General features: G+C 39.0%; 4 protein-coding genes and 2 long non-coding RNA genes across 18 annotated transcripts; 2 read left to right on the plus strand and 4 right to left on the minus strand.

Annotated features, from left to right (window-relative positions):
- Positions 1 to 39,137: 39,137 nt before the first annotated feature.
- DCBLD2 (discoidin, CUB and LCCL domain containing 2) lies at positions 39,138 to 126,974 on the plus strand. Its single transcript, XM_047098804.1, has 16 exons — positions 39,138 to 39,593; positions 56,903 to 57,130; positions 86,761 to 86,898; positions 99,503 to 99,554; positions 101,757 to 101,829; positions 102,146 to 102,279; positions 104,000 to 104,040; positions 104,878 to 105,093; positions 105,836 to 105,960; positions 111,309 to 111,459; positions 112,251 to 112,337; positions 112,485 to 112,610; positions 115,759 to 115,852; positions 119,175 to 119,224; positions 122,385 to 122,522; positions 123,593 to 126,974. The coding sequence occupies exons 1-16, from the start codon at positions 39,383 to 39,385 to the stop codon at positions 124,060 to 124,062; spliced, it is 2,334 nt and encodes a 777-aa protein (XP_046954760.1). The 5' UTR covers positions 39,138 to 39,382; the 3' UTR covers positions 124,063 to 126,974.
- Positions 103,657 to 112,977, minus strand: LOC124526081 (uncharacterized). 2 transcript variants are annotated; one of them, XR_006965609.1, is made up of 4 exons: positions 112,761 to 112,977; positions 110,692 to 110,859; positions 106,610 to 106,804; positions 103,657 to 105,068 (listed from the first exon to the last, which is right to left on the minus strand). It is a non-coding gene; the product is annotated as an uncharacterized LOC124526081 (long non-coding RNA). The 2 variants fall into 2 exon arrangements; XR_006965610.1 differs by lacking the exon at positions 110,692 to 110,859.
- Positions 113,592 to 168,262, minus strand: ST3GAL6 (ST3 beta-galactoside alpha-2,3-sialyltransferase 6). Of its 12 annotated transcripts, none has more exons than XM_047098807.1 (10): positions 165,130 to 165,298; positions 154,757 to 154,856; positions 151,666 to 151,743; positions 149,174 to 149,277; positions 147,841 to 147,904; positions 137,295 to 137,393; positions 134,042 to 134,228; positions 133,788 to 133,925; positions 130,250 to 130,402; positions 113,592 to 113,834 (listed from the first exon to the last, which is right to left on the minus strand). In XM_047098807.1, exons 1-10 carry the CDS (start codon positions 165,194 to 165,196, stop codon positions 113,751 to 113,753), a joined length of 1,074 nt encoding a protein of 357 aa, XP_046954763.1. In that variant the 5' UTR covers positions 165,197 to 165,298; the 3' UTR covers positions 113,592 to 113,750. The 12 variants fall into 12 exon arrangements, with proteins under 12 accessions (XP_046954763.1, XP_046954769.1, XP_046954766.1 ...); XM_047098813.1 differs by lacking the exon at positions 113,592 to 113,834 and adding an exon at positions 113,859 to 115,922 and having other exon boundaries at positions 165,130 to 165,296; XM_047098810.1 differs by lacking the exons at positions 113,592 to 113,834; positions 165,130 to 165,298 and adding exons at positions 125,673 to 128,754; positions 168,184 to 168,262.
- Positions 168,128 to 233,775, plus strand: LOC124527253 (uncharacterized). The gene is given in 10 exon segments (XM_047100453.1): positions 168,128 to 168,280; positions 179,938 to 180,368; positions 180,370 to 180,642; positions 185,580 to 185,706; positions 186,199 to 186,314; positions 187,878 to 188,015; positions 188,737 to 188,936; positions 188,997 to 189,713; positions 232,543 to 232,651; positions 233,109 to 233,775. Coding segments are annotated over 10 exon segments (2,343 nt in total). The 3' UTR covers positions 233,188 to 233,775.
- On the minus strand, positions 193,106 to 198,840 carry LOC124526082 (uncharacterized). The gene is made up of 3 exons (XR_006965611.1): positions 198,419 to 198,840; positions 198,115 to 198,232; positions 193,106 to 193,427 (listed from the first exon to the last, which is right to left on the minus strand). It is a non-coding gene; the product is annotated as an uncharacterized LOC124526082 (long non-coding RNA).
- Positions 233,776 to 272,203: 38,428 nt separating the features above from the next.
- Positions 272,204 to 275,749, minus strand: LOC124525992 (ferritin heavy chain B-like). Its single transcript, XM_047098670.1, has 4 exons — positions 275,648 to 275,749; positions 274,822 to 274,965; positions 273,576 to 273,701; positions 272,204 to 272,478 (listed from the first exon to the last, which is right to left on the minus strand). Exons 1-4 carry the CDS (start codon positions 275,747 to 275,749, stop codon positions 272,326 to 272,328), a joined length of 525 nt encoding a protein of 174 aa, XP_046954626.1. The 3' UTR covers positions 272,204 to 272,325.
- Positions 275,750 to 288,358: the final 12,609 nt, after the last annotated feature.

Raw genomic sequence — 288,358 nt, forward strand, 5'->3', positions numbered from 1 at the left:
AAAAATTGTATCTCAAAAGAAAAAAAATAGTGAGTTAAAATATTAATGTCCAAGGAGCCACACTATATAAACACAATAAATATTTGTTTAAAGTAGAGATAATCCAAGCACCTATCTGACCAAAGGCATCCACTGTGGGCCTTTCCGGAACTTTTTCTATGCACTTAATTTAATTCTACAAAGTAACAATAATGGTACACATACTCTTTGGTAACTTTTTAAAATTATATTTCCAGATTTTTTTTAATGTTTATTAATTTGTTTATGTTATATAATATTATATATTATAATTTTATTTTTTATTTAACATTTTTTAAGTGTTTATTTATTTTGAGAAAGAAAGAGAAAGAGAACCCAAATGGAGGAAGGGCAGAGAGAGAGAGAGGGAGAAAAAGAATCCCAGGCAGACTCCACACTGTCAGCACAGAGACAGAGGGCTCTCTCTCACAAATCGTGAAATCATGACCTGAGCCAAAATCAAGAGTCGGACACTCAACCCACTGAACCACCCCGGCATCGCTGTTTAGTAACTTTTGATAACTAAATTCACCCACTATTTGTTGGATCAGACTATTCTCATGATGATTTTGTAGAGGAAGAAACTGGAGGTTCTGAGAAGTTAAGCTCTTTTCTATGTGTTTGATTCTTTATAGGAATAGTTTAACTTCTTTCATTTGTTTCAAGGTTTCAAAAGTTAGTGCTATTTCCATACTACAGTTTTATACAACTTGCTTCTTATTGAATTGGTGGTACTCACTTAACTCTTCTCATCTTTTTTTTGAAAGATATTTGGCACATAATATTGCATAAAATAAGATACACAACATGTTTGTTTGATACATCTATATATTGTAATATGATTGTCATCATAATGTAATTAGCACTTCCATCATATCACATAATTGTCATTTCCTTTTGGTGGTTAGGATAATTAAGACCTAGTTTCTTAGCCAGTTTGATGATTATAATACAATATTGTTTATATTCACTCTATTGTGCATTGGATCTCTAGAACTTGTTTACTACTCGTTGCAAGTTTATACCTTTATACAATGTCTCACCTATCACCCAACCCCTCAGCCCCTGGTAACGACCATTTTACTGATGATACCAATCTGGCTTTTTTAGATACTACCTGTAAGTGATATCCTTTAGTATTTGTTTTTCTCTGTCCAACTTGCCTCACTTAACATTATGCTCTCAAGGTCCATCCATGCTGTCGCAAATGGCAAGATGTCCTTCTTTCTCATGGCTGAATAATATTCCACTGTGTGTATACCTCTTCTTTATCCATTCATCCAGTGACAGGTGGTTAGGTTGTTTTCATCTTTCCATATCTTGGCTATTGTGAATAATGCTATAATAAACACAGGAGTACATATATCTCTTCAAAATCCCCTTTTCATTCCCTTTGGGTATATACCCAGAAATAGAATTTCTGGGTTATATGATAAGTTCTACTTTTAATTTTTTGAGAAACTACCATATTGTTTTCCATAATGACTGAACCAATTTACATTCCCGCCAACAGTGTACAAAGATTCTCTTTTTCCACGTTCTTTCCAACACTTGTTATCTCTTCTTGCTGATAGCCATTCTAACTGGTGCAATATGATTATATCATTATGGTTTTGGCTTTCATTTCCATAAAAGTTAGTGGCATTGAGTGTCTTTTCTCTTCATATCCTCTGTCCATTTCTTAAATGTTTGGGGTTTTTTTTGTTATTGATTTATATGAACTCTTTACATTTTGGATATTACTCTTTTATCCACTATATGGTTTGCAAATATTTCCTCCCATTCTTTGGGTTGCCTTTTCATTTTGTTAATTATTTCTTTTCCTGTGCAGAAGCTTTTAAACTTGATATACTTCTAGGTGTTGTCTTTTGCTTTTGTTGTTCGTGTTTTTGATCTCACAACCAGGAAATCATTGCCAAGACCAATGTTGAGGACGTTTTTCCCTATGTGTTCTTCCAGGAGTTTTATGGTATTGGGTCTGAACTATTCTAATCTTATATCTTTGTTCCCTTTAAGTTTTTTTTTTTTTTTGGTGTTCAGCTAAAATTAAAACATAGTCTAGACTTTGAAACATTGTTATCAACTCTGTAAGGTCAACTAATCCATATAAAAATTAATCTATTACCTGATTTAAGTCAACCAAATTACATACAACATTTACTGAATATTTGATATGTACCTAACTCTGTGTTAGATAGTTACTATAACGTGACCATCATTAGTACCACATTTTAAAAACTGAGACTATTGGGGCACCTGGGTGGCTCAGTTTGTTGGTGTCCAACTTCAGCTCAGGTCATGATCTCATGGTTCATGAGTTCAAGCTCCATGTCGGGTTCTGCACTGACAGCTCGGAGGCTGGAGCCTGCTTCAGATTCTATGTCTCCCTCTCTCTCTGCCCCTTTCTCTCTCTCTCTCTCTCTCTCTCTCTCTCTCTCCCCCTCTCTCTCAATAAAAAATAAACATTAAAAAAATTAAAAACTGAAGCAATAGAAGTGAAATTGGATTGTGTGGACAATTAGTATACCTGTGAAAGAATAAAAACAGCATGAAAATATTTTTAAACTTTTTTGTAAATCATCAGATCCCATTAACTCAAAATTTGGTAGCATTCAGTCCTGAAATCGGCCAGGGTTCTATGTGTGACATGCATGAAAAAAGGTTTGCTAAGCAAGCTAACATTAACAAGAATCTGGTATGGAAAAGCAGCTACCTCTTGAGTTAGTTGTCTTTAAACAAGTGCATGGGGGTATCATTTGCAAAAGATGTTAGACTTCTTGATACATCTGAGAAATGTTGTGGGCTTCTATTTTTAGCCACTTGCTTGCTGGATCTTCATAAAAGAATAACACTGCATTCATTTCAAAATAGTCTATATCAAAACTTTTTAAATTATTTCTCCTTTGCTCTTCTCTGGCCCCCTCTCCTCCCCTCCTCACCTGTGCTCTTCCCATTTACCGCTACTATAAAATCATGAAACTTTTACTTTATTTCCTTGACGAACACCTTATTCTATAGGAAATATACGTGGTTTACTCAGCAAATGCATTTTGAGCATGACTTATTCTGTGAGGCCATGGGGTTATACTGGGAATACTGGATGAAACTTACAGAAAGAAATCCTTGGCTTTATTTTTTTTTTTTAATTTTTTTTTTCAACGTTTATTTATTTTTGGGACAGAGAGAGACACAGCATGAACGGGGGAGGGGCAGAGAGAGAGGGAGACACAGAATCAGAAACAGGCTCCAGGCTCCGAGCCATCAGCCCAGAGCCTGACGCGGGGCTCGAACTCACGGACCGCGAGATCGTGACCTGGCTGAAGTCGGACGCTTAACCGACTGCGCCACCCAGGCGCCCCAGAAATCCTTGGCTTTAATAGAAGATGAACTTCCTCATTGTCAGAGCAGTCCGAAAATAGAATTGGCAGCATGAGTAGGGAGAAATTTTCCCTTAGGGGAGGTATTCAAGCACTAAGTAGGAATGTTGAAAGGAGAATTGAAACTTCAGAATATTTTTGAACTAAACAATTCTTTTTTTTTTCTTTCTTTTAAACATTTATTTATTTTTAAGAGACAGCTCTAGTAGAGGAGGGACAGGGAGAAAGGGGGACAGAGGATCTGAAGTGGGCTCAGTGCTGACAGCAGAGAGCCTGATATGGGGCTTGAAATCATGAACCATGAGATCATGACCTGAGCCAAAGTTGAAACTCAACCCACTAAGCCACCCCCAGGTGCCCCTGAACTAAATTATTCGTAAAGCTAAGAATGTACAATGATGAGGATGATGAATTGAGTGTGAGGAGGAGAAAAAGGAGGAGGACGTGAGAGAACAAGAAATAACTTCCTAATTCTTATTATTAAGTAGCTGTCCTCTGTGCTGGATATGATTCCAGGAATAGTGATGTTGAGCAGTGAGGCAGCAGCCCTGAACTGGAATCAAACCTTGCTCAGCTTAAATAATTCTACTTAAAAGATTTGTTTGCTTTTAATAAGGGCATTTACTGCTCCAATTTCTACAATGTTGCATGTTTAACATATGCTGGGAGCTAGGCAAATGTAGATGCAAATCATTGCTATGTGGCCTTAGGCAAGCCACTTAAACATTCATGGCCTTAATTTCTTCACCTGCAAAAGGGACACAGTAACAACTGCACCTATCTCATGGTGTCACAGTAATTACTAAATGACAAGCATTTAGCACAAAGCTGGGTACATAGCATGTGAAATACTTAGCACAGTACCTGGCACATAGAACATACTCCATAAGTGATGTGTATTGTTAAAACTTTTTAAATTAATAAAACACTATCTGGCACACCTGGATTTCTCCCAGGAGGCCATTCCTTTCCAGCTTTCATTTTGTCTCATTTGGGAATTCTAATAATGAAAACATTGGCTGCATGTGGGACTATTCTACTAAGCTATTTCCACTGCAAGGTAAGTTATTTATATGATGCTCTATAGATTCATTAAGAGATGCCTCACTCTTCTCTTTTAGATTTAGCTGCTCATCACTGATTGTTTTTTCAAAGAATTTATCAACTTTTTTATTTTTTAAAAAGCATAGAATCATATTTTATTCTGAGCAATCTCCATATGGCACTAAATCAAAAACAGAATTTCCACAAACTCCAAACTTTTGCATTCCTAGACAGTTAGTAAAGAAAGATGGTCATTGCAATGTGGGATTTCCAGAACATTTATATATGTAATCAAAAAGATTTTAGAAAAAAATAATCATTGGACAATGTGCCATTAATTCTGACTATACAAAAATGATTCAAATTTCCCTTTGCTCTTTTTTTTATGTGCTTAAGTTAGTGATGTTTGTATTTCAGGCACTATTTTTTCTTATTTCAGTCATTATAGTAAAACAGGTAAACCCAAGTTCAAGGATTAGCTATTGGACCAGTATAAGCATTTATTGGCAGTGGGGAATAATTTATTTTCAGGCTTAATATATTTTTCTCATAGAGGTTTGACTTATATTGGAGATAACTAATAATTTCCCTTTTTTCCAATTTTAATAAATTGCAGAGTGAAGAAGGCCAAATATCCCCCGTGTGCCTCTCATTCACCAGAAGACACCTTCCTTTGCATATCCCTTATTCAACACTAATTTTTAGCCTGGGTCATTTTTTCTCATTCCTGCAAACCCAAATGGTCCATGGACATTTCTGATTAGAGTTCATCTTGACTAATCATTGCATTGTGACTCAGGCCCCAGGAGTCCAACACAAGCCTGAGTGGGTAGCTAAATTGTTAACTAAATGAGAATTTCTTTATTTTTTTATGTTTTTTTATTTTTTAATTTATTTTTTAATATATGAAATTTATTGTCAAGTTGGTTTCCATACAACACCCAGTGTTCATCCCAAAAGATGCCCTCTTCAATACCCATCACCTACCCTCCCCACCCTCCCACCCCCCATCAACCCTCAGTTTGTTCTCAGTTACTAAATGAGAATCTCTAATGAGAAAACCTTGTAGTGGCAAACCGTCCATTGTAATCCGCAGCTCTAACTCTGAACCAGCAAAGCACAAAAGTTTTCATTCATCCCGTGTACAATCAACTTTCAATGTAAGACTGTAGGGACGGGCTCCACTTCTGCAGAAATGATTCACATACTTCTGTCATCTTGGGCATGCTTATTACTCATCTGTCTTGCTTGGAGCCATTTCCCTAGGTTAGCTAATTCAGCAAGACATCGAGATCAGGATTTTTTTTTTTTTTTAGAACATTTCCTACATCAGCGTTGCACCTTACTGATTAGTTGTTCAGTGATGTCAGCACAATTTAAAAGTGTCACTCTGCTTTGCACGCTGAGCAGATGCGTCATAAATTTACTTCCATATTTTATTGCAAAAAAGACAGAGAATGCTACTATAAATCTATACTATATGAGGGCTTATATTGAAAAGTGATGCACATGTGAAGTTACCCAACAGGATCTGAAAGAAGAAACAAAGAATGACTGAACAACATTGAAGTTATAGTTGGCCACCTCCAAAAGGAACCACAAGCATCGTATTTTAAGCAAGGAATGACAAAATGACATTTACTGCAGTGTGCTCCAAAGCTGTGTAGTATGAGGACAGGGTACACTGGCATGTAACATTCTTTTCACAGTTCATTATATGACTTAAACTTTAATAGGAACAAGATGGGATGTGCAGCTATTTTGTGAACAGGAAATTTATTCTCCAGGGAAAACAGGTTGGTTAGGATGTGTTGATGTTGTTTTAGTCTCTTTTTTTATGTTAGAGAAGAAATACAATTTTATTTCAGGTTAGATCTCTGTGATCGATTCTGTACTGTGGTTTTAAAATATTCCTCGTGCTCAAATTAAGGAGGAAAAACAGTGAAGTAAACGAGCCAGAAGGGACTCAACTTGCTGCAGTGAAGTCTGTTACAAATTAATCCAATGTCTTCAGCTCATAATCCTACTTCTCTCAATTAAAACAATAATAGGATAAGATGATCATTCTATTATTAATAAGCATAAATACATATATACAAACTAAAAATAATATTTAATAGGTTTCTCTGGTCCTGGTGTCAGTGTCACTTCCTCTCTAGAGAGTTGCTGCCAAGCTGAGCCAGGTGTAGCTAATGAAATGTACCCCAGTCCTTCATGGATCTCTCTCTCTTTCATTGCCTTAATGTTTATTGTTGCTTATTTGCTCATGCTAGACTGAAAATTTAATAGAATATCCCTAGTCCTTCTCTGGGCATGGTCAACGTTCAGATTTAAAGAAAAATTGTCTTTTACTATGCCTCCTCAAAATGTCTCCCAACTGGTGCATTCATCACTGGTTCTTTACGACTTCTTGTAGCACCGTCAGCTCTTCTCCCTGGCAGCAACGAATGAGGTTTTAATGTTTAAATATCTGACGTGTGCTTATGCGTGCCGTACAACTTTAGAAGGGTAGTATTAACAAGGCTGAGATTTTCCCATTGGAATTCTCAAATACATCTTTAGAACAACTTTTTGTCTTTTGCGGTCGTAGATCTTGATTATTTTTCATACTGTCATCTATATCTAAATGTCTCCTTAATGAATGTGATTGTAGCGGTAGGTTTGTTAATAATGTGCATGGTAGTTGATTCTCGTAAACTTTAACACTTCTCTATGAGTCCAATCCATTATAAAAATGGGGAATTTAAATGCTATAAGACATACAGAAAAAATTTTGGGGATAGAAAAACACTTTTAAAGGGCACCTGGGTGACTCAGTCAGTTAAGCATCAGACTTCAGCTCAGGTCATGAGCTCGCAGTTGGTGAGTTCAAGCCCCACATCAGGCTCTCTGCTGCTGTCAGCACAGAATCCACTTTGGATCCTTTGTCTCCTTCTCTCTCTGCCCATCCCCGCCCCCCTCAAAAATAAATAAACATTTCAAAGAACACTTTAAGACAATAGTGAATATTATTTTTGAGAATCTAGCTTAGACCGTACATGGGAAACTATAAATAATTTCTAAGGTCCCTTTATGCTCTAAAATTATATGATTTTAATTTTAGGTTTTATCTATTTTTAAAAATCTGGATTCAGCTTTGCAATTTTCTTGAATTCATTCCCATCCTACAATCTTTCTGAGGTTCAAAACTCAGATCGTGCAACATTTGTGGTCATCCAAAATATTCTGTCATTTTAAAGAAAAGCAAAGTGCCGAGAAAGTCCCTAAAACAAATCTAGGTTTTGCAAGGGCCTCAAAACTATGACCTGTCAATGTCCAACAAGACTGCTGGCAACTGCAGCAGGCTTCCTGGTGTTTTATAAGCCAGAGTGATGGTTTTCTGTCCACCCTCTGCTTAGAATGACTGATTGGTAGGCTATGGGACAGAAGAGCTGTAGCCAACCTAGTCCTTTCTGCAGGGAAGTTCTAGCCCTTCTCTGAAAATTCTCACTTTGCCCCTGTCCCATGTCCTCACCCCCTGGTCAGATCTTGCTTTCACCCAGCTCCTTTTAGCTTTGTCTCTAGTTTTCAGCCTCATGTTGAACCCTGTGACTGAAAATAGATTTGGCTTCTTGAATTTTGAGCTCTGGAACTCTTACATCTTCTGATACGGTTTGTTTCGGCTCTGTCTTAGCTTACCACCCCCAGGGAACAGCCCTGATATCAGTTGGTTTGACAGACATCTCCGCAGGGGTCAGGCACATCCTATCGTATTTCATATCTTCTGTTCCATGTCAGGATTTGTGCTCCAGCCTCTTGACTATATTCTCCTAACTTGAGATTGTCCCTTTCCAATCTATTCTCCGTATCTTGTTATCATCCTAAAACACTTTAACATCACCTTATAGTCTCTCGTATCCTATGCTGTTTTAAAATCTAATCTAAACTCCTCAATTTAAGAGTGCACATAATCCTACCTACCCAACTCTTCTCCACACTCCTGTTTCAGCCACAGCTGTCTCCTCACTATCTCCTGAACATACCAGGCTGATCCTACTTCCCACCTAGTAAGCCCACCTCACCACTCTCTTCATCCAACATTCAGGTTCTAGCTCAAGCTCACCTCCTTCATGAAACTTCTCATAAATGATCCACATTGTTCTACCCCTACTTGAATACATCTAGCAAAGGGATTACAAGGGTAGTATTCACTGTGATACTTAACTAACTCTAATTACCCTATCTTGATACATATGGTTATCTACTTTGCAATGTGAATGAACAGTTGTCCTAACAGTAGGCTGAATGAAGACAAGAGTTGTATCTTAAAATTCTTTAAACCGTTTGTAATACTAACAAGTAAATACTTGTTGATAAAAGAACCCAGAAGTTTGAATGACTTTCAAGATTGTTGTTCTAGTCATCCTTAGTTTGAGATAAAGAATGTGCTATACTATCTCACAAAATGTTTTATATCCCTGCATTTCTCAAATACGAGACTGTCGAGTTTTTGTTTATGGAAGCTGTAATAACAGTAATTGTTACCAAGCAACCAGATGGACTAATATCTCAATGCATCTGCTAAATTTCTCAGTTTTCACGGGTTTTTAATTTCCATGAGTAATTTGTTTTGATTCACATAAATTGTCTTCTTTTTAAATAATTCTAGCCTGAGCTGTAATTAAAAGAAAGAAGAGTGGAATGATTAAGAATTTGGGTTTAAATTCCAGCTCTACCGATTACAAGCTGCATACCTTAAACAGTTAGCCTAACCTTGCTCTGCCTTTAGTTCTTCATCTGGAAAATGACAATATTGCAATATGTGGAACTACCTTATTAGGTGGTGTAAAGTATTAAATAACTTATATACATTAAACAGCAATTATATATAGTAAACATGAAATACATGTTAGATTTTGTTGTTATCAATAAGTTCTCTATAGGCTAAGAATCAAATATAAAGGCAGCATACAGACTTTGATATAATTATTTTTCTAGAAGAGACAGCTGCCATCAATATTTTTCATAGTCTGATCTGATTCACAATTTGGAGCAAGCTAAAAATAATGAGCTTGAGGCTTCCCTTAGTCCCAGAAAGGGAAGGATCCCTTCATCCACATGCTTCCAAGGCACAGAGACAAGGAGGCAAAGCCAAAAGACAAGGTGAGAGTAGAAGAGATGGCATTTTCTGGCATTTTCTGGCATTCTTCTAGAGATTCCTCTCTCAGTGATGTGTTCAAGCCTACACATAAAGCTTTGGGTCACTAAAACATCAATACTTGGTACTCTGGCCATTTGATTTGATTGTGCTTTATCTGACTAAACTGGCATGTTGGTTAGTTAATTTAATGAATTTGGTACAACTGATTGGTTGCTTTTGCCCTGAGTTCATATGTTAGCATGGCCACAGAATTTATTAAGGTGGAAACTGGTCATTTAAAGCCAAATTTCATCCAAAATTTTTCTTGTTTTAGCAACCCACTTATTCTTTAAAATTCAGCTCAAAAAGTAAGAATCGGTTTTAAAATGTTTCGAAAGTCACATTGTTAATTATATTCAATTAGAAGAAGACTGATTTACCATAAAAATGTATTATTGCCACCAGTACTAATATTTACCCAGCTGTGTCTTAAGCTACAGTGAAAACATATAGAGTGAAGGGAAATAGAAGTCTGAACAATAAATGTAGATGTTGAGAAATTGAGAAAGTTGAATGTTGAAAAAGTCATTAAAGAAAAAGTTTATTCCACATATATTCCCACTGGGCCATTTATCTCTCCTGTGGCTTCACTTTACCATCCTCATTCCTTCTCCAAGTCTCTCCTTCTACACTTATTTATAGCTCCTTGGAAGTCAGCAGGAATACATCATTAATGATCACTTTCATTTGGTTCAAATCAAACATTTTTCATTTTATTTATTTATTTATTTATTTAGAGAAGAGCATGCACACACGAGTGGAGAAGGAGCAGAGAGCGGGGGAGAGAGAATCCCAGGCAGGCTCTGCCCAAGGCAGGGCTCGAACTCGCAAACTGTGAGATCATGACCTGAGCCGAGATCAGGAGTCAGACACAACCAACTGAGCCACCCAGGTGCCCCAAATCGAACATTTTGATGAACTGTTTGGAAGGACATCAGTATCTAAACCCTGTAGTGCATTATTTTTTTTATCAGAATATGATACGAGATTTTTGAATTAGGAGATTTTTAAAAGCCTCATCAAATAGACCTAAATGAATTATAATGATTTGTTAATCCTTTGAAATGCTGGGATTCAGTTCATTTATTATTTTATTTATTTATTTATTTATTTATTTATTTAGAGAGAGAGAATGCACATGTGTGCACACACATGAGTGGGGGACGGTCAGAGAGAGAGGGAGAGAGAGAATCCCGAGCAGGCTCCAAGCTATGAGTGCAGAGCCTGATGGGGGGTTCAAACTCACTAACTGGGAGCTCATGACCTGAGCGGAAACCAAGAGCTGAATGCTTGACCGACTGAGCCATCCAGACATCCAGAATTCACTTCTTTCAATATTGACTTTCCCTACCACTAAAGAGACCCATTTCTGGTACTGGCTCAGTAAGTAGCTTGGTTGTGTCACCTTGAGAAAGTTACCTAACCTCTCTGAATCTCAGACTTTTTTTTTTTCCCAATCTGTGAAACAAAATAGTTCAATCAAATAATTTTTGTAGTCCCTTCTAAGTTTATTTTCATATCTTTTTCATAGGACATTTAAAATCTCCATCTCATAAAATACACATCTGTAAATGGTGATCTTGTCTCATCTGTCCTTTTGCTGTTACCCTGTAGGGAAAATGAAGTTCGAGGTAAGAAAAGGAAACTTTCCACTCAGATGTGTTTTATTGGATAAAAAAAAAAAGTACCTAATACAAATGACAACCAGCATAACAACTTGATAATTGCAAGTAAAATACTTAGAATGGATAAGCACAGAGTTAAATATTGATAATATGCCATGCCTTCTTTAAAGGAAATTGAACTGCTATGGAACCTCATCTACAAATTTATACTGTGGCTGAAAATTTATTTTCAACTGCATACATTCTAATTCAAAGTTAATGCTAAATAAGTAAAGGGGAAGAGATTGGTCAAGTCAGGAAGAGCAGTTAAAGCAATTCTCATGCAGCTGAAACGTAGCCAAGAAGAATATCTATCACAGTGGTTGAGTGTTCTCCAGAAATATTGTGGCATAAATTCAGTTGCACCACTGAATCTGTAATAAGATTAAAGAAGGGCATGTGGCTCCACTCCCTAATGCCAAAAAGAGAGCATTCTCTGAACAGCAAAGTAGAGACTGGGTCATTTATGATTCTTCTACTATGGGAATAAGCAAAAATTGAAACTTGACAGAAATCCATTTGTTTAATAAAAACCAGTCCAAGGCCCTGAAGAAAAGTAAGCAATGACCTTGAAGTACAATGCACCCAGCTTCTTGCCATTCTTGTTCCCTTCTAGATCTCTGGGCTGGTCTCTTGAGTTGGCAGAATTACCCCAAAATGGTGGTGCAGTGGCTGAAACAGCAAGGCACTTGTATACCAGAATTGTTCATTTTGCTGTTCTGTCTGTCCAAAGAGAATGTGCTGGAGATGTGGGGCCCAGCAATCTGTGTTACAAGAAAGCTCTCATGTGATTACGATACACAGTCAAGTTTGAGAATCACAACATAAAATTTCATAATTCCTCCATGCTTTCTCCCCACACCCTCCCCACAAGAGTAACAAGACTTAAATTGACAAAAGATATCACATCTCTTTTCTAGTTTCAGTTAGTTCTATTTTATTTTTGAAAAATCAGAAAGATCTGACACCTTTGATTTTTATCATTATTTTTTTTTTAATTTTTTTTTTCAACGTTTATTCATTTTGGGGACAGAGAGAGACAGAGCATGAACGGGGGAGGGGCAGAGAGAGAGGGAGTCACAGAGTCGGAAACAGGCTCCAGGCTCTGAGCCATCAGCCCAGAGCCCGATGCGGGGCTCGAACTCACGGACCGCGAGATCGTGACCTGGCTGAAGTCGGACGCTCAACCGACTGCGCCACCCAGGCGCCCCTGATTTTTATCATTATTAAAATCAGCTAAAGCATCACTATTAAAATCTAAGCTTTCTTTCCAAGTATCAATGAATAGACTATTTCAGTAAGTATCTGTTGATGTTAGAAACTTTAATTTCCAGACATTTTCTGAATTAAAGAGAAAGGTGATGATAATGAATTTACTCTTTCACATTGAGAAGAACCCCAGCAATATGCCATCTTAGATATGAAAGGAGGAAAAATCTGTGTTCTCTCCTTTGCTTAACTAAAAGTAGCAATAACTGTGCAGAAATTTTAGCTTCTGGACAGTGGACAGAAGAGCTATGTATAACAAAAATCACTGATCTGTTTCATATCCCTATAGTTCATTCCTTTTTATTATTAAGCCGTATTCCATTCAATGGATGTACCATAGTTTATTCATCCACTTAAAAACATCAGGGTTGTCCCCAACTGGGGGCTATTAAGAATAAAACTGCTATAAACATTGATGTGCAGGGTTTTTTTTAGTGTGAATATAAGCTTTTGTTTCACTGTGTTTTTGTGTGAATATAAGTTCCTTATTTAGGAATAAGTTTCCTAAATCATATCGTAAACATACATTTAACTTTATAAGAAACTCCAAAACCGTCTTCCATTTTGTATTCCCACCAACATGTAGGAAAGTTCTAGTTGTTGTGCATGTTTGACAGAGCTTGATATTGTCCATTGGTTTTGATGTTGTTATCTTTTTAAAATTTTATTCTTTCTAGTAGGTGTGTAGTTATACCTCACTATGGATTTAATTTGGATTTCCCTAATGGCTAATAATGTACATTTTTCATGTGCTTGGTTCACCAACCATATGTCTTTTTTGTTGATATGTCTGTTCAAATCTTTTACCCATTTTTAAATCAGGTTTTTTGCTTTTTTATTATTGGGTTTTGAGAATTCTTTATATATTCTAGATGTTGGACATATGATTTGCAAATACTTTGTCCCAGATTGTTATTTGTCTCTTCATTCTCTTAACACTGTGTTTCACAGAGCAAAAGTTTTTAATTTTGTGAAGTTCAATTGACCAATGTTTTCTTTCAGGGATTTTAGTGTCTTATCCAAGAATTCTTGTCTTAATCCAAGGTCGTAGTTTCTGTTTTCATCTGAAATTTCTATAGTTTTTGTTGTTGTTGTTTTACGCTTACATATATGATCCCTTTGGAGTTAATTTTTGTATAAATTAAGGCCAAAGTTCAATTCTTTGTCTATGGCTGTGCAATTGTTCCAACACCAACCGTTAAAAAAGTTATGCTTATCCCATTGAATTACTTTTACACCTTTATTAAAAATCAATCAGCTGTATTTGTGTGGGTCTATTTCTAGACTGTCTATTCTATTCTGGTGATCCATATGTCTATCCCTTTGTTAATATCACACTAACTTGATTACTATAACTTTATAGTAAGTCTTAAAATTAGGGTATATGAGCCTTCCATTTTATTGTTTTGAAATTGTTTGATATATTCTAGTTCCTTACATTTCCACATAAATTTTAAAATCAGCTTTTTGAGTTCTACAAAAATCCTTTTGGAATTTTCATTGGAATTGTGCTAAATTTATAGGTCAGGTTGCAGAGAATAAACATCTTAACTCTATTAAAATAGTTTTCCAATCTATAGACACAGTCTATATTCTCATTTATTTTGGTTTCTTTAAAATTTTTCTTAATTTTCTTTCATCATTATTTTGTAGTTTTCAGTATATAGACCTTGCACATCTTGTTAGATTTGTACCTAAGTAGTTCTTTTTTTTTAATAGTTGTCATATGTGGTGTTGCTTTTTAATGTTACTTCCAATGGTTCATTGCTTATATGTAGAAATATGGTTGATATTTGTAGATTGTCTTTGTAACATGTAACCTTGCTAAACTCTATTTATTCTCAGAGCTTTTGTTATAATTTCCCTGGGATATTCTACATAGATAATTACATCTTCTAGAAGTCTGGTGATTTTTATTTCTTTTGCTTGTCCTATTGCACTGGCTAGAACTTTTAGTACAATCTTGAACAGAAGATTTGAGAGTAAATATTCTTGTCTTTGAAAGAATTTAGTCTTTCACCATTAAGTGTTAAGACATTTTTATAGATACCTTTTATTAGGTTAAGGAAGTTCCCTTTTGTTCTGAGTTTGATGAGCTTTTATAATAAAGAGATATTATGTTTACCAAATGGATTCTTTTGCATTAATTGATATTACCATATGCTTTTCCATTTTAGTCTTTTATGAATGGAATGTATTGATTGCTTTTTAACCATTGAACCAACATTGCATTCTTATAATTAATCACACTTGTTTGTTGTGTAATTAATCCCAGTTGGTTGTTGGGTATTACCCTTTTTGCATGTTACAGGATTCAATTTGCTAATATTTTGTTGAGTATTTTTCTGTATATGTTCATGAAGGGTATTGGTCAGTAGTTTTTGTTGTTGTTTAAATCTTGTAACATCTTTGCCGAGTTTTAATATCAGTTAGTACTGACCACATAAAATAAATTGGAAAGTGTTACCTCTTCTCTTTGCTAGAAAAGATTATATGGAATTGTTAATTGTTCTTTTAATGTTTGGAAGAAGTCACCTGTGAAATCATCTGGCCTGGAGATTTTTTGTTTGTTTGTTGATTGTTTGGTTGGTTGGTTGGTTGGTTTTAAAGGGAAGGGGGAGTTTAAATTATGAATGCAATTTCTCTAATAGTTTATAGGACTATTCAAATTATTCCATACTGAATGAGTTGTATTAGATTGTGCTTTTTGATGAATTGGCCCATTTCAACTAAGCTGTCAAATTTATGTGTATAGAGTTGTTTATAGTATTCCCCTATTGTCATTTTGGTGTCTGCAGGGTCTGTAGTGATATCTCCTGTTTCATTCCTGATATAGACAATTTGTTTTCCCTCTCTCTCTCTCTCTCTCTCTCTCTTTTAATGTTGTTAGTCTTATTAGAGGTTTATTGATCTTTCAAAGAAATAGTTCTTTGTTTCATTGATTTTCACTATTGTTTTTTTCTGTTTTCAAGTTCATTGATTTCTGTTCTGAACTTAAAAAAAATTTTTTTTAATGTTTATTTATACTTGAGAGAGAGAAAGAGAGAGAGAGAGAGAGAGAGAGAGAGCATGAGTGGGGGAAGGGCAGAGACAGAAACAGAGACAGAGACAGAATCTAAAGCAGGCTCCAGGCTCTGAGCGTCGTCTCAGAGCCCAATGTGGGCTTGAACTCACTAGCCGTGAGACCATGACCTGAGCTGAAGTCAACACTTAACCAACTGAGCCACTCAGGTGCCCCTGATCTTTTTTTTTTTTTTTTTTAATTTTTTAACATGTACTTATTGTTCAGAGACAGAGAGAGACAGAGTGCAAGTGGGGGAAGGGCAGAGAGAGAGGGACACAGAATCCAAAGCATGCTCCAGGCTCTGAGCTGTCAGTACAGAACCTGATATGGGGCTCAAACCCACCAACTGTGAGATCATGATCTGAGTTCAAGTCTGACATGACACTTAACCAACTGAGCTACTCAGGCATCCCTCTGTTCTGATCTTCATTATTTCCTTTCTCTGCTTGCTTTGGAGTTATTTTGATGTTCTTATTCTAGTTTCTTAAAATGGGATGTTAGATTAATAATTTGTAGCTTTTCTCCTTTTCGAAGTATTTAGTGCTGTAACTTTTCTCTCAGCACTGCTTCACCTACAGCCTGCAAATTTTCATATGCTGTATTAATTATGATGATGATGATGGTGGTGATGATGATGATGAAGGCTTCACAACCAGTGCAGAGCCCAACATGGGGCTCATGACTCTGAGCTCACAACCTGAGCTGAGATCAAGAGTCAAATGCTTAACAGACTGAGCCACCCAGGTGCCCCCACATGCTACATTTTTATTCTCATGGAGGCAATGTATTTTTTTTTAATTTCCTTTGAGATTTATCAGCATGGCAGATGCTAGATACCAGGACTACTTAGTCTATACTTATAATAATTTTACAATGGAAATAAAATTATATAAAATATAGTGATAATTTTTCTTGGAAAATAGGATTATGTTTTCCTTAAAAATTAGCCTACTTTCTGGGTGCCTGGGTGGCTCAGTTGGTTGAGCGGCCGACTTCGGCTCAGGTCACGATCTCACAGTCTGTGAGTTCGAGCCCCACATCGGGCTCTGTGCTGACAGCTCGGAGCCTGGAGCCTGTTTCGGATTCTGTGTCTCCCTCTCTCTGACCCTCTCCCGTTCATGCTGTCTCTCTCTGTCTCAAAAATAAATAAACGTTAAAAAAAATTTTAAAAAAATAAATAAAAATTAGCCTACTTTCTGTAATTTATATTTTCCAAATTATGGAAATAAAAATGGGGATTTTAAAACTTACGTGATGTTGATCCTCATTAAATTGCACTATTTGACTAACAAAAAACATTAGTTTCATATGGTTCAACCTAATAATTTTTATAATGTGATTCATATAGTTTTCCTTTAATCGTTTCCTCCTAATATGCCATTCCAGGATTTGGGATAACAAAGAAAAGGTGAAAAATGTATGATGCAGATCAGAGTCAGCAATATGACTCATAACCAGGAGAGATTGTAGGTTCCCTAAGTCTCCCAGATAAGAGAATAGGTTCTTTAGTGTAAATTAAAATAAAGAGATGAAAGTAGGAGAAGGAAAGGAAGGGGAAGAGGCAGAGGGAGAGGGAGAGAGAGAGGCAGAAATAGAAGGAGAGGGTAAAAGAGTTAAGTTTCTTGTTGTTGTTGTTTTAACTTTGTCTGGAAAGCAGAGATAATAATGCCTAACTCACTGCAGAGATCTAACTAGATAACATATATTGAGTGCCTGGCATAAACTCGAGACTCAGTATGTTTAGTTCCCTTCTTCAGTCTCCAAGGAAGTCATTGCTCTGAAAAACCTTAGTGTTAAAGGAGTGGTATACATCACTGTTCAAGCATGAACTTCGGAACCACAGTACCTGTGTTCAGATCTCATCAGCTACATGACCATTGACAAATTACATAACCTCTCCATGCTGCAGTTTTCTTTCTGAAAAGGATATAACAATACTGCATACCTATCCTAGAGTTGTTGAAAAGATAAATGAGCCAATATATGTAATGTGCTTTGAACACTGCCTGGTACATAGCAGGCACTATAGAAGTGCTATTTTATTAGTATTGTGAGAAGACTGATTGGGATTGAAGAAAACTTAATTTTTTTAGGGAAACATGAGTTCCTGAAGTAGGGTAGAAGAAGGAGGAGGAGAGAAGAGAAAGAAGGGAGGGGAAGGGAAGGAAGAATGGAGGGAGAGGGAGAGAAGGGGAGGAAGAGGAGATGAGAAAAATAGAACGTTTTCTTTTTCTAAAAAGTTGGGTAAGATAGTACTAACGCTGTTATCAGACAGGATGCTTGAGATATGAAATGACTCTGGTAATAAAATATTAGAGTATTTTTTGTTGTGGTGGTGGTGGTGTTGGTGGTGGTTTTGAAGAAAAAGAAGCAGGTATGGAGGAAAGTCCAGAGAAAAGTGTTTCATGAGAAGTGAGTGAGAATCTAGGTAAAGAGGATAGCAGAGAGGGACAACCTGCTGTACAGCTGTCATAGTCATTGTGAATTCTGTCTCAGAGAAGAGAAATCATGAGTGATAGCTGATCACTTCATTTACTTCCTAGTTCTCTGGAGATAGCCCTTGATGCAAGAGCAGCTCTGAGGAGCTCCTTAGTGATTTTTCCCCTTAATGGAGTAAGTCTTTGTAGTACACACTGTGAAAATTGGTTTTGCTTGGTCTCCCGAATGCATAAGCTTTGGTTTCTTCTTAATAATTGTTGGCAACCAGCTCTGCATGACAGCGTTGCACACAAATACCACTGATGATGATGAATGGGTGGAGGAATGCGGGATGCATTGTACTGAAAGGGTAAGACATTATGTCTACGTAATTGCTTCATCTCCTGAGGATAGACAAAGTTCAAAGAAATGTGAACATGGATGATTCACAAGGCATGTTCTTTGGGGTTACCGAGAATTCATTTCTCTAATTACATTAACCTTTTCTCCCTTCATCACTCGTCACATGGGCAGTTGCTGTACAGGGCACCTTGGCAGGCCATGTAACCACTTAACTTTCACACTTCTATTTATTGCAGCATCTTCCCAAAGACAGAGCACTTAAAAACATAAAAGGGGCAGGCAAACATCCACTTGAATTTGGGCTTTCAACATTTTGCAAAACATATGATAGATAGTTTAGAAATTTCACCTTAAGCTTCCATCTTTCCAACTTAATGGCAGTGTTTCCCATTATTAATGTGCTAATATGAATTTTGGAAGGCCCATACTAATTTGATGTTCTTTTTAATTAACGATTGTGCAGGAAATGTTTCCTTGGCTAAAACTACCTTTGCAAATCCAGATTCCTAAAACAACTTTGTGGGAATGGTATTCAATTAATATTATTTCCCACCAAATGAGATGTTCAACAAATGATCATCCAGATATTTCCTCCAACTTCTGTTGCCTGGGAGCCCACTGCATGATGAGGAAGCCCTGACCATTGTGGAAGACTTTGAACATTTAGATGGTTTCTCCTAGGTCTTGAGCTGAAATATTGTCTCCATGACCTCACAGATCATACCTCTTCCTTGTGATGATTCTTGGAATATCCGAAAATTGCTATTGCATGGCCTGTTTGACAAGTTTATGTCCCGTTTCTTATAAAGTGGTCACTGGATGGAACATCATTTTTGGCTTGTATCCTAGGCATCTTGAGTCTGATAGTGTTATTTGTAAACTCTGACACTAGACTTAGATGAAATAGTTCAGCATAATCTATTGGTTAGACTAGTCAGAATACAGTGGAACATTTACCTCCTCTTTGCTGAATCATGTTTTTGTTTGCCACAAGTCTGGAATTGTGCTAACCTTTTAAAAAGCAGCTATGCCTGTTCAAATCTAGATGATAACCAACTACAAACCGTGTCTTTTATCATATCGACTATTTTAAAATCTGTATTTCCCTACCTATTCGACTCTGCCCTTTGTTTTAGCAAATCTAAAGCATCCATTCTATTGGCTTAACTTTTATACCATGCTGAAGACATCCAAACATAATGGTTAAGGGGCACTTGGGTGGCTCAGCTGGTTAAGCAATCAACTCTTGATCTTGGCTCAGGTCATGATCTCAGGGTTCATGAGATCAAGCCCCGCACTGGGCTCTGCACTGACAGTGTGGAGCCTGCATGGGATTCACTCTCTCCCCCTCTCTCTGCCCCATCCCTGCTTGCATGTGCTTGCATGTGCTCTCTCTTTCAAAATAAATAAATAAACTTTATATATATATATATATATATATAACTTTATATATATATAAACTTATATATATATAATATATATAAACTTTAAATATATATATAATATATATAAACTTTATATATAATATATATAAACTTTAAATATATATAATATATAAACTTTATATATATATAAATATATATATATTTATAATGGTTAATAGCATGTAGTTTAGAGCTAGTCTATTTGGGTTCAAACCTTTATTCTTTCCTTACTGTGTGGCCATGGGCAAGTGACTTGATGACCCCATGTCCCAAGTTCCTCATCTATGAAATAAGAATTAAATGAGTTAAAATATGTAAAGCACATAGAAGAAAGGATACAGTAAACATTAGAGAAGTATTTGCAGCTTTTATTTTATGCTCATCCATTTTTCCCAGCATGGTGTTATCTGTAGACTGATTTCTATTCATTAACCCAAGTGATTGACAAAAAAAAAAAAATACCAAGAGGGATAGCAGGTAGGACACACCCACAGAATTCCCTCTCAGATTTCATTTTAAGTTTGAGTTCCAAGAGTAGAGTGGACATTTGCCTGGATTTCTGCCTGGAATGATGGAAGTAACAGCCTCATATAGTCATGGGAAAGGCCAGAGAGAGAGAGAGAGAGAGAGAGCAGCACAGCTGATCTAGCCAAGAGAGGACCTTAAGTTTCCATCCTCATCCTCCCAAGTTGTCTATGACCTAAAGTGATAGAGAGAGCATTTGAAAGTTCCTGTGGGCTCTGAGCAGAATGTAGGGTTTTAGATTAAAATGCTCTATAGAGAAAGCAAGATAATGTGCCTAACCAGGGTTTTGCAGTCTAGAGAAGAAGGTACTTTTCAGAAAGATGCAGGGTGGCTAGTCTACCACAAAAGTTTGGATTAAGACTTAGCTGTGTCTGCAGACTGTAAAGGCAGGGGTGGAGAACAAACTGGGGTGGTGCCTACAGAGCCTTCATTTGCCAATAGGTAAGCGCACTTAATCACTCAGGCCAAGTACCAAAGCAAAAGAGTTTCCTCTGGAGCGAAAGGCTAGGAAGGGGTTGATAAGACCTAAAGGCAGACACCTCCCTCCCCAGTAATGCCTTGAGGCAGTTGTATTATACACTCTCCCAATTACACTTCTTGTGTACCTGAGTTTTTCTGAACTATTGTGATTCTGTAAAAGTTTTCACTGCATAATTAAAGACCTCCCCCCCACACACACACACTCCCTAAGTTTCCTAATACCACCTTTTTTTGGTATGATAGTGTTCCTACATCCTCTTACCACCTTAAAGAGTTCAAGGGCACACCTACAATTGTATTGGAGTGAAAAGCACATATTATTTAACCACTTTAGATGAGGTAAAGTGCACAAAGACATTATGGTGTCCAGTTATACTGAAATGGCTTTAAACATTAAACAGTTCATTTAAGCATTCCCTATGATTCTTCTCCTGTTAATGTAGTATAAACCACTGGCTCTCACACTTTGGTGGTCACTGTATCCATTCAGATACAATTGGTTAAAAGTAACAGAAAACCTTGTTCAAGCTGGTTTAAATAGTAACCTTTGTTAGTTACAGGAGAAAGTTCAGATGTAGGTCAGGCTTCAGGACATTGTTGAATCAGTGGCTCAAAGAATGTTAGGAGGACTCTAGTTTTCTTCATCTCTCTGTTCTTCCATCCACAGTGTCAGAATCATCCTGCCGTGGTTGTAGGCTGGGTTCCGGCCTGGGCCATGTGCTTCTTCAGACATGTGCATTTAGAGCAAGAGCAGGTTTTCTCTCAAGAGTCAGAGAAGAAGCTGAGCGAGGGCTACATCAGGTTTATCTTTCTGTTCTTTCTAATTTCAGTTATTGCAAAGGGGCGTGGATTATCCTTAGATCAAGCACACCTCCCCAGAGAAGATACTAATTCCCAAACACTCGACTGCTGCTCCACAATGGGGGGAGCCACAGAATGAACTTTGGGGACTTGACATCCACCGCCACTTCTGTTCCATCCAAAGAAAGCAATGGAGTCTGTTCTCAGAAAACACAAATATATGCCAAATTTTCCACACAATTTCAGGGGGCTCACAGGGCGTCCTGAAGTACACTTACAGCTCCTCTAGGAGTTTACGGACCTCAGGGCTATGAACTTCTCATCTAAACACTGATCCATAGGGTGCAGTCATTTTAACGGTAGTTCTTCTTTTTATTATTCTGGGGCCAGAAATTGCCACAGTCCTCCCTTCGATCTCCAGAGAAGCAAGGGGATTGTGTACATGTCTGGACTGTCTTTGGTCTTAACTTCATATGGAATCAACTCCTCCAGGAGTGCCAGCTTCGTTCTTTCTCCTTCCTTCTTTTATGCTTTTTATGCTCTCCTTCCAACTCTCCACACACTCCTCAGACACCCATCTAGTGTTCAGGTCACACTGACTCTTCTTTGTCTTTGCCTTAGCCTCTTCCTTAAAAATGATCTCCTTGGGGCGCATGGGTGGCTCAGTCAATTAAGCATCTGGCTCTTGATTTTGTCTCAGGTCATGATCTCATGGTTTGTGAGATCACAGTTCATGAGAGAGGTTACTTAGCAAGGGGCAGAGTTCGATTTGAACCCAGATTTTCATTTGACTCTAGGTCATATGCTTTTTCTGCAGCCTCACTACTTCCCTAGACTTTCTATGCTCCCCTATGGCTTTCCCTATCTCGGTTCTGGGCATGACATAAAAGACACCAACTCCCCAAAGTTCTTATCAAAGACATCTTCACATTTGAAATATTTCAGATCTCACGTTCATATTAAGTCATGAAAATACTTTGGTTCTTGATCCAAAGCCAGTCCCTTCAATTCACAATTGCTATATGAGAGGGAGAACTTCATCCTGGTTTCATACTTGGTCCTCGCAAAAAAGGGAGAATGTTTTTCACCAATCACAACATTTTAATTTATTTTTTTCTAATGCTTCTTGAAAGGTCTTCACTTGACCTGGTAATCTGAAATACTTGGCTTGTAAATTTTTTAAGAAAAAGACACAATCATTTTCTACCTTTTTTTATTTATTTATTTTTTAATTTTTTTAACGTTTTTGTTATTGAGAGACAGAGAGGGACAGAGCGTGAGCAGGGGAGGGGCAGAGAGAGAGGGAGACACAGAATCCGAAGCAGGCTCCAGGCTCTGAGCTATCAGCACAGAGCCCGATGCGGGGCTCGGGCTCACAAACCGCGAGATCATGACCCGAGCCGAGGTCGGTCGCCCAACCGACTGAGCCACTCAGGCACCCCTACCCTTTTTTAGTCATAATGCTCTTTGACACTCTTCTTTAGTTTTCTAATCTGACTCATGGAGACCAGTTGCCTTCTCCACATTCCAGTCAGAGGAGGTGGCTCACAGACAGAAACAATCTTTCTGTAATGCTGTGATTATGAAGAAAGAGCTTTCCTTTCAAAGCTGTTTGTTTAAGGCAATTATAATCACAATGAGGTTCTATGAAGCTGATAACAAAATCAAATACCTTTCTCTCCTTGAGCCAGAAGAAATATCTTACTATTTATGACATGTATATGCATAATGTCTAGAAAACTGAATGTAACACACAGGTATATAGGGATGAAACAGAAAACTGAAGCTTGGGAATGTTTGCAGGATTGGGACTGGACTCTGATAGAATGACAAGGTAAGAGAAAAAGCGACATTGTAGACAGATAGGGAAAAGGTTGGGGTATTATTATAAGTATTTAGCAATTCATATGGCACAGTTGTTATCATAGCAGATACCAACCTTAGACCTGGTACAGGATCGAGGCCTCCAACCACTCCGAGGGTTAGCAGTTTAGATGCCAGAAAGTAGGGAGGTCCGGAGGGTACTGGGAGAAGTGACATGAAGGAGACGGTGCATTCAGGGACACTAGACAATGGCTACTTACTTACTGAATGTAAATATTCCAAACATAGCTTCTACCCTTAAGGTGTGAGCCTGTTGCCTATCAGCTTAGAGAAAGAGAAAAAGAGCAGGGCAGGTGATCAGACACCCCAGGGTGCCCAGCACAGTCCAAGTTTATACCTGTTATTCCAGGTTCATTATCAGTATCATCCTTGTATTAGGATGACCCTATGATATATCTTAAAGTGTCCCTGATTGAACAATCTATGATATAGATACTCTAACGAAAGGACACAAAGACAAAATGCCGTTCTCTCTAAAGCAAAAAGTCACAAGCAGGGGAAGACCTTGGTATCTGGAAGGAGGAAAAAAAAAATAGTAACAAAGAAAAAACATCTCCACTAATCATCCAACAAAGACTGTAGGTACATGGATATTAGTTTTCGGGGTAACATAGGGAGTCAAAGACACAGTCATAGACATCACAGGATAACACAGTGTTCAAAAGATCCGATTGCCAATGCTCCAGGAAAAGTAAGAGCTGGAGGAAAGGCAGAAAACACAGGGAAACTTGGCAAGAAAACCCCTTCAGCCACAATAAGGAAAACAAAGACCTAATTTTTGATGTATACACTTTTTATTAATTAAATTTCTTTTCTTCAACCATTTGAATGATTTGTTCAGGTTCTACGCAAACAATTCCATAGTATTAATTATTTGGTAACCTTAAAGAAGGGTGATCTCTCCATCCTACCTTCAAGAAAGAATGCCATAGACTGCATGTTAAAAATAAGGGAGATAAAGTGATGATCAAAGATTCATTAGGGATTCTCCCACACTCCAGAGCAATTTACAAAGTGCACACTCTTATCTGTTCACAGGCTATATCACTTCCTTTGTATAATTTCCTCTTGCTTGACAAGGAGTGCAATTAAAGAGCATCACACATTACACAGTGGGCAAGGATACTCAAGGTGATTGCATTTATTATAATCCTGATATCATTAAAATAGGCATCTTTCAAGTCATCACGGAAAATAAAGATGTATTAGTATATTCCAAGCTCTCTCACAGACAGTGGGTACAAATAAGGAATTCATTTGCATTAATACCCTCAGATTGTAGTATCTTCAAGTCCCACTTTCATTGCCGGAACGAAATGGAGAAATAAAATTTTTCTCTGACAAGAGTGTCAAAGGTGGCTAAATTAAAATGTAAATGAGGGATCTCAGTGATCTAAATGATATTTTGACAGTTTTCAGGAGCTGACAAAAATTAGCATAGCTTATACGGTAGGTAATAACTCTTTAGATCATACTTTGCAGGTTCCTACCTTCATGCCTTTGTCTGTACCGTTTTCTTCTTTGATAGTGTCCTAACCTCTCAACCTGATGAGATCCTGTCCATCTCAAAGGACTTCTCTATGAAGCTTTCCAGATCCCTTCAACAAAATGCAATGTTTCTATTACATCTACATCTATTTCACAGTACACGCTGGACTGCACTTTGTATCATATATATTTGTGGTGCTTATCCAGTCATCTCTAACAAGCACTAATAGACCCTATTAGTGCTTATTATGGAGCCATTCCTAACTCATGTTTATATCTTGCTATAGTATTATGGACAATATCTTAGACACATTAGAAATTACTTAATATTTATTTAATCAGATTAGGGAATAGCAGGCTCATATAACTCAGCATTGACGAAAGGGACTTTTATACCAATTTGTAACAAAGTCTTTTTCATTACCAATTCCTCTTAGAAAATGTTCAGTGCATTTATATTATATTTTGTTTCATCAGGATTGTGGCACCTCCCTCCTACCATACATCAGTTATGTCAGCTAGAACTACATTCTGCTCTAAATAACAGAAACCTAAATATGAAGACTTAAGTAAATAAACGTTTATTTTTTCTTTTTGTCCTGTGACATGAGCCTTAGGACAGAAGCTAGTGGTAAGACCTGGAAATCAAAGGGTGATACCTGGAATCTAAACAATAAGAGAATTTTTCTGAGTCCAAAAGAGTCACAGTTCTTTCATCTATACATTATTCATTCATCAAACCTTTACTGTAAACTTACTATGGTGCTATCTATTGGAAAGAGACACTAAAATCATGTAAAATAGTCCATGCTCTCTAGCAGCAAAAAATTCGGCATAAGCGTGTATATAGGATGACCTTCACAGTTAAGGTAAGCTTGGATCTTAAGATCCCCATGATCTTAAAGCAATGGCCTATGGAGCCCTTCACAACAAGATTTAAAAAAGAAATCCAGCTCCTGGAGCAGATTCTCTAAAACCTTAAGCATATGCTAAGAGAATCCAACTGTGTAAAGAGATATTTGTGATTTCCAGCTAACTCTTCACAGTTTATAGCATGCCATTTGCTCACACTGTGGAAAAGTATGAGTGGACTTCATGCAATTGTAGGTAGCAAACCATGCATAAAGCATGAAGGAGGAAGGGAGGTGGGACAAAGTAGAGACACAAATATGACTTTTGACACAGTAATTGTCTCTTTTAGAGTTACGGTATTGAAAGGTTATTCTAAGATCTATGGATGGTTGAAACGAAAAGAGGACCTAGTTAATTTTGTTACAAAATTCTTGCATTCTTCGTTAAAAAATTTCATGTTTTTTATGTTGCCAAACTGGCTCAGTAGAAATTAACTTACCATTTCTCAGGTTAGCTGGGCACCAGGACAATACATGCTCTTGTTCAGTTGGTTAAGTAGCTGTTAGAATGCACACAGGGCCAGGAATATGGGATGAAAGTAACCATTGACCAAGCCTGCCATACTGTGACCCACAGCAGGCCCAAGACAAAATTGAAGCAGCATAGATAGTAATGGCATGGCAGAATGTTCCAGAACCTCAGTGAAATCTCAGAACATTTCATTTAATTATTAGATACCACTGTGACCCAGTCTTTGGAACTGTGATATACAGGCGGTGAAAAACCACTAGAGCCCTTGAGTTCAGTATGTAGGCATGTACTTATGCAGCCCCCAACTCCATTTTTAGCTCTGGTTCTTTTTTTTTTTTTTTTAATATAATTTATTGTCAAGTTGGCTAACATACAGTGTGTAAAGTGTGCTCTTGGTTTTTGGGGTAGATTCCCATGGTTCATCATTTACATATAACACCCACTGCCCGTCCCAACAAGTGCCTCCTCAATGCCCATCACCCATTTTCCCTTTGCCCCCACCACCTTCCACCCTCAGTTTGTTTTATGTATTTAAGAGTCTCTTATGGCTTGCCTCCCTCCCTCTCTGTTTGTAACTATTTTTTCTCCCTTCCCTTCCCCCGTGGTCTTCTGTTAAGTTTCTCAAGATCCACATATGAGTGAAAACATAAGATATCTGTCCTTCTCTGACTGACTTATTTCACTCAGCATAATACCTTCCAGTTCCAACCACATTGCTGCAAATGGCATGATTTCATTCTTTCTCATTGCCAAGTAGTATTCCATTGTATATACAAACCACATCTTCTTTATCCATTCGTCAGTTGATGAACATTTAGGTTCTTTCCATAATTTGGCTATCGTCGAAAGTGCTGCTATAAACATTGGGGTACATGTGCTCCTATGCATCAGCACTCCTGTAGCCTTTGGATAAATTCCTAGTAGTGCTATTGCTAGGTCATAGGATAGTTCTATTTTTAATTTTTTGAGGAACCACATTGTTTTCCAGAGCAGCTGCACCAGTTTGCATTCCCACCAACAGTGTGTGAGGGTTCCAGTTTCTCCATATCCTCGCCAGCATCTGTAGTTTCCTGATTTGTTCATTTTAGCCACACTGACCGGTGTGAGGTGGTATCTCAGTGTGGCTTTGATTTTTATTTCCCTGATGATGAGTGATGTTGAGCATCTTTTCATGTGTCTGTTGGCCATCTGGATGTCTTTCCTTGGAAAAGTGTCTATTCATGTCTTCTGCCCATCTCTTCACTGGATTATTTGTCTTCAGGTGTTGAGTTTGGTAAGTTCTTTATAGATTTTGGATACTAACCCCTTATCTGATATGTCATTTGCAAATATCTTTTCCCATTCCACCAGTTGCCTTTTGGTTTTGTTGATTGTTTCTTTTGCAGTGCAGAAGATTTTTATCTTGGTAAGATCCCAATAGTTCATTTTTGCTTTAAATTCCATTGCCTTTGGAGATGTGTCAAGCAAGAAATTGCTGCGGCTGAGGTCAAAGAGGTTTTTTTCCTGCTTTCTCCTCTAGGGTTTAGATGATTTCCTGTCTCACATTTAGGTCTTTCATCCATTTTGAGTTTATTTTTGTGTATGGTGTAAGAAAGCGGGCTAGTTTCATTCTTCTGCATGTTGCTGTCCAGTTCTCCCAGCACCATTTGCTAAAGAGACTGTCTTTTTTCCACTGGATACTCTTTCCTGCTTTGTCAAAGATTAGTTGGTCATACATTTCTGGGTCCAATTCTGGGTTCTCTATTCTATTCCATCAGTCTATGTGTCTGTGTTTGTGCCAATACCATACTTTCTTGATTATTACAGCTTTTTAGTAGAAGCTAAAGTCTGGGATTGTGGTGCTTCCCACTTTGGTTTTCTTCTTCAATATTACTTTGGCTATTTGGGGTCTTTTGTGGTTCCATACAAATCTTAGGATTGTTTGTTCTAGCTTTGAGAAGAATGCCGGTGCAATTTTGATTGGGATTGCATTGAATGTGTAGATTGCTTTGGGTAGTATTGACATTTTAACAATATTTATTCTTCCAATCCATGTAGCTCTGGCTCTTAAATTCCAGTCCCCTGCCTGATGTTTCCTTGATCTAGAGAACTCTAGCCTTGTCCTTATTGATACATACCTTCTTAACTCTTCTAATGTCATTTTAACATCATTTTCAGAGTGGGAGGAAAGAATAAATGTTCGTGGTCAATCCACCATTTTTAACTGGAAATCAATCTCTCAGATTCTCCAAGGCTTCACGGGAGTACATTAGGCAAAGATAAGGCATTCTCTGAACACTGAACTCAACCCTGTACAACTCTAGAATCTAAGCTTGCACATATTTCAAAATATTCAGGATTTGAATTTTTTGATGAACTTTCAGAAAACGCAAGAGATAAAGTGACCTTTTAGTAGCAGTTTCCAAAATAGCCATTTGTATCAAATAACAATTTTGTGACCAACAAAATAATGTGCTTTTATTAGGTACTTTGTTGCCTGCTGGTAGAAGGCTTTGGAAGGAATCTAGGTCACTGAGTGATAGAAGGAAAATTCCCAGAATAACTATGGAGGCAGTGTGGTCAAGTGGAAAAAACATGAGCACTCTTATTAGGCAGGCCTGGAGTCTCACTCCAGCTGAGGCCTCGCCTCATCACTGAATCAGTGTGCCCATATGTTAATAATTATACTTACCTCACTGAAATGCCACAAGACATCAATAATATGACATGTGTAAAATGCCAAGCAGAGGTAGAGGCTCACTAAACGTGAATCCCCTTCCCTTCCTCTTCTGATCACACTCCCTGAGCATGGGAGGTGGCCAGCTCTGAGGACACGATTCTTCAGCTGTGACAGCAGAGTACCTCATCCTGGTCACAAACAGCTTTCTGAGGAATCCTGGTGACAGGAAATTGTGTACAACTAATTCCTACAATGAGAAATTGTACCCACTGTGACAGGCGACCTGCTTGATCAAGACAGAGGGGCGCATTAAGCAAGCACCACATCTGACCTGTTGCTGAGATTTAGACACTGTCTGCATCTGGGCTTGCTGCCCATTGCTCTTTGTGGCTGTGAATCAACATTGTGACAGAGAGGGCACTGGGTCAACTACATTCCATTAATGGTTCAAAGTGTTTCATTTAGACTCTTACAGCAAAGGAGAAGGAATATGGAAGATATACAGCTTAGGATGCATGCAAGCTTGGCAGAAATAGACACATAAGGATTTTTAAATGTAACTCTGAAAAAGCCAAAGACCCTAATGAACTCACACAGCCTAGTTGTCAGAATTAAATCTTCTAACCCAGTGGTTCTCAGTATTTTTCTTACCATTACTGAAAGGAGGCCCTGGATTTCCGAAAGGGGCTCTCAGAAATTGGAAAGCACCATCAGGTTGAGTGTGTTGGTGCTCACCATCTCAGCAGAGTAGCTCATTTTATTCCACAGCCCATAAAATTATGACATAATTTTTACGCATCCTGCTTTTAAATCAATTTGGAAACCTAATGGGGAAAAATTAACGGTCTTTGGGTAGGGTGTAGAATTCTGAGTTTCGTTGCATTTTTTTAAAGCACATTTTTACATTCTCAAAATATTTCAGATTCTCTTCTCCTAAACACAGTTTTCATATTGTCCTGTCTTACACAGGTTTCTTATCATTTATTAGTTACATCAAGTCCATAAAAGCTGCTTTTAAAGAAAAATATTTAGGGGCACCTGGGTGGCTCAGTTGGTTAAGCGGCCGACTTCGGCTCAGGTCATTATCTCGCGGTCCGTGAGTTCGAGCCCCGTGTCGGGCTCTGTGCTGACAGCTCAGAGCCTGGAGCCTATTTCAGATTCTGTGTCTCCCTCTCTCTGACCCTCCCCTGTTCATGCTCTGTCTCTCCCTGTCTCAAAAATAAATAAAATGTTAAAAAAAAAAAGAAAAATATTTAAAGGCTACTCACTTTACTTTTCATGAATGTTAACTACCTCTTGTTTTCATTTAGTTTGGGAAAATAAAGGTGAGGGGTATTTCATATGATAGAATGGAATAAGACACACAGTTATGAAAATGATTGCAGGACCAGGAAAAAATAGGTAAAGAGAAACAAATTCTCTACATGCCAAATATATAGACATAAATGTTGAGAAACAACTTTCAAAAGAGAATGTGTGATTACAGATGGGATTTGAGTGTAATATTTTAACATATCTTCAAACATGGCTCATTTGTTTCATTTTGTTTTCCATTAGGGCACAGATGGTGTTTAAAAATTCATTCTGGGCCATGTATAACTATAATTTCTTTAAATGGATGGCTGCCATAAGTATGCATGAATGACTGTATGAGTTTGGAAAGAATTTCAATTTAATTATACACATTGTTGCAGTTATTATTAAAATAAAATCCGGGTGCTGATTCAGCATGGCTTTCTGGTGGGGACATTATTTTTTAGGTGATTTGATTAACTCTAAGCATATGGGACTGTCTAATGGTATCTAGAGTGGATATATTTCAGTTGTGATAATGAGGTACTTTCTCAACATTTGGAAGTATGAGAATAATAGCAAATGACAAAAAGACTAAGGTGAATCCTGAATTACCTTCTGTCTGGTTATTGATTTGGGGGAAATAAAACCACTTTTATTGTTTCAAATCAAACAGCTAAACAAATAGTTAAACTTTGTCATTAGATGGAGCTGTTACAATCTCAGGGTCTTCCAAATGAGTCTTAAGTAAATAAGAAATCCATGAAATTTTGTTACCACATATATTTGTGACTCAATAATTTAGGTCTTTTACCAAGGCCTGCCCTCCCCCTCCACTTCAGTGAAGTCAGTAGTATTAAATATGTTGATTACATGCACCAAAAATGAATGCACATTCTTCAGATCTACAAATGGGAACTAAGCATTGATTTAAAGGGATAACCAGTAAATAATGCCAGATATGTGGTAAGAAAATAGTCTCATTTGTTCAAAACTCTATGAGTACAAGGCATATACAGTCCTTCAAGATTTTTTTAAAAAAATTAGCTAGGCCAGAGAAATTACATTCTCCTTTGTTTCCCTCCCAGGAGTCCTCTTGGTCTGCAATGAATCCTTTAGAAAAATCTCTGACATTTTCACTTTTGTGCAATATGTTAACTATGAACAAATGATAGTACAAATCAGTAATGCAAAGTATTACTTACATTGGAATTAAAACCTGATTGTTAATGCAGAATCTCATGGAAATTAAGGTTAATCTGAACAACATTTTATCTCCTTTTAGACCACAACCTGCCATTTTAAAATCATGGTTAATAGAATGCCCAAAATAAAAAGATCTGCTTAAATGAAAATATATATTCTGCATCTCATTTGTATCCTATTGTGTTAAAAGGCAGGCTAACAGCTAGTCTGTGAGTGTGATATAAGGAAGATGATATACTTCTTTGTTTCAAAAACCTTAGGTATTCCTTTTAAACACTGCATTTCCAAAGCCTTGCTATTATTTAAAATATTAGTCCCTATTTTATTGACTTATTAAATTTGAAGGATCTAAATTAAAATTTAATTAAAGGATTCGAAGAAATAATTGAAAGAAGTGACCTGCGTATTTTTAAAAAATTCCAATTTCTATTTCTATTCTCTTGGTTCTTAGAAAATAAAAAGTAGAATTATTATACTATTATTTGCTTGTCCTAGTGTAATAAATATGAGCTGTCTGGATGATTTAAAATTCTCTAGCTTGCTATGGTCACCTCATCCTTTTATATTTATTTATTTATTTATTTTTTTTTTTTTCAACGTTTATTTATTTTTGGGACAGAGAGAGACAGAGCATGAACGGGGGAGGGGCAGAGAGAGAGGGAGACACAGAATCGGAAACAGGCTCCAGGCTCCGAGCCATCAGCCCAGAGCCTGACGCGGGGCTCGAACTCCCAGACCGCGAGATCGTGACCTGGCTGAAGTCGGACGCTTAACCGACTGCGCCACCCAGGCGCCCCCCATCCTTTTATATTTAAACAACATTGTTCAAGGGAGGTGGCTGGGAGGGGAGTTGGATTAAATAGACGATGGGATTTAAGGGGTGCAGTTGTGATGAGCACCGGGTGAGGGGTGACGTATGGAAGCACTGAATCACTATAGTGTACACCTGAAACTAAAATTTTACTTTATGTCAACTAACTGGAATTTATTTATTTTATTTTATTTTTTAATTTTTTTAAAATTTTTTTTTATAATTTTTTTAATGTTTATTTATTTCTGAGACAGAGACAGAGCATGAGTGGGGGAGGGGAAGAGAGAGAGAGAGAGAGAGAGAGAGAGAGAGAGAATCAGAAGCAGGCTCCAGGCTCTGAGCTGTCAGCACAGAGCCTGACGCGGGGCTCGAACTCACAAACCATGAGATCGTGACCTGAGCCGAAGTCGGTCGCTCAACTGACTGAGCCACCCAGGCGCCCCTGGAATTTAAATAAAAACTTAAGAGCAAACCACAAATTGTTCAAATATCCTGACTTACTTAGGGATGGAACCTCTTTGTCAAGAGGATGGTGAGCAGTGCGGAGGTTTAAGCTTCTCAAAACCTCTGGTTCTAGGAATCTCCTGCTATTTCTCATCGTTTTATCTTTGCTTTCATTTCACCTCCTGAGGACACTGCCCTTTTCCATGAAGAATCAATAAGTTGCACACCAACCTGACTGTCACCTCTGTACTTCTAAGACCTATTTCCCAGAGTTTCATCCAATCAAGACTTAAACTGTAGTAAATTTAAGAGAGTTTGGGAGAAAGGCTAGGGGGTGTGTGTTACAACAGCACATAAAGCAAACAACTAAACACCTTTATTGGATATCTCTATCTTTGAAAGCATCTTTGCGTTCTCTGCACTGGGGAATTTTTACTATTTTTCACTTCTGAGCTCCAGCTTCCAGCCACATCATGGTCAGCTTCATGTCCTCTGCTTCCCCCATCTCCTTCCTGATAAGGTTACCCTCCCTGCTCCAAGGTCCTATTTGCTTCTTTCACCGAATGGAACTGGGGCTCTTCATCTAGCCTTAGTTCATAAAGGCATTGCTGGGCTGGGGGTTAGGGGCATGAGGGTCATCTTCCAAACTAAGCACACCCTTTAAGGTGCACACCTGGTCAGCACAGGCAATGCTCTCCTAGAGAAGAATTCTGCAGATATCAGCTTGTGTTTTCTCTCCCTCCTGCATTGGGTAGCTATTTAGGAAATGAGGACTTAGAATTTGTCTCGGAGATGAAAGCAAGCAGTGTGTAATGAGAATTTGGAAGAACCGTCAAACTTTAAACCTATTCTCAGAGCCATAAATAAGGCAACTGAGGCCTAGAGAGGTTAGGAGCCTTGCTGGAGATCATACAGCACTTTCAAGCGGAAGTTGGACACAAGAGTCTGGTTCAGAGCTGTTTCCATGATCTCATGAAACAACTCAATTTCTCAGAAGCCAAACAACATCTCAGCTCTGTGTATTTAATTTGCGACTGTATTGCCAGCAAAGGTCCCACAGGAAAGAACACAGGCGTAGAGAAGAGGAAGCATGCATCTACTATATACCTAAATCACATTATCTCAGTTACTCTGCTCTGTTCCCTATTCATTTCTCAGTTTTCTGTTAACCATTCACGAATAATTTATTCTTTTGTTTCCAGGCATGATGTTGATGTTATGGAGAGCATTCTTACTAAAATCTTTGGCAGCTTCCATCAGAGATAAAACACCACGCTGAAACCTTCTTGTTTTGATCCACAAGAGAATGAATGAGTTAAATTTTTATGTTCCTAGAAAAACCAAAGGGGTGTTGGTGGGTGGGGGTGAGGAGTAGAAGGAGAAAAAAAAGAGGTGGTCGTACAGGAGAAAAAGGCAAATGGAAAACAAGGAAAGTCAGTCATGTTGCTGAAATATGCCAAGAAAAAAAATTTAACCATTATCCACTAGGAGAAATTAAATATTTTCTATAATAAATCATGTCCCTAACACTTCTGTCTTAAATTTGCTATACTACCTAAATAGTTTACAAATGTTAAGAAAATATGAATAGCAAACCTGAGAGCTAGATTTGGATGAAATGACTAACTGAAAGAAGTTACAAGATAAAGAAAAAAAAATGTATCCAAACCACTTTTGTTGACAAAAAGGAAGAAAGTCTCAGCAGAATTCAGACGTTTAGCAACAATGTTGGTTGCAAACATTTGTCCAAACAGTCAACAGGACAAAGAAAATGCTCCTGTGAGAAGAGTAACCAGATCTGAGGACTCTGGTCTTTGAAGTTTAAAATATTTCCCCAGAACTGCCACATTCATCTTTCTCTACTATCCCACTGGAAGATCACAAAAGTAAATTCTTGTTTGTTCCCTCTTTCTGATATCCTGCCAAAAATACACACTCACTGATAAAGCCCACCAGTGATTCATTACATACCATCATCCCAAGTTTTCCAGTATAAATGCCATATTAAATGTCTCTTCTGTTTTATTAATGCTTAACAGACATTTAATAGCAATGATGGTGCCAATGATTCTTACTGTGTCATACCATTAAAACCCAGATGTTTCTGTATGAACAGAAGCAAAAAGGCACCAGCCTCCAGGTTCTTGCCCTCTATTCAAGTTTCCTTAGCAGTGGCTGAGCTGGGATTCATTTGGAGGCAGAAATAGCAGACTGTAACCATTCTTTCCATATTTTCATTTACTCTGCAGATCAATTCAATTTTCTCTATTCTTCCACTCATTAATGATTAAGAGAAGAAGGAAAGAAAGATAAAAAAGAGCAAAAGAGAGAAGACAAAAGGGGGAACAAGGTCTGGTGAATTAAAATTTAGGTTAAGAATCTCTATATATTTTTAAATTTCTTAACATGCAGAAATCAAACATAACTACATCCAAACAATACACATTTTAATTTCCTGGTATTTGATATGTAACTATTCTGTGTGGCCCTAGTCTTACCTAGAGCCTTCATCCAAAGCATTAATTCATTTACTAGTCAATGCACGGAGTTGACCATGGCTGCTACAAGTCCTAGCACGTGTCAGTGAACTGGTGTGCAATGAAGACATTGCTCAGTTTGTGTTTTCCCTGTTGGACTTGTCACAAGGGAGGCTCTAAAACCCATATCTATTTGAGACTCTGTAGGAAGGGCATGGGACCTGGGCTTGCCTTGTGGAAGCACTTTTGAGCTTCAGGGGGCCCCATAACAGAGGTTATATTATGATGACGGCCTCCTCTAGATCTGTTCACTTTGGGTCCTGGTTAGAATCGCCCTTTCTGGGGGCATCTGGTGGTTCAGTCGGTTAAGCATTGGACTTCGTTCGGCTCAGGTTATGATCTCACTGTTTGTGAGTTGGAGCCCCGCGTCAGGCTCAGTGCTGACAGCTCAGAGCCTGGAGCCTGCTCCAGATTCTGTGTCTCCCTCTCTCTCTGCCCCTCCCCCCTAGTCTCTCAAAAATAAATAAACATTAAAAAAAAAAAAGAAAAGAATCTTCATTTCTGACCTGACCCAGCTATCTGAGCCATGTGGGTAAAGTAGTCCTGGACAAGTTTCCTCCTACTGCCTCGGCAGATGTTAACCCTCAATCACACCAAGTCCTAGAGGTGAGGAAGATGACAAAGTTGGCTAAAGCAGCATGAAGGGAGTGAGAAAGAAAATACAAACTATAATTGCACTATATCCAGTCATCGTTCTAGAAATGAATCCCTGTTATGTTACATTGGCGTGAGGTCCCACAAGGAGATTTTTGTCATTACAGAGCAATATTCTTTCATTGTTTTTGCAACTCAGTAGAGTGACAACGCTCAGAAGTGGGAGAAATAGGGACAGAAATAGCATCAACCATCTTCCACATCCGTGCTATACCTGTAATCCCCCTGCACTACAGCAGTGCGATCTCCAGAGATGTTCTCTAGCCAGAGTTCCATACTCTATAGTTCCAAAGCAAAACCCAAGAAGCTGAAGCATAGAAATATGGAATTGTCTTATAGTATCAGTCACCAAGAGCTTTTTGATTTCACCTCCTTAAATATAACTCCAGTTTGCCCCTTTCTCCTTCATCTTTTTCCTCCTACTGACCTTATTCAGAATCTCTTTGCCACTCTATTCTCCACTATTAAATAGCCCTTTAAAATACCAGACAGTCAGTAAAACAGGGATGAAAAAATGTAAGTGCTCCTACTTCTTACTTTAGGCATTTATCGTTGGCATCTTTTCATGCTGTATCTACAAGGAGTAGAGAGGGCAATAGCCCAGGTTTTGCCTGTTCTGGCAAGGCTTCTACAATGCTGACAGTTTACAGGTGAATCCTCTGCCTCTGGGCAGTTCTATGTCATCAGGAGAATGCCAGCCTGAGACTCACAATACCTTGCTCTGTCACCATCTCTGTGGCCTTAAAGTCACCATTCAGTGCCCTCTGAAAGGAGTTGTCCAACAAACGAGAGTTTTCTCAGAGAACGATTACTAGAAGTCTTAGTACGTGGCTGACTGCTTGCCACATTAGCACATCATGTTTGGTATGTCCAATACCGAACTCATGATCTTGTCTCCTACCTTTACATCCAACCAAAACACTTCCCCTTATCATATTCCCTTGCTGTGTGAAAGGCAATGCTTTCCACCTAGAAACCTGAGCATCTTCCTTGACTCTTCCTTAACCCCACATGTAATCAGTCCCTACATTCATAAATATCTGTCATGTCAGTCTCCCCTCTCCAAGCCCACTGACACTGCAGATCAAATTCACTGTCACTCCCTGTAACTGTACAAATCACCAGACTAGTCTCCAGATAGGCTCTTCCTGGCTTCTAGTCTTGCTCTCACTCCAATCTATTCCTCACCTTCCTGTCTGGTGGAGCTTTCTAAAATAAAAATTGGATAATGTAACTCTTTCTTAGAACCCTTTAGCTGTTTATCAGTGTTATAAAAATAAAATCCTGACTCCTTAGCCTGTTTTAGATCTTTCCCCTGTCAACTTTTCCAGATTGGTCTTCAGTTCCTCCTATTAAATCAGCAATAGTTAACCCCACTCAGCTCCCTTAACATGATTCATCATGATATCTGTGAGTCAGCCTACTTTGCCTTTGGCTTCAGATCACCTTCCCCAGTTTGTCTTTTTGTTCAAGATGCAGCTGGAGTTTCATACTCACCATAAAGGGGTCCTTGAACTCCTTCCACTGTGGTATTGTGGCACTAGTCTGTAATTCCAAAATGGTGCTGACAGCAATGAATTTGTTCACCTCCCCCACAGAATGCAGCCTCCTCTGATTGAACTTTTTATGTCCACTGTCTACATTAGTCCTAAAGCATCTTAGGGTTCAACAGACATCCAATAAATGCTTATTGAATAAATTTGGTAGAAGGGTTTAACGCATGAGGGATCTATAGGGGAATTGAACAAGATGATCTCTAGAGTCCTTTCCAACTCTTAGCTTTTCACTTGAAGATATCAGTCGCTTCCAAGATTTTGAATATCACATCCACTTGTGACTTTTACCTATGACTCGTAGGCACTCCTCAACCTGAGTTTTAGACCCAAATGTCCCCCTGCCTGTTATATAACTTCAAATACTAGCTGCTGACTATCTCAAATTCACTATGTCCAAAATCAACTCACCTGCCTACACAACCTGATCCACCTTTCCAGTTTTCTGTATTTGTTAATGACACCATTCTCCTCTTAGGAGCCCATGTTAATGACATCCAGGATGGCACCTTTCTCCTAAAAGCAATCAACTGCCTAGTCCTGTGGATTCATCTTTCCAAAAGACCAGTTCTTTTTGTCACTGCATTTACTTACAGTCTCCATCAAATTGCTTGTGACGCTAATTGTCATTTGTTGCATTCTGACTTTCATGATGTGTTTCCATCTCTGTACCAACACTAGATCCTAGAAGATTTCTGTATTATGGCTGCAAATCCCACAAGTCTTTGCATAGGGTTTGCAAGTAGATAGCAGGTGGTCAACTCTTGGTAGAATGGCTGAATGAATGTTAGGATGTTAGGTTTAAACTGCTTTGGGGGCATGGATCTTGTTATATGCTTTTTTTTTTTTGTCCCGCCCCCAATATAGTAAATATAATAAAAGGCATAGGAAACAAGAAATACATATATTTTTTTAATATCCAACACTGCACCTTTTAAGTCTGAGTTGTTGCAACAACTGGCTGTAATTAAAAAAACAAAACAAAGCAAAACAAAACAAAAACACGCTCTGCTTTCTTAGACTCAGCTCTCAGCTAAAACCATCCAGGATCCTGGTTTCCCACCCCTTCCAGTGGCCTGATGCGCGGCAGGGGAGGAGCAATGAACAAGCTGGGCTTGAGGAGCCAGGAGAGCGGGATGGGGGAAGTCCCGGAAGTCATTGACCAGTGCGAGCAGCCGCCCCAGCGAGATCAGCTTGGGCTGCCGTCCCAACAATAACAGGCGCCCGGGCCGGGCAGGGCTGCCGGGGGCCCGAGCTTGGGGGCGGAACCCCGATTGGGGGAAGCGGGGTAGGACGCTTTCCTAAGGCTGCAGGGGATTGGAGGAGAGAGAAGAGGGGCGGTTGAGCTCAAGGAGTGGGCCGGGGACCTAACGGGCCGACTGAGGAGAGAGCGTGTTGATTGGGTGGCTCGGAGGGAGACGGACCGGAGCCAACTGCAGATTGGCCTTGGCGGGCGAGGAGGCGTGGTCAGTGCGCGCCAGAGGGAGCGCGAGGGAGCGGGCGGCCCGCCTGCCAGCTAGCTAGCCGGAGCCCCGGGCGTGTGCCGCGAGTCGGGGTTGGGTTGAGGGACGCGGCGCGGGAGGCGCGTCCTCCGGCTCTGCCGCAGCGGCCCTCCGCGGCTCGAGTACCCCGCTTCCTTCCCTCTCTTCCCCAGCGCTCTGGTCTGGGGTCTCCAGGTAGGGAGCGGAGGGAAGGAACTAGAGAAGAGGAGGCGAAAGCGGAGCAAGGGGCAGAGACGGTCCCGGCGCGGGGCGTAGCGCGCGGTGCCTCTCGCTCTCCCGCCGCAGCCGCCGCCTCCTCTCCCGGGGCTCCCGCACTATGCAGGCGGACAGCCGGCCGCCGAGATGGGGAGCCGGGCGGCGGTGAGAGCCGGGCGCAGCCCTCCCGGTCTCCGAGTCCGGGCCGCGGCCGCCGCCCCCGCCCGGGCCGGGCTCCCCTTCTCCCGCCCTCGCCCTCCCCGCCCCAACTCCTCCTCCTCCTCCTTCCCCATGCCTCTGTTCCTCCTGCTCTTACTTATCCTGCTCCTGTTGCTCGAGGACGCCGGAGCCCAGCAAGGTGAGTGGTTCCCGGGGAGCGCGCGGCGCGCGGAGCCCCAGGGGCGGCGGGGTCGCAGGGGAACCTCCGGGATGTCGGGTCTCTAGACGCGCGGGGGAGGTGCAGTGCGCTTGGGTGCGTGACCAGACCGGGCCCTCTCCGGGATGAGTTGCAAAGGTGGGCTCTGCCCCTTGTCCCCCAAGTTGGCGCGTCTTTACTTTTTGACCAGGCCTTTGGTGCTGCTGAAAAGAGAAGAGAGACTCTGCTGTGAAGGCCTCCTTTTCGGTATTGGATTTTTTTGGAAAAATATTTGGGAGGAAAAAAGTTTTGGAGATGTGACCCCTAAAGTTAAGCTAAAATGATGGACAGAGTAGGAAGACAAGATAATTAAATAGCATCTTACACCAGTTAAAGGCAAGTGGCGCTAATTATCTTTCGTGAAAGTGCTCAGGTTCAAAAGCGAAGGATACTGATTCTGGTTAGCTTTGAGTTTTGGATTCAGTACAAGTCCTTTACGATCCCTTCCTATTATTCCTGCTGGTGGTCTAGATTGTCTGGGTCAGACACTCATTCTGACCCAAGGCAACGTGCTATGAGCATTCCGAGTTAAAAGGGTAAGCCCTTCCAGAAAGTGACAGAACTTTTTTTCCGTCTACCGTCCTTGAAATACCTGTTTCAGAATTGAGCAAAACTGTTTATTGAATAATCATCATAATGGAAAGAGAATGCAGGGCTGATTCCTCCTCCACCCTTTAGTACTATTTTCAGGCAGTGAACTGCAATTTTTCAATCAGTTTGGCATCAGTTATTGAACACATTTTCCCATTGTATTTCCTTTTTTATTGCAGTGAGAAGAATATGGATTGGATTGTTATTTATTGCTGGGAAGATTTTTTTTTTTTTAAGTTGATCTCCATGTTTAAGTCCAGCTTAAATGTTGTTCTCATATGGTTCTCAGTAAAGTGTGGAATCATGGCCACAGCCTGTCGTTATGAAAATGCCGAAACTTTGACAGGCATGTGGAAATAGAATCTCACTATGAAGAAAAATGTATTTGGTAAAGTGACCTCTTTTAGTTCTAGGCACGTTTCTACGCCGTGTAACTTAAAATTTAGATGCTTAGCATTCAGGTTTTTAGTTAGTTCATCTTAAATAAATTCTTGAATCAGCATTTAATAAAATAAAGTGTGATATCTCCTCCTTCCCACCCCCCTATTGAAGTTTTAGAGCCTGTGCATGTATTTTCCTTCTAGTAGGAGAGAGAAAAAACGAGAAGGCTTGCATAGTGCTACAACTAGTTGGGACTTACTTTGTGGCAGGCATAGTACTCAGTGGTGTATGTGTATTAAGTCATTTAATCCTCACCACAACCATCTGAGATAGGGATGGTTATCCCATTTCAAACATAAGGGAACTGAGACACAAATAAAAGGTACCTTGATACAGAAAGGAATGTAACTGTATAAGCAGAATGCTCAGTTTTGCTTATTTCTAGATCTGAAGTGTTCATATCATGTTTTTAAAAATCATCTTTGAGCAGTATAGATTCAGTTCTGTGTCTCCTCACCAAATGAGACACTTGCCTTAGTTTTTGGAATTTCTCGAAACTGGCCTAATTAACACTCAACATTAACTTATTTTCTTTCAAGGTTTAATTTCAGGGTTTGTATTTTCTTAAGTTTATTTATTTGAGAGAGAGAGAGAGCCAGCAAGCAGGGGAGGGGCAGAGAGAGAAGGAGAAAGAGAATCCCGAGCAAGATCTGCACTCCCAGTGCAGGGCCAAGACACGGGGCTAGAATTCACGAATCCTGAGATCCTGACTTGAGTGAGCTGAGGTCAAGAGTCTGACGCTTAACCGACTGAGCCATCCAGGTGCCCCCATTCAACTTCGGTTTTTTGCACAGCGTTTTAACAAACACATGGTTCTCTTTCACAGCGATGTCTTATATAAGCAGTGTAGATTAGCACAAATAGAAAGGATGGTGTTAATTTAAAAGACCCGATTTCTAGTTCTGCTAAGTTGATAGGGTAAATTTTGTGAGGTCACTTAATTTCTTTGTACCAGTTTTCTACATCTGTGATAAGAGAATAACCTATTCCATAGCCTAAAAAAAATGAAATGATAGTACATAGGAATTTTGCAAAGGGAAAAGTATAATATAGCTATAAGTGATTATCATTATTAATTTTGAGTGTATTAAGTTGATAAATAAGAACCAGTTAGGTATACATCACTGGAAACAGGAATTGTGTGAGATTTCAGTTCCCCTAATTTTTAAAAATTATATTTTTTATCCAAAGGACCCTGATGCAGTCGGTGGTAGAATTGCTTTTAAACCAGTCTTAACTAATCTAACAGACAAGCTTTGGGATCCAACTGGTATTCCCTCACATAACGTGAAAAGAAATCTAATTTAAAAATGAAGAAAGTGTTTTAAAACTCCATTAGAATTTTTAATAATGGGAATGTCTATATTTTGTAGTGTTAAGTGACAAACTGGAGTTTTTACTCTATAAGTCTTTGGAAGAAGACTGAAAAGAAATAAAATAGTAGTTGTCTTTTGGGTATTTCTTTATGCTTTTCCATATTTTCTGCAATTAACATATAGTCAAAATATAAGCTGTGAAAAAAATGTTTTATGATATTTCAGTTTTTTTTCCCCCTTTGGCCAGTCTAGGTAGAAATGCATTTAATGTATATGTTGAGGTAGAACTGTGCTTCAAATTTTTTTTTAAATCTTCCAGATATCATTTGAAGTAGCAGAAGGTATTACTCTCATTCCAGTTACAGTCGACCCTTGAGCTACACAGGTCAAACTGTGCACCGATTTTTTTTTTTTAATAAGTATGTTAGAAAATTTTTTGGAGATTCACAAACATTTGAAAAAACTCAGGAACTTAATAGTCCAAAAATATTTAAAAATTAAGAAAAAGTTATGTATTGTAAAAATATAGCATATAACACCAGTAGCATACAGAATATGTGTCAATCATCTGTTTATGTTATATGGAAGGCTGGTAGGGCTTCTGGTCAACAGTAAGCTACTAGTAAAGTTTTGGGGAGTCAAAAGTTATAGGCGGATTTTTGACTATGCACGGGGAGGTCAGCGTGTTTAACCTCTGCGTTTTTCAAGGGTGAGCTGTAATGTCATGTAATACTCAGCATATATTCTGCTGGCAGTGATTTTTCTTTTCATTTGGCTCAGAATAAAATTTATCAGTGGTCTGAAAATCCGTCAGCCCTTCACAGCAGAGATGTCTTTTAACCAGTCTTATTTCATTAATATACTTATACATAGATTGTATTTATTCACATCTGATTGTACTATGATGGGTTTTTTGTTGTTGAAAGCCTATTTTACTGTAACACGTCTTTCTAAAAAACTTAAATTGGTTAAATTTATTATTTGCGTATTTGATTGCATATTTAGTGTAATAAGTATATTTAATAGGAAGTTGAGAGTCTATGAATGATTCTGTGTCCCTGATTTACTTTATGACTATCAATTTGTGTCCCCTCATCTCAGGATCTCAGCTTCCTCATTTGTGTCCTTGAGGACTTGCCTCCCTTCTTGGGTTAGATGTTTATTTGAATGTGGTAAAATATCAGGACATTAATTTAAAAAAATTTTTTTTAATGTTTGTTTTTGAGAGAGAGAGGCAGAGAGAGACACACACACAGAGTTCGAGCAGGGGAGGGTCAGAGAGAAAGGGAGACACAGAATCTGAAGTCAGCTCCAGGCACTGAGCTGTCAGCATAGAGCCCAACTCAGGGCTCGGACTCACAAACCGTGTGATCATGACCTGAGCCAAAGTTGGACGCTTAACCAACCGAGGTGCTCCCCAGGAAGTTAATTTTTAAAATTTATTAAGACTGACTTGTTTATACCTATTACCGTGAAATATTTGTGAAGGTATTGATTTTTGTTTGCTAATAAATCTGTGAAACAAGTCAGGTTCTTTCTTAATCATTCAGTTCCGCAATGATGTCAGAACTAATGTGCGGGGGGGGGAAAAAGTTGTTTTCTGTCAAGTAATGCCTTTATTTGGCTGTGACGCAGGTAAATAATTTTTGAACAATATTTGTGAATTGTCAGAAATGAAGAACACTTCTGCCTCAGCAGTAAACATTTGTAATTCTAATATTGACGTTAGGTTAATTTAGAATTTTCCATTGTCTTTTCTTGGTCTGATAAAACATTTGGCCTCTTATATGTAGTTTCGTTGAGAGGCAAAATCAAAGCATCTTTTTTCTGCTGTTTCCGATTAATTTCGCACAGTGAAAATTAGAAATACAGCACAAATTCCAAAGTGCTAATGATCAGGTTTAAAATCCGTATTTTTAAAACTTGTAAATGAAAAATTCATTGTAAAATTACAGGTCAATGATTTTTAGGTAGATTTCCCAATGTTATAAGCAAAGAAGAAACATTATTTGCCTATGAAGATGGTTAATAATTCTATCTGAACATCTAAGGTTCATTCTAGAAGACCAACATAAGAACAACACCTTAATATCCATGAAATTGGTGTAGGTGAAAGTACCAGTGCTAGAATTAACGTGACAAATGAATTAATTTCCATAAAAAAATCATAAGATTATAGTATGCGGAAAGGCTCCATTTACATAGAGGTAGGTTTTAAGTTTAGGATTATACTTTACAAAATGACGTGGGATGTGAAAGCTCAGGTGGTAATATTGGGTGTTAATTGAATGCATGCAAATAAAGTTTCTGTTTCAACTTCTTGATTAGCTGGAAGGATGTAGAATGATGACCTAAAATTGTTAGGATTAGGAAAAGCTTCATAGAGATAGTGAAATGTGGTTGTTGAAATATGAAGTGAGACAGGCAGTTTTTCTTGTATGGCTCATGGATTCAGTTTACTTTATAAAAACCTTATGGCCTTATCACTGTATTTTTTAAATATTGTACAGATAATGGTGATTCTAAGCCAAAAACTTAATTGATAATTATCCATAGTTTTACTCCCTAATCTATCAACTTATGATTTTTATGTTTCTTTCTATTCTATATTCACACACCTACATAATCTTACATGGTTATAATTTTAATCGTGTTGTTATGTTTTGTAGACATATTGTGTTCAAATTGTGTATTGTGTAGGCTAATTTAACACATGCAAGCATACTTAAAAATATAGCAAAAACTTCAAAATGTAAAAATTCATTACTTATGAAGTAATTACTCTATTGTTCAGAATTGCTATTACACCATTTTCTTTAGCGCATTTGATTAAATTCTTCATTCATTGTGAGATCTTTTGTAAGAAGGTATTTCAGTTCAAAATATTAGCTTAGAAACATATAATGCAGGTCACCTGGGTGGCTCAGTCAGTTAAGCGTGAACTTCGGCTCAAGTCATAATCTCGTGGTCCTTGGGTTCGAGCTCTGAGCTATCAGCACAGAGCCAGGAGCCTGGTTTGGATTCTGTTTTCCTCTCTCTCTGCCCCTCCCCTGCTGGTGATCTGTCTCTTTCTCAAAAATAAACAAACATTGAATTAAAAAAAAAAAAAGAAACATAATGCTAATTTCCAGATTATTACATGGAAATCAACATAATCCACAAGGACAGAAAATAGAGATATTCAAATAAACTAGTATTTAATGAATGCCAGAGTTCACTGAAGCAGATGGGATAATGGGGTGCTCTTAGAAGACTGCTAAAACATTGCCTGTTAGATCAACGTGCACTCTGAAGGATATGTAGTTGGAAGAAAGATGTTGATTAGTCACTTGAAATTATGGGGAAGACTCCCTCCAAGGTGCAGCCTCCCTCAACTAAGCTTTCTGAGAGTAGGCCAAGTTTCTTGCACGGCTTTTGTTGAGTAGGGTGCATGTAAGTTTGCAGTCAAAACTGAATTGCTTGGTTGGTCAAAGAAAAGATGCTGGTACTCCTCTCATTAAGAACTTATAGCAGGAAGTAGTACCAGCTATGATGAGCTCCCAGAGATGTTTGCACATATGTCAGTACAGTCTTGAGACATTTAGAGAAGAGTAAAATATTATAATTGTCTTCGGAGAACCTACAGTCTCATTGGGGAAATAATTCAGTTGGATTATATCTAAAAATAACGAGGGGAGGTTGCATAGTGCTGTGGGTTTGAAGGGAGGAAGAGCTCACAATGCCTAGGGGAATAGGAGAAGCCTTGCTGATAACTGAGTGAGCTTTAAAGCACTGGTATGTTTGTAGTCCACAGGGATGACAGACATTTGAGAAGTAAAGATCACAGCATCAGAACACCAAGGAGTCAGGAAAGCATGGGGGTATAAAAGCTTGTCCTGTTGCATTGAGTAGCCAGACTCTAAGTACCTGGTCCTGGCTTACTACTTCCTCCTTTTGAGCCCCCTACCTTGCACCCCTGCCTAATAATTGGGCAGATATTTGCTGGTTGGTTACTGCTGGCAATGGTTCTGGGCCTTGGGGTACTTGCCTTCCTGGAACTATGTTAATACTTCCATAGTGTGGCCGGCAGCCTCTTGATCACCTGTAAGATACATTCCAAATTCCTTTGCATGTTACACATGTAATTGTTTTTACAGTCTGGTGTCTACCTTCTTCTCTAACTTAATCTTATACCAGCATCCCCACCCGTTTTATATATATATTTCATGTGTAAGACTTAATGCTCTGAGGTATAATTTCATGCTTTTTTTTGCCTTGTTCCCTATAGTGATCTCTTTACATATGCTATTTTGTCTATTTAAAAAGAAAGCTTTTTTCTTTCCTTGCATCCTTGGTAAGCTCCTGATGTTCCTTCACAACCCTTCTTGGGTATTGTATTATCCCCGAGAAGAATTCTTTAACCATTGCCCACACACTCCTTCCAGATAGTACTTCTCACTTTTTTCTTTGCATTGATTATTCACACTGGGTATTTAAAAAAACTTAAAAAAAATTTTTTTTTTGAGAGGGGGATGGAGGTGCAGAAAGAAAGGGAGTCACAGAATCTGAAGCAGGCTCCAGGCTCTGAGCTGTCAGCACAGTGCCCAGTGTGGGGCTCGAACTCACAAACTGTGAGATAATGACTTGAGCCGAAGTCAGACAATTAACTGAGCCACCCATTATTCACACTGTGTATTAAATATTTGTTCTGACAGAGATTTTTAAGTTTTCTTCTTATTGTCTTCTCATTGTCTTCTTATATCTACTAAATTGTCATTCAAAAATATGAATTGGGAACCCATTTCTGGAGTGAATCTGCTGCCCCATGTACATTATTCAACGTTAGTGTCTGGGCATCTGCGTGCCCTTCATGTTACTCTTCTTGTCTAATCCCCACAGTTAGCGGTCAGAGCCCGGGCTTCTCAGTCTCATGGTACTAGAGCCCTCTCTTGGAGCTTACTGCGTACTTACTCAGGGCCTAGCATGTCCCAGCCAACCTCTTTCTGGGAGCTAGACCTCTTTGCTCCCTCGGTGAGAGAAGTCCTTCAGCTAGAGCCAGAGCCATGGCTACTTAGAAAACAGTTGTGCCCGTCTTGTCAGTAACAGCCTAAATCAGTGTCAGCAAGTTGGGTCCCTCCTTTGCCGGGTCTTTCAAACTCTGATTTCAGTGCTGACTGCTGGCCATCTCCAACATTACCAAAGAGTCGCACTAATTTTGGTTCTCACAGTTGCCTGCCTCCTTTTTCTTTGGCAGCTGCAATTCCTGGAGAATAATAGTTTCAGTAATCTGGTGTCAGAGGAAAGTAATGAGAAATGAAGGCTGGAAAGGTCAGTGGGAACAAAATTCTGGAGGACTTTGCACTGAGGGGCAGACTGAGGTATTAGCAAGACATCAAACTTAGGTTCCTCTGCCTTCATCCAGTACATTTGTCCATCTCTAGGTTCACTTCCTCAATGTGGCCTCCCAGGTCTTTCATTCTGTCATGCCCTTCCTCTTGTCCTTGACAGATCCCCAACCTGGCTTACATGCCAGTCCCCACTGCCTTTCTCTGGTTCTGGATAGCCCAGGGTCACTGGAGAAAGTCATGTGTCCCACTGTGACTAGTCCTACCACCAGTGAGGACTACTGATCAAATCTCCCATGGGGCTTACTGCTCAGCAGGAGCACAGTGGCTCCTCCACTTTGTAGAGCTCAACTCCTACACAGCATACCTGCCTCACCTTTCCTTCTTCCCGAAACCATCTCTTCCACTTACCCGAGCACTGCTTTATCAGGGAATGTAAGTTGTGTTTAAGTAGAATTTAAACTTGAATGGGCTTCTTACTCTGTACCTGGAAACACGCTCAAAACCCCGCTGGCTTGTATACATCTTTCCTCTTTGCTGTTTGCTTGCCCGGTACCTTGTATCTGGTTTTTTCAGTGACAAACTTACTAACCGATTGACTCTGTGCTGTACATTTTCTGAGTAGCTGGTGCACAACAAATATTAGTTAAATGCTGATTTCCTTGCAGTCTAGTCTCTGCTCTACTGAAAGTATCATTTAAACTGTCAGATTTTTTTCTTTTTGGTTTTGGCTTGTGTTTACTGTGAACAGCCTGAGCACTTTCTTGGTCTGTCTTCACCGTTTTGTGCTTTGGTGGACTTTGAAAGTATAGAGAAGAGACTTTGGAGTCAGACACCTGGATTTAAATATTAGGCATATCGACCATGGCATCTACTTAATGCTCTTATGTGTTTAAATACATAATTCACCTCACTTTCTAGAATGTTTGAGGGCTGGGATCAAATCTGTTTGGGAAGTCAGTAAATTTTTATTCAGTGAGTGAATAATATGAGCAGAGGTGCTTAATATATAAGTAGATGACAGGTTTGAGGATTAGGAGAAGGGTTGGAGACTTCGTGGTAACTGAGGGAAGTAGGGAGATACCCCTGGTAGAATACCCAGAATGGGGGAGGAACTGAACAGCATCAGTGGTTGGCAGTAAGAAGCCCAGGAACATGCTAGAGAAGTTGCAGTTGGTTCAAAAAACTGAGCCAGGGAAGGAGAATTTTAAGGAGGGAGGGAAGATACAAAGGAAGGAAGATGGAAGGGAAGGAAGGGCCAGCGATGCCAGATAATATGGAAAGGTCACACATGATAAGGATGGAAAAGTATCCATTTGACGTGGTTTGGAGTGGGGTTCGGAGCCAACGGCCAAGGGAGAATTCTTGGGACATTTTCAGTGCAAAAAGGTGTTTTTATTACAGCATGGGACAGTACCCGTGAGCAGAAAGAGCTGCGCTGGGGTTGTGTGAAGAGTGACTGATTATATAAGATTTTCTATGCTGTGGAGGGGAGGATGACATTAGGTCCCCAGGAGGTTGAGTCTGTAGGTTTCTGGAGATTGCTTTTTTCTTGTAAATCATTAAGACAGTTGCAAACTGATGGGAGACTCCTGCATCACTGTGCTATCAGATAACCGTTGTTTCTCCCCTTTCTTTGTTCTTGGGCAGCCAGGAGTGCCCGGGGAAGGTCACACCTGGGAGGTGGAAGGGGTTGTGGGTATGTGCTTGTGCTTTGCCCTCAGCTTGCCTTTTGCTCCCTCATCATGTTAACTTTTGGCAGCTTGGAAACTGGCTGCATTAGTGAATAGTTTCATTGGTGAGTAGGCCTGCATTTCCTAGGGCTGCCGTAACAAATTACCACAAATTTAGATAGCTTAAAGCAACAGAACTTTATTGTCTTAGTGTTCTGGAGGCTAGAATTCTGAAATTGGGGTGTCAGCACAGCTATATACTCTGTTGAAGATTCTGGGGGAGGGTCTTTCCTTGCCTCCCTAGCTTCTGGAGTTTTAATCTTCAGAGTTCCTTTGCATCATTCCAGTCTCTGCCTCTGTAATGTAGTATTCTTCCTGTGTCTGTAACCATGTCCACATTTTTCTCTTTATCTAAGGACACCTGTCATTGAATGAGGGTCCACCTTAACCAGTATGACCTCATTTTAACTTGATGACATCTGTTAAGACCCTGTTTCCAAATAAGGTTATACTCATTGGTACCAGAAATTAGGACTTAAACTTTTCTTTTTGGAAGCTGAATTGCAGTGCATTGGAACTTAGAACAGGAAGCAAAGAAGTAAGACATCAACTATGGAGACTAGAAGAAACTTCTTTGTAAAAGAAAGGAAAAGTGAGCGAGAAGATGGTAGAGGTCAGGGTACACTGGGTGGAAAGAGTTTTTTGTGGGTTTTGTTGTTGTTGCCGTTATTGTTAGTGTCTTATGATTTGTTAAATTGCAAAACCTAGCTCCCACTGACAAGCTGTTTTACAGGTTAGAATTTGCAAAAGAGGCAAAATCATGCCATGCAAATATAAAATGAACACGTGTCAAAGATTTTATTCAGTTCATTCATTAATGAGGGAATCAGTAAGGTGTTAAAACCTGTCCTAAGAGTATTTGAGAAACCAGGTGTTACAAGATGTGATTGCCAGATTAGATGTGATTGCTAAATTGCTAAATCTGGGTAATGGGCCAATAGGGTCATAAACTAACTTTTGGGATTATCTTTTCAGCTGCACAGAAATGATTTGCATCTCTACCAGATAAGAAACTATATACATTAACATGTAATGAAAACTGGGACCTTTAAGCAGTGATAAATATAGCAAATCCAAATAACTATTTTGCCCTATATTCCTTGGGCAGCTTTTAGCTTCTGTGACATTTAGAAGATATGCTGTTGACCATTTTTTTTTAACCAATGTCTAAGTTTAAGATAATTTTTGTGACATACTTATTAGAATCTATGGAGATGGGGGGGAACCTGAGAACCTTTAATTTAATTAGCCCTGAGGTGATTTTAATGTTGATTACATTTTGAGAACCACTGAATAAGAGAATACTGAGTGGCTGTGAGTGCCCTTCTGAGATTGGAACCCATTACTCTAATGACACCTATCCCCCTGGAGTGTGTGTGTGTGTGTGTGTGTGTGCGCGCGTGCGTTTTCACAGTAGTGCTCAGCTCTTTGGCAGAGAGAGGTTGTGTGAACCAGGGTTGAGGGTTTGACAGGTAGATACTCAAGAAGGACACAATGGCTAGGAATTGAGAGTACCAGGAAGAGGTAGTTAACATACTGGACATGAAGCCTAGGCTGTGTAGGGAAAGACATGAGGCCAGGACAAGATTAATAGACTGGGAGAAAAGAGAGAAGTCAAGTTCACGGAAAGTATGTGGGTATAAGAAGACTGACTAGCTGAGACTTTAAAGTGTTTGAGTTTTCACAGGTGGGTGAAAGTATCTCTAATAATGGCAAAAACAAAGCCCGTCTTGTGATTTGGAGAGTTACTGAAGAGAAGTAGAGGTCATCCCTGAGAAGTTCAGTGAGAGTTACTTTCTCTTGGGTTTATACTTTTCACAAGAACACTACACTTGAAACTTTAAAGCTGCTGTACATTTCCTAAAGTAATGGACAGTTGTTCTGTTACTTTAGCTAGATTGTAGCCAAATGCCCTGTATCTACGTATGACGGGCAAAAGCCTTTCCGGTCTTTTATGACTGGAATGGTACCCTCAAACAAAAGAGTGTTTATTGAGCGCATTATTATAGGTTAGGCCCTCAGTACTAGGTGTTTTCATACAATGTCTCATTTAATTTGTGCCCTTTGTGTTTGAATTGTTTGTATCCCCATTTTAGGGAGCTGAGATTTAGCAGCAATAAATAACCTTCTGAAAGTCACAGTGAGTGCCGGATAGGGCATTTAAAATCATGCCAGGACTCCAGAGCTCATTTGCCTAACCATTATGTTCTAAGTAGGATGTGTGCTTAGTGGGGGTTAAAGAGGATTTATACTTCTCACGTTCCTTCATGTAATTCAATTTTGTAAATTATCACACATGCAGAGAATAGTTTGGGCTTAAAAAAGAATGAAGCTGGGAGCTATTTCTTTTTCTAAAAATTGTCACAGTGACCTTCTTTAGGCTTTCCGAGCATATCCATCTTATGTAGTATTTTTAAAAAATGAGTGGAATTAAAGTAGTACCTTGAATTATTTATTTGAGATATGTAGTGATGCAATTTTAAAAATCTTATAGTAATAGGACTCATAGAGTACTTCAGTCCAAAAATTCACAATGCTAAATATTACACTAAAAATCTTCATCGTATCCAAATGAAATAGGATGTTTTAGTTAACTCTTGCAAGTTACTCCTTTGAATGCTTTTCTACTCTAAATGCCTCTTTTTCCAGCTTATAAGATCTCACAGATGCATTAGAAGATGTGACAGAAATGACACACTTACTTAGAGCAAGTGTAGTCAGACTCACCTGTTCATAATGATTAAAAAAGAAAAAAAATCCTTGAAAGCTTGCTGGAAAAGTCTGAACCTTTCCCAGTTCATGATGGTCATCATGAAAGTTACATTGCTCCACATTTGTGGCATTATTTGTGCAAGCATCCTGCATTTGTGTTTGGTGTTGAAGAAAGTATTTTTAGAAGTCATGCAGTGTTTGTGTTAATACGATTCAGTCATTAGTATGATTTATATTCTGTATTAGTGTGACTAAAATATGGGGGTGGCTGCAAGGTCACATGTAATCAGTATCATGAGCATGTATGCAAAAAAACCACATTTGATTTGAAGTTTAGAGAAGCCTAAAATAAGCAAATCTTCTTTATTGTATTAATACGTTATTATTTAAGTATGTTTAATGTTCTTTCTGTTTTCTCTAGGGATACGTAGTTTAAAAAAATACTCAGTTATTTTCCTGGAACAATACCAAAACTTGTATCTGGCTTAACACATCTGACCTTAGACTCTTCAGAGGAAGTGAACACATGTTCTATGAGTAATTCCCTAGATAAATCTGCAGCCAAACAAAGGAGCAGTGAGATCAAATTCCAGTGTCTCTTCTTCACTGAAATAAAATTGAAATTCAAAAATTACATTGACAGGCTTCTATCCTGGATGGTCAGTTATACTTTCGTGGAGACCATCTAGAGGAGGAGGGGGAGGAGGAGAAGCTGGCGGCAATGGTGGTGGTGATGGAGTTGAGAAGGAGAAAGATTTGGTGATGTTGGAGTTAATGGGTGATAGTGTATGGATTGGTCCTAGGAAAACCATGTGAAAGTTTTTTTTCCCCATAGTAGTTATGCTGTCTTTGTCAATTCTGCCTCGTGAAAATGAATAACAAGAGGCAGTGTAGCTTGGTCACAGATCATTATTCTTTCCAACATACAAAGCTAAGCAGAAAATTAGGAGACTTACTCCTGACCCTATTCGCACCCTTTTTTAAACCCTAATTTTAAGAGCTCCTGACCCAGAAAAAAAGTTATTCCAGGGATGTAGGCTAATAAAAAGGACGTTTTCTCTCCTTTAACCTCCATTGACTTATAAAAATTGGGAAGTGGGACTGTAAAACTCTTTAGTGCAACTACTGACCACAGCAGGGAAAGTATGCCCTAGGTTGTACCCTTAGTGGACAGAACAGCATTATCCTTTGGGCCAAAGGAAACCCAGCCAAGAACTCACTCAGATCTTCTGTCTGAGTTGTCCTAGCCTTTGCTCCAAGTCAGTCTTCTCAACCCCAGTACTCCTGACATGTAACACCAACCCTTTATTCTGGGGGCTGTCCTGTGCACATTGTAGGATCTTTAGCAGCATTCTTGACTTCTACCCCCAGATGCCAGTAGGATCCCACCCCCTCAGTTGTGGCAACCAAAAATATCTCCAGACATTGCCAAATGGGAGGTAAAATTGCTCCCGTGGGAGCCTCCCCCTCACCGCCCATTTGAGCACCACTGCTCTGAGTGTATTAGGTGATTAGTTGATAAAGAATATTTTCCAGATTTTAGTTTTACTTTTAAATACTTTGTTATTTTAAGTGTTGTGCAGAATAGGATTTGCTTTTAAGAACTGTGAAAATAAACGGCAAGCACATTTTCTAATTTGGGGGTAAAAGTGAGGACAGGGTCTTTCTTTGAGAATTCAACATTATGACCTTTGGATGCCTAGTACAGTGGTTTTCTGAGTGCTGGTGGGGACCAGAGTAGGTCAGGATTGTACATGCATGGGTGTAGGCATACAATGTAAAATGTATTTCTTATTTGGGAATAACTGAGAAAAACATTTGAGAACTGCTGGCCTAGTGATAATGTATAAGCCCAGCTTCCCCTTTCAAACTGGAATATTCTAAACATATACTTCATAGCAGTAAGTGTTTGTCCAGACCAGCTAAGCTATTTATTTTGTCAGGTAAATTTATCAAAGTCTTGGGCATATGAAACATTCAAACTCGTTCACTGTTGTAGTAGATTTGAGACTCTCTTCACTTTGGTTTCTGGTGCATATCATCTTTTTGCTGGAGGAGGAAGCTCTGAACTCCATCACATATTTTAGAACATTCTTGGCACGTTACTTGTGGACTGTTCATGCCCTCCCCCTACACAAGATACTGAAAAAAGACCTCTCCATTTTAATTGTTTTCTTCATCAGCATGCATGTAAAAGTCCTGTTTTTCATCAATTATATTTATTTTGTTGACTTGTAGAAATTGTGCTCTATAGAGGAAAGGGCAAGAAACATTTTGTGTATTACTTATTGAGAATCAAACATAAATATGAGCATAAAGACATAAAAATTACTAACACTGCTTGTACTTTTGTAAAATTCATCTTAAAATGGCAACCTTAAGTTAAATAATAGCCTATGGGGAATTCGTTAGTTGGGACAATCTGCCATTACTAAGTCATGAATTCAGCTGTTAATAGGAAATTCTTGGCTTCCTGAAATCCATCAACACTTCCAGACACTTAAAAAGCTGCTTTAGTTCTATTCACTAAAGAAAATACATTTATATTTTGAGTTATTTCATTTGTTCAGCCGCTGCTTTTCAAAGATTTAAGCATTCCAGAAAGCACATTTTCATCTTTTCAGTATTAAGAAAACATTTCAAACTAGTTTCATAACGTTAGAAACTTTGTCTTAGGGGATAGTTTTTTTTTCTCTAAGGAAAAATGTTAATGATTATTCAAAAGTTATTTATATTACAATTCATTTATTTTTACAGAGACAGTTTTTATATCCCTGTGTTTCTAATTTGGATGATACTCAGAGATATTCAAGGTATTTTCTTGATGGTTTCAGGGAAAATTTGTGGGTTTTTTTTCTTCTAAGTTAACTAACATTTACATTTTATATTTGCAAAATATCAGTGAATATATCATAAAAACTCACATGTTTATTTCATGGTGCCTTTATATATCATTGAGTGGCTATGCCTAGTTTTTGTGTGTAGAATGAAAGCAGGTGTAGAGAGAGCTGAAGTTTTAACATTGCTCAAAAGCTGAGCTTTATGTGAGATATTCGTTTAGGAAGCCAGATTGCTAGTATTGGCCTTTAAAATAGGCTAGGGGCTCCTGGGTGGCTCAGTCAGTTAAGTATCCAGACCTTGGCTCAGGTCATAATCTCAAGGTTCATGGGTTTGAGTTCCGTGTCGGACTCTGCTGTTAGCATGGAGCCCACTTTGGATCCTTTGTCAAATGCCTCCTCTGTGTATGCACTCTTTCTCTGTCTCTCAAAATTAAACATTTAAAAGTAGGCTAACAATAGTAGGACGGATTTGAGAATTGCTTGATCAGGAAAGGATATAAAGTATTGTCATCATAAGCTTATACAGAGTGTTCTTTTATTAAAGTTAGTTTTGAGGGGTGCCTGGGTAGCTCAGTCGGTTAAGTGTCCCAACTCTTGATATTGGCTCAGGTCATGATCTCAGTTTTGTGAATTCGAGCCCCACATCTGGCTCTGCTCTGACCCTACGGAGCCTGCTTGGGATTCCCTCTCTCCCTCTGCCCCACCCCTGCTCACACTCTCTCTGTCTTCCTCAAATAAACTTAAAAAAAAAAAAAAAAAAAACTTTTCAAAAAATTTAGTTTTGAGACTGGTTTGAAATTACTTTTTCATTGGTTCATGTACAATTTCCTTATACATCCAATTAATAAACATTTATTTTGCAACTACTTGCTAGATACTGTATTAACTTCTTACAGGCCTTTAAAGCTTTTATTTGTTCTAGCAAATGATATCAGCACTGCATTGTTCTTAAAAATAATAAATCAACATAATAGAAAATTCTGTTACAGCCATCTATATCTATATTGACTTTAAAACTCAGCACTGGGGCGCCTGGGTGGCTCAGTTGGCTAAGCATCCGACTTCAGCTCCAGTCATGATCTCACAGTTCGTGAGTTCAAGCCCTGCGTCAGGCTCTGTGCTGACAGGTCAGAGCCTGGGGCCTGCTTCAGATTCTGTCTCTCTCTCTCTCTCTCTCTCTCTCAATCTCTCTCTCTCTCTCTCTCTCTCTCTCTCTCTCAATCTCTCTCTCTCGCTCTCTCCCCCTCCCCTGATCATTCTCTGTCTCTCTCAAAAATAAACATTTAAAAAATAAATAAAACTCAGCACTGTCACTTTCAGTATAGTTTTTTTGTGTAAGTACTGAATTATTCCAAAGGTGATTATAGGTGGCTACTTTTGAACGAAAAAATACTATCGTTTTAGTACAGTGTACCCATCTTCCTTTTAGAGATTTAAAAGAGATTCATCATTGAATCCCATCATTAAGGAATGCTGACTGGTACAATTGGAGCAGCACCTGAAACTTCTTACCACTGCATGCCTCTGCTAGGTGCCCAAATACCACTGTTTATGAGAAAGGGAAGGGTGCAAATAATAGTACTATGTTAAGTTACCTGAGTCCCCATATCCAGTTGCAGAATGAATTGCTGGAGCAAATCCTGCTGCTACCAAGATAGGAAGGTTATTTTTCCTAATGTTTCATGATGTACAAATGCCGTTTTTTCCTCCTCATTTGGTAGGAAAAAGTGAGGTTTTAGGAGGGGGAGTACTCCAAAGTCCAATTTCAGTAGAATGTAAAATTAAATTTCATTAAATATTGCTTTAATGCCTTCAAGGATGAATGCCTTGTAATACTGTGATCAGTAATCTGCATAACCTTTAGTCTTCTCACAGATTTTAGAAAGGTTTATATTTATAAATAAATGGATGAAGCTGATCACATACTTTTATTTTTATAGTTTATGTTGTCTTTGAACAGTTACTGTGAATTAATACTCTTTTAAAGATTGGAATTGTGATATGTGTATAAATCTATTGTTAAGCTAATAAATCTGTTTATTCAGATTGGAAAGTTCTTTGAATAAGGATAATCATTGATCATTTTGACCTTACCTGGCTTCTCTCTTGGCTCCTGTGAGTAGATATATTAAGAACTCTATCATCCCTTTTATCTTGTGTAAGGAAAGTATTGGTGGCATAAAATATCTGCCATACATATTTTTAAATTTTCACAAAAGAATCCTGATTATTTATAGTATAAGTTAAAGATGTAATAATAATTTATCGTTCTTTTAACTCTTTTTTTTTTTAAAGGTGATGGATGTGGACATACTGTACTAGGCCCTGAAAGTGGGACCCTCATGTCCATAAACTACCCACAGACCTATCCCAACAGCACCGTTTGTGAATGGGAGATCCGTGTAAAGATGGGAGAGAGAGTGCGCATCAAATTTGGTGACTTTGACATTGAAGATTCTGATTCTTGTCATTTTAATTACTTGAGAATTTATAATGGCATTGGAGTTAGCAGAACTGAAATAGGTAGGAATTTTTCTTGTAAATGTACATCACTGCCCTGAGTTTTAAAGCTAAAGCAATGTTTGATACTTGACATTGAATAACTAGGTTGTATAGGATGATATGTAAGAAATTATTTGTGTGGACCATGTGTGGAAATCTCAATTTGAACCTTTTGGGAAGAGAAGATTCTTGTCTGTTTATTTACTCTCCAAATAAGCTTGTTGGTACTTTTGCAACAGGATGTACTTTTGCAAGCAGGATGTACTGCTTCCAAGAAGGAGGACATTAATTATCTCATTTTTTTGTTTTGTTTTTTTCCTGATCACTTTATTTGCAACTAAAGAATACAGGTATAATTCACGCATAATTCACACTTAGGAGGCAGTATATCATGGTGATTAAAGCATGGGTTTTGGATCCAAACTGCCTGGTTTTAAACCCTCTCTCTGCTGTTAGCATATGTGTGACTTTGGGTGAGTTACCTGACCTGTTTTTTCATTTGTAAAATAGAGAATGAATTAGTAACATGTGAAGTGCTAAGAAGAGTACCTAACACATAATATATGCTTAGTAAATATTAGCTACTATAGTTGTTATTCTTAGCTAAGATCAGTGGTTTTCAATTATGCCTGCATATTAGAGTCACCTGGAAAGACTTTAAATAATACTGTATACCTGGTCCCCATCCTGGACCAGTTGAATCAGAATTGATTGGGTGGGACCCACGCCCCTGTATTTTTAAAGCTTCCCAGGAGAATCTACTCTGTCGTTAAGGTAAGAACCTTTGGCTTTTAGAGAACAGTCCCTTTGTTTTAGGAAAGGCAGAAAAAATCTAAGACTCTTTGGGTGAGCTAACATCATAAAGAAATCTTGAATTCTTTCTGAGTTAATTTGGAAACATTGATTGGTACAAATGTATAAAATGTCTTTTAGAAGTATAATTGGAACCCAGTATCTTTAAGTGTGATGTTCATCCTCTCGCCTCTTCCCCATCTCTGGTCTAATCCTTCATGTCTTCTCTATTTTTTGGCCTCTTACCTGTGGGAGCAAGGCCTGGTGCTTTTTTTTCTTTTTTTTTTGGTAGGGTCGTTCTTTATTATTTTCTTTCTTTTTTCCTTTTTTTTTTTTTTTAAGTTTATTTACTTATTTTAAGAGAGAGCATGCAAGTAGAGGGAGGAGCAGAGAGAGAAAGAATCCCAAGTTATTAATCTCCACACTGACAGTGCAGAGTCTGATGCAGGACTCAAACTCACAAACTGTGAGATTATGACCTGAGCCAAAACCTAGACTCAGATGCTTAACTGAGTCACCTAGGTGCCCCTTCTCTATTTTTTCTAAGTATGATCTGTTTCGGATTTTATCTTTAAGTAATTCAGTTTTAGTAAGTTGTTTGCCTGGTAAATTACCCAGTTCACCTGGGTCTTCAAATTCATTTGCAGTGATGTCTGCAAAATAGAATCCTATGGCTTTTTTTTCTAATGGTTATTTCAGTGGTTTTGTCAATGGTTATTTTCTTCATGACATTTTTTGTTTGTTTTCTTTATTTGTACTCTTTTTTTTCCCCCATGTCAGCCAGTGGTTTGCCTATTTTGTTTCTTCAAAAAATGGAATTTGATTTATTAACTGTATTTAGATCTGTTCTTTTTTTCTCTCCCTTATTAATCTTTGTTTCTAGTTCTGTTATTTTATTTTCTTCATTATACTCGTTTTGAGCTTATTTTGCCATTTGTTTCTGAGCTTTTAGAAAAGAATTTTAATTGATTTACATTCTTTCATTTTTATTGATAAGTATGTCTAAAGCTGTGGGGTTTGATATGCCACAGATTGATTTATAGTGTTATCAATACTTTTTTGGAATTCTGTAATTTGTTTTGTATTTCCCTTTTACCCACTAACTGTTTACTATTGGGTAAATAATACATAAGTAGATTTATTTCCTGTTGGAAGTACCTTTCTTTGCTGCTGTTAATAATTTTTATTTTTACTGCATTGTGGTCATAAATATTTCTGAGTGTGGTTGGAAGAGGTATCACTATTTCATGGAGCTTGCTAATATTTTCTGCATAACCTAATATATAACCTTTATTATGAATGTCTCGTGTATGCTTGAGAAGGTTTATTCGCTAATATCAAGATGCAAAGTTTGATATACATTCAGAACATTTGTCTTATTTATTGTTTAGATTTTCTTTTTTTTTTTTTTTTTTTTTTACTTTTTTTAATGTTTATTTTTGAGAGAGAGAGAGACATAGCACAAGCAGGGGAGGGGCAGAGAGAGAGGGAGACACAGAATCTGAAGGAGGCTGCAGGCTCTGAGCTGTCAGCACAGAGCCCGATGTGGGGTTCAAACTCACAAACCGTGAAATCATGACCTGAGCTGAAGTCGGACACTTAACCGACTAAGCCACCCACGCACCCTTCTGTTTAGATTTTCTACACATATCTTTATTTTTACCTACTTGATTGGTATGTCTCTTTTTTCCTGTTTTTCCTTGGGATTTTGCTTTTACGGGAGTTGCAGTGTTGCATAAATATTCTTGATTATAATATCTTTATTTTAAATTGTGACCTCCAGCATTAGACGTTTCCTTTGTCATGTCTAATAATACTTTTAGTTTGAATTCTTTGTCTCTCAATATCTGCATATCCTCCTTGTCTCTTTCTGTTTTCATTTGCCTGGTATACCTGCTTTGCTATTTTTAGCCTTTCTATATCATTTTGTTTTGTATGTGTTTCTTGTATGTAGCACATTTTTCACGGTTTATTTTGTGAAGTAAATTAAAAAAATTTTTTTTGATAGTTAAGCCCATTTGCACTTATTTATAAAATTGGAATGTTTTATCTCAAGTTTATCGTATTTTAAGCTATAATTATATGTATTTGTTGTGCTTATTTCTTTCTTTTGGTTTTTTTTTTTTTTTTTTTTTTGGTTTGAGAGAGAGAGAGTGAAAGTGGGGGAGCGAAACAGAGGAGGGGGGAGAGAGAGAGAGAGAGAGAGAGAGTGAGTGAGTCTTAGGCAGGCTCCATGCCTAGCTCAGAGCCTGACATGGGGCTTGATCCCATGACCCTGGGATCATGACCTGAGCTGAAATTAAGAGTCAGACACTTCAACTGACTGAGTCACCCAGGCACACCTTGTTCGTATTTCTTTACATTGTTTTCTTTCCTTTTTATTTTAAAACTGCTTTTGGAGTTTAATAAGTTTTATAATTTTGTTCTCAGTGTTATCTTTCAATTTATACTATCTTTTTTTAAAACAATTTTTTTAATGTTTATTTTTGAGACAGAGAGAGACAGAGCATGAATGGGGGCGGGTCAGAGAGAGGGAGACACAGAATCTGAAGCAGGCTCCAGGCTCTGAGCTGTCAGCACAGAGCCCGACGTGGGGCTCGAGCTCACAGACTGTAAGATCATGATCTAAGCTGAAGTCGGATGCTTAACCGGCTGAGCCACCCAGGCGCCGATGATTTGTCTTTTTTTGATGGTGTTCTTTAACTCCTACCAATTGTCTGTGCTACCTGCTACATAACATTCAATGAACTATTCTACCTCCTCTTTTCCTCTCTTCTTTTCCCTACTTTTACTCTATTAGAACATAAATTCATAACATGCAGCCTATATCATATAACCTTTTATTCTTCAACCCCTCTCTAACTTTTCTGGACCTGTTTTGTTTTAATTTTTTAAGGTTTATTTATTTATTTTGAGAGAGAGTGCAAGTTGGGGAGGGGCAGGGAGAGGTTGAGAGGGAGAGAGACAGAATCACAAGCAGGCTCCACACTGTCAATATGGAGCCCAATGTGGGGCTCAAGGTCATGAACTTCAAGATCATGACCTGACCTCAATTCAGACATTTACCTAACTGAGCGACCCAGGCGCCTCTCTAGTTCTGTATTTAAAAATAACAAATGGAGGCACCTGGGTGGCTCAGTCGGTTGAGCGTCCAGCTTTGGCTCAGGTCATGATCTCACAGTCTGTGAGCTCGAGCCCCGTGTCGGGCTCTGTGCTGACAGCTCAGAGCCTGGAGCCTGCTTTGGATTCTGTGTCTCCCTCTCTCTCTGCCCCTCCCCTGTTCATGCTCTGTCTCTGTCTCAGAAATAAATAAACATTAAAAAATTTTTTTTAAATAAATAAAAAAAATAAAAATAACAAATGTTCATTTTTAGCCTTTTGCGCAAGTTCTCCCAGTCATACTGTGAATGGGTAAAATTCATCTTAGACTAGATTGATTCTTTTTATTTATTTATTTTTTTTTTTTTAAATTTTTTTTTTCAACGTTTATTTATTTTTGGGACAGAGAGAGACAGAGCATGAATGGGGGAGGGGCAGAGAGAGAGGGAGACACAGAATTGGAAACAGGCTCCAGGCTCTGAGCCATCAGCCCAGAGCCCGACGCGGGGCTCGAACTCACGGACCGCGAGATCGTGACCTGGCTGAAGTCGGACGCTTAACCGACTGCGCCACCCAGGTGCCCCTGACTAGATTGATTCTTGAAGCAGAACTTATGGGTGCAGAATTTCTTGCATGTTTAAAATTGCTTTTTAGGGGCATCTGGGTGGCTCAGTTAAGCCTCCAGCTTTGGCTCAGGTCATGGTCTCATGATTCGTGGGTTCAAGCCCTGCATCCGGCTCTGTGCTGACAGCTCAGAGTCTGGAGCCTGCTTCGGATTCTGTGTCTCCGTCTCTCTCTGCCCCTCCCCTGCTCGTGCTCTGTCTCTCTCTCTCAAAAATAAACATTTAAAAAAACTGCTTATTTTTAAATTTGTATTACATGAAGACTTGAGGGTCAATTTGATTTTATGTAAATATGTCCTTGATTCACATGTTCTTTCTTTGAGTTTATTGTTTTATTTTTTTATTTTTTTATTTTTTTAAATTTTTTTTTTCAACGTTTATTTATTTTTGGGACAGAGAGAGACAGAGCATGAACGGGGGAGGGTCACAGAGAGAGGGAGACACAGAATCGGAAACAGGCTCCAGGCTCTGAGCCATCAGCCCAGAGCCTGACGCGGGGCTCGAACTCCCGGACCGTGAGATCGTGACCTGGCTGAAGTCGGACGCTTAACCGACTGCGCCACCCAGGCGCCCCTTATTGTTTTATTTTTAAATACTCTTCTGGAGTGCCTCAGTAGCTCAGACAAGTGTCCAACTCTTGATTTTGGCTCAAGTCATGATCTGGGATTGAGCCCTGCGTCGGGCTCCCTATGGACAGCACAGAGCCTGCTCTCTGTCAAAAATAAATAAGTAAACATTTAAAAAAATTAAAAAAATAAATACTCTTCCATTATCGCCTGACTTTTTGTATTGATTTTTCAGAAGTTTATTTACCTTTAAAGTCTTAATAGTGTTACAAGGATATGTGTTGAAGGTGATCATTGTGGGCTGGTTTTCACTGATATCCAGTGACCTCTTTCAATATATAGATACAGATATTTCACTTCGGGAAAGTTTTGTGGGATGATACTTTTAATATTCTGTTCCATTGTCTTGTGGATCTTTTTTTGATTTTAAGTATAAGAAAATTAGATCTTCCTTGCCCTTTCAGCCACATTCTCACCAGTCCTTTTCGTTTTTTATTTCCTTTTCATTCTATTTTTATTCTTTTTTTCAATATTCATTATCATGTTTTCATTAGAATCCATTATTCCTTGTGCACTTTGTACATAAATATGGTCTTTACTTTTTATGTAATTTTGTCATTTCTTTGTTTTGTGAGACCAGCTCTTAGTTCTTTCAGATTTTGTCCATCTCTGTTTTTAGTTTTTGATTTTCTGTTTCAAGTGGTTTTATCCTATCTCCAATTGTTTGAGGACATAACATTAAGTTTGGAGTGTTCAGTTTCCTTCTGCTTTACCATTGGTTTTTTAGTGGGAGGAGGTTTCCATAAACTGAATTGTTGGGATTCTCGTATTTTGTTTGTATACTATATATTTTTTTAAGTAGATAAAGGCTGTAGCTAGGTATTTGTGTGGACAAGGGTGGTAGTTTGCAGTGCTTTGTTTACTTTATAGTTTGTGATAGGTTCATGATAGCCCTCTTCTGCTAGTGTAGTAGGTACTTTCTTTTTTTAAAGAGGTTGAGGTGGAGGAGGAGTTGTGTTCTTCTTTCTTTCTTTCTTTCTTTCTTTCTTTCTTTCTTTCTTTCTTTCATCTTGCAGGATTCTAAATTTTTCCCTCTTGCTTTGCTTTTTCTCTCCTTTACAATGTATGTTCCAAAGAATTCTTCTCTATTGCTTTTAACCTACTTCTCCCCTGAAGTGTTTCCTTTCCAAAATTGCACTACTGAGGATTTCTGTGCTCTTAAGTTCCTTCCCTGAAGTCAGTATTCTCATTTACCAGTGGATTGTTTTTCCCAGTATTTTCTGGGTGTGCATGGGATACCTTGATCATCTTTGTCTTCCCCAATGGGTCTTTCCTTGACTTCAACCACTTAGGTTATTCTTAGACTCCCTGAAATCTGTTGCTATGCTTTACTGGTCTGTGACCCTTTGAGTTTCTTCCTCCTTCTTTTAAAGTTGTCTTTGTAAAAAATAATTATTTTATGTCAAAATAAAGTGATAAGTACTCTTTCATTTGAAAGCAGTAAAAGTATTACAGTCATCATTGCTAACATTTTCCATTTAGATCAGTTTTCCGTAAGCAGGAATTGAAGAAATGGTGGGTAATCTTAACGAGTGTAGGTATCTTGAATGATACATGTAAGAGCCACACAGTTTTATGTGAGATAAAGTCCTAGCCTATGAAAACAAGTCGTCAGGAAGGCAAAAGGCATCTCATATCTGTTCATCATGAAAATACATGGATTCCTGTGGATAGTTTTCATGAGAAGGCTCAGTGGAAATTTAAATTTAATCTGGATTTGTCCCTAATGCCGAGGTGTATCATATGAGGTTGTTTGTAGCATTGCAAAGTACAGAAGCCATACACAATTCAAAATACCGTAGTGAATCTTTGTGCCCTGGAATGGTCAAGCTAGCTTAGTGACCTAGAAGAGAAAAAAAAATACACTTTGTCTGTATAAATGATGTTATCACTTCAAAATGTTTCCTCTAATGTTTGAGGCATGTCAATGAAGAATTGACAACTGTCTCATTTTTTGGCAGGATTCAACTGGATAAAACTTAAGCTACTGTGCAGTCCTACCCAAGAATTCCTATTTGTGGGCCTTTACAGGAAATACTATAAAAAGCCTTTGACATCTCCTAAGTGGTGACAGTTTTATTTTTCTATAAAAGCTTTGAAAGAAATTTCATGGTATGCTATGTATGTCTCACCTGTGATGCTTTGACGACACATCTGGTTTTTACTGAAGTCTGTACGTTGTTGTGACTCATCATTTTTATATTAATTATACTTAGTATGAGAAATTCTGCCAGCTATCAAGAAAGAAACTATCAACTTAATAAAAGCCAAAGCATTGAGTCACTACATTTATAGGAGCTTTTATTAATAAAACAGAAACAGATTAATGATTTTCTCTTCTGTCCAGAGGTTTGATTGCTTTCCAGAAGATAAGTCTTACCCTCAAAGTGTAAGTTTCCTAAGAGAGAAGGAAAACCTACTAAGAAAAATTTGATGGGGAAGATTGGTATTCCTTTGTAAATATTTTGGTCCACATGAATGCTATAAAATTTTCCATCGAGGCCCTTTGGTTACCATCATAGATAGTTATAAAAAGTTATGTGCTCCTGCCATTCTTTAAGAGGTTATTATTAGAGGGGCGCCTGGGTGGCGCAGTCGGTTAAGCGTCCGACTTCAGCCAGGTCACGATCTCGCGGTCTGGGAGTTCGAGCCCCGCGTCGGGCTCTGGGCTGATGGCTCAGAGCCTGGAGCCTGTTTCCGATTCTGTGTCTCCCTCTCTCTCTGCTCCTCCCCCGTTCATGCTCTGTCTCTCTCTGTCCCAAAAATGGATAAACGTTGAAAAAAAAATTAAAAAAAAAAAAAAAAGAGGTTATTATTAGAGGCACCTGTACTTAAAGAAATGCAAATTTTTAAAACTCAATATATTCCCTCCTTGAATTTTTAATTAGTAAAAAATATATAAAAATTTTATGTTCACATGGATATAGTGAAATTGGTACTTTTTTTAATGTTGCAATTTCTTAGTAGTTATAGCTCACTTGGCTAGCAGTCTTGAAATACATATTAAGGAATATGTATTACATATTAAGGAATGTAATTAGGAATTACATTAAGGAATATGTAATACATATAAGGAATACATCTTAAGGAAATATTTCAAAAACTAAAGATGTCTATTCCAACATTTTTCACTATATAGAAATTGGAAGCAATCTAAATTTCTAACAATTAGGAGATTAAGTTATATCGACCATATAACCAGTTCTTGTCTATCACGGATTGTTTGCTATGAGCATTTTCTTACCCATCTTTTGGTGAATGTGAGTGTCCAGTTCGACATCTAGAAGAGGAGTTGCTGGTTCACTGGATATGCATGTGTTCAGCTTTAGTAGATATTGCCGAATGCATTTGTGGTTGTGGTGGTTTAGACACCCCAGTTGTGTATGAGAATTCCAGTTACTTGTCTCTCCTTTTGCCATTTTAACCATTCTTGTGTGTGTGTGTGCTGATACCACATTGTAGCTTTGCTTTGCATGTCCCTGATGGCTAATCATGTTATTCTCTTTTCATGTGTTTATTAGCCATTTGACTATCTTTTCTGAAAAGTGTTGAAATATTTCATGCATTTTTTTTTCTGTTGGGTGATCATTTTCTTATTTGTAGTAGTTCTTTCTATATACTGGTATGAGTTCTTTGGGGTATGTGTATTAATTTTTTTTTTAATGTTTATCCATTTACTTTTTTTTTTAATGTTTTAATGTTTTATTTATTTTTGAGAGAGAGACAGAGAGATCATGAGCAGGGGAGGGGCAAAGAGAGAGGGAGGCACAGAATCCGAAGCAGGCTCCAGGCTCTGAGCTGTCAGCACAGAGCCTGACGCAGGGCTCGAACTCACAAATGTGAGATCATGACCTGAGCCGAAGTCGGTTGCTCAACTGACTGAGCCACCCAGGCATCCCATATCCATTTACTTTTGAGGGAGAGAGAGAAAGGGAGTCAGAGAATCCCAGGCAGGCTCTTCACTGCCAGCTCAGAGTCCAACATGAAGCCCAAACCAACAAACTATAAAACCATGACCCAAGCCAAAACCAAGAGTCAGACACCCAACTGACTGAGCCACTGAGGCACCCCGTATGTACAAAATATATATTCTTCTGGGGTGCTTCGGTGGCTCAGTTGACTAAGCATCTCACTCTGGATTTCAGCTCAGGTCATGATCTCACAGTTCATAAGATCAAACCCATGTGGGGCTCTGTGCTGACAGTGCAGAGACAACTTGGGATTCTCTCTCTCCCTCTCTCTCTGCTCCTCCCCCACTCATGTTCGTTCTCTCTCTCTCTCTCTCTCTCTCTCAAAAATAAGTAAACTTTAAAATGTGTGTGTGTGTACACATATGTGTGTACATATACACATATATATTCCCTTTTTCTATGGCCTTTCTTTTTATCTCCCTATTGGTATCTTTTGGTAGACTTTAATTTTAACCATTTTAATGTTCAGTTATTAATTTTTTAAGTTTATGGTTACCATTTTTTGTGTTCTCTTTTAAAATCCTTGCCCCTCATAGCTCATGAAGTTCCCAACATTTTCCTCTAAAAAAAGCTTTATTGTTTTCCTTTCTACACATATTGTCTTCAATCCATCCATAATTGATTTTTGTACATGGCATGGGAAGTAGGAGTAAAAGTGTCAAGGTACATTTTCCCATGTGGACTTTATTTTTATCTTATTTAAAAAACTTTTTTTAAAGTTTATTTTGAGAGAGAGTGCAGGGGAGGGGTGGAGAGAATCCCAGGCAGGCTCCACACTGTCAGTGCAGGGCTTGAACTTGAACCGTGAGATCATAACCTGAGCCAAGATCAAGAGTCAGGACACTTAACCGACTGAGCCACCCAGGTGCCCTGAAAAATACACTTTTATTTTATTATTTTTTAAAATTAATTTATTTACAGAGAGAGAGAGAGAGAGAGAGAGAGAGAGAATGAGCATGAATGCGGAGGGGCAGAGAGAGAAGATCCCAAGCCAGCTCTTTGCTGGTCAGTGGAGCCCAATGCAGGGCTCGAACTCACAAACCATGAGATCATGACCTAAGCTGAAATCAAGAGTCAGATACTTAACAGACTGAACCACCCAGGTGCCCCATCTGAAAAATATACTTTTAAGGTAGTCACCACTGTCTTTTAGAAGTAAAGGCAAATCCATTATTGGTGTTACTGCTATTGCTTTTAAAAATGGTAAATATTTGTTGTTCTTTTAAATATATGCTAAAAAAATATACTCAATATTGTTTAAAAGGAAATTAGATCTGTACCTTCCCATGATTATCTTCTCCATGTAAGTCTTTGTTGAAACAGTTAAAGGTAATGCTAAGTCCAGCCAAAAGCAACTTATTGTTAGTCACCATATAATCGAAATCATTATGGGAAGACAGTCATTCAAAAGAAGAACATGACTCAAAGCAATCACACATTTAATGCAATTCTATCAAAATACTGCTGACATTTTTCACAGAGCTAGAACAAACAATCCTAAAATGTATGTGGAACCACAAAAGACGCCAAAACAATCCTGAAAAAGAAAAGCAAAGCTGGAGGCATCCTGATTCTGGACTTGAAACTGTATTACAAGCTGTAGTCATTAAGACACTATGGGACTGATACAAAAACAGACACTATATCAATGGAACAGAATAGAAAACCCAGAAATGGATCCACAACTATATGGTCAACTCATCTTCAATAAAGTAGGAAAGAATACCGCATGGAAAGAAGACTGTCTCTTCAACAAATGGTGCTGAGAAAACTGGACATCTTCTGCAACATGCAGAACAATAAAATTGGACCACTTTCTTACACCATATACAAAAATTCAAAATGGACGAAAGACCTAAATTTGAGACAGGGAAAACTATCAAAATCCTAGAGGAGAGCACAGGCAGCAACCTGTTTGACCTAGGCTGGAGTAACTTGTTACTAGACACATCTCCCAAGGCAAGGGAAACAAAAGCAAAAGTGAACTATTGGGACCTCAAGATAAAAAGCTTCTGCATAGAGAAGGAAACAATCAAAACTAAAAGGCAACTGATGGAATGGGAAATGATATTTGCAAATGACATATAAGATAAAGGGTTAGTATTCAAAATCTATAAAGAACTTATCAAACTCACCACCCTAAAAACAACTGATCTAGTTAAGGGTGAGAAGACATGAATAGACATTTTTCTAAAGAAGACATCCAGATGGCCAACAGGTGAAAAGATGTTCAATGTCACTCATCATTAGGGAAATACAAATCGACCACGATGAGATACCACCTCATACCTGTCAGAATGGCTAAAATTAACAACATAAGAACAGATGTTGGCGAGAATGTGGAGAAAGGGGAACCCTTTTGTACTTTTGGTGGGAATGCAAACTGGTGCAGCCACTCTTGAACACAGTATGGAAGTTCATCAAAAAGTTAAAAATAGAACTACCGTATGACCCAGCAATTGCACTACTAGGTATTTACCCAAAGGATACAAAAATACAAGTTCAAAAGGGTACATGCACCCCAGTGTTTATAGTGGCATTATCAGCAATAGCCACACTGGGGAAAGAACCAAAGGGTCCATCGACTGATGAATGGATAAAAAAGATGTGCTATTGTATATACAACGAGTTATTATTCAGCCATCAAAAAGAATAAAATCTTGCCATTTGCAACAGCATGGATGGAGCTAGGAGCTAGAGCTAAGCAAAATAAGAGATAAATATATGGTTTCATTCATATATGGAACTTAAAACAGATGAATATATAAGGGGGGGAGAAAAAAGGGAAACAAACCATAAGAGGCTCTCAAAGATGGAGATCAGTGGCACCTGGGTGACTCAATTGTGCGTCCAGCTTCATCTCAGGTCATGATCTCAGTGTTCATGAGTTCAAACCCTGCATCGGGCTCACTGGGCTCACTGCTGTCAGCACGGCCTCCTCTGGATCCTCTGTCCCGTCCCCCCGCCACACACACATGCACACGAGCGCGCGTTCTCTCTCTCTCTCAAAAACATTTAAACAGAACAGAGGGTTGATGGAGGGAGGTGGGTGGGGGATGGGCTAAATGGGTGATAGTTATTGAGAAGGGTACTTGTTATAATGAGCACTGGGTGTTGTGTGTAAGTGATGAGTCACTGAATTCTGTTCCTGAAACCAATATTGCACTGTATGTTAACTAACTAGAAATTAAATAAAAATTTTAAAAAGGTGGGGGGAAGAAGAGTATGTGAAATCACTCTGTCAGATGGCTAATTTTACACCTCCATCTCACTCTGGCCCACCAAGCACAAGGCAGTGATCCTTACTGGTGGATGTTACTTACTGATAGCATCTTTTCTAAACATTTTCTGGGTATTAAAATGCCCTCTTATGCATTTTAGGGGCTTCAGCTGTGCATTTGCCCTGTTCTGCTACACTAAGCTTTCCAAGGGCAACAGTGTGCCAGTCTAGTTTCATCACTAAATTCCTAGTGTATACCTCTCTCAGTGCCTGGATATTCGGAGGCTCAGTTCATTGATGAATTACTTTGAAAGTTCCAAATTTGGAATTGTTTTTGTGATTAGAAGTGCTTCTGGACATAAGCACTAAAATCACATGCCTAAATCAGTTTGTAAATTAGGAGTGATATTCTCTAAGCAAACTCCATTTCCTTCTATTCCATCTATTGGAGGTGGACAGATTTGATGTGCTTTTGCTCTAACAACTCCCACCCTCTACCTTTTCTTTCTAAGTTGCAAGTTTGTAAGGAGAGTGTTGTTCTGTGACAGACCTCTTGGGTAAGTTAAATGATCTTCCATTTAGTCGAGAACATAAATCGGATTTCTTAAGTTTTATGGCAGTAATAATAGCACCTCTAATCTATTTCACATCAGAGGGATTGCTTCCCTCTTTTGAATATAGAATATTTTCATTTAACAACTTCCAGAGTTTATTGCTGTTCACTGTCTACCAAAAGTATAGTTAATACAGACTTTGAAAGACATCTGATAACCTTAAGACCTCTAAGCTCTATGCAAGAGGATGCAAACTCATTGCCAACAGGGGATGGGATGAGTGTAGTAACAGCATTGCACTGATAAATGCTAACTGAGCTTCGGGATTGGGGACTTTATGGAGTGGTGGGGACTGTAACAAACCAATGTATGACTTTCTCTCTTTAAAGGGGACAGCCGTTACTTAGGTACAGTCATGTGGAGGACTGGCCCGGGTGTCTTTTATTTATTTTATTTTTATTTATTTTTATTTTTTGAGAGAAGCCAGAAATTCAGAATTTATGTGAAGTTTAAAGATTTTTTAAATTGTTTTTAATGTTTATTATTTATTTTTGAGAGACAGACAGAGCATGAGTGGGGAGGGGCAGAGAGAGAGGGAGACACAATCTGAAGCACACTCTAGACTCTGAGCTGTCAGCACAAGCCCAATTCAGGGCTTGAATGCACAAACTGTGAGGTCATGACCTGAGCCAAAGTCGGATGCTTAACCAACTGAGCCAGCTAGGTGCCCCGAAGTTTAAAGATTTTTAAATCTTGGCAGCTAATCATTATTGAAATAGTGTAAACCCCAAATTGTATAGGCCAAGAGGACCTGAGTCATGGGTAGATTCCAACCTCTGCACTTTATTTCTCTCGGATTTGATCATCCAAAGGCAACGTATCCTTACTATACAAGCATCCCTCAGAGGTATGGTGGGTTCAGTTTCATATCCCGGCAGTAAAGCGGATATTGGAATAAAGCAAGTCAAATGAATTTTTTGGTTTCCCCATGCATATGAAAGTTACATTTACACTATACTATAGTAAGCGTGCAGTAGCACAAGATATGTGCTATACATAACTTACATATACATAACTTAAAAATACTTGATTGTTGAGGCATCTAGGTGGCTCGGTTGCTTAAGCGTCCAACTTTTGACTTCAGCTCAGGTCATTATCACATGGTTGTGAGATCAAGCTCCGTGTCAGGTCAGCATGGAACGCAGAGCCTGCTTAGAATTCTCTTATCTCTCTCTCTCTCTAAAAATAAATAAATTTAAAAAATACTTTCTCAAAAAAAAAATACTTGATTGCTAAAAATTGCTAACCATCACCTGCACTTTCAGTCTTTTCAGTCAATCTTTTTGTTGGTGGAGGATCTGGGGTCAATGTTGATGGCTGTTGACTGATCAGAGTGGTGGTTGCTGAAGGCTGGGGTGACTGTGGCAGTTTCTTTAAGACCGCAATGAACTTTGCAGCATCGGTTGACTCTTCCTTTCAGAAAAGATTACTCTGTAGCATGTGATGCTGTTTGATAGCATTTTACCCGCAGTAGAACTCATTTCAAAGTTGGGGTCCATCTTCTCAAACCCTGCCACTGCCTTGTCAACTAAGTTTATATACTGTTCTAAATCCTTTGTTGTCATTTCAGCCATCTTTATGGCATCTTCACCAGGAGTGGTTTCCATCTCCAGCAACCACTCTCTTTGCTCATCCATAAGAAGCAGCTACTCATACCTTCAAATTTTATCATGAGATTCCAGCATTTCAGTTACATCTTCAGGTTCCACTTCTAATTCTCTTGCTATTTCCACCACATCTGCAGCTACTTCCTTCATGGAGGTCTTGAACCCTTCACAGTCATCCATGAGGGTTGGAATCAACTTCTTCCAAACCCATTAAGGTTGATAATTTAACCATATCCCATGAATCATGAATGTTCTTAATGGTATCTGGAATGCTATGTCTTTTCCAGGAGGTTTTCAGTTTACTTTGCCCAGATCTGTCAGAGGAATCGCTATCCATGGCACCTGTAGCCTAATGAAATGTATTTCTTAAATAATAAGACTTGAAAATCAAAATCACTTCTTCATCCATGGGCTGCAGAAGCAATATTATGTTAGGCATGAAAACAACATTAATTTCATTGTATATCTCCATCAGGGCTGTTGAATGACCAGGTACATTGTCAACGAGCAGTCATATTTTGAAAGCAGCCTTTTTTTCTGATCATTAGGTCTTAACAGTGGTCTTGAAATACTTAGCAAACCATGTTTCATACAGATGTGCTATCATCCAAGCTTTGTTGCTCCATTTCTAGAGCACAGGCAGAATAGATTAAGCATAATTCTTAAGGGTTCTAGGATTTTTGAAATGATAAATGGACATCAGCTTCAACTTAAAATCCCCAGCTGCCATAGCCCCTAATAGGAGAGTCAGCGTGTTCTTTGAAGCTTTGAAGCCAGGTATTGACTTCTCTCTAGCTATGAAAGTCCTAGATGGCATCTTCTTCCAATTGGGGACTGTTTGTCTACACCGAAAATGTGTTGTTCAGTGTAGCCACCTTCATGAGTTATCTTAGCTAGATCTTCTGGATGATTTACAGCTTTTTCAGCATTTGCTGTTTCACCTTTCACTTTTATGTCCTAGAGATTGGTTTCTTAAATCTTACAAATCCATTGCTGCTAGCTTCCAGCTTTTCTTCTGCAGCATTCTCACCTCTCTCAGCCTTCACAGATTTAGGGCCTTGCTCTGGATTAGGCTCTGCTTAAGGGGATGCTGTGTCTGGCTTGATCTTTTCTTTAGAAGACTAAAACTTTCTTCACATCAGCAGTAGGACTGTTCCATTTTCTTATTCATGTGTTCACTGGAGGAACACTTTTAATTTCATTCAAGAATTTTTCCTTTGCTTTCACAGTTTGGCTATTTGGCACAAGAGGCCTAGTTTTCAGGCTGTTTCAGCTCTTAACATGCATTTCTTACTAAGCTCAATGATTTCTAGCTTTTGATTTAAAGTGAGAGACGTGCGACTTTTTCACCTGAATGTTTAGAGGCCACTGAAGGGTTATTAATTGGACTAATTTCAATAATGTTGGGTCTCACGGTAAAGGGAGGCCTAAGAAGAGGGAGAGAGATGGGAATGACTGGTTGGAGGAGCAGTCAGAACACACACATTGATTAAGTCTGCCAGTCCTACGGGTTTCATGGCACCCCAAAACAGTCATGACAGTAACATCAAATCACAGGTCGCAGATTACCATAACAGCTCTAACGATAATGAAAAAGCCTGAAATATTGTAAGAATTACTAAAATGTGACACAGAGACACAAAGTGAGCAAATGTTTGTTGGAAAAATGGTGCCGACAGACTTGCTAGATGCAGGATTGTCACATACCTTCAGCCTGTAAGAAAAAAGGCACAATCTGCAAAGCACAATAAGGCAAAGTGCAATAAAATGAAGTATGCTTGTACACCAAAGTAGATTTCTGGTTGGATTCGTTTTGTGTTGTTTTGTAATGTTACCACAAACCTAGCAAATAATAGCATAATTTATTTACATAAATAATATGTAAATAATAGCATGTTACCACAAACCTAGCAAATAATAGCATAATTTATTTACATAAATAATATGTAAATAATAGCATAATTGATTATCTCAGTTTCTGTAGATCAGAAGTCTGGGTTTGGCATGACTGGCTTCCCTATTCAGGGTCTTGCCTGGTTGAAATCAAGGTAATCATCTAGGGATGTGGTTCCTTTCTGAAGCTGGAGGTTCTCTTCAAGCTCTTTGCTTGTTGGCAGAATTCACTTGTAATCGTAAAACTGGGGTCCCATTTTCTTGCTCCCTATTGCCCAGGGACTGTTTTCAGTTCCAAAGACCACCTGCAGTGTTCAGCACATAGATGTTCTTTTTCTTTTAGGCCATTAGGCATTTTTCTCTAATTTCCAGTTAATAGACTAACCAGAGGAAACACTTTGCTTTTAAAGGGCCTGATTAGGTCAGGCAAACCCAGGAAAATCTCCCTCTTACCATATATGTAATATACAGATAGTTAAAAAAAAATTTTAAAGGCAGGAATCCTGTTAAGAGAATACTCTAGAAGCATAGGAATGTCACATACCAGAGGAAATTTTTTTAAGTTTATTTATTTTGACAGAGAGAAGGGGGCAGGGGGAGAGAGAATCCCAAGCAGGCCCCACACTGTCAGCACAGAGCCTGGTGTGGGGCTTGATCTCATGAACCTGCGCTGAAATTGAGTCGGATGCTTAACTGACTGAGCCACCGAGGTGCCCCAGTAATCGTTTTAAATATGGAAATAAGTTATACTTAACTCTATGTGCCATTATCTAAAGTATGGAAAAATTGGAAACCTGAGTTTCCATGGTAGAGGAAATAGTTACATTTACTACTGCTTATGCACTTAGAATTGGTTCTTGCCCCACCACATTTTCCTGAGGCCCTTAAGTCCATTTCCTTTGGAGCATACTTGGGAGTCCTTAGCCACTTTCTCCGCTGAGGCTTCCTTGTATCATACTGAGACTCAAGTTTCCTATGCATCCAAACCGTCTCCACACAGATGACCCACTTACATCTTGCATGTCTTCCCCTTGAGTTACATCCCTTCCTTCTCCCAAAAGGCAAGACCACAGTAGGTTCAACTAACATCCATCATCTCATATACCCCCTACCCCTACTCACCCCCTGTCTCTGGTGCCCATAAACCTGATATTATTTTCTGTGCATTTGGTGAGTTTTTTTAGATTACACATATAAGTGAGATCATAAAGTATTTGTCTTTCTCTGACTTAATTCACTTAGCATAATGCCTTTAAGGTCTATCAGTGTTATTGCAAATGGTAAGGTGCCCGCATGTTTTATGGCTGAATGATATTTGTTGTATAATATTTTGTTCTGTGTATATGTATCCATCCATCCATCCATGGACACTTAAGTGGTTTCCATATCTTGGGTATTGTAAATAATGCTGCTGTGAATGTCGGAGTACAGATATCTTTTTCAGTCAGTTTTTGCTTGCTTTGGATATATTACCAAAAGTAGAATTGCCAGATCTTATGGTGGTTGTATTTTTTATTTTTTTGAGAATCCTCTGTTCTGTTTTCTGTAGTGACTACTCATTTACAGTCCCACAGTGCACAGGGTTCTCTCTTTTCTCCACATCCACACCAGCATTTGGTATCTCTTACCTTTTTGATGATGGCCATTCTAACAGACGAGATGATATTTTATTGTGGTTTTCATTTGTAATTCCCTAATGACTAGTGATGTTGGCATCTTTTCATGTACTTGTTGGCCTTTCATGTATCTTCATTGGAGAAATGTCTGTTTAGGTCCTTTGCCCATTTTTTTTATTGGGTTATTTTATTTATTTTGTTTTTTGCTTTGAGTTGTATAAGTTCTTTATATATTTTCGACACTAACCCCTCACAAATACATGGTTTGCAAATATTTTTATTTCCCTTCCATAGGTTGTGTTTGTACTTTATTGATGGTTTCTTTTGCTGTATAGCTTTATTTTATTTTTTGAATTTACATCCAGATTTGTTAGCGTATAGTGCAAGAGTGATTTCAGAAGTAGATTCCTTACTGCCCTTTACCCATTTAGCCCATCCCCCCTCCCACTACCCCCTCCATAACCCTCTGTTTGTTCTCCATATTCATGAGTCTCTTATGTTTTGTCCTCCTCCATGTTTTTATATTATTTTTGCTTCCCTTCCCTTATGTTCATCTGTTCTGTGTCTTAAAGTCTTCATATGCGTGAGGTCATATGATATTTGTCTTTCCCTGACTAATTTCGCTTAGCATAATACCCTCTAGTTCCATCCACATAGTTGCAAATGGCAAGGTTTCATTCTTTTTGATTGCTGAGTAATACTCCACTGTGTGTGTGTGTGTATGTGTGTGTGTGTATACACACACATACACACACACACACACATATACACCGTATCTTCTTTATCCGTTCATCCATTGACGGACGCTTGGGCTCTTTCCATAATTTGGCTATTGTTGATAGTGCTGCTATAAACATTGGGGTGCATGTGCCCCTTTGAAATAGCATACCTGTATCCCTTGGATAAATACCTAGTAGTGCAATTGTTGGGTCGTAGGGTAGTTCTATTTTTAGTTTTTTAAGGAACCTCCATACTGTTTTCCAGAGTGGCTGCACCAGTTTGCATCCCCACCAGCAGTGCAAAAGAGATCCTCTTTCTCCACATCCTTTCCAACATCTGTTGTCTGAATTGTTAATGTTAGCCATTCTGACAGATGTAAGGTGGTATCACATTGTGGTTTTGATCTGTATTTCCCTGATGATGAGTGATGTCGAGCATTTTTTCATGGGTCAGTTGGCACTCTGGATGTCTTCATTGAAGAATTGTCTATTTCATGTCTTTTGCCCATTTCTTCACTGCATTATTTGGTTTTTGGGTGTCGAGTTTGATAAGTTCTTTATAGATTTTGGATACTAACCCTTTATCTGAAATGTCATTTGCAAATATCTTCTTCCATTCCATCGCTTGCCTTTTAGTTTTGCTGATTATTTCCTTTGCTGTGCAGAAGCTTTTTATTTTTATGAGGTCCCAATAGTTCATTTTTGCTTTTGTTTCCCTTGCCTCTGGAGACGTGTTGAGTAAGAAGTTGCTGCAGCCAAGATCAAAGAGGTTTTTATCTGCTTTCTCTTCGAAGATTTTGATGGCTTCCTGTCTTATGTTTAGGTGTTTCATCCATTTTGAGTTTAGTTTTGTGTATGGTGTAAGAAAGTGGTCCAGGTTCATTTTTCTGCATGTCTGTCCAATTTTCCCAGCACCACTTGCTGAAGAGACTGTCTTTATTCCATTGGCTATTCTTTCCTGCTTTGTCAAAGATTAGTTTGCCATATGTTTGTGGGTCCATTTCTGGGTTCTCTATTCCGTTCCACTGATCTGAGTGTCTGTTTTTGTGCCATTGCTGTATAGCTTTTTGGTTTGATATAGTCCTTCTTATTTATCTTTTATTGTGATGCTGTGCTTTAGTTGTCATATTCAAAAAATGATTACCAAGACCCATGTCAAGGAACTTTATTCCTATGTTTTCTTCTAGAGATTTCATGATTTCAGGTTTTACATTTAAGTCTTTAATCCATTTTGAGTTAATATTTGTGAGTGGTATGAGATAGGAGTCCAATTTCATTCTTTTACGTGCAAATATCCAATTATCCCAGCTTGCTAGGATTTTGATTGGGATCAGATTGAATCTTATAAAGTTGGCAAGAACTGACATCTTGACAAAATTTAGTCTCCCTATCCATGAACGGGAAACATCTCTCCATTTATTTCACTCTTGGAGTTTTGTAGTTTTCTTCATATAGATCTTACACATATTTTATTAGATTTATACCTAACTATTTCATTTTGGAGGCTGCTCATGTAAGATGTAAATTTTGCATTTTTATTTCCAAATTCCCCTTGTTTATTGTTGACACATAAGAAAGCAATTGACTTATGTCTATTAATCTTGTATTCTACAACCTTGTATAATCGCTTATTAGTTACAAGAGTTTTTTGTTCACTTCTTTTTGATTTACTACATAGACAATCATATCATCTGTGAGCAAACACAATTTTATTTCTTCCTTTACAGTCTTGTACTTTTTTCCCCCTTGTCTTACTGTGTTAACTAATACTTCCAGTGTGATGTTTGACAGGAGTGGTGAGAGGGGACATTCTTGCCTTGTTTCTGATCTTACTGGAAAAGCTTTGAATTTCTCACTGTCAAGTATGATGTTAGCTTAGGTTTTTTGTAAGTATTCTTTAAAAAAAAATTTCTTTAACATTTATTTATTTTTGAGAGACAGAGATATAGCATGAGTGGGGGAAGAACAGAGAGAGAGGGAAACACAGAACCTGAAGCAGGCTCCAGGCTCTGAGCTGTCAGCACAGAGCTGATGCGGGCTCTAACCTACAAACTGCGAGGTCATGACCTGAGCTGAAGTCAGACGCTTAACCGACTGAGCCACCCAGGTGCCCCTGTAAATATTCTTTACTAACCTAAGGAAGTTCCCCTCTGTTCCTAGTTCACTGAGAGTTTATATCATTAGTGGATGTTGGATTTTGTCAAATGCTTTTTCTGCATCTGCTGATTTGATCATGATACTTTTGCATGCTGATGTGATAGATTGCATTAATTGATTTTAAAATGTTGAACCTACCTTGCATACCTGAGATAAATCACACTTGATCATGGTGTATAATTCTTTTTAATACATTGTTGGATTTGATTTTTTAAATATTTTGTTAAGGATTTTTATGTGTATCCTGTGATAAATAACCTGGATGGCCTATTCCATGACCTGTAGTTTTCTTTTCATGTAATGGGTTTGATTTTGGTTTTATGGTAGTGCTAGCTTCATAGAATAAGTTAGAAAGTATTCCCTCTGCTTCTTTCCTTTGAAAGATATTATAGGGAATTGGTATAATTTTTTTTTTAAATGTTTGGTAACATGTATCAGTGAACACATTTGTGCCTAGTGCTTTGTCTTTTGAAAGTTTATTAATTATTGATTGAATTTCTTAAATAGATATAGGCCTATTCAGGTTATCAGTTTCTTCTTGCTAGTGTTTTGGCAAATTGTGTTTCAAGGAACCAGTTCATTTGATCTAGGTTATCAAATTTGTGGACATAGATTTTTTCATGCTATTCTTTTATTATCTTTTCATGACCATGGTGTCATTAGTGGCATTTGCACTTTTATTTCTAATATTAGTGATTTGCGTCCTTTTTCTTAATTAGCCTTATTAGAGCCTTACTGACTTTTGTTTCAGAGAACCAGCTTTTGGCTTTTTAATTTTCTCTATTAATTTCCTGTTTTCAATTTCACTGGTTTCTGCTCTAATTCTTAAATCTTTTCTTCTTCTCACTTTGAAATTAATTTGTTTCTGTAGTTTCTTGAGGGTAATGATTTTTTAAACATTTTCATTTGCCTGGAGCATGAAATATTTTTTTTTTTAAGTTTAATTATTTAGAGAGAGAGCACAAGTGGTGGGGGGTGGGGGAGGGGAGCAGAGAAAGGGAGAGACAGAATCCCAAGCAGGCTCTGAACTGTCAGTGCAGAGGCCGATGTGGGGCTTGAACTTATGAAACGTGAGATCCTGACCTGAGCCAAAACCAAAAGTCAGATGCTTAACTGAGTGAGCCACCCAGGTGCCCCAAGGAGCATGAGTTTTTCTAAACTATAAACCAGTGTTTTTAGGTCTTATGGTTATTAACATACTTGATTAACTTTTGTATTTAGAATTTTCTGTATATATCCATATAGTGTTGTTTGAAATTCTTCTCTTATTTATCCAGGAGAAACTTTTAGAGATGTTGGCTGAGTTTGAAAGCCATTTGCAGGACCTATAATTGGTAGCAGTTAAATGATTTATGTTAATTTAGGAGTGTCTTTGAATGGCCAAACTAAGAAGATGAAATTAAAGAATTAACTAGTATATTGCCCAGATTAGGAATGAATTTTTTCTTTCTTTCCCAGAGTATTTTGCTAAGTGCTTGCATTACTTGTGTGATGGGTAAATCACATTCCTTAGGTGGGAATAAGAGGTGAAGGCAGGTGTTTATCTAGTATATCTTGAACTCACTTGAGCACCTACAAAGTCCTTTTCTTCCTTTTTTTTTTTTTTTTAAACTGAGATTATCTGTTCTTTAGTACCTACTGCCTTTTGAGTTTTGCAGAAGAGTAGTTTTTTTTAAAGTTTAGTTTCCACCACATTTTGAATTTATTCACATTTCAGAGGACAAGGTAACCCCAATGATGAAGCAGGAGGTAAAGCTGCAGTGCTAACAGGAAATACTTGTACTATTCTGTCCACATTATCATGTTTTAGTATACATGATAAAATTTTTATAAAGACACCTCTGCATGGCATCATAATATTCTTAAATTTTTTTTTTTTTAACATTTATTCATTTTTGAAAGAGAGAGAGCATGAATGGGGGGAGGGCAGAGAGAGACACACAGAAACAGAAACAGGCTCCAGGCTCTCAGCTGTCAGCACAGAGCCCAACACGGGGCTCGAACTCACAGACTGCGAGATCATGACCTGAGCCGAAGTCGGCCGCTTAACTGAATGAGCCACCCAGGCACCCCCATAATATTCTTTAAGTATGATCTTTTTCATTTTTACCTAAGAGTATCTGAAAAGTTATTATTTGTACTGAGGGCCTTGATCAGCCTTGTAATAAAATCACACATATATAGATTCTTAAGTGGCAAAGAACAGTTAGTGCTGATGAGCCCAGATGAAACTTGATCACATTTTCAAGTGTTAACTGACTGGTGTAGAGATCCTAGGTATGCAATTTCTCTTGCCTCTACCTGTTCCCATTTGGCCTTAAGATTTAATGTGGGGGCAGCCGGGTGGCTCAGTTAGTTGAGCGTCCTACTCTTGATTTCGGTTCAGGTCATGATCTCAGGGTCTTGGGATCAAGCCCCAAGTCAGGCTCCACACTGAGCATGGAGCCTCCTTGAGATTCTCCCTTTCCTGCTCCCGTTCCCTCTCCCTCTGTCGTTTCCTCTGCCCCTCTCCCCTGCTTGCATGTGTTCTGTCTCTCTCTCAAAATAAAAATAAATTAAAAAAAAATGAAAAGATGTAATGTGGTGGACACCAGCTCTGCACACATTTGGCCTTGCTAACAAATTTTATAGGTTCTGATATTTTTAACATTTGAGATAAGATGTGGAATAACATTTGTACTTTACTGCTTATAATATTAGGTCATTATTTGAAGATCTTTAGTATTTAAAAATAATATAGTATTTAATATTCTATTTACTAGTCTATTTTTGAGTTATTTAGTATTGAAGTTTGAAGATCTAATCATCTTTTTGTATATGCAGATAATAACTTGTAGAACTTTTGAGTGTCATTTTGCTTGAATGTTAAAAATATCGATGCTTTTGGGCGCCTCGGTGGCTCAGTTGGTTGAGCGTTGGACTTCGGCTCAGGTCATGATCTCGTGGTTCGTGTGTTGGAGTCCCACATCAGGCTCCCTGCTGTCAGCACTGAAACTGACAGCAGAGACTGCTTTGGATCCTGTGTCCTCCTCTCTCTCTGCCCCTCTCCACTTGTGCTCTCCCTCAAAAATAAACATTAAAAAAATATTGCTAGCTTTATTTAAATTGCATGCCATATTTAGGAATAGAAAGGTTTTTTTTTTCTCCCCCACAGTAGGTGTTTTTAAAGAAATAAAGGATGAGCAAAGACTATATAGATAGATGCAGGTATAGATATAGATATTGAACACCCTATTACCTAAGGCCAAGTGTGTGTGTTAATGCACATGCACATTGAAGTTTGGTCTTTTGTAATACTAAATAAATCAAGAAGTTAGAGAGTGAATGTTCTTGGCTTTCAAATTCAGGTTTGTTTTTTTTTTAAACTTTGTAAATGTAGTATATTCCTTGTTATTTTTAGAGTAGTTCTTTTGGTTGTTCTTTGTTGGCACCTTTTTCGTAAAAGTTCTGTACAATGACCAGAGAGTCATACGGCCACTTTAAAACCAGTTGTGATAAGGTTGTGGATGTGGTTCACTGTAAGACATAATAGCAACTTTACTGTGCCTCAAGGGGAGGAACTTTGTTGGAATGGCTTTTCTTTGTCAGTTTCTGTCAGGCTAATCTGACTGCAGAACAGAAAAATTGAATTTACCTTTCCAAGTTGAGGGGTAAAAATAATGTAAAACACAGTGATACATAGAATAAAATATGATTTCTGTCTCTGATATGTTACTCTGTTCAGATGTGGGCCTGAAATTATTCTTAGGTACAACTACTCTGTTCATCCTAAAAGTTTTTATGGAATTGTCACATGTATAAGCTTATTTTATAAAAATAATTCAGAAGTTGTAAAGCTTTGAAGAATTATGTCTTGAAAGAAAAGTTCTATGTATAAAAGCTGTAGACAGTGTTAGATGTTTTAGAATTTGGGGTTTTCGTTTTAACTGACAACTGTCAGTCTGGCATTAGGGTTAAATTGTTCTCATTTTCTGAAAAAAAAATGAAATGTAGTACTTTTGTAGTACAAGTGTAGTACTTTTTCAGTGATAGGGAAAAACAGTTGTAAAGAAGAACTCTTTTTAAAAAATACGGCTGAATTTCACAATTCTACTTGTATGTGATCTTTTGGAAAGTTAAAAATGGCTTTAGAGTGAAGTGGAAGGAGTAGGCTGCGCCTCTGCAGTTAATCTCAAAATGAAGGTGGTATAGATTTACATAATTCAGTTAAGGGTGAAAGCAGTATTGCGAGATATTTAGGTGGCTTACGTCAGAAGACAAGCTGAAGCATTTACTAACTTAGTTAAGGAGTGAGGCTGTTGCTGGGATGCGGAAGGAAAAAGCGAAAGGGTGTTACTGCTGTGGGTGGGAAGGAGAGAGCAGCGACTGCCCCAGATCCCTCACAGGGGAGAAGATCGTGCTGTATTAAATGTTCCTCTCTGCAGCCCCTGGGAAGGTGTCAGCACCAGTAGTGGGGAGCAGTGTGCAGAAGAATAAGGTACGGGACAAGGCGGAGGACCCAGGCTCCGGACTGATTTCACCTCTGACGGACGAGTAGTGTTATTTTGAGCAATCCACTGATGTATTAGAGTTCAAGTATTTTCAGCTGCTATATGGCCGCTTGGAATAAATCTTTGAAAGCCTCTTTCTGCTGTGTCTGATTTTGTGTACTTTTTTTTTTTGTATGAAACACCTGATGGTTTCTGACAATACAAATTGTTTCATTGTGTGTATTTCTTCTGAAAAACTTCATTACTGAGCTGTAATTTACATACCATAAAATTCACCTATTTTAAATGCATGGTTTGATGAGTTTTAGTAAATTTATATAGCTGTGCAACATCACTGAAGTCTAGATTTAGAAATTTCTGTCACACCCAAAAGTTCCCTTGTGCCCATTTGTAGTCCATTTCTGCATTACCCCCAGTCCCAGGTAGCCACTGATCTGCTACCTCTAATTTTTTTTTGTCTTTTCTAGAAATATAAATAGCTTTTGTATAGCATAATGGTTTTGAGGTTCATTAATGTTTTTGTGTGCATCATTAGTTTGTTCCTATCTTGGTGAGTTGTAGTTCTTTGTATGGATATATACCACATTTTTAATCCATTTATTAGTTGATGGACAATTAAGTTGTTTGGGGCAAATATGAGAAATACTGCTGTGACCATTTGCATAGTCTTTCTGTGGACACATGGTTGCTTTCCTCTTGGGTGGATAATAGAAGTGTACTTGCTGGATTATATATGTACATATGCTTATTTAACATCTTCAGAAACTGCCAAATTGTTGTCCACAAATGGCTCTGCCATTTTACAGTTCTGCCATCAGCGTTTGAAGGTTCCAGTTTCTCCACATCCTCACCGATGTTTGGTATTGTCAGTCTTTTTGATTATTATTAGTCAGTCTTTTATTCCAATGGGGGTGCCGTGGTCTGTCATTGTAGCTTTAATATTCATTTCTCTGATGACTAGCTCTCTTGACCATCTTATGTGCCTATTTGCCATGTAGTAGGTCGTCTTTATAGATTGGCTTTATAAATCTTTTGCCCATTTTACAAGATTAAATTGAGTTGTAAGAATTGTTTACACATTTCAGATAATAGTTCTTGATCAGATTAATGTTTTGTAAACATTTTCTCCCAGTATGTATTTTGCCTTTAAATTTTCTTAATGGTATCTTTTCAAAAGGAAACATTTTAAATTTTGATGAAGTGCAAATTACTCATTTTTTCCTTTAATGGATTTCCCTTTTGGGGTTGGATCTAAGAAATGTTGGCCTAACCCGAAGTCACAAAGATTTCTCTTGTGTTTTCTTGTAAGTTTTATAAGTACAGCTCTTAGAATTAGGTCTGTGATCCATTTTGACTTGAAGTGAAATTCTAAGTTCATTTGTTTTTGCATTTTGATATCCACCTGGTTTAATACACTTGTTGAAAGCATTGTCCTTTATCTACTGAGTTACCTTCACAGCTTTGTCAGAAACCAGTTGACCACATATGTGGGCTTATTTCTGAACTCTTTTCTGTTGCATTGAAATACATAGAGATATATGTATAGGTGTAGATATAGATACAAATAAAGATTTAGATATAGAAAGAGATTTGCTATTACAGTGTATCACACTGTCTCGATTACTACAGTATTATAGTTTACTGTAGTATTATATAAGTTTAAAATTGGGTTATATTAGTCTTCCAACTTTTTCACTACGTTGTTCTGCCTGGTCTATGTCCTTTGCATTTCCATATGCATTTTAGCCTTATTAATTTTTGAAAAAGGAAAATTCTATGGGAATGCAGGCTGGTTCAGCCACTCTGGAAAACAGTATGGAGGTTCCTCAAAAAACTAAAAATAGAACGACCCAGCAATTGCACTACTAAGCATTTATCCACGGGATACAGGTGTGCTGTTTTGAAGGGACATAGGCACCCCCATATTTATAGCAGCAGTATCAACAATAGCCAAAGTATGGAAAGAGCCCAAAGAGTCCATCAATGGATGAATGGATAAAGAAGATGTGGTATATATATACAATGGAGTATTAATAGGCAATCAAAAAGAATGAAATCTTGCCATTTGCAACTATGTGGATGGAACTGGAGGGTATTATGCTAAACGAAAGTCAGAGAAAGACAAATATCATATGACTTCACTCATATGAGGACTTTAAGAGACAAAACATATGAATATAAGGGAAGGAAAACAAAAATAATATAAAAACAGGGAGGGGGACAAAACAGAAGAGACTCATAAATATGAAGAACAAACAGAGGGTTACAGGAGGGGTTGTGTGTGGGGGGAATGGGCCAAATGGGTAAACACTAAGGAATCTACTCCTGAAATCATTGTCGCACTATATGCTAACCAATTTGGATGTAAATTAAAAAATAATAAAATTTAAAAAAAATCTTTGCTTAATAAAACACATCAAAAAAAAAAAGGAAAAGGAAAACTCTAGTTTTGGTAGAGATTGATTGACTCAGTAGATCAGTGTTGGGAGAACTGACACCTTAACAACATTGAGTCTTCCAGTCCATGAACTTGGTCTGTCTCCCAGTTCGTTTAGCTTTCCTTTAAATTTTATCAGTGTTTTCTATTTTTTAGTGTATTGGTTTTGAATTTTTAACAAAAAAAATGATCCTTAAGTATTTTAATCTTTAGATGCTATTACAAAGTTTTTAAAATTTCATTTCAGATTATTTGTGACCAGTATGTGGAAATATAATTGATTTTTGTATCCTGTGATATTGTTAAACTTTCTTACAAGTTCTGGTGGGCTTTTCTTGTTGATTCCTTGGGATATGTTACTCACAAAATCATGTGTAGTCCTTGAAAATGGTGTTTGTGGAAGCACACATTACTCTCGTTCTAGAATGATGTTGCCACAGCCCCAAATATTTTTGGAATGTTATTCTTTGTTCAGAATCTTTTAGGTTAGCAAACACATAAGAAAATGCATTTTTATTAGTTGTTGGTGTATATCTTGCTCTAATTTTTTTCTTAAACTTTTATTAATCTGTACTGAGGATATGTTATTTTCATGTGTCTATTAGGTATTAAAGGGTAAAAGTTGGCATTTAATTTTTTTTAATGTTTTTATTTTCATGAGAAAGAGAGAAACAACATCACTACCTGAGAAGAAGTCAGACGTATAACTGTCTGAGCCACCCAGCTACCCCTAAAAGTTGGCATTTAGTTATAGAAGTTGGCATTTAGATATAAATATTTGAAGTTCAAGGGAAAAGCTCTGGGAAGAGGTGTAAATGTGAATTGTCAGAGCATAGTTAAAGCTGTAGGACTGGGCATGATCACCTCAAGGGATTGACTAGAACTTCAGTAATCTTGGAAGAGAAATTTAGGGAGTCTGAAAAAGTTTAAGGGTGCCCTAAGCCCAGGAATCTAGGGGCACTCTGGGGAGTATGTTAAGAATATTACTGATTGGGGCGCCTGGGTGGCTCAGTCGGTTGAGCGTCCCACTTCGGCTCAGGTCACGATCTCACAGTCTGTGAGTTCGAGCCCCGCATCGGGCTCTGTGCTGATGGCTCAGAGCTTGGAGCCTGCTTCCGATTCTGTGTCTCCCTCTCTCTCTGCCCCTTCCCTGCTCATGCTCTGTCTCTCTCTGTCTCAAAAATAAATAAAAACATTAAGAAAAAAATTAAAAAAAAAAAGAATATTACTGATTGACTGTTAATGTGTTTATGAGCCACCTGCCTGCATGAAGTGCTTTAAGTTAATTTTAATTCCTCACTACTATTTTTTTATGATTATTTTTATTATTTTGAGAGAGAGAGAGACAGTGTGAGTTGGGGAGGGGCAGAATCCGAAGCAGGCTCCAGGCTCTGAGCTGTCAGCACACAGCCCTATGTGGGGCTCGAACTCAGGGACCATGAAATCATGACCTGAACTGAAGTCAGAAGTTGGGCGCTTACCCAACTGAGCTACCCTGGTGCCCCTCTTCACTACTATTTTAAAGAGTAATGTCTTTCACAAGAAATTGAATCTTTGTAAGATCACTGATGCCTGTACCATTTTTTTCTTTTGAATTATTTAGTTATTACTTGACATATTTTCATTTTTTCTTTCTTCAGAGTGATGTGATTTTAAATCACTAAACATCCTAGTCATTTTCTATTTAATGTCCGGTTTGGTATATTATATTGATGTTCTTACCTATGTTGTAAATATTATCGACTTTATAAGAGTCATACCAAATCTCTTTTTTTCCTTATTCCTAGGCAAATACTGTGGTCTCGGGTTGCAGATGAACCATTCAATTGAGTCAAAAAGCAATGAAATTACAGTGCTGTTCATGAGTGGAATCCATGTTTCTGGACGAGGATTTTTGGCCTCATATTCAGTTATAGATAAACAAGGTAATTTTCAACTTTATACCATGACTTCCATATTTTACAATTTCTGAAAACAAAAATGAAATATTTCTTGTAGTACTTGTTATCTGATATTAGAATAGAGTAGAAAGACTGAACTTAAAAACAGATTAATTTTACAAATAAAATCAGATTAGTTTCAGAATTCTAAAAATTAAAAGTATACTAACATTTATGTTAATTCTGTATACTTCCCTTTCCATAGTAGAGGAAATACTGATTTTTCACATTGATAGGATTAGAACACAAATGATCTAACTTTTGAAAAATCTGTCAGTTATTGAAATGTCTGATATAAATTTAAAGCTTTGTTATCTACAGTTTACCATTTCATAGTACTGTATTAAAGACTACATTACCATTCTTCTCAAAAGCATAGATTCTCATACCACCAGGAGTATGCTGGGGCGTGCTGTCTGAGATGCTACAAGATAAACCTGAGATATTTTTCTGGATGGTTAATGTTTATAATCTAAAGGGGGAAAAATTAAAACCAAGACTGTTAGATGGAATAGAATGCAAAGTATACTTGAATTTCTGAGGTAAAATCCAAGACTTGAACAAAATCTCCCATGAGTTTTGGCTTCTGTGGCATGTATTTGTTTCCTCTGCTATTAGGGTCACTGTGGTAAGAAAGTTCTAAGAACTGCTACCAATGCAAAGATATGTCGAACAAATCAACCATTTAAATTTAAAAAATAGATGATTATTTTGATATTCAACAATGATTTAACTAAGTTGATAATTAAAAGTTTTTAAAAAGCTGTTACTTCAGGGTTCCTGAGTGGCTCGGTCCGTTGAGCATCTGACTTCGGCTCAGTTCGTGATCTCACAGTTTGTGGGTAGGAGTCCTGCGTCAGGCTCTCTGCCATCAACACAGAGCCTGCTTTGGATCCTCTGTCTCTTTCCCTCTCTCTCCCTCTCTCTCCCTCTCCCTCTCCTTCTCTCTCTCCCTCTTCCTCTCCTTCTCCCTCTCCTTCTCTCTCTCCCTCTCCCTCTCCTTCTCTCTCTCCCTCTCCCTCTCCTTCTCTCTCTCCCTCTCCCTCTCTCCTTCTCTCCCTCCCTCTCCCTCTCTCCTTCTCTCCCTCCCTCCCTCTCTCCCTACCCCTCCCTCTCTCCCTACCCCTCCCTCTCTCTCCCCCTCCCTCTCTCCCCACTCCCTCTCTCTCCCCCTCCCTCTCTCCCCACTCCCTCTCTCTCCCCCTCCCTCTCTCCCCACTCCCTCTCTCTCCCCCTCCCTCTCTCCCTCCCCCATCTCTCTTTCTCTCTCTCTCTCTCTCTCTCTCTCTCAAAAATGATAAACATTAAAAAAAAAAGCTGTTACCTAATATTGTGTAAATGGGAAAATCGAGAAGCTCCTAGGTGTGAGGGTGTTGGGCAATGAGAATGACTGAGGGCAGTGCAAGCTTTTCCTTTCTCAGCTCTGGTGGGTTTGAGATAAACACTACAGGTCTCATTAAAAGTGTCATTTGGAATGTGAGAGAGAAGGCCTCTTCTCTGGGAAGAAAGGTCTACTTTTTCCCCATTTCTAAGCTATGGCAGAAGGTGGGAAAGCTAATAAAACTCTTCTGAGAGAGTGAGAAAGAAAACTCATTTGGATGGAATAATGAAAAGAAAAAAACCGGAAACATCATGCTAAACGAACCAGACAGAAGTAAGACAGAACCAGAGCAAGTAAGGCAGTGTGTCGTTGTAGGAGGAGCACGCCTGCCAGTGTCACGTGCCGACTAGGGGATTTCTGACCAGTCATTTCACATCTTTAGCCTCCATGGCTTGGTTATGAGTACTCAATCTAGTAATTTACGTGTAAGTAAATTACGTGTAAGTAAATTACATCTGTAAGCACATGGCATAGTAGGGCGCAAAACACATGTTCCCCCTTTCACCACCATACCCACACACACATACTCATTTCCTCCACCATCAAAAGAGTGAGCTAGAAAACACAGAGATGATGGTCCATTTCCATCCTTCCAATTATACTTCTTGAAAGTCTTGAGTTGATAGGTAAGAGGATAGAAAATACTCAATTCATTTGCTCCTTACTCTCCTTGAGTTTCTTCCTCTCAATATCAGCTTAAATCGTTTTTCTTCTCATATTTCCCCCTCTCTCTCTGTTATTTATTGACTTGAAGGTTTCTTGAAAACACGTATCCCTCTCTCTATAAAAAAAAAATGTTTTTTAATTGGGTATTTACATTACGGAGCTTTTTGTTCTACAGACGCCTAAATGCTCTGTGTTAAAGTTTAAGAATTGAAAGTGCTTTCACATAACAGACTCTCTATGTTGTAGACTTACATATGTTTATGGAATTTCAAATGGTTACATCACTATTTTAGGTGAATCTCAGCTTCCAAAGTTTTTGAAATATCTCCCATAATCAGGAACTTCTTTATAGTAACACTTTCCCGAGGCATAATCGTGGGAAATCCTCATTTCACAGCTCTCTCCTGAGTTTTTGCTTCTGTTTCTCCATTTCCTTGCACCTTCCATGAAGCATTTGTTTGATTTGAAGTTAGAAGTGAACTGGCTAACTCCAAGAGAACCCTGGTTGAATTTCTCACCATTTCTTCTTGGGTGGCCTTTCAGACACAGTTTTAATGACTCATTCATTTGAACACTGATTGGCTTTGATTGAGAGCTTCGGTTTGTTTCCACCCAGGAAACTTGCTGCCACACTAAATTCTGTGAATATTTTCAAGGAACATCACTGCATGTCCCCAGCTTAGCATCCTAGCTAGAAATTTAGACTATTTGGGATTGAAAAGATCATGAAAAATTTTTCTTCAACAGCTTCATTTGTTAAGCTCTCACAAACACTTGTTGATGTTACACTATGTGTTGTTGATAGAGCCATAATTTTGTGTGAATTTTCTTTATGCAAGAGCACATTGCAAAATTATATTCCCTTCAGTGCCTTATGTCCTGCAGTATGCCTGGCACTGGGAAAACAGCAGTAAATAAGACATAGTTATACTTCCGTGGCATTTACAATACAGGTTGGGAAAAGGTATTAAACACGTGGTAATTCGGGGCACCTTGGTAGCTCAGTCAGTTAAGCATCTGACTTTGGCTCAGGTCATGATCTTGCTGTTTGTGGGTTTAAGCCCTGCATCAGGCTCTGGGCTGACAGCTTGGAGCCTGCTTCAGATCCTGTGTCTCCCTCTTTCTCTGTCCCTCCCCCACTCACACTCTGTCTCTGTCTCTCTCTCTCTCAAAACTGAACACTAAAAAAAATTTAAACACATGGTAACTCAATTGCAGTTATGATAAGTATGATGAAGGAAACATTCCGACAAGAGGAGGCCAGAAATGGGGTGCCTGGATGGCTCAGTTGGTTGAGCGTCCGACTTCAGCTCAGGTCATGATCTCATGGTTCATGTGTTGGAGCCCTGCATCGGGCTCTGTGTTGACAGCTCGCTCAGAGCCTGGAACCTGCTTCGGATTCTGTCTCCTTCTGTCTCTGCCCCTCATGCACTGTCTCACTCTGTCTCTCAAAAATAAATTAAAAAAAAAAAAAAAAAAGGCCAGAAGGGTTGGAGGAGTGGAAGATTGGTAAAAAGACAAACTCTTCTGAGGAAGTCACTTTTAAGTGGGAACCCAAGGATTAATTGGGAGGTTCTAGACAGAAGAACATTCTAGGGAGGAGAACAGCAAATGCAAAGGCCCTGTGGAAGGAGCTTCAGAGAAGCCGGAAAAGAATCTGGCGCAGCTAACGTGGAGTTGACTGAGTGGTGAGTAGGCTCTGTTATTCAGGGCCTTATAGAAAATGTCACGATTGGAGCTTTTTCCTAAGAGGACATGGAAGCTGTTAGAGCAGGGTAGTAGCGATATGACTGGATTTGTGTTTTTGTTTGTTTTTATGACCTTCCCTGCTCTGTGAATGAGTTGAAGACAGGGAAGAATAATAGTAGGGAGTCCAGTTAAGAGGCTATTGGAGGACACTGGGTCAGAAATGACTGAATTAAGAGTTCTTGTTATAAATGTGACTCTACAGTTAAGCCAGATTCTAATTCTTCTTAAAGACTTGAGAATCAGACCTGTGTTCTCCAAGGAAACATTTCAAAGAATTAAGGTTCTTCCTACATGAGTTTAAGTGGTAGTAAGAGGCTTTGGACATAAAGAAGCCCTCTTGTATGAATCTTTGAACTGCTGCAATGCTGGGGTTGTATCTAGGACACTGTACCTTTGTCCTCACTTTTGTGTCCAGTTAAGGTTTCATTACTCTGTTATTTTTAATGGTTTTTGATCAGTAGTTTCCAATCTTTTCCATTGCCGGTTATCTCTTCTCTTTCTTACCTGTAAACCTCATTTTTGAAAGATTGTAAACACCAGTGAAAAGTTTTTGTGTGTCCCCGCTGGGTAGCAAGGAAAGGCAAAAATATTAACACGTGCAGTAATTATTAGAGGACTGGTGTTTCTACTCTGAGTTGGTGTAATTCCATCAAATTCCAACTAGACTTTCTGCAATTGAAGAAGTATGTAGACCCTAGAGCCATCTTAGACATGCTAGCAACCGCTGGTGAGAAGTTCCATAGAGGGAAACTCCTGAGTTACAGCTGGTCCTACTGAGAGACGCAAAACCAGCTGCTCAGAGGTCCAGAGTCAGTAAGTCAGATCTTTTTATCCATTATTGTAATAAGTGATACCGACATTTTTATTCTAAAATGTAAAATTAAAAATAGCATTTACCTCTGGACTTGAAAATAAAATAAATTTTATAGGTGAGTGATCCAAATTCCTGGTTTTTGAATCTGTTCAACATTAGCCAGCGTCTAGGACAAACTCAACATTTCTGGGATGACTCTGGGCCATAATTTTTTTTTAAGTTATTTTAGTTGTGGGACAGTGAGCTCAGAAAATACATCTGCATTTGCATGGAAGACTTCAGGTCCTTTAAGGCAGTCTGTGTTTGTTATGTGTCATCAGTGAGAGGAGCAGGCGTGTGTGTCTGTGAGTGCACGCTCAGCGGGGAATTGTGAATGCATCACTTAAAAACTAATGTTAAACCTGTTTGTTTTAGATTTCACCAGTCCAGAATTTTGTGGTGGTCATATTAAAGTTTGTACTTTTTTTGTTGGGAAAAACAGTAAATAGCTTAAAATTTCATGCGAAATAAAACGAACCAATGTAGTTATTAATGTACTTTCTAATTGGAATTCATAAACACTTGTTTGTTTATTGCTTGCTGACCCCTTACCATCTGATAACAGTCTGCTTACAAGTTACCAACAGCTGGGCCTAGGAAATATTCCCATTTGACAGGATCATTGTTGCTACATGTTAGATTATTCCTAGAATTAACACCAATAGTTTAAAAGTTTTCTGATTGCTACCTTCTTTAACCACCTTTTTTTTCTTTGCAAATATTTTCCATTTTTTTCTGTCTTACATTAGGTTATATCAACTTGTAAATGAAATGGGGCAGAATAGAGGACTACTTTGTAACAGAGTGCAGATTTCTGTAACGGGTTGTTTTGTGTTTTCTTGTTTTGCTTTGTATGTTTTTGTTTTTTTTTCATGGAATGCTTTTGGTTTTAAAAATAGAGCATGGGTTGCTTAAGATTGTTTACTACCTTAATTGTACAGTAATTTTTATACAAACTTTTGTATTTTGAGTACTAAGCTAGTTTTCTGTTTTTGGTGTTTCTGATATGTCCCTAATTTTTGTTATTGTCATATCTGGCAAACATTTTAAAACTTTTAAACTATTAAGTAAGATTTTATTAATGGAGTCTCAGTTTATATGCGTATTTTAGATGTATCCTTATTTACACACAAATGTATATGTGTTGTGTTTGTGTACATTACGCAATGTATATGCATGCAGAAAAATATCTGTATTTTGGTGTCAATTTGTAGAAGAAAGGTGTTGACCAGTAAATTTAACAATTTTGCAGAGAAAGAGCATTTAAAAACAATCTAGGAGATTGTTAACCCAAAGAGGTGATTCCATTTATGGGATAGAATTTATTCCAAGTTGACAGATAACCTGAAGAGCCTTAATGATTTTAGTGTTTTGTATGTGTTTCATTTTTTTAGTGAGTTAGTAATGCTTTGAAGGGAGGAGTAAGTACGTGTTTGTGTGGTATCTTCCATTACCCAATGACATAATTTTTCACTGCTGCTCTTACTGATGGTATTTATTAGTGCCCTAGATACCGTGTAGTTCACAGAAGAATTTTAATGTTTTATAATCTTTTAATCTTAATATCTTGTGTATATTAATAATGTAATATTTTATATCTTAATGCCGTATATTTTATATTTATATATTTTTAATATTCTTGTATTTGTTTTTTAATATACATGTATAGGAATTTAGGTATGAAGAGGGTTTGATTCACCACATGTAGGTACACCTTATAGCCTAAGTTGTTAATTACTTAACTCAGTCATGCCTGCCTGCTTCGTCCCTAAGGAAGCATTGACTATTTTCACCTAAGCTCCTACTGTAGACTCAGCTTCCATAGATGGCAGTGTGATATTTCTAAGAGAAACATAAGATTTCATCTCTACTCTTAGTACATAAAAGAAGATGTAAAATACCTCATTTAATATCTGCCACTGAGTAAATGTTATTTGATTCTGAATCACAGTAAATTCTGTTCTATTATATATGTAAGTTTTCCTTCACTAAATCGCAGATGGTACAGATTAATGCCAGGTTCCTATCACAGAAACAAAGACTTAGGCCCAAGGTCACATAGTAATATTGGCGGGAGAACTTAGCAACAAGAAGAGTCTTGTCCTGCATCCTGTAGCACTTGAACAAAGTACCTACACACCTACAGTGCAAGATTGCTGACAAAGTGTGAATTAGAAAGCATGACTTCGTGTTCCTTCAGGCTCTGGGAAATTTGTTAAAGAACATTAGAGCAAATAAAGGAGAGGAATATACGTCGTCGTCTTCATATATTTTCTTCTTTCTGTCAAATAGAGTAACTTAGTTATGATACATTATGCTTTCTTGAGTTAGAATGAATATAGGTACTCAAGCTACCTTTCCTTCACTGGACAAAAATTATACCCTGCAGTTAATATAGTTGGTGTTCTGTTGTTAGTCACAGTGCTAACACTGCTGAGAGTGTTTTCAATTCATTCAGTAACACAAAACCGAGTATTAATTGGGGGAAAATCTAAATCTGTTTCATAATTTTGCATTCACAGAAATGGCCAGTGCCGTGAATGGAAAATATTCCTAAGATAGTAACCAGTATGCTATTTTTTAATTGATTTTTGAACTTCTAAAATATTTCATATTTCTATGGTGTTATGTATGGGTTAACATTAGATTCATGTTTAAATAAATATTTCATGGGGCAATTATAAGGTACCCCAGCCTGTGTAGTTTTTATGTACTGGAAAAATGTTTAATTGTACTTAAATTAAAAGCGAACTTGTGCATAGGTTATCAGTTATGGCTGATAGTAATATTGCTAAGTTGGGAGCTATCTTAGAAAGTCTGATGTTGGTGTTTTCATTAAGAAAACTGAAATCTGTCATCCTGTTGTTGACTGTTGGCTTGCCTTTGTTCTTGTATTTTCTCCTGTTCTTCCTCACAATTACATGATTCTGCCTTCAAAACCCTACCTGAGGCCTTTGTCTTCTAGAGAGCCTTCCAGGGTTAAGGAAGGTGGCAGATATTAGGGGAATTCTGTTTCTAGGAATCATGATGACACTCACTCTGGGTTGGACTGTACTGCTCAGACTAGTGTAGCGGCTACACTGCAGATGCCAGGTCTCCCTTGGGCTGCATAAGGAAAAGAGAATAGAATGCCAGTCAGCTTCCGCAGAACCGCTGAGGGTATTCTGCACACCACTGCTGCCACTGTCTATGGCCCAGAACCTATAACTTCTGTTTAGTGTTTTGTTAATAATATGTATATTATAAATACTCTCTTGTATGTATTTAATATTGGATTTTTTTTAATCCCATGCAGACGCTCCTAGTTAAGAACGGAGCAAATTATATACTGTCTCGCACTTTGAAAGTGGATCTAGCATGACAGTTGAGTTCGCAATGAGTACTTTATCATTATTAAAATCACTGCCTTTACATATAGTAAGTTCAGCTTTCACTTTGCTCAGGCAAGAAACTTAGAGTTGTCTTTGACTCTCTCAAACTTTATATCCTTTGGCCACTTCTCAGAATATATTTGAACAAATATCAGCATCGGACTACATCTCAACACCTCCACTCCTGCCACTCCAATTCAAGTTACCTCAATTATGGCAGGAGATTTTTTTGCTGACCTTTGTTTCTTCCCCACCTCCCCTTCAACCTACTCTCAGCCCAGTGGTGAGCATGAGAATGAAAGTCTCCTCTCTCTTTGTTCAACGTCCTTACCTCCAAGACCCTATAGGATTTGGCTTCTCTTTCCTCGTCTGACTTCATCGCTTACTTTTCTTCCCAGTGTTCACTCTGGCAGCCACCATGCTGAGCGTGCTCCCTCCTCAGGGCCTTTGTGATTCCTCTGCCTATTCTCCGTTACCCACGTACCTACCTCATGCCTCACTCCCTCACCTCCTGCCACCTTCTCAGTAAGGTCTTTCCTGACCATGCTACTTAAAATCGGAACCCCTTAACTTTTCGTAACTGCCTTCCTTTCTTTATTTTTCTAAGGCACTTATCACCTAATAATAGTATGTCCATTTCATACTCGTGTCTATTTTCTCTTATCACCCCACACAAGGTACATACATTCCCTATATGCAGAGATTTTTGTCTGAGTGTTCTTTGCTTTATTTCTAGTACCTAGAACAACACCTGGTCATCATACATACTTACCTAAGTATTTGTTGAGTGAACAAATGAATAAATAAGTGAACTGCCAGTCCTGTTTTACTACGCTTTATTTCATCCCTCAATGCAGATGTGCTCTATGTAAAGGAAAACTGTTACTGCTTTTATAATAGCATCTTTTTCTTCACTTTAAAATTTTTTTATTATCATTTTATTATGCCATATGATTCACCTACTCACTACACTTGACTGATTTTCAGTATATTCAGAGTTGTGTAGCCACCACTATAGTCCATTTTAGAACATTTTTATCACCCCAAAAGAAACCCCATAGTCAGTAGTGGTGATCTCCCAGTAACCCTCTCCCTCTCCAGTCCTCAGTAACCACGAATCTGATTTTTTTCTCTATAGATTTACCTATTTTGGACATTTCATATAAATGGAGTCAGACAGTATGGTCTTTTTTGACTTGTATCTTAGTGTATTTGAGTTCATGTTGTAGCATATATGAGTACTTTATTCCCTTTGATGGCTGAATAATATTTCATTGTGTAGATATATCCCATTTTGTTTCCCCATTCATTAGTTGATGACCATTTGTGAAGTGTTTGTATGGACATATTTTCAGTTTTCTTGTGTATATACTAATAGTGGAATTGCTGGGTCATATGGAATCTCTTTTTAAGAAACTGCTAAACTCTTTTCTAAAGCAGCTACACCATTTAAAAATCCCTCAGGAAGTGCATGAGGGTTCCAATTTCTCCAAGTCCTATTTGTCCTTCTGATTCTAGACATCCCAGTGGGTATAAAGCGGTATCTCATTGTGACTTTGATTTGCATTTTCCTGATGGTTAATGATGTTGAATATCTTCATGTGCTTATTGGCCATTCGTATGTGTTTTTCGGAGTAATGTCTGTTCGGATCCTTTGCTCATTTTTAAATTGGGTTGATTGTCTTTTTTAAAATCAAGTTGAAATAATTCTTTATGTATTCTGGATACTAGGTCCTTATCAGATTATATGATTTTCATATATTTTCCCCCGTTGTGTGGATTATCTTTCTCTTTCATGATAGCATTCTTTGAAGTACAGAAGTTTTTAATTTTGATAGAATTCAATTAACGTATTTTTGTGTGACTATAATGCTTTTGGTATCATATCTAAGAAAACATCACTTAATCCAAGATCAAGATTTATACCTCTAGTTTCTTCTAAGAGTTTTATAGTGCTAGCTCTTAAATTTAGATCCCCTTTAATTTTTGTATGGGATCTGAGGTAGGGGTCCAGTTTCATTCTTATGCATGTGGATATCCTCTTTTCACAGCACCGTTTGTTAAAAAGACCTTTCTTCCTCCCCACTGAGTTGTTTTGGCATCCTTGTCAAAATCAGCTGACTTTAAATTTAGAACTTATTTCTGGATTCTTCTGTTCCATTTATATAATTTCTTATACATTGCTATCAGAAGTCTCTTAGGCAGATGGTTTCTTTTGAGTTCTATTTATCTTGCCTCAGCTGTGTTCTTATTAGCTAGAAGGTTTGTAGTAATAGTGGTTTTCTGGAAGATTGTTTACTTGGGAAAAGCTTTCAGGAAAGACACGTTTTAAAGCTTCTTAATTGCCTGCTCCATGTTTTCTTTCTTTGCCTTTGTGGAGTTGTAAAGCTCAATATTTGTAATCATGATTTCCTTTCTCTGTCTTTAGTCTTCTTGGCTCTCCTCATAGCTGTCCATTTTGAATTCCTATTTTCCTCCTAGGGACCTCTTTTGAGCCTCCATGGAATTTGAAAGCAAGGTCAAGTGAGCTGCATACATATGCATGGCATAATCTGGAATTTCAGTTCTGCATGGACTTATAATAAAACCCTGTTCTGATCAAGTATATCCATAGTTGACCAGCATTCTGGCATGTGGCCTGAAGGTAATGAGGCCAGCTGGCAGTCTTCCTGTGGCTTGAATGCCATGTTGGACCACACAGGTACCTTTGCATCCCAGGCTGTTAATTTTAGAAGTTGAACCTCTAATCTTAGAAGCTAGAAACTCTTTTGGTAGAGCAGAAAAGCAGAAAATCAGTTCTCGTTGATGCAGTGTGGAGTAATTAGGAATAATCAGGGTACAGGCAATTCAGTGTGTCTGCTTTTCCCAGTCATTCAGCCAGGTCTTAGTGAACCCCTATCCAGGCATGTATTCTCTTAAACTCCTAAAACACAGATTTAATTATCATTCAAGTGTCTATGGTGTGTAGATATGAATCCATGTAATCACTTTCAAAATAATCACTTTTCTATTGGCATAACAGTTACTAGCTCTAGGTCTTTCAGATTTCGTTTGGGTGATAATTTCTTCAGAATTGTAATCTAGAATAATCAGTGATGCTATGCTTGCTGTGGTGCCCATTAATTTAACAAACATTTGTATCCGTCAGCATGCTAGGATGCATGTGGGGTGTTCTCTCATCAGTGTATTGTCACCCTCAGCTCAGTTGTTTGGCCAAGAATTTATATGTAAATCACTTACTTTTGTGATTGCCTTAAGGCCTAGGTTTTCCTCTATACAGGCTATCCAAGAATGGACTTAGCCAAACATGCCAACAGTCACAGACTTTTATTCATCCCTTTATTCATTAATGTTGATTGAAAGCTTCCTGTTAGGCCATATGCTGTGATTGCTGACAATAGATACAAAGATGAGGACTAAAAGCCTTTTCTGTCCGTAGACTAGGCATAGTAAAATGATGTTGCTTATAGCTCCGTGATTACGTCAACGGATTGTTCTTACATAACACGTGGTACTTTGACAACATGTAATAGTCACCTATTCATTAAAACAAACAAAAAGCCTTAGGTGCCTACCATGTGCTAAAGGTGTTTGACTTGTGAAAGTGAGGAACAGCTTCTGTGAGGATGCAGCAGTTAAGCCAGCAAGGCTAAAGGACAGTAGAAAATCATTCTCGGTCAAGAGAGCAATATGTGCCCAAGGAACCAAAGAGGGCGGATGTGGCAAGAAACCTGTGCACAGGTACAAAACAAGACTTAGGCGGGACCAGGCACCTCAAGACCTGTGGGGCCATGTTGACAGCTCTGCCCTCTGTGCTAAGAGCAGAAGGAAGCCATTGACATCTTTGAACCTAAAGCCATGTTTTACCCAGTCTGTGAGCCAAGTCTTAACGAAACAAGTTACCTCTTGCTCGGATTTGGTTTCTAGATAGAAATGTTAAATTTTTGAAGTTCCGTCTTATTTAGGTTAGGGCTTCTTCAGCTTTAGTGTGCTTAAGAATTCCCTGGAGGATTTGTTAAAGCAGATTTTTGAGTATCCACGTCCAGAGATTCTGTAAGTCTGGAAGGTATTCAAGAGTTTGAATTGCTGTTAAGTTCCCGGAAGATGCTGGTGCTCCTGGTCCTGGCCATGGACTAGATTTTAGTTACTTAGAGCAACAAAATTAATTCACCTCTCTTTTGTCACTGTTTTCCTTGTGTGTAACTAGCAAAGGATTGTTTTTTAAGCTATACAATAATGAAAAAGTTTTTATTTTTTCAGGAGCTATATTTTGTAGAAGTCATTTTATGTCTGTAAATTACACTCATCTGTGTAACTTCTATATATATGATACAGGATTCAATGAGGTGACGTGGTAGGAAACAGTATTGGAGAGACAGAGCCCTAGAAATCAAGATACTTTAAAATCAAGGAAATCATGATCAACAAAAATTTGTAGAAAGTTATTAGTACTACCTTGACAGCTGTTGAGATTTAAAATTTAAAACAATATGATTTGGGATTTGGAAACAGTTGGTGTTCAGTAAAAGTATGTATTATTGAATCTGTTTTTTATTTTTGTTTTTCTAGATCTAATTACTTGTTTAGACACTGCATCCAGTTTTTTGGAACCTGAGTTCAGGTATGACTATATCTGTAACCTTTTTTCCCTTCACTGTTATTCTTCATCTACTTCATCATTATTCTTTATACACTAAAGATAATGCACATTAATGTGTATGTCACACACATGACACATAATCATTGCTCTAAGATGTCAGCAAATTAGAGCTTATTTAAAGCCATTGAGTAGCCATGTTTAAATTTTGCTTTAATTGTAGCATTTGGATCTTCTCTATAATGAAAGTATAATTTAATGTACTTTAAAAGTAGAACTAGTTGCTTTTCAAAGCCTGGCAAAACTGCTAATGAAGCTAGAGGCGTTACTTATCTTTTCTCAAAAAGGAGAAGAGAATGATTTCGGCTGGGACTGAATTCTTCAGTGTTCTTGCCCAGGCAGCATTTCTACTACTGTTTCGCTGCTTTCTTTGTCTCTTGTCTCGGCTGGGACTAACCTTTGCTGGTTTCTATTCCACCACTCACGTTGCTGCCAAATTACATCCTAAAATACATGTCTGATCATTCCCCTACTTTAAAATCTTCATGAGTTCCTTCTTAGGGCAGATGTCATCCAAATTCCTTAGCCTGGTTTCGGGATCCTTCACAAGTAGCTCTTGGGCCAATTTTCCAATGTCATCTTACGTACTTACATTGAAACGGCTCTGGATTCTTTACACTGCTCTGAGCTGTCTGAACTTTTGCCTAGAATCGCTTTACTCTCTGCCTGGCAAATTTATTCCCATCTTGTAAGAGCTATGTCACTAACCTCCCCCCAGCTTGCTGCCACTCCCCAAAGAACTCCCCAAAGAACAACCTTTATTTTGTCTTCCAGAATAGTTCTGTGAGGGATGGGTACTCTATTCAGCACTCAGGGAGGATCCCGATCAGCAGAGGTGGCTCTGTCATCAGTGTGTGGCACCCAGCCCTGCCTGAGGGTCTTGTAGCCTCTCCTCTCAGCTCCGTCATCACCACCCAAATGCAAACTGCCGTTCTTTCTTGCCTGGCCTATGGCACTACCAGCCTAACGATGTCTCAGCTTCCACTCGTAGTTCCTTACAGTCTCTTTCTTCTCAGGAGCCAGAATAATCCTTTTTGGAAATATGAATCAGATTGTGTGTATAAGCTGTCAAAATCCTTAATTGACTTCCCATTTTTACTTAGAAATATATTCCAGACTCTTCACCATAGCTCCCAAGGCTTCTGCATGATCTGGCCCCTGCCTACCTCTCCAGCTTCTCTCAAACTAATGTTACCCTTTTAGTTTTACAGTGCTCACTGTACTCTACCTGCACTGGTCGTCCTCCATTGATGACACACACACACACACACACAGGCCCCCTTGCTTCATGGCCTGCTGTTCCTGTCCATGAGGGTGCATTGCCCTCCCTTTGATGAGGCTTCACTTCCTCAGAGCCCTGTTTCCTGACTGAGGCAGTGCAGAGCCTGGTATAAAAACTTAGACCCGGGAGCCCATCTGGCAGTTCCCAGTTGCGGGACCTGGGCACACTGTTTCTCAGTTTCTTCATCTGTAAAATGAGGAAAATAATGATATCTACCATTAGGGTTCTTGTGTGGGTTACCTGAGGTACTCAGAAGGCTGCTCGGCACATAGTAAATTTACTGCATGTTTGTATTACTTTTTACTTCTATTAACTTTGCTTTCTCCTACTTATTTTAGGGAGCACCTTTTCTTCGTAGCAAAATCATAATCTAATTAATTACTCATTTAGGTATCAGTTTAACATCCTTCCCCCGACTTCTGGAGCATAGACATAGTGAAAACGGGGGTATATTTATTTGGCTGATGTTTGTAAACCCAGTACCTAGCACAGCCCAGCACTTAACAGACAACAAAATAGACATTCGGATAAATGTGTTGAGTGGGTAGATGGGTGGGTGAATGAGTAAATAAATGAGTAAATGCCAGACATTTTTAAGTCAACTTAAATTTGATCCGTAGAAGGTTGGTAAAATAAATTGTGGTTCATTCACAAAATAGAATAGCTTGTAGCTATTAAATTCATATTAAATATGAATAGATCATATAGCAAAAATGTCTACCATTCATTATGAACTAAAAAAAAAGGGCTTTTTAGAAGTGGTGCTTCTCTTAGGGCAGTGAGATTATACTTTTTAAATGAGCTGAAAAATGAATATGTGGTTTTTGTTCTTTTCCCCCAGAAAGTACACTGTATATACCCTTGAACTTGTTTTCATTTCACAGTAAGTACTGCCCAGCTGGTTGTTTGCTTCCTTTTGCTGAGATCTCTGGAACAATCCCTCATGGATACAGAGATGTAAGTCGCAGTAACATAGACTTATGTTAACGTTGTGATTTAACTTTATTTTTTTTAAACTCCAGAGTAGGTTGATGTGTACCGATTGAATATCTTTAATCTTAATTTATTTTCAAGGGATTATTATTATTATTTTTTTGTATTATGTAATGTTTCATTCTTGTGCTACAAGTCTGTTCTTTGTTATCACATCACTAATCCTATATTTACTGAGAATACTGCCCGGGTCAACTCCTTTCTTGAGGAAAGGAGTGTCTTGTTTATAAATTACCCAAAGAAAATTAAATACTAATCTTTTATTTCTCCTTTCTTCAAGTCCTCACCATTGTGCATGGCTGGTGTGCACGCAGGAGTAGTGTCAAACATTTTGGGTGGCCAAATCAGTGTTGTAATTAGTAAAGGTATCCCGTATTATGAGAGTTCTTTGGCTAACAACGTCACATCTGTGGTGTAAGTATATGTGTTATTGACGATAAGAGGGTTGGGCAGGGGTGGGATAGTGACTAGTTAGACCTGAGCAACATCACTGTTAATGGTGTTCATGGAATCACAACGGTGGGGTGAGCACTCCCATCTTTGTGTGCTGATTGTCTGAATATCCTGAAGAATATAGGCCAGGTCTCACTACCTTGGCATGTTCTCAATCAGAAAGGTAGTCATTTAGGAGGATGATTTGTTCTTTCCTGAGTGCTTAAACAGTGTCGAGAGTAAGGGTCTAAAAGTCTGTGGCCAAATTTTTATTTCATTTTAAAGATCAGGAGGCATAAGTGCTCTGTTTCTTACAGCCTGTGTGACCTAGGATGGATTGAGATAACTGAAATACTTTTGAGTATAAATTAAATTTTGACATAAATCAGAAGTAGTAGTGTTACGAATCCTCCTCTAATCCAAAGAGAATATTTTAAGAATGTATTTTTATGGTCACTACAGTGATCAGTTTTATGAAACCGAATAGGCATCACAAGCAAGAAAAGTTGAAACATTAAATAGAAATGTAATACTTGGGATCTGTTTTTGTAAATCTTGCCTCTTAGATGGGCTTAGTCCTGTAGGTAATACTAAGCCTAATTGAAAGCAGGCCAGTTTCTCTTCAGAGGTCCTAGGGCAGTTTTCATTCAGAAGATGAGAGCATAATCTGTGTCCATGATGGTATAATACAGGAGCCAGCAGACGTCTTCTGCAAAGGACCAGCTCGCACATATATTGGGCTTTATGTGCCACATGTCCCTGGTCACTTACTCTTTTTCGGTTCATTTAAAGCTTTTTAACCATACAGAAACCATTTTTGGCTCCCTGGCCATACAAAATAGGCCCTGTATGAAATATCATTTGCCCATCCCTGGTATAGACTTAGCTACCTTTCCATCTCTTGGTTTCTTCTAGATGATTTTACGCAGACTCTTTCATTCCTTTCCCCTCTTCTACCTTTAGGAAGAATTTTTTTCATCAGTTCTCTTCCTTTCATACCTTAAGAAAAAAATAAGGGTGGGTCACATCCATTTGGAATAATGGTTTGAATGTAGTGCTGAAGGCAGGAGCATACACTGATGATTTTATCCCCCCAGGTTCTTTAGAGTCCTTGGTAAACTAGTCACGTGTTCCCCTCCCCCTCCATTCTTCCCACTGCACTTAACTTGCCTGTTACTTTGAAATCCAGATGCGGTGCTGGGTTGCAGCTTAAACTTGTTCTGAGCTGTGCTTATTCCTGTAACAAGTGCAAGCTCTCTTATTTGTAGCCAGCTTTTTTTCTGTTTACCCCAGGAAACTTGAGCCTCATTCTCTGAGAGTTACAATGTACTTGCAACAAAAGCAAATGACACATAAAAGTTTGAGGAATCCGTTTATTTCCATGAAAGATAAATAAAATAAGTACATATTAAAGGTTACATGGGCATACTTGCACATTTCATGTGTGATACAGGCACTAGATACTTGTAGAGAAAGTTGTTTATGCTGAGTTCAGAAGTTATTCTGATTTCAGAAGTTGTTTTGAAATCAGACTTTTTTTTGGTGGGGGGGAGGGCTGAGAACAGTATCAGTTGTTTAATGGCCATAGACTATCCTTAGTTCTTTATATAGTAAAATAAAAACAAAAGAAAAAGTTTTACTAAGACAAATATGGGGAAGTCAATATATGAGTGTCACCAAGAAAAACCTTTCTCTCTTTCAGGGGACACTTATCTACAAGTCTTTTTACATTTAAGACAAGTGGTAAGCCTTTCATGGACTTTGTAACCTACTATAATTGTGTAATTGTTAATATTTTTTAAACACTGTCATGCAGTGTGCCAATTGCTGTTTTTTTGCACTTTTTCATATGTCACACTAATACAATGGATGGAATAACTGAAGGTTTTATATTATTGGGAAGTTCCTTAGGAAAGGTGATTTTTTCACTATGTCTGAACAAGTAATTAATTCAACAGAATATATTTATGAGCATCTTTGATTTTTCAGGCACTGTTCTGGTGCTAGTGAAACAAAAGTGAGCAGAATAGACAAAATCCTCCTTTCCTGGTGCTTAAATACTGGTATTGTGAGATTGACAGGAAACAGTGGATAAATTATAAATAAATAATAAATTATAAATAAATTATAAATAACTCTTTATAATATTATAGAAAACGTAGAAAAGTAAGTCAAGAAAAGAGGATAGGCAGTGCAGGAGGGACTGGTCTGGAGTTTTAAGTGGAGTCAGGGAAGCCCTCGTGGAGAAAGTGACACCTGAGCAAACACCTGAAGGCAGTAGGGAGTGCGTCATCCACTGGTCTGAAGACAGTGTCCCAGAAAGAGGATAATGCATTGCTGCTAAACTAATGGCTATTGCTTGTGAATAAATATGTCTGTCCATTTCCTGACAAGACACAAAGACATAGAACCAAGAACATCGCCTACTTTTGAAATTTCTGTATTACAGTGTGTTATTAGCATAGTATATATTAATTACATGTACAATAAGAAAGTTTCCAATGAGCACATTTATACAGTGTTTTGAGTTTATTTTTGAGTTTATTTCTGGAAACCACATTACTGTCTCTGTCGTTTCAGGCTGTTACGGCACACTGGGGATGGAATCCGGGGTGATTGCCGATGCGCAGATAACAGCATCGTCTGTGCTGGAGTGGACTGACCACACAGGGCGGGAGAACAGCTGGAAACCCGAGAAAGCCAGGCTGAAGCAACCCGGACCTCCTTGGGCTGCTTTTGCCGCTGATGAGTATCAGTGGTTACAAATAGATCTGAATAAAGAAAAGAAGATAACAGGTTGGGAGACATACTTTTCTAGAATGATTCCTGGTTCTGATTTTATTCAGAAACCTGATAACATCGAAGATTTTCATAGAAAATTATGTCACTGCAAATGTAATTGTATGGTGTTAAATATTACTGTAGGTGGTTTTATGAAACATGGCAGAGGAGAGGGGTTGGTATTTGATTTTTATTAACTTTGCTTTTTCATTGTAATAAGATTCTTTTAAGGTACTGTTTCAGTTAAGTGATCTTGACATCTCTTATAGTCGTTAAAAGAAATTTATGTTCAAGAAGTTCATTTTAAGTGCTATAAATAATACTCTTCATGTGCTGAATACAAATTTATTTGGAGCAGTTCATCAGATGGTTAGAATAATTGATTAGAATTGGGTTAAGTAATTTTTGTTAAAGATTTATGTCGATTTGGTTCTGAAAAAAAAGAATCGTTTTAATCTGTTCCTTCCCAGGGGGTCGTTGTTACTTGGTAGATAAGATATATTTTACAGTGATGTGAACACAAGCTGTCAAAACAGAATAGTCCTTTCCTTATGTACACCCATAATTCATGTGTCTCTACAAGGGAACAGAGCCAAAGATTTATTTACTATTATAATGAAACCTGGCCCTTAGAGACGGTAATGTGCTACTGGCAAAAATGTCTGGTCAGTGCACTTTAGGTATTTGGGCTTCAATGCTGAACGAACTTCAAGGATCACACCGTGCACACTAATGAAAGCCACTCTGCGTTCCTTAGGCATCGTAACCACTGGCTCCACCATGGTGGAACACAATTACTATGTGTCAGCCTACAGAATTCTATACAGCGATGATGGACAGAGATGGACGGTGTACAGAGAGCCTGGTGTGGAGCAGGATAAGGTAAAATGATTACCATGGTTTTATTTTAAAAATGGGCCTTTACCAAAAGTCAAGGAAGCTCTCCTGTGTGATGTTAACGTTGGTTATCATTTGGCCTTTGCTTTCTTCTGGTTATTTTACCTTGTGTTGGTTTTTAGCTTTCTTTACTCTTCTAACTGTGGTTAGGAAATTCTTAGTGGTTCCAGGTCCTTTTTAATTATTTTAAGGGTAAGTACTTTCCTGATGTTTTTCACTACATTTTTAACTCAATTGTTTAGATACTTTATGAAGAAGTTCTAAAAAGGAGGACTGCCTGGCTGGCTCAGTGGTAGAGCATGTGACTCTTGATCTCAGGATCATGAATTCAAACCCCACGTTGGGCGTAGAGCCTACATGAATGACTTTGAGTAAGTAGTGGTAACTTACAAAAAAAAAAAAAAAAAGAAATCCTAAAAATGAACTTGTAATTTCTTAAGATTTTCTTATTAATCCAAAGAATGATGGAGAGCCTAATTTTGTTCCCAGATTTCTTTTCTGTAGGCCAGGGGGGGACAAAAGACAAAAGCTAAAGGCAAAAGTACATTATAGTGTAGGATATAGATTTGAAAGTTCATTTCAAGATTACCTCCCCAAATTTTGTCTTAGGAAACTTCTATTTTTTTTTTCCTACCTGAAGAATTTTCTTAACTTCTGTGGTAATTATGAAATTGTTGTTTTAGTTAGTAGACTGTGATAATGCAGAAATGGTCCAGAGCAGATGATAACGGATGGGGAGTAGGCAGAAGTACCTCTGGCTCGTGATCCACCACAAAGATCTTATAACTGGGCGAATCCTTGTGCTCAAGGAGGGAGGATTTCTTATCACCTAGAATTGAAATTGTAAGCACAATTTTTTTTAGTGAAACTTCCCTGAGTTTAATTTCAACTATATGATGCTGTCAGTTCTCTATCATATGTATGATTTGCTAATATATCTTCAGTTACCACTTACCTCTCTAGTCAGAAAACTCCAGGGGCTTCCTATAATCTGTCATATGGATCTAAACTCTTTGGTTGTTATTCAAGGTCGTCTTCCCTCTTTTCTGTTTGATATCACATGACCTTCATCTTTGGTGAGGCTCTACCCATTGAGTATATAACAGTATTGTCTTTATACTTATCTTCTTCTGCTTAACCCCAAACTTGGCTACTTTTTACTCTGAGCACATCTGTACTTATTTGTAGAATATTTGTTATACTTGTGGAATATAGTTAATTTTTTGAAATTATAAGAATTATCCATGCTCCTATTATAAAAACATCTAGCACTATTGAATTATATTTCTGAAAAAGACTTTCTTTTTTGCTTCATTTTTGAAAGATGATTTCATTAAGTATAGAAACCTAGGTTGATGTAGTTTTTCCCTCCATTGTTTTCTGGTATGCGTTGTTTCCAGTGAGAATTCCTTTGTTCCTGAATAGGTAATGTGGCTTTTTATTCCTTAGCTGCTTTTAAGATTTTCTTTTTATCATCTGTTTTAAGCAGTTTGATTATGATGTCCCTTTGTGTAGTTGTCTTCGTGTTTCTTCTGCTTGGGCTTTTTCGAGCTTCTTGGATCTGTTGGTTATAATTTGCATCAAATTTGGAAGATTGTGGGCCATTTTTTCTCAAATATGTTGCTTCTCTAATTCTAACTACATGAATATTATGACTCTTGCAGATGTCTCACAATTCACTGGTGCTCTACACATTTTTTTTTTTTTAATCTCCTTGTTCTAGTTTGGAAAATTCTATTGTTTTACCTTCAAGTTCACTAATCTGTTCTGTAACATCTAATCTATTAATCCTGTCCAGTGTATTTTTATCTTCTGTGTTGTATTTTTACCTCAAAATTTTCAGTTTTGGGCTTCTAAAAATTTTTTTCAAGTCTCTCCTGAACATTCTCATGCTTTTTTCCACCTCTAAAACATATGGAGTATATGATAACTCTTTTAATGCCCTTATCTGCTAATTCTGTCTACTAATGTGTCACATGTGGGTCTTTTTTAAGTTTATTTTGAGAGAGAGGGGAGAGCGGGAGCAAGCAGGGAGGATGCAAGGGAGAGGGAGGGAGAACCCCAAGCAGGCTTCACGCTGTCAGCGCAGAGTCTGACGTGGACATGATCCCACAAACTGTGAGATCAAAATCAAAAGTTGGACCCTTAACTGTGCCACCTAGGTGCTCCCGTGTGGGTCTTTTTGTGTTGATGGGTATTATGTAAAATATTTACATGCCTGGTAATTTTTGATTGGTTGCCAGACATTGTGAACTTTTACATTGTTTGGTGCTAGTGTTTTTTATTACTCAAATATTTTTAGCTTTATTCTGGTATGCAGTTAGGTTACTTGGGAATTGTTTGGTCTTTTTGAGGTTTACGTTTTAGCTTTGTTAGGCAGGACCTGAGCAGCTTTTAGTTCAGATTTTTTTTCTACTACAGAGACAATAGTGTTCCAAGTACTCAACCCAAAGTCCCATGTATAAATGAGTTTTCTTCACACTGTCTGTTGGTAACATGTGCTGTTCCCAACCCTGAAAAGGACTCCTTTTCAGTGGTTCTTTTCCCATCCATAGATAGTTTCCTTACATGGAACTGAAGAGTTAAGGAGAAACTCCCTACAGATCCTAGAAGTCTCTCTTTCTCTGCAGTTCTTTTCTCTCCTATACCCTGTCTTGCGAATTCTAGCTGGCTTGGCCTCTCCATCTCTGAGCTTTGTGTTCTCAATTCACTGAGACACGAAGGCTCTCTCCAGACAGTATTGGGGCAATAGAAGGGTTCACCTCGTGTGTTTCTCTTCTCTCAGGGAATATTGCCCTGTACTGCCTTTTGTCCCACGTTTAAAAACCATTGTTTTATATATTGTATCTATTTTTTTCAGATGTTCAGGTCAAAGAATAAATTTAGTCTCTATTAGTGTCCTGGATAGAAGTAGAAGTCTTTACATTGAATTATATAAAATACCAATCTCTTGGCTCACTTACATTAGCCCATCTGCTCCCTCATCTACCTCCAACTCCAGAGTAATTGGTATATTCTGTTTTCACACCCTTTCTAAATAAGCATGCACACATGCATGATGAGCACATACAGACTGAGACAGCTTTTGGTTTTCTTTTCAGTAGATGGGAATGTACCTAAAGAACAATAGAATGTTGTCCTTCCTTTCAAAGCCCAGAGCCCCCTGATGAAAGCTTCAGCTCTGAAATGCTGCCAACCCAGTGGTGAGGGTTGAACGAGTCACTATCCCTTGGCATGGCATCTGCATCAGAGCAAATGACTTCTTAGGGGAAGAACCAAGCCTCAGGCTAGGAGTGCTCCTGGCCCCTGAAATAAACCAGGAGACACACAGGCCACTGGCATAGAAATCCTGATTGGCCGCTGTGTGGGTGGCTCTTCCGGAAATCTGGTGTTAGAAGCTCAGATTCACGGCTCTGAAGTGAATCTCTGCACATAGGAGGTGCTCATAGTACTAACTTGAAGCCCTTGACCAATTCCTGGTGAATCACACCTACTCAGAGAATAATAACATCCCCAGCTCTTCTTTAAGCGTTGGTTTGTATTACTCTGTCCATATGTATGACATTGTGTCTTATTGTGGTTTTTCAGAGCTTAAAGAAATGATAAAAAGTAGAAGATACTGGCTCATTTTCTGTTTATCATCTAATCACCAAATGAATTTTCAAAATAAATGTTTAACCAGCAAAAAAAAAAAAAAAATGGGAATGTATATACAACTTGATAACATGTTGCTTTTGAATAGCTGCCATATTTGTGTGTGGTAATATCCAGTAAAATTTAAGTTCCTTGAGAGTGGGAACTTTGACTTCCATTTCCATTTTTATCCTCATGACACCTTACAGACCTCTTTACACACAGGGTCTTATAATAAATGGTCAAAGATCAGAGCAAGTCTTTTTTACTTAGTTTATATAAAATCTTTATCCTTTAAGGTTTTCTATAAAAATGAAACTCTAGTGTGGAGTAAGATCTCAGGGTTAGTTTTTATGTCTAAACTATTGTTCCTGTTCCACTAATACAGTAGACAACAAATAATTGCTTTTATTTTATTTCTGAGGAAATAAAGAAGAGAACTGCAGAGAGAGAGACACTTCTAGGATCTGTCGAGAGTTTCCCCTTAAATCTTCAGTTGCATGTAAAGAAACAATCTGTGGTGGAGACTGTTACAACTTCAGCCCTTGTAGAAAATGAAGGCTATTAACACGTCTTAGAAGTTTAGTCTAATGCTATGTGAACCAGCCAAAATAAAACAGCCATAATATCCAGACATGACTTGATGGAAGAGCTAAACATTTATTTATCTGCTGCAACATGAACTGATAAGATAGAAAGTACTTTGATTTTAGGCAGATACCGATTTAGTAATAGTCTTTAGAAACTAACCAGGTGATTTAGCCTGAAGGAGCAAGGACTTTTTGCTTAGTGGAGCCCTGTAATTAAGTCAGACTCAAGTCACTGCTCGTGTCATTGACTGGTTATGCAGTCCATTTACATTCTGTGAGCTTCAGCTTTCTGAGTTCTGCCTGTTACATCGGGCTGTCGTGAAGAACATTTGAGTTAATTAAATGAAAATGCTTTGTAAATAAGAGCTCTTGCAGTGTTCCATACTAGCATTATTTCCTTGAAATGGTTGAGGGAATGGGATAGTCCATTGAAATAGTATTTTTATCTAAAGACTATTCATATGATACCTATAATACATTTGTTGCTGTTTACCTAAGATCATTATATTCGGCAGGGAGCAGTGTTTCAGAATCACTTTTCTGGTTCAGATAGCAACACAAGATGAAAATGGTTAATGTGGGAAGTGTCTTTATGTAGTTTATCCAGTAGGTGGAGGTATATAACTTCTGTATTCCTTAGTGTGCGTTCACTTTCTCTCTTCTGAAAGAAAAATTATGAAAAGTACACAGTAAAGCATTTCCTCTAAGATATTGTATGTTCACTTATGCTTTACTTTGAAAAGAAACTTAATATATTTAAATAGTTGGTAATTACACTAGAATTACTGATTTATTAATGGAATGAAACTCATTGAAATTAAAGCCCTCTTCCCAAATTGCCAAGTTAACATTTTTGTTATGTTTGAATCATCTTAAAATCATTTTCGTATTCAATGTTTTTATAAGTTTTTGATGAAGAATGTGCAGTTTCTTAATAGTTTGTCCAAATTATGATTCATTTATCTTGTGAGAAATTAATTCTTACTGTTATACCTTACAGATCTCATTTAAGGCCCAGAGCAAAAAAAAAAATAAAAACATGTTTCAGTGGAACAATTTAGCCCTGACCTCTGCTGATGTAAAGAACCATTTTTTTGTTGTTTTTTAAAGATATTTCAAGGAAACAAAGATTATCACCAGGATGTGCGTAATAACTTTTTGCCACCAATTATTGCACGTTTTATTAGAGTGAATCCTACCCAATGGCAGCAGAAAATTGCCATGAAAATGGAACTTCTTGGATGTCAGTTTATTCCTAAAGGTAAAGTGATAGTATGTTTTAAGATATGTTATTTTTACTGGATTCATTTAAAATGGCTTTGCTGTTCTCAGAGAAAATAAGAAACGACAATGTGAGTGTTTAGCTTTTAATTATAATATCTTCTTAAAGAAATTTTACAAAGAAATAATTATTCTATTAAAAACTTAGTTATCAGAATGGTTTCAAAGGTTACAGGTGGAAGAAGAGAGAGAATATCATCGATGAGATAATATAATGCGATTTTTTTCAGGCATAGTCTCAATCTTAATTTTTAATCAGGACTCATGTAGCATAATATACTGTATCACAAACACTGATGATATAACAGTAAGCTTAGTCCAAGTGCCTTTTCCTCTGAATAAATTAGAAGCGGAAATAACTTCCCTGCAATTACATAATATTTTAATACTTTGTTTCCTATCGTACCTCCAAAACCTACCAGAATGGCCCCACGCAGTGGGCCCTCAAATGTTTCTTAAGTGACTTGAATGAGTAGTGTGTCAGACTGTGATGATCATTCTGTAGCTTTAAACATTATTCACCTCCTCCGTTTTCTCCTCGCTAAGGAAATTATTTTAAGAGAATATAATTATCTCAAAAAGTGAGAAATCCTAGTAAGTTTGTACATTTAACGCATAGTATATTTATCCTTCTGACATATTGCTCTCCGAGATTTAAAATCACTGAGCAGAAATAACTACTCTAGGGAACGTTGGAGACATTTAAATGACTGTTTTTAACTATGACTCTCATAAGCAAAATGTCTCAACTTTTCTAAACCGTTTTTCAAGGTCGTCCTCCAAAACTTACTCAAACTCCACCTCCTCGAAACAGCAATGACCTCAGAAACACCACAACCCCTCCAAAAATAGCCAAAGGTATGCCTGCTTCATGTGTGAGAATGCGGTGGTCCCTGGATTGTGGTATAATTTTCCAAAAACATATTAAAAGCATTGTAAAAGAAGTTTGTTTTAATCAAGCTGTTGTAGACAAAAGAATAAAGAGTATTTGAAACTTTTTTCAAGGTCGAGCCCCCAAATTTACTCAGCCACTACAGCCTCGTAGTAGCAATGAGTTTCCTGCACAGACGGAGCAAACAACTGCCACTCCTGATATCCGAAACACCACCGTGACTCCGAATGTAACCAAAGGTACCAGGCCCCCACATTAGCACCCGTTACGTGGTCGCGTTTTATTTTGCTTGTAATTTCAATTTTCAGAAACACGTCCGGTTTTTAAACCCTCAGCTTCTTTTCCTCTTAACTGTTTTTTAAGAAGAGCCAAAAATGTTTACTCCTTACCTTAGAGAAGAGACTGGTTGCATCGCTCTGATTTCTCTTCTCCAGTGCCATGTAGAATTGTTCTTTAAATATTTAGAGATGGCTGCTATATTCTGGGTCTTCTCTTGTGATTTTTTTCCCCACCACAGCCAAACACAAGTAGTCTCTATTTATAAAAAAAACGGGGCGCCTGGGTGGCTCAGTCGGTTAAGCGGCCGACCTCGGCTCAGGTCATGATCTCGCGGTCCGTGAGTTCGAGCCCCGCGTCGGGTTCTGTGCTGACAGCTCAGAGCCTGGAGCCCGTTTCAGATTCTGTGTCTCCCTCTCTCTGACCCTCCCCCATTCATGCTCTGTCTCTCTCTGTCTCAAAAATAAATAAACATTAAAAAAAAAATGAAAAAAAAATAAAACCATTGCAGGAAACAAACGTTTTTTCTTATATATATTAAGAAAATATATATAATTTTCGTTATATATTAATTTGTTGGAGAGAAAATTTGGTGGCAAAAAGGGGGGGGTGAAAAATAAGTTTTGGTGAAAACTAACACTTTTTAAAAAGTACTGTGAGTTAACATGTTCATTAAAAAACTTTGGTCTCTGTTTTAAAAATGTTTACCATCAGTTTTTTCCGGTTATAAATATAAATGTAGTAGGATTTACTTTCAGGTTTTATGAATGATAAATAAGGTATTAACACGTATGAAACATAGTACTTTGATTTTACTAGTTGTTGAAAAACAAAATTTCAGTTGGACTCAGAAAAAACCATCAGTGTCAGAGGAATTAATTTCGGTGTTGGCAGATAAAGCATTTTCAGGACCATGCAGAGATGAGGAAGTAATTCATTCCAACTAACTTGTGCCACACAGAACTTTATTCATTCTCTGAAAATTTGCCCGATGCAGGTAACTGTCTCCCAGCTTTCCACATGTCACTTTCTTTCACTTCTTCTAAGGTATTTTCTAAACAGACCATTTTCTTTCTCATGCTGCTGAAGAGAAGCAAGACTTCTTAGAGATGAGATCTCAGTGTCCCACAAAGCTTCTTACCAGTCTGCAGAAGAAATCTGTTTGGGCAGAATTCCAGGCCACATGCCTGGATGGAAGAACAGCCATTTAAAGTATTGCTTGTCTTAAAATCTGATTATAGAATCTTAAAATCTCAAGACTAAAAGTATCCTTAAAGCATTTTCTTCCAGAGCTAGGATTCTTCAAAAGAATAAAAGAATGTAGAGGTCTTTCCAGTTAAAGATTCCTTGTCTCCTTTTCTGTGGGATGGTACTGTGTAGATGTTTTATTTTGTGAACCTAAGCAGATTTTTTAAACCTCTGATTAAATCGACCTGTATCCACCTGAACCTGATGGTTCTCTCTCCAGTTATACATTTTTAGGGATAAAGCACATTTATTTTTCTGAATTCTTAGTGCTTTCTAGCCTGAGTGATGATGCCTGTTTTATGCACTTCTTTTCCATTTTTACATCCAGGCTGAGAGTGATGCTGGAGAAAATCATATCATGGTCAGATTTGTGCCCCTGTGTCTTCCTGAATCCTCCCTCCGGGGGGCCCTCAGCACCAGCCCGTGGTCATTTTGTTTCTCTGGTTAGCTCTTTCTGTTCTCAACAGTCACTTTTCCATATTTTTCAAACCCTTGACCCAGAGATTCTTTAGTTACTCTCAGTTACCTCTTCAACTTTATGAAGAAAGTAGAAGCAATTAGAAGGACACTCCCGATCTGTGGAGCCTGCAAACTCACCTGTACCCTCTTTCCGCTGCGTTGAAGAGCGGAGTTCCTAGTCCTGCCCAGGGCTGATCCACCTCTGCCCGTGTTCCTATCCACCCAGCCCTCAGAGGCCTCAGGTTATGCGTTATCCTCTCCTCCTGTATCAGCAGCCTCTTTTTCTCTTTTGGCTATATTTATAAGGGTACAATAGATGCTGTGGGTCAGGCCCAACACAGTGTCTGGTGCTTAGCCCCCAGCAGGCATCAGCGGTTGCCAGATTAGGGAAGAAACTGATGGCTCAAATGACCTGAGGTGGACCATTTTCTGTATCTGGGCCCAGACTTCCTTATCTGTGGAGGGAGATAAGGGGATTAAATGATCTCCTGGTCCCTGCAGGCTCAAGCATTGTCACTTTCTGCCCTGTTCATGCACATTGGCTTTTTTTTATACTTAACACTACATTGTTGCTGTCCCCTGTCTATAAATATTTTCCCCATCATGTTACAATATCATTTCCAATTGCTGGATAATATTTTACTATGAGGACACCGTGATGTATTTATTCCCTTTCATTGTTGAGCATTTGGATTATTTCCAGTTTTTCATTCTTTTGCAGATACAGAAACAGACCATCTTAAAAATGCATCTTTGAATGTTGTCTTAATTTTTTTTCTAAGAATAAATTCTAGACATGGAATTGCTAAGTAATTGATTTTTATACGTATTGCCCCAAAATGATACAGAAAGTATCAATGTAAAGTCCTATAAAAATAACTGTTTCCTAATAACTTTTCCTAGCAATTGTTATAAATATTTGCCAATTCGATAAACAGAAATGGCATCTCATTCTTGCTTTAACTTCTGTTTCTGTGATTACTAGTAATGCTAACATGTTGAATGGCCACTTGTGTTTTTTCATTGTATTGCTCAATCATCTCTGATTTTTCTATTGTTTGTTTTTGACTTGGATGTTCTGTAATATATAAATGATAGTAATCCTTTACCACATATTCAGAAAGATATTTTCTGAGTTTTTTATTTGCCTTTCAGTTTGTCTTGGTGATTTAAAAAGTCACAATGAAAAATTTTAAGCGTGTACAAAGGTGAAGCAAATAGTGTGAGAGAAGTGTCTGTGAAGGCTTCTGTGTGTCTGTGAAGGCTTCTGCCATTACCAACACTTGCCCGGTCTCATTTCATAAATATTGTGAACGGTAGCTTTTGAGACACAAAAGCTTTGAGGGATGACCTGGGGAACCTTCCCGCTTTCCCTTCCCAAGTCTGCCTTTGATGTGTTTGCAGATGTCGCCTTGGCTGCGGTCCTGGTGCCGGTGCTCGTCATGGTGCTCAGCACCCTTATCCTCACGGTGGTGTGTGCCTGGCATTGGAGGAGCAGGTCAGTACGTAGCTAGCTCCCCTGATGGGGCCTCGGAGGGTTGTTTCCAAATGTGATGTATACACTAAATCTAGAAGATAAACTACCAGTCACCTTTTTGAGAAGGAAAGTTAAGGTAGTTATTAAAGTAAAAATACATTGTTTCTCCTTTTCATAAAACAAGAGTATGTTCAATTGCACAGTCATTTACTGCGCATCTTTATTATAGCAAAATCTGCTTTACGTGCTGGAATATACACATGAGTAAGAACAGCCTGACACACAGTAGGTGCTTAGTAATATCTCCTGAAAGAAAGAGACACCGTTCCTGTGTCCCGGGTGTTAGGCAGGGCTCCTAGTCCTGCCCAGGGCACTCACAGAATAAAGAACTGGCACATGCCTTGAGGACTTACTATGAAGGGCTGGAGACACAGGTGTGAGAACCGTGAGAACTATCTGAAGTCTTCTCTGCGGGGAAGAGTGAGCCTCAAGTTTGTTTTGCCGTAAAGAGACCGCTGGATGTGCCCAGATGGAGGAAGGTAGGGAACAGCCCAGACTGTGTGCTTGAGTGAAGGCACAGAGTTGTGGAGTCCAGGCGGGATAGCCAGTCCTCACGTGCAGGCTTGGCACGGGAGAGCACCGAGGAGGAACTGTGGAGGTGCGGCCTGGGCCTGGATTGGGGACGGGAGCTTCGGGGAGACAAATTCAGGTCTCAGTCTGTGGATGAGGATGTCATCGAGGAGGGTGAAGCACATAGGTGAGATTATCAGATGATGCGCGACTGGCTGCTACGGAAGGAGGAGGGACTCGGGATGATCCGAGGTTTCAGGCTTGTGTGCTTGGACCAGTAGGGATGTCATGAGTGGAGAGGACAGGAGGGACAGGTTTGGTGGAGCAAGAGAATGACTTCATTGTTCGTTAAGCAAATATTTGAGCTCTTGCCGTGTGCTAAGTATTGACCGCTGGGAGTCGAGTGGTGAGCCCCAGAGTTTACAGGATGGAGAAAATAACGATGCAGAAATGGTCAGCGATAGTACTGACCACACAGCATATGCCATGGGAGGAAGTTGAAGAAGCAGGTGGTCCTGGACTCATGGTTTTAAGAAGGCTGTCTGAGCAGAGACCCAACAAGTTATTATGAGGGAATCAGGGAAAGGAAGAGCAAGGGCTTTAGGGAAGTCCAGGGAAGAAAGTTCACAGTGCTCTTAGGGAACTGGACAGAAGCAACAGTAACAGTGAGAACAGCAGCAACAGCTAGCTTTTATAGAAAATTAAAGCTGGTTTTAGGCATTATTTTAAATTTTTTTACGTGTTTTAACTCCTTAATCCTCAAAACGACCAATGAAGCAGGTACTGTTATAAATCCCATTTTACAGAAGAAGAAAGAGAGACAGAGCATGAATAACTTGTCCGAGGTCACCCGGTGCATATGCAGCAGAGCGGAGTTTGGGCCCTGACAGCACAGAGCCCACACTCTGAACCACCTCTGCCCCTGGACATATTATCAGGCAGTCAGTTCCTGTCCCCAAGGGTTAAAGCACAGAGGGTAAGGATTGGGAGTCAGGTTTTCGGGGAGGCGGCAGTCAAGTCCTGAGATCAGCGGGCACATAAGGACCCTATGGATATTCAGATTCTCAAGAGACAGATGCTTGTTCAGGACCAAAGGTCTGAGCTACAGAACTGAAGTTATTTCTAAGAATGTGGTTGAAATTGCTAATGACTGACTTCACGAGGAGTAAGAGATGCATGAAGGGGATGTGGAAAATAGCCAGGAGGAGAATAATAATAAACTCAGCTGCAACCTACTGAACCCTTAACTCATGGTAAGCACCCCTGTTCTAAGCACTTAACATGTAATAAATAACCTGAGGCTTTGCCACTTTAGATTATTATAAAATCTTTTCTAGCACAACCTTTGCCTAGTAATCAGACTTAATTTGTTGTCTTAGCTATATAAGGTATCTGACTTCCATTTAGAAAAGATTATTGGTTTCCTTTTACTTTTTAGTCTTAGGATGATTACAGGATTTTCAAGAAGAAAACTATTAAGCCAGCCCTTTATTGTTTACTTTGCACTTCAGTTTTTAATTAACAGCTTTAGTGCCTACCACCTCTTCCACAAATTTTACATTATATTTTTAAAAAATGACATGTTTTAAATAATAGCCAGACTTTAAAGTGAGAAAGATTTTAACATCTCTAATACAAATAAAGTCTTATCCTGGAGAAGAATGTTTTCAAGTAAGAAAAGCACACAGCTTGGGCTCTTTGAGAAAGCCACATTTGTGTCTTGAGCAAATCACATAACTGTCTTGTCCTCATTATACACTAGAATAATTTCTGCATTTTCTTTAGCTTGCAGGGTGTTCATTTCAATTAGATTTACATTCTTGAATCAGAACACTTCCTTTTAAGGCTCTTTGTAGATAGTAATTTTTTTTTTTTTTTACATTTATTCATTTTTGAGAGAGCGAGACAGAGCATGAGCAGGGAAGGGGCAGAGGGAGAGGGAGACAAGAATCCAAAGCAGGCTCCAGGCTCTGAGCTGTCAGCACAGAGCCGGATGCGGGGCTTGAACTCACGAACCACAAGATCGTGACCTGAGCCAAAGTCGGACGCTCAACCAACTGAGCCACCCAGGCACCCCTGTAGATAGTAATTCTTAATGGGGAGGAGGGAGATTTCTCCTGGGGAAAATATGTCTGAATTCTGAAGGGTGGACTAGGGAGAATCTTCATTGCACGTGTGGCTTTTGCCCCCCAGGCACGGAGCATCCTCTTCTCCCTCTGGCACTTATCACTGTTTAAGATAGCACTGACATAAACTGGGATGCTTATATAGGACACTATAAACTTCTTGGGAACAAAGGACCACGGAAGGAAAACAGATAGTTGGAAAAAACAACAATGCAGAAGCAAATGTGGGGATGTTTCTTTCTATGAACTTTGTGAATCAATTGATTTATAAAGTTTGTATTGGAAACCAAAATACACCTAACGTAATTTTCCCATAACAACCCACATCATCCCGAAGTCTTTAGTTTGACTCTTATCACCTGCGGACTCAGCTTTTCCATTTCATTCACCCCTTGAGTGGGAAATACCTTGGGTAACAAAATAACTATCTCAGGAGATAGTTGTTTAAAATTTATTGAGAGTCCAATTTATGAGCCAGCAGTGGCGACTTTGAAAGGCAAATGAAATAGAGGATTTCCCCCAGGTAGATTAGTGAATGGAAATGTATACTTCTAATTATTAACTTTAGTGTTTATCCTGCAGATTCAGAGCTGTCTTACTAGTGACTTCACTCTATTTGCTAACATGTTGTCTCTGTATTTTTCCAGAAAGAAAAAAACTGAAGGCACCTATGACTTACCTTACTGGGAACGGGCAGGTAACTATGACTTTGCATCTCCTTCCATCAAGGAACTCCCACCTCCCTAGGTGGCAGTAGTAAAAGAGGAAAGTTCTTTTCAGGCCCACATAAACTCCCCAGCACTTGTTAGAAAAATGGTGTTCCTCTAACATTCTGATCATTTTTACTTTTCTGTGCAATCTCTTGTAGTCAGTAAGTAACAGAATGAAAAGTAAGAATTTCCCGTAGCATGCACTCTCTTCCTTTTTTCTGGACAACCTGATTTGCCCCATGTGTCTGTTTTTTTGAGGAGACCAGCTTTCTTTGGGGCCTGTGTGAACACTGTATGAAAGACTGGTTTTGGTAACATGGTGTGTGTTTGTCCCTCTGCTGTGGGTATTTCCCAGGCGGAGTCTCGCGGTTTCAGAATCGTGAGGTCTGCCATAATGAGCTGCCATTTTCTTAATTCCTTCTGTGTGTGGCAGATTGCTGGAGGTGACATCAGAGGTCCCCTAAGGCTCTCCCCCCTTTCCAGTCTCACTATGGGAACAACTGTTAGAAGCCAAAAGAGTTCACTGCTGTGACTAAGGTAGAAAAGAGCAGTGGTAGGGGCAGATCCTGTGTTGCTAACATCCCAAGGCAGATCTTGGGAAGTATTTTTTCAGAAAAACTTACCAAAAAACCACCCTACAACAGGCACATTATATCTGGCTGCAATTTAATAGCAATGATTTGCTTCTGTATATGCTTTGAATAGATATTTCTACCATGTTCTACTTTGCATTAGATATTCTATCAAAAAAATAATAATTTAAGGAATTTCTTTGAACAAGAACAAACTAAACCAAAAGCTACCAGAAGGAAGGAATAATAAAGATTAGAGAAACAAAATAGAGAATGGAAAAGAGAAAATCAGTGAAACTAAATGTTAGTTCTTCAAAAAGATCAACACAATTGACAAACTTAGTTAGATGGAATAAGAAAAAAAGAGTCAAACTACTAAAATCTGAAATGCAGGTAGAGACATCACTTCCAATTCTACAGAAATAAAAAGGATTATAAGAATACTATGAACAATTGTATGCCAAAAAATTGCATAACCTAGATGAAATGGACAAATTTCCAGAAATACAAAATCTACCAAGACTCACAAAGAAATAGAAGAGATTGAGTCAATAACCAAAAATCTCTCAAAAAAGAAAAATCCTACCAAAGATGACACACACACACACGCATGCACTCATGCACACAAAGCTATTAACACCAATAACTGAGTAGAGTAGCAGGATATACTATACTAAATATACTAAAGGATATACTGAAATCAGTTGCATTTCTATATATAAACAATAATCTGAAAAGGAAATTCTAAAAACAGTTTCATTTACAAAATAACATCAAAAAGAATAAAATACTTGGGAGTTAATTTAACCAAGGAAGTGAAAGACTTGTGTAATGCAAATGATAAAACATTTCTAAAGAAATTTGAGAAGACCTAAATAAATGGAAACATACCCAGTGTTCATGGATTGAAAATTTAATACTGTTAACATGTCAATACTAACCAAAGCCATCTATAGATTCATTAGCGATCCCTGTCAAAATCCCTATGACATTTTTTGTACAAATAGAAAAATCCATTCAGAAATTCCAATGGAATTTCAAGGGACTCTGAATAGCCAAGACAGTCTTGAAAAAGAATAAAACTGAGATTCACACGTTCTGATTTCAAAACAGTGTGATATTGGCATAAACACACACATACACAACAGTGGAGTGGAGAGCCCAGAGATAAACTCTCACAAATCTGGACAAGTGATTTTTGGCAAGGATGCCAAGACCACTAGGGTAGTGACAAATGGTGCTGGGAACATTGAATGTTCACATATGAAAGAATGAAGTTGGGCTCCTGCTGAACACCATTTGTAAAAATTAAATGAAACACCAAGACGTAATATCTTAAACAATAAAATTGATAGAAAAAAACACAGGACAAAAACTTGATGACAGTGGACTTGGTATGACTTCTTAGCCATGTCACCAATGCACAAATAACAAAAGAAGAAATAGATTGGACTTCGTGGAAATTTAAAAATTTTGTGCATCAAAATATACTATCCGTAGAGTAAAAAGGCAACATGCAGAATGGGAGAAAATATTTGCAAACCATGTATCTGCTAAAGGATTAATATCCAGAATAGAGAACTTCTAAAACTCAACACCAACAACAAAATTCAAAAATAGGCAAATGACTTGAATAGACATCTCTCCAAAGAATATATGTAGATGGCCAATAAGCACATGAAAAGATGCTCAACATTGCTAATCTTTAGGGAAAACCAAATGAAAACTATGAGATTACATCTCATACCCATTAGGATGTCTCCTGTCAAAAAACTGAAACTGGTGCACTGTGGTTGGAATTATAAAATGGTTCGGGCGCTGTGGAAAACACTGTGGCAATTCCTCATAAAATGAAAAGTAATTAACAATATGACCCAGCAGCTCCACTTCCAGGTATGCCGGAATTAAAGAATTAGAGGCAGGGTCTCAAAGACCTGATTGTACATCTGTTTTTATAGCAGAGTTATTCACAACAGTTAAAACATGGAAGCAACCCAAGTGTCCCATCAGCTGATGAGTGGAAAAGTGAAATGTGTATACAAGCAGTGGAATATTATTTCTCCTTAAAAATGATTTTCTGCAATACGCTAGAAGATGGGTGGCTCTTGAGGGCATAATGCTACGTGAAATAAGCCAGATACAAAAAGACAAATACTGTGTGATTCCACTTAGATGAAGTACTTAAAGGAGTCAAAATCATAGAGACAGAAAATAGAATGGTGGTTGCCAGGGACCAGGGGGGATGGAGAATGGGAATGGGGAGTTACTGTTTCATGGAGATACGGTTGTAGTTTTTACAAGATTTAAAGTTATGATAGAGATAGATGGTGGTGATAGTTGCACAAGAGTGTGAATGTATTTAAAACCAACTGACCCACACTTAAAAATGGTTAAGATGGTAAATTTTATGTAATACGTATTTTACCACGACCACAACAACAAAAAGATTGAACATAGAGGCTAGTTTGTGTAGATGTGCTACAAAAATGCAACAGGATTTCTTCCGTAAACAGTATCATCCTTTCAGAGGTAGGTTTTTATTTAATGGTCTTTATTGCTTACAATCACAATGAAGGTTGGTGGAAAGGAATGAAGCAGTTTCTCCCTGCCAAATCAGTGGAACATGAAGAAACCCCAGTTCGCTACAGTAGCAGCGAAGTTAATCACTTGAGTCCAAGAGAAGTCACCACAGTGCTGCAGACGGACTCTGCAGGTAACTGCTTGCAGCCTTCGCCACAGAGTCAGGGAAGACGCTGCTCTGCTTAGCTGGAAAGTGCTTTGGGATTTATAGTATCTTTTATCTTTCTCATATGTAAGAGATGAGCGCTTTTCTTGAGGTAGAACTACTTTTTAATGTTTTTTTTTTAATATTTATTTTTGAGAAAGAGAGGAAGACAGAGCATGAGGCAGGGAGGGGCAGAAAGAGAGACAGGATCTGAAGCAGGCTCCAGGCTCTAAGCTCTCCGCCCAGAGCCCAACGGGGCTCGAACTCACAAACCCCGCAAGATCATGACCTCAGCCAAAGTTGGACGCCTAACCCGCTGAGTCAGCCAGGAGCCCCTAGAACTGCTTTTTAAAAAGGTGACCTTGAGAGAATCATTTCTGTGGCTTAGCTGTGAGCATCCGTTTCTACAAGCTCTGGGCATGTGACCTGTTTACCTGGAGTTTTATTTGAGTATTAAGAGCAGGAAGGACATAGAGAGCCTTACAGTATTTATTCTGTTAACATATTTATTTATTTTTCTTTTTTATATTTATTTTTGAGAGAGAGAGAGCAAGCCAGCAGGGGAGGGGCAAATAGAGGGAGACAGGATCTGAAGCAGGCTGTACACACACTGACAGCAGAGAGCCCGATCTGGGCTGGAACTCATAAACCTGAGATCATGACCTGAGCCAAAGTCAGATGCTTAACCACCTGAGCCACCCAGGCGCCCCGTATTTTAAACAGTGTCATATTTGAAAATATTACTCTAATAATGGAGTGGGTTTTTTTTTTTTTCCACCAGTGAAATACTGTCTATAAACCTGAAGAGCATATACAAACAAGTTTGGTAAAATTTCATGATTGAAGCTCTGTGGCATGTTAACTTCTTTTGAAACATAACATGTTTAATTTTAATTTTTGAAGTTCTTGTAGAGAAATCCATAGGCCCGTGTTGATAATGAAGAAAGTGCCCTAAAGAAGTGTTTGTTTTTGGTGTAAGACTACTGCTGCCCCCCTAAATTGAACGATCCCTGTATGAATGAGGTGACTTTTCTCTGGTTTGTTCTGTGATACCCCAGAGTATGCACAGCCACTGGTGGGAGGAATTGTTGGCACCCTTCATCAGAGATCTACCTTTAAACCAGAAGAAGGAAAAGAAGCGAGTTATGCTGACTTAGATCCTTACAACTCCCCGGTGCAAGAAGTTTACCACGCCTACGCTGAACCACTGCCAATTACTGGGCCCGAATATGCAACCCCCATCATCATGGATATGTCTGGACACCCCACGGCTTCAGTTGGGCTGACCTCAACGTCTACTTTCAAAGCTGCAGGGAACCAAGCTCCCCCAGTAGTAGGAGCATATAACACTCTCCTCTCCAGGACTGACAGCTGCTCCTCCGCCCGCGCCCAGTATGACACCCCAAAAGGTGGGAAGCCAGGTCCAAGTGCCCCAGACGAACTGGTGTACCAGGTGCCACAGAGCACCCAGGAGGGATCAGGAGCCGGGAGGGATGGTGAATGTGATGTTTTTAAAGAGATTCTCTGAAGGTGATGCTGCTTTTCATAAAGCATCGTTTTAAAGCACATGGCCTTTTTTGTGTGTTAGTGGTAGTAATATATAGAATGTATTACGTATCTGTCACAGATGTGGTTGGGAAAATGTGATGACCGAGGTACAGGGAACTACTAATCTTGCCATCTTGCTTTAAAAGTGTTATTGTGGCAGTTACTGCTTGCCTGTTAAATTTCAAACATCCTCTTTGTTACTACTGTAAAACACTATTTTTAATACAGAAAAAGCTCCCTACTATGCACTTCAAAGAAATTTAAGAATCACTGAGAGTATTTATTACCAATGCTGCAGGTACATTGATGAACTCAAGAGATGGCTGTGTAAGCCGGACTGGCAATAACGCACGGTACTGTTCTTGAAATGTCTAATGGCTTGAAATTTTGCTTTGTGAAAGGTGGGTACTATCAGGATTTCTTTCTGTTCTATTTCTATATACCTTACGGTTTTTTGTGTTTTTTTTCCCAAAAATTAGTGATATAATCATTGTTTTGATGGTAGTCGTACACTCCTCTTTCCTTTGGAGGATCTATAGGTGGGAAACTGACTTGTAATGGGCAAGGTGATTGATTCTTCACCTTCTGACACCTCAAGAGCTTTAACATTTCATGGTACGTGAGCTGGTTTCAGCCCTGCTTGCTCTGTCTGGGGCCAGCCCTATTCTTGTGTTTTAAAATGTTTGAGTTATTTTAGCGAGTGATGCTTGTTTCATCAACCTCATGAATCCTCTAATTTTACACAGCTGTAACAGATTCTCTCCCTCCCTCCAAATTTATCTGCAAAGGGCGAGTTGTGAAAACTTAAGAGCATCTAAGTGAACACCGTAAACGTGACCCCCTTATATTTATTTACCACACTAAAAGGCAAAAATCCTTTCTCAGAAAGGATTTGCCCTCTTTGATTTAATATACAGGGGTTTTTCTTTGAATCCAAAGGTATTTGGGGTCAGTATTTTTAATGATCCACAGTAAAATACTGAAAGAAATATAAAGCCCACATGGATTCCTCAGCTGTGTGTGACTGTGCCCTCATCTGTATGGGGGAAGGTGTGAACAGTCCTTTCCAGCATACCTAGAGAACACAAGCTCTGGCATCCGAGCCAGCAAATATTACAGCTTGTTTGTGCAATTTCCAGGCAATTTCTTTGTCACCATTTGCCCAGGAGTAGTTTTAGATGGGTGAAATGAAAAGCATCTGTAATTTACCAGCCTCTAGTGTAAGAACCTTTCAGTCTTTGGCAAGAGAAGCTGGCCCTCAGGTTGAAACCTAATTTGGCATCTAGGCTTCTATATACCAGTGTGTAGACTTAATCTTGACATGTAATTTCCCATCAGGATCTAGACCTTTCTTTTGGCTCGTGCCACCAGATTGTTTCCAGAATTTGCTAGGGTTGAGGACCGTGTTCATTCTGCTTGCTTCCTGAGGTAGAGGAGTATTCTAAAGCATTGCTTCAAAAATCCAACTACGCTGCAGCCTCTCTGCCCTCTAGTCTTATGATTTCTGTTGGTGTCATTTGCTTTTGCTTTTCCAGACAACTTTGCATAATTTCATTCATTGAAAAAAACCAGTTCATATTGTTTCAAATATTTTGAAACAAAAAGCACAAATGTTGAACTTTTTATTAAGACACAAATGTGTAAAGCACATGTATTACTGCAGTTATCCCCTTTCGGGGGGGAAAGAGTAAACCAATTTATTTTTTATTCACCCAATCATAGGCCTGTTCTAGAAGCTTTAAGAGAAACTGTTTCATCTTCCCAAAGATGCTTGTTCTTTTTATTTAATGTTGTGTACGGGATTTTCCCACAGAACTTTTGAGAGGCAAATGTTTTCTTAAATGATGCATGTTTTTTTTTTGCCACTGTGCTGTGCTCGAACTACCAGTGATTTTTACAAAAGTTTTTACTGCTTTTATAAATATATTTTACTTTCCAAATGAAGAGCTGAGCCTGACTCAAAGAGTTCTGATATTGTACTTTGAGTTCGTTTGTTTTCACATTAGAGTTTTGCTTTTGGGTTTTGTAACCCCATTTCTATGTCTGATACCTATCTATACAGCTTTGGAGACAATCAAGTAACAACTGAAAATGTGAAAGTAACCTTTTTTTTGTTTTTTCAAAATTCCCTTGAATTTTTATTCTTTGCTTAAAACATTTAAAAAAAGACACGTAAGTCACTGTTTTTTTGGATGAATTTTTTTCCTGTTAGCACAATCGTCAGACAGTGGTACAGCACGTGTGGCCCTTCCAGGTTTCCTAAAATCACACTGACTTCTGACACATGGTCTTCGGAACCAGTACTGTTCAAGATATTGTGAATGCTGATTTGTATTGTATTAAAAGCTGTAACACTAAATAGATCTTGTATATGCGGGGTCTAGTTCAGTTATTTAAATTCATGTTTCACTATTTGCACTTTGCATTGAATGAAGTGGTTTGTGTAGAGAATTTATACAGCAGTTGGAATTACGGTGTCATGTATACTCTTGCCCTCCGATGCCCCAGCAGAAAATGCACTCATCTAAGCATGAATGTGGCCATAATTCTTTGGAAAGTGAGAAAGCTTGGAACTTCCTTGCCTTGGCTCCACCTGGTCACCCGGAGAGTGAAAGGGCTATGGAAATGCCATGTCAGACGATAAGACGCATTGTGGGCCAAAAACTTGTCACACTCTTTTAAGAGAAATCAATTAAGCTCTACCTTTAAAAAATTGCCTATTAGTTCTGCCTTTCTGTTCTGAACTTGAAGTCCCTAAACTGCAAAATCAATTAAGAGTTGGATGGTTATTAAAATGCTTTCAACTGTGGCACCAATTCTTATTTGCTCCAATTTGTGACTAGTTTCTTTTTTTTTTTTTTTTTTTGCACTGGGAAAGGTAGAAACCAAACAGAATACTGAAATACATATTGGAAAATAAAAATGGTTTGTCAGTGATTCTCCCAGAATGTACTTTTCTTACCTCGGCATGTACTGTAGTCACTCAGTATTTGTATATGTTGCTAGGATTTAGATTGTATAAATAGTGACATTTTAATGTGTTCTTGTGTTTTTAATAAATTGTATATATATGTGTCTTGCTGAGAATTTTCTTCCTTGAGGTTTGTAGCCTTTTCTCATACTACACAAAATGCCAGATCCCTCAATTTTAGCATCAGACTGTACTGCCATTATTTTAGTCTGTACAGTAACATTTGAAAATGCTACCGGTGGTTTTTTACTGTCACTAGAGCCAGCACCATCCTTTTTTGAAGCCTAAATTAGGTTGCAAACTACGGCTGTGTGGTATGAGGGACAGGTCACACTAATACCCCTCTTTTCCACCTCAGAGTGTCCTCCCCCTTATACTCAAGTATTTACTCCTTCGTCCCCTCTAACAGTTCACCCTTGACAGACTCCAGAGAGACAGGGTGGTCTCCATCGTCTCCCAGTGGTAATTCTTGTTCAAGACAGCCGTTCTTTCAACTCTTTCCCCCCGTGAGAACTTTTAATTCCAGCCCTCCTGTAACTTCTTTTTCCCTCACCCCCATACCCTTCCCTCCCCAAAACGAGAAGGGAGACTAGCTCACCACCTCCGCTGGACTGGTTTTTGACTTGTTTGCATCCAGTGGGATTCTTCTGATGCACCCTAGGTATCAGATAAGCCTTCCCTTTGAAGATGTGATTTAATCGTGGACAGTTGAGATTTTTCATGAAAATACCATTTAAATCCAAAAACAGCTTGAATCTTCTTAAGGGTTTAACTTACTGTGTCATCTTCATTTTTCCTAATTTAATTCAAATAGTAAACTTTCAAATTTTAATATATTAAACAAGGCAGAAAATGATGTTTAACAATGGTCTCCTGGAGCTTCTTTGTATAAACTTAAAAATAATGCAGTCACCAGACTTTAGTAATTGTATTCTTAGGCTATTAACCAGAATTTCATGTTCAGCCCATTTCCTTCACCTTAAAAACAAAAACACCACCTTCCTTCTATGAAATTACTCATTAATAATCCTGGTTTAGTTAAAAGCTTAATGAAACCAGTATGGTCTTAGATTTCCTTGACCATAACCCACCGTTGTGTTCAGGGCTGCTTTTAAGATTAAAATCGGTCTCCTCGGGGACAACAAAAAGGAACTAATCAACCATTTAGATACATGCCTAAAATCGTTCCATTTTGCCATATCAAGGCACAACCACATCTCCATTCCCCACCAATTTACAATAGACGAGGACACCTCTCAAAATGTGTTCAAAATTTGTTGTGGTAAACTAAATCCCCTACTAAGAAGTCACATCTCTTCAAAAGTCTAACATGAAGTAACTATAAAAAGATGTTTAAAAACACTTCAGAAAACTAGATTGTTTTAAAAACAATGCATTCAAAACTTATTTCCCTGATAACTAAACATATCCTGGTTTTTATAAATTAAATATATTCACAGAAATTAAGCTGGTGGTTATGACTCACCAGGCGACAACAGACTTTTATGTACACAATTTCTTGACAAGTGCATCCAACATATTTAAAAATAAACTAAAAATTGCAGTATAAAAATAAAACTAATACTGTTAGCATCGTCTTCTGAGTCTGTAGGGTCAATCTTCAGTCAAGTTGATTACAAAGTTTTTTTCTATAATGTCCTTCAAAAAGAGCTGCTCCGCTGTCACATTGTGATATGCATTCTAAAGAGGGAAAGTATAATAAAGTCACCACCCCAGTCAAAAAATATTAACAGCAGCAGTGGAATGCACAGTATCTAAAGTTTCTGAATGAAAAACTCAAGTAGCAAGTATACAGGTAGACTTTTCAGTTACCTTATTCTTTGCTCATTCTTTTGCTACAGCTTCCCTACAGCCCACTCTTTTCCACTTAAACCATCACGTAAAGGGCCCCCCTCCCCGTATCATTTCCTGTCCTCCTAAAAGGGAGGTAAGACTAGAGACCAAAATTTTAAGTCAAAGTGGGTTGATCATTTTAATAAAAGCACCTGAAACTCCTAAGAGACATCAGCCTAGAGATAAAAAGAGTTCCATACTCTTGATGGATGTCCTAATTTTCCTCACAAAGTTGTTACGATGTTATTTAGGACTAAGGAGAAATGCATCCTAAAGTCTGCCCCAGGTACCTAACTCTTGAACTACTTAAGCATTTGTCTCACAAGGGGTGGGAGGTGAGGTAATACCAGTTCTCCAGCTTCTGTGGTATTTGGGGATGATGATGTAAGGGCACTGATTACATAGGATAGATCCATATCCATTACAGTGACCCATTCATACTTCCATATTAAAAATGTACAGATAACATTTTAATCCTAACACTAGTGATATGCCACTAACCTCACTTAGACAACTCCTTCCCATTCTGTTAAAAAGGCTTACAGATCTTGGGGTGTCTGGATGGCTCCGTTGGTTGAGTATCTGACTCTTGATTTCAGTTTAGGTCACAATCCCATGGTCATGGGTTGGGCCCCGTGTCAGGCCACATGCTGAGCATGAAACTGGCTTAGGATTTTCTCTCTTTCTCTCTCCAAAATAATAATAAAAAGTCTTAAAGGTACTATCTACCATCACTGATCTCTAATTCAAGAAAAGCATGATCTATAAAGGTATGCAACCTTTTTGACCATGAATATTCTTTTAGGGAGCTAAAATGTTACAGACCTCGTCTACATAACTAAAAAAAAAAAAAAAAAGAACACACACACACACACACACACACACACACACAGAAAAGCACAACAGCTAGATCATCTTCCCAACTCCAAATGCACCTGCATCTTTACCCTTGTTTTCAGTGCTCAATCCTCTTACGTGGATGAGTGTCTCTGTTCCATGGCAATGCTAAGTGAATTTGAGATACTACAAATAGCAAGTTGCCCGTATGTGTATATAAATAGTGCAAACATCATCTAAGATAAGGCTGGGTGCCTATATGGGTTTGATGATACTTGAGAATAACTGTGTCATATTCCCAAGGGTCCGGGGCCCACAAATTGGAACAAGGGTGGTACTAACAACCCTGGATCCAAGTCCCAGTTTCAGCACTTGGGAGCTCTTGGTAGGGTTAAGCAGCTCTCAAACTCTCAAAGCCTGTTCCCTCACTAAAAATGACAGAGGAGAAAATGTGGGCTTTCCAACTCTAAGGATCAAAGATTACACCCAAGTAGGTATGTATTACCTTACTCATCAAAGACATGGTGGCATTCCCGTAATAGTGCAAAGGACTCTTGAGGTCAGAAAAGTTATATTTAAATCCAGCAAGGTGAACTTCATGACATATGTGAAAAGCCAATGTGATGGCAATAATTCCTGTTGTTGGGTGCTTGGGTTTCTGAAAAAGGAAATTAAAGTTTTTTTAGAACCCAAACAAGATACTTGTTTCCAAAGCATATTTAGGTGACCTCATCCTATGAAACCAGGACTTCTGAACATGTAATCAGGTGAGAAATACTTAGGTTAAACCCTCATCATGTCTAACACCCAACCCCCAGTTAATATCCTAACTCTGAAAAAGCATAGAAAGTGTGACTGGAATCTTAGAAAACCTTTCAAATAAAACTTAACTGCAATATTAGCCCAGAGGACAACTATCAAATGAAGAAACACCATGAGGCTCAAGGAAAAGGATGCCACTGCCGCCGTATTTTATAAAACATGCTGAATTTGGCTTCCTGTGGAAAAAAGCATAGCCTGTTAATTTTGAACCCACTTATGAAATGTAAGGACAGGTTAATTTGCTAATGGATGATCATGGTGAAAGAATTCACAGAAGCCTTAAACTAAATCTATTATAATCCTAGTAATTTAGCTGTAGGGAAAGACTAAGTAACTTCAATGACAAATAGTTAAGACTCTGATTAGAAAATAAAAATTCCAGATATATACGTAGTAATGTCACAGTCTCAACTGGATCATTATCAATTTAAAAACAAAAACCAAGCGTCCCCATCATATACACCTATATCCTGAAAATGCAGTCACATGTTTGACAGTAAGATCTTCAAAGTTTTAATTCTCACCAGGATGGCCTTCAAAGGCAAAAACAAAATACATCTTAAACTTTTTAACACAGCAATCTAAAGAGATTTTCTTTCGATTAAGTATTACAGATTCCATGGAAATTACATATTATGATTTTGAGGAGGAGAAGAAATCCAAGAAGCACAATAATAGCAAATAAACTCACAGAGGCAAGCCTGTCTGAAAGCCTGCCTTTGAAATACGCTTTTCTTTACCCACTGCCCTACTGTGACCACCACAACTCTTCACCATCTGTTAGAAAAGGAAATTAGTGACTGGGTTAAAAGCCTGGGTTTTTGGGGGTTTTTGGAGGTTAAAAGCCTCCAACCTCATTGATCCCATCACTTTCTCCCCCTTCTGTCCCTCCCCTTCATGTCCTCTACTTCCTTTCTTCATATCTTAGAGTACCTTCAGCCGTGATTATCACCATTCCCTTATGGAGACCTTCCATTTTCCGTACCTGTCACCCACAGAAATAGATGATCACCTGACAGAATCTTAACCCCGGCTCCACCCACACCCAAGCAGCAGAACAAGCTAAGAGAAAACAACATATGTGCCTGGGCACACTTTACATTTATGGCCAAAGCCTCAAGTGGCCGTTCAGTATTTCCCGAGTAAATTTCCACTCCTACTCTCCAAGGTGACACTTTTATACCTTTAAATCCAACAGCCCCAGGCTCCTTTCTACTTTAAACTGGTAACGGAATCCTTGTTTTACTAACAGAAACAGAGAAGAACTACACCATCTTCCCAATTCCCAATCTACCTTCATCTTCACCTGTATTTTCAGCGCTCACTCCTCTTAGGTGCACATGATGTCTGTTTCCACCTATGGCCAACCTCGCCAGTAGTGCACTCTTTCATCCAATCTCGTCTCTCTCAACAAGCCTGTTTCTACCATTACCCACTTTCTCATTATTTTCTTCTGTTGAATCATTCCCTTCAGCATATAATCATGGCCATCTGTCTTTGAAAAACCACAAAACCTTCCTTGATCCGATGTCTTTCAACCATTTCTCTGCTCTCTTTTCTAGCAAAACTCTATTAAAGATTCACCTCCACTTGCTCATGTCCCATGTTCTGTTTAACCTAAGTCAAGCAGGCTTTCTCCCTCTTTTATTCTTGTCTGTATTACCAATAGGACTTCCATGTTTCCAGAACCAATGTTTATCATTTGTGCTCAACCTCTGGACAGCATCCCACATAACCTCTCTGAAATAGCGTTACATCCTCATTTGGCTTCTGGCACACCATGTTCTACTGGAACTTTAATCTAGTTACAACTAGTTTTGGAGACCTAATTAAGATAAGGGTCATCCTATGCTTTTGGAGACACTACCTAAAACAGAAAACAAAAGTTGTATCTGATCTTACTTCACTTAGGAAAATTAGAGCTAAGAAGTCACAAAACGTACATTCAGAAGCAGTCTTTTCCCCTCAAAATTAAGAAATTATTAAGAAGCTGTCCCTTCAAAAATTACCAAGAAATAAGGCTTAAATTTAAAATCTTTATGCTTTTTGACTTGGGAATACCACTTGTAGGAGTCTATCCTACAGAAATCACACACATGGCCTGAAAATACCTAGAATCACATGCGTTCCTCCACAGTATATAGAGGAAGAAAGCTGGATGCAAATGGAAATGTCTATAAATAAGGAAATAGTTCATTAAATGGAGGGGGGAAATGGCAGAAAATAATTGAACAAAAAGTGTAAATGCATAGAAAACAGTCTAGAAAGATATAAAAGGCAAAAAAAAAAGGGATAGTTACAGAGGGAAGAGAAGGATGATTTCCTTTATATATTATAACATATATATTAGAATATAAGTAGATATATTTGATATATATTCCTTTGTAAGTGGTTTCATTTTAAGCATGAGAATCTAACAATTCTAAACTTGAGAATTTTTTTTTAGCATACTAAAGAAAAGATAACATGATGCGTGTTTATTTCTTTGGATTTCCCCTAATTACCAAAAAGAAAAACCTCATTTCAGCTGAGATATTATGTTACACACTGGCTCAAGCTTCTGATGAAAACTGGTCTCTGCCACTGTATGGGTCTGGAGAGTATTGTTTTCTAGGGAACATAACTGAAGAACTACAAGAGTCACAATCGGTGAGACTCCCTTTACTTAATTAAAGAGTTTGGAGTTTCAACCACCTTTCCTCCAATTTCAGGACCAGTGTCTCCTCTGTGACCGCAGAAATATTTCTGAACTACCTTATCCTTCCTTTGCCTTTCCTCTGGTTTACCGGTGCTATTTTTATCGGAGTGCTTCAGACAGTTCTTTTTAGCCTGAAAAGCCACGCACTTGTTCTGAATCCCTTCCTGCTACTCTGAGCACGGCTGGCCCATCAGCCCCCGACCCCATCAGACTCTCCTCACTGCAGAATATTGAAGACAAGGTTATGAGAAATGAGCCATTCAGGCATACAGAAGGAGACCCCGGAAGGGCTCTGCAAGGGCAGGAAAAAAACAAAACAAAACAACATTCCCCTTAACACTCTTTCCTTGCAGTCTGAAGAACATAAAGATAATAGCCAGATATCTAAGTTCACTACCTCAGACGTGGCCTTCAGAAGCCACCTTGTGAGTCCTGGCTCTCATCCTTTCTGAAAACCGTCGGAACCCTCCACCCTACCCCAGCTAGATCTTTAGTTTGAAACTGTGCCAGGAAAAATACGTACCTGATTTTTGGGAAACACTTTTGGGAAGTGAAGCAGTTCATAAGCTGCCATTCTGATAATGAAAGGATCTAATATTCTGATTTGATAAGGTCTGTAGATTAAGTTCAAGGCTGGTTTCTTCCAAAAACCATTAGTGTTCTGAAATAAAATAAGAACCCAGAAAATAGAACATTGTGGTTGTCTTTTTCTTTTTTAATGGGGAAAAAAAAAAAAACTGAAGGTAATCAGAAGGCAGATCAATTTTGCCAACTTACTATTTTGCCACCTGTCAACAATTCCCACAGCCACTTTAAATCAAGCGGCTTAAAAGCAGTGAGAATCGCCGTAGTATTAGGATCATTGTGATTGGGATCTGAAAAAACAGATTCTGGATAAAAAAGTCGGAAGGTTGTCCTTCTCCCAACTTCCTCTTCATGTCCTAAAACAGGACCATTATTCATTCTGTGGGTAGTAAAACACACAAAATAATGTAGACCAAGTTCAGTAGGAGCCAATTCCATCCCAGTTTCAGAGCTTACAGAGCAGGACAAACCAGAAACCATGGGTCTGGTGCTAAAAGCTACAAGGCGACTGCTTGATTTTTAAGGCATAACAGCCAAGGAAATCATTCCCTTTCATGAGACAGCTGGCTGGATCAAAGGCAGAAATGTTGAAAATTAATTGTGGGGCCACAACTAATTCAGTCCGACCTCCAGAAAAACCAAAGACTAAATAAAACCAAATGAGAACAGAGAACCACAGAAAACTGAGTTAAGAGAGACCTTGGGTGAGGGCCCTGAAGTCCAAAGTTACTTGCCCCACGTTACAGTCATGGAGCACACGGGCTGACAGGTAAGGATCACACTGAAAGTGACGTGAGGACCCATCAAAATTGTTGCACTCCATAATAAAGTAATAATATAAAATTTCTGTATTCTACCCAAGCACAAGCACAAGCAAATAAATGTCACTGCTAGAGGGAACTAAAGAACCACAGAGGATCTACTGTTGGGCTTGTGCCTGCTCAATGCCAAAGTTAGACATGCGCTATTTATGCATACACTAGGAAGGCATGCTATTAAAAGGGATGCTTTGTTTCCAAAACAGTGTCCCCTAGAGGATAAATACTGTTTTGCCCTTTGCCCTGGACTCAATGTAATATGAGACGGTCTTAATAACATTTAAATGACTTTCATAAATGCTGTGCCCGTGGCATTCTCCCACAAGGGTTTGCTGTGGTTCTGGATGATCAAATGTTTAGACAATTATAGGTTAAAAAAATTGTTTTAAAATTGTTGTGTGGACAAACTTTCACAGCTTCCTCAAAATGGAGAGTGAACAGAAAATAAAGTGACCTCACAATGCACAAACTCTTGGCAGCTTGTAACCCAGCAAAACCCCCAAGCACTGCCAGGTCAGCCTAATGCACTGCCCCAGCGTGAAACCTTCCCACTCTTCAAAAGACTATTCATAGTCATTCCCAAGGCACACAACACATCACCCAGATGATGACCTTACTTTAATCTTTCAATGAGAAAGTAAGAGACGGAAATGTCCTCATTCTCCCACCCCTCCATCGGTGGGACTCTTGGTAGTCATAACCACAATTCCAGTTTTCCTTTCATTATAGAGGACCAACCACACTTGAACTCTGCAGCCATCCCCTCTCTCTACCACAGCAATCTCTTTGTTCATTTCTGTCAGTTTACCAATATGTTCTAGAATCTCCTATCTTTAAACAGGAACAAAAGAGCCTCCTTTGAGTCCATAACCATCTCCAGCTACCATCTCGTAACTCAACACCACAGCAAAACTTCTCAAGAGAATTGCCTATGCTTGTTTCTTCACTTTCTTGCCTGTCACTCTCTCCTAAACCACCTGGGTAGGGCCACTCCCCATATCATATCTCCAAGTCTGCTTTTGTCAAGAGTATGAGTAAGCGTCGAGTTGCATGTCCAATGGTGAACTCGCTGTCCTTATCTTGCATGACCTCTCACCAACACTGGACATAGTTGACCTCCTCTGTTTTAAAACACTTCCTAACTTACTGGTAGATCCTCTTCCAACTCGTTTTTTTTTTTTTTTCTTTACTCAACGTCTAAGTGTAGGGTACCTCAAGACTCTGTCCTGGGAACCTCTTCTCTCTCTGTTTTTCCCTGGGGAATCTTGCCCAATCCGTGGTTTAAATACAGCTTACAAGCTGTTTACCAATGAGGCTTTAACCGTTTAACCAACGGCCTACTTGACTTACCACTGCAAATCTTACAAGCATCTCAAACCTAACATGGTCACACAGAAATCTTCCCTCTCCAGATCTAAATATGTTCCCACTCTAGTCTTCCCCCAACTCAATCCCTTCAGCTGAAAACCTAGAAGGAGGTATCTGGTTCCTTTATTCCCATCTCTCTTCACATCTAACACATCAACAAATCCTGATAACTCTACCTCTAAAATATGTCTCAGTCTATACTTACCTCCTTTCTCTGTCATGGCAATCCTGTTCCAAGCCACCATTATCTGCCTGAATATAGCCACCTAACTAGCCTCTTCATTTCTACCCTTGTCCCTCATATTCCATTGTCCACGTCACAGCCAGGGTATTTTAAAGGCATAATCAGATGGAATTGCTGTCTTGCTTTAAAATCTTTAGGGGGCACCTGGGTGGCTCAGTCGGTTAAGCGTCTGACTTCAGCTCAGGTCATGATCTCGCAGTTCATGAGTCCAAGCCCCACTCGGGCTCTGTGCTGACAGCTCGGAGCCTGGAGCCTGCTTCGGATTCTCTGTCTCCCTCTCTCTCTCTGCCCCTTCCCCACTCACACTCTGTCTCTCTCAAAAATAAATAAACATTTTTAAAAATCTGCAAAAGTTTCCTGTTGTCCTTAAAGTAAAATCCAAGTTCTAGTCTCAGTTTACACAGTCCTACACAGCCTGCTCCTTCAGCCTCTGGTTATACCACTCTCCCCAGGCCTGCTGCCCTCCTACCTTGCTGATTTTCTTGGGGCTCCTCTCAAACCCAGGATCATATCCTCCCCCGGGACCTGCACTAAACGTTCTATTTGCCTGGATTGCTCTGATACAGTTGGTACTACAGACTCACTTGGGTCCATCTTAGAGGTCTTCTCCTCAACATGGTCATCCATTCTAAAGCAGCCATTCAATCATTGCCTGTCATGTATGTTTTAATTGTTTGTATGGCATGTATTACCGCGCTCCCTTATTTATTTAATTATTGTTTTCTTCCCTTCATTAGAATATAAGTTCCACAGGGAGCAAGAACATTGCTCTCATTCACTGTTGTATCCCCTGTGGTGAAAACTGTGCCTGGCATATTAAGGAAACTTCATAAATATTTGTTGAGTCAACGACCTGAAATCTAGGCCTACTCTAGCCAACAACTGAGAGACCAGTTACATAATAAACTTATCTAAGCAACTCTTCTTCCTTTTAAAACACAGTCATACTAAAATAGGAAACCATGTTTTTTTTTTTTTAAACAATTCCAGGTTAGCAAACAGGAAATATATTTACCTTATTATTACATCATAGGAGTCAATTTTTTCTCCTAATGTCTTATTCTTCAAAACTCCTCCATTACCAACCACCACGCACTTTTTACATGGCACACTGCTGGGCAAACAGACAAGTGAGAGGTTGAGACATCTTTCGTATAAGTGGGTGATTCCAAGCACTCGTTCCATACTTTCCAGAACCAAATTTCATTTGTTGCCCAAGTAGAAAAAGAACCAATTGTGACTTACAGGTCTAGGGATATATTAGAAAGATACAGGATTCAATAAATAACATTTCATAGGAAGTATATGATCGCTAGAAACTAAAGCTGCTTATGAGTCCATGCACGGTCCCTTGCTTGAATCTCATAACCACCTGCTCAGACAGGTAAGCCCGATACTCCCATTTTACAAATGAAGAAAGGACTTCAGAGAAGTGTTGGTTACATCTCAAAGTCATATTTCCAAGAGGCAGAATCGGGATTTGCATTCAGACCCTTGGACAACAAAACACCACTTGGCCTGCGATGCTGCATGTTAATGTTGACACAAGTGTGCTTATGTTACACAGCCGTCCTTTTTTTCACCAGCATTGCCCACTCCCCTGAGTTCCTAGCTCTGGGTCACTGCTGCGTCTCATCAGTGTGGAGACAGTTGGCAATCTGGTGGGTAAGGGGTAGCTTCCTTGGACCCGCCCATGAGCACTTCAATTCCCCAAACGTGTACTGCTCCTTGGAGCTTAACCAATATAAACTCAAAGTTCACTGTGTTCCTGGCAGAGAGCTTTAAAGTAGATGATGAAGTGGGACTTCCTGTTGCTGGCTGGGACTAGCCTAGGACTTTGGATTGTGTGCCATTCGCTCTCAGCAACCCCGAACCCATCTCCAGGCTCTCACCACCTCCCAACCAAGCTTAGAGAAATGACAACTCGGATCATGTCCTTCTCCTTCAGGGGACAATACTACAGAGGGGAAGCCTGTTGCAACTGTCCTTTCAGGACCCTCAAGACATGAAAGTATAAAGAAAAAAAACTGTTTCTCTAAGAATGATGAAATAAAGCAAAACAGATGAACTCTAGACCACAAGGCTCTTAGGAAATTAATGAGTAGCAAAATTGCACAAATACTGTAGAATATTTAAACTTAAGAGGGGCACCTGGCTGGCTCAGAGGAGCGTGTGGCTCTTGATATCAAGGTCAGGAGTTCAAGCCCCATACTGGGTGTAGAGATTACTTAAATAAACTTAAAAAAAATAATAAACATAGAGAATGCAGGAATACAGGAATAATTAAAAAGAGCCAAACACTGGCCTTGCCAAGAAGAGACAATGTACACCCTCGTATACATATGAATTGACCCTCTTTCCTTAGAATTTGTTTAGCTCACCTATTTGGTAAGTTTTTAATACTCGAAAACACTTTTACACATTTTAATTTGGGACTTTTAGCTCCCAAATTCAAGGGTCACGTCTAAATCAGTGTCTGCTTTGCTACAAAAACAAGAAAATCCAGTTTCACAGATACCAGGGACGGGGGCGGGGCGGGGGGGGGGGGCAGGGGGAAACATGTCCAACAAGCACTGAGGATATAACCCCGAAACTCCTATCATGGACAGATCGCAGTGTGCTCCAGAGCACATTTTTTAAATGCTTGTCTTAGGAAAGAAACATGTGTCTAGATGCTTTTATATTGCAAGTTTGACATTAATCCCACTTCCAGGAAGGCAACTTTATCCACGGTGCTCTGCCACCAGGTGGCACGGAGAAGACGGGAAGACTGGCAAACCTTCAAAACCCTTTCCTCTCTGGGTGTATTGTCATCAACCTCACCGGATCCATCTTATGAATACTCTATGTGACGAGGGTACTTCTCACATGCACAGCTTGTTTGACTTTTCCTTCCATAACCTCGGGGTCAGTTTAATACAAATCAGAGGCTGAAGCTGTGGAGCTGGCTCCATCTACCTGCTAAGCAAGGCTGGGCATAGGGGAGGGGGTGTCTAGGAACAGACAGGACCCAAATAACAGCTCTGTTCCGATGTAACCTATATGAGGAAGGAGGAGAGCTATCGGTAACTATGGCACCCAGATTAGCCCTCTCCCACCTCCCTATTCCCACGTGCCCCTGCAGCTACAGCATCCAGCCTGGCCTGGGATTTCCAGCCTGACACCAGGCTGACTGACTCTAACATCATCAAACATACCAGGCTAGACAGGAGTGCATACCACCGCCGTGTCTCCGGAGTTCCTACCCTGCAGCCTCATCGAAGGACCACCGACCCACAAGTCTGATCCCCGAAGTTGACCCGTAAAGAGGTAGCTCAACTCCATCCCAGACACAACCAGTTCCATAATCACTGCTCAGCAATAAGCCAACAGGCTCAACCTTAGTGTTCACAGAAGTTTCCGCTCAGTGGTACGTTTATCAGACTGGACTGCAGTTGGTCATCAAGCCCTAGATCCTTGTGTGGCCAAAAGAGCATTGTGATAAGAGAAGCAACCATCTGCCATACTAATGTGTCACATTCCTGGTCCCCACGTAGGCTGCAGGTCCTGGATCCCCCCTCACAGATCCCATCAAGCCTTCCAGTCAAGAGAAAAGGGAGGAGAGGGCTAGGTGCAGAGCTCCTACTACAGAAGCCCCAGGATTAGCTACAGAGAGAAGGCCATGGCTCGTACACAATTCTGTAGCCTCTTCCTGTCCATCGTCCCAGGAGGTTTAAGGGCTTGGGAAAAATGGAAAGAAATCTTAGAGACACTGCCTCACTCAAGAGAACTGTAATTCTAAAGACAGGTCACAGTTCGATGGTCACCACATTTTGAGAAATTTCACTTTCTATGTTCTTCTCTGTTAGCTTTGGAGGGGGCAGCTGGGAGGAGGGAAGGCCCTTTGTCATGAAAAAAAAGTTTGCCCAAGCCTCTGAAAGGAAATCTTGTCAGTGAAATTTCACGTTTCCTCCTTGTAAGGGATATTGCAAAGACCCACATATTTTTCTGAGGATCATGTATAACACTAGAAACTCTTTTAGGGGCATCCCTAGGACCACTCTGGAGCAATAGCAGCTTATCTACAGCTAGTATTCACGACGCCCCCATGACTGTGGGAAACACGTCATGGTACAGGTACACGGTCTGAACCACACACCTCATCCCTTTCTCCCCAGCAGTCACCATATATTACCAAAAAGTTGATCCATCATCTCCTTGGCTTCCCTCCACCTGGTCTGGGCTCCTGGATCCCCTTCCCTGAGGTGTAAAACGGTAATTTCCAGGGTCCCTTGGGTACATATAACTTTACCATATTTATTTAACACAACTTTCACGCACAAATAACTACAGGCAATTCTGAGTCCCTAGACGGCAAGAATAGTACTGTTCATATTCCTGTATCCTCCGATCTAAAACTTCCTGGCTCATAGGCTGTGCACTTTAGGAATCAGTTTGGCTGTTACATGAAGGATGGTGACTGTTTCCTTACTCTGTGTCTGGAAAAGCAGCTATCCGTTCTTCTTTCCCCCACCCCAGGAACAGGTGGGGAAATGCACATGCCCCAAACTGCTCACCCAGAAAACAAAATCACTCCAGAGTGCCCGAACCTGTTAATGGAAAATCTGGAAGCCTGCTGAAACAGTTACGGTGAGAGATTACTCTTCCCCCGGGTGAAAGGCATGCTTCTCATCAAGTCAGGCAAAACCCAGGAGAGTTCCTACGCTCTACAGAGGTAAACATCAACACCATCAATACAGAGAAAGTAGACGTGAATTGCCCATTTCAAGTGGCCTGTGGCCTGTCTTCTGAATGCTTTCTGACATCCACTCTTCCCTTCAGCAGTATCATACACATTAAAATAGACCACCTCATCTTCAGCCTAACAATCTCTGCAGATCTCACTGGTCATTCACCCACACCCACTACCCTGTGTACCTGCCGGTAGAGCCCTGCTTCCGTAAAGCCTGACAACGGTCGGTCTGGAGGTGGCCCCGTGACCCACCCTTGGGCAGAAAGACATTAGAGAGTCTGTTAGATGCTCCAGAAAAGATCTCGCCGCCCCCCCCCCCCCCCCCGGCAAGAGCGCAGTTTGAAAAGAAGGCTTTCTTTTGATCTACCCCTTCCTTTCCTCTTAGATGCTGATATGTGACAACATACGGTTAGAGCAGTGGCAGTCATCTTACAACAGGGAGAGACACAGAGAGCCACAGAGAAGCTGCCCTGACATCACTGAACCGCTAATTCAGTCACACAACCAGAGCGGCTCCATACAGATGTGCAAGTCGTACCCTGTCCACCTACAAGGTGCACCAGTCAAGTAACTGTATGTGTGAACGGACACTCCCTGGAGCTGTGCCATCCAGTCTGTGCAGCCACACGCAGCCTGCAAGATGGAACCACAAGCCTGCAGACATGAACCCATGTATCTAGGCGACATGGGAGACAATAAAGGTCTGCTTTGTTTAAATCACTCTTAGGCTACTGTTACTTGCAGTCTGAAGACCCTGAAACACTGAGCAATGGGCTGTGGCTAGAGACCTGACTGCTGGTTCTGGCTCCCCCATTCAGCATCTTCAGGACCTTGGCCTAGAGACCTAACCTCTAGGAACTTAGTCTGCCCTTTTGTGAAGGGAATCACCGAGGTCTCAAATGTTGTTACTCTACGTTGCAGGAGACCATGTCCTCTGGCACGTGTACCCGCTTTCTGTATCTCCACTCAACATGTGACAACAATGGCTGTTATGAAACAGACTGTGGCTGCTCCTGCCTTTTCACCACCTGTGACTCACTCTGTTGACACAGAATCACAACTCCTCCAACCAACCCCCCCCCCCCAACCCCCAGCCTCAAGTTCTCCTCCAGGCTGAAAATGCTACCGTGTAAAGAAACCTTGCAAAACAGCAGGATGCCCAGAGTAGTGATGCAGACATTGAGAACCTTTCTAGAGCCTGGGCTCTTTTCCTTAAATAACTGAAGTCTCCATCTTTTTCCTCTTTTTAAGTTGTCTGAAGCCATGCTCCCGCCCCAGCTGGTTGCCAATCTGGCCCCGTTTTGCTGATGTAACATAATGGATCCCGCTTGGGTGAGCAACTAGGCAGCTGTCACAAACCCGTGTCCAATGAGCAGGCAACCGATTTAGCACCGGTGCTTCGGCTCAGTAAGGTATTTATGTAGAGTTACTCTGTAACCGCCTGTGCTGGCCTCACACACTCTTCACAGAATCTGGCGGCCTCCCAGAATGCAATGGTGACAGGGGGAGGTGGAGAGCTGGTTCACACATTTAAAATTTTTTTTTTAATGTTTTTATTTTTGAGACAGAGAGACAGAGCATGAGCAGGGGAGGGGCAGAGAGAGAGGGAGACACAGAATCTGAAACAGGCTCCAGGCTCCGAGCTGTCAGCACAGAGCCTGACGCGGGGCTCGAACTCACACACGGTGAGTTCATGACCTGGGCCGAAGTTGGACGCTCAACCGACGGAGCCACCCAGGGGCCCCTGGTTCACGCATTTAAGTGGGAGCTGAGATTTTGTGATTCAGGGTTTCTGCCGCTCTGGCTGAGGGAGAATGTGTTCCCACTAAGTGGAAGGCAGCATGCCCCGGGGCTGGGGGGCAGACTGGTGCTAAAGAGATACATGCACAGCCAGCCAGAAAGGGTCAGGGCCTTGTAACACACGCACATTTTAAGTATTGCTTTTCTGTGATACGACTTCCTTAAATATCCTCAATCGTTAGTGAAGTGTGTAAACCATGGCCCCCTCATGTGAGCTGTGCTTTGGGGAATAAAGGGAGCAACCCAGGGTCCAAGAACTCAGCAGCAGCAGCATACAGAAAAGATGACAAAGAGAAACCATTGGTTCTAGGCACGGCTTCACAGTCCCTTCCGAACACAGTGCCACAGAGGCTAGAGAGGAAACGAGAGGTCACTGCCACCCCCAATTCTTTTCAAAAACATTTTATTTTTTTCTTCAGCGTTTATTATTATTATTATTATTTTTATTTTTGGGACAGAGAGACAGAGCATGAACGGGGGAGGGGCAGAGAGAGAGGGAGACACAGAATTGGAAACAGGCTCCAGGCTCTGAGCCATCAGCCCAGAGCCTGACGCGGGGCTCGAACTCACGGACCGCGAGATCGTGACCTGGCTGAAGTCGGACGCTTAACCGACTGCGCCACCCAGGCGCCCCAACATTTTATTTTTTTAATGGGAATATCATTCACGTGTCGTAAAATTCATCCTTTTACCTAAAATTCACTAGCTTTTAGCATTTTCACAAAGCTGTGCAACAATCACCACCACCCAATTCAGACCCACAGCCAGTAGCACTGGCTCTCCATTTCCCCTCCCCCACCCCTGACCGCCACAAATCTACTTTGTCTCCATAGCGCTGTCTATTCTGCCCACTCCCTGTAACTGGAATCATGCAGTAACTGTATGTGGTACATGCGTTGTATCGTATGTAACTATACTTGTACTTGCTATTTCATGACTGGCTTCTTTTGCTGAGCATGGTGTTTTCAAAGTTCGTCCATGTTGTGGCATGAATCAGTACCCCATTCCTTTTAATGACCAAATAATTTCCTTTATACGGATATACCTTTAATTTATTCATTCGGCAGTTGGACATTTGGGTGTTTCCACTTTGGGGCTACTATGACTAATGCTCCTATGAACATTCATATAGAAGCTCGGTGGTCATGTTTTCAATGTAAGCTTTCTATTTCCAGATAATTCTAGATTCACAGGAAGTTGCAAAAACAGTACCGATGCTTACGTTGACTTAATGACTGTGCAACGGTTTCACAGACTTAACTATTAACTATTAAAACTGACCGTGGCATAAGGTGCATATGTAGCTCCATTACCCTCTTTTACAAGAAACTAAGGTTCAGAAATGCAGGAACTTGCCCAAGGACACAAAACTGTGCCGTTTTTCACAAGTACTGACTCATCTACTTAGCAGTCCCATGCCTGCCCACTTCCTTACTGCCCGCCCCTTTCCTCCCTCTACTTCCCCTCCCCCAAAACCCTGTTTTTCAAGCTCTCCTTGAAGAGAAGAGTCTATGGAGATCATGTATCTTTGTTTAAGAGAACAAAAGAAACCTATTTAACATATATGTGTTTTCAGTGAACTGACACATGTAACTTGGAGAGGATTTGGTTTAACCCTGCCAAAGTATTAAAGATCATCTGGTTAAAAATGGCTTGAGGTTAAGAATAAAGGCATAAGCTATATTCAATAATGCACAAGATTTATAGCCCTGGAAATCCTTAACAATATATCCAAAAGAATTCACAATTCCAGAATTCTCTTCCCCTTAGCTCTTCAGATGATGCTCAGTTTAAGACATTCAGTTGTGCGGTCTTTCCTGTCTTTTACTCTGTTAAAATGTGAAAGGAGGTACTGAAAACAGAAATTTGCAGACCTCCACATAACCTCTCTGGACCTCAGCTCTCTCACCTTTCAAATGAGGGGGTTGGACTACATCTCCACCTTCCTGCCTCTGACGATTCTCTACAATTCACCACTTTGCTTTTGAGTCTGGCCCTCAAGCCGCACAACACAGCACAGACAGGTAAGCTTAGGTAATCACGATTCTTTAGGCAACGTATGGGTGCCTCGGTGGTTACCCTATCCCAACCTGGTGGGTCATTGCTCAGGAGAGAAACTAAACAATATAAAGGGAAAAGCCAAAGAGTATACTTCTTGTTAAAAACAAAAAGATAAATAAAATCAAATGGGTAATAACATGCTAACCTGCAGACTTCGTTTATGTGAAGTCCCTGTGGGAAAGAGGAAGACTCCTCTCTTGTAAATGCATCTGGTATTTAGAACTTTCCCATTCACAGTGTAATCTGTCCCAATGCAGGGCATCACGTGAACTGAATAATGTAACTGAACAAAACTAGGACTTACATCTGGTAGGACTGTAAAGATTCGGATTTGAAACAATGACCAAATGTCTGAACCTTCTGGAAGAAACCAAGAGGATAAAGGAAGAATAAAATCAGTGGAGAGCAGCCCAAGGAGGAAGGGGATGGAAAGAGTGGAGCTCCCCTCTCTCTGCTCATCCCAATCCCGACCCTACAGAGCCACTGACCAAGTGAGCAGCTCATGCCAACAAGGCTTCCTCCTGGTCCATGGGGCGCCCCCCTCACCCCCAACCCCACTCCTGAATCCACAGTTCATTCTCTCTGCCTGAGAAAGAGACTGTTCTCAGACCTGTTTGTCCTAGAGCATTTTTCCCCAGGCTGAGAGGAGAAATGGGAGATGTTTAAGGTGATTTAGGGAACAGTTTACTCTGAGGCAACAAGAAGGCTGGTTAGTACATTCTGCCTTTCTGGAGTATATTCTGCCTTTAAAATACACTGCTCAGGGGTGCCTGGGTGGCTCAGCTGGTTGAGCATCCAACTCTTGATTTCAGGTCAGGTCATGATCTCACGGTTCATGAGTTCCAGTCCCATGTCAGGCTCTGCGCTGACCACACGGAGACTGCTTGGGATTCTCCCCCTCTCCTCTCTCTACCCCTCCCCTGTGTGCATGCATACATGTGTGGTCGCTCTCAAAATAAATAAATATTTTTTAAATAAATAAATAAAATAAAATCCACTGCTCAGGCATAGACTGGCCAGCGATTGTCTTTGTGTTATACAGTGCCATTCAGATAAATGTATAATGACTTGCTTAAAATACAGGTATAGTTTATTACATGTGAACCCATCCCAAAAGTTAATATGAAATAGGAAATACTGTCCCAAGTATATTCTCATCTACTTTCAAAATACTCTTTGTCAAGTCCCTAGGAAAACAGGTTTGCACAAACAAGCAATTCAGCAAGGCTGATCATGTGACTGCTTCTCGGTGTGCACTCCGAAGAGATCCCACAAGGGGATTTTCCATTCCCTCTGTGCCTGAAAATTCTCTGACTGCACATTCTATTCTACTTCTCTTGACAAACTCAGACTAAAGGATTCCTGTGCCATCAGCAAGATCTTCCAGCCCTCCTCACCACCCACACCCACCTCTCTTCCAACACGGGTGATGCTAAGAGCCTGACATGGGTTGATGTTGGGAGTGGGGTCCATGCTCAGTGACAAAGGAGGAAAGGAAACAGCAAGACCACGTCAGCAAGAAGAGAGAGACAAGCCTGGCTGAGGCACATGTAGATGATGAATTGCTGTGTGGGAAGGGCTTCTGAAAGCACCTACAGATGGTACAGTCTAATTCTGAGATAAAGACCAGGAAAGAGTGAAACTTCTAGTCATACACACCCAAGAATCCTGGCAGTAGCTCACATTTACAGGGACTAGGACCTTGTAGACACTTGCTCCAAATATTTAAGATACAGTCACTATTACTCTTAAGTCACACATCCGGGCACTGGATGGAGCTCTCTAGGTTCACATCCTGGCTGTAGCTTTTACCCACTGTAACAAACTATGTATGTTTGCCTAGTTTTAGTTTCTCCATTAAAAAAAAAAAAAGACTATCAAGCATACTTTGCAGGGTAGTGGTAAAAACTAGAGAGCAGGACATAATGCACATATGCCAAAGATCTGCACAAAATTCAACCCATGAGCTACATAAAATTTAGGCTAGAAAAGTACATACATGGTTGCTGTTCATATGCAATCAAAAACAAATTAAGTTGATGGCATAGTTTTAAATTGTAATAAGTAAGTACAGCTGAAATGAGCCAACATTACATAATCCACACTTCGATCATGTGGGCTCTCAGAGAAAAAAGGAGAGAATTTCAGACAAGATCTAGCATTGCTCCTCCAGCTCTGTTCTGTAAATTCTATCCCCATTTTCACATCTCTGTCCACTACTCTCATTTATGTATTTGCTAAATAGCACTTCTGTCCTCTTGGGCAAGAGGGAAAATTCTGTCATTTTGCTTTTTAATGGAGTGCCTATTCCATCCCCCCAATGGACCACTGGCCAAATCCTAAAGGGTAGATGAAGAATCTGTACAGAAAGTCTACCTTTGTAAAAATAAGTGTATCAACTAAAGAGTCTATCTTTAGCAATTTCATTCCTAGATGGTTAACTTGACACCAGAATTTTCTACACATTAAGTTACCTTTTGTAGTCAGAAGAAGTATTATCTCAACCAACTGTTCTCTTTCCTCCAGTATAATTCTGAATAGGAGGAAGAGAGCTGCTTCTGAAATCCAATATTCAAGTGAAACAAAACAGATCCTCGTGAGCAATCAGAAGATACATAGGAAGGTACAGGAGACAGCCTATGGAGGGGCTGTGAGCTGATTAACAGGGGCTACGAATTAATTCTCTAGTAACAACAACTTAGGAGAGGTGAATGTGGGTTAAAATGTCTTGACCTGGGACTAGGATTGCTCATCATAAGACTCTGCAAACTTTTGAGGCAACCAGTTTTGCAGTTTCTAAATTAATTTTGTGTTTATTTGAAGTATCATGGAAACAACTACTAGACATTTTAGTCATGCACAACTACTATGGAATTTTCTTGAGTGAAGACATTTTACATTGGGGTGCATATTTTGAACCACCTTAGCTAAAACTAAAAGTCAAACAAAAGCGAGGAAATAAACTCACTTGTCAGATTCATCAAAGAGATCACAACTCTGCAGTTTTGAAAGAGCAAGTCGAAAATATTCCGCTAGAAAACAAATGACATATTATAAATAAAAGGAATTATGGCTTCTTAGATACCTAGTAAGCAACCCTAGGTATTCCCCCCCCATCCCTCCCCCAACCCATTTCAAAATTGTAAATCCATGTGGGTTTATTCCTTGGTGGAAATTAACAATACAACTGCAGTTAGCAGGCACTACTCAATAGGTACGCTCAAAACTGCTCTAAGGACACTTCCTGAAAACTCCAGGGGGGTAAAAAAAAAATGCCTTATCTGACAACAATTCTGAAAAAGTAACCCCAAAAATACCAACATCTGGGGTGCCTGGGTGGCTCAGTCCGTTAAGTGTCTGACTTCAGCTCAGGTCATGATCTCATGGTTCATGAGTTTGAGCCCCACGTCGGGCTCTGTGCTAACAGCTAAGAGCCTGGAGCCTCTCTCTCTCTGCCCCTCCCCTGATCATGCTGTGTCTGTCTCTCTCTCCCAAAAATAAGTAATAAGACATTTTTTAAAAAAATACCAACATCAGATGATATTAGTGTAGAATATAGCCTTTGAAACTGATATTAGTATAGAAACCAATATTCAGCAAATTTAAATGTATTATCAAATTCTCTGCAATATTTTTTTTAAACCTATACACACACACACACACACACACACACAACACACACACACATAACAGGATCCACTGAATAAATAAAATCTGACTCAGAAAACTAGGCTTGTCACCTACTGGGCTTTTAGGGTCTCTCAAAAATCTACAACATAAAGCTGCTTAAGGCCAATCAGTTGTCAATAAGTGGAGAGAAAACGGTTTTGTCATTAGCAGATAGAGTAATTTCTCTCTCAATTTAGCAAAATACCTACTGGTTAAAAGGCTGATCAAGGAGTTAGAACTTACATTGATGGAATAAAATAAAACTCAGAGGTAAAAAGGCAAAAAGGGAGACAGGCAGGAAGTTAACCCACAGGTTTATCCTGCTAATTCTATACTAGAATAAAATACAGCATCAGAACTCATGAATAATACCATAGCTAGACAAAAGTAAAGATCAGTTTCTCAAAAAACAACAACAAACTTCCCGTTTTATTTTAGAATTCCACACTGCCTCAAAAAGGAGTAGGGATTTCTGAATTAAAATTTAATTTCCTTCAACAAATTGCCGAATCATTTCCTTTAAGAATCCTCATGAAGCAGTAAGATGAAAAGTCCTTAAAATTATATAAACATGTGGTTCACATCAAAACACACTCCCATTAATAGGGCTGGGTAAGAATAATATTACAGACCTGATGTTCTTATCCCATAGGGCAAATCAAACTTATCGCCACCATACAAGGAAGCAATCTTTTTAAAATCAGCTGCACACAGAAAAGGGTGAAACTGATGAAACCTGCAAGAAAAGGAAAAGAATCATTTCCCCCAAATGCCTACAATATATGCAGCCTTCTAAAATCACAACTGAAGACAACTGAAGTATAATACTCACGTTGATATATGGACTATATGCGACTGTGTAACTATTTTTAAAGTATTTTTTTATTCACTTCAATGCTTATTTATGGTCTTATGTTTTAATATTAACATTATTTGGGGGGCCTGGGTGGCTCAGTTGGTTAAGCATCAGACTCGTGATTTCAGCTCAGGTCATGAACTCGCAGTCCATGAGATTGAGCCCCCGAGTTGGGCTCTGCACTGACACCACGGAGCCTGCTTGAGATTCTCTCTCTGCCCCTCCCCCATTTGCTCTCTTGCTCTTTCTCAAAATAAACAAACTTTAAAACGTAAAATTATTGAAAAGTCACCTTAAATGGAATTTAAATAGAATAGAGAATGGAATGTGCAATGGAACTACAAAACCAAGATGGAAACGCTACCCAGGCTGTGGAACCAAAGTTTTGTCACAACTCTAGAGGCTAGGGAGGGGGATCAAAATTTAAAAACAAATCAATACCAAGTGAGGAAATGTTAGCCATATACAGGAAGAGACAAAGGAGGTAATAAGGGGAAATAAAGCACGGATGCTAAGCCACTCCCAAATTAAAAAGTACCATATGTGTGAAGTTTTGTCAGCTATGAAAAAAAAAGTAAAAATCAAAATGAAAATTAAGAACAGTTAGATGCACCTAGGATTCTTGCCGGCATTAAGACTTACTCAAGAACAACAACTATGGACATGTTCTTTCTTATTGCCTGCTCTGTCCTGAGCTATGCCCCACTGCCCCCACTCAGGTCCTCTCTCAGACAAGAGAGACCATTCGATGAGGATAGGATGTGCCTCTGTTTTTTCCCCTCACTTTTAGCAACCAGCACAGAGTAGGCAGGTTCCCCATGGTTAATAAATGGTTGAATGAATTTCAACTCCGTATTACTTCTTTATGGAACCAGTATGAAGTAGAAAAAAAGAAAATCAAAGTGCTTTTAATTCAAGAGAAGGAACAAGTCAAACTCACCCTTACCCCAATCCCCCACACTTGGCCCCATTTTTCCTGTCATATCAGCTTTGCCTTTTGTTAGTCTAAAAACTGCAGGTGCAGATCAGAGTGCCCTGGGGTTGCAGTGGCTGTATGACAAAATGGAAATAAAGCACAGAATAGGGGTGAAATAGCTTCAGTTTCATTCTGGCTTCATTTGCATCCATAGTAGCCACTCAGGAGCCATTACACCTTGGGCAAGTCACACGAGCTTAAGGTCTTCAGAGCTGGGCTAAGAACTCACACCATATTCAGACTAAGGAAACAGGTGAGGGTGGGCCCTTCCTGCATGACATATGATCTGTATCCCAGACTTAGTTTTGAGAGTGTCAGCATTCTCAGGGGTCCAGCTTTATTTATGTATGCCAGTTTCCAAACTAAAATGTATTTATACCCAGTGTATACTGGGTTCCAAGGTAAAATTGATTTCTTACTATGGGGTCATGGTTAAAAAAGTTTAAAACCACTCTTCTAGTTTTCCAGTGGTCCTAACTAGAAAGATTTATCATCTTATAAAGTGCTTATAGTAGCTATGATATACCTGTAAATATATGCAAAAATATTTTATGTATCTCCAGTTTCCTAGAGAGTTGATTTTAAAAGGTTAAGAACCAGTCATGGAAACGTGCGGTATACTACGCAATGAAAAGAAAATTTACAAATATATAAACTTTTGATCCTTAATGGAGAACATATTGAAAAGCTTGGACCTGTTTTACACAATTAAACATGACCAGACTGTCATTTATTTCTATTTCTCTAGAAGCGTTTGGACCAGCAATCTGTCACAGTTGAGGTGAAAGAGGAAAAGAATATTTGTGGATATTCTGCAAGTCCTGACAACTATATAAAGATTTACATTTACATTCCAAGTAGTTCACTGAAAGTCATGGTGACGAAAAATTTCTCATCATGAAGTTTAACCTAGAGACAAGGGGGGAAAAAAGCTACAAAATAATAAGGGTAAAAAACAACATGGGAACAACAAGGGGAGAAATAAAGCCCTGAAGAACAGTTCACTTTTTATGATCAATTACAAACAGAGCTCTCTAATCTCACCTATGTAAAAAGAGTAACTGGTCTGATTGAGTTCTTCAATGCCTTTTCTGAAAATATATGCAGAGCTCTGACCAAAAGCACAAAAAGAGACGGGATATTCAAGCTCTTCCTTAAATATAGAGTGTCTACTTTACGCTGCTAAAGTCCACTTTCATACTTTTCATACGAAAAAAAGTAAACAAGCGTGAAAAGTGATTACACACACATTTTAAACATGTTGTAGGTCACAATTTCTTTTATCTTTTTACCTCAGGAGAGAGGCAAAAGCTGGCTTCGATAAACAAGGCTGGATCTTATTTCTCCTCTTCATTTCCACAGGTGGCACCCTAGGAGACAAAAAACAGGGTCACTCAGAAACCAGAACCAGGAAGCCCGCCCAAAGGAAAGCAAATGCCCTGGGAATCCACTTGGAGACAACCGCTGAAAGACTTCTCTGGCATGGAATTAAAAATCCTCACAGAAACCCTTGAGGGAGGACCGTACTTTCTCCAGGACCTTTCACATATTTGAGGATGCACGGATACAAGGCGAGAGGGTGAAAAAGGCTGAGGTGACAAGCGACCCAGAAGGGATTCAACCAGCAGTGAACAAAGGGCCCTTCGAGAAGGGCTAGGGGTCACCACACTGTGGAAGCCACAAGTAGGCTGACTTCTTGGAAGTCTCCCCAAAGCCTGCCAAACCCACCACACTCCAGTGCACATGACTCTCTAGGTCCCCCGTGCCACAACTGGGCACACCTACCATGGAAACACAGACCTGAAGCTCTACAGAGGCAGCCTTGTGATCTAGACTCCACAAATCACACCATTCAGAGTCCTATCTCACTCTCCTCTATTCTTGGCACAGGTTAGGACCTTCTGGGTCTCCTGAATGGAGTGCTTGTCTCCACAGTTTAAAAGGGTATTGTGAAACAAGACAGAGCATGACAACAAAAATAAATGAGGGGGACAGAGTGGCAGGATCCAGAGCTAGCCAGGTTCATAACGGCCTAACAGAAGACTTTATTAATGATCAATTATGTGAAGAATTCATCTAAAAAACTAATCCATGTTCTTCTATAATCACAGGACACAAACTAAAAGAAGTAGTCTCAATTTTTTAGAAATCCACATAGTTAGGACTTCTAGGTTTATGTTTTTGTTTTTGAGACACACACACACACACACACACACACACACACACACACACACTCACAGAGTCTGAGCTGGGGAGGGGCTGCGAGAGAGGGAGACACAGAATCCAAAGCAGGCTCCAGGCTCTGAGCTGTCAGCCCAGAGAGCCTGATGAGGGGCTCAAACTCATGAACCATGAGATCATGACCGGAGCCGAAGTCAGACACTCAAATGACTGAGCCACCCAGACGCCCAAGAACTGCTAGATTTCTAAACTATGAAACTAGTAAAGTCCTTATTAGAGAAACATCTTTTGTGACTACCATACATGGCAAGAATCCCTTGATTTATATGTTAGGAAGGTACATAAATATGGTGGATCAGCACATTAGATCATAAAAACCAAATTACATTCTGAGGACAAAATGAAGTAAAAGATATTACTTGGTTTCTAAGGTTAGTCGAACAGAAAAACTTTTAGGATATTCTGAAGACAACCTTTGGGTGGCTTAAAAAAGTTACCTGTCTAGGGGCACCTGGGTGGCTTAATCGGTTGAGCCTCCGACTTCAGCTCAGGTCATGATCTCACGGTCTGTGGGTTCGAGCCCCGCGTTGGGCTCTGTGCTGACAGCTCAGAGCCTGGAGCCTGTTTCGGATTCTGTGTCTCCCTCTCTCTCTGACCCTCCCCCATTCATGCTCTGTCTTTGTCTCAAAAATAAATAAACATTAAAAAAGTAATAAAAATAAATAAATAAAAATTAAAAAGTTACCGGTCTTAAATAATTTTTAAGGAAGTAAGTTCACAGCACAAAACCCACCTGAGGTAATTTCCCCCGGTATTTTCTGTGACTAGTATCACGGGTTAGCTTAGGAGGGTCATAAACACTCTCAAACCCGGATGACAAAAGACTGCAGAATTCAAAGAGTGTTCTGTCCTCTTTATCATTTCCCCTGTGACACAATAGGATTTGTTTACAAAGTATACTCCTTGCTTTCTCTTCTGTTCTTACCTTCCGTTACTAAGAGTGGTACAGAGACAGGATGTGGCAAAGACGGAAGGAGAGAACACCGTGTATAACCTTCATGTGGTGTATAATCAGACTTCTAAGTCCTCTAGCTCAGTATTTAAGTCCAAGGCCCAGAAACTTTGGGCCACCCCCCCCACCCCCACCTGGCATTGGATTTTTCTAGTGACCATCTGCCTAACTTCCTTCCATGAAGAGCATTACAATAATTTTTCAATCAACAAGTGGTGAAGTAAATTCAGAAGCATGAACTTTTTTTATCTAGACGGGGGTGGGGGGACACAACCAGAAACATGATCTAGAATTTCCTACTGAAAAACTGGCAAAGAGTACTGGTATTTCGTCTAAAATAGAAAATTATCATGTGACTTATTTTGATATCATATACTACCATCCATTCAGGATTTAAAGGTCATCAAAACTTTATTCCTAGCCAAAGGACAATTAGGGAAAAGGATGAAAAGCTTATTTCATAAGTTTTCTCTGCCATAAAACTATCTGTGCTTCTTCAAAGTTTTATGAGACATTTCAAGTCAAAGTGGTTTCATAATGTGTGTCATCATGCACCGAATATTTTTAAACAAAGAAAACCATATGCAGTGTCTCTATTTTAATCATCACTATCTTATCCAAGCATTTTAGGCTCAACAGTCAAGAACCACCGAGTCCAAGAATTACTCCATCAATTCAAGGAGATGAAATATTATATAAAGAATATTATATTCCAGAGATGGGCAACACCACTGCTTCACTGATGTCAATAAAAATAAGGTGCTGTTTTATCAGTTTGAAAACTGTTAAAGCTACGATGTACAAGACACTAGAACGGTAAAACCCCAGTTTAGCATGGAAAGCTAAAAAAGGATCAAAATGTTAAAGAGTTGTTTTGTTGTTTTTTTTTATAGGTCCTTCTAACATCATTTGTGTGACTGTGTCAAAGACTAGTTTAGGAATCATTTTTATTTATTTTTATTTTTTTATTTGAGAGAGAGTGCACGCGTGCACATGAGTGGGGGAGAAGAGCACAGGAAGAGAGAGAGAATCTTAAGCAGTCTCGATGCTCAGTGCAGAGCCCAACGTGGGGCTTGATCCAACGACCCCAGGGTGATGACCTGAGCCAAAAATCAAGAGTCAGACACTCAACCAACTGAGCCACCTCGGTGCCCCCAGAATTATTTTTAAAGAGCAAAAATGAAACTTACCAATAGGCGTTTGTTCCCCATAATATACAATGCAGCACATAATAGAGAAAGACAGCACTCAGGAATATGGCCACAAGGTACCCTCTCATGGCTGGCCCACCTGAAACACAAGAAATGAAGTCCAAAGAAAAAGCGTTATCGTTTGTTATGTAGATGGGTTCACACAAGAGCTCAAAATAAGCATTAGTGAATAAACATATAGACAGGGAAGAAAAGAAAATGATGTAGGCCTACTATTTTTGGAAATATTCACTAAATTTGTAGGAAAAGAGTGTTTTTTTTCTGTTTCTCCTCAGCCTGTTTAGTCAATACGACATGATGCGTAAACCTATCAACAGTACCATGGTTTCAAAGCTAGCAGCTGCCATCCTACTTTCTCATGTTAGATAAGAAAAACATGCATTCAAAACAAAATTTTACACATGTATTTCAGACCCAAAACTTGTTTTCAGAAACAGTAAAAAATACCTATTTTCACTCTCTCAACAGAAAGTGAATATATGCCTTAAGATGTAAACAAACATTGCATTCCTCAGTGCTCAAAATGATTTTTTTAACGTTTTTATTTATTTTTGAGAGAGACAGAGTGAGAGTGGGGGAGGGCAAGAGAGAGGGAGACACAGACTCCGAAGAAGGCTCCAGGCTCCGGGCTGTCAGCACAGAACCTGATCCAGGGCTCATGAGGTCATGACCTGAGCCAAAGACGGACGCTTAACCAACTGAGCCACCCAGACGCCTCTCAGAATGATTTTTAAATGCCATGCATTGTAATTTTTACACGTCCTTTTTGCAATTTTTAAAAACTGGGGAAAAAAGGCTACTAAGAATATTTTCCACATCTTCAACTTTTATATACTTTTAGATGCATCCATTTGATTTTTCAGTATCCTAGCAGAGGTACATTTCAGCTAATTTCTTGCTTATTTTTGCACTATATCAACAGTGTGGTCCATTGTACATTTGTAGATCGACAAAAACCTGGACAAAATCTTCGCTAGAATATAAATTTTAAAAACCCTTCATAGAATATAGATTTTTAAGAAACCTGAACATATTTTGTTCTCACTTTTACTTCATAGAAATGAGTAAGTTCTCGTTTCCACATGCAATTAAATGCAAAAGACAAATTTAATATATTATATGGTGCTTACAGTAGATTTCAATGCTTGGGACTTTAAACAAATATGCTAGCTTTTTGCCTGTCAAGTTTCTGGTTCATTTCGACAATTGCATGTACCTCTTGTTCACATCCATCAACCTTCATCGGGGCAATGCAGTGCAGACATGGTGAGTCTGGGTAGATGCATTTCCAGATAAGATCATGCTGTCTCCCTCTGAACAGTAAAATAAGTCCAAATGGAACTCTTAAAATAAAGCCCTCCTTTGCCTTCATAAACAGAATATGATAAATACAATTTAAGCTTTCCTCGATAATGTGGGGTCATCTTAACAAATGTCATAATTATGCTGGGCTCCTCTGGAGCTAATGAGGGTGTGGGACTGTTAGCTACGCCGTCCTTATCCAGAGGAAATCGCTGGTTTCTCCTCCCTTGGTGTCAGCTGCTGCTTCTCACTTCTATTCAGGCAGCCGCCACCCTCACATGCCATTATTATAAGTTAGTGAGAAATGCCTATGTAAGGAGAAAGCAAATAGAGGAGTTAAATAACACACTTTACACATACTTCCTAGCACACATGATCGCCATGAAGAGTCAAACTGGTTGGCAATCAGAACACATGAATTACCGCCCAATTCCACATAATTCCTGTCTTGGGGGACCTTAGGTAAATCAGTTTACCACTTCCAACCTGAGCATCCTCATCTGTTTACAGGTGAGAGCACAGAAACTACCTCTTTGAGCTATTAGGTAGATTACCCAAAATGAAGCATGCCCGGCACAACCTAGGACACAAAATATGTGAATGTGGTTGTGTATTTAACGGTGGTTCATTTTCTAAAACTGGCAGCTGTGCTCTTTTTCTAAGTAGTAATATGCATGGGTTTTGAGAAAGCCAATGTGAGACCTGGCCTATCCTGATGCAGCCTACGCCGTCTTCTTTGTTTGTTTTTAATTTTTCTTAGTGTTTATTTATTTTTGAGACAGAGGGAGACAGAGTGCACGTGGGGGAGGGGCAGAGAGAGAAGGAGACACAGAATCCGAAACAGGCTCCAGGCTCCGAGCTGTCAGCACAGAGCCCGACGCGGGGCTCGAACCCGGGAACCGTGAGATCATAACCTGAGCCGAAGTCGGACGCTCAACCGACTGAGCCACCCAGGTGCCCCAACCTACACTGTCTTCTTACTGGCCTGACAGAAAGATGCAGTTGCATGTGGCTTTTGCACAAAGTCCCACATCCTCACATGGCAAAGGGAGTAAAGCAGTTTATAAAGCGCATATAGATCTGCTGCTCCCATCCCCTCAGGCCTGCACCTCTCTTTCTGCTTTGTTCGGTCTTTCCTCACCCACCTGAAATGTATGCTCTCTTGATGTAACTGTGGGTTATTTTAAAAATCATCTTAAATTCTCCTTGGTAAAAAGAAATAAATTGCAGGATCATTAGTAGGTTAAAAAAAGGAGCGGGGTATGGCTCTATGTTTCTTGAGGAATACTGGGTAAAATCCAAGTGATGGAGACTGCTAAGGTTTGGGATTATCAGTAAAAGTCTCTACTTGGCCCTTATACTTGTTCAACATTATCAGCCTTCCTTCTTCCCCCTGTATTGGGAGAATTGAGAAAGGTCAAACTGGGGTCCAGCTGGGTGCTAAAAGGCAACTCGTCGTAAAGGTGAGAGGTAATCATATTAAACATTCACCGAAGGCCATGAGCAATGCTTCATGAAGACAAGATACAGGCCTATCAGTGCCGACAGGAAACTGATGTGGACTTGGCTTGTCTCATCCCTTTGATTGATGGGACCTCAGCAAAATGCTTTTTTCTTTCACCCATGCAGCTATTACCCAAACATGGATATAGGACAAATCAAGACTCCAAAGAACACAATGGAATTGCAGTAAAACCTTAGATGGCAGAACAACCTGTTCTGTCAGTGTTGTTCAAGACAAGCAAACATTTCTGATAAATTTTAACTTGATAAACGAGGCATGTCTTGCAATACGAGTAGTACGTGATGGCAAATGTCACATGATCACAACTGAGCCAATGGTTCTTGAAATTCTTTGATATGCAAGTGCTTTGGATTACAAGCATGTTTCAGGAACAAATTATGCTCACAAACCAAGGTTTTACTATATTTACATATCCTGTGACTCCCTTAAATAAACACTGTAATTAACCCTTTTTTGTTGTACATGCTGACGGTGTCAGACATCAGGGGTGTTTGGCAACTCTGGGAGTTCTAGAATCCACCAGTTAAACTTGAACTGAAACAGTTTTAGAAACTACTAATGTTAGGCTTGAGACTATCCTGGAAGGTATTTTACCATGGGCCAATATAGTCACCAATCTGCTTAACTGCTCAATTATTTAAGGCTCCACCTAAAATAACATCATTTATGCAAGCACCCAACATGGATGCAACTTACCAGTATCAGCAACTTTTTAAAAGCCTATTTACATGTAAGATAAAACAGTATAGGAAGGTCTAGAGAAGAAACTCAGATTTACAATTCAATTTGCTTATCTGTTCCCCCAAAATGCATTCTTTGGGAAATTTATTATTTTGCAAAGCATGGAGATATCAATAAGCAAGATTTTGTTGTTTTTCATTCACTAATATGTGTTTTAGCTGGAAACCCAGAAGTGTAAGGGAACATGTTTTCCTTTAAAACGTAAAATTAAACTACTCTTGAAGAGCCATTGCATACACCAGCTGAGAAAAACTCTGTATTTCATGGGCAATTCAAAGCATATTCAAGTTGCAAAGTAGACTGAGCCAGCCAGGATATCCTTGTGATAAACATTTATAGTTCCTCTGCATACTTGTAGAAAAAAAGCTTCCATGAATAAACAAATTCCCCAATTGTAATGCTATAAATGGAATGACCATTTTGCTTTGAGCAAAAGATATTGACAAAAAACCAATCAGAACATATAAACATATTTAATATATAGCATTTAATATATAAATATGCCTGCTTTAAAGCAAAGAAGGAAAAAAAGAAAACCGTAACCCCTCAGGATAGCTTAAACTACCAAAACAAACAAGTCTCAAGATCTTGACATTAAACATGACAGGCTCAGCTTCTTGGCTGCATCTGTTCCCAAGACCAGGGTCCCTATAACATTATTTACAAAATTTAAGTCATGAAGTAATTATTTATCTCAAGTGTAGGTAGAGGACATCAAGGAAGAACAGGAACTGTTGGCAGATATCAAATGTTTATCTCTTCTTAAATTATCATAAACCAATATATGAATAATCTACATGAATAATCTACATATGTCAAAAGTGGGCACCATCTTGGCAACAGTTTCCCCTTTTTAAAAAAATTTTTTAAATATTTATTTATCTTGAGACAGAGAGAGAGAGAGAGACACAGCATGAGTGGGGAGGGGTAGAGAGAGAGGAGAGAATCCCAGGCAGGCTCCACACTGTCAGCACAGAGCCCAATGTGGGGCTCGAACTCACAAAACCATGAGATCATGACCTGAGGTGAAATCAAGAGTTGGATGCTTAACCAACTGAGCCACCCAGGCGCCCCTCCCTTCTCTTTAACATTAAGTGTATCTTATCTGCGTGGATAGTCTGTCTTGTCTATCATTTTATTGCATTAAATGCTTTTATGTCCCTTCCTTCACTTAAGGCTCAAACCAAGCTTGACAAAGGGTGCACAGGTATGATCCCCCTCATGAATGAGGAAACAAAGTTTCTGAAGTTGGTTGTCCTAGGTCACACAGTTTAAGCGACAGAAATAGACTTAAGGTCTGACCATTTCTTCCTCCCAGTTCCATTCCTGGGGTCATCCTGTCTCTCAAGACAAAAAGCATGAGGAGAACCCAAAAGAGAATTGTAATCTATAACTTCCTGACAGTGCTCCGTTGGCGGCTAGAGCTCCCCACAGGTAAATTCAGATATCCATGAAAGGGAAATGGCTCTAGGGCAGCGTGTCCCAAAGTGATGTGGCAGATCCAAGGGTCAGCCCCAGATGGGGGCTTGTTAACATACTCATTCCTGAGCTCCTACTTACTCTGAATCTTTGGATCTCAGAAATGTGCATTAAAACGAGCACCCTCCAATATAATTCTTATGCATACTGAAGTTTGAGAACGATTGCTCTAGTACGTGTACTCCAGAGAACCACAGAGGAAAACAATAATGGGTTTACAGAAATACAGAGACTCTAACAGATGTGACAAGAGTTATCCTGACTAGACTACGAGCTCCATAAGAGCAGGATAGTCTGTCTTGTCCATCATTTTATTTCCAGCATTTCTAACAATACCTGTCACACAGAAGATGTTACGTGGATAGCTGTTGAATGTAGTTATACATCCTGTGACTAGATGCTTTGTTTGGGGGGCGGGGTTGTTTTGTTTTGTTTTCCAGAAGTGCTTAGCACATGGCAAATGCCCAATGAATAACGGTTCATTAGAATCATTAAGATAGGAGTGTTCAGCATGTGCTCATCATGTGCCAAAGCTGGTGATAAATGCTTTTGGTGCATCAGCTCATGTAATGCTCACACCCACCCTGTGAAGGAAGTGGCCAACTTGCAACTGCCATTTTGTGAAGAAAACTAAAGCTCTGAGAGAGGCAGTAACTTCCCTGAGATGATAAGTAACAAAAATAGAACTCCAACCCTTATCTACCCGACCAGAGCCCATGCATTATGCCGCCTCTCTCCTGATGTGAGCTTCCATAAATGGGCACAAGCCCATCTTTTTGATAGCAGACTAAACATTACAACACATTTCTCTAATTTGTCTATCCTACCAGCTCCATGGGCAGTACAAATTCTAGGGATTGTTGAAATCAAGAGAAAGGTTATGGTCACACACTGGGCTGAAACAAAACCCTGTTACTCCCATCCTTGTTCTTGCCAACTCATTCTACTGGATTTCAGTCAACACGTTAATTATTCCCCCTCCATGGTTCTGTTGAGTGTCCTAGAGCAGTGATTCTCCAACTTCAGTGTGTATGAGAAGCAAACAGGAGGGTGCTTGTTTTCAGGCACCTTCCTGAGCCCCAGAGCAAGCTTGATAGCATTACTTATAAAGACAGACAAACAAACGCTATGGGAGGACACTTGAAAATGGTCAGATTTTTAGTTTTAGAGTCTCCTAATGCTTTATCAAACCAAAAGGAGTTTGTTTGACCAACAGCCAGCTAGAATGAAGCATGTTCAATAATAATTCCGCAGTCATTCACCAAGCACACAAATACTGTGGGTATCTCAATATCAAACAACACAAAGGAAGAAACATCCTTCATGTCCACATTTCCAGATGCTGAGCACACAGACCCAGGCTGCCTCACCTCTCTGTGACATTTCCTCTACACCTGGCTACACACTCTTCCTAATGCCTCTCTGTCCATAGGCTCAGCACCCACCCCCAAGCTCTAGGACCGACCCGGGCTCAAGGCAAGGGAGCCTGAGGAGCCCCAGAGCAGCAGCTCAACAGTTTGGTCAGGTTCCGGCTGATCCCACACTGACCTTGGCCATCTCCTTCACCAGGCCTGGGTTCTGTTGCCGGGAGAATGTGCATTGAAACGAGTTTTGTTTTTCAAAGTCTGCATTCTTCTCTCTCTCAGCCACCCCAGCAGCTCTGCAGCCAAACTTCCAGTTTTTTAGTAACTTGGATCTGAAACCATGTCCTCATCCACTGTATTCCCTTATGCTCTCCGCTACGTCAGTGACTGACGGATGCCCTGTCAAGGCTTGGTCTTGCCTCATACTCCACACACTGCTGCTCAACACAGAGGGGATATCCTTTTCTAGTATGTCCAAAGACTCAACAACCTACGTCTTTGGACATATGAGAAAAGGATATCCCCTCTGACTCCCCGTAGCCCTGTGGGCACAGAGCTTGGCACGGGCAGGATCTCAGCCACAGCCTTCCCCTTAGCCAGGTGCCCCTGTTCCTGGCTCACCTCCACAGCTTTACTAGGTGGCCCAGCTGGCAGCCTGTGACCATTCAGCCCTCAGAGAGTTCCTTCTCCATTTAGGTCTCCACAGGTCCTTAGCTCACACTGACACACCCAAGACTGAACTTGGCCAACAGTTCATACATCCTGCCTGCCTTCCTCTTTGTATTTATTGCTCGGTTTAGGACCGTTCTCTGTAATCACATGGCCACGTGAGCATTAGCTCCAGCTCTAGCTATGCGTTAATTCTGGAGTTTTTGTTCTGGCCCCATAGGTCCCCTTAAGCCTCCTAGACCTAGCCATCTCAATATAGCCCAAGCCTTAGCGGATACAAACAGGACCCTAAAGTGACCCATGTAAAGGGTTCAGTCCTCTTTAACTCATTTACTACCCCTTTAAGTATGGCCCTTTTTACTAATTGGATGATCCAAACGTGTCCAGCAGCCTCATGAACATACAAAAAACACGAACCTTTGGTGTTGATCATGTAAATAATAGCACAGTTTATTAAGTATTTCCTAAATGCCCAGCAGTAGACTCAGCCCTTTTCATACATGATGAAAGAAAGAAAGTATATTATCATCCCCATGCTAGAGATGCTCAATTACCAGAGCAGTGGCCAGAATTCAAACCCAGATCTGAGCTCAACGGTACATTATGGAAAGCTTTTAAACTGCACATTATGGGGAACTATAACCACTGTTTTTTGTTTTTTTTTTTTTTTTTAACTATAACATGATGAACTTTATATTCACTTACTACCTTTTTGAAAGTAAAATTAGGGAATGATACACATTAAATAGATGCATTTATTACAATGCACTTACTTAGAAACATTATATGAAAAAATGTTCACTTCATAATTTAAAAAGATAAATCTTAAAGACTCAGTAGTCTGATTGATGGGATTTCTGTTAGAAGGACCTGAAAATTCTCAATAAGCCATAATTAAAGAATGAAGAGTAGCATATCCAAAATTAATATGCCATACTATACCTGAAAAAGCTAAGTTTAAATCTGAAATGTTGAGCTACTACTATTTGATACAAATTAAGGGGGAAAAATCTGACATTATTGAGTAAATAGAAAATTATGATTTTGTTTATGCACCCCCTCTCCCCCCCCCAAGTAACTGTCTAGTTTCAACAAATTGGATCACCTGTATACATTCTGGCTGATTTCCAAATTCATAGTTTTTTTCTTTCTGTATGGCAAAAGGAGAACATGCATAATTAACTTTCTCTCCTTTCCCCCCAATTCTTTGGCTAATAAAACAACAGGCAGCTAGCTCTACACACGTAAACACACACACGCTCTTTCCTTTCGGTCTTTCAAGAAAGCCAGTGCTTTTGCCAGATTGCATCCTTACCATATGTAGACACATCTTTTTACCTAATTAAAGCTAAGCCATCACTGCCAAAGCAGATGAGTGAATGCTCCCCTGATAATTGAGTGTGCTCACTGCAAAGAATATAAAAAAGCACAGAAATGACTTTTCAGCAGAATTTTGTTTTTTAATAGCACAGTGGGCACACTAAAATCATTCAGCAAATGGCATACTATACTGGATGCTAAAAATAAATGAACTGAAGTTCCTGTTTTCAAGATCTCTCCCTTCAGACTCAGCTACATTAAAAACACACAAAGAAGCTTTTAAGGGAACTTATGTTCCTACTGTTTATTCATCATTTCTCCCAGAGACCCATTTCTTCTCCCAGAGTGGAAATTTTCTCTATTTCCTTATATTAATATCCCACTGATAAGATACCTCCAAGGAATATTAGATCTTAACAGGTTAACGATTGTGGCTAATTGTTTAACTTTATGAGATAAAATTTTTTCTATAATAAAATTCACTTTTAGGTGTACAATGTGATGAGTTTTGACATACGTATGCAGCCAAGTTAACAACCACCAAAATCATACCAAATGTTTCCATCACCCCACCCCTCCCCTGCAGTTTCCCAGGTTCCTCTTTACGGCCAACTCACTTTCCCCCATTTCCTGACCCCTGATTGGTTTATCACTATACTTTTGCTTTTTCTAAAAGTTCATTCAAATAGAATCATAAATAAGTATATTATTTCTAGCTTATTTCAATTCGTATAATGCTTTTGAAAGAATTGTCCACATTGTTTCTTGTGCCAGGAATTCATTCCTTTTTATAGGTAAGTAGTAACACATCATATGGCTATATGACAATTATTTATCAATTCACCAGGTAATAGACGTTTGGTTCTTTATAAGGTGTTGTTGTTGTTATTGTCAGTAAAACTAACACTCAAGTACAACCATTCAAGTACATGCCTTTGGGTGAGCATATGTTCTCATGGGTCATACAGTAAATGCATGCTTAGCTTTATATAAAATTTTTATATTGTATTCTGGTGCCTATTCCTGAACAGATCTGCTTCAATTTCTCAGTTAAAAGAAAAAAAAAATCCACCCATAACAATTAAAGTTATTGATACCACTGAATAATACAAACCACTAACAGCAGAATTGATTATAAATATCGAGCACTCATTATGGGTGTGTGCTGCAGGATATGGGAAATAGAGCTCAGTCTGATGAGAGAACCGTTACATGATTTCAAAATAAGTTGCTTACCTGTTGTGAAACCTAAAAAGTATTTTAGAGTCCTGCTATTCAGAGTGGGGTCCAGGGACCTGTAGTGTTGGCATCACCTGGGAACTTGGCAGAAATAGAGAATCGCAGCCCCACACCCTTGATCCACTGAATCAAATCTGCAAGACCCTCAGGTGATCTGTGTTTGAGAAGTACTAATGGAAAAGGTCAGAGGAAAGAGAAATTATACCCCACTGAGAAGGTCAGGGATTCACAAAAAGGGTTTCTGAGAGGAACTGGAAGCTCATTCTAAGTTCCCTACTATTTCCTTTAAGTCTTTTAGACATGATCTTTTAAATTTTCCAACCAAGAGAACTTCCTCTGAGAAAACTAGTCAGATTCTCTCTGAAAGCAAGTGGCTTTGAGAAAAATGTCCCTCACATTCTAGGGAATATTTGCGGTTGCCTTGTAAATTCCCTACACATTTTCAGTCCCACACTGTTTCCAGTCTTAGCCTTCCACTTACTACCACGATCACTACGATACTACTGGCATTTCTGACAGGAAATATACATGACTCCTCTCATTATATCTACAGGACACACATTTCATTCTGCATTGCCTAAAACGGTCAGCTGAATCACCACCCCAACCTTTACAACAGCATCTCCACTTACTGTTATTCACAACTTGAACCCCAAAAGAGACAGCCAGGATTTAGAACAATCGAAAAACTTGCCCAAGGGGACCTCACTCACAAGGAGCAGAGTTGGTAGCGCAGAACATTTTAATGTGGACTTTTCCCCGGCACAATTCCAGTCTCATGGGGGGTGCACGGTAATGGCCCACTAGTCTTTGTTTTGTTCCAATCCTCTCCGGCCTCCATGGTGTTCAACTTCGGAACCACCTCCTTCAGGTGGCACTCACTGGCCTGGGTCTCACCTCTCTGCTTACGTGTCTTGGCCTCTTCCCCTTTGGCACACCATTTATGGGCGTTCCCAAGCTCTTATCTTAAAACCCACGTGCTCATTACTTCTCAGCTTCTAGCAATGGTCTCTAATCTCCCTTCTCTTTAAACCAGCCCACCTGCTGTACCTCATGTAAAATCCTTACAGCCCAGCTCTCACTCTGTCACCCCGCCCTACAGGAAAACTTTCAGTGGCTTCCCATTGTCTGCCAAATAAACATAAAATCACTTAGCCTGGCATTTAAGACTCTTATAATTTGGTCCTTCCACCTTCTCATCTTCCTCTTCATGCAGTTTATTCTTTGCAGGCAGCAGCCTAATTAGGCATTAAGGTTGCCTGCGTGGCAATCAGACCCCTTGGGTTTGAGTCTCAGCTCTACATATCTGGCTAACCATAGGAGCCTGAGAAGTTGCTTAACCTCTTTACATCTCAGTGTCCTCAGCTGTAAAATGGGAATAATACCACCTAATAGAGCTACTGTAAGTAGTAAATATAAAGCACTCAGGTAAAAGTCTGGCACATGGGAAAGACTCTCCCAACCTTGTTCTAATGCTCCATTTAAAACTAATGAAATATCAGGTACCCATATACCAAGCCCTTACTAAAAAAATGAACTTTGTGACAACCTGGCAAAGACCCTAAAGAACTAGTGACATTGTACTAATAATAGCCTCAAAAGATTAAGCTTCATTACTATGCTAGCTGTTTCTGCACATTCATTTCAATATTTCAAAACAGATAGGAAGACTTATTCATCTCCTTCTGAATAAAAAACGAAAGGCATTCAAGATAGTAGTAATTCATTAGCAAAACTCATGCTTGAATGAGACCCTATTTCTGGCTACAGAAGCTATACCTTTTTATGCTTGTCATAATAAAACTGCTCTTGAGTGTTAGCAAAAACAAACAATGCAGACTTGGAACCAGCATATCAAATTTATGTCTTGAAGCAAGAAATAAAATCAATAACTCTGCAAATAATTTGAATTGACAAATAGCTGTCTCTGACGCTATCATACTGTTGAGAAGGATTCAAGCATTGTGTTCTGGATTCAGAAGGAAATACAGTACCAGGGCCAATCAGCAATGTCTAACAAGGTAAGGATGAAGAGCTGAGTATCTGTCAGCCCTAGAGGATGGGGGCAGAAATGAAACACTGCAGCAGATGGCATTTTTAAAAATAGCTTATATTCTGAACATTTACATAATAGAACTGTTTAAAATATTCTACAGATGCAATTATTTTAATCCTCAAAACTACCCTTTGAGAAAGGTACTATTGTCATCCCTATCACACAAATGATGACCCGAAAGCACAGAGAAATTCTAACGACCTCAAGAATACCCAGGCAGCAAGGGGCAGAGCTGAATGTGAACGCAGGCACACACCAGAATCCATTATGCTATAAAGACTCAAAAATATTTCCAGGTGATGCCAAGAGATGTAAAGATTGGCAGGAAAGACAGTTCTACAAATACCCAAGATGATTACAGCTCGGATTCCATTAAATTAAGATATATCTGGAAGTAAGAAACCTGAAGATCCAGCCTTATGTCCAGGCTAAGTTTGTGGTACTCAATAGTTTTGCAAGCCCAGTGGCCCAGGACACTGGGGAAGGGCTTTGAAGCCACTCATGAATAATCTCGGTGTGAACAAAGAGCTCAAGAGAGTCCCAAGGACCAAATCCCAAAAACATTGCAAATGACCAAATTTGCCAGGACCACTAAAGCGTTATGTGCTCAGTCAGTGGGTGTCCTTCACAAAACTATTTTCAAACAAAACAGTAACGTAACAAATTTACTAGTGGAATAACTGCTTTCTGATGAACCTTAACAAATCGGAAATACTATACAGATGCATGGGGCTATACAGAAACATGGAGATAATTCCTGATGGACATTTGAGCTCCCAAGCTTTCTCAGAATAAATTTATGAAGTGAGTCTTAAATTTGTACATGGGTTCAGGAACGGTAAGGAGAATATGCATAAAAATTATATTAAGATACTTTAATAAAATTATTATTAATTGTAGCATTTAAGGACAGAGAGGGAACTGGAGTTCATTCTATTGAGAAAACAAGGCCCAGAGAGGGCAAGCATCTTGCCCATGGTTACACAGCTTAACAGCAGTTTCTATAATACATGTGCTGCATATAATGTTCTAGTTTTAACTTCAGCATTTTATTACTCTTTAACTTCCATACTGATTTAGAACTGTCCCAAACAAGACAAATTCACACTGAGAATAAAAATAATATTTAAGAAGTGCCTGGCTGGCTCAGTCAGGAGAGCATGAGACTACTGAGCTTGGGGACGTGAGTTTGAACTCCACATCGGGTGTAGAGATCACTTAAATAAACTTTAAGATAATAATTATATATATTTAGCATTATTATTATTACTTCCATAGCTTAACTTTGGGATGTGCTGACCAGTCACTGGTTACTTTAATAGTCTCATGGGCCCTCTGGCCACATGTTACACTAATAAGAGATAAATTAACAGACAGCTGTATATAAAGAAGGAGAGGGTGGGGCGCCAGGGTGGCTCAGTCAGTTAAGCGTCTGACTTTGGCTCAGGTCATGATGTCACGATTCGTGGGTTCGAGTCCCACATCAGACTCACTGCTGTCAGCCTGTCAGCACAGAGCCAGCTTCAGATCCTCTGTCCCCCTCTCTCTGCCCCTCCCCTGCTTGTGCTCCCCCCAAAAAATAAATATTTTTTAAAAAATAATTAAAAAATAGAGTCACCTGCTAGAGGTGGCAACATTGTATACGAACACTTCAAATGTTCACACTCACATCTAAGAAGTCTGAGACAGTGGTAGTGTTGCCTTGGCTTACCTCCACTATTAGGAATCTGTTTCGCAAAGGCTCTCTGCTCCTGAACGTGAAGGACGTAGTACGGGTTCCAGAGGCCCGGGAGTCCGTCTGCAAAATTGTTGGAGCCTCTCTGCTAGGAATAATCCAAAACGAAGAGTTGTGCTGCTTCTTCACTTGCACGTGCTGAAATAAAACACAAAGACAGCATGCTTCTTAAGAATAGGCTTAACTGCCCAAGGGAAACTTCAAGCTGTCAAAAAATCCTTAATGAACACATCTGGTAAACTCACTTCGGACCCTCCCCAAAATGCTTTACCGGATGATGAAATTCCCAAGAAGCAAAACAAAAAACCCAAGAGCAAAACCAGCAGCCTATGTTACATTCCTATAGTTCATGACTGGTTATCCACAGGATCTGGCTCAGTGTCCTTGAAAAAAAAAAAATAACACATCCAGCTTAATTAATCCAAAACAACCTGGTAATGAAAGAACCATCTGTCTGATTTTTCAGCTTCTCTCCACACATACACACAGCTTTATTGTTAAATGCAGAGGTGAGGGAGGTGAGAGACGAGCTTGCTCCGAAAATTCTCTGAGGAGGAAGGGAAGGGAGACGGGAGAATGAGGAGGTCAAGACGAATTAAAATGTCTAGAAGAACGTGAGGGGAAAGGAAGCATGGAGAAATTTGTGTGAAGAACAACTAGTTTAAGAATGTGCTGTGGGCTACTTTCTCAAAAAAAAATTGAAAAAAAATCTCAAACTCCTCTTGCTACAGCGTTTCTTACACAAGACCAACCCTGATACAAAAACAAAACCAAGACTGCATGCTGTGCACTTGTGTTAGTAGAAAATATGTTATTTAAAAACAATTCTTAGGAAGCAAATTAAAAACAAAACAAAACAAAAATATGGCAAATACTTTATTTCAGAAGCCACTATGAACTCTAATGTCCTGCAATAAGGAAATATTTGTGCTTAACTATTATGAAAATCATATAATAACATAAAAAATACTTAGATTCCACCAAGAAGGAAAACATTTAAATGCTGAGAACACTAAGATTATTTCTATGTGTGTGTGACCCATTACCAAAAGACACTGGAGAAAAATGAAATCCATTGATGTGCTGAGTTGTGGATTACAGGGAATTTTTTTCTTTGAAAATGAAAATTTATAGACAAAAAAATGCTAATTTTCACTTTTGAAATGTCAAGTAGGTTGATGCATTTAGAAGTTAGAAGAAAGGCAAAGTAGTGCTCTTTAGTAGCTATTATAATGGAAGTCTCTACCATGAAACGGAATTTTGAGCCTAAGGAAATTATGGATAATTATACATTTGTGCCCCAGAGTCATTCTCCTTAAATGCAAATAAAGTGCAGCTCCTGGGTTTCTATCATCTTCTACCCAGTAGTACTTATTAGCAGCTGAAGTAAAAGAGCAATCACAATTTTAAAGTTGGAAAGATCCTTTAAAATGATCTACTCTGAAGAGTTGGTAAAGAAACCCCAAACAGTACCACGCCAGGAACAGCTGGAGGGATGGGGACTTAGTTACACCTGGAGGAGCTTAAATCAAGGGAGGAAACAAGATGGCCCATTCTCATGTTTGAATGACCTTCATGAAGAAAAGGCATTAAGTTGGTTTGAAGGCTGGGGAGTGGGGGTGCAAGTTGTTAAGCCAAAGCCAGGGAATGCAATATTCAAGAAGTTATTTCTGAGCTCAGTAGGAGGGAACTTGCTAATATTTGGGCTGCCTAAAGATAATACAGGTTGACTGACTGGATAACAAAGTCACTTGTTACTGAAGGTATTTTGTCCTAAGAACCACTTGGGATACATTTGGACAGTAGTGCTTAACCAGCTTGAATGTCCACTGGTATCACGTGAACATCTTGTTAAACTATAGATGATGATTCAGTAGGTCTGGGGTGGGGCCCGAGAATCTGCATCTGAAGCAACCTGCCAGGTGAGGCAAAGGGTCAAGACCGTGGGTCTAGAGTGTCAAGGATATAACTTGATTACACACATTAGAATGTTATTTAAACCTGTGTCCCCCAAAGCACACAGAGTCTTCTAACCATATGACTTCAAAAGTATTCTCCAGTCTTGATCTGGGGGCAGATGACTATAAATAAATAGGTTAAGTGGTAATTAGCAGGACTTTGTGAGTCCACACATCCAAAATTTTACAAAGTTTGTATCTTGCAGTGACTGCCGCAATCATACTTTTGAGAGCAACTAATTTTGCACAATTCTAAAGAAGAGATGTTTTACTTCCATTTAAAAAAAGAAAGGGGTGCCTGGGTGGCTCATTCGGTTAAGTGTCTGACTCTTCGGCTCAGGTCGTGCATGATCTCACAGTTCATGAGATCAAGTCCCAAGTCGGGCCCCGCACTGACAGCACAGAGCCTTGTTGGGATTCTCTCTCTCCCTCAAATAAAACAAACAAACGAATGATCTCATGCCCCAAGTTTGGCAAATACTTGAAACCGAGTAACTGTGTTGTGATTGATGAATGACTAGACTGAACAGACACTCAGCATTCAAAAATGCAGTTACTTATTATTTCTACTTACGATTCTACAGTTAACAGAGAAATAGAATGGAGAAAACATGGCTACAAATTTTTCCCAGTGACCTGTTATAAAAGTGTGTGTCTCCAAAGGTGGGGAGGAGGTAAGTCTCCCAAGGCTACAATTTGTGGTCTTCTTTTTCAATGTAGGGCTTTATATTATTTACCTGGCCCTGAATTTCACCTCTCTGCTATCCATCAGAGTCATAAAAATTCCTTCAGTGTTTTGCAAGTCCCCGTTTCTAGCTCTGCTCCCTGACTTATCTAATAAAAATGGACCTGAATCAGTTCAAAATCCTATGTGATGTCTTTCCTGGAGAAATATGCTAATATCTGAACACACAGACTTTCCTCAAACTTTAAAGTGTTCTCACGTTTCTCTCCCATAGTAAATAAACCAAGAACTGAGAGGAAACCCATTTCCTGCCCTTCTTCTGACTCTGAAAGTCCCCCTTCCAAAGGGTTTGCTGTTTTAGTTTGCTTAAACGTTGTTTCTGATTTATGAAAATCAGATTTATGAAATCTGATTTATGAAAGCCCTTTTTTTCCAAACTGCTTATTTACTTTTCAGTTAATTCTGAATGAACTTAGCTTATTCTGTCCCTTGGGAAGTATCATCTGTTTGTTAATTCCTCCTTTGCTATTTTTAAAAGAAAAGAAGTGAATTAGCTTGAGGGTAAGCAATCAAATGAACATACATAAAATCGAAATTTAAGTGTTGGAAATTCTTCTGCTCTCCACAGCACATAAAAATCTGTGCTTATATTATTATCCATCAGAGGATTCTCTAAAGCCAAGTTACAAACACGATGCAAATCTTAATTTGGGGTACTTTATAATATTATTACAAATAAACCAATGCATGTGATTTTTTTATGTAAATAATTTTTTTTTATGAAATCATATAATCCTAGATTTACTTCCTAATACCAGTAGGTTTAATCCTTTTGGCAAAGTGAGTCAAATTTATTTCCTGATAAAATTAACTCTGAAAGTTTCTACCTTCTACAATAAGTGTTGAAGTGATCAATAAAAAATTTCTCAATGCCTAGTCTATACCAGACATTGTTCAAGGAACTAAAGATAAAGTAGTGAAGGGGGAAAAAAAACAAGTTTACAATCCAGGAGAGAGGCAGGTATTAGCAAGAAGTTCACAGCTAATTATTAAGTTACAATATTGGTATGGCTAAAAACTGACCCAGCTAGGGAAAGACAGGGAGCTTCTTCGAAGAATTTGGGGGAAATTCTCAGAGAACTCCACTCAAGAGTTAACCAGATGAAATAGGGTGAAAATGAAAAACATTCCGGGCGGAGGAAACGGCATTTGCTAAGATTCTGAGGTGAGAAGGAACGCTTCACACAGAAGAACTGAAGCCGCCGATGGGAGTAATGATGAAAACAGTTAATAGCTAGTCTTGGCGGTGTGCCTACCCGCCCGCAGGAACTCACAGATCGCACACAGCACTGGCATGGGTGCCGTTACTCTAACTCTGCACTTAAGGACACAGAAAGGCTTAGAGAAGTCAACTTGTCCAACGTCTCAAAGCAGGAAGGTGGCGAGCCAGAGTTTGGTCTAGGGACTCTGCTGCCTGGGTCCTTATTCTGTACCTGAGAGCCATCAGAGCTCCCCAGGAACAGGTCAATACGGAACTGTTCCTCCTATTCATGCATGTGCATGTGGGTTCCACTTTTTATTCACATGCACGCACACACATTCATAAACATTATATAGGATGTGGCCTTGTTTTAAGTAATGCTTAACATTTACATGACAATTATATAATATTCTGAAATTTGCATTTGTCACTGTACTTTGAGGTCCATCCATATCGATGTGATGCAGAAAGGTCTAGTTCATTCTTTTTAAGTTCTGTAGAATATTCTATCAACCAAATGCATCACCAAGTTATCAATTCCCCACTAGCGGACATTTAGGTTGCTCTCAGAGAATTGCCTATATAAATGTTATTTTGGAGCCAAAGCTCTTTTGTTTTTCAATCTAGATAATAGATAATTCAATAAAATAATAATAATCTAGATAATTCAATAAAATAGTTTACTGAGACAGTGAATCTTACAAATGGCTAGAAATACTTTAAAATTGAAATTTCCCTTTTAAATGGGGTTTTCTCTAAAAACATAAATCTTTGATAATTCAAGTCAGGTAAAAATAACTAAACAATTAAAATACTATGACTCTCTCAAAAGGGGAAGTTAATAGTATTTTAAATGAGAAAATAAATTTCCAGTTAAGTCGAACCTATACTAATCCTGTTGCAAACAGAACATACTGAAGAGAAAGTAGATGCAGAAGACAGTCTGTATCTTACAACCGCTTTCGCCTCCTGGCCACACCACCCTGGACAGAAAAATCAGAGCGTTTGAGCAAGCAGATAAACAAAACAAATATTTCTCTGGAATGCCTTGTTCTGTGCTCTGGCCAGAAAATAATCCAAGGCACAACCACACAGAAAGATAAACAATTTTTTCTTTAGAATCAAGGGATTGGCAAGTGCCTACTATGTGTCAGAGTTAATGTTTGATAAAACAGACAATTAAGCAAAGCAATAAAATATCGTGAAGTGGTCAGACCTATAAACAGTGTGACCAAAAACAATGATCTATTTACATTAATGGAACTTTTTGCTCAAGGACACTGTAACAAGGTTTATTTTGAAGTGTAAACTGAGGTCAAGTTCACAAATACGTGAAGACCCATCTATTGGTTTCCTCCACCTTTAGTGTCATTTTCTATACAGAATTCTGAGAAAACCTCAAAAGGCTTCATTTTGATATGTTGAAACATATCTGTATGTTTCAAAATACAGGTAACTTCACTATTGGCTGCATTCTTCACACTGTAAGATGACCTAGTCCAGAAAAGGCAAAACGGAATTTGAAGAAGGGCATTTCTCTTCAGAGGGAAAGGGAAGAGCAGTCTGTTGGCTGATTTCCAAAGAAGTGTACGCGGTCCCCAAGTCAGTAAATAGAAAAAAAAAAAAAATCTAGGTTTCCAATGAAAGAAGTAACTCTGTCATACTGAGGCCACAATGGAGTCAGACCTTGTGGCCCCATTTTCACACAACTAGCCAAATGTTTCAGCATGTTCCACAGACAAGCCAAGGAGATTTCACTACTAGATCCCGGACTCTAGTCCAAGAAATCCTTCTGGGCTTAGGGAAATCCTTCCAGGCTACAGGATGCAGCCGTGAACCCAACTGAAATTTATCCTACCAGTAGTTCAATAAAATCACTGTTCAAGATGGACCAGTTTCATCATTCATTAATCCATCTGTCCGTCCATCCATCTCACACAGATATTTATTACTCATTTATCCCATGGCACAAGGTCGCAGAGCATAAGGAGTATCTGAACCAAGACAGCAAATCCATATAGTCACACATTTAAACATAGACAATTAAACATACCAAACATAACCTTCTGCCTCATTCTAACCTCTTAACTACAGATTCGAGGTGCACATTTTATTATTTTTATTGCATAATATGCATACTTTACTGAATACATGATTCGCCTAAAACCACATTTTTTTTGCATTCCCCCTCAGAGGGCAGAACAGAAATAGAAATAGATAGATAGATAGATAGATAGATAGATAGATAGATAGTAAAAACAGCAGGAACTAGCAGTTGAAAGAGACTTAGCATGAGAATAAGGAATGACAAATAGACCAGAAACCAAAAGTAGGATCACTTAAACTTTTGAAACTTCCCCGTGTCTGTGATTTTTAAAAATGTCCTGAAGATTTCCCCATAGTTAGTAGCAGTAAGTAATGGCTTCTGGACAGAAAGTAAGGGGCACATGCTATGGACATACGACATTAGGGACAGAGTCTGTGCTAAGAGCATTTAAGTCAAAAGCCACCAGCGAAACCCTAGGTCCCAAAGCAAGGACACAAAAGAGCCCAGAGCACAGGAAGTGGCCTGAGTCTGTGGTGTCTCCCTGGGGATTTCACAACAGTACAATCCTTGTGGTTCCCCACACCAGACACTCAGCCCAGAATAAAAAACAGATAAGTTGTAAGGCGAACTAAAACTAATCCTTTGCTAAAGAAAGTGCCCTGTTATCTAATATGTTCTGCATAGTTCCTGATTACTTACTAAAGTCTAATTGTTGGGCTGCATTTCGATCTGAGGGCTTATTTTCTCAGATGAGAATTGGTCTTTGATATGCCTCTGTACAGCAAAATGAAACCTTTATTTTCAGCATGCCATACTAAAATAGAGTATGGCATTTAAAGAATAATGTTTGATTTGTTTTTTTTCCTATCAAAGATGATTTGGACCAGAGGAACTGGAGAAACCAGATGGAGGATGTGGCCCCAGTCTGAATGCAGGAGGATAGGTAGGACCCCTCAGCAGAGACCCAAAAGGCTGATACGAAAGGCTTTCGTCTGAGGCATGTCAGGATACCAAACTGGCTCGGTCTGAAAACACTAGCGAAGAAATCAGGAAAAAGCCATATAACAATAACAAAACCTCTGTCTTCCTACAGGGCACATCACAGGTGTGGAGCAACCAGGAGTGAGACAGAGCATCCTGGAAGCCCATCCAGACAGGAGCAGCTTGGACAGGGTGTAGCCAGGGCAACGGCCAGGTGCACCCTTGGGGGGGATGCAAAGAGGAGGGGTCAGGGCACCAGGCCCACCGCAAACCCTCTGTATTTGTTTCCCAGAGCTGCAAGAACAAAGTTCCACCGACAGGGTGGCTTCCAACAAGAAAGGTTTATTGTCTCATAGTTGTGGAGGCTAGAAGACCAAGATCAAGGTGTAGGGCCATGCTCCCTCTGAAAGCTGAAGGGAAGAATCCTTCCTTGCTTCTTTCTAGCTTCCTGAGGATTGCTCACACTCCTTGGCATTCCTTGGCTTATATATGCATCGCTCCAATACAACATCTTCACGTGGTATTACCCCCGTGTCTCTGTCCTCACAAGGATGCTTCTTATAAGGACGGAAGTCCTACTGGACTAATAGCCCACCCTATCCCAGCATGACTTCATCTTAACTAACTGCATCTGAAATGACCCTATTTCCAAATGAGGTCACAACCTGAGGTACTGGATAGGAGGGATAGGAGGACTTCAACTTGTCTTTTTTGAGGGGCACAATTCAACCCATAACATTCTTCTTGAAATGCCCAGGCCACGCCCTCAGCCAGAAGGACTAAATGCTCTAGAGCCATTTAGAATACCTGATGTTAATTCACGTTAAAGAGAAACAGAAAAAAAAAAAAAATTACTCTATGGTGGTAAAAGTCAGAATAGTGGTTACATGTAAGGAGGGAAACAGTGACAGGAGGGGAGTCCATGGTGCACTCGTGAGGGCGAACAACGTTCTAGTTCTTCCTCTTGACGCAGGTTACAAGGTGTGCTCACTGGGAAGAAATGTAGCAAACTGCACGTACGTGGTTGTGTACTCCTCTGTATGTCTGATACATTTCCACTAAAACTTTACCTTTTTTTTTATGTTTACTTATTTATTTATTTATGAGAGAGAAAGAGCGTGCGTGCTCAAGCACAAGCAGGGCAGGAGCAGAGAGAGAGGGACAGAGAGAATTCCAAGCAGGTTCTGGTACTATCAGCGTGAAGGCCGATGCAGGGCTCAAACGCACGAACTATGAGATCATGACCTGAGCTGAAACCAAGAGTCGAGGCTTAACCGACTGAGCCACCCAGGCGCCCCTCCATGAAAACTTCACTTTAGGAAAACATTAGAAAGGGGCGCCTGGGTGGTTCAGTCAGTGAAGCATCCAACTTCACAGCTCAGAGCCTGGAGCCTGCTTCAGATTCTGTGTCTCCCTCTCTCACTGCCCCTCCCCTGTTCATGCTCTGTCTCTGCCTCAAAAATAAATAAACATTAAGAAATTTTTTTTTAATTAAACAAAAAAAATCAGAGAAGCTGGAGCTGTCCAATAAATAGAGATCTTAGCAACCTAAGTACAACCTCAGAGAGGGGCACTGTCTTGAGAAAAGCCAAAGCCAAGAGTTAGCCACTCACATCTGCTGTTCAGACACTCAACTGGCCAGTTTACCTGAGCTGTTTACCTCTTAGGAGCTGGTGTGTGACCGCAAATGCTAAGGTAATTTACTTATAATGAGAAAAATGTGAAGGCCAAGGAATACGTATGTTTGAACTGGCAGATTGGCAACCTCCATAGGCAAATCCATGGATGATAATTAAAAAGCTGTTTGATAAGCAGGGACACATTATAAGTAATAAGGGTACTCCCTCCCCTCTACAGTGTTGGAAACATGCTAGGACACTTTTTGCTTTGCTCTCTGTTTTCCTACCCTCCTTGCAGACCTCTCCCACACATTCCATTTTCAGGCTAAGTATAGTTCAAGTGTTTTTTTCTTTCACATCTAATTCCTCTCTGGGAATTTTAAACACTTGTGGTTAGAGTGTTCTGGGTCCTGTTGCTTAATCTGCAAGCAAGAGAAATTAACACTAAAGGACTGGATTAAAATACTGGACACCACACAGACTTAGTAGAAAACATATTTTTGGAGTAAAAACAGAAGATTTTCTAGGATTAAATATAATTCAGACGGTGAACATTAAATTAGATGTTGCATAAGCTCCGAATAACATACTGATATATTCAAATCTGGATGATTCCTAAGAAAGGAGAGTGAAGACAAAACGTAACTGCAATGCAAACAAAGAAATGAAGAGCAAGTATTGATCAAAATTTTACATATAAATTATCAAGCATGTAATTATAGAAAATGAAGCTAGGAGGAGAAAGAAGCACTTGGCCTTCTATTGTGTAAAATGTATTAAGGGGGCACTGAACATTTCAAGGCTATGAATTTGTAGTGACCCTCTTGACTATTCTCCCAGGATGTCTCTGCCCCATTGAAACCCATCCCTATTCTCAAATTTCAATTACAATCCCACACTTCAGAAGTCTCAAAAGATATTTAATAGCTCTATGTTTTAAATAGTTGGGTTATTAAAAATGAGAGCTCCAACATCAATTATACATTACCATTACTAATGTCTTCATCATTTTCTCATGAAAGCAGCAAATGGGAAAGATGTATTCCATGCCAAATGCTAACAAGCCTAATGTTAGAAGCAATGTGAAGAATTGGGTTGTTATAAATTGTCCATATAGAGCTACATCCCCAAAGGCATAACCTCATGGGGAGATGTAAACATCATAAGCCATAGGCCTCTCAGTCTGATTGAGCTGATCCTGCATTCTCTCCTGTGGCATCTCCTCAAATGCTTGATTTTGAACATTATGGGCTAAGAACACTAAATTTCGCACAGTTCTTAACCATTCTCAACACTGTTTTATGCCTCAGTGCCTTTGATTTTGAACATTATGGGCTAAGAGCACTAAACTTTGCACAGTTCTTAACCATTCTCAAGACTGTTTTACGTCTCAGCGCCTTTGATCATTCCGTCTGTGCTTTCTGGAATATTCTCTTCACCTTCCAACTTCCCCCCTCTCCAGAATAACTTCCAAGTTATGGAACCCTCTGTTGGTATTCTCTTCAAGGAGGACTTCACTTTCCACCTTCACTCTGCATTTGGATGACAATAGAGGAGAGTCTAGGAAAGAAAGCATATGTAAAACTGTCTGAAGAATAAAGATAACTATAACTATCATAATTTTAAACCATTTTAAAAAAAGCTAAAAGATGTTAAGATTTTTAATGTGCATCTGAATAGAGCAGTTTTTACTTCATAACCCTAGTTTATTGTGAAAGACTCCTAGTGCCATTCAACCAATAGATTTTCATCCCAACTCTACCCAAAACCCATACGGGTGAATGTGCACACACACATATATACTTCATCCCTTCGTGTGCCCTTGGGTCCCTACAGAATAAATAGCACAGCACCTGGCACATCCTAGGTGCCCAAACATTTGTTCCTGTTCACTGAAGAATAAAGAAATGCAACAACATGAGTATACTAATAAAGTCCAAAGTGAAGCCAGGTGCTAAGATGAAACAGACTGAAGGGAAAATTAGAGCTCCATGAAATCAACCAGAAAGACTCTCTGGAGAAAGTTAATTTGTAACTATCCAAGGAAGAATAGAGTTATAATCATAGCTATGGTAATAGTTGTAGCAATAATAATGGCAAGTAATACAGATTAAATGATATTTGGCAGAACCTATGCTGAACTATTTATATGTGTTTTCTTTTATTGCAATAACTGTGACGTGGCCATTATGTCGAGTTTATAGATAAGGAAAGTGATGCTCAAGGTAATAGGCAACTTATGCAGAGTCATGTAGTTAAAAGCCGTAAGGGTAGGGGCGCCTGGGTGGCTCAGTCGGTTAAGCGTCCGACTTCGGCTCAGGTCATGGTCTCGCGGTCCGTGGGTTCGAGCCCTGCGTCAGGCTCTGTGCTGACAGCTCAGAGCCTGGAGCCTGTTTCAGATTCTGTGTCTCCCTCTTTCTCTGACCCTCCCCTGTTCATGCTCTCTCTCTGTCTCAAAAATAAATAAACGTTAAAAAAAAAATTAAAAGCCGTAAGGGTAGAAAATGAACACAGATTACCATCTGGTTTGGAATGGGCAGTGTGGAGTGAAAGGAGAAAAGCATTAAGTATCAACAGAACATCCTGAGCTAAAGCACCGGAAGCCTGCAGTAACACAGGTTCAAATGGGAGAGTAAAAGGAAAGGTAGCAACATGAGATGACAGAAAACTTCAAAGACCAGTTGGAGAAACTCTCCGGATTTTTGAGCAGAAAAAAATTTCTGTAATGAAAACCAGGCTTAAAGAATGTTCTATAAAAGGTACATGGGCAGGAATATTGGTGGTCATAGGTAGAGAGCTCAGGTAGAAGATTTTGTATAAGAATATATGATTTTATGGTCCTCTAAACTTTCTTAATGTTTGTTTATTTTTAGAGAGAGAGAGACAGAGACAGAGCATAAGAGGGGAGGGGCAGAGAGAGACGGAGACACAGAATCTGAAGCAGGTTCCAGGCTCTAAGCTGTCAGCACAGAGCCCAATGCAGAGCTGAAAGTCTGGAATGGTGAGATCATGACCTGGGCCGAAGGCAGTCTGACGCTTAAGCGACTGAGCCACCCAGGTACCCCTTATTTCATGGCTTTCTAGACAAGTCAGTTGAAGAGGAAGAAGGAGCAGTTGGGGGAAGGGGGATGGCTTGGCGTGCACTCGGCACTTCAGAAACATTATTGTGTGTTTAACAGCTGCTTTTGGAAGGCCTAAGCCCAGCAGAAAAGCTGTTTGGTTTTCGCACGCCAAAGATGTACTTAAGTGTAGAGGGCTGCTGTATTTGCTGAGCTAAGTCCTCCAGTTTTCGATTCATTGGCAGTAAGTGCTATGAAAAGGACTTCCAGAGCTATTTTGGGTTGCATGAGACTCGTTCAGGAGATATCTGTAATGCCTGTGTCCTGCTTGTGAAAAGATGGAAGAAACTGCCAACAGGATCAAAAAAAAAAAAAAAACAAAAAAACACCAAAAAACCCTGGAATCATGTGGTAGACGCAAGGACAGGACCCAGTGTGAAGACTACATTGAAACCAAAGAAAGTGAAAACTCTATCTGGCAACAGGATAAAAAGCAACCAGATCAATAAACTGCACAAGGAATTTAAATGTCACAGTTCTGATGTTCACAGGCACCTCAAGTGCCTCCCCTGCTCAGTCTCCTTGTTATAGTAACCAGTCAGATGATGGCTCAGACACAGAGATGGCCTCTGGCTCTAACAGAATGCCAGATTTTTCCTTCTCAGATCTCACACACTGGAAGAGCCAGAAAATATGTTATGGGATTATCTTTAAAGGCCGTTTTGGGGAAGTCCTCATTGACACACATCTACTGAACCCTTGTCGCTTACTAAAAGAAACAAAGAGGGGCACCTGGGTGGCTCAGCCAGTTACGCTTGCTTTTGGCTCAGGTCATGATCTCACCCACTTGTGAGTTCAAGCCCCACATCAGGCTCTGTGCTGACAGTTCGGAGCCTGCTTGGGATTCTTTCTCCTCCCTCTGCCCCTCCCCTGTTCGTTCTTTCTGTCTCTCAAAATAAATAAACTTTTTTAAAAAATTTAAAAAAAAAGAAATGTATGTAATATTTAAGATGCTGAGTATTTCATAGGAAAGCTGAATGCTGCTGTAAAGTACTCTTTAAGTTTTTTTTTTTTTAATCCCCTTTTAATGAACGAAACTAGGGGAATTTTAGGGGACAGAGATGGGATTTTTGTGTGAAAAAAGTATGGTAGTTTTACTCTTTCTGCATTGAGAAGCAGTGGTTGGGGAATTTTTTAAGATGGCTGGCTACACTTGTTTTACTTCATGATGATAAATTTGTCATAACTCAATTTAAAAAAAGGATATAATTATACCATTTCACGGTTAAAGCAGAAGACCCCTACCAAATCTGTAAAAACATTTTTAAATTTTTTTTTTGATGTTTTATTTATTTTGAGAGAGACAGAGAGAGTGTGCCAGCTGGGGAGGGACAGAGAGAGAGGGAGAGAGAGAAGCCCGAGCAGGCCCTGGGCCATCAGTGAAGCAGAGCAGACACAGGGCTCGATCCCACAAACTGTGAGATCATGACCTGAGCTGAAATCAAGAGTTGCAAGCTTAACTGACTGAGCCACCCAGGCACCCCAAAAACATGTTTTTAATTGGTAACCTAGATTTGTCCTCCAAAAAAGTTAGTGCCTGGAAAGCATATCCAGGTACTTCATGATCAGAAAGCATACTTCTCTCTTAATGTCCTGCTTATCAAAATATCCAATTATATTGAATTTATTTGCAGCATAGCTGGAGTCAAACAAGAATAATTAGCTAACTTATTTTGACATTTATCTAAAATATTGGCTCCAAATACCAAAAGTAATTTGAAAGAAGTGTCCTTTATCTTACAGATTATTTATATTTTCAACAGAAAGTTCTCTTAACTTTCAGAGTGTATCAACTAAATAAAGTTATAAATTAATTTAATTGCTGTTGCTAAAAAGCAGTTGAACATCCTCTTATGCCCTAGTTGAATGCCTCGATTATCATCTCATTGCTCTTATCTAAATGCAACTGGTCTATTTTCAACTGTTAAGTGCAGCTACAAATTATCCATAAAGAAGTCAGGGAATTTTTTTTTTTTAAATCTCTACCTTCTTTGGCCCTATGTTAATTTTTTTTTCAACGTTTTTTATTTATTTTTGGGACAGAGAGAGACAGAGCATGAACGGGGGAGGGGCAGAGAGAGAGGGAGACACAGAATCGGAAACAGGCTCCAGGCTCCGAGCCATCAGCCCAGAGCCTGACGCGGGGCTCGAACTCACAGACCGTGAGATCGTGACCCGGCTGAAGTCGGACGCTTAACCGACTGCGCCACCCAGGCGCCCCTCTTTGGCCCTATGTTAAACATAGAAAGTGTACACATTCCCTTATCTTTGCCTCCTCCAACTCTAGGAATCTTACATACAAAAGGGTTGCACAAGATTTTAATAAAAGCATCTAATTTTGTTTCATATATTATATGTTTATGGTACTTATTAATTTATCTTTTATTTTATTATTTTTTAAATGTTTATTTTTGAGAGAGAGAGAGAGAGAGCATGGAGGAGGGGCAGAGAGAAAAAGAGAGAGAGAGAGAGACTCTCAAGCAGGCTCTGCACTATCAGGACAGAGCCTGATGTGGTTCTCGAACTCGAGAACTGTGAGATCAAGACCTGAACCAAAACCAAGAGTCTGAACCAAAACCAAGGGTCTTACCCGACTGAGCAACCCAGGCACCCCTAGTTTATCTTTAAAAATTTTTATTTTTAACAAAAGTGGCACCTTCTGTGGTGCCAGCCTAAATATTTGCAATAGAATATTTCCTATGAAGAAAATTCCACCAACTGTCAGAAACAAAGGACTGATAACCTCTCTGAGGACTGAAATCTGATGGGGTCAGGGGAAAGGACTCCTTAGAAAGAGCTAAAAAACAAGAAGGCTGTGTTTATACAGCATCATGTGTTTGTGGGCCAGAAAAAAAAAATCTAAAAGGCAGAGCCTCTAAATATTTAGAATTTTTATTTTTATTATTTATTTTTTTAATGTTTTTATATTTATTTTGAGAGAGAGAGAGAGCATGAGTCGGGGAGAGGGGCAGAGGGGCAGAGACAGAGAAAGAGAATCCCAAGCAGACTCCACGCTGTCAGTGCAGAGCCCAACACCAGGCTCGATCTCATGAACTGTGAGATCATAACCTGAGCCAAAATCAGATACTCGACTGAACACCAGGCACCCCTAAATATTTAGAATTTTTTAAATATGAATACAGAATATCTCTATTAACCAAGAGGATGCCCTCTGAAGACATTATTCTTTGTGAGAAACTTTGTCACTATGAGTCTCAGCAGGAACCCCCAATCAGCCCCTCTCTTGCACCCCATCTCTCAGTTCTCGCCAGCCAGGTTCTTGTTCCCATTCCTCCTAGCTCTGGCAATCCTGACAAGGAGAACTTTTCATCCCCCAGAGCATTTGTTCGTGTCTCATACTACGTTAAATGATAGCTAATAGGAATATAAGGAAGATCATAATAAGTGTTGGAACTTCAGCAATGAGTGCATATCTTTACCTACTAAAGTGCCTAAAACCGTGGATATAAAAATGTACTATTACAGAGGGAAATAGCTTTGCAATTCACATCTTTGGCACACACATTTACTTCCCCAGTAGTATGACCACAAACCAAACCCAACTCAAATCAACATAATTATGAATTATGAAACTGTACTGAAGACTTCCTGGGGCACCTGGCTGGCTCAGTTGGTTGACCATGGGACTCTTCCTCTCGGGGTCATGAGTTCAAGCCCCACGTTTGGCCTAGAAAGTTTACTGTACATGAAACAAATTTGAAAATATCCTCCTGATGACATTTACATCCTGGTCTCTTTCTTGTCAACGCAAGTACACTAAAATATTTTCAAAGAGTTTTCAAACTTTTCAAAGACAAAAGAGTTTTAATTAATATATGCAAATCCACAGCGATGAATTCATCTTTCACCTGTCTTCTCCAATGGGTAAAGTTTTCGAGATAACAAGTTGATAATCTTAATAGTTACAAAGATGAATCCTAATAGTTATAAAGATGTTACAACTGAGCTAATACATTAACACTGTGGGTTAATCCATGGACACTGATTGAGTCACTTGGCAAATGTTTGTTCTATCTGTAATGTTCTGGACACTGCACCAGGTACAGAGGACACAGGGGTGAACAAGACAAGATGTAATCACTGCCCTCTCAAACAGAAAGGTATTCCGGATTTTATGTCATCAACCAGATTTAAAAAAACAAAAAAACAGACACAAAAAGCTAAAAGTGAGTTGTTCAAGTGATGTACATTAGTGACATTAAGTATGTGAGTTAATAAACAAATCGGGCATCTAGCTAAAGAATCTTAAAAACAATTTTCTCTCTAGGGAGTGTACCAAGCTTCCCCAGAGGGTAACAAACTGGTAATGAGGAGCTATCCTAGAGTCAAAGCATAATCGATAAAATGCTGGAAACTTCTGTTCATTTCTTATAAACCAATGCTACTGAGAGACATCAACTTGGACATAAACCTTCATGATTTAACTACTACTCTGAGATCATCTACAGAGACCAATAGAAATGAAATCTCTCACACATCAGTACATTCCCATGACAAATACTACAAGAATCCTGCACATTTCCACTGAAACTATACTCTAAAGAGAACATAAACCTCCTATAACAGACTGTGTAGATGTCAGTCTGGGAGAGAAGGAGCAGATATTCGGGAAAAGGCAAGGGTTTCTGGGTTACTTAAATTTTTGTCTCTTGTGACAATCATTGTCTTACATAAGATATCAATTGCAATTGATTTGCTTAATTAAGTTAATTTTCAGTATCTAGTTTCAGACATCACCAGCCAACCCAGGGACGTCTTAGAGATAATTAGAGGTTCAGTCTGCAGAGAGGTTGAGAAATCAGAACTAGTGATGGACAGTCTTATGCATAAAGGTGAAACTAAGTGAGTGTATGGATTTATCTCAGAGAATAAAAGGAACGGGGTCCAGGGTCCTTTGAATCCTGATTCTCCAGGTGGGTGCCTGTGCCCTGGCCTGGAGCAAGGAAGGAGAAATCAGTGATGGCCAATTAAGAGAGGGAATTAAAGCTGGCTGAGGGTGAATGTGCATGTGCGTGTGTGTGTGTGTGTGTGTGTGTGTGTGTGTGTGTGAGGGAGGGAGAGGAAATAAGAGACACAAACAGGAAAGGCCATGCCCATTGGGTGAAGACTGACTTAATCTCTAATTAAAAATCTCTGGTGGCATCCCATTCTAATTAAAACACAATTCAAGTTCCTTTCCAAGACTTGAAGGCTTCACATAAACTGCCTCCCACCTTCCTGACTGCATCTCTTCCAAACTCCCCCTTTTTACTCCTCTGCTTCTAAAAGTTCTCCAAACACCCCAAATCCATTCATGCCTCAGGGCCTTTGCAGATTCTGTTCCCTCTTCCTAGAATGCTTTTCCTTCTGCTCTTCACTTGATGGCTGCTTCTCATCATTCAGGTCTCAGTTCAAAAACTACTTCCTCAGAGAAGCTCCAATTGCTCTAAAGAAGCTTTCTCTCTAGCAAACCCTGAGGTGCACTGGCTTGTATCTGAAACATGTTTTTTCATTTATTTGTACCTTGTTTATTGACTCCATTTCCCACAGAAACATAAGGTCTCTAAGAGCAAGGGCTCTATCTTGTTCAACACTGGGTGCCCTACCCCCACCACCAGCACCTAGAGCATCTCCTATTATGTAGTGGATACTCTGTAAATATTAGTTAAATCTCAAGTCCCACCTTATGGATGACTGTGCAGAAAGTCACCCAAGATCCACTGCAAAACCACTCTCTGCTCCCTTGTCACCTCGACCTTCTATCACAGTGACCATAACCCACAACCATACCAATTCCGGACCTGCTTCCACAACCTGTGGAAGGTGGAGGTAACGCTGCTTCCCTTTCAAGAATCTCCAGCTTCCTTGCCTGTTCTCCTCTGGAGGCCCTATTCTCATCTCCTACAGATCTTTCCATTCCCAACCAGATAAAGGTAGCTCCAGATTTAAAGAATCCTTCAAAGACCAGCATTACACGCTACTAGGCACACCGTGTCTTAGGTATGAGGGCAAAAAGAGAGAATGGGGAAGAAGAGCACCTTTTCACTTGGCTTTTCAGTGTTTATGATAAAAAAACAAAAACAAAAACAAATTTCCTAAGGGTTGGGTGCTTTCCTTCCTCTCTCTCCCAAGAAAAGGAAAGCCCTTCCCTGGTCGATGCAGAAGGCTGTGACAGCAAATGGGAAGCTGGCCATTCCCCCTTGGATGGCAAAAAGTCTCCATGAAAAAGAAATATGGACATGGGAAAGAGACCCACGTCCTACTGTTCCTTACTTTGTCTTATCCTCATAAACTCACCCCTAGAATCTCACCCCTTCTTAGCCTGGCTGTGTGGCAGCCAAGTTCCCGACCAAGCCTAAGGCCCTACTGCTTGTTTGGTGCTGGCGAATCACCATCAGCAGAAAGAACTCCTGCTACCTCACCATGCTGAGGAAACAGTACTTCTGACATCCTAATATAGAACCAGAAATACAGTTTCCTCCTGACATGCCATAATATCCAATGCATCCATTGTCTGCCTTACATCAAGCTGACTCCCAATCAAATACATCTTTATTGAAGTATAATTAACATACAGTGTGCTAACAGGTTAATTTACTTTTAACCCTTAAAGGGTTCACCTGGAAATTCTGATACGTACTGTTATCCACTGTAATCACGATAAATAGGAGAGGTTACTTTCAACTGTGAAAGTGGGGATGTAGCCCTGGGAGGACTCCTTCCAGGAGAGAAGGCTGAGTAGGAACTTCAGTGAAAATATATTCAGAATGAAAAGAATTTTTGGAGCACAATCCATTAGAGATAACATATCCTCCTGAATTTGGCCAGACACAGCACACCAAAGTGACCCGTCAAAGATGCAGAGAAGATAGAAGATACCTAATTGAGGAAAGTCTGAAGCTCTCAGAAGGAAAGGCAGATAAAGTACTCAGACCACCTGTTCAAGAAGCCCCGCCTGGGGGTAACTAAGGAAGTATATTCAGAACAGGGGATATATAACTTGAGTGTGCAAGGCAAAGGTGAACAATATGTATAAAAAATGGAAGAATTTGTGAGGAATGTATGCTATGGAGGCTTCCTGGGATGGCGTAAAGCAGAGGTTAAGCAGACCTCCGTGTGATCCATTCTAAATCCTTTAAGCTAGAGCAATCTTAGTTTTTTTTAACTATAAAATGGGGCTAAATATTCCTGTCTCATAGAGTTGGTGGGAAGATCTAATAAAAAAAAAAAAAAACACATGTGAACACACGGGGGATCCTACTGGATGCCACATGAGTTTTGTGCTTTTCTCACCTCCTTGATAAGCATTACCTAGAATGCATATCAAACAGATATCTGACCCCCAACCCTGGATGGAATCGTAAAACCCACGGAAGCCAACTGGTAATCTGCATGGGTAGCAAAGGAGACGTATCAGAGAAATATGGGAAATGCACCACTACTTTACCTCTCTCCTAGAATATTCCACATGATGTGGAACACAGAAATATCTCCAACAGAAGAAAACAGCTGTCACTTCCCCCTGGATAACTTGAGAATTAAAGTTTTCACAAAAGACAGACTTACGTTTTGGAGTTTGTTTGTTTGTTTTTAACAGTAAGTCTTTCAATGGTATTGTGCCAATACTGTCCATCCCTTTCTGGGCCTCAAAGATTTTTATTGATTTGGGGCAAATCATTGGGGAGTATCTCCAACAAATGCACTGCAACATGGTCTCATTTTATTGCCCCATTATCCAGAGGCAGGCACTCTGGGACTGTGACATTCAGGGATTATGGTAAAAATATTTCTCCAGGGAAGCCCCACTGAGCAAGAAATGAACATCTCCTCTCCCCCTCCACATGAACAATTAAAGACGCTTATGAAGCCAGATCAGGGTTAACGTAATCAGTTTCTGAAAAAGTTCTCATAAACCAAAGTTGCCATTGTCTGAAGTGTCTCTGAGGCAACTGGCCTTATTCAGACACAGGGGACTACAAGACAATCTGTCTCTTTTGCAGATTTGAATGTGAAAAGCCGTCCTGGGTGAGAAGAAAAGGAAGCAACACAAACCAGTTTCCAAATGTCAAATCGGTGTGCTTTCAAAAGGAAACTAACCTGGCAGCCAACCGGATCTTCCAAACACTTAATATCCGGCGGTAAACTAAAAGGGTCATCTTCTGTGGCTAGGAGAGTAAGTTTGAAGACCGGAAAGTCCAATATCCACGCTAGCATAGATAAAACAGACAGCCATCAGAAACCTGAACATCCACGTGAAAATGGGGAGAAGAGCCAAAGAGGAAAAGAAGCTTCTGACTGTCCTGCAGTGTCCTTAACTCTCCACCATCATAGTACTCAGACGCATGTGACTTTTTTGAGTTAGAAACTGCGGTTAATGTGGCTTCTGATGGCATCCACGATGTCATTCCTATCCCCACTCTCCCATGCAGTTTTTAAATAGTACCTTTCTAACAGCAAGCACTCCCCCCTCCCCGCCCCTTCTGCTTAAGATCCTATAAGGTGTCTGGGGTTTCAGCTTCTGAAAATCGTTTCTAGATGTTCTTTTAAGCCAAAATAGCAGCACACAAGACAGAGGCTGAGATCTCCAGGAAACTCTAGAGCAGGCGGCCTCAAAATGACAAATCTCTTCTTTTTTTAATCTTGAAAACTAACGGCGGCCAAACACTGCAATTTTCTCACCGCCGCTCTTTTCCCCAGACTGCCTCGGTGCTTGTTTTGTTAGGTCTAGTTCTACCGTGGCGGGAAGGAGGGTCTCTTGGAAATTTTTCTGAAAGACCAGAACCTTCCAGACCTCTAGTCCCTCCTGTTCGAATACAGACCCTTCCCTTTTACAAAAACAAAAACAAAAACAAAACACAGCAAGCAAAGGGCCCCCACCCTGGTCACACTCGAGTGCCCAAGCTCTCCTGAGATCACAGGAAAGAGGGTACCAAAGCAGGTCCTCTACCCTCGCAGCACACCTCCTCCCGCCCTGGTGGTCCGAGCGCCCCATGGCTCCACTACCGGGCCGGTGCCCCCACCCCCTAAACCCGGGGGCCAAGAGCACGCAACGCTCCGGGGTCCGCAGGGCGCATGCAGGGGCTGTCGGTTCAGCGTGCCCCCCGCCCCCTGACGCTCAGCGCCTGGGGCCGCACAGACCCCAGGCCGCCCGGATCAGGGTCAGGAGCTCGGTCTCCCCGCGCCCCCCACCCAACCTCCCTCGCCCCGGCAATGCAAACCCGCAGGGAAGCCGGCGGGAGAGTTACCCGCCGAGGCCCAGGCGCGAAGACTGCAGAGGCGTGCGGGACTCTGCGGCGGGAGGCCTGCGGCTCTCCGGCCGCCCGCCGCCGCTCGCTCCAGCCGGCTGCTGCCTCTCCCGCGGCGCCTGCAGCATCGGGCCGCCGAAGCCCGCGGCCGGCGGAAACCGGAGGAAGGTGGCCCGGATCAGGGGCAGCGCCGGCACGATTCCTCGTCCGCGGACCAGGCGGGGGAGCTGGGGAAGGCGCGGCGCCGAGCGGAGTCCGAGGCGCCCGGCCGCGCGCTGCCCTCCGCGCTGGGGTCCGGATCCCAGGCGACTGCGCCGAGCGCCTCCGGAGCCGCGGGGTCGCTCCTCCTGCTCGTCTGCTGGCGCCAGACGCGCGGTGACCACGGCCGCCCCCGAGTCCACGGAGGAAGGTGCACTGCAGAGCGAGGCTGTGGGGGCTCCGCGCCCCCCGGAGCAGGGAGGCAGGAAAGCAGCCGAGCCCCTACCTTTCGGGCTGGGCGGACACCAGCCGCGCGCCCTTGCCGGGCGTCAGGGACGGAAAATCACCACGACGGGAGGGCCCGGGTAAAGCAGCGGGTGGCTTCAGGACAAGGTAGGAGGATCAGGTTCCACAGCCAAGAAGACACTCCCATCCCGCCCTGGTGTTGTTTGGAGAGCTGCCGGGACGAAAGTGAGGGGCGGCCAGGGTACTCCCCTTCCCCGCCGGGCTGGCGGGCGGCTGGAGTAAACACATCTGCTTGGCGCACCGGGGACTTCTGTGACACCAGGAGAGGCAGGCGGCTTGGTCCCTAGCAGAAAGGGAGGGGTGTTCAGATCTCCAGAATTCCCGGGCTCTGCCTTCCAAGGACAAATGTGTTGTTGGTGCTTTTTATCTTTCGGAGATGTTACTTTAGGGGGAAGAACGAAGGTGGGATGTGCATTTTCTTGTTAAAGTGGCGCTCTCGAGAAGAGCATTGTTAATAATGTCCTCATACTTGGATGGCTCTGAATACATTTTATATTTCAGTGTTTGTGAAATAATTCATTGTCTAGCAACATTCAGTTAATAGCTCCAGCCTTTGCATGCTAAGCATCGTAATCACATGCCGTCAAATGACCCCAGAGAGAAGAGCCACAGACTTGGGTATAATTCAAAGCGGCAATGTGTCACCGCACTGAAACAAAGCCTTTCCTCTGTGATGGACCTTCTGGTATTTGTGTTAAGTTTAACAACAGCCCTAGGAGGCAGCACTTGTTATTTTCCTAGATTTACCAATCCAAAAAACGGGAGTGTGTTCAGAACATTCCTAGCTCTTTCCCTGTCTGTGGATTGCCTTGGAAGAGGGCCACACAAATTGTGTAATTTTAAAGGTCGCTCCTGAGACACCAGAGTAGTGAATGATGTTTAGGGAATTTGCCCGTGTAGGTCAGTTTTCCTTGAGGTTGCTTTGCTCTTCTAGTTTCTCCTGAGTTCCATACTACCCTTCTCTTGTTCATGATCTTCAGAATTACACCAGTGTTACACTTCACCCACTCTGCCCTTTTTAGGATTTGGGGATCTGCAAAGTCATGTGTTCAGGGGAGAGGCCGTCTGCTATTCCTAGTTGGCCTTTGTGCTGCTTTGTAGTAGCGGCCAAGAAGGCAGAGGTCACCCTAACCTAGTTCAAATTCCACCTCTTCCACTGTCATGCCTCGTTACCTTAAGCAAGTGGCTTCACGTCAGTGTGCTTCCTTTTTGTCTCCTGTAAAAGTGGTATAATACAGCCTATCTTCAGGGCTTGTTAGGATTCAAATAGATGATGATCTAAAGAATTCTTGGCACGTTGCTTGGCGCAAAAACCATCAGGTCAGGAAACAAGAATATTAACTACCAGTCACTGCCCACTATGAGTCAGTTACTGCCTACGTATCATCTATGTTCCTCCCATCCATCCTGTAAGCCAGAATAATCTCATCTTAGAAATGAAGAAACAGAGTTGGGAGGTTAAGCAATGTGCCCAATGTCATAGTGCCTACATTGGAGCTGTGATTCAAATGAATGGCCACCAAAATCAGGATTTTTAGGCAGTGCACATACAAGGCTGGCCATTTGCTAGGTTTTTATGGATGATACAGTCTCTGAATTAAAATCACATTGTTTCATAGGATATGGCCTCTGTGACCCTAGGGACAAGTTCAAGCCAGGTTCCCCACACTACCCTGGGGTGCCATTCAGTACCCTGTAGAGAGTAAGGTTAAAGACACTAGGACATCTTCCTCAATCCCAGTATAAGTCCTGTCTTCCAAATCCTCATATTCCTCATGTCCTGTCCCAAGAACAGGCTTTTTGAGCATGATTGGTGTAGGACTGTCTACTTCATATAGGGGAGACCTACTCAAAATGCTGTGCCCTCAGCAGAACAGTCACCTCAGCAGAACAGTCGCCTCAAGTGACAAGAGGCCATTTTTTTAACAATATCGCCTTATACATTAATAATAAAAAGAAAAATTCTTTTTTCTAACATTTCTCAAGACTTAGGTTGTCCGGTTCTAAACAGTAATCTGGCTCAAGACCGATTTTGACCAAACTAAACTTTTTTTTTTTACATACAGTTGTGCCTCCTCCCACTCTAAATGAAGATCCTGCCAGCCTCTCCTGGCTGTCTTGGGGTTTTATCTACTGTAAGCAGTTATTTAAAGAACATGTGCATCTCAAAATGAGTAAGCCACAGGGAGTAGGCAGTCTAAATCCTAACTTAGAGCCGACTGCCTACAGCGTGGGAAAACTGTTACTTCAGCAAAAGGCAGTTTAGTTCTCCTAAGCAGTGCCATAACTTCTGCAACATCCCCATTTCAGAGCAGGATCTCAGCCCTATGTTTGTTTATGTAAATAACCATTGTGTTGATTTCCCCCGTATAGTGAGTGCTTGGAAAAGGAATGCCGGTCTATCAGAAAGCTCATTTGCAACTTCATAAACAGCAGTGTCTCCTTACTCTGCTAGTCCCTGCAAGGTTTCAGAGTTCGGAGTAGCCCAGTCTCAGGAACTGCATTTACTCTCCTTCCACAAACTGGAGAATGAGGGGAGGTGGGAGAGTGGAACTAGGGTTCATCATCAGGAACTGCATTTACTCTCCTTCCACAAACTGGAGAATGAGGGGAGGTGGGAGAGTGGAACTAGGGTTCGTCATGTTCTAAACACACGAACATATAAAATATCTGGTGGAAGCCATAATTAAGATGATGGTCATAAGCAAATTTCATAGAAATTTGTATTTCATAGAAGAAATACAAATAGTCCATAAACAGGTGCAAAGATTTTAGTGTCTTTTTATAACAATGTTTATGAAAATGTAGACACTAAGGAGAAATCAGATTGGCAACAACTAAGGTTAATGAGCTTAATGAGTTTCATCAAGGTGTCAAGGAAACTATTCAAAGAAGGATGAAGTAGAACTTCCTCTTTAGAAGGCAATTTGGTGATTGCTATCAAATTTACAAGGTTGTTATGGTTTTGAATTTCAAAACCCTAATTAAGGTTCCATAACTGTCTTCCTTAGAAGACAGTTTGGCCTCAAGCCAAGCAAAGTCGGAAAGAGGAGCAGGAAAGAGGAAAGGGTGGGGAAAGACACTGATCTCTTAGTTGACTCCTACTTATCCTGGTCCAGAAGAGGCAGCCATTCTGGTTACTGAGTAGCACCCAGAACAAACCCTGGTAAGGCGCCTCCTGCAGGTGGGTGGGCTCAGTCGGCAAAACTACTGCATCTCCAAGCAGCTTGCTCAGAGCTCTTAATTATATGTTAGAAGTGTTAGAAGCCTGGGCCACTGTCCTAGCTGCTGGGCCCTGCTCCCAAGACAGGAGGGAGATGTCCCATCCTCCCCACCTATCTGTGGAGATGCTCTCCTAACTTCTACTCCAGTCGCATGACTGATAATTCTGTCAAAGTATTATAGGTAACTTTCCTTGGGGGCACTCAGCCCACTAATTAACATCTTTAGCTAACCCCTTTGTCTCTCAGCTGGTTTACAGAGCGGAACCTACTGCTATTTCGCTTCATGAGAATGTTTTTACTGGATGGATCCTGAAAAGGGGAATCGCTGGGCAAAGCATACATGAAACTACAAATAGTTTTGTATTTTCTATTTTCGTGTTCCGAAATTCACACTTGAAACAAACAAATGAACAACAACAACAACTAGTTTTGATAGCACTCCTGAAACAGAGTGCCAGCTGGAGTCATCACAGTGCGCTGTGAATGGCACAGAGTCTTCTCTACATTTCCCAAACTTCAATCTGCTATGAGTGTATATCACCTTCAAAGCAGCAATTCCATGTTTTTAGGACTCCATCTGTAGAAATGATGACATACAAATACAAAAATATGACTAGGGATGGTCACGGCAGCATTGTTTATAATGTTTAAAAACAGGAAAACAGTGCCCAAGAATAAATAGAGTGACTAATTAGACTGTGGTATCTCCTAATAATGAAGGCAGCCATTGCAAAGCTATTATAAATGTATATACGGATTCAGTTTGCTAACGGGATAACGGCTACAGTACGTTGGCTTTAGAAGTTCTACATTCAGAAAACTGTGGGACCCAAGGAATTTAACAAAAATCCCCTACCTCTGGACAAGCAGAGCAAGACTAACTCCATTTTGTGCTACACCCACCATCTCATGTATAACCCCCACATGACCTACTTATTGCTTAAGACACTCCCCCACCCTAGTCAAGCCACTGAGCACACCCTTACTGGAAACCGGCTCATTTAGGAGTGCGGAACCCCTAACCGCCAAAGAATGTAAACCCCGCCTTTTGCTCGCCAAACTTGCGCACCAATTCTGACCAGAGTGATAGGCTAGTTCAAACAGTTACTATAGGGTAAGTTGTAATTCAATTGGCCACCTGCGTGTGGACTGACACGACTATGCAACTTTCTGTGTGTGTTACAATCTCATTGGCCACTGGCCCCTATAAAACTGCTACGCCTCTTAACCTAGGGGTCCAAGTCCCTGCTCCGTTGTGTAGGGTATACTTGGGCTCAAGCTCGAGCTTGCAAATAAACCCTCGTGCCTTTGCATCGGCATCGGTTCCTTGGTGGTCTCTCGGATTCGAAATCGGGGCATTACAAAAACATATACTGAATATATATGTAGCATATCATAGATGCGGTTATTTATTAATATCAAGCAGAGAAAGAACCACTCATGTGTGTATGTATTTGTGAATCCGTAGGGAGTGTTGACAGAGATTTCGTCTAGAGAGTGGAATTATAGAGGCAGAGAGAGAAAGTAAAGGAAGGTTTTTGCTTTTGATTCTAAATATTTCTGATAATTTGAACTTTTTACAATGTACATAAATAACATTTGTAATTTTTTTTTAAAGATGCTAACAAAGTTAGCATGTGTGGGGGAAGAGAGATTAAAATCCTGAAATAAAAATGCATCAGTGTTCAGGCACAAATTGGAACTCTCTACCTTGGTGATTCCCTGCCTGTGTACACTCTATATTCTATGCAATACATTTTTCCCCAATCAGTAGAGACTAAATAGAAGCATCAGGTGAAAACAAAATAAAATAAAACCCTCACAGCCACATTGAAGGGACAAGATGAAAACCTATGGAATCGTGTTTTTATTTTGCAGTGGGAAAAAAAAACTAGGCATATCAGAAGCATGAAAAAAAAAGGTTCATGCGTGTGATTTCATTAAAATGTAGACCTTCTGAGTGGCAAGATATATTGAGAAATAAAAACACAATCTGAGTAAAAATATTTGCAACACATAGAGAATGGTTAATTTTCTTATTTTACCAAGAACTCATGGGGGAAAAAAACCCAAGAATTTAATAGAAAAATAGGCAACTACAAGGACAAGCAGCACTCTGAAGGGAAAAATAAAACATATATTCATTAAACAAAATGTGTCTCCTATGTGCCAGGCACTAAGCTAAGCAGGTGTAGAGCAGTAAAGGAAACATACGAATTCCTGTTCCTATGCAGCTTACATTCTAGTAAATTTTGGGGAGTCTTGACTTCACTGTTTGAATTTAAACTTAGGTATAATTTGCACTTATTGGTAAAAATTATGAGTATTAAAACAGGGTGGAGATACAGGCACTTTCCTGTGCTATTGGTGGGAGTACAAATCGGTGACCCCTTTTTGGAGGATATTTTAGCATAAACACTTGTAATTTTAAACATTTATATACTCTAATACAGAAATCCCACCAAGAGAAACTTTTGTTACAGATATCCTTGCACAGTTATATAAAGTTGTGTATAAGAATTGCCTATTAGGGGCGCCTGGGTGGCTCAGTCGGTTAAGCGTCCGACTTCAGCTCAGGTCACAATCTCATGGTCCGTGAGTTCGAGCCCTGCATTGGGCTCTGGGCTGATGGCTCAGAGCCTGGAGCCTGCTTCCGATTCTCTGTCTCCCTCTCTCTCTGCCCCTCCCCTGTTCATGCTCTGTCTCTATCTCAAAAATAAATAAAATGTTAAAAAAAATTAAAAAAAAAAGAATTGCCTATTAGATATTGCTTATAAATGGAGACCCTGGAATGACTCAAATAGCCTTTAGTAAGGGACTGGAATTGTAGGGTACACGTATACCATAGAATTTTATGTTGTCACTAAAAGAATGAACTAGTCTTCTATCTAATGACTTGGAATAATGTCCACGATACCATTAAATTTAAACATCATATTACAAAACAGATTGCCCAGGATTCTGATGTTGTTTAATATTTTTTTAAATAGAAATAATGATAGTTATAATACAGCGGATGTTAGTACACACAGTATCTGGAGGAATACACACAAGCTGTGAATGTCAGCTGCATCTAGAGGGTACATTCATGGAGGACTTTTCTAAATTATACAGTTCGGAATGTTTGATTTTCACTATTTATTTTTAACTGAAAAAGGCGAGAATTTTCAAAACATTTTACAATTTAGGAATTTTTGCATGCAGTCTCTTAGAGACATAACAAATTGAGCTTTACTTCTTGGGGAGCCTGGGGCGGGGCTCAGTGGTTTTTCTGAGAAGTAATGACAAAAGCTTTGATATACAGGGGTGATTGTGTGCCATTTTCATCAAAATCTTGATAGTGACAGTTATTTTGGTTTCTGTTATTCTTAACCTCAGCGTTAAAGAAACTCATCTACTCCCAGACTTACAGGGGATGGCCACATCACCAAAGGATATTATAAGACAGTGACTTGTTAAGCAGAGAGATACTGCTGGGATACAAAGTTGCTTCTGGAGAGTCCACTAGGAACCACTGCCTATGGAACCACCTAGGAACCTCTCCCAACTTCCTGTCATTACACCTGGAGATAAACAGAGAGGCACCAAGTGTGAAATGGAGGAAAAGAAGGCAAGGTGGAGGCCACTCGATATACTCAAATGTGAGCTCATATTAATTGTACTCCTGCCAGATGCTAGGTGATTTTATAGGTTATATTGTTTACCACACACAGCAGCCCTGTGAGCTGAATATCATTATCCCCGTTTTCCAGATGATGAATTGAAGACTCAGTGAAATTACCTAATTGGCCCAAGGGCCGGAACTTGTATGTGTCACACCTAGAATTTGCACCCAGGTTAAACTCCAAGGCTCTCTTTTCATACCCATGACATAGTGCCTTTCTAGTCAAGAGATGAAGGATGTGAGAGAATTAATGACAGTTATGCGAGTATGACGTTTCACAAAAACACTTAGAACCTGGTCAGTTGAATGGGAATCCTGGGAAACCTTAGTTGGCTTTTTGTATGCGGGTATCAAGATGGTGGCTGCAATGGTATGGCCAACATTTCCAGTTCCCATTGTTCCAGTTCCTGTTCCCCCAAACCAGAATGTCTTCTCCAGGGATGTGCAGACTGTAGATTATGGAAATATTTCTTCAGGACCTCAGTCATCATTCCTCCTGGCTGAGTCTGCTCACTTTCACACCTGAGCTCACTTTGGGATAGATCCCATTTTAATGTAATTAGTTAGCAGAAGCACTAACCATAATGGCATCAGGGTCATCACAAGGGAAACATGTGCGGCAGCTCCCCAGGAGCATGCAAATGCAACACTTCAATTCTTCATTTCTATTCCACATCAGAACCGTTTATTACACTATAGGACATTATGAATACAAGAGAACCTATATCAATAATAAAGAGCTGTAGAGATAGGAACCGCCATGAACATCTGAAGTAGAAGTAAAATGAAGGATTGAAACTGACCACTGTTCCCTAATGGGTTAGACTAAGAATCAGTTTTCATTTTACAATGTTTACAATTTTCGTTTTTACTGAATCTTCTGGTAAGCTTCCAAATTTACTTTTTTGCACTCAGGTGCCATATTGGCAGCAGTTTTTCCAAATGACTGTTAACTATTACAAGTATATTAACCACATGGTGATATCCTGACCATCTGAGCAGCTCTCTTCAGTGCTTCAAAAGTGGTAAATACAAAAAACAAATAACAAATAATTAACAAATACAAATAACTTTAATCTCTATCATCATTTAGTATTATCGCATAAAATTGAGGGGTTCTGAATCTCTGCCTAAGGGACTAAAGAGAAACAATTTTGTTTTTGCTTAAAGAGAGAGATGGGAATAGGCAGGACTTAACTGTATGTCTCTGTGCTTATCAGTGATAAATAAATGCATTTTAACCAAGTCAACTAAGTCCTAGACTCTGGATCCACAAAATTTTGTATAATTGATAAAACTTTTTTACTGGCTATAGATTAAAAAGCTGAATACAGTTGAATTTTCCTGGGCCCTTTAGAGTTAAGAGTCCTGCCGCTGAGAATCTGTCATACAAAATGTTAATCTGTACGCTCGAAAACAATAAAACTCCAATACTAAATACCTGGAGGTTGTCCCTAAGTTTTCTTTAACTGAGGTGAGTAATAAGTTCATTTGTACATGATTTCAGAAAATGTGCATATCCCTTGCTGTTCAGCTCCCCCCCCCCCCCCCCCCCCCCCCCGCTTATTCTGTATCTGAGGTCTCTCAAGGATTCACTCACCATTTCCATAGAGGGACTTGGGAGTCTTCTCTTGCGAGCTCTACTTTCTTAATTCTCAGTCTTTGTACGTCCTGCTGCTCACTGAGCATTCAGTTCCACATGTATTTATCAGCACCTGCTGTATGCAAAGTATTGCACAAAAAGCAGAGTCAACAAATCCAAAGCCAAATTTTAAATCTTCTACCCTGACCAGCTTTTTCTTTTCACTTACTCATTTTTATTACTGATAATGCTTTTCTCCCACCTTTCCACTTTTAAACCCTTAGAATTATCTTTGATCTGTCCTTCTTTCTCTCCATCTCACCTGAACTTCCATCCTTCATGTCATTAGCACACTCCACATTCAGTCATTAAATGCACACTGCTTGCTATCTGCCAGGAACTGTTGCAGGTGCTAGGAGTAGTTTGCCAGTGGGGAAACAGGCAAAAATGTTTGCTTTCCTGGAGTTCTATTTTAGTAATTCATCTTGATTTCCTTTGTGTTTCCCTCTTGCATAGTGTTTATTTCACTTACTCCAGACCTGCATTCCCTGAGTCGCCCTGTCACCCCCATCACCTGGAGCGGCTCTCTTGGAATAATATCCTAAGGACCCACAGCTCGTTTTTTTACTTCTCAGTCTTGAGCAAATCTCCCGAACTTGTTTTAGGCTTCTTTTCTGTAGAGCAGCCTGCCTGCCCACCCTTCACCCCACTGGAACAAAAGACAACATTGGATTCCCCATCTCTGCCTGTCAGTCTTTTGAAAACAAAAGCAGCACCAGCAGAAATGTTCTAGAGATCTGTTAACTTGTTTCTTACCCTGTAACAGAAAAGTCACTGGGCCAACCAAACACCAAAACTTAGTTACCTTCTTGAGATGGAGGAGGGATAAATATTTACAGCTGGAGATCACAAGTCTGAAATCAACATGAGCAAGGCTGGGTTCCTTCCAGAGGAGGGGCGGGCACAATTTGTTTCCCTGCCTTTTCCAGCTTCTAGAGGCCACTCACGCTCCTTGGCTTACAGCTCTTCCACCATTTTCAAGGCTTGCAGGGTAGGATCCTCACATGTCTTTGACTGTGACCCCTGCCTCTCTCAACCCATCTCCTGTTCTGACTCTGACCCTTCTGCCTCCCTCTTCTAGGGACCTTGTGACATTGGACCCACCTGGATAATCTCCCCATGTGAAGACCCTTAACTTAATCATGTCTGTAAAATTTCTTTTGCCATTTAAAGTAGCATTTTCCCAGATTTATGGGATTAGGATGTATACATCTTTTGGCAGGCATTATTTGACTTCCCACATATACCATTTAGTTTTTCTGGTCAAAAACACTTGTAGTGTTTTCAATGTGGGGAATTGTATTTTCAGGAAGAAATTAATAGATGGTGTTGTTATATACAAGAGAAGAACCACGAATCACTCATTCACTCACCAAGTATTTGTGTTTACTATGTGTCAGGCACCGGACAAGGAGCGTTCTGGGAATACAGATAAGAGCAGATAAGTCTGTAGAGTGTGGTGCTTATGAGACAAGACTCCAAAGTCTGATCATCTGATTTTGAATCCTGGCCTCACCATTTATACACTGTGTGGCGTAAGCAAATTACTTAATTTCTCTGTGCCTCAATTTTGTCACTTATGAAATTAAGATAGAATTAGAACGGTCCCATAGGGTTCCGACGATGATTTGGTGAGATTCTAGGTAACCCCTTTGGCCCACTGGCTGGCATACAGGGTTCCATAAATGTTAGCTTTGAGGTGGAGAGTGAGGGAACAGAAAATAGAGATCACGGAGTATCTAAGGGCTTTCCAAAGCTAGATCTTAAAAGTACAGTTTCTTTTGGGGGAGAAATGAGGGATGTGCAGTGAGAAGACACAGTGAAGGATTTAGAAACCATGAGGAATGGCTGAGGAGACTGGAGGAATTTAGCTGGGGGAGGAAAAGGCTTAGGAGTTACATGAGAACTGTATTTCAATACCATCCTTGGGCAGTTGGCACAACAAAAGAGATTAGACTTATTTTACTTCTATCCAGAAAAAATATCCAAGCCCAAGTGGAAACGGCAAAAACATTGATGTCAGTATTTGAAAGAACTTGTGAATAATAAGGAGTTCCTTTTTTTTTTTTTTTTTTTTTTTTTTGAGGATGCTACAATCCCTTCTCTGTCTCCAAATATACTGCCTTCTTTATGGGGTGGTCTGTTGTACATCCATTTTCTTCTTTCCCCTTGTCAATTGAAACCCAAGTATTTTCAGGAACCAGTGGGCCATAAACTTTAAGGGAGGCTGGGCTTCTGCCCAGCCACAAGGATGTAAAGCAGGATTGGTCTGAGCCAAGCATGGTAACCATGGCCTTTGTCATTATTTAGATTGGCAATGAGCATGTGGGACCCAATTCTTGCCAATGAGATAGGAGAGAAAGGCCTTTGGAAAAGCCTTCATCTCTTCAAAAGATACAGGAGGGAAGTAAGTGCTCTCTTTCCCTGTTCCAGGTGTGAGACATCTGTGTGTGAAGAGGTGATGGCTGGAGATGGGGCATCCATCTCGAAGTCGTAGAGAACACATTTGAGGTCAAAGCTAACATCTGAGGCAGGCGGAGCAAGAAGACAGACAGGGCCTGGATCCCTGATGAGCTGGATGAGCTACTAAATTATCTGACCCTGGAGTCATCATATAGTATGTCATTTATTATATCCATGTAATATATTAAAATATACTCAGTGTTAAAGCCAGTCACATTTTTCCTTCTTACTGCCCAGAAAGCACCCTGCCTATGCAACTAGCAGCACAGAACCTTGACCACCCAGGCTCCCAGCAGAAAGTAACTACAGCCTCTCTATTGGTGTTATCACAATACTGGCTTTGAGAATGGATTTTGAATGAAGATATTCTGACCTGCTTTTCAGGTAGGAGATTCCGTTAGACACATTTTTGGGTTCATTTTTATTCTCTGCATATCCTCAACTTTATCTTTTGGATCAACCCATTTCATTAACATGCTACGTACCTACCCAGCCAATTACAGTTAACACTAGAGGGTGTCTAGTAATCGAATAGGTTGCCTGCATTAACTAACTCCTTTCTGGAATTCCTGCATAGGCAAAAGATTAATTTTCTGAATCCTAAAATAGCTGTAATTCTGCGATACCAAAATTTATAAGCACTGAACTAAACTCACTGTATATTGATAAATCGATTCATCTGCTTTTACAAAAACTGAATCAAGAGATAGGTGGGAAAATATGTTAGCAAGCAATTAATAGAGGCTGCAGCACAAAATTATTTAATAAATGTTCTTCCCTTGTGTGGAAGAGAGAGCCGTCTCTGATTTCTGCTAAGCGTCCTTTTTGGAACACATCCCCTTAATACCCTTATGGTCTTCTTAGGCTCCTCACTTCCTTTTCTCTTCTGCCCCCTGCATCTCATCCTCCTTTTGAATCAGGATGAGTTGAAACAGTTTTCTGGCCCACTTTAGGTTCTGGAGAGGGACAGCTCCTCAGAGATCACAGTGACATGCTTTTCTCTCCTCACACTGCTTCTCTCTGTAGATTTTACAGGACCTATGTCTGTCTTTATATCTGAAAAAGAAGTAGTTTCATTCCAAGCCACATCCTTGCCAACGTTTATTGAGAATATCAATAAAGGACAACACATTTGTAAGAAACCTTTCTTAAAAACTGGACAGAGCGGGAAAAGGTGATGTGTCGTCCCCAAGTCTAGGGAAGAATGTCAGTCGAGTCAAACTTTAATTATAATGTCTGAGTCAATGAAAAGACCAAGTGTTTCTGCTTCTAACAGACCCTCTTCCAGTTAGAAGGCAGTGGTTTCCACAAGTCTGCAGCTCTGTTTCAGTCACCTTTATAGAGTTTATAGGACTAAAGTACATAACTCATATTTTCTTATTTTCTATATTGTGGATGCCTTGGCATTTGGGCCCTCGCTGACTGGTGTAGTATTGTAATTTATAAGAAATGCAGGTTTCCCCTACTATCCGAAGGTAGAACTCTCCTATGAAAGCTTTTATAAGCCGAAATTTATATGGAAAAATTTTTTGACTGTCCCCAAACCCCAAAAATAACCTCTCTTAGGCTTTTCAGATACCTTAGGACATATCATGTTAGCAGGTGCACAAAATAAATTTCGAGAAAGCACAGATGTTCACAGACACTATTCAGAGCTGTGGTGGCTTCATGCTGAGATGCTGAATGTGGTTCCTGGGGAAGGAACCGGAGGTGCCCCTCTCACTGTTCAGCATATGCTGCCTCTGTAATGGCTCCATGCAAAACAAACACTATACGCTATTTTCACTTTTATGAAAGTGAAAGTCCTCTTCAGATTGTGTTCTGTTGGCAAAAACAGCTACTCAGGTACATAGCTCTTTGGCAAAAATGAAGTGCCCTAACTCAAACTTTCAAAAAGTGGGAATACTTGTATATATTGGGTCTAAGTCCCGTTTCTGGAACTGAGGTCCTAAAACCCTTGGAATTTCCTAAGTGTTGAGAGAGACAAAGGTGTCTTTTGTTATATTAATGAGGTAGCTTTAGGACTGAACCTGAGGAGGGGGCTGGTTGCCAGGGGAACCAACCACGTGATTAGAGGGTTGGAATTTTCAGACCTCTGAGGAGTGGGGAGGGGCTGGAAATTGAGTTCAGTCACCAATGGCCAATGATTTAATCAATCGTGCCTATGTGAGGAAGCCTCCATAAATCCCCAAAGGATGGGGTTGTGAGAGACCTTCCAGGTTGGTGAAGGAGATTTGGAAGGGGAGTATATTTGGACTAGGAAGCTCCACACTCTTCTCCCATACTCTGCTCTATGTATTTGATGAAGTTTTGGGGTGATGGGGAGTTTGTGGGTTCTGGAGCCCACGGTCAAGGATGAATTCTTGGAGACGTCTTTGGTGCAAAAAGGTGATTTTATTAAAGCATGGGGACAGGAACCGTGGGCAGGAAGAGCTGCACTGTAAGTGTGGGAGTGACTGTTTTATGGAGTTGGGCGAGAGGGAGTTTCCAAAGAGACTTTCACAAGCTAAAGACTTACTGGAGGCCTAGCTAATGTCAAGCTAAGGTTGTTCCCTCTAGTAAAGCATTAACATTAAGACTGTAGGGAGTTCCTGGATTTTTGGCCATGATGGGATTGCCTTTTTCTGGTAAACTGGTGGAGACTCTTATCAGTTTAACCATTTGTTTTTTTTTGTCCTTTCCTGTTCTTGGTAACCTGGAGTGTCCAAGAAATATTATACATGTCCCAGCTTGAGCGGGGTGGGGGGGTTGCTGTTAGCCTGCCTGCACTTTGCTCCCAGTTTGCTTCATGCTCCCTCATCATATCTCTTCTGTCTGTCTGTTCCTGAATTATATCCTTTGGAACAAGCTCGTAATCTACTAAGTAAAATGTTTCTCTGAGTTCCATGAGCTGCTCTATCTAATTAATGGAACCCAAAGAGGGGGTCATTGGAACATCCAGTCTATAGCCAGTAGGTCAGAAGCACAGATGACCAAGCTGGACCTGTGATTGGTGTGTGCAATGGGGGTGGGGGGAGAAGTCTTGCTTAGCCCTTAGCCTGTGAAATCTGACTCCATCTCCTCTTTATTGTGCTTTTTATTTATTTATTTTTACCGCTTCAAGATGGAACTAGGTAATAATACCTGCCCAATTGGTTTTCAAAATGTTTTTAGAAAGCAAAGATGTTAATAGACATATTAACATAGATTCCAGATTAAAAGCTTTAGAGACTCAAAGCCCCCAAATGTTTTGAAGCCCATTATCAATATATAACTCTATATAAAAATAATACTTGGTCATAATGTAAGTGGAAGGGAGGCCATCAAGATCCTAATTTTATTTTCACATGCCTTCCATGGTTAAAAAAAAAATTTTTTTTAAAGGTGGGGGACACCCAGGTGGCTCAGTCGGTTAAGTGTCTGACTTTAGCCCAAGTCACGATCTCACAGTTCATGAGTTCAAGCCCCATGTTGGGCTCTGTGCTGACAACGCAGAGCCTGGAGCCTGCTTCGGATTCTGTGTCTCCCTCTGTCTCTGCCCCTCCCCCCTACTCTCACTCTGTCTCTCAAAAATAAATAAAAGTTAAAAAAAATGAAAAACTACATGCCAACCTGTTTAAAAAAATGTTTGGTACCTCTGTTTTTCTGGTGCCCTAAGAATGTGCTTAATCTGCCTTTGGGTAATTGGTACTTTAAAAGTACTGTGGGAAGCCCTGTACTTTTTGCTACATCATGAAATCGGGTGACATGACAGTGAATGAGTGATGGGCTTCTTAATTAATTCGGCAGGTCCTCAGAAAAGGTTTCTCTGAGGAGGGAACTTTTAAGTGGAGGCACAAATAGTAAGGAGAACCAAGCTGTGTAAAGATCAATGGATAGAGCAATCCAGGAAGAGGAAGTGAAAGAGAAACAGGATCCTGGAAATCAAGTAACTTCCCAACTCGTCAGCGAGACGGACACAGCACCAGCTAATTTTAACACAGTATGTTTGTTTCCTGTTGTACTAGCAGTGAGAACAGGGTGCTCTGAGAACCCAGAGGAAGGAGTGATTAATCAGAGCTAAGAAATGCGCCTGGGCTGTGCCAAGCAGCGTCTTTAAAGATGTAGAGCAGCACCGGGAAGATTTAAATCCAGCCTTCACCACAGACGTGTCTTAAAAATAGATTGGGGCCCCACTCCACATTTGCTCAGTCAAGATCTCTGAGTTGGCTGCCTGGACATCTGTTCTTAACAAGCATGCAACTGACAGGAAGACATTTTGGAATCCTCGGTCTAGAGAACAGGCCTTAGAGTCAGATGACTTGGACACATGGCTAAGTGCCACTTTCTTCATCTGTAACGTGAAGGTAATAATACACTCTTCCTCACTGGGTAACTGTGAGGATGGAATGAGGAGGTAGTATTTGTACAGTGCCATAGATGGTTATTGTTATTGTAGGAAAACGATAGCCGCGGAGGTAACAGTGAAGAACTGACCCACTTGTCCCAGAGCTCACATAATGCAGCTCAGAATCTTAACCTTCTAAGAGAAATGACGGGACAAGGTTACAGCTATCTGGATAGGCCAGGGAGACACAAAAGCAGCAGAGAGGGCTAGGGTGGAAACCAGTTTCCACCGGGGCAAAAGGACAGTGAACAGCTGTGCAGCTGTCAAAGCTTCATAGGAAACAGCTGGCTTTGCCTCTCCTGGTTTTTCTTTTCTTCTTTCCACTTCCTCTTTTCAAATGCAAATTGTTTAAAGTCTTTCCCACCCTAAGAGCAAGCCTAGCCCTTGGGTAAATCAAAGGGAAAAAAAAAACAAGGAAAACCCCTGGGAAAGTTAATGTGTTAGTTGGGCAGAGTTTGGCAGAGGGGAGGTCAGGACTGGGCAATCATGGATTGACTCAAAGCCCCTTCTACAGTCCATACAGACTGAAAAGTGCTGCCAGCAACCAGCAAGCTCACCCCTTCCCACTGGTCTGATGGGCCTGAGGAGAGAGGAAGGCAGTGGTGTCCACCCCCAACCCCCTTAACTATAAAACCGTTCATCCCATCCTAAACTAACTACCCAGAAACCAACACTTGACCAAACAAAACCACTCACTGTGGGATGGACACCAGAAGAATCACTTTCAGAAAATTGTTTACCAGGGTCAAGGTTATTTGTAGATGTACGAGAAGACACCTGCCTTTCTAAGCTCCAGTTAGTTCCAAATGTATAGGAGATGATGGAAATTCCTTTTGGAGGAGGATTTCTTTTTAGCCCTACCTCCCTTCTGTAGTTGTGGTCAAGCAGCAAATTCAGTGCTCATTATTGTAGTGTGAAGGGGAATGAATAGGTTTCAGATTCTATAATTTGTGAGATCAAGAATGGGGGCAGGATGACATGTAAGAAGGCACCACTCACACACTGCCTCCCACTTTCCAGAGACAGTGAGGAGTAAGAGTAAAAGGGTCATGGCTTTGGGGTCAGCCAGGCCTGACTCCAAATTCCTGACGTGCTCCGTACTAGCTGGCTCCTGGAACAAGATGCCTTTGCTCTTATAGTTACACGCCAGGCACTCTTCTCTGAGCCAGTAGCTACAATAAACAGTCATTCCCTAGCCATCCAGTTTTGGCCTGTGACCAGTTATCTGATCATCCTACCCACTGGAGGCCCAGATAATCTTTGTATTGTGAAAGCAGGTAAAGTTTAACAACCAAAGTGTTTTAACCAACGTATCTCAGTTCAAAGCAAAGAGACCACCTTTTATAACTGGGATGTCTGTGTGTGTCTTTATAAATATATAAATTTTATACATATATTTATTTATAAATATATATAAGTGCATATATATATATATATATATATATACATATATATATAACATGCACTTCCATATTAATGCTAAGAACATTTAAGTTTTGGCATTTAACCAGTGCTTAAGGGCTGGTTCTGAAAAGAGAGCATTCCCTGTATTTTGCAGTTTGGTTCTTTTATATGTATATAAAATAACTCGTAAAAGAACAAGCAAGTCTGAACAAGAATTCTGGACCAGGAAAGAAAAATAAAGAATAGGTACAATATGGAACCTAAAATGATCAATTGAATCCATATGTGTTGTAATGCATATTTTGGGGTCTTTTTGTCCCCATCTTGTATTTCAGTAACCCCTTATATGTATGTGTGTGTGTAAACATATATACATACATGTATATATGTATATATGTTTGTATGTGTGTGTGTGTGTGTTATTTGTAGATGCACAAGAAACCACCTCCCTTTTGTAAGTTCCAGTTAGCTCCAAATATATATGAGATGATAGAAATTCCTTTGTGGGAATGGTTTAATTATTTAAGTTCTACCTTATAAGCCATATGATATATATATACACAACCAGAGACACACATACATATGTAGCAGACATATGTCCTAAGCTCTTTTTTTTTTTTAATTTTTTTTAACGTTTTATTTATTTTTGAGACAGGGAGAGACAGAGCATGAACAGGGGAAGATCAGAGAGAGGGAGACACAGAATCAGAAACAGGCTCCAGGCTCTGAGCTGTCAGCACAGAGCCCGACATGGGGCTCGAACTCACAGACCCTCGAGATCATGACCTGAGCCGAAGTCGGCCACTTAACCAACTGAGCCACCCAGGCGCCCCTGTCCTAAGCTCTTTAAAACATCATCTGATGTAATTCTCACAACAGCCCTGACGCTTAGAAAAGTGAACTCTCCTCTCAGAGTTTGACAATATCAAGTTTTGGTGTAGTAGTAGAGAATAATATCCTCAATTAACTGAAAAGCATATTAAAATGCCTCTTTCATTCTCAATTACTCATCTGTATGAGGCTGGAGTTTCTTCATTAATTTCAACCAAAACAATATACAGCAACAGATTGAATGCATGGAAAGATGAGAATCTAGCTGCCTGTTAAGCTAAATATTAAAGAGATTTGCAAATATATAAAACAATGTTGCTCGTATCATGGCCTTTTGTTTGTTTGTTTTGGAAAGGATAATTATTTTTCATAGTTTTACATTATGATAACATGCAGCAGGCTTATTTTTGTTGTTTTAAATGAGTAAATAAATAAATGCAAATATTTAAATTTTTCTCAGTTTTCTAATATGGTAAGTATTAAAAGTGTAAATAATGTATCAGTCTTAACTTCAAATAGAGTGGCTAGTTGGGAAATTTTCATATTCTTTAGTAAAGCTCACTTTCATTTTTTGTTTTTTTTCTTAAATAGGCTTCACGACCAGCACAGAGTCCAGTGCAGGGCCCAACTCAGGGCCTGAACTCATGACCCTAAAACCACAACGTGAGCCGAGATCAAGAGTCAGATCCTTAACCTACTGAGCCACCCAGGGACTGCTAGTAAAGCTCATTTTTTGCAAGTGACTTTGGGAAAGTAATTTGAACTCTAAGTGCTTCATCAGTAAATAAATGTGTAAATAAATAAAACAAGAATGATGCAACATTATGTCTAGGACTCAGGGGATTAGACAAAATGATATTGTGAGCTTCCTTCTAGCTTGAAGTTTTCATGATTCTAAAATTCTTGTCTATTGATAATTCTGGTTAAACCTATTGAAGGCTTAGCCAGGACCAAAAAGCCCAAGTTAAGTCCAATATATTGGCTCGTTTTTCTCAAAGAGGACCGACTCTCACACCCCACCCACCTCTGCCCACTACAAAGCTTCCATTGAATGCGGTACTGTGTCAGCCAGTGTGAACTCCATCTGCCTATCTCAAAAGAATGGAGCTCTGTACAAACATAGTCATACTTTTGGGGGCATGTGAGAGTGTATCAGGGCAATTGATTATTTCTTTTATGCATTGAAAGCCGAAGCACAGGGATAGAATGCTGATGTAAAAAGCAACATGACCCATTAGAAGAAATTTAACCAGTAACATCAACTCAATTTTGAACATCTTATTTGATGTTTTATTTATTAGAAAAATATTTATTGAGTGACCAAGATGGGCCATGTATGAAATACATAATATTTACTAATCATAAGTTTAGAAGAATGCTTTCTTTCTCCCCTGAAAAATAACCTTTAGCAGAGCACTAAATTAAATGTTTCATACTTAAGTTTCCTTTTCAGTTTTGTTCACATCCAATAGTATTTTATTTTAATAATATTATTTCACCAACATTTATTCTGTATATATGATTGCCAAGGACTGTGGTAATCTAATCCTTGGGGGAACCAAGCCATATGGATTTGGTCCATCTCTTTAAAAAGTTCACGATGTTGGGACACCTGGGTGGCTCAGCTGGTTGAATATCCGACTCTCTCAGGTCATGATCTCATGGTACGTGAGTTCGAGCCCTGCTTAGGGCCCTACGCTGACAGCGCAGAGCCTGCTTGGGATTCTCTCTCTCCCTCTCTCTCTGCCCGCCCCCCGCCCCCCGCTCATATGCTCTCTGTCTGTCTCAAAATAAATAAACTTAAAAATAAAAAAAAAAATGTTTACGAGTTCATGACATAGATGGGTAATTATAAGATTTATACTAAGGAAATGCAGTCACTACAACAAAGGGGTAAATGAGTATTAAATGGTATAAACTGTGCATAGTGCAGGGACAAAAGCATCTCTTTGGCCTGAGGGGTTTATAGAGGGACCTTGAAGAAGAGGTTTTGAACAAAGAGGGAGGGACATGTGGGCTGATCCTGAGAGGAGAGAATAATCATGGGTGTGGGGACAATGTATATGCTGTTTGACTTGAGAGAATGGGTTGTAGATATCATTGTAGTCTTTTCCTTAACTTCAGATAGCCAGTCTCTTCTTTCTTTTTTCCACAAGTCTACTTGCTGCAAAGGTGAGTGTTCAAAGACCTACTACATAACTCTTTAAAGCCCCATGATTTGCACTTGCCGTTGCCTTGGTCTGGACTGTCCTTTTCTTGCCTTCTCTGGTGGATTATTTACTCCTATTTACTACTTATTTTTCAAGGCCCAGGTGAAATTTTACCTCTTCTGAGATATTTTCTTCCAGCAGAAGCCCCTCTTCTTGTGTTCCCATGGCATGATGCTCATCTTAAATAATTAAATACATTTTTTTGTCTCCTAGTTGTATCATATTCATCTTTGGGTCTCCAGTTTCTTCAAGAATCCTGGTGTGAAAGAATATTACGCTTGTTGAGGGAATGAATGAGCTGGTTCTAACACTCATAAGATCAACTTCACCTCTCCTAATTACCGATTTAATTCCAATTTGACATTACGTTTTATAGATTCTGAGCAAAGTGGGATACTCCCCCTTTTCCTAACATCAGAAAACCTTGGAGAAAAGCATTGTTATTTTCACGGTCAAGCATTTTATCCTAAACCTGGGCATCTGAATAAAAGACATTGACACCTGTTTCCTGCTTTTTGCTCATATTCTTGTAGCACTCTATTTATATACTAGCACTACCATTTTAGACACTGGAAAACCAGACAGGAAAGCTGCACCCCCAACCCTCCTCCTCTATGTTTTTCTGATCACTATTGACATGTGAGGCTGGAGAATTCTTTCTTGTGGAGGGTTGTCCAATGTGCAGGTTTTTTAGCGGCATGTTCACCATCTACTCACTAGATTCCATCCACTACTCATAGTAGATGTCAACGATATAACCAAAACCATCTCCAGACATTGCCAGATAAACCCTGGAGGATGGAATCACCCCTGGCTGCAAACTACTGCATTAGGTCAAGATTGCTTCAGGTCCTCCCTTATAAACACACACGCATGCGCACACACACACACACACACACACATTTTCTCTCACACACATTCTCACATGCACACTCACACACACACCTCTTTCACATACACCAGCTCTCTCACACACTACCTCTCTCACACACATTCTCTCTCTCACATGCACATTCTCTCATACACACACATTCTCTCTCTACACACACACACACACGCATTCTCTTTAACACACTGTCTCTCACCTACATTCTCTTTCTCTCACACTCACAACACATTCTCTCTCTCACACACACACATTCTCTTTAACACACAATCTCTCACCCACATTCTCTTTCACATTCTCTCTCACACACACATTCTCACACATACACACACTCTCGTACACACACATGCACACACACACTTCCTTTCAGCTTTCTTTTTCCCCTCCCTTTTTTCCTTCTTCCTTACCCTTTTCTTGGTAAGTGTCATCATAGTTGTCTCTTCATCTTCAGCAACTACTCTCGGGAAAAACCAGTTTACTATTCTCTCAGGAAACAGAACATGTGAAGCCATTATTGGTCACTAATGACTTAGAGTAACCAAATATCCCAGTTTGACAAAGAGTGAAGAAGTTTCCAGGATGTGAACATTTTAGTGCTAAAATTGGAGAAATCCTGGGCAAACCAGAATGAGCTCATGTCCAACCCTTTTAACCTCTGATCCCTATGGTCCAGTCCATGTATAACGTCTTACTCATACAAGCCCAGACCAAATATCTATTAGTTATAAAAACAGGATTACAATCTAAATTTTGTGGTTTTATAAATGCATTGAAGTTGCTTCTTTTTTTTTTTAATTTTTTTTAACGTTTATTTATTTTTGAGACAGAGAGAGACAGAGCATGAACGGGGGAGGGTCAGAGAGAGGGAGACACAGAATCTGAAACAGGCTCCAGGCTCTGAGCTGTCAGCACAGAGCCTGACGCGGGGCTCGAATTCACAGACCGCGAGATCATGACCTGAGCCGAAGTCGGCCGCTTAACCGACTGAGCCACCCAGGTGCCCCTGAAGTTGCTTCTTTAACACATTCCCACCTCCAGCATCTTTCTTACCTTTTCCCCCTTGTCCCTGATTATCTTATACCTACACTACACCAGCACCTTTCCTTCCTCCTACATTTCCAAAATTCTCTTATTTCTTTATTTTGAGGATTAACTTAACCTCTCTCCTTTCTCCTCTCACCTCTCAGTTCTCCCTTCATTGCCACCTTTCAAAACCAATTCCAGGAACTGACTTGGCAGTGATGGAGGAGACACTCCCTGGGGGGATAGATGGGTATTGGAGGAAAGAAACAGAGCAGTCTGAGTCATTATTGGCTTCTAGGGAGAAAGAACAATACCAGAATCATTTACATGTAATATCACATATGTATTACTTTATGAGCTACTACCTAATAAGAATAGCTAAAAGTGGAAGCAGAGGAATGAGAAAATCATAACAGCTGAGTTTTGATGGGATGTCTGTATGGAAAATATAGATATACAGATTCTACCCTGAGTAGCTGTGGGGAGGATATAAGGCTGCCAGTGCTCAGTACTAGTTCCTGAGTACATAGCAAGGGGAAGAGGTTAAGGGTACGGGCATTAGAAGGGAATACAATTTGCTGTTTCATATCACTGGGTAAAGCCAATGTTATGTTCTCCTGATTACACCCTTATCTTCAACTCCTTTCTCCCCAACATTCAGTCCTTTTAAACCTGGTTACCATTTGGCCAACTAATTTGTCTTTGCCTCAAATGTTCTGAGGTCACTACATCACCACCACAAAATATTTTCGTTAGCAAAAGTGTTCTCAAACACAAGACATTAGCTCTGAAAGGAAAATATAAAATTATAAGATCACCGCTGTAATATCAAATGCCCATCGAGTTAAAAGAAGATGAGAATACCCCTCACACAAGGAAGTAGTAACACTTTAGAACAAGAGACAGAAGGATTAGTGGGTTCTTACTCTGTGAACCTAAGGGTCTGTTGCATTTCCTACATGTAAAATGTTTCCCAAATAACCCTCATGATTCATGTTTTGAATATCATGAAGTTTGAATTATTTACTTCACTTACAAAAATCCATTTGGGGCAAAAGATAAAACCATATGAAAGACAAGGAAGGAACCAATTGCAGACAAGGGCATTTATTTCTATTTATGGTATTTGAATTCTGCAGAATTCATGCAGACTTAAATCATTTTCATGTTTCAGGCTCATAGTGACTCAGCTCTTCCTTTGCCAGTAAATGTAATTGTTAATGAACCTTACCCTGCCTTTGCAGGGGCAGAAATCCTTTTATTTCATTAAATCCAATTCAATAAGCAAGAGCTTCTGTTGAACTCCTGAGTGGGTTGAGTGTGCTTCTGTGTTTCATTTTAACATTCATTTAACATTTATTATAGAAATTATTATATTATCTCTATAGCCATAGCCTTCCCTAACAATCCGTACTGAAAATGTTATGGAAGTATATTACCCCTTTAGGGGTCTGTATTACTGTTCTATTGCTGTTGTGACAAAGTATCATGGACTTTGTGGCTAAAGACAGCACAGATGTATTGTCTTATTAGTTCTGGATGTGAGAGGTCTAAAATGAGTTTCGCTGGGCTAAAATCAAAGTGTCAGCAGGGTGGCATTGCTTCTAGAGGCTGAATGGGAGAATCCACTTTCTTGTCTTTTCCAGCATTTAGAGGCTGCATATATTCCTTGGCTTCTGGTCTTTTCCTCCATCTTCAAAGTTAACACCACAGAATCTTCAAATCTTTCTGTGACTCTGACCATCTTCCTTATTCCATATTTAAAAGGCCATTGTGATTACATTATATCCACTGGATATTCCAAAATAATCCACTTAATTTACACTTGGCTGATTGGCAACTCTCATTCCATCTGCAATCTTAGTCCCCCATTGCCATGTAACAACATACAGGTTCAGGGAATTAAGATGAGGACATCTCTGGGGGGCATTTTTTGCTTACCAAGGTTCTAGGTATGGAAGGGGTAGTCCTACTAGACTCTCATCTTTGGTGGTCTCTGAGCCTTATCTTCTGTCACCAGAATTGGGTGGTCAGGAAATCAGAAACTCAGAGCCACCAGGGAACTTGAGATGCCCTCAGGCAAATGTTGGCTTTGGCTCTTGCTTACCTCTTAGGTTTCCCATTTTATTTATTTATTTTTTAATTTTAATTCATGTGTAGTTAACATACAGTCCCATATTAGGTACAGGCGTACAATATAGTGATTCAACAATTGTATACATTACTCAGTGTTCATCATGATAAGTGTATTCTTAATCTCCTTCACCTATTTTACGCACCCCTGCTTCCACCTCCCCTCTGGTAACCACCAGTTTGTTCTCTATAGTTCAGAGTCTGTTTTTGGGTTGGTCTCTTCTTTGTTTTGTTTCTTAAATTCCACATGAATGAAATCTTACAGTATTTGTCTCTGAACTATTTTTTTTAATGTTTATTTATTATTGAGAAACAGGGAGAGACAGCATGAGCATGGGAAGAGCAGAGAGAGGGGGAGACACAGAATCTGAAGCAGGCTCCAGGCTCCAAGCTGTCAGCATAGAACCCGACATGGGCTTGAACTCACCAACTGTGAGATCATGACCTGAGCCAGGGTTGGATGCTTAACTGGCTGAGCCACCCAGGTGCCCCTCTGACTGACCTATTTCACTTAGAATTATACTCTCTAGATCCATCCACGTTGTTGCAAATGGCAAGATTTCATTCTTTTTTATGAGTGAATAATAGTCCAATGTATATGTATACATATATACATACACATATATGCCACCTCTTCTTTTTAAGTTTTTTTAACGTTTATTTATTTTTGAGAGAGACAGAGACAGAGACAGAGCATGAGTGGGGGAGGGGCAGAGAGAGGAGACACAGAATCCGAAGCAGGCTCCAGGCTCTGAGCCATCAGCACAGAGCCCGATGAGGGGCTCGGACTCACAAGCTGTGAGAAGGAAGATTGAGCGGAAGTCAGATGCCCAACCGACTGAGCCACCCAGGCACCCCTATACCAGCTCTTCTTTATCCATTCCTCTATCAATGAACAGACACTTGGGTTGTTTCTATAATTTTCCTATTGTAAATAATGCTGCAATAAACATACAGGTGCATATATATTTCTGAATTAGTGTTTTTGTATTCTTTGGGTAAATACCCAGTAGAGGAACTACTGGATCATATGGTCATTCTATTTTAATTTTTTGAGGACCCTCCATACTGTCTTCCACTTCCCGCTTTTATATTGGTGTTGAGTTTGTGAGTATCTTAGTTTCCTTGCCATCTCAGAGAACCATTAAATATGTTATAATTTTTTTAATGAAGCTTAAATTGTTTTCATTCATTGGGACATTTAAGATAAACAAATGTCCCACTGTACCAGAGATCATGCAGTTGCTCTTAGGAAATAAAAGTTTGGTCTGATCTAATAATATTTTACCCCCATTCCTGCAAGTGTAAGATTAAAACTACAAACTCTTATCTAAGTAGCTATTCCTTTCCCCTCTCAGTCTGCTTCAAACTTTCAATCTTTAGTGGAAGAAGGGGGCATTTTTGGCTTTGTTTCTTTTTCTTCTCTCTGTTTCTTCTTGTATTTGCAGCTGTTGCTTTGAACTCATCCAAGCATAAGGGGTAGAGAGAGAGCTATCTTGTCTAGATTATTGTCTAAATAAAAAATATTCAAATATACAAAAATCATTACAATTAATAAGTCATTTGCACTTTGATGCAGTCAAATTTTTATTTTTAATTTTTTAAAAATTTTTAATGTTTATTTTTGAGAGAGAGAGAGAGAGAGAGAGAGAGAACGAGAGCAGGGGAGGGGCAGAGAGAGAGGGAGACACAGAATCTGAAGCAGACTTCAGGCTCTGAGCTGTCAGCACAGAGTCTGACGCAGGGCTTGAACTCATGGACCATGAGATCATGACCTGAGCTGAAGTCAGCCGCTTAACTGACTGGGCCACCCAGGAGCCCCAGGAAATTTTTTAAAAATCTGATTTATATTTATTTATTAAAACTATCTAAATATGATTAATATTATTTATAAGTCTAATTTATATTCTTATATTATTTTCTACTAACAAAAATATAAAAGTCTTATGAATAAATCTAAAGAAATATAACTAATATTTCTGTAGGAAATTATAAACATATATTAAAAGAGACCAAAGAACACTTAAATAATGAAGAGCTATTTATGGATAGGAAGGGTCAATATTAAAAATATGTCAATTCTTCCCAATTTACCTATAGATTTAATAGAATTTCAAAGAAAAATCCCATAAGAGTGTCTTTTTTTTCCCCTATTGTTCTTGATAAACTCATTCAAAATGTACAGAGTTGAACAAAAGGCCAAGAATAGCCAATACTCTCCAGAAGAAGAAAAGGATGTGTTGAGGGACACTTGCGTCATCAGATGTCAAGCTACATTGAATAACATAGTGTTGAACTGATGCAGACACAGGCAAACAGACTACTGGAACAGACTACAGTGTCCCAAACAGACCCACTGCTATATGGACGCTTGATTTATGGCAGAGAGAGAATTAAAGAAAAGAGGAGAAAGGATGGGATACTAATAAATTGTTGTGTCGCATTTGGGTGTCTGTATCACTTATTTACGGCTACATGACAACCTCTTCTGACTCTAATTTGTGTGCTTGAAATAGCAACCATTTGTTTATTTCATAATTCTTAGGTCAAAAATTTGGGCCGGGATCAATTGGATGCTTTTCTCAACAGGCTCATTTTTAGCTCACTCAGGTGTCTCTGAGCAGCTAAAAACTCAAGCAGCTCTGCTTCTGCCTCTTTTGGCTGTTGGCTGGAGGGACAAGGGTGACTGGGCCACACACCTCTCATCATGGCAGTGGCCGACACGAACAGAGAGGGCAAAGATGTCCTAGGCCTGGAATTGGTATGACATCACTTTTGGTGCATACTAACGGTGAAATAAGTCACAAGACCAGTTTAGATTCAAGGCAGAAATAGACATAGCTTGATGAAAGAAGCAATCAAGGATTATAGCCACCTTGCAACCTGGCACGGTCTATCCTTTGGACACAATAATGATCATTCCTTCCGCATGTTGGACTCCCAAAATCTCATCTAATTATGGTCATGCTTTTATGGGTCTTGTGATCTAAAGCAGATCAGGTGAGAATCCTCAGATGGGCTCCTCTACTATAAACTAAAAAAGACTAATTAACCCATTCTGTCCCCAATATACCCAATAATATACAAAGACAAAGCAGAGACAGGATCATTACAGTACACACTGACATCAAAAAGGGGAAGGATGTGAAATACATAGCAGCCACTGGTCCATAATGATTCTGAAATCCAACTGGACATCTGTTGCCAAGTCTCCCCATTCTAGGGGCAAGAAATATTTCTTGATTAGGTCTAGTTTTATCTCCCTGCTCCATTGTTCTCCTAGGCTCTTAGCTCCTACCTTCTGAGTTTTTGACTCTATCTTCTGGGACATTGTTCCTTTTCTATAAGGAAAAATCCATGTTTACAGCCAAATAGCTTTCTCTGATTGCTTCCTGCTGGTAAAAAGCAAGGGTTCCCAATTTGTCAATAAATTTCATATATATATATATATATATATATATATATATATATATAAAATAAATAAATAAAACATTTTTAAAAGTTAAATAAATAAATGAACGAGGGGATATTAACATCTTTAAAATAATAAAATATTTCTGAGCTCTAAAAAAAAAAAAAAAAAAAAAAAAAAAAAGCAAGGGTTCCTGAGGCTATTTTGTAATCTGAGCGATCTCAAATTTTCATCCCAAGTGTGTGGTCCTTTCATCAATACAATTCTCAAAAGTTTGTGGTTTTGCTATGAATCTGACTTGAGAATAGTTGGTTCAAGAAAAGCCACACCCACAACTTTTTTGAGATAGAATTTTGTGGATGTGTCTGTTGTGGGATAACATTCTTATAATCCTTAGACTCAGCTCCTTTTTTTAAGCTGAGTGGGTCTACTAGATACCGCCTTAATTCTTTGAAATATCTTAATAAAGTTTTAATAGCCACATCTTGATATGATCTTCAGTCTCAGACTGCCTTCACTTGAAAGATTTTTATTGGCTAAAGGGATTAGAGATGAGAAGCAGTTTTATTTTCCGTAAATTCCCTCCAGATTCTTCCCTTAGCTCTTTTCTTTCTTTCTAGGCAGCTAAATAAAACCAATCAACACTTTCAACATTTTGCCAGGAAGTCATCTTGCAAGGTCTATAAATTCATTAGGAAAAAATATATCTATTTAATCTTCTAAGTTACTACGAGCAACCCTTTGCCAATTGCTTTTAACTACATGATACATGTTGCCATTTTTTTCCGGCCAGCTCTAGCAATTTCCTCGCCTTTTTTTTTTCAGCAACCACTAATAGTTTACTCACACTTTTCCTCATTTTTGCTACTGGATTCTTAATTTTTTTTTTTTTTTCAGTCTCTGCCCAATTTAGGGACCCAAGGCCACATGTTTTAGGTGTTTTGGGTTTTTTTTTTACAACAATAACCCACTTTTAGGTACTAATTTCTATATCAGTTTTTACTGTGGAACTAGCCACTCCAAATCTTAGTTGCTTAAAACAATATTTATTTATATTTATTTATTTATTTATTTATTTATTTATTTATTTATTAGTTTTTGATCCTGTAGGTTGACATTTTGGACTCATTCTTCTGTTGCTCTCAGGTAACCTTAATTATGCTTTCCTGTTCAGCTGGCAGTCAGTGGCCTCACATATCTGGTGGGTTAGTTGGCTTTCATCTGGATACTGGGCCACATCTCATCACCCAGCAGGCTACCACAGGCTTATTTATGTGCCAGTAGCTGGAGGGTCCCTAAGAGCAGCAAGGGAACAAGCCCCAGTGTACAACTACTTTTGAAGCCTTTGCTTGTGTAATTTTTCCCACTATCTCTTTGTCCACATGGTCATGTCCAGATTCAAGGCACAGAAGAATAAACCTTACCTCCTCTTATGAGTAGCTGCCATAGTCACATTGCAAAGGGATGAATAGAATTTGTGGCCATTTTTTCAATCTTGCAATAAAATGAAATAAAAATTAAATATTTTTACAATGGTAGTGTTTTGTTTTTTATATTAACCATACATCATAATAATGCGTATAAATTGTTTATTGCAGCATTATTTATAATAGCAAAATTATGGAAGCAGCCCAAGGGTCCATGGATAGATGAATACATAATATATATAATGGAATATTATTCAGCCATAAAAATGAAATCTTGCCATTTGCAACAACATAGATGGAGCTTAAGAGTATAATTCTAAGTGAAGTAAGTTTGTCAGAGAAAGAGAAATGCCATATGATCTCATTCATATGTGGAATTTAAGAAACAAATGAACAAAGGGGAAAAAAAAGAGACAAACCAAGAAAGACTCTAACTATAATGAACAAACTGATGTTACCAGAGGGAGGTGGATGGAAGGAGGTGCATGACACAGGTGATGGAGATTAAAGAGTACACTTATCATGGTGAGCAATGAGTAATGTATAGAATTGTTGATTCGTTGGGCACCCGGATGGCTCAATCAGTTAAGCCTCTGACTCTTGATTTTGGCTGTCATGATCTCATCGTTCGTAAGTTTGAGCACCCCCTCGGGCTCTGCACTGACAGTGCAGAGGCTGCTTGGAATTCTGATTCTCTGTCTCCCTCTCACTTTGCCCCTCCCCCACTTGCTCTCTCTCAAAATAAATAAACATGAAAAAATTTTTTTTAAAGAATTGTTGTATCACTATAATGTACACCGATAAGTCATATAACACTGTATGTTAACTACACTGGAATTAAAAAAAAAACAATATAAGTGAAACAATTAAGAAGTTTTTAAAAAATAAACACAAATAAACTCTAAAAAGTAAATAAACTGATATTTCAATAATATTCCTGCTGATTTGTAATATGTCTGACAAGAGCTTGTGGTAGGAATAGGAGTGAAGCTCTGCGGTTTTCTGGTTGTTCGTTTGTGCACTAGTAGCACCTTCAGTTCGTTGCCAGAATATGTTTTTTTTAATCACCTATTCATTTTGTGAGAGTTAGTTAGGTTGAAAATAGAGCTAGAATACGTAAATCCACTCAACTAGGCACGGTCTGCCACGTGTGGCAAACCAATCAGGAAGGATGCCAATGTCAAATTGTCTACCCTCCACTCATCCCTTAGGCTCTCTTTCATACTGTATATGGCAAATGACTGGTAGATAATCACAAGGGCAAGTGTCAACGTGAATATTTAATTTTGTATTTTATTTTAAATTAAAACTACATAGAAAGAGAATGAATATATTCTAGTATTTTCTACCTGCATCTCCATGGATTTTCTGGTTTCCCTTCTGGAAAGTATTTGCTGAAGTGCTTTAGATAATTTCTCATCACCAGGGTTACTCACAACATTCTGTGGAAATCCCACCACTCTAATTAAATCATTTGCACATAATTTTGTAGGCGTAGTCTGTCATCCTCCATCTGAAAAGCAAAGATATCTGCATGTTTTGCCTAGTCTGCCCTATTCCCAGCTCTGGTTTATGTAGAATGTGGACCTACTTTTTTTTTAAATTGAGGTAAAAGTGGTATATAGCATTATGTAAGTTTCAGGTGTACATCGTTATAATCTGTATACACCCCAAAGTGATCACTACCATTACCATCCATCACCATACAGTTGAGTCCCAACACCTGTTCCACCCACTTCCTAACCCCCTGCCCCTCTGATAACTACCAATCTGTTCTCCATAAGTTTTGTTTGTTTTGTATTTTAGATTCCATATGTAAGTGAATATATGGTATTATTCTTTCTCCATCTGACTTATTTCATTTAGCATAATACCCTGTAGGTCCATCCACATTGCTGAAAATGGCAAATTTTCCTTTTTTTTTTTTTGTGGCTGAGTAGTGTGTATACACACACACAGACACACACACACACACGTTTATATGTCTTTAATCAAATATAGATAGATCACATGTTCTTTATCTATTCATGAATGGACACTCATTTTGTTTCCATATTTCCATATCTTGGCTGTTACAAACAATGCTGTGATGAACATAGGGGTGCATGTGTCTTTTTGAGTTAGTGTTTTCACATTCTTCAACTAAATTCCCAAAAGTGGAATACTGAAAAGTGGGTAGCTATGGTAGTTTTTTAATTTCTTGAGGAACCTCCATATTGTTTTCCATAGTGGATTGCACCAATTTACATTCCCACCAACAGTGTATAAGGGTTCCCTTTTCTCCACATCCTTGCCAACACTTGTTATTGCTTGTCTGTTTGGTAACAGTCATTCTAACAGGTATGAGGTGATATCTCATTGTGGTTTTGATTTCATTTCCCTGATACTTAGTGATATTGAACATCTTTTCAATGTGCCCGTTAGGTATCTGTATGTCTTCTTTTCATTTGTTTGTTTATTCATTTGGAGATAGAAAGCATGAGCAGGGGAGGGGCTGAGAGAAAGGGAGAGAGAGAATCCCAAGCAGGCTCTGCACTGGCAGCATGGAGCCCAACATGGGGCTTGAACTCACAAACCGTGAGATCATGACCTGAACCAAACCAAGAACCGGACACTTAACCAACTGAACCACCAGGCACCCCTACATCTATATGTCTTCTTTAGAAAAATGACTATTCAGATCTTCTGCCTATTTTTTTTTTTTTAGAGTATTTGGGGATTTTTTTTGTGGGGAAGGACTTTTTATTGTTGACTTGTATGAGTTGTTTTATACAGTTTGGATATTAATCCCTTATTGGATATACAATTTGCAAATATCTTCTCCCATTCGGTAGATTGCTTTTTCATTTTGTTGATAGTTTCCTTCACTGTACAGAAACTTTTTAGTTTGATGTAGCTCTATTTGTTTATTTTTGCTTTTGTTTCCCTTGCCTGTGGAGTCAGATCCAAAAAATATTGCCAAGACCAATGTCAAGCAGTTTATTTACCACCTATGTTTTCTGCTAGGAATCTTATGGCTTCAAGTCTTGCATTCAAATCTTTAATCCATTTTTGAGTTAATTTTTGTGTATGGTGTAAAATAGTGGTCTAGTTTCATTCTTTTGCATGTGGTTCTCCAGTTTTCCTAACACCATTTAATGAAGAGACGGTCCTTTCCCCATTGTATATTCTTGCCTCCTTTGTCATAAACTAATCGTCCTTATACGTGTGGGTTTATTTCTGGGTTGTCTATTTTATTCCATTGATCTATGCGTCTGTTTTTATGCCAACACCATACTATTTTTTATTACTATGGCTTGGTAGTATACTTTGAAACCTGAGATTGTGATACCTCCAGGTTTATTCTTATTACTCAAGACTGCTGTAGCTATTCAGTCTTTTGTGGTTCCATACAAATGTTAGAATTATTTTTTCTAGTTCTGCAAAAAATACCACTGAAATTTTAATAGGCATTGCATCGAAACTGTAGATTTTGGGGGGGTAGTATGGACATTTTAACAATGTTAATTCTTCCAATTCGTGAGCACAGAATATCTTTCCATTTATTTGTGCCTTCTTCGATTTCTTCTATCAGTGTCTTATAGTCTTCAGTGTACAGGTCTTTCAACTCCTCAGTTAAATTTATTTCTAGTTATTTTATTTTTTGATAGCAATTGTAAATGAGATTGTTTTCCTCTTTAAAATTTTTTTTAATATTTATTTATTTTTGAGAGAGAAAGACAGAGACAAAGTGCGAGCAGGGGAAGGGCAGAGAGAGAGAGGGAGACACAGAATCAAAAGCCGGTTCCAGGCTCTGAGCTGTCAGGACAGAGCCTGACAAGAGGCTGGAACCCACAAACAGCGAGATCATGAAGTTGGACGCTTAACCAACTGAGCCACCCAGGTGCCCCTTGAGATTGTTTTCCTTTTAATTTCTCTTTCTGATAGTTTATTATTAGTGTATAGAAATGCAGATTTCTGTAGATTGATTTTATATTCTGCAATTTTACTTGAATTCACTGATCAGTTCTAATAGCTTTTTGATAGTCTTCAGAGTTTTCCAGAGATAGCCTCTTGTCATCTGCAAATAGAGACAGTTTTACTCTCCCTTTCCAATTTGGATGCTTTTTTTTTCCTCACCCAATTGCTGTGGCTAGGATTTCAACTATAGGCACATCTTGTTTTTATTGTGTTTCACTTTATTGCATCTTGCAGATATTCTGTTTTATACAAATTGAATGTTTGTGGCAACCCTATGTTTAACAGGTCTATGAGAGCCATTTTTTCCATCAGTATTTGCTCACTTCATGTCTCTGTGTAACATTTTGGTAATTCTCACAGTATTTCAAACTTTTCATTATTAATATTACATTTGCTATGGTGATCTGTGATCAGTGATTATGGCTCACTGAAAACTCAGATGATGGCTAGCATTTTTAGCAATAAAGTATTTTTTTAAATTTATTTATTTATTTTGAGAGAGATAGAGATAGTGTGAGCGGGGGAGAGTCAGAGAAAGTGGGGGAGAGAAAGAATCCCAAGCAAGTTCCATGTTACCAGCTGTGGAGCCTGAAGTAGGAATCGAACTCATGAACCATGAGATCATGACCTGAGCCAAAGTCGGACACTTAACCAAGTGAGCCAAGGTACCCCTACATCATTTTTTAATTTGGGTATTTTGTTGTTTTATTAGACATAATGCTATTGCACACTTAATAGATTATGGTGTAAATGTAAATTTCATATGCACTGGGAAACCAAAAAATTTATTTGAATCACTTTTTTGTGGTATTGATTTTATTGTGGTGGTCTGGAACCAAATCTGCAATATCTCTGAGGTATGCCTGTGCTATGTTGAATAAAAATGGAGACAGTGGGCATCCTGTGTTGTTCCTGATCTTACAGGAAAAGCTTTCAACTTTTCACTGTTGAGTATGATGTTTGGTATGGGTTTGTCATATATTGCCTTTATCGTATATTTTAATTAATTTTTTTTTAATTTTTTTTTAACGTTTATTTATTTTTGAGACAGAGAGAGACAGAGCATGAACGGGGGAGGGTCAGAGAGAGAGGGAGACGCAGAATCTGAAACAGGGTCCAGGATCTGAGCTGTCAGCACAGAGCCTGACATGGGGCTTGAACTCACGGACCACGAGATCATGACCTGAGCCAAAGTCGGCCACTTAACCGACTGAGCCACCCAGGCGCCCCATTAATTTTTTAATGTTTATTTATTTTGAGAGAGAGACAGAGTGCAAGTGGTGGTGGTGGGGGGGGACAGAGAGAGAGGGAGACACAGAATCCAAATCAGGCTCCAGGCTCTGAGCTGTCAGCACAGAGCCTGAGGCAGGGCTTGAACCCATGAACCATGAGATCATGACCTGAGCTGAAGTTGGACGCTTAACCAACTGAGCCACCCAGATGGCCCTAGCCTTTATCGGACTGAGGTATGTTCCCTTTATACCCATCTTGTTGAGAGTTTTTATCATAAATGGATGTTGAATTTTGCCAAATGCTTTTTCTGCATCTATTGAAATGATCATATGATGCTTCATTTAGTTAATGTGTTATCTCATTGATTGATTTGCATATGCAGACCCATCCTTGTATCCTTGGAGTAAATTCCAGTTGATTAGGCTGTATGATCCCTTTAATGTATTATTGATTTTGATTAGCTAATATTTTCTTGGGAGTTGTTGCATTTATGTTCATTAGGGATATTAACCTGATACTTCCTTTTTTGTGTTGTGTCATTGTCTGGTTTTGGTGTCAGGGTAATGGAGGCTTCATAAAAGGACTCTAAAAGCATCTCCTCTTCAATTTTTTGTTCGTCCTACTTCTTAGTCTCAGATAGGTAAATAAGTGGATAGGTATTTATATGAAGAAATGTATCCTTTAGCTGGAACATCTCAATTAATTTGATTTTTGTTTGCCTTGCCCTCAGGCTTTAAGATGGGGACATTTATATTTACTCCATAGGACTGTTAGGAGAATTAAATGAGTTAATTATAAGATGTTTTGAACAGTGTCTGGCACATAGTAGGCAGAGTACATGCGAGTTACTTTATTCTTTTAATTTTGACTGAGTTTATTTGGTTCTTGTCCAGATAATACTTTTTGTCTTTCTCCCACACTTATTACTTTGTCTGATTCTTGAGAGCAAGAGCGTCTTTGTGTGGCAAAAGAATTGGCCAGAGATATATGGAAGAGTTGATTCTATAGACATGGTAAATAACATCCTGGGTTTGTATTAGAAGGCCAAGAAGAAAGATGATGCATGAATCATATTAAAGTCCTTTTACGAATGCAAATGTTTTTTATCAATTGCTTTAAAGGTAAAAGACGAAGATGAAAAGTCTGAAAGATGTATATTTTTCCCCACAGAGTTTTGATCCCAGGAACAGTTCCAAAGGGGGATTTGCATGTTTTTATATATAATTTTTGGTATTTGGTAGAGTATCTGCTTTTTTGGTGAAAGGGAGTAGAAGGGAGCTTGGGGATTCTTACTTATTTCATCCATTTTTGATGGATTCTTTTATTGAATACAAATAAGCATGGGAGAATTTACCTATATAAAATGTTTTTATTTTATAATCATCATGATAGGCACAAAGTGGCAGTAAAGCAGATTATAAGAGGGTCAGAAGGAGAGGTTAATTTTAACATGGACTCTTAAGAGGATTTTTTCTGTTTTTGGAAGAGATTTTGGGCAAATCCTCAGAGGATTAATAGAACTTTGTCTGATGTGCCCCTAAAAGTGTCATCAAGTATATCTGTCAGTCTATTTTTATATAGAAAAATAAAAATTAATATTTTTATATAATTAACTTTAACTCAGACTTATTTGTTACTCCACAGAATGTGTAGAAGATGCTAGAAGAGGGAAGGGCTACATGAAAGAAAACTTTAGTCCATTTTCATTTCATTTTTTCTTGACAACTACTGTTCAGTAATTGGAACCACATGTTACACAATTGATTACTTGATTAAATTGTGAACTTCTATTGTTCCCTTATTGTGACTTAAGATTATATCCCCACCTAGATTGGAAGTTCTTTGTTTTTTTTTTTTTTTTTTTTTTTTATATGAAGTTTATTGACAAATTGGTTTCCATACAACACCCAGTGCTCATCCCAAAAGGTGCCCTCCTCAATACCCATCACCCACCCGCCCCTCCCTCCCACCCCCCATCAACCCTCAGTTTGTTCTCAGTTTTTAAGAGTCTCTTATGCTTTGGCTCTCTCCCACTCTAACGTCCTTAACTAGACCCACAAACATATGGCCAACTCATCTTTGACAAAGCAGGAAAGAACATCCAATGGAAAAAAGACAGCCTCTTTAACAAATGGTGCTGGGAGAACTGGACAGCAACATGCAGAAGGTTGAAACTAGACCACTTTCTCACACCATTTACAAAAATAAACTCAAAATGGAAGTTCTTTGAAAGTCATAATGTTTTAATACTTCAGTGCATTTGGTGATTGAAAAACTTAAAAAAAAATCTGTGTTCTCTTGGGCTGATGGGTTAAAGAGAGAGGAAAGGGAACTAATATTTCTATCATTCTATGCCTTACACTCCATAAACATCCTCTCTCATAATTCTTAACATCCCTCTGAAGTAGATTCATCACCTTCATTTTAGTGATGAACAATTTGAGTGATGTTTGAAAAGTTAGCCAAATGGTCCTATGTTACTGTGCTTCGAATGAAAACCAGATCTGTATTTATCCGGTCTATTCTTTTTCTTTTTATAAACTTGTAAAATTTACTTATGAATCTTATATAATACATAATTATAAAATGTACTCATAATATATTCCAATAAGATTTATTTTTCATATATAAAAGTATATAGTGTATGATTATATATGATATATATATACAATGTTACATGATACATATTATATATAATTATATAATATAATCTTAATATATACATATAGTATATCCCAATAAGATTTATTTTTCACACCTTTGTTTACTCACCATTTTTCTCTGGTCTCAAATAAAACCCAGACTTGTAGCACTGGATTATTAATAAGGTACCAGTGGGAATTTTAGTAATCTAGAATGGAGAAAAGGTAGGGACAGCATTTTTTTCTTGGTTAGTCACTAAGATTAAACTGAAACAAATTTATGAATTCCCTTCTCTTTCCAGAGGCTTGTATCAGGGTGGGGCAAAGAACCACAATGAAGCCTACTCTCACAAATTATCTTGGTCTGGCCAGACAGACTGGGAACTTTCTGGTTTATTGGCCCTAGAGCAGCCCTGATAACTGGGGCAGAGGGTGAAGCAGGGAGGCTCTGAGTGTTCCCTGCTCTCTAAAGGACTGATTTCCCATCTGCCATACCGTCAACATGTTTTAGTAAGTGTTTGGCCTCACAGGGAAAGCTGCCAGCATCGTTTCCTATCTGGCTCTGCTGTGTCAAGTCCAGAGGAAACCTGTTTCAGTCACTGTTCTCCTGGAACCACCTACATCATTAGGCAGGAAGGGCAGAGGGAGCGGGGAAGTAAGATGTGAAGACGTGTCATTGAAAAGAGGTGGTGTTTGGGAAAACACTTTGGGGCGTGTCCTGGTTACGAAAACAAAGAAGGCTAGGCCCAAAACGCCTGGAACTGGGAGGGAGTTTGTTGTAATCAAGAGCCCAGTCTCCGGAGGAGGATGGGAGGAGGGTATGTCCTCAGAGAAGGTAACCCTCAGTGACAGCAGTTGAGTTTGGCTTAGTCTCTGCTAGTCCTTTCAGCTGGCCAGAAACATTTGCTCTGTGCTCTTTTTCAGTCTGCCCTAGCATTTATCCTATCACAGCAGAATTGACAGTAATTATAGCTCTGTCCATTTTTCCCTTCTCCTGCCCTATATATTCATTTTTTTTATTCCTTCTTTCCTTGCTTTACTCCCCCCTATTATTTTGTTTGTTTGTTTTTATTCATGTATTCAATTTAACTGCTGACACCTATAGATACTATATGGCTTTCTTAATATCTTCAGAACACAAAGACTAGTGGTCACTTGTTTGAGGATATGGACAAAAGCATATTTGTAGCAAATACCATGTGTGTAGTTTATATGGTTTATAGAATGTTCTTTTGGCTAATGGGATTATTTTGCCATATGGGAGTTAAATCAGGAGCTTCTTATTGCTGGTGCTTTGAGGAACTGAACTTAATCCAACCTTACCGAGGAATGTGACTAATTGTATATGCTGGTTACACTGTCAGGGGCAACTGTAGGAAGTACTGATAAAGAATCATGAAGAACAAAATGAGAATAAGCCTGCTCAAGAATTATGCAAAACAGGATGTCAGAGTTCACTTGATGGAACTACTGATGCAAACTGAATAACTACTGACGGTTTATGAAAAGTAGGACAACGAATTGTAACTTCAAGTCCATATTAACAGAGCCTAATATCCATTATAGCTTTGTAGCCACTTGCTGGCTGCCAGCATGAATTCAGGTTTTTGTTTGGTTTAGTTTGGTTTGTTTGGTTTTGCTCAATAGTAAACTTACCTAATTTATATTTATGAATTGGCCCATTCATTTGGACTTCAATTTCTTTTCTCTCCCGCCAACAATGTTGAATAAATATCATTGTGTTGGCTGGTTTGGGCCTGAGCTCAAGTTCCCTTTTCTGCAGTTTACCAGCAGGAATATCAGTAAGCTGCTGGTAAGCGGCGTCCTCATTTGCAAATTTGGAATGGTAATAGCTACATTGCAGGAATGTTGTAAAGATTAGAGGCACTTATGTAAAGCCTCCGGTATATAGTGGGTAATATCCAGTAAGTATTCTGTAAATGAAAGAAATACTGCTTATGACAAATTAAGTAAATAATGAATGTTTCTTTGCATGGAATATTATGTCATCATGTAAAATAAAATTTCCAAAGACTATATTACTGTGGGACAAATTCTTACGGTAAAATATAAAGTATAAAGGTGGGCCGCCAAACCTGACACATGGTATGATTTAAACAGTACAGATAAAAATTCTGCAAAGAAGAAATGTTTGGAAGGACATAGACCAACATGTAAAAGTGCGTGCATTGGCTGTGTCCCCCCTTTTCCATGTTGGCAAAGCATGGCTTTTATGAAATGGAAATAGCAGGCACTGCTTCGTTAGACCCTTTGCATGCACCTGTGGCAGGGACACCAGTTCTGGGCAGCGGAAAATATAAGAAAGGGTTTTCTGAGAAAGGGTCTTCCTCTCTAACAAAAAGCAACACATGGGAGCCCATTTGGGGGCCCCAAATATTGTCATATTTACACATGGTACCTGGCGTGGGAGTGCCATCTTGCAAGCGTGGCGGTTATCAAGTCAATATAGCAGGTAAGGCAGAGTCCTGCCACCTGATGAAATTGTGGAGTTGCTCTAGCAAATCTGGAAATATTTTCCTCCAGAGTTTTTGGTTGTAAAGTAACAAAACCCTATTTTTTAAGCGTCTTTCAGCAGTGTGTTCTGTTACTTGAAGATGAATATTCACTAACTGATTTGAAAATATAGCTATTTAAATTTTTAACTAAAATTTTTTTTTCTCAACTTTTTCACTTTTCCAGATTTCTAAATCTTTAAGTTAGGAAAAAGTATCTTAGGTAGCAAGTTATTGGATCTTCACATAGTAATGTATTGGTGTTATTTGACCTTAACTGAAGGATGGTTTCTAAGAGCTCTTGAATAACCAACCATTTCCTCTCTTTCCTTCACACCCTCCTGACTCCTCAAAATACTTTAAATGTCACCCCAGTAATTGCTACCATGCAGATCAAAAGAATGCATGAAAGTCTCTTTTGATTATTCCATTTTGACCAAATTGTTGGCTCTCGCATATATTATACAAAATATTACAAAATAATAAAGATGAATAGCATTCACCAACTTGGCATTTATGGATGGCTATTTTTTTTTTTTTATGAAAGCTCTACACCCAGTGTGGGGCTTCAACACATGAACCTGAGATCAAGAGTCACATGCTCTACCAACTGAGCCAGTCAGGCACCCCTATTTTGTTTCTTTTGTTCAGTATAATCACCTACCATTACTATGTCTCTTATCATTTATGGTACCAAGTAAAAGTAAACAATCATGATTTAACATGTGATTTTTTTTTTTTCTAGCAAAGTGTTATTAGAAACCTTAAAATATTTATTTTAAAGTTCCTATGACCTAATTCTTATCACGGGAGAATTCCCTGCCTTATTTTTTATATGCTACACAGTTATAGGATCTTTGCAAACATATTACCTAAGCCTTCATTTTATAGACCAGAAAACTAAAGCTCAGAGAAGTTAGGGGCTGTGGCAAAGATTGCACAGTTGACCGAGCAGGAACCTAATGACCCATACTCTGTGACTACCGACCGAGAACTCTTTTAGCCAAATATTACAAAAAGTAAAAACTTCACAGTAGCTACTTTTCCCATTTAGCTTTTTTTTTTTTTTTTTTTTTTTGTGAAACATTTTCTTATTAAATGAGGGATGACACAGATGCCAGGTATTATAGTCACAGTATTAAAATTCTGGGGCCAAACAGATTTATTTAATTTGGTGCTTTTAAAAAAAAAAGTGCTTTGTGATTTTTCTCTTTATACCTTAGTAAAATTTTATATATAATACATTTTCAAATATAGTGTCTTAAAGTTAATGATTTCATTTTTAGTTTAGAAAATATGGACATGGTATTAATGTTAGGGCTCAGCATTTCTCTTCATATTAAGTTGTTCTCAACCTTATTAAACCTCCTTGCTTTCACAGGTTGATAGGAAATAATGACAATATAGAGGACATCAAACAAGGGGAAGATATTTTGGCTTTTTATTTGATACTCCAGGAAGATCTGATGTCATATCCCTAAAAGGACAAATCAGACCAAAATGAGGCTCCAAGACGACTGGGCTTTTTGGACATAATCTTATCAACACACGATCTGGGGAAAAATTACTCACACCCTGAAAACCTTAGTTTTCTCATGTGTTAAATAGGGACAATCAAATACCAATTTCTGAAGACTGTTCTAATAATTAAATGAGACATTCCTTATAAAACACTTAGCAGAACACCTGGCAAATGTAAGTAACATTGATTGGTCTTTGAAAATGCCACTCTCCCATTAGTCACTTTCATTTTATCTTCTCCTTTTCTCTTTCCTCCAATTAATTTTACATCCTTTCCAACTTTTTCCTGTCCTTTCCATTTCTGCCATCTTTCCATTCTTCCACTCTTCCTTTCCTCAGAATCTTCTTCTCTAGATATTTTTTCATTCTTGTCTGTGCAGATTGTAACCTTAGCTAAGTAGTGGTGGCACTCACAGAGTTGCTGACTTTGTCTCTTCTATTCCTCTGCCTAATGGTTATCATAGATCTTTTTTTTCTGTTTCAATCATACTTCACTTTAAAAAAAAAAAAAGAGGCATACCTCCTTAGTAGATCTTTTGGTTCCTTGGTAGATCTGTATGTTCTCTTTAAGACCCCAAATATAGATATTTAAAATTTTCAGTTTGCGAAAAAGATGAATTTAATTTCCTATGTAGTAACAACAATAACTAACATTTATTTAGAGCAGACTATGTACCAAATTCTGTTCTGTGCATTTCATGTTTATTAACTGATTTAATTACCCAGAAGGGCCCAACACAAATATTGTACCTAGAAGAGCCCACCATCTGACAGTTTTTATTTTGTATTTCTTTAAACACTTAATTTTTTAATTTTAAATTTCTTTTATTCTTTTTTTTTTTTTTTTTGAGAGAGAGAGAGAGAGAGCATGAGTCTGAGCAGGAGAGGGACAGGGGGAGAGAGAGAGAGAGAGAGAGTGAGAGAGAGAGAGAGAGAGAAAGAGAGAGAGAATCCTAAGCAGGCTCCTTGCCCAGCGTGGAGTCCAAGGTGGGGCTGGATCTCACAAGTATGAGATTGTGACCTGAACCAAAATCCATAGTGAGATGCTTAACCGACTGAGCCACCCGGGAGCCCCTAACAGGTTTTTTAAATTAATTTTTTTAGAAAAAACTGTATGCCCACTATATAAAATTATGACAATATTAATAAGTGCATAGAAAGTAGATTGCTCCTATAATTCCACGATCCTGATATAATCAGTTACCATTTTAATATATATCTTCACACATGCATATATGTTTTGTAGACATACATATCATATAAATGAGATTCTGATAAAGTATTTTGTGACAAATATTTTGTGATAAAGTATGTCTTGATGTTGAGATAGGGACTATAGATTAGATTCTAGCAGGGAAGCACAGTGATGCATATTCCCTTTACTGATGAAAGGTCTTCTTCCCTTTGGAAAAGTCAACATTTCCCAGTCACCACACATATTCAAATTACAGTGGCAAGGATGACGTATGGTGGTGACAAATGACAGATTGGGAGGAAGTAAAGAAAGGTTACGACTCTACAATCTCTGTGGGAACTTATTGTTATCTTGGAGAAAGCTAGTGAAGCATCTCTGGATCTCCATGATCCTTATCAATCAGCATGCACCTATTACCATTCTCTAAAAGGTGATTTTTATAAGAGAGGCATCACAGATGTTCTGAGAAGATAGCAAGTGGAAGATAGGTCTCTTCTTTAGAACTCCTAATAGAGTTCCTTCCATTGATGCTTTGTGTTTCATATTACATAAAAATACAGAACTGATAGAGTAGTAAGCTTCCATAAGGAGGTTTCACTAAGAACTAGTATCTTTGGCCTAAAACTTCAGGGTTCACCTAGGTCAGCAATGTTGCAGAACAACATAGGGAGAGTCTGAAATTCTTACAATAGGCCACAAGGAGTTGAATCACAGACTAGGTTAGACCAGAGGTAGGTTTATAGCTGGAAAGAGGAAGGAGAGAGAATTCTTGAAGTAATCAGGATTAAACCAATTGTGAACCTTCCGCTTTGGGAATGATGTAACTGGCAAATTTTGTGCCCTTCTTTTATGGCCCCACCCATGATTAGTGCTTAAGTCAAGATGGGAATTTCCACTAGATGAGTGATACAGTCAGTGGATTAATCTGAGAAAATCAAGGGCAGTTTGACATTGAAAATATTGACTGAACTTGTCAGAGAAGTCAATTTATAAGCGAGAGGTGATTTATGTCTACAAGTGAGGACCTGACATCTTGGTGTCCCACTAATTTTACTGTAAGTCTAGTGTCAACTAATTTATTTAACTATATTTGGGGTAAACATTTTATATCACTATAATAAGATCTTGAAGAGATAGTGTTTTGTTTTGTTTTCTTTTCTTTTCCAGTAACATGGAGTAGCTGGTTACAGACCAAACCTTCCCTTGAGAATATGACATGCTGGACAATATATAAAGCCATCAATCTGAAGGCAATGGGGAATTCTGAAGCCACAAGGTAGGTCACGATTCCTGGGAGAAAGTGCATTGGACAACCTGAGGAACCTTCCCAAATCTTCTAGGGCCTAACTGTCTTCCAGGTCCTCAAACTTACTGTGGATCTAAGGTCACCACCACTTCATCCATAGACCCACAGACTGCCTCAGCCTCTGCCCAGGTGAGGCCAATCTCCAGCATGGAAACCTTTGTGCTTGATGTGGTCTGAGCTGCTGCAGCTATGGCAGGAGGCCCCACTGTACCCAGCAAGTATCTGATTTCTGTCACTAGTTCAGGAATTGGATGAAGCAACATGCTGCAGGCTATAGAATTTTGTTTCCACAGTAGGTCTGAAGAGGGCAGTTGAAAAACTTGGAAATGCAGAGAAGTTAATGCCTTGTGGGGTAAATTTTGACCAATGAAAGAAGTCATTCAGTGGAAGAAGCCCCTGAATAAATTCCTCTTCCTTTCTCCAACAGACTATTCCAAGACAGGCTGCATCCAAGCAGTGAGCTGCATCTCTTTGTGAAGCTGTGGTCATCTGCGATATTGCACTAGTTTGTATTTGCCCTTCCTTCTTTTCTGCCCAACTTTCTTTTCCCTTTACTTTGGTGTCTCAGAGTTATACCTCCCATTTTTTTCTAGGGAACTTAGGCTAAGACAGAATGAAAGTACGGAGAAGTGAGCCCAATTTAGCTCTGTAGACATTTGTCTATGTGTAAGCAGAAAGCAAGAGGCTGAGATGCTGAGCAGAGTTTCCAACAGTCTTACAGTGTTGGTAAGAAAAAAAGGGACTTAAGGACCAAGGAGGAGAGGCCCAGGCAAACACTCCAGTTCTAGCTTGTAACTCCAGAAGGGACAGACATTACCTCAAAAATAATGAAGCTGGAATTAAATCAACTAAATCTTTGATGGAATGAAAATTAATCTGTCTCTTATCCAACTGCCAAACAAAAATAAATTCTCTCTGGAAGATGGTATTGTCTAGAGTCTTAAAATATCTGTATAATTTATCACATGTATTGTCTTGTGTGGCTGCAAATAAACAATTACTATGTTTATCAGGAGATGAGACCATGTGACAGAAAAACAAGAGAAAACCATATTATAGAAACATACTCACTGGAAATCCAAGTATTGGATAAAATTTCAGCATAAAACAGGAAAATATTAAAATTCTTCAAATATAAATTCTATAGATTTATATAATCTATAAATTGATTGAACTAAAATCTATAAATTGATTGAAGCAGATTAGGTATAATTAAAAGAGAGCATTAGTAAATTGGAACACAGACTGGCAGAAAATATCTACTACAAAGCACAGAGAGAAAAGAAAATGGAAAATACACACACAAAAAAGAGGAAACATACAAGATCTATGGGAATGGTGAAATATTTAACATGTATGTAACTGAAATCTACCAAAAAGAAAAAAGAATAAACAGATGAGAAAATGAAGCAGACAGAAAATTTGAAAATCAAAATGACAGGACTTTACAAAATGTCAAGCCACAAATTCAGGAACTTATAAACACCATTTAAATTAAGTACAGATAAAACAAATATGGGTGTATCATAGTAAAAGTGTTCAAAAGAACACAGACAAAGGCAAAATATTAATACAATCCAGAGGAAAAAGATATCTGATCTTCAAAATAGCAGCAATTAGACAGATTTTGAATTCTCAAAAAAAGAAGGTAGGCCACAAACATAAAATGACATCTTCTATCAGAGCTAGAGGAAACTAACTATACTAGAATTTGATAACCACAGAAAATGTCTTTTTAAAGTGAAAGCAAAATAAAGATATTTTCAAATAAAAAGACAGAGAATTATTCACCAATTTATACTAAGGAAATACTAATGGGAGTTCTTTAGTCAGAAGGTAAATTATTCCAGACAGAAAGCATAATGAAATTGGAAGAAATAAAGAACAACAGAAAAGATAAATACATGGGTAAATCTAAATGAATGTGTAATGTATAGAATAATAATAATATCTGGAAGTGTTTGAGTTCTATACGGAAGTAAAATCCATGACAACAATAGCACAAAATGTAGGGAAAGGGTAAATGGTGTTAAACTGTTCCATGAGCCTCGTGTGGCTTGCGAAGTAATTTATAGTTTTTTAAAAATATTTATTTATTAATTTCGAGAGAGAAAGCATGAGTGAGGGAGGGGTAGAGAGAGAATCCCAAGCAGGCTTCTCACTGTCTGTCCTAGGCCCTAGGAGGGGCTCGATCTAATGAACTGTGAGATCATGACGTGAGCCGAAATCAAGAGTTGAAGCCTTAACCAACTGAGCCATCCAGGCACCCCCGGGAAGTAATTTAAATATTACTTTTTGTCAGACTTTAACAAGTCAAGGATGCATGTAGCATTTTCCAGAGTAAAAGCTAAAAGAATAGTGAAAATGTATAATTAGCAAGCAATCCAGGTGAAATATATAATAAATAAAAGCCTAATTCAAATCACTGCAGACAAGAGGGAGGAAAAGAGAGGGAGTGGCAGAGAAACAGCAAGAAAATCAAACATTAAATTTGAACTTCTAAACATAAGTAATTGTGTCAAATGTAAACAGGCTAATATTCTAATTAAAAGACAATAATTATTAGACTTGATAATAAAAATATTATGTTTTGGGGCGCCTGGGTGGCGCAGTCGGTTAAGCGTCCGACTTCAGCCAGGTCACGATCTCGCGGTCCGTGAGTTCGAGCCCCGCGTCAGGCTCTGGGCTGATGGCTCGGAGCCTGGAGCCTGTTTCCGATTCTGTGTCTCCCTCTCTCCCTGCCCCTCCCCCGTTCATGCTCTGTCTCTCTCTGTCCCAAAAATAAATAAACGTTGAAAAAAAAAATTAAAAAAAAATATTATGTTTTGCTTGCAAGAGATACATCTTAAATATAAGAATTCACAAAGATTAAAGTAAAAGGATAGAATGTGTAAACCATACAGACACAAAACAATACAGGGCTGAAACACTAATATCAGATAATGTAGGTTAAAAACATTTACTTAGGGATGAATAGGACATTTCAAATGATAAAAAGTTTAATTCATCAGGAAAATATAGTATTCTAAATTCAAATGACTTAACAAGAAACTTTTGAAATATATAAAGCAAAACCATACATACAAAACCACAAGAGAAGAAATAGGCAATCACGGTGGGAAAATTTTAACACAAATCTCTGAATAACTGATGGAGCAAGCCAAAAGAGGAAGGGGGAGGAAGAGGAGGAGGGAGAGGGGGAAGATGAGGAGCAAGATCAGTAGACCTTCAATAGATCTGAACAGCACAATTAACAAAATTTACCTAATTCACATATATATAAATCATTGTAATCAGCAACTGTTGCATGTGCATTCTTTCTAGATACACATAGCACATTTGCCAAAATTGATTATATGGTGAGCCCCAAATAAAGTGTCAATAAATTCCAAAAGATTGAAATGGGGTCATTCTATGATGACAGTTCAATTAATCAAGAGATCAATAAGCAAAAAATAATTAGGGTTAAAAAAAAAAGCCTCAACAGTTACCTCACTCCATAGACAAAAATTAACTCAGAATGGACTATATACCTAAATATAAAGGAAAAAAATATACAAATCTCCCATAAAACACGTAAATCCTTTGTGACCATTGGTAGGCAAAATTCCCTAAAATGGGACACACACACACAAAAAAACAAAAAGTGCTAGCCATATATATACATATATATACATATACATATATGTATACATATATGAATGAATGAGTTGGGCTTGATAAAAATAAAAAATTTCTGCTCTTTAAAATACCCCATTAAGAAAGTAAGACAATTTAAAAAGTATATCTGCAACTGAATAATAAGAGAGAACAAAAACCCAGTTTTAAAATACAAGCACAGGGGCACCTGGGTGGCTCAGTTGGTTAAGCGTCCACCTCTGGATTTTGGCTCAGGTCATGATCTCACAGTTGTAACATGGAGCCCTGTGTTAGGCTCCACACTGGGCATGGAGCCTGCTTAAGATTTCTCTCTCTCTCTCTCTCTCTCTCTCTCTGCCCATCCCATGCTTGTTCTTGCTCTTTCCCTAAGTATCAAAACAAATAATAAAATATAAGCCCAAAATTTGAACAAATATAGATCTAGAAATGACAAACAAGTACATACAAAATGCTTACCATCATTAGTCATCAGAAGAAATATAAATTAGAAGCATAATGAGATACCACTACAAACCTATAACAACTAAAAGTAAAATGGTTGACAATACAAAGGGTTGGTGAGGATGTAGAGTAACGGAAACTCATAAAGTGGGAATATAAAATGGTACAACTCATTCAGAACATGGTTTGGTAGTTACTTATCAAGTACCATTTTACCCAGCAATTTCACATTAGGAAAGACAGGAGGACATATGTGCATACATATTCAAAAATACTTGTAACAGCTTTTTAAAAAAAATGTTTTATTTATTTTTGAGAGAGCATAAGCGGGGAGGGGCAGAGAGAGGGGGACTGAGGATCTGAGGTGGGCCCTACGCTGATGGCAGTGAGCTTGATGAGGGGCTTCAACTCAAGAACAGTGAGATCATGACCTGAGCCAAAGTCAGTCTCAACCAGGTGCCCCAATACTTACATCAGCTTTACTCAAAACAGCCCCAAACCAGAAAAAATGCAAATGCCGTCAACAGGTGAACGGATTCGTAAACTGTAGTATTCATACAATGAAATACTTCTCAGCAGTGAATGGGAACAAACTACCAATGCATGCCACAAACCCACTACGTTGACAAAATAAGTCAGACAATAGAAGATTACATTCTCTATGATTCCATTTATATGAAGTTATACAATAGGAAAATCGTAATCTATAGAGAAAGCACAATAGTGGTTTCGTAGGTCAGGGATGTGGGAAAATTGACTACTGAAGAGCAGGAGGAAACTTTATGGGACATGAATTTGTTCTTGAATTTGTTGGATGTTACACAGGTGCATACATTGGTCAAGATATACTGAACTATATAAATAAGTATAATTTAATAGTACTTACATTATAATTCAATAAAGTCAGTTTAGAAAAAAAAGAAACTTAAAAGACATATAAATAAAGTAGAAAATTTCCAAATGTTTGGAAATTAAGCAGAATAGTTCTAAATGATGAATAAGGCTAAAAAAAGACAATAAAAATTAGCAAATATTTAAAGTGAATTGATAGTGAATATGCAGAATATCCAGACTTGCTAACCAAACAAAAATCATGCTTAAAGAGGAAATTTATAGCCTTAAGTGCAAATATTAAACTGACTCTAAATTAATTATTTACATACCCAGATAACAAAATCTCTAATTTCAAGGGGTTATGAAAAGAACTGCAAATTAGGGGCACCTGGGTGGCTCAGTCAATTGAGCGTTCAACTCTTTATTTTGGCTCAGGTCATGATCCCAGGGTCGTGGGATTAAGCCCCACATCAGGTTCTGTGCTCAGCGTGCTTAAGATTCTCTCTCTCTCTTTCTCTCTCTCCCTCTCCCTCTGTCCCTCTCTCCTGCTTGCTCTCTCTCTCTAACATAAAAAAACTAAAATTTAAGTTAAAAAGAAAGCTGCAAATTTATAGAAGTGATCAATTAACTCAAAGGTTGGTTCTTTGAAAAGAATTAATACATTGATGGAGTCCTGATAAGACTGATCTAGAAAAAACAAAGAAGGTATAGGTAATATCAGCAATGAAAAAGAAGACATCACTACAGATTCTATGAATATTAGAAACATTATAAAAGGATATTTTATACAACTTTAAGCCAATACATTTGAAAACTTAAATAAAATAGATTAATTTCTAGAAAACCAAAACTGATTGCAATGGAAACAATAAGAGATAGAGAGCACAAATAATCCTATGTCTATTTAAAAAAATTAGATCTTTGAGGGGCGCCTGGGTGGCTCAGTTGGTTAAACATCCGGCTTCAGCTCGAGTCATGATCTCATGGTTTGCAAGTTTGAGCCCTGCATTGAGCTCTGTGCAGACAGCTCAGAGCCTAAACCTGCTTCAGATTCTCTATCTCCCTCTCTCTCTGCTCTCAGTCTCTCTACCTCTCTCTCAAAAATAATAAACATTAAAAAAATTTAAAAGTGAGATCTTTGAATCTGTGATTAAAATCCTTCCTGAAAAATATAAAATTCTAGGCCCACAGGACTTTAGTAGGAAATTCTTCCCAATAAGGAAGAAATAAGACCATTTAAACTCTTCTGGAGAGTAAAAAAGAGGTAACTCTTCGCGATTCACTTTATAAGATCAGTAGAACTTTAATATCAAAACTGAGTAGGACTTACAAAAATAATAAAGGATAATCTTGCTTATGGTCCTAGTTGCAAAAATCTTAATTAAAATATTAGCAAAAAGATGCATAAAAGGACAATACATCATGAGTAGGTACAGTTGTATTCCAGGAACTCAAGTTTAGTTCAACAAAGAAAATCTACTCATGGATTTCACTACATTAACCAAATAGAGAAGGGAGATCATATAATCATTTTAATAGAGACAAACAATGCAAGAGATTAAATTCAATGTTATTCATAAAAATTCTTTATAAGCTAGTAATAGAAGGAAATGTACTTTATGTGATAAAAATTATCTCTAAAGAAACTTATAGCAAATATCATGCTTAATGGTAAAATATTGAAACATCTTCCCTAAGTTCATAAATAAAATAAGAATCCCTGCTACCATTACTTCTGTTAAACATTATTCTTGAGGTACTAGCTTATACAGCATATCAAGAAAAAAGTAATAAGCATCGGAATGGAAGAGACAAATAAATGGTAGTGTATGTAAAGAAACCCACAATCTACAGGAGAACTGTTAAAATTAATGAGTGCAATAAGTGCAGTAAGATTACTGGACACTGGCCAATATACCCAAATTACTATTTCTTTTTTTGGTTTGTTTTTAGCTTTTATTTAAATTCCAGTTAGTTAAGGGGCGCCTGGGTGGCTCAGTCGATTAAGAGTCCGGCCTCGGCTCAGGTCGTGATCTCGCGGTTTGTGAGTTCGAGCCCCACGTTGGGCTCTGTGCTGACAGCTCAGAGCCTGGAGGCTGCTTCGGATTCTGTGTCTCCCTCTCTCTCTTCCCCTCCCCCACTCATGTTCTGTCTCTCTGTCTCTCAAAAATAAATAAAAAAAAATTCCAGTTAGTTAATACACAGTGTATTATTAGTTTCAGTGTACAATTTAGTGATTCAACACTTAAATACAACACCTGGTGCTCATCACAAAACGTACACTCTTTAATCCCCAGCACCTATTTAACCCATGCCCCCACCCACCTCCCCTCTGGTAACCTTTGGTTTGTTCTCTATAATTAAGAGTCTGTTTCTTGGTTTTCCTGTCTCTTTTTTTCCCCTATGATCATTTGTTTTGTTTCTTAATTTCCACATATGAGTGGTATCATATGGTATTTATTTTCTCTGACTGACCTATTTTGCTTAGCATACTACTCTCTAGCTCCATCCATGTTGTTGCAAATGGCAAGACTTCATTCTTTTCGATGACTAACATTCCATTACATATCTACATATATTATATATATTGTGTGTTTATGTGTGTGTGTGTGTGTGTGTGTGTATAATGGATATATATATACCACCTCTTCTTTATCCATTCATCAGTTTATGGACATTTGGGCTCTTTCCACAATTTGGCCATTGTTGATAATGCTGCTATAAACATTGGGGGTGCATATATCACTTTGAATCAGTATTTTTGTATTCTTTGGGTAAATACCTGGTAATGCAATTGCTGGGTCGTAGGGTAGTTCTATTTTTAGCTTTTTGAGGAAGCTCCATACTGTTTTCGAGTTCTGCACCTGTTCACATTCCCACTAACAGTGTAAGAAGGTTCCTCTTTCTCTGCATCCTCGCCAACACCTACTGTTTCCTGTGTTGTTAATTTTTAGCCATTCTGACAGATGTGAGGTGATGTATAATTCACTGTAGGGTTTATTTTTTAAGATTTTATTTTTGAGTGATTTCTACATCCAACATGGGGCTCAAACTCCTAATTCTGAGATCAAGAGTTGTACGCTCCACCAATTGAGCCAGCCAGGTGCCCTTCATTGCAGTTTTGATTCGTATTTCCCTGATGATGAGTTATGTTGAGCATCTTTTCATGCGTCTGTTAGCCATCTGGATGTCTTCTTTGGAAAAAATGTCTTCATGTCTTCTGCCTATTTTTAAACTGGATAATTTGTTTTTTGGGTGTTGAATTTTAGAAGTTCTTTATATATTTTGGATACTAATTCTTTATCAGGTATGTCATTTGAAAATATCTTCTCCCATTCTGAAGGTTGCCTTTTAGTTTCATTGATTGTTTCCTTTGCTATGCAGGAGTTTTTATTTCGATGAAGTCTCAATAGTTTATGTTTGCTTTTGTTTCCCTTGTCTCAGGAAATGTGTCTAGTAAGAAGTTGTTACAGCAGATGTCAAAGAGGTTTTGTTTCCTCTCTCATGTTAGGTCCTTCACCCATTTTGAATTTATTTTTGTGTATGACGTAAGAAAATAGTCCAGTTTCATTCTTCTGCATGTTACTATCCAGCTTTCCCAACACCATTTGTCTTTTTTCCATTGGATATTCTTTCTTGCTTTGTCAAAAATTAATTGGCTTTGTAGTTGTGGGTTCATTTCTGGGTTTTCTATTCTGTTCTATTGATCTACTTCTCTATTTTTGTGCCAGTCCCATACTGTCTTAATCACCACAGCTTTGTAATATAACTTGCAGTCTGGAATTATGATGCCTACAAGCTTTGCTTCTCAAGGTTACTTCAGCTATTTGGGTCTTTTCTGGTTCCATACACATTTTAGGATTTTTTTTTTCTGGCTCTGTGAAAAATATTGGTAGTATTTTGATAGGGATTGCCTTAAATGTGTAGATTACTTTGGGTAGTATAAACCAAATCTATGTTTCTTAATACTGAGAACAAATAAAAACTTGAGAAGTTAAAATTTCCAAAAGCATCATAATAGTAAAATCTAGCTAAAAATAATGAAAGCTATAATCTCTCTATATAAAACTACAAAACAATATTGATAATAAAGAAGATACAAATAAATGGAAGAAACACAGTATTCATGGTTTGGAGACTCAACATACTAAATATGTAAAATACTGCCTAAACTAACCTATAGATTTAATGCAATTCCAATGAAAGCCCAAGACGTTTTGTGAAAAAATTGGCAAGCTAAAATGCATATGGCAGTGCAAGGGCCAAGAAGAGGTAAGATAATCCTGAAGAAAAGGAAAATAAGTGGAACACTTATAATACTTACTATAATATTAGGATAGTTAAGAATAGGCAGTTGACAACTGGAACAGACTTAGAGAATCCAGACACACACACGGCCAATAGATTGGTAAGAAAAGTGGCTCTGCAGAGCAGTGAGAAAGAATATTTTTTTACAAATATATGGTGCTGACTCAATTGGATATATGTATGTAGGAAAAAAGTGAATCTTAATCTCTGTTTCACATCACAAAAAGAAAAACAGTTTCCAGGTAGCTTTAGACCAACATGAAAGTCACAAAAATAATAACACTTCTAAAAGAAAGCATAGGAAAATATCTGCATAGTTTTTGGGGTAGGAAACAATTTCTTTAGCATGATGAAAGCATTGACTAGAAAGGATGAGACTGACATACATTAGGCTTTAAAACTTGTTTTCATCAGAGACACCATTAATACTGCAAATAGGCTAAAAGACTGTATATAAAGAACTACTAAACAAATTTATGGGTAGAAAGACAACCCAATACAAAAATGCCCACAAAGACTTTTAAACAAGCACTTCACAAAAGAGGATAGCCAAATGGTCAGCAAATGTGTGAAAAGGTGTTCAGCTTCAGTAGCTGTCAGGGAAGTGTCCACAGCAAGATAACAATCTGTCCCACACAGAATGCCTAAATTAAAAAAGAAGCAGCTGTCAATACCAAGTGCAGAGATGTAGAACGACGGGAAATCTCATACTGCTTTTGAGGTAGAAAATTGTCACAGTCTTTTTGGAAAACTGGCAGGATATTCACATATTCAGATGCTGTTCATATAGATACCCTATGGCCCAACAATTTCACCCTTATGTACTCCCAACAGAAATGCATGCCCGTCAATACAAATTACCACAACACTATTCACAATGACCTCAACCTGGAAACAACACAAATGCTCACCAGAATAAGAATGGATATGATGTGGTATATTCAAACAATGGAAAAACCCTGTAGCAATGAACAGGAAAAAACTTCCATTTAATGCAAACTATGAATGAATTTTATCAATGTAAGTGAAAGAATGCTGATACATACTCTATGGTTCAATATCTATTACATTAAAAATCAGACCAAGCTAAGTGATGGTTTGTTTAATCAATAGGCAAAATGTGTCAGTTAAGCAAGATATGTAGGTTCCAGAAATCCACTACAGCATTGTATCTATAGCCAACAATGTCCACTTAAAATTTAAGAGGATATATCTCATGTTGTGTCCTTACCACAATAAAATCTAAGACAAACAAATGAGAAACTAAATGATAGCGTTCGAGGTAAGGTAGTGGTTATATTATGGGAGGAGGTAGAGGAAATAACAACTGGGATTGGACAGGAGAAGCTTCCCTGACCCTAGTTGTGTTCTATTTCTTAATCTCATGGTGATTTTATGCATGTGTTCCTGCTGTTATAATTCATCAAGCTCTATGCTTGTGGTGTACTTTTCTGTATATGTCAATAAACTTATTTAAAAATAAAGGCAATCATAAAGAAGCCAATTGTGGTTAGAGTAGAGGATAAATGAGCATTTATTTAAGGACTTGTGCTTTTAAGTGTGCATTCATTTTCTTTTTCACCATAACCAGATGGAAAATATTCTCAATATCATTATTTTATAGATCAAAATGCTGAGCCTGAGAGGAAGTAAGCAAATTGTCCATTGTCTCACAGCTTGTTTTTCTGCCTCCAAAGGTCTTGTTTTCTGCACTATGTTTATGTCGCCTCTTGTAGTTTTTTCAGAATTCACAAATTGCCTGGGTGGCTCAGTTAGTTTAGCGTCTGACTTTGGCTCAGGTCAAGATCTCACCATTCATGGGTTTGAGCCCTGCATAGGACTCTGTGCTGACAGCTCAGAGCCTGGAGCCTGCCTCAGATTCTGTGTCCCCCCCGCCCCTTTCTCTCTGTTCCTCCCCTGCTCGCTCTCTTATTCTCTCTCTCTCTCAAAATAAATAAACATAAAAAAAATTTAGGGGCTCCTGGGTGGCTCAGTTCGTTAAGCATCTGACTTCAGCACAGGTCATGATCTCTTGGTCCGTGAGTTCAAGCCCCGTGTTAGGCTCTGTGCTGACAGCTGGGGGCCTGGAGCCTGCATCAGATTCTGTGTCTCCCTCTCTCTCTGCCCCTACCCCCCCACTCATACTCTGTCTCTCTCTCTCCTTCAAAAATAAATAAACATTAACAAATTTTAAATACAAATGTAAAAAGATAATCCATTGTATATAAATCTGTCTTTGCTTTCCAGATCATCCCTTTAGAATGTAACTTTTCAAGGTAGCAGAAGTTACCAGAACTTTTCAATAATTAGCCTAAGATAGTTGCTAGAGCCTTGAAAGTTAAATGTAGCTGAAATAGGAAAGTAACCATGATTTACTCCATTCATTCAAAGTGAAAGAAATGTAACTTTTAAACATTTTTTCTAAATTAAATCAATGTGTTCTCCCACACATCCATCAAGTTTAGAAGAAAATCCAATTTTTGTCTGACAGAAAATCTAATTTTATTCATGGAGTGAGTGGGTGGGACCCCTTTTCTATTTCAGGGTTCCATAAGGAATCCTGGGGCCTAGTGGAAATTTGAGATGGGCCTCTGACCTTGATCTCACTGTCAAATGTTCTCTGTCCAAGTTGAACAATGGATTCTACACCAAACTTCACAGTTAGGAATCTCACTATTGCTTGATCATGCAGGTCCCCCATGAGACAACTGGGCAGCCCCTCCCACTTGCAAATTCTTTTCTGCCACCTGCTTCTCTCAAGTCCAGGCACCCTACTCTCTTTCCACTCTTAGAACTCTGACCTTTTCAGACAATTCAGTCCCTAGACTCCATTCTAGGAAAACTATGGATCTATAGCCAAAATGCCTTAGGCAGCACTTTGGAAACATCTCAAAAATGTCCGGGTAAATGCAAGCATAAGCAGGTGTGTGTGTGGAAATTTCCAGAAAAAAATATTGATAGGGCTCCTGCCAAGGCAGTAGAAGTTTAACTTTATTCTATAGTCACAGACTTGTGTGCCTGGGTATTCCCCCAAGGAACAATACCAGCCTTTAGAATTTCCCAAAAGCTATGTTTTAGGAAAAGCAGAACCATATGCTTGGGATGAGGATGGAACTTTGTTGGGGCAGGTCATCAGTGGTAGAGGAAGATTAGTGTCTGTAGATGGAGATCAGCTCCAAGGATGTGCATGTACGCATGCATGTGCAGAAGGAGGAGGTGGTGGGGCTCCCCTCCTTTCTAGAATGTCAAACAGCCTGAGTGGTGGTGCAAGGAAGGTCCTCGGAAAATGGGGCATTGAAATGATTCCTTGGGAATAACTCATCCCCTTAATTTGTTTTCTCAGCATTGGTGTGGTCTGAGAAACAAGACTTGCATGTATGTTGGTCCAAGCTAACATAATAGGATTAATAATTATAATAATTACAGCAGTGAGTGAGCCTCATCAACATTACACCTATAATGCTAAGTGCTTTAGATCCATCATGCTGGTTACCACCCTGAAAGTGAGTACTATTAGCCAAGTGAGCTTCCGAGTAGTTAACAAATAGCAGAGCTGGGATTCAAATCCAAAGTCTAGATCCAAAGGTTGTGTGTTTACCATTATTGCACATTTATTTTTGAGAATAAACCCAATGTATATGATGTTATTCCCTTCTTCTTACCAAAGGTCTGGGCCCCCAAATTGATAGCAGACATGGTGTATTTGAACTGGTAGGCCCGGTTGGGAGAGAATACAAACCTTATGTGAGCTGGGAAATAAAGAGGTAAATTACTGCCAGCAATGAATTTGAATTTTGTTTTTTTTAGGTTAGTAGTGTTCTTTTTTTCTTTTTAATTATATATTTGACATGTAATGATATATTAGTTTCAGGTGTACAACATAGTCATTCAACAAGTTTCTATATTATATTATACTCACAAATGTAACTACCATCTGTCACCATACTATGCTATTACAATATCACTGGCTATATCCCCTTTATGATATGCCTTTTATTCCATAACTAGAAGCTTATATCTCCTATTCCCCTTCATCCGTTTTCCAATCTGCCCACCCACTTCTCTCTGGCAACCATCTGGATTTGATTTTTTTTAAGTTTATTTATTTATTTTGAGAGATAGAAAGAGAGTAAATGGGGAAGGGGCAGAGGGAGGGAGACAGAATCCCAAGCAGGCTCTGTGCTGTCAGTGCAGAACTCAGTGTGGGGTTTGAACCCACAAACCGTGAGATCATGACCTGCATGGAGATCAAGATTTGGACACCTAACAGACTGAATCACCCACATGCACCTGGATTTGAATTTTTTAAAAATCTTGTTGGATGGACTGGACATCTATTTGGATACTAGGCAGAAATTATGTTCATTGCATGGATGGAATGGCAATGATATGAAATATTGTTCTTAACAAATTAGAGTGTGACTCCTTTTTTTTTATTGGTCCCAGGCAATTAGATCTACTGATCTCTTGCCTCATCTTAAAAGAAAAATAGGAAAAGCTCAGTGATTTTATATATAAATATATATATATATATATATATATATAAAGTACTCTATAAATGAACTAAAAACCATTGTATTGTACACTTTAAACAGATGAGTTTTTTTTAAAGAGGAATAAAAATGTTTTAATTATTGAAATACACTGGTAAGTTGAGTAATCTACATTGCCGTACTAAATGGCTATACATGGTCATCATCAAATTAAGAACTTTCTAGATACCCCATCCACAGGTCCTTGAAAATAGTATAGGATTAACTTGATGAGATGCTGTGATCACACAAAGGAGAATGGGAGAATCAATGGCTATGAAGGATTGCTGGTGATGTAATACTTTCAACTAAAGAAACTATAGAAAATTAATCAGAAATGTGCAGAGGGCATGCAAATTTCAGTGGCTTATTTTTAAATATTGTAATGTATACACAGTTCCTAACAAAAGAACTTCTCTGACACTTAAATAAATCCGTGTTATCGTTTACCCAATTCCTTTCTAGCACCACAACATTCAACATGTTCCTATGGTTTCAACTACAGACTTAAGAATTTGGGTGGGGAGGGGAGGCAGACTAGTCAACTGTTTAGATGTGCATGCTACGATGTCCACAGAGTGAAATTCCTTCCCAATCTTAATGAACAAGATTTTGATTATTGAGGCATGATATTTTCTTTTATTTTTATTTTTATTTTTGAGTTTTTTAAATTTATTTTTGAGACAGAGAGAGACAGAGCATGAGCAGGGGAGGGGCAGAGAGACAGGCAGACACAGAATCTGAAGCGGGCTCTCCAGGCTCCGAGCTGTCAGCACGGAGCCCGACACGGGGCTCGAACTCACAGACCGTGAGATCATGACCTGAGCTGAAGTCGCACGCTTAACCGACTGAGACACCCAAGCGCCCGGAGGCATGCTATTTTCTTTTAATTTTTCTGTGCAGTGTTTGATTGGATACCATATTGACAGCTTCAGATATTAGACCTACATATAATCGTCCACAGTTTCTCCTCTTGTCCTCTACCCTTATCGATTCTTCTGTTAGCATCTTTAGCTGTTCCTGCGGGCCACTGTGGAGTTCCTGCAGCCCATAGAGCCACTGGCCGGGGAAGCTCAGCTCGGGAGCTGGCGGTAACAGAGGGGAGCGGGCAGGTGCAGCCCAGGGTGGAAAACCCTAAATAGAGGAGTTTTATGGTAAGTAACTCATATCTCCCTACACTGTTAAACGTAAAAGTATACTTTTATATTAAAGAATTATTTATATCTGTAGGTAGCTTCTTCAGTTATATTTATGCATGCATTGACTTTATTGTGCCATAATTACCTTATGTTTGTTTGTACTAAGATAGTTTTGCATTCACTTTTCTCCAGTCGTGTATTTGTATTGTTAATAGTTGCATAGATTCCCTCATATCATTTGTCATTGTTCAGGCACCCATTGCATGCTGCTGCACAACTGAGCATTTCCAGGGCTTTGCTATTATAAATGCTACTGTTTTACAAAAGTATGTATACATAGCTTTTACTTTTTTTTAAAGATAAATTCCTAATAGTGGAATCACTGGGTCAAAAGCTATGACTCTTTCACGGTTCTTGTTATATGTTGCTAGAAATAGTGCAGTTTTAATGCCACTGCCAACTTGGAGTTCACACGTATCTTGCTGGTCTTTCCAGCCTCTTCCTTGATTTGATATCTTTGAGTAGCTAATATCATGATGTACTTTATAATATTGGAAAAGTTCAACAAGTTTTCCTTATTTCTCCCCTGTCTGCTAAGAAATTTTTCTGTGAGTAAATATTTTAAGGATGAGGTATTGCTAACTCTTAATCAAACTAAAAATAAAATCCATTTTTATAAGCTTTCTAGTATTGAAAAAATGAATAAAAATAGTAAACATTTTTTTACTTTTCTTCCTTACTTGTTTTCCTGTGTCACTCTTTCCTTGTCATTATAAAGATGTTTATAGCATCTGCGAGCACTTAAGACAATACTGAAGACTTAAAAGTATAAGCATTCCCCACCTCCCCCCCAAAAAAACACTAAAAATACAAGTATGAGCATCCCAGTTCCTAAAGGAGGTTATAAATGATAGAGAATGTTGCTGTAAATGCCCATCTTTGTTGTTATTTAGCTATTATCTTCATCTTATGTATCTAAATCAGGATTAGGTTTTAAAAATGGGGAGTAGGAAAGAAGTTATTAATGTTTTTTTTTGCATTAGGTACTGAAGAATTTTAGACTCCAGGGTAAGTTGTGGCACTCAGATTATGAGAAATTTGAAGGCTAAAATAATGTCTTATTCGTATCTTGAATCTTTCCAAGTCTACAGTAACTGCTTAATAGGTTCTCATTAAATAACATTAAATTTTCCCTTCTGAGAAATTTCCCATGATTCCAATCAGTAGGAAGAAATTTCAGGTGTGGCCTGAAGGTTGGTTTTACCTATATTAAGAATAAGCATCTGCTCTCGAGGTGCAAAATAATAGGGAATTGTCTAAATAGCATTTTACCATCCAATAACAATATATTTGTCATTAAGAAGTTACTAGCTCCTGTGTGAATTGAACAAAGCTGAAAAGCATTTACCTTTGTATTATAGTTTGCTGAACAAAGGTATAAAATAAAAATTTCAGAGGAAAATGAATACTTTCCGTGTTCAAAAATTTACTTAAATGCTCATTAAAAATGAACCTTCTTTATTCATTAAATCAAGAATGCATTGTTAGAATTAAGAATTACTATTACCATGGTGCCTGGCTGGCTCAGTTGGTTAAGCATTCAACTCTTGATAGGGGCTCAGGTCATGATTTTGTAATCTCACAATCAAGCCCTGCATCAGGCTGCATACTGGGCATGGAGGTTGCTTGCGATTCTCTCTCTGCCCCTTGCCCTAGTCATGCTCTCCTCTCTCCCTCTCTCAAAATAAGTAAATAAACATTAAAAAAAAGACTCTTGACCTTAAAAAAAAAGAGAATTGTTATTATTGTATTTCTGTGATGAAATGACATTTCTTAAAAAAAAAAAATCAGGGGCGCCTGGGTGGCACAGTCGGTTAAGCGTCCGACTTCAGCCAGGTCACGATCTCGCGGTCCGTGAGTTCGAGCCCCGCGTCGGGCTCTGGGCTGATGGCTCAGAGCCTGGAGCCTGTTTCCGATTCTGTGTCTCCCTCTCTCTCTGCCCCTCCCCTGTTCATGCTCTGTCTCTCTCTGTCCCAAAAATAAATAAACGTTGAAAAAAAAAATTAAAAAAAAAAAGTCACTAGCGCAACCCCTATCAAAATAACACCAGCATTCTTCACAGAGGTAGAACAAACAATCCTCAAATTTGTAAGGAACCTGAAAAGATCCCAAATAGCCCAAGAAATCTTGAAAAAGAAAACCAACGTTGGACGCATCACAATCCCAGACTTGAAACTGTATTACAAAACTGTAATCATCAAGACAGTATGGTACTGGCAAAAAAACAGACACTCAGATCAATGGAACAGAATAGAGAACCCAGAAAAGGACCCACAAATGTATGGCCAACTAATGTTTGACAAAGCAGGCAAGAATATCCAATGGAATAAGACAGTCTCCTCAGCAAATGGTGCTGGGAAAACTGGACAACGACATGCAGAAAAATGAACCTGGACCACTTTCTTACACCATACACAAAAATAAACTCAAAATGGATAAAAGACCTAAATGTAAGACAGGAAGCCATCACAATCCTCGAGGAGAAAGCAGGCAAAAACCTCTTTGATCTTGACCGCAGCGACTTCTTACTCAACACGTCTCCGGAGGCAAGGGAAACAAAAGCAAAAATGAACTACTGGGACCTCATCAAAATAAAAACGTTTTGCACAGCGAACGAAACAATTAGCAAAACCAAAAGGCAACCGACAGAATGGGAGAAGATATTTGCAAATGACATATCAGATAAAGGGTTAGTATGCAAAATCTATAAATAACTTATCAAACTCAACACCTAAAAACAAATAATCCAGTGAAGAAATGGGCAAAAGACATGAATAGACACTTCTCCAAAGAAGACATCCAGATGGCCAACAGACACATGAAAAAATGCTCAACATCACTCATCATCAGGGAAATACAAATCAAAACCACAATGAGTTACCACCTCACACCTGTCAGAATGACTAACATTAACAACTCAGGCAACAAAAGACGTTGGCAAGGATGTGGAGAGAGAGGATCTCTTTTGCACTGCTGGTGCAATTGCACCACTAGGTATTTATCTGAGGATACAGGTGTGTTGTTCCGAAGGGGCACATGCACCCCAGTGTTTATAGCAGCACTATTGACAATAGCCAAAGTATAAAAAAGAGCTCAAATGTCCATCGATGGATGAATGGATAAAGAAGATGTGGCATACACATACACACACACACACACACACACTGGAGTATTACTCGGCAATCAAAAATAATGAAATCTTTCCAATGGAACTAGAGGGTATTATGCTAAGTGAAATTAGTCAGGGAAAGACAAATATGACTTCACTCATATGAGGAATTTAAGAGACAAAACAGATGAACATAAGGGAAGGGAAGCAAAAATAATGTAAAAACAGGGAGGGGGACAAAACATAAGAGACTCATAAATATGGAGAACAAACTGAGGGTTACTGGAGGGGTTGTGGGAGGGGGGACAGGCTAAATGGGTAAGGGGCATTAAGGAACCTACTCCTAAAATCATTGTTGCACTGTATGCTAACTTGTATGTAAATTAAAAAAATAATAGATTATAAAAAAAGTCACTAGCTTTTTTTGTATCTACTGTATTTCTGAGACGTATAGCTGATTATTCATGATTATCATAAAATGAAGCTGAGACTTCAGAGATCTGGTGTCCTGCTTAGCTAAGGTCACACAGTGAGCTGCAGAATTAGGACTATATCCCAGGTCTCCAACTCCAAATCTCAGATTCGCATCACACAAGCACACAAGCTTTTTTTAAACCACTGTCCCAGGAAACACTGCTTCAAGAAGAACAAACTGTTTGCACTATTACCCTTTTAGAAAGCCACATCAGAAGATTTTTTTATATCTTGGCATAAAGAAATCGGTTCAGTTTAGTTTACCTTGGAGTAAAGGACTTAAACATATCAAAATTTATTTTTTTAAAGAAAAATTTAAGAATTATTTCTATTTTTCCTTGTGAGAAAAATGGCAATTACTTTACCCTATAAGCTCGTAAATACTTTCAGGAATGTCATGTCAAAACAGGCCCACATAAACCATAATTGGGTAGCTGCCCCCCAGCTCCTTATCCACAAAGGATATGTCCCAAGGCTCCCAGTGAATGTGTGAAACTGGGAGTAGTACCAAATCCTATATATGCTCATTTTTTTCTTTTACATCCATACCTATGATTAAGTTTAGTTTATAAATTTGGCACAGTAAGAGAAGAACAATAATAATAAAATAGAACAATTGTAACAATATACTGTAATAAAACCTACATGAATGCGGTCTCTCTCTTTCTAAAAATATTTTACTCACCCCTCTTCTTGTATTAACGGGAGATTATAAAATGCCTAGGTGATGAGATGAAGTGAGGTGAATGACGATGTAGGAATGGTGACCCAGCGTTAAGGTCCAATTGGTCTTTTTTTTTTTTTTTTTTTTAAATTTTTTTTCAACCTTTATTTATTATTTTTGGGACAGAGAGAGACAGAGCATGAATGGGGGAGGGGCAGAGAGAGAGGGAGACACAGAATGGGAAACAGGCTCCAGGCTCTGAGCCATCAGCCCAGAGCCCGACGCGGGGCTCGAACTCACGGACCGCGAGATCGTGACCTGGCTGAAGTCGGACGCTTAACCGACTGCGCCACCCAGGCGCCCAAGGTCCAATTGGTCTTACCACACATCAGGAGCATCGTCCGCCTCAGGAGTCTGGTTGACCACAGGTAACAGAAACTGGGGAAAGCAAAAGTGTGGGTAAGGATGGGCTACTGTACTAGATACTCTACTAGATGCAAATAAAGCTCATTTTCTGACATCTTATTTGACTCTGAGTGGACGATATTATGGCCCCTCATGCTATGTTAAAAAAAAAAACAACAGATATTAAATAAATGAATGAATGAATAAATAAATAAATAAATAAATAAATAAATAAATAAACCTGCTTGCTCTTTGCTGTATGTCTCTGAAAGTGTTTTTGATTTTCCACATTTTTAAAAAATATATAAAATCTTGATTTTTTAAATAATAATAATACCTGCTATATAAACATTCTTGTTTTCAGTTTTAGTTTCTTTTTTTTAATTTTTACCTTTACTTTTATTTTTTTAAATTTACTTCCAAATTAGCATACAGTGCAACAATGATTTCAGGAGTAGATTCCTTAGTGCCCCTTACCCATTTAGCCCATCCCCCTTCCCACAACCCTTCCAGTAACCATCAGTTTGTTCTCATATTTATGAGTCTCTTCTGTTTTGTCCCCCTCCCTGTTTTTATATTATTTTTGTTTCCCTTTCCTTATGTTCATCTGTTTTGTCTCTTAAAGTCCTCATATGGGTGAAGTCATATGATTTTTGTCTTTCTCTGACTGACTAATTTCACTTAGCATAATACCCTCCAGTTCCATCCACGTAGTTGCAAATGGCAAGATTTCATTATTTTTGATTGCCGAATAATACTCTAGTGTGTGTGTGTGTGTGTGTGTGTGTGTGTGTATACACACACATCTTTATCCATTCATCCATCGATGGACATTTGGGTTCTTTCCATACTTTGGCTATTGTTGATGGTGCTGCTATAAACATGGGGGTGCATGTGTCCCTTCGAAACAGCACACCTGTATCCCTTGGATAAATGCCTAGTAGTGCAATTGCTGGGTCGTAGGGTAGTTCTATTTTTAGTTTTTTGAGGAACCTCCATACTGTTTTCCAGAGTGGCTGCACCAGCTTGCATTCCCATATATAAACATTCTTAATAAAACCATTTTTTTTATGTGGACATAGTCAGTTTTCAGTTGGATATGTCTGTGAGCTAAGCCATTTTTTTTTCCCCAAATGAGATCATGAGATGATCATCTACTATGTGTATCATGGTAGGAAAGGTGTACAGAATGGATGAGCCAGATCCCCTCCTTATTTTATAGGTAAGAACTCTGATCCTAGAAAGGTAACAAGCCTTGCTAAAATCATTGACAAAGATAGGCTTTTCACTGGGACTTTTGTTCTATGTGGTCCTTTTCTATCCTTTTAGGGAGGCTTTCACCCAACCCAAGATACAGCATCATTAACAAATTTAAGTTCTCGGAGGAAGCAAGTATATGAGTATCTTTTAAGAAAATATTTTGCTAAAAGGGAAACACAGAGAAATTTTAGAATGGCCAGTCCTAACCTACAAATTTCTACTTCTCTTTTTCCTATTTTCAGCCAGAATTGCAGTTTGCTCTCAAGGACCTGAATATAATCAAGGGTAGGCAGATAATGCAGTTAATGGCAAAAAATGGAAGCAAATTCTTTCTTCTTGCACCATGGCTAATTTGAAAAAAAGAACCAGTCATATAATATCATGAAATCTTATATTTCATTTCTACTGGGTTTCTAATTCAGTTAGTACTGTAGAGATACGTTAAGTAAGATTTGGCCTTTTTTTCTTGAAATCATTTTTTGTAAAGTTTATTTTATTTTATTTTTTTAAACTTTTTTTTAATGTTTATTTACTTTTGACAGAGAGAGAGACAGAGCATAAGTGGGGGAGGGGCAGAGAGAGAGGGAGACACAGAATCCGAAGCAGGCTTCAGGCTCTGAGCTGTCAGCACAGAGCCCAACGCGGGGCTCGAACTCACAAACCGTGAGATTATGACCTGAGCCGAAGTCGGTTGCTCAAACGACTGAGCCACCCAGGTGCCCCATTTTTGTAAATTTTAAATAAGAGAATTAGAAGTTGAAAAGTTCATGAGTAAAATTTAATAAGACTCTATCAGGATTAGATCTGCTGATAGTTTTCAAAACTAAATTGCTCGATTTTTATAAAATGGTGAGATAAATTATCTACCAACTAACTGATACTATCTCGGAACAAAAAACATGCCCCATTAGCAAATGTCTGGTTAATTCCAACAAAAAGGTGTTTTCTAAAGCCAAATAAAATAATTGCAGGGGCGCCTGGGTGCCTCAGTCGGTTGAGCGCCGACTTCGGCTCAGGTCACGATCTCGTGGTCCGTGAGTTCGAGCCCTGCATCGGGCCCCTGTGCTGACAGCTCAGAGCCCGGAGCCTGTTTCAGATTCTGTGTCTCCCTCTCTCTGACCCTCCCCCGTTCATGCTCTGTCTCTCTCTGTCTCAAAAATAAATAAACGTTAAAAAAAATAATTGGAAATATTGCAAAAATACATGACACCAAAGTTATTTTCAAAAAGGTAGAATATATTTAAAATGCTGTCAATATGGCATGCATGTGTCTATTCAACTATAACTTCTCTTGCTTTGGTATTATTTGAAACAAAAATAGCCATTATGTTTTTTGTTATTATTGCTCCAATCCAAAAGGTAAGTAACTGATTTTATGTATGAACAGATTTTATTCCAATCTGGAGTTGACAGACTATGCCAATTTATATGACCAGATATTATATGAAGTATCTATACGGAGTATTAAGTAGGAGAAAGGGATACTTTGTATTAGTCAGGGCTCTCCAGGAAAACAGAACCAATATATATGATAAAGTTTATTATAAGGAATTAATCTCACTTGACTATGGAGTCCGAGATGTTCCACAATCTGCTGTCTGCAAACTGGAGACCCAGGAAAACTGGTGGTGTAGTTCAGTTCAAGTCCAAAGGTCTGAATTCCACGGAACTGGTGGCATAAGTCCCTTTGAGGGCTGAAGATCAATGTCTGGTTCATGCAGTTGGGCAGATGGGGCAAAGTTTCGATTCCCCATGTTTTTTTATTTTATTCAGGCCTTCAATGGATTGAACGATGCCCACCCACCTAGGGGAGGGCGATCAACCTTACTGAGTCCACCAATTCAAATGATAATCCAATCAATAAACACCCTCACAGATACACTCAGAAAAAAATGTTAGCTGAATGTATGGGTACTGCATGACTCAGTCAAGTGGACACATAAAAGTAACCATCACAAATCCACCCCTTTTGAACTTGGCACCTATACACATCTCCTTAACTTATACTTAATCTCAAAATAAAGGCAATAACAATATCATAATTCTGCTTAATGTGGTAAAACTATCCTGCATACAACCAAAAATGCACTAATCTTTTCCCCACAAGAGGAGGTATAGTACTTGAGTGATGTTTAGTCTTTACTCTGATATCCTGCAACTTAAATATTATTATGTCAAATTAACATTTATATACATCAATTGAAAATGGTGATACAAAGTTAATACAGCTTATGTTACATTATAGGGGAATAAGATAGGGGAAGAAACAAAGATACACACAGATATGTATACAGCTGTATTCATGATAAACAATAAGGAGGAAGTGCTCCATATTAATGCTCTTTAATAATAAGGAATAAATACTCATGACCATTATAGTCTCTGTTTCTGACTGGCCACGCTGGTATTTATAACTACCTCCTTCTACTACCTATTCTGTGTTCCCTTTGCCTTCAGCAAACACCTAATCTGGTCATGATTCTTTACCTGGTAGGGTGACCCAAACCTTTATTACTGAAGGATGTGGGCCTCCTTAGTAGTCCTGCATGCACTGGATTGTTGCAGTTTTCCATTTCTTTGTTTTTGCAACAGAGGGCATTCTAATTGATTCCAGTTTTCTGTTCTTCCCGTTGTGGGCAATATTCTTACCATGTGTAAGTACTTGATTCTATCACATGTGTCGTTTTTATCCATTCATTGTTCTAAGAAATTTACCTTTGTCATCTGTTGGCAGTCGATCCTTCTAGCAAATCACGAAGCACTCTATTTTATGGAGTGCCTGTGGAATAGAGATTTCAGCTCACCTGTGCTGTATGAAGGACATAAACACAACAAAGACATGGCAGTGAACCCCCAGGGCTGATAAAAATCACTTCTAGGTAAATTGGTAGCTCCAGTCTTACATAAACTCTTATATTGGTAATTCCACTAAAAGGAAATAACATTTAATTTACTATATTCTTATTTGGCTCTCAGATTACTATGTTATAGATCTTCATGGTATTTTAAAACAAGGAACAAATATTAAAAAGTATTCAGTCCAACTGAGCACCTCAGTTAGGAGTTGGCTCTCTGGGTCTGGGTAGAGGAGATGAGAAAAAAAAAATGGCCATCTAGAAAAACCTGGTGGGGCACATGTTCCAAGAGAGCTCCTAATTACTGAAATGTGGGGAACAGTGACTTTATGGCATGGCACAGCCAGTTCTGTTTCCTGCCATGGCTGCTCATACATCTTCATTATGATCCCTTTCTTTCTTTCCTTAGGGCGCTGTCCTGCTGTTTATTTTCCATGGAGATATTTACATAAGGAATCTTAAGTCTTATCTGTCAGGTCCCTTTTTACTTAGCTCTCTCTAGATGATATTTTACTTTTAAGAGAGAGAACACATGGACTTTCAGTGTCAGGCAGCTGCAGCTGGATCTCATGTCAGTCGTTATCAAGGTGACCACGCAAAGAGCACTGGACCAGCTGCTGAGGGCCGGGCTATCTGCCTGTCACTCATGGGAGAGATAACCCAGAAGAAAAACAGTACCAATACATACCAACTATAAAATGAGTTATTATTTGTGATATACTTAAAACAGTGCTCACCATATATTGTTTGGTAAAGGTAAAACAAGTCAATTTGGAGGGGACAAATGCGGCTCCTAGGGTCTTAGCCACAAAGAGGCATTATGGATGCTGGAGTGGGTCAGATAGTGCACACCCAAACTCATGTCCACCCAGAACCTCAAAATATAAACCTATTTGGAATAAGTGTCTTTACAGATGTAGTTAGGATAAAGATTGAGATGATATCACACTGGATTAGGATGGACTCTAAATCCAGTGAAAATTCTAAGAGATAGAAGAAGAGAAATACAGGGAAGAAGGAATGTGAAGATGGGGGTAGAGATTAGAGTGACACATCTACAAGCCAAGGAATGCCAAGAATTGCAGGCAGCCACCAGAAGCTAAGGAAGAGGCATAAAATGATTTCTGCCTCAGAGCTTCCAGAAAGACCAACCCTGATGACACTTTGAATTTGGATCTTTGGCCTACAGATTTGTGAGAGAATCACTTTCTGTTGTTTTAAGAACCCCAGTTGACGGGAGTTTGTTGTGGTGGCATCACAGAAAACGAATGCAGATTTCTATCTCAAGTCTATGCAAATTCTGCATTTGTTAGGTAATGGAAGAATACAAACAGGTTTTGTTCTGGAAGAGTAAACTGTCTGCAAATATTCCTATGATCTTAATCCAAACGGACCTGTACATGCAAAGAATAAGAATATCAATACAGTGAACACATACACCATTCTAAAAATACAAGATTTTGGGGCGCCTGGGTGGCGCAGTCGGTTAAGCGTCCGACTTCAGCCAGGTCACGATCTCGCGGTCTGTGAGTTCGAGCCCTGCGTCGGGCTCTGGGCTGATAGCTCAGAGCCTGGAGCCTGTTTCCGATTCTGTGTCTCCCTCTCTCTCTGCCCCTCGCCCGTTCATGCTCTGTCTCTCTCTGTCCCAAAAATAAAAATAAAAACGTTGAAAAAAAAAATTTAAAAATACAAGATTTTTTTTTTTCTAACCCATATACTTCTCTGAAAACTACTTTCTGTGAACCCTGGTAGCCATTTTTATGATATGTGACCTTGCCTTTCTTCTGTAGCTTAGCAGCTGTTTGTCCCCAAGGGCAAGGGATTCCTGACTTCTCAGGCTAAGCAAAATCTTTTTCCTAGTACTTTGGAATTAGAACTTGGTCAGTTTTTACTGGCTTTCCAATGAAGGACACATCAAGTTGAGAGGACTCAGGTGACTGTGAGCCAACAATATGGAGAAACTGCAAAGAGAAAAAGAAAGAAGCAGACATATGGCTACAGTCTGGATAAAAGACCATACAGGGGAGCCTGGGTGGCTCAGTCTTGATTTTGGCTCAGATCATGATCTCATGCTTGTGAGATCGAGCCCTGTGTTGGGTTCTGTGCTGGGTGTGGAGCCTGCTAGAGATTATCTCTCTCCTTCTCCCTCTGTCCCTTCCCCACTTGCTCTTTCTCCCTGTTTCTCTAAAACAAAACAAAACAAAACAAAACAAAACAGAACAAAAACTATATAGCCCTAGAGAACAAGAGACCAAGAAGATCTTCATAACAGATTGATTACCACTGAGAGGCAGTTAGGGGATGGTGGTTAAGAATGGGGGCTCTGAAGCCAGATGGATTTGGGTGAGTTACTTGACTCTCTCGAGTTCCTCACTGTAGTTGGGACTAATAACAGTAGCTCCATGAAATAGTTGTTCCTTGGATTAAATGTAAAAAACACTTTGGATGAGGTAAGGCAAATTAAGTGCATTAATATGAAACATTTACAAGTGTACGTCATATGTACTCAGGAGATGTTGGCTGTAATTATTATTACCCTATCCCCCCAAATGGCTTTTAAACCACCTCATGCTTCTTCTTTTTTTTTTTTAATTTTTTTTAACGTTTATTTATTTTTGAGACAGAGAGAGACAGAGCATGAATGGGGGAGGGTCAGAGAGAGAGAGGGAGACACAGAATCTGAAACAGGCTCCAGGCTCTGAGCTGTCAGCACAGAGCCCGACGCGGGACTTGAACTCATGAACCGCGAGATCATGACCTGAGCCAAAGTTGGACGCTTTACCGACTGAGCCACCCAGGCGCCCCCCCCCTCATGCTTCTTCTAACATTTTATGCTTATTGGTAAGTCGCACATTTAAGTGGCTTTTCTATGTATGTTTATACTTTTAGTTTTGCAGTACATTAACTTACCATAACAAAGACTAAAAATCAGTCACAGCACGGAAGTTTATCTCTGACAGTATTTTAAGTCAATAAGCATCCTATAACACAAAGAAAATAGTAAAAAGCAACTTAGTTTCTGGGTATATTTACTGTGGACGTGTTTGTTTATACCTACTGGTTCTCTTTCAATGGGCATAGTTGGCACAATCTTATTTTATTACATCATTGTATAAAACAAGTCACAGTGCCTACTCTGGTTGAAACAGAAATACTGTGTAAGGAGGGGCATCTGGGTGGCTCAGTGGGTTAAGCAGCTGACTCTTGATCTCGGCTCAGGTCATGATCTCACAGTTCACGAGATCAAGCACCTGTTATCCGGGAGGTAAGCAATAGCTTCAGCTTACTAGCTTGGGAGGGAGGCAGAACTCCTATTAGAGAGACAGTTGCACATCTGTTTAGGAAAATACGTGAACAGATTTTGGTCTTCTAGGTCAGGTTCAGACAACGAAGAGTTTATGACTTTGTATATTACAGAAACGACAATGTTTAGTTTCTTCCTGAGTGAGTCTTGGAGATCCAAATACTCAGATGTTGGAGGAATCCTGGAACAGACAGGCCTGGCCCCACAATACCCTGGTTAGCCCCGAAGGGAATCTGCTAGAGGTGGCAGGACAGCTGAGATAGCTGTTACTCTTTTGTAAATTGGTGGCTTTTTGGGCTTTGCTGTAATTCCATTTCATCATCCCCAAATCTTCGGTAATATCTATTATGCACTAGTATTCAGGCACAAGATAGAGCTGTTTAGAGCCAGAGATAGGAGCCGCATGGGCTACGCAGGAAGCCATCTTGACACAAATGGTATGTGAGAGCCTCTCAATTTGATGTAAAAGCTGGAGACATCAGGGAAATCTGTGTTCGAGCTGTTTTTTTAGGGCTTCTTTAGAAACTTGTTTATCTTTTTACAGAAACTAGGCAGAACACAACTACTCTGATAGTTAAATAATCCAGTAGCCCATTTACTGGTGGCAATCTGCACTGTGCTTTACTTAAGGAATACTACTCAGAGCTGAAAAAGAATGAAATCTTGCCATTTGCAACAATGTGGATGGACCTAGAGTGTATTATGCTAAGCAAAATAAGTTAGTCAGAGAAAGACAGATATCATGATTTCACTCATATGTAGAATTTGAGAAACTCAACAGATGAACATTGGGGAAGGGAAGGAAAAATAAGATAAAAACAGAGAAGGAGGCAAACCACAAGAGACTCTTAAATACAGAGAACAAACTGAGGGTTGCTGGAGGGGAGGTGTGAGGGTGGGGATGGGTTAAATGGGTAACGAGCATTAAGGAGAGTACTTGCTGAGATGAGCCCTTGGTGTCATATGTAAGAGATGACTCACTGGGTTCTACTGAAGCCAAGACTACACTGTAGGTTAACTAACTTAAAATAAGAAACCAGAATCCTTGCAGTGATAATTGTAGCAACTTGAAAAGGGCTAATGACTAATTTCCAAACTCTGACAACTCTGCAAGCACAATGACCTGAACATTGTTGCAATGACTATTCCAATGAGCTCTGTGACAGAAAGATGGAGATGTTGTCAATAAATGTAGGGTGCTAACATCAGCGTTCAGAGGTTACAGTAAATTGGCCTCCCCCCAATCCAGATATTAGGGAAATAAAATTACCCTTTAAAAGCAATAATGTTTTAAAAAGCTATTATTGAAACATACACAGAACAGCGAATAAATTCCCAAGGACCCCATCACCCAGTTTTATTACTAATCAAGTTCATTTCATCTTTATCCCATTCTCTACTCCCCTTCATAATTTTATCATTTCATTAATAAATATTTCATATCATTCCATTAATAAATATTTCAGACCGATGATTCTTATTTTATACATAATGATAATATAATCATCACATTGAAAAAAATTGGTAATATCTTAATATCATCAAATATTCACATTTTAAAAATTTGTTTCAATTAGGATCATTGTTTCAATTAAGATTTCTTTTTTCCATGTTATTTATTTGTTGACAAACCTGGGACATTTGTCCTGTAGTTTCCCATATTCTGGATTTTGTTGAGTGCATTCCTGTTGTGTTGTTCAATAGATTCTTCTCTCCTGCATATCCTATAGAGGGTAGTTAAATCTTGAGACTGGTTATGATATAGTTTAACTCTTTTTTTTTTTCTTTTTAAAGTTACTTCATGAGTAGTAGTGTATAATTTCATCAGGAGATACAAAATGCCTGACTGGCTTTATTTTTCTGCTAATAGCAGCCATGGGTGATCATTGCCTAGTTATTTTCTTTAATATTTATTTATTTATTTTGAGAGAGAGAGAGAGGGATAGAGAGAATCCCAAGCAGGCTCCGCACTGTCAGCACAGAGCCCAATGCAGGGCTCCAACTCATGAACCGTGAAATCATGAGTTGAGCTGAAATCGAGTCGGATGCTTAACGAACTGAGCTACCCAGGCACCCCATTACCTAGGTTTTTTTGTTTGTTTGTTTGTTTTTAATTTTTTTTTAGTGTTTATTTCTGAGAGACAGAGTGCAAGCAAGGGAGGGGCAGAGAGAGAAGGAGACACAGAATCTGAAGCAGGCTCCACGCTCTGAGCTGTCAGCACAGAGCCTGAGGCAGGGCTCCAACCCATAAACCGTGAGATCATGACCTGAACTGAAGTCAGACACTTAAATGACTGAACCACTCACGCATCCCTTGTTTAGTTTTGTTGTTGTTGTTTTTTTGTTTGTTTTTTGTTTTTTGGCATTTTTTTACCATTTAATTTAATTTATTTTTTCTTAATTTGGCAAAAAAAGTATTATGCACACTGTATTATTTTGTACAAAGATAAATTCCCCTTATTAACTATTAGGTTATTCCAAAGTAGTTCATATAGGAAAGATAAATTAAATCCTTGTTACCAGTTTTCAGAGTTTGAGTATGAATTAGCTATTATCCTCCAAAGGTGACCACTTTTTTTTAGTGTTATTTGTTATAATTAGTATAATTATTTAACAATTACCTATTGTTATTAAGTATTTATTATTTAATATTTTACCAATAAATTTAAGCATATTTGGTATGGTTCAGTCCATTGTGGCTATTTTTCTCATGAAATTGGCTATCCTTACTGAAAGGAGGCCTCTTCAAGTTGGTTCTGAATTCTTTTTGACAACCTTGCTTTCTAATATGATAACATGTTTCAGGATTATTAGTATATATCCTGACTCAGAAGGACAAGCAGCCATTTCTCAAAGGAGCCTTAGCTCTGTCTAGTGACAAATCATATTTAGAGACCATACTGAGGGTGTCAGAGTGCTCATTGCTACTTATTTCCAGGTCTTTTCATTAGACAGGACTTTTTTTAAAAGGTAAATATATCATGAGCTCATTCTGATATTCATAATTAAGCATCTATAGGATTTTTACTTAACCTCATTGATCCTACATTTATTTCTCCTTTATTCCAGACAAGAAATCCCAGTTCTCAAAAATACCAACATAATTACTTATTTGTTTTGTCACGTGATAGACACAGACAGGAGTGTCAAGAACAACACCATTAGCTACTATGCTACAAGGTCATTGTTTTAAATTGCAAATCTGATTACATCACATCTACCTCTAAACTCCTCATTGCTTTCCCATCCCCTGAAGAACAAAGCCCAAGCATATTAACACGCCATAACAGACACTGTGATCTGACCCTGTTCCATTGACTTGGCCTGAAATGCTCTGTTCCTCCTTCCCTCCTTCTGTTGAACTCTGAGTCATCTGTCCAAGTACAGATCAGAAGCTTTTGTATCCACGTCCCTTCTATTCTAGCACAAATGGTCGTTCTTTCTCTATGTTCTTCTGTGCCTCCTACAGGCTTTTATTCATGCTTTTACCAAACTGAATTCTCATTATTTACATTATAAGTGTATTCTCTTTGGATTGTGCATGTCTCAATAGCTAGGGCCCATTTAATTTTGTATTCCCAGGATCTAAGTTAAGTCCATGAAAAATAGAAGATGCTTAATAAATACTTGTTTAATTGATATATTTAGTATGACTGAAGAGGTGCAAAATCTAGCAGTTTTGTTTTCTGATGTTTAAAAAATTGTCTATAGTGTTTTTAAAAAATTTCTTTTCTGCTAGTAACAGCACATTGCTAGCAATTAAAAAGAGGCACAAGAAAATTATTCACAAAGTCATAATTACTCTTGTATCATTCAGGCTTAAGGTAAATGCAATGAGAATAGTAACAGTAATATCTGTGAGCATCGGCAAACCTCTAGTCAATGACCCCAGTAGCCATACCTTTAATGCTAACAAACAGGATACTGGAGGATCTTCAGTGTCTGCGTTTTGCCCATCAAATAGATTGCATTTGTATTATTTCTCTTTATCAGGCTCAGTTCTGCCTCTACAGAACTAAGCAGAGAACCAAGGCAGACAGTAAATTTATTCTCCGATATTCGTTTCTAACAGCTTTAAGCATTTGCTTTTCACGGTCATCAGGGAAATGCAAGTTAAAACTACCATAGGATGGAGGGGATTGTGAGATTTAAATTCCCAGTTGTGGAATAAATAAGTCACAGAGATGGGGGTGCAGCATGGGAAATATAGTCAATAATTTTGTGATAATGTGATATGGTACAGACAGTGACTACTCTTATCGTGGTGAGCATGAGTAACGTATAGAATTGTTGAATCAATGTGGTACATCTGAAACTAATATAACATCACATGTCAGTTATACTTCAGTAATAATAAGCTACAATAGGATACACTGTATACACACTAGAATAGCTAACATTAAAAAGTTAATTCATAGTTTTCAACTGTCCACGTAAAAATATTCTTCATATGTGAATAAATTGTGTTTTATTTCCCCTTCTTTTTCTCTAAAAGCATCTATGTAGATGCCATGCCTCTTCGGCTCTCTCCCCACCTTCTTTCTTCTTTCGTATTTGTCATTGTTGTTTGAGTTGGAAATTTCTGGGTCATCTATTTTCCAGTTTCCTGTAGGTGAGAAGGTGCCAGAATAGCAGTCTAGGCTAAGTGACTCTCTTTTCGGTAGTCACAAAATCAGCTGCCTTCCTCCAACCCAATTTGTCTTGATGAAGGCTTGCCTTTTTGCATCTATGTACCTAATAGTTCCAGAAGGGCCTTCTACTAGCCCAGTCCTATTCCTGAACCATCTTTAGCAGAAAAAGGATATGGTTTTTGTGCTCAGGAGTTATTGCTCACATTTGGGAAGCAGACATTTTAGTATGTGTGCTTTTGATATATATTAGTACTGGATTCTCTGTCTTCCACTTTCTTCCTTGATGTATCTTTATCATTTGAAGTCAGTAGGTTTAGTTCAGGAAACCACAACAGTGCTGTGTTTCTGAGAACAGGTGTGCAGAAGAGTTCTTTAGAAGTGCCAGATGTTAGACATCAATAGTAAATATTTGCTCTCAAAAGGATGGGGCCCCTCATCAGTGACAACTGCTGTGATCAAAGAGGGCGGGTGTGATGGGAGAACTGAAGACAGTAAGTTTAGAATGTGTTTGGGCGAGGATTCACACAGAGGTGGTAGATTCAAGAAAATAGCACTTCTTAAAGAAAGGGGAGTTAGAAAGTTGCAGTTAGAGGCAGGATTCCCTGGTGAAAGTGACTTCTTCACCAGAGGTGGTGAAGGTACCATAGAAGTTTGCGGCTGATGATAGGAGCCTTTTTGAACCAAGTTAGGATCTGAAATTTAAGTGAGGCGTGGTCCCAGAAGAGGCATTTACCATAGTAATAGAGGAAGGAGCTCTTTAGCTGAGAAACTGGGAAAGCTACTCCTTCCCTTACTTCAAAAGATCCTCCTTTCTAACTGAGAAAATCCAACTCATTCAAATATGATTAGCAAAGTAATTGTGCAGCTAGAACTAGATGCAAAGAAAGCTACTCTAGGAAAACAAAAGAACAAAAAAGAACTAAAAATAAATACAAAACTTCTGTGCAGACTATAAACACTCATTAGAAAAATATTGCTCCAAAGCTGAGAAATACTTCAACACAACACCCCAACATGAATAAAGGGAGAAAAAATTATGATGTAATTGCAACCAGGAAAGAAGATGGTAAAAAATAAATAAATACAAGAAGTCAGGGAAGACAGAATCAACAAAGAGAAGGTGATGGTAAGTCAATGAAGTATGTGAAATGATTAGTAAAATTTAGGAAAGAAGTAGAAGACACAGGCAAAATCACTTTGAAAAAAATTTTTTTAATGTTTATTTATTTTTGAGAGACAGAGCGCAAGTGGGGGAGGGGCAGAGAATGAGGGAGACAAAGAATCCAGAGCAGATTCCAGGCTGTCAGCCCGGAGTCCGACGGGGGCAATAGAACCCACGAATGGTGAAATCATGACCTGAGCCAAAGTCGGACACTTAACTGACTTAGCCACCCAGGTGCCCCCAAAATAATTTTATAAATAAAGACCAAATTATAAGGAACATAAGAGGAAATAGATGCTATATAAAGTGTAACACAAAACAGAGAATATATACACATGGGGGAAGTGAAGAAAGTGAAAGAGAAATAAGCAAAAATATTTTTTTACTTACATTTTAGTTACTTAACACATCGTGCAGTATTGGTTTCAGGAGTAGAATTCAGTAATCCATCACTTACATACAACACACACTGCTCATCACAAAAAATGCCCTCCATAATACCCATCACCCATCTAGCCTGTCTCCCACCCATCTCCATCAGTTTTCAGTTTGATGATAGAGATATCATTAAGAGTCTTTTGTGGTTTGTTTCCCTCTTTTTCCTCCCCCTTCTCATATGTTCATCTGTTTTGTTTCTTAAATTCCACAAATGAATGAAATCATATGGTATTTCTTTCTCTGATTGACTTATTTCGCTTAGCATAATATATTCTAGCTCCATCCACATCATTGAAAATGTCAAGATTTCATTCTTTTTGGTGGCTGAGTAATATTCGACTGTATGTAAATATACCACATCTTCTTTATCCATTCATCAGTGGATGGGCATTTGGGCTCTCTCCATAGGTTGGCTATTGTTTATAAAGCTGCTATAAACATTGGGGTGCATATACCTCTTCGAATCTGTATTTTTGTAACCTTCGGGTAAATTCCTGATAGTGCCATTGCTAGATCATAGGGTATTTATATTTTTAGTTTCTTGAGGAACCTTCATACTGTTCTCCAGAGTGACTGCACAAGTTTGCATTCCCACCAACAGTGCGAGAGGGATTTCTGCATCCTCTCCAACACCTGTTGTTTCTTGTGTTGTTAATTTTAGCCATTCTAACAGGTGGGAGGTGGTATCTTATTGTGGTTTTGGTTTGTATTTCCCTGATGATGAGCAATGTTGAGTATCATTTCATGTGTCAGTTGGCCATCTGGATGTCTTCTTTGCAAAAATGTCTATTCATGTCTTCTGCCCATTTACTAACTGGCTTATTTGGTTTTGGGGTGTTCAGTTTGATAAGTTCTTTATAGATTTTGGATACTAAGCCTTTATCAGATTTGTCATTTGCAAATATCTTTTCCCATTCCATAGGCTGATTTTAGTTTGGTTGATTGTTTCCTTCACTGTGGAGAAGACTTTTATCTTGATGAAGTCCCAATAGTTCATGTTTGCTTTTGTTTCTCTTGCCTCCAGAGATGTATCTAGTAAGAAGTTGCTGTGGCCGAGGTCAAAGAGGTTGCTGCCTGTGTTCTCCTCTAGGATATTGATGGTTTCCTGTTTCACATTTAGGTCTTTCATCCATTTTGAATTTGTTTTGTGTATGGTATAAGAACGTGGCCCAGTTTAATTTTTCTGCTTGTTGCTGTCCAGTTTTCCTAACACCATTTGTTGACGAGACTTTTTTCCATTGGATATTCTTTCCCGCTTTGTCAAAGAGTAGTTGACCATACAGTTGTGGGTCTATTTCTGGGTTTTCTATTCTGTTCCATTGATCTATGTGTCTGTTTTTGTGCCAGTACCTTACTGTCTTGATGACTATAGCTTTGTAATCTAGCTTGAAGTCTGGAATCATGATGCCTCCAATTTTGTTTTTCCTTTTTCAGGATTTCTGTGGCTACTTGGGGTCTTTTGTGGTTCTATACAAATTTTAGTATTTTTTTTTCTAGCTCTGTGAAAAAATGCTGGTTTTATTTTGATAAGGATTGCATGAATTGCGATGGGCAGTACAGACATTTAACAGTTTGTTCTTCCAACCCAGGAGCATGGAATGCTTTTCCAGTTCTTTGTGTCCTCTTCAATTTCTTCCATAAGTGCTATATAGTTTTAAAAGTAAAGACCTTTGGGGCGCCTGGGTGGCGCAGTCGGTTAGGCGTCCGACTTCAGCCAGGTCACGATCTCGCGGTCCGTGAGTTCGAGCCCCGCGTCAGGCTCTGGGCTGATGGCTCAGAGCCTGGGGCCTGCTTCCGATTCTGTGTCTCCCCCTCTCTCTGCCCCTCCCCCGTTCATGCTCTGTCTCTCTCTGTCTTAAAAAATAAATAAACGTTGGAAAAAAAAAAAAGTAAAGACCTTTTACTTCTTTAGTTAAGTTTGTTACTAGGTATCTTATTGTTTTTGGAGGAAAAAGATTTTTAAAAAGAGAAAGTGAAAGTTACAAAAGATTAGGCAAAACGATTAAAAATGAGATTAACAGGAGTTGTTTCGTTGGAGAAAAACCAAAAGAAGAGAGTGAAACAAAAATTATAAAACGTTCTGAAATAAAACTTGTGTTTGTATATTAAAAGGCACGTTGAAGATCTAAGAAAACTGTCCCAGAATGACCACTACCAAGACTTCCTACTAACATATATCATACAAACATTAGATGTATCTTACTAACACTAGTAGCAAACTTTGGACATCTGGTAAAACCACTGTATCATTTTTCAAAGTTTATTTATTTTGAGAGAGACAGAGGCAGGGTGAGTAGGAGGAGGGGAAAAGAGAGAGAAAGGGGGAGATAGAGAAAGAGAGAGAGAGAGAACCTCAAGCAGGCTCCATACTGCCAGCACAGAGCCCACAAAGCCACAAGATCATGACCTGAGCCAAAACCAAGAGTCAGATGCTTAACCAACTGAGCCACCCAGTTGCCTCTCATTTCTTTTTTAATTCTTTAAAAAAATTTTTAATGTGTATTTATTTTTGAGAGAGAGAGAGAGAGAGAGAGAGAGAGAGAGAGCATAAGTGGGGAAGGGGTAGAGAGATAGGGAAACACAGAATCCAAAAGAGGCTCCAGCTTCTGAGCTGTCAGCACAGAGCCCGCTGCAGGGCTCAAATTCATGAACCTGAGATCATGGCCTGAGCTGAAGTCGGTCGCTCAACTGACAGAGCCACCCAGGTGCCCCAGGCACCTCTTATTTCGAAATGAAAGAAAGCCACGTTTGCACAGCTATAGTCCATTCTAACAGAAATGAAACAATACCTATCAGATACCTAAGGAAAGGAAGTTTGAACCAACAATTTTAAATCCATTCAAGCTGTCCTTCAAGTGTCAAAGCTATAGACAACAATTTCTGCAAATTCAAGGACTTGAGGAATACTGTCTACATTAGGTCTTACTGAAGCATCTCCCAAAGAACAAAATTCATTCATTCAAAAGATGATCAGGGAAACTTCAGCAAAAAGACTCTGGGTGAACATTTGAACTAGGGCTAAAACAAGAGCTAACTTAAGGGGAACAAAATAAAATATACATATGAACATTTTATTTATATAAATTTTCAATATGGAGGCTATTATGTTAAAAATTATAATTCTTAATATATTTTTATTCTAGTGCCTGCCTTTATAATTAGCCTTTTATATAATACCCTTAGAACCCTCTTTATTCAGACAATATCTATTGATTCCTATTATGAGCATCGAGTTAACTTGAGTTAACTTCTTCCTCCTATCTTTTCTCTATAACTTGCTGTGCCCAATTTTAGTCAATAATATCATTTGTTTTGGAATAAATTGTGTTCTCCAAAAATTCATGGGGTACATGTATGCTTAGTTTTACAAGGAAATATCCTACTGTTTTCCAAAGCAGTTGCACCACTTGTTCTCACCAACAATGTTGAGAGTTTCAATAGTTTTATCATCTTGCCAGCACATGGGTGTTGACAGTTATTTTAATTTTAGCCACTCTGATGAGTAGGTAGTAAGTTAGTATCTCTTTCTGGTCTTTGTATTTCTCAATGATGTTAAGCAAGTTTTATGTATGTTCTCATGTTTTTCTCTGTGATGCTTATTTCTTAGTACAAAATTGTCTGAACCCTCAAAATACTGTTGGGATTATGATCCAAATTGCTTTAGTCCTATACATTGATTTGGAAGGTGTCACAAATTTAATCTTTCTCTCCTCTTTCCATTATACCAAGCTTTTATCTCTTTCAGGAAGCATTTTTATTTCATATAGTCTTCAAGTTACTTTTTAAGGATTATTCCTAGACCTAGCTACTTTATGTATTTGTGGATATTATAAGCAAGAAATACATTTTTAATGTCTCCCTGTTTACTGATCATGGGAAAGATTGGCTTGTAGATATTTTTCCTATATCCAGCAACATTATTAAACTTTCTTGTAAGTTATAATAGTTTTTCAGTTCTAGTTATAATCATATCACATTAACTAAGTCTTTTTAAGCAGATATAGCTTCTTTTCCTTTAGTTTTTCTATTGCATTGTTCGGAGTAGTGGTTCTCAAGCAGAGAGACTTTGCCCCTCAGACATTTAGCAATGTCTGGAAACAGTTCTGATTGTCACAGCTATCTGGTAAGTGAAGGCCAAGGATGCTGCTAGACATTTTGCAATGGGTAGGACCCTCCCCACAACAGAGTCATTTGGCTCAAAATGTCAACAGTGCTGAGATTGAGAAACCCTGCTCCAGAACCTCTAGTAATATACAAAGTAGTGTTGAAGTTAAAGCAATCTTGTCTTATTCCTGATTTTAATGTGAATGTCTATCATTATTAGGGATAAAATTTGACATAGTTAGAATTATAAAAGAAGGAATTTATTCAAGAATACTTTGTGAACTAGTAATTCTCCAGTGGTGATAAGTTAATCACGGCAGTGGTTCTCAAAAAGAGGAAGTTATAGAAGAGGTGTGAGAAGGTAGGTAAAGAAGTCCATTATGTGGTTGATGATTGCCAAGGGACATGCCCTTCCTCACTGGAATTACTAAAGCATAAAGTACTATGAAAGATTAGTTAGTATCACCTAGATTACATTGGACCTGCACGCCTTTCTATTTTGCCATTGAAACAATGATATCATTCGCAGTGAAGGTCCTCTTTAGGTTAGAAACTTCTGTGTACCCGATATTTTTATGTATGAATGGGTCAGACTCAACTCTTATTTTTCCTCATTAGCATATTGAAGACATTTTTCAATTGTCTCTTTTCATCTAATATTGATGAGAAAGCTGTTATTAATATGTCAGTTTTCATTCTTTATACTCTCTTTTATGGGGAGCTTTTTTATTCTTGATGCTGTAAAATTTCACTACAATGGATCTTTTTCCTTTCTCTTTCCTCCCAGAACTCTAATTAGATCTTTTGTTCGAACTACATGTCTTAACATCTCAAGTACCATTTCATTGTTCCTTTGGCTGAGAATTTCTTAGCTTACCTTTAAATCACTTGCTTGATTAGCTGTGTTTGAATATTCAGTCCATTTGTTAACTTGATTTCTTTTTACCCTAAGATATCTAACTGGCCCTTATCACTTTTTCTTGCTTCAAAAAAATATTCCTTTTTTTCCCCCCAAGATTTTACCTCACTTTCAGTGACCTGTTTTCTTGTAATTGCTTCTGTCATGTATTGACTTTCCTCAAGTTTAAGAATTTACACTATTTTGGGGTGCCTGGGTGGCTCAGTCAGTTAAGCATCTGACTTCAGCTCAGGTCATGATCTCGCAGTTTGTGGGTATGAGCCCCGTGTCAGGCTCTGTGCTGACATCTCAGAGCCTGGAGCCTGCTTCGGATTCTGTGTCTCCCTCTCTCTCTGCCCCTCCCCACTCACACTCTGTCTCTCTCTCACTCTCAAAAATACATAAACCTTAAAAAAAATTTAAAAAGAATGTACGTTATTTTACAAACAGAATACATAATCTGAGTAGGTACTGTTCTACATATTTTACATATTAATTTACTTAATCCTCTTATTAACTATAAACTAAATACTATTAACCCCACTCCATAGACAACTAAAGTGAGTCTATGATTGAAGTAAAAATTTTATTCAAGGCCTTGGAGCTAGTAAGTTTTGGAGTCACAACGTAATCCTATAGAGCGACCTTTCTTCCCAGGTTGTATACGAGTTACGTGAGGCCCTTGGGTCTGACCCAAGCTTCCATACTCATTATTTCCTCCTAAGCAATTATGCTGGTAGCTGCCAGCTGGCCCACAGTGGAGAGGGTAAGGGCATTCCCCCTAGTCTTCAGTGCCTTCATTGCCTGTGTACCCTCCTATTCGCTACGCCTACCTTCAGCTGTGAAAGGACACTTTGGTTGCAGCTGCCTATCCCCTGTACACTTTCAGGTGGGAGTCACCATTTCTAGACCAAGAGCTCTTGTTAGCTTTGCATTCAATTAGGAGAAAACCCTCCTATTTTCTAGACTTAAAATATGTATCCAAGCTAAAGGGGAGGGGAGCTATAGTAAGACCTAAGGAAATTACTACTTTCTATTATATCCACTTGGACTGGTTGAATTTATCAAATCCTGACTGTGCATCTGGGTGTTTGAACTATGAGGGAAGGCTTTTTTTCAGTGGGAACGTACCCACTGTTCCAGGAAGCTTTCGCCAAACTCACATTGATGGAAATAACCCTTCTTGTACTCCAATAGCAATTTAACACATAATTATAATGCAAAACCAATTTATTTCCATGTGTAACAATGAAGATGGGATACTAGATAAAAAGGAAAGCAGTCTTCTGTCAAATAGAGATCAAGATTCTTAAGTAGCTGCCTTTGAAACCTATTACAGTGGAACATTCACTGTCGCCTTCAGATGTTAAGCCTCTTTACCTGATGCTTCACCAAGTTTTTCAGGTGTGACCTCCTTCTCAGTCAGCCTGTCTAATTCCTTCTGATAGCTACGTTGGTATTCCAGATAGTTTATGTTCCTTTTCTGTTTAGCCAGGAACTTTTTCAGGAAGTTTAGGAGCTACAAAAATAAAACCGGGAAGGACTAATTGAAGACCTTTGTCTGCAATGGGAGATGATCTAAGATCTTGCTACCCAACTTATAGTGCGTGGACCAACAGTCCTGGGAGTTTGCCAGAAATGCAGAATCTCAAGCCTCACCCAGACCTAGGAAATCAGATTTTAAGAAGGAACTAGGCTATTCATATGCATATTGAAATCTAAAGAGCACTGGTTGAAGACATTCAAGACCGCTAGGTGAGTACAAATATCCACTTTTAATGAATATGAGTTAGAGCATCTCCTCAGAAGTACAGATTAATTTAAGTAATGAGCTCCTACTGCAATGGTTTTCTACCCTGTTTATCTGAATCACATGGAGGTTTTGAGTAGGCACCCAGGCCCCATTCCTAAAGTTTTAGATTTAAGTGGTCTAGCATAACACCCAGTCATTTGTAGCTTTTCAGAACTTGTCAGTGAGTCCAGTATCTTCTAAGGTTGATAACTTTTGTATTAGGACTTTTTTTTTTCCCCACTGACTCTGAGAAGCTAGGGAGTTGGCAACAAAGTTACCACTACAAGGTAGAGTGTTCACCATCAACCAAGAAGACTTCAGAAAAGTCTATAGGATAAGGGGTCATCATCAATATTCAGTTTTTCAGGGACACTCAAGGATAGTGGTTCTCAAAGTGTAGCCCCTGACCAGCAACATCACCTGGAAACTTGTTAGAAATGCAAATTCTTGGATACTACATAAAACAAATTGAATTAAAAACTCTGGGGGGGGGGAGGAATAGGGCCCAGCAGTTTGTTTTAGTAAATCCTCCAGGTGATTCTGTTATCCATTAAAACGTAAGCACTTTTGGTCTAAGACATTTATAAGCCAGCAACATTATCTAGAGTGTATCATTCCCAGAAAGTCTTCTCCATCTTGTGTTGAGTTGCACTCCTCCTTGCCGGTACACCTACTCTTCCCACACCAACCTACTCCCAGAAATGAGTTCATGTATGTGCTTGAGGAAAATAAGCACATATGGGACGATCTATTTTTTTGGACCCATTTCTTAGAAGTCTTCACAGAAGTGAAAGATAACCTTGCTTTCAGAGTTAACTACTTACATCAGTTTCACTATTTTGAGAAGCCAAGTTCATCAGGTCTTGTAGGAGCTTGTTTAATGTGTTTTCCAACTGCAGAGCAGACTCTATGGCTTGAATGCCAGTTCCCCAGTTATCAATGTCAGGCCTCTGTTGAAGAGGAACAAGGAAGTCACTTTTCCACCTCAGAAACTTTATTACACTCTACACCCTGGATTCCATTATGACTAGGTTTACATAGGCTAGTAGTTTCCAAACTTTGTGGCACAATGGAATCAGCAGCGAATCTTAAATACTCATGTCTGGCTCTCAAATGCAGAAATTCTGGCTTAATTGGTATGGGGTGTAACTGGGTATCGAGATTTTTAAAAGCCCCCCATATAATTTTAATTTATTACAAAGCTTGACTACTACCAGTACATTTACATGGGCTTTGGGATTCCATGATGGTGGTTCAGTTCTATTACTACTAGACATTTAGTTCTCTTTATAAAGCTGGAGTTAAAAGAACCTGTCAGATTAGTAGGACTGTTTCTACACATAATACCCCCAGTTAAGGTTTAGATGATCCTTTTGGAGTGTATGTTCCAGTGAAAAAGAACTTGTTTTACTACATTGAATATAGCCATATTAGATACGTGAGCGTGCATTAGACTAATTAGACTAATTTAGTCTGAATTAGACTAAAGATCTAACATAAGATACTAACACATTTAGGAAGAAGTCATTAGAGGAGTGCTTCTCAAACTATGCAGAGCATTAGAATCACCTGGAAAGCTTGTTAAGATACCATTCCTTGGGCCCCACCTCTAGAGAATCTGAATCAGTTTGTCCCGTTTGGGTCCATAAATTTTCAGTTTTATTAAGTTCCTATGTGCTGCTGATGCTGTTGGTCCATTAAAACAAACAAACAAACAAACAAACAAACAAACAAACAAACAAGGGGCCCCTGCCTGGCTCAGTGGGAAGAACATGAGACTCTTGTTCTCAGGGTCATGAGTTTGAGCCCCACGTTGGCTGTAGAGATTACTTAAATAAATAAAAACCTAAAGAAAAAAAAAGAAAGAAAAACCAAACAAGCTTTTGGTGGCTAAGATTTACTCACAAAATACGAAGAGATTACAAATAAGACACATGCTTGCCCTCAAAGTCCGTTGCTATGATCCCATCTAAGAACATGAGTAACCTTACAAGTTAGGTAGCAACTAATCATTTAGCTCTCTGGACCCGCGGAGTTGATCCTAACAAAGTAACAAAGTCACACAGTCACCTTAATCACCGGAAGGCAGATTTTACTCCGATGCTCTCTTAGATAGGTTATGAACTGCTTTGCATGTTCTTTCTTCACCTCAATTTGGTCTTCAAAGAAGGGGAGATAAAGAGGTGCTTCCGTCTCTTCATCGTAGTAAAAGGACTGGAACAGGGGTGAGAATGGGGGCAGAATGGTGGTGAGAGAAACTGAATTTCAAGACTGAAAAATCCTACACAAGCTCACTTCATTATTTCCGTGTGGTTCAAAGGAGGCCTTCTTTGTTCTTTCCGTAGTTTGTCCTTTGATTTTCAGAAGGCCCAGGCTGTCTTTCTGAACCCAGGCTACCTCAAGGAGAAGCCACCCAGATTCTAACGTGCTGGTGCCTAATTTGGCCATTATGGCCTTTTTAGGGGTCAGATTTGTGAACCTGACGTGCTGGCATTTATTTCCAGTTAAACATGTAGAAATGCTGGCAGAAGTCCAGCATAAATTGACATTTTAAATGTCAATCTAGTTCATCAATCCTAATATATCTACATTAACTCTCTAAGACTATATGGGTGAAAAATTGCTTATTTCGTTTTTCCACATAGTTGATGCTCATATAGCATTGGGAAGCCACAAGAAAGCACTGTGATTCTCCCTATCACCTCCCATAGTTTGTAATCGCAGCTCTGAATCATTGGGCCTCAGTGCAGCAAAACCCTAGCCTCTAAGTTACTGTCTCATCTAGTATCAACCCACAAACATGCAATAGCTACCATTACTAAAGATATAGAGGATATGTCATCACCCCAACCAGAGCTAAAACCTCCCTCCCAGAGCCTCAAAAACTCATACTAACCATAGTTAAATAAGCATCACTGACATTCAGCTCATAAGATGCTAGATAATTAACAGCAACCCTACAGGCCTCAGAGAGGAGTTTTTGAGCCTGGGATCCCATCTCAGCTTTAGAGAAAACCAGGCATAAAAAGGGCTACCCATTAAGGTAGGAGACTTCTTAAATACCAACAGGCATATAGCCAGCCCACTTCCATCCAGCTGAAAACTAGATGAAATTCCATCCAGCTGAGATTAACAGCTACTAATCTACCAATGAGGATGTTGTTTCTGCATGAAAACACCAGTCTGACCTAAGAAAAATGGGGGTGGGGGCAGGAACCCTAATCCTCCTAACCCAGCAGCGTTCAGTTTTCTCCCTCACATTCACTCTGAATATGAGAAAGTTAATACATTTCCTGAACAGGGAAACATTAACAGAGTAGCTGCATTACATTTCATTTTCTTCTTTCTTCAAAAACTATTTATGGCGCATCATGCTAGGTCCTGTGGGGAATCTAGGAAGACTGACTAAAATACATTCCTTGCCTAATAGATGACATATCCCCCACCCCGTAAGGTCTCAACACACACAACTGATCTAATGGCAGGATATGATGGGAGTTCTAAAGTGTCAAAAGCACATTTAGCTGAGAGGATTGGGGCAGATTTTATTCATAAATTGACATTTGAAATTGGCCTTGGAGGGTGGGTAAAATGTAGAGAAATGGAAATGGAAGCAGGGCGTCCACCTGGAGAACAGGCACACAGAGGCTGTAGGGACAAGATATACAGTGGTTTCTCCAAACTTCAGAAGACTGCTTCGTTTAGCAACCTTTTGGCTCCTTCCTCAAACTGTCCTCAAAAGTCCCTACCTGTCTCATCACACACCTTCTTTATTTGCCTCCTTGGAGGGCAGAGACTGTTTTACTTATTTTGGTATTCCCACAGCCCATAATGAAGTATTTTGTAAATAATAGGTACTAAGTCAACATTTACTAAATAAAAATATATTTTATATGTGCAGCCCTGTAAAATTTCTCATGGTCTAGTGGATTCTTAGTTTGAGCCTAAGCCATGTTTAGTTGAGCTGAAATAGACGTGACAGGTCATCAAAACTCTATGAGGCAGTAAGGAGTGAGAGCATCTCCCAAGGGAGAGGTCTTCCTAAGAGAAGGACCCAAGCATTCCAAGTTTGGCCCAATCACAAAGATAAGGTCATCAAAGGGAAGGAATCATTATAAAAAGTCCTATCATTTGTCACTTTTGTTCCCTGACCCAACATTGCCTTTGTCGCCACTTGAATTCATGCCTTTAATCCCAGAGAAGTACTTTAGGTGCTTCTCAAACTGTTATTTGAATATGAATCACCTGGGGTTCTTGTTAAAATGTGCATTCTGATTTTGGAGCCTGAGATTCTGCATTTCTTTTCTCCATTCCTTCCTTCCTTCCTTTCCTTCCTTCTTCCTTCCCTTCCTTCCTTTTTCTTTCTACTTTTCTTTCTTTCTTTCTTTCTTTCTTTCTTTCTTTCTTTCTTTCTTTCTTTCTGTCTGTCTGTCTGTCTTTCAGGGAGAGAGTATACACAAGGAGGGGAGAAAGCAGAAGGAGAGAGAATCTTAGGAGCCCGACATGGAGCTCAATCCCACGACTCTGGGATCATGACCTGAGCAGAAAACGAGAGTTGGATGCTCAACTGTCTGAGCCACCCAGACACCCTGAGATTCTGCATTTCTAAAAAGCCTGCCAAATGCTACTGAGTAGCAAAGTCTGCCACATTTTGAATAGCTAAGGTGCCAAGACCTGGAACACTTATGGCACTGCTGAGGAGCCCTCTACTAGGAGAGGAGAAGGGGGCCTTCCACGCTGCTTCTCCACACCCCTGCACTGCTCTGGCCTGTCAGGGCTTCCAGACCCTCCATGGCAGCAGCCTGGGAATGTAGCAGTGCCAGGGCGCTCAGCAACATCTGGCCTGCAAAGGTTAGAGCTGGGGAAGAGGAAAGAAAATGACAGCTAACCACATGGTCAACTGGTGGTGCTCATAGTATGTGTAACATATTGCCAGAAATCCCAAAAGAATTTGTGGAAACTTCAGGAGATTAGGGTCCTGTGTGAACAGATGGGGAAAAGTGACAATAAAATCTGGGCTATTACTTTAATATGACCCCATTTCCAAAACAGTAAATTTGGAAGATAAAGATCTTATTTACACGGACATAATATGAGAGTTGGATAATTTCTAGGTTATCTATAACATCTTTTCATGTAAACATTCCATAATGCTACCATTCCAAAACACAGAACTGGTATGTATGAACAAAATGTTCCTGCTCTTGTGGGTTAAACATTATTAAAAAACATTACCATCTGATCACTTAAAAACAAACTTGCCAATATATAGAAAAAAAAGGGAGGAAAGAAATACAACATCAACATCAGTAACAGTTGTGTGAATATGGGAGCTTTACAGGTGATTTTTTCTTTTTTCTATTTTTCATATTTTCTCAAGCTTCTATAATCTCTCTCTATATTTTCATTTTTAAAAGTAACCTAATAAAACCTTTCTAGAGAATTAACACAATGCTTTTCCCTAATGGAAGCTCCACATACGTATTTATGAACATATCATTTGTTTTCTAATTATAAATGTAGTGTATGATCATTATAAAGTATTCCAAAATTACAATATATAATGTAGAAGTGAAAGTCCATGGGTAACACTGTAGTTCCTATATGTATTTTTAAATATAATTTGATTATACCATCATTAAATTTGGGTAACCTAATGAATTGACTTTTGAATTATAGAAAGTGATCAGACTGGTCTATGTGCCCTTTCCCCTGGAATGTGCTGGAAATACAAAGACACTTTTTTTTTTTAATTAGATAACTCCTCTTAAAGTTCTTTTAAACCTAATTCACACTTTCTGTCCTGTTATTTCACCTTACCATCTTCCTGATGATTAAGAAAGAAGCAAGGCTAATCAAGAAATTTTTATCTTAAAAATAAAATATCTTTAGTGGAGCATTTATTGTGTCCTTTGTGCACATGTTGTCCCTATTCGTTTTCAGTCTCATGAGGAGAGAGCCTACATTTCAGTCATCTTTGTATCTCCCAGAGCATATAATAAAGTGCCGTGGCCCATAGAAAGCACTCAGTGAATTATAGTGACTGAACAATTTGAAAGTAAAAAGGAACCTAAAAGTTTAAAGTTGTTGCTTGTCAAGAAAGAACAATGGACAGAGCCGAATGAGTACTTTGCACTTTGGAAAAGCAGATTTCAAAAGTTCCCAAAAATCACGTGGGAGGGAGAAAGCAGGGAATTCCGTCATAGGTCTTTGAAAGAAAAGACAATATTTAACAATCCCAGACACTTAGTGGGTCTTTAAGAAGTGTTCATGGGTGAAAGAGTAAATGAGTGAGGTAATTTCTTGAAATAGCTCAATAGTAAGCCTTGACGCTAAGATTCACACATGAGTCCGGTGAGAAAGAAAGGGATGGTATCTACAGAAATCCTTGTGCCTGCGCACATATCCTGCAGCCTCTACTTCCAGACTTAGCATGGCTGTCATATCCTCCAAAACATGTTTTCTGGCTTTTACAGTTTGGGTTTAGCACCCCCCGCTTTGCGCACCTTGGTTATAGTAATTCTTTCCACGTCTTTGCAACTGCTTGCTTACTTGTATGTCTTCTCTATTAATGTATGAGCTCCTTGAAAGTAGTCGCTTGGGTCATGACTTGGCCATCATCTAGGAAAGACCAGGACATCGCAGGTTGCCAATAGCTATTCATTCACTATGAAACAGTAAGTAAATGGTCAAATGTTTAAAGGCCAGATACAAAAAGATGGAAGACAAATACATGACGGGAGTGAAAATGTAAAAAAGTATCAGGAAATATAAATTTTCGTGTGTGTTGAGGGTTAGGAACATATATACATATACATGTATATATATATATTTAAAGCTAACACCAACAAATCTCAAATGTTAATAGAGAAATACAAGCAGCATAGTAGGGACATAAGAAGTAGCAGGGAAGTCTAAATAGTGTAGGAGGGAATAAAAGAGTACCTAAATAATTTAAATCAGGGCACATGTCCAAGTCTAAGTGAATTTTACTCTTTGGGTGAAATAATGATTTCTGGAAGTAACTTAAGAAAAGCACTATTGGTAATATTTAAAGAATAATGGAGAGAAATGCCAAAATACAACCAAAGGCGTTTATGTCTTGGTGGAAGGATACAAGAATTTGCACTAGATGATGATATAATTACCCCCATCAGCATCTGAAAATCAGAGATGCTGTTTATTGGATTGGGAACCGCTTAGCATAAGGCTCTGGTGACATATTACAAGGCATTATACTCCATCCTATCTTCTTTTCCTTTTATTTTTCTTAAGTCAACATTTTGGGTGAATAGAGTTTGACACTTTAATCACTTAGCATGCATAATGACAGATTAGGGGCCAACAGAACTCAACAGGTAAAATCAAATTGGCTAAAGTTAATATGATAAACTGTAACTAAAGATGAATGTGAAATCCTATGTTTTAGTTCAGTAATTTAATAATCCATAAACAGAAAGAGGGAGAGCTTATTGAAAGACTTAGATTTTTTAATTGGTTGAATTAAAGAGTTGGCAGAAAAACAAATGCAGTTCACTTTTGACCCCTCAGACAGATAATGGCTTATTTTATTGGATAATGATGGAGCTACAGAATTGCTGAGGCCATATATACAGACAAAACAGGGGGAGCTTCAGTTCTTGGTTTCAGTCTTGATCTCTTTACCTGGAGCTGTTCCTCACAGCACTTAGGTGCTTCCTATGAGCCTCAGCCTGGTCAGCCTTCAGCTTGTGGATGTGTCCCTTAAGAATCAGCTTGTTTTGGGGCACCTGGATGGCTTAGTCGGTTAAGCGTCTGACTCTTCATTTTGACTTGGGTCATGATCTCACAGTTCATGGCTTCAAGTCACGCATTGGGCTCTGCACTGACAGAGTGGAACCTGCTTGGGATTCTGTCACCTTCTCTCTCTGCCCCTCCTCTGCTCACTCTCTCTTTCTCCAAATAAATAAATAAACATTAAAAAGAAAAAGAAAAAAAAAAAGAAAGCTTGTTTTTAAACACATTCCCCTTCTCTTTCAGGTACAGGCTGTGATACCTGTGGTGGGGAGTCTTATATTCACCATATCTTCTAAGCAGCCAGCTCTGAATTCTCACCCAGGCTGCATTCTCAGGCATTTGAGAGTGCCCTTTGCATACTCGTGCCCATTATACTTGCCTTTACAGCAGGGCAAGGTGTTTCTTCAGCACTGAGCATGGGAATGGGCAGTTACAGGCTTCTGAGTGATCAGCCCATCTTTGATTAGCTTCCAGATCCACTGATAGGAGTTGGCATTGGCAATTTCATTTGTCCCACTGGGTTCCAACCAAGACCTTCTTTTTGCCACAGTGAAGGATACTAGAGATGAGCATTTTCTGAATCCTCATGGCTGCTGTTCAGTTTTCAATAAGCAATTCTAGTAACCAGATCACCGAAGATAACCAGTCCTGCTCTTACTATGTACTGACTCATGTTCACAGGGTCTAGCCATCCAACACACACTTACCTAGCACCTCCCAGAAGTGGCTAGCTGGCCAGTGCTGCACGGTAATAAAGGCAATCAAGGACTTGAGGAGCTTATCGCCTAACATTTTATCAAATTTTTGTTTAATTCTGGTGCCACACTTTTGAGATGTTGATGAACTATAGCATAACTAGATGCAAGAGAGTTTTATTTATTTCAATATTTGTTTTATACGATAGTAGGATTTATAAATGCTTGAAACGTTGATGAAATTGATGGGTAAAAATTCTTCACAACAATCTTGCCAAGCAGGTGTTTTATTCCTTCTTATGAAAGTGAAAAACAGAGAGGTCAAGTCACCCACCTACAGTCGCACAGTTAACTAGTAGCAGAGTCTGGGTTTGACCTCATCTCTGTTTGACTCCAAAAACTCGGGCTTTTTCTAATGTGCTATTCATCTCATTGTATTCAAATAAATGCTTTCTTTTTCTGGTTTATTAATGTAAGAATATGAAAGACTCACAAACCCAGAACTAAAAATAAATATATGGTCAATTAATTTACAACAAAGGAGCCAAGAATATACAATGGAAAAAGGACAGTCTCTTCAACAAATAGTGTTGGGAAAACAGGACAGCCACATGAAAAAGAATAAAACTAGACCACTATCTGACACCATATACAACAAGGAACTCAAAATGGGTTAGACACTTGAATGTCAGATCTGAAACCATAACTCTTAGAAGAAAACAGGCAGTAAGTTCCTTGACATTGGTCTTAATGATGATTTTTTAATCTGACAGAGAAATTAATAGAAACAAAAGCAAAAAAAAGACAAGTGAACTACATTAACTAAAGACCTCCTGCACAGAAAAGGAAACTACAGCAAAATAAAAAGGCAACCTACAAATGCAAGAAAATATTTGCAAATCATATATCTGATAAGGGGTTGATATGCAAAATATACAAAGGATGCAGACAATTCAATAGAAAAAGAAAAATTGATTAAAAAATGAGCAGAGGATCTGAAACGAGCAGAGGATCTAAAGAAGACATACAGATTGTCAACAGGTACATGAAAAGATACTCAACATCACTAATTGTCAGGGAAATGCATCTCAAAACAACAATGAGATACCACTTCACACATGTCAGAATGGCTATTATCAGAGAGATAAGAAACAAGAAATGTTGGCAAGATGTGGAGAAAATGGAACTCTTGCGCACTGTTGGTGAGAATGTAAATTGGTGCAGCCACTGTGGAGAAGAGAATGGAGGTTCCTCAAAAACTTAAAAATAGAGCTTCCATATGACCCAGCGATTCCACTTCTGGGCATTTATTTGAAGAAAATGAAAACACTAATTTCAAAAGATACATGCACCCTTTATCTTCATTTCAACGCCATTTACAATAGCCAAGATATGGAAACAACCTAAGTGTCCATCAAGAGATGATTGAATAAAGAAGTTGTGATGTATACACACATTGAAATACTATTCAGCCATAAAAAAAGAAGGAAATTTTGCTATTTGTGACAACATGGATGAACCTTGAGGGAGTTAATGCTAGGTGAAAAAAGTCAGAGAAAGACAAATAGCATATGATCTCTCTTATACATGGAACCTTAAAAAAAAAAATCAAGCCCATAGATAAAGAGAACAGAGGGGTGGTTGCCAAAGGTAGGGGTTGGGGGATGGGAGAGATGGAGGAAAGGGTTAAAGGTAAAAAACAAACAAACAAAACATTTACATAGAAAGGTAAAGCAACTAGCATAGTCAAAATAGTTTTGCAGAGGAAAACAACCTGATTTCAAGACCTACTTTAAGGCTAAGGTAATCAAAACAGTGTGGTGTTGGCATAAAGATGGACATACAGATCAATAGAGCAGAATAGAGAGTTTCGAAATAAATCTATACATATGTGGTCAGTTTATTTTCAACAAGGTACCCAAGGTAGTTCATTACCAATAAAACTTCTTAAAAGTACACCTCAAGAAGTTAGAAAAGTTTTCATATATGAAGTTCTGAGCATCATAATGAGAGATAAGAAACATGTAAAACTAAATAATGATGGAATTGTCTAAAGAATCCACCAAGTTTTTGGTAGCATTGGTTTCTAAAGTACTTACATATAATAAGGGTATAATTCCACACATTTGATTAAATCAAATATCGAGTCCTCTACTGTGTGAATAATTTAAGTAGTAACAGAAGAAGCTATATTTAAGAAAATTATTTTCTTTAATAATTTATTAATATATGACACTTCTGTTGCATATTTTTCATATTTATTTGTCCAAAAAATTGTGATCTCTCAGAAAAGACTTTAGTGTCTTTATTATATGAAACTGTACTGTAATCACTTTTCTTAAAATGAGAGCACACTATTGCATGAACTTTTCCACATAGATTTCATATGCATGCACACACACACACACACACACACACACACACAATCACCAACACCAACATCCCACCATCACCACCAGCAATAAAAACTTCTAAACAGTGATCTGTAGTCTTGATCAACCTCCCTGAACTGCTAAGGCTCCCGGACTACTGGGGAAAAAATGCTCAGTATTTAGTGTGAAAGCCCCAGCTGTCTGCTTCTTAGAGGAACATGTGTTTGGTTTTGATGTCAGCTAACTATGACTTAGTGGCTGTAACACAACTGCTGAATCAACAGCCAACACTAACATGTCTTTCAGCTGGGAGAGGGTCATGAAGGATTAGGCTGGGATATTGAGACAAGGGTTATGAAGGTAAGTTTCTATAATCCATGAAGTTCATTGGTAAGGACCAACATGGCGACTAGCAATGACAGGAACACAATCTTACACTGAGTGGTGTAAGAGAAGTGTTTTACAACATTCTTTAGGCCTTTGGTTTCTCTCATCTGCCTTTTCTCAAGACATCTAGATTAATGGATGAAATTTTTAAATTAATTTTCATTTTCCCATACTTTTATTATAATTCTCATAGCCTGGACCTGAATAGGGAATTGAAATTAATGAGAAATATCATGAATTGTATCATGACATGGTTAACAATACAATCGTCACCAGAGACAGTGTGGGTTTGAATCCTGTCTTTGCCACTTGAGTCAATTAAGAGACACTTTTCCAGGCACTGGGAATGTGGCAGTAAACAAGAGACAAAAATCCTCGCCTTCACAAGCAATATTTAGTAGCTTTAGGACATGAACTACTCTGTAACTCAGCTTCCTCCTCAATGGGATCTATAAAGGAACCTACTTCTTGGGCGTGTTTTAAGCCTTAATTGAGTAATATACACAAAATGCTTAGATCAGAGTTTAGCACGTAGAAAGCATTTAATAAATGTTATCTATTACATCTAAGACCTTTTTTGGGGGGATGTTGTTAACTTGTACTTTTGTAAAATGTCACACAAGCTTTTATACCCTGGTCCTCTTCTTAGGCTCTGCTTTCAGGAGAACACAAACTTTGATACAACTCTTCATTGATGGTTTGTGTTCCCTGTATTTTCACCTACTCTGTCACTTGCAATTTACCTTTTTATAGAATCTTTTAATGAAAAGTTCTTAATTTTAATATAAACCAACTTCTCAGTCCTATGTTAAATATTTTTTGTGTCCAGGTTATGAAATCACTTATCACCCTAATATCATAAAGATGTTCTATATTTTCCTCCAAAACTTTATTTATTTTTAGAGTTACAGCTCATCGGTAATCAGTTTTGTGTATGGTAAGAGGTAAAGGAAGTATTTCTTATTTTTTTACATAGGGATGCCTAGTTGACTGTTGTAGGCAGAGTGATAGCTTTAGAAAGATGTTCGTGTCCCAATCATGGACATTTTCATGGCAAAGGGATTTTGTGGATGTGACTTTGAGATGGGGAGATTATCCTGGATTTTCTCAGTGGGCCCCATTTAATCAAATGAGTCCCTAAAACAAGATAACCTTTCCAGGCTGTGGTCAGAAAGAGATGTGATTAGGGAAGAATTATCAGAGAAATGTAATATGACTGGCTTTGAAGATGGAGGAAAAGGGGCCATGAGTCAATGTGAAACAGTGAGTGGGGAACACGGGTGGCTTCTAGAAACTGGGCTTGGAAAGGGAATGGATTTTCCTTTCGAGTCTCCAGAGAATAACAGCCCTGCCAATACTTTGATTTATCTCAATGTGACTTGTGTTGGACATCTGACAGAAAGAGCCATAAAAAATAAATTTGTGCTGTTTTAAGATAAGTTTGTGGTTATCTGTTATGACAACTACAGAAGATTAATGCATTGACCCAGCACCATTTATTGAAAAGACCATCTTTTACCTACTTTTCCACAGCACTACTTTCGTCATAATTATGTAACCATCTAAGCGTTATCTGTTTCTGCATTTTTTATTACGTTCCAGTTGTCTTTTTGTTCATTTTTGTGCCAGCACTCCTTTAACTTGAATAGCTTTTTAATATCTTGAAAATAATTTAAGGGGTGCCTGGGTAGCTCGGTTGGTTGGGAGACCAACTTTGGCTAAGGTCATGATCTCGCAGTTTGTGAGTTTGAGCCCCACGTTGGGCTCTGTGCTGACAGCTGGGAGCCTGGAGCCTGCTTCAGATTCTGTGTCTCCCTCTCTCTCTGTCCCTCCCCCACTTGTGCTCTCTCTCTCTCTCTCTCTGTCAAAAATAAATAAAACATGAAAAAAATATTTTTTTAAGAAGAATTTAATAATTCTCCTAACTAATTCTCAGTAGGGCAAAGTTTCCCTGGTGGGAAAACCTGGTGGTCTTTAGCAGTGTTTTGGCTCCCCTTACCTCTTTATATTTCAACATAAATTATATAATTGCCTTGCCAATTTCAACAACAATAACAAAAACTTACTAGAATTTTGGTTGGTATTGCACTTGCTCCATAGATCAATTCAAGAAGTTGATGTCTTCAAAATACTGATTTTGAAAAATGCATTTATAGCACTTGCATTTATTTGATCTTCTTAATTTTTCTTAATGATGCTTGTAGTGTTCTATGTAGAGAACTTGCACAACTTTGTTAGATTTATTCTTAAGCATTTAATCTTATTTTATTATAAACAAATAAATACAAATTTATTGTATTTTAGATTATTTCCATTTTTTGCTAATGCATATAATTTATTTTCGTATACTGTATATATAGTTTTTATATATCGACTTTTCCAGTGTCTTTGCTAATAATACATTTATCAAAATTAAAATTTATCTGTAGATTCTTTTGGAATTTACATATACAACCACATGATTCATGAATATGACAGTTTTCTAAAAATATTTTTTAATGTTTTATTTATTTTTGAGAGAGAGAGAGAGAGAGAGAGAGAGGGGGAGGGGGAGGGGCAGTGAGAGAGGGAGACACAGAATCTGAAGCAGGCTCCAGACTCCAAGCTGTCAGCACAGAGCCCGATGTGGGGTTCAAACTCACAAACTGTGAAATCATGACCTGAGCCGAAGTCGGACACTTAACGGACCGAGCCACCCAGGAGCTCCATGAATATGCCAGTTTTCTATTCTGTCCTTATAACTTTTATTTTTTGTTTTGCTTTATTCCTCTCATACAGTGGTGAATAAAAGTGAGGAAAGCAGGCATTTGTTTTGTTCTTTATATTAAAGAAAAGTTCAATATTTCCTCAAGAAATACAATGTTTGTTGTTATGTTTTTTAGAACTACTTTTGATTAGTTTTGGAAATTCTCATCTATTACTAGTTAGTTAGGAATTATTTTTTAATGACACTTTTTATTTTGAGGTAATTTGTAGGTGAATATGCAGTTGTAAGAAATAACACAGAGAGATTCTTTGTACCTTTATTGAGTTCCTTTCAATGATAACATCTTGCAGAGCTATCGTATAATATTCCAATCAGTTGACATTACAATCTACCCATTTTACTCAGATTTTCCAAGTTTTACTTGTACTCATGTGTATTTAGTTCTATACAATTTTATCTCATATGTAGTTCCTGTATATACCACTGTATTCAAAATACAGAACAACAGCATCGCCACAAAGATTGCTTCTGGTGCCCTTTTGTAAGCAAAACTTTTTCCCTTCCATTCTCCTCCTGCTTACTATCGCTAACTTCTAATAAGCACTAATCTGTTCCTTATTTCTAAAATTTTTAGTTTTAAAATTTTTATGTAAATCAGGGGCACCTGAGTGGCTCAGTCGATTAAGCTTTCAACTCTTGATTTAGGCTCAGATCATGATCTCATGGTTTGTGGGTTCGAGCCCCACATCGGGCTTTGTGCTCTATCATGGAGCCTGCTTGGGATTTTCTGTCTCCCTCTCTCTCTGCCCCTCTCCTGCTCACACTCTCACCCTCTCAAAAATAAAATAAACATTAAAAATTCTTATATAAATCAAGTAAGTCATACAATATGTACTCTTTGGGGAGGGGCTTTTTTCTTAGTGTAATTCCTTGGAGATTCATCCAAGTTGTTTCATATATAAATATGGTAGTTCATTTCTTTTTATTGGTAGTCCATAGTACAGATACATCACATTTTGTTTAATGTTCACACATTGAAGGGCATCTGGATTGTTGCCATTTTTGATTACCATCAGTAGAGCTGCCGTGAACATTTATGTATAGATTTTTGTACAAACCTAAGTTTTCATTTCTCTGGGATAAATGTCCATGAGTGTAATTGCTGAGTAATATGGTGCCTTTATATTTAGTTCTGTAAGAAACTGCCAAATTATTTCCAGTGTAGCAGTACCAAAGAGGTGTTTTTTGTTTTTGTTTTTATTATTTTTTAATGTTTCTTTATTTTTGAGAGAGAGAGAGAGAGAGAGAGAAACAGAGTGTAAGCAGGGGAAGGGCACAGAAAGAGGGAGACACAGAATCTGAAGCAGGTTCCAGGCCCTGAGCTGTCAGCACAGAGCGTAGTGCAAGGCTCCAACTCACCAACAGTGAGATCATGACCCGAGTCAAAGTGGGACACTTAACTAACTGATCCACTCAGGTGCCCCTGTTTTTTTTGTTTTTTTTTTTTTTTTAAATCAGGAATAAATGTTGAAGTTTGTGTGCTTTTATCTTCTCTTGTTTAGATGCTTTTTTTTTTTAATGTGCATATTGTTTGAAGGAAAGAGAGACAGAGAGTGAGTGGGGGAGGGGCAGAGAGAGAGGGAGACACAGAATCTGAAACAGGCTCCAGG

The sequence above is a fragment of the Lynx rufus genome, unplaced genomic scaffold (assembly GCF_022079265.1).
Source record: "Lynx rufus isolate CCGP_SWC_20201006 ecotype Redwood Valley unplaced genomic scaffold, mLynRuf1.p SCAF_5, whole genome shotgun sequence".
Lineage (NCBI taxonomy): Eukaryota > Metazoa > Chordata > Mammalia > Carnivora > Felidae > Lynx > Lynx rufus.

Excerpts from the sequence above, each read along its gene's own strand:
- DCBLD2 (XM_047098804.1), top strand. The coding sequence starts at position 39,383 with ATGGGGAGCCGGGCGGCGGTGAGAGCCGGGCGCAGCCCTCCCGGTCTC. Across the intron at positions 112,338-112,484 it reads CCCTCCAAAAATAGCCAAAG|GTCGAGCCCCCAAATTTACT; the intron begins GTATGCCTGCTT and ends ACTTTTTTCAAG. Across the intron at positions 119,225-122,384 it reads ACCTTACTGGGAACGGGCAG|GTTGGTGGAAAGGAATGAAG; the intron begins GTAACTATGACT and ends ATCACAATGAAG.
- LOC124525992 (XM_047098670.1), bottom strand. The coding sequence starts at position 275,749 with ATGGGATCCCAGGCTCAAAAACTCCTCTCTGAGGCCTGTAGGGTTGCT. Across the intron at positions 274,966-275,647 it reads GTGATGCTTATTTAACTATG|TCCTTTTACTACGATGAAGA; the intron begins GTTAGTATGAGT and ends CCCCTGTTCCAG. Across the intron at positions 273,702-274,821 it reads TCTGCCTTCCGGTGATTAAG|AGGCCTGACATTGATAACTG; the intron begins GTGACTGTGTGA and ends CCTCTTCAACAG.
- ST3GAL6 (XM_047098805.1), bottom strand. The coding sequence starts at position 165,196 with ATGAGACTGGAATTGTGCCGGGGAAAAGTCCACATTAAAATGTTCTGC. Across the intron at positions 154,857-165,129 it reads CGCTACCAACTCTGCTCCTT|GTGGGCCAGCCATGAGAGGG; the intron begins GTGAGTGAGGTC and ends CTTGTGTTTCAG. Across the intron at positions 133,926-134,041 it reads TGTTGACAGGTGGCAAAATA|AACACTAATGGTTTTTGGAA; the intron begins GTAAGTTGGCAA and ends ATTTTATTTCAG.